This window comes from Rhinichthys klamathensis, unplaced genomic scaffold (genome assembly GCF_029890125.1).
Source record: "Rhinichthys klamathensis goyatoka isolate OS25496 unplaced genomic scaffold, OSU_Roscu_1.1 h1tg000018l_1, whole genome shotgun sequence".
Classification (NCBI taxonomy): Eukaryota; Metazoa; Chordata; class Actinopteri; order Cypriniformes; family Leuciscidae; genus Rhinichthys; species Rhinichthys klamathensis.
This window is the reverse complement of record NW_026606569.1, coordinates 3,127,785-3,416,142: the sequence shown is the minus strand read 5'-3', so window position 1 is coordinate 3,416,142 and position 288,358 is coordinate 3,127,785. Positions and strand designations below refer to the sequence as shown.

General features: G+C 40.2%; 8 protein-coding genes across 9 annotated transcripts; all 8 read left to right on the top strand.

Moving 5' to 3' along the window:
• The first annotated feature begins 61,129 nt into the window (after nucleotides 1–61,129).
• Nucleotides 61,130–61,987, top strand: LOC130070991 (uncharacterized). Its single transcript, XM_056235597.1, has 2 exons — nucleotides 61,130–61,689; nucleotides 61,789–61,987. Exons 1-2 carry the CDS (start codon nucleotides 61,130–61,132, stop codon nucleotides 61,985–61,987), a joined length of 759 nt encoding a protein of 252 aa, XP_056091572.1.
• A 16,821-nt stretch (nucleotides 61,988–78,808) lies between these two features.
• Nucleotides 78,809–86,103, top strand: LOC130070456 (gastrula zinc finger protein XlCGF8.2DB-like). Its single transcript, XM_056234858.1, has 2 exons — nucleotides 78,809–78,879; nucleotides 85,028–86,103. Exon 2 carries the CDS (start codon nucleotides 85,033–85,035, stop codon nucleotides 86,035–86,037), a length of 1,005 nt encoding a protein of 334 aa, XP_056090833.1. The 5' UTR covers nucleotides 78,809–78,879; nucleotides 85,028–85,032; the 3' UTR covers nucleotides 86,038–86,103.
• A 38,795-nt stretch (nucleotides 86,104–124,898) lies between these two features.
• On the top strand, nucleotides 124,899–136,624 carry LOC130070464 (uncharacterized). The gene is made up of 2 exons (XM_056234869.1): nucleotides 124,899–125,121; nucleotides 135,385–136,624. Exons 1-2 carry the CDS (start codon nucleotides 125,021–125,023, stop codon nucleotides 136,280–136,282), a joined length of 999 nt encoding a protein of 332 aa, XP_056090844.1. The 5' UTR covers nucleotides 124,899–125,020; the 3' UTR covers nucleotides 136,283–136,624.
• An 11,845-nt stretch (nucleotides 136,625–148,469) lies between these two features.
• On the top strand, nucleotides 148,470–273,098 carry LOC130070402 (gastrula zinc finger protein XlCGF8.2DB-like). 2 transcript variants are annotated; one of them, XM_056234783.1, is made up of 3 exons: nucleotides 148,470–148,491; nucleotides 263,599–263,749; nucleotides 271,060–273,098. In XM_056234783.1, the coding sequence occupies exons 2-3, from the start codon at nucleotides 263,665–263,667 to the stop codon at nucleotides 272,220–272,222; spliced, it is 1,248 nt and encodes a 415-aa protein (XP_056090758.1). In that variant the 5' UTR covers nucleotides 148,470–148,491; nucleotides 263,599–263,664; the 3' UTR covers nucleotides 272,223–273,098. The 2 variants fall into 2 exon arrangements, with proteins under 2 accessions (XP_056090758.1, XP_056090763.1); XM_056234788.1 differs by lacking the exons at nucleotides 148,470–148,491; nucleotides 263,599–263,749 and adding an exon at nucleotides 149,268–149,326.
• On the top strand, nucleotides 149,256–155,921 carry LOC130070510 (gastrula zinc finger protein XlCGF8.2DB-like). The gene is made up of 2 exons (XM_056234928.1): nucleotides 149,256–149,326; nucleotides 154,971–155,921. The coding sequence occupies exons 1-2, from the start codon at nucleotides 149,311–149,313 to the stop codon at nucleotides 155,894–155,896; spliced, it is 942 nt and encodes a 313-aa protein (XP_056090903.1). The 5' UTR covers nucleotides 149,256–149,310; the 3' UTR covers nucleotides 155,897–155,921.
• LOC130070250 (NACHT, LRR and PYD domains-containing protein 3-like) lies at nucleotides 165,042–183,000 on the top strand. Its single transcript, XM_056234575.1, has 8 exons — nucleotides 165,042–165,074; nucleotides 165,248–165,395; nucleotides 169,251–169,526; nucleotides 170,208–172,002; nucleotides 172,248–172,421; nucleotides 178,955–179,128; nucleotides 181,700–181,746; nucleotides 182,338–183,000. Exons 3-8 carry the CDS (start codon nucleotides 169,268–169,270, stop codon nucleotides 182,868–182,870), a joined length of 2,982 nt encoding a protein of 993 aa, XP_056090550.1. The 5' UTR covers nucleotides 165,042–165,074; nucleotides 165,248–165,395; nucleotides 169,251–169,267; the 3' UTR covers nucleotides 182,871–183,000.
• Nucleotides 195,542–200,826, top strand: LOC130070333 (tripartite motif-containing protein 16-like). The gene is made up of 6 exons (XM_056234709.1): nucleotides 195,542–196,265; nucleotides 196,564–196,659; nucleotides 196,747–196,980; nucleotides 199,736–199,895; nucleotides 200,046–200,093; nucleotides 200,280–200,826. Exons 1-6 carry the CDS (start codon nucleotides 195,693–195,695, stop codon nucleotides 200,789–200,791), a joined length of 1,623 nt encoding a protein of 540 aa, XP_056090684.1. The 5' UTR covers nucleotides 195,542–195,692; the 3' UTR covers nucleotides 200,792–200,826.
• Nucleotides 212,085–240,190, top strand: LOC130070327 (tripartite motif-containing protein 16-like). Its single transcript, XM_056234695.1, has 6 exons — nucleotides 212,085–212,751; nucleotides 213,593–213,688; nucleotides 213,775–214,008; nucleotides 236,451–236,604; nucleotides 236,755–236,802; nucleotides 239,513–240,190. Exons 1-6 carry the CDS (start codon nucleotides 212,179–212,181, stop codon nucleotides 240,067–240,069), a joined length of 1,662 nt encoding a protein of 553 aa, XP_056090670.1. The 5' UTR covers nucleotides 212,085–212,178; the 3' UTR covers nucleotides 240,070–240,190.
• Nucleotides 273,099–288,358: the final 15,260 nt, after the last annotated feature.

The window sequence follows — 288,358 nt, the reverse complement described above, 5'->3', positions numbered from 1 at the left end:
ACATCAAACTTTAAAATTCTTTTTTGATGCTTTTGAGACTCTTAGCATGCTTGAAATTGCATGAAACTCGACAGACATGTCACATATATTAGCCAGTAGACATGTGCAAAGTTTCAGGAACGGGCGTGGTGCAGGGACTCAGTAGCGCCACCTTTTGACAAAAGTGAGAGGGTTAGTTTCATAGTTTTACCTGCAATCTTAAAACTCGGTAGGCATATTGTTCAGATCAAGCCGGACAACTTTCTAATTTACAGATTTTGGTTCCGAACAACAGGAAGTCAGATATTTTGGTTTAAATGGGATGTTTTGGAGTAATCTCTGTCCCTCTCTCCCTCTCTCTGCATACCTCTGTGTCTGTGGGGGGAGGGGGATGTGTCTGTTTGAGTGACAAAGCTTTTAATTATTGTTGATCAAGGTTTCGGGGGCTTTTGGGGCCCTTAACATCCTCTAAAACTCTTGAAACTTTGCACACGGGTCAGAACCCGTGGCCATCAGGGCCGGACTGAAGCTGGTACCCGGGCGTGGCAGGGCGGACCGACAGCGCCCCCTGGACTGGGATTCGAACACTTGTCCATAAATCAAAGACACTTGCATGTAATAATATGAAACTCTGTACACTTATAGATCTCATTGGGTTAAACAACTTTCGTGCTCTAAGTTTTACGACATCCCAACAGGAAGCCGGCTATCATGGTTTGTTTGGAAACGCATACCCCTGAAATTCTATTTAATTCTCCTTGGGAATTGATCGGATTTCAAGCAAACTCGGTCAGCATGACGTCAAGACATTGATGATGCTAAATTCCGGAGGGATTTTTGATATCTCGAACGGTTTGGCCGTGGCGAGGAAATTAATTTTATGACTAAAAAAGGACATATAAAGTGTGTTATAACTTAGTTAGTTTTACCTACAGTTACAAAACTCAGCTTGTATATTCTTCTCCTCAAGCCGGACACCTTTCTAATTTAAAGTCATTATCTCCGACCCTCAGAAAGTCAGATATTGTGGTTTGAATGTGGATTTCTTGAAATGGTATCTCTCTCTGTCTCTCTCTGACAGAGAGAGGGCCCCCCCCCCTTTCTGTGTGTGTGTGTGTGTGTGTGTGTGGCTGAAGGGAGGGGAAGGGAGGGAGGGAAGGGAGGGGAGGGAGGGCTGGTGTCTGTGTTTATGTGTGTGTGTGTGTGTGTGGCTGTCTGTCTGTTACAGTGACAAGAGATTAAGCCTTTCATTGCTGTGTGATTTTTCCTGCATTAAAGGATAAAGAAATCTTTAAGGCCTTGTCTTTTTGCATAACAATTTTATATTTTTTTTATCAATTACAAAATATGCATAGAACCCAGATCTTTAAAATGTATAGTTTGCTTTAAATAAAATTAAGATTGTATTGGTAATTGAAGCTGTATGAATTTAAAATGAATGTGGTCATTTTCTCTCTCTCTCTCTCTGAGCCAATATGGCAAGCCGTTTTAACATTTAATCATTTTAACCTACTAGTCTCTATTTTCATGCTTCTAGTACTTATTTTTTAGATACTAGTATCTATTCCATTAAGTACTAGTACTTATTCATTAGCGACTAGTGCTTATTCTTTAGTACTAGTGCCTATTCTTTAGATACTAGTGCTTATTCTTTAGTACTAGTGCCTATTCTTTAGATACTAGTGCTTATTCTTTAGATATTCTTTTGAATGCGTATTAGTAGCTAATGAATAAGTACTGGTATCTATTTAATAGGTACTAGTATCTAAAAGGTCATTTTCTCTCTCTCTCTCTCTGAGCCAATATGGCAAGCCGTTTTAACATTTAATCATTTTAACCTTCTAGTCTCTATTTTCATGCTTCTAGTACTTATTTTTTAGATACTAGTATCTATTCCATTAAGTACTAGTACTTATTCATTAGCGACTAGTGCTTATTCTTTAGTACTAGTGCCTATTCTTTAGATACTAGTGCTTATTCTTTAGATATTCTTTTGAATGCGTATTAGTAGCTAATGAATAAGTACTGGTATCTATTTAATAGGTACTAGTATCTAAAAGGTCATTTTCTCTCTCTCTCTGAGCCAATATGGCAAGCCGTTTTAACATTTAATCATTTTAACCTACTAGTCTCTATTTTCATGCTACTAGTACTTATTTTTTAGATACTAGTATCTATTCCATTAAGTACTAGTACTTATTCATTAGCGACTAGTACTTATTCTGTTTAGAATATTCAAAGTGCTTATTAGTTTAACCCTTTAAGGCCTTGTCTTTTTGGATATATATCTTTTTTTATTAAAAAAAAATGTGCATACAACCCATATATTTTAAATGTATTGTTTGCTTTAAATTAAATTAAGATTGTATGTTTGGTTTTTTAACCTGAATAAATTTAAAATTAATTTGCTATATTTCAGAACAATATATTTGTTTTCCTTCATTTTAATCAACACTAACTTTATTCTCATCTGAATTATAAATAACTTATTTCTGTATAAAATAAAAAATCCCGAATAATCCAGACCAACCAGAGCACACTATTTCTACAACATCATCAGTGCTGTAGCGGAACTACCAGAGCCGTTCGGCAGATAGCGAGCAGATATTTTGTGTCACGTTGTGCACAATAACCCTAAAGGCACCAGGGTGGCGGTGCCACCGGCTTTTTATATATATATATATATATATATATATATATATATATAAATATAGCTGCGAGCAGCGATGAAGGGCCAAAGCCGGCGGCACCGCCACCCCGGTGCCTTTAGGTAACTAAAGGCACCGGGGTTGCGGTGCCACCGGCTTGGGCCCGTAATCGCTGCTCGCAGCTATATTTATATATATATATATATATATATATATATATATTTTTTTTTTTCTCCTCTTTTATTTTTCTTACGACTATTCGGGCACTTTTGGGGCTCTTAACGTGCACGAAAACTCTTGAAACTTTGCACACGGGTCAGAACCCGCGGCCATCAGGGTCGGGGTGAAGATGGTACCCGGGCGTGGCAGGGGGGCTCGACAGCGCCCCCTGGAATGGGCTCCGAAAACTTGGTCCATAAATCAAACACGCTTGTATGTAAGAATATGAAACTCGGTACACATATAGATCTCATCGGTTCATATATACTTCATGCTCTTACTTTTTACCCCAGCCCAACAGGAAGTCGGCTATTTAGGGTTGTTTGTAAAACGCATGCAATGGAATTTAAAGTACTTCTCCTAGAGAATTCAAAGAAATGCCACGAAACTCGGTCAGCATGAACTCAAGACATTGAGGATGAAAAATTGCGAGGGGATTTTTGATATCTCGAACGGTTTGGCCGTGGCGAGGAAACGAAATTATGGCGAGAAACGTGAAACAGGAAGTGTGTTATAACTTCTACATACATTAACTGATCTTGATGAAACTTCAGCAGTGTGTTCGCTGTAAGAGGCCGATCACATGGATGTGACTTTTGTGAGTCAAAGTTATAGCGCCACCAACTGGCAGCAGGAAGTGTGTCACTTTCAAAATGCTTTGAAAGCACCCTCTTATTTTTACCCGATTTGCTTCAAACTTCACTACTATAATGTAAACATACGCCAGATGTAGACCTGTGAATGGATTCTTGATATCTTTGATACTGTTACCGTGGCAACACATCAAACTTCAAAATTCTTTTTTGAGGCTTTTGAGACTCTTAGCATGCTTGAAATTGCATGAAACTCGACAGACATGTCACATATATTAGCCAGTAGACATGTGCAAAGTTTCAGGAACGGGCGTGGTGCAGGGACTCAGTAGCGCCACCTTTTGACAAAAGTGAGAGGGTTAGTTTCATAGTTTTACCTGCAATCTTAAAACTCGGTAGGCATATTGTTCAGATCAAGCCGGACAACTTTCTAATTTACAGATTTTGGTTCCGAACAACAGGAAGTCAGATATTTTGGTTTGAATGGGATGTTTTGGAGTAATCTCTGTCACTCTCTCCCTCTCTCTGCATACCTCTGTGTCTGTGGGGGGAGGGGGATGTGTCTGTTTGAGTGACAAAGCTTTTAATTATTGTTGATCAAGGTTTTGGGGGCTTTTGGGGCCCTTAACATCCTCTAAAACTCTTGAAACTTTGCACACGGGTCAGAACCCGTGGCCATCAGGGCCGGACTGAAGCTGGTACCCGGGCGTGGCAGGGCGGACCGACAGCGCCCCCTGGACTGGGATTCGAACACTTGTCCATAAATCAAAGACACTTGCATGTAATAATATGAAACTCGGTACACTTATAGATCTCATTGGGTTGAACAACTTTCGTGCTCTAAGTTTTACGACATCCCAACAGGAAGCCGGCTATCATGGTTTGTTTGGAAACGCATACCCCTGAAATTCTATTTAATTCTCCTTGGGAATTGATCGGATTTCAAGCAAACTCGGTCAGCATGACGTCAAGACATTGATGATGCTAAATTCCGGAGGGATTTTTGATATCTCGAACGGTTTGGCCGTGGCGAGGAAATTAATTTTATGACTAAAAAAGGACACATAAAGTGTGTTATAACTTTGCTCGTTTTACCTACAGTTACAAAACTTGCCACACATATTGTTCTCATCAAGCCAATCGACTTTCTAATTTAAAGTCATTAGCTCAGAGCAACAGAAAGTCAGATATTGTAGTTTGAATGGATTTCTTGTCCCCCTGCCATTCTGTTTGTGTGTGTGTGTGTGTGTCTGTGGGGGGAAGGGGGAAGGGGGAAGGGGCTCTTTGAGTGATAGTTTAGTTTAAACACCAACTCATACATAGGGCCATACTGCCCTCTTGTGTTCAAAATTATATACATATTTGGTATGTGACTGAGGATCGAGAGCTTTTAAATACGGACGTCCACATTGATAATGGTGGCGCTTGCAGAGCGCTCGAATGAATAAATTAACTAAACGTTCGCTCAGCTCTGCTCGCTCGTCGCCATGGACGCGCACCGTTATGAATGCCCAGTGTTTCCCCTAGGATTTTTTTTCAGGGGGGGGGGTGGGGGATTGGGGGAACTGCTAGTGTTGCGGAGCAGGTGTATTACGAATACGTGGTGTAAATTTTTTAGCAATCAAAAAGCATGTCTAATTAATTGAAATAGTGTATTATGAATCATTAAACGTATACAATATTTAAAAAAATATATGAAAAAAAATGTCACACTAATTCTGTGTTGTGTTTTTTCTGGTAATAAAATGAAGACATAAAACACAAATTTTATCATTTATCATCAATTTTAATCATATGAAATTAAATAAACTTTTTGTCAAATAACGTGCTGCACAATGAGCTTTACTGTTAAAATTAAAACATGGATTATTCCTTAAATTCAGTTTTGATGATAATTTATTTGGATTAGTGTTAGTATTATTACATTGGGACATATCTAAATTCTACTGTACACCGGTAATATATTTCTGTCAAGTTAAACCGAACTTTTATTTTGACGGGTTGCCGTGAAGACATTTTGAGTTTGTTTGTTTATGTCATAATGATAGTTTTTCTCAAATGAAGCGGTTAAATGATCACGAAGTGACTTTCGGAGTGGATCTAGAGCCTAAATACTAGTATCTATTAATAGGTACTAGTATCTAAAAGGTAATTTCTCTCTCTCTCTCTCTCTCTCTCTCTCTCTCTCTCTCTCTCTCTCTCTCTCTCTCTCTCTCTCTCTCTCTCTCTCTCTCTCTCTCTGAGCCAATATGGCAAGCCGTTTTAACATTTAATCATTTTAACCTACTAGTCTCTATTTTCATGCTACTAGTACTTATTTTTTAGATACTAGTATCTATTCCATTAAGTACTAGTACTTATACATTAGCGACCAGTGCTTATTCTGTTTAGAATATTCAAAGTGCTTATTCAATTTTTAAGCTTATTTATATTTTCAGAGCAGAAAATCCGATTTTTCTGCTTATTCAATATTGCATCTAAAATGTAAGTGACTTGACGTGTGTGTGTGTGTGTGTGAGAGAGAGACATTGTGTCTGTTACAGTGACAAGAGTTTAACCCTTTAAGGCCTTGTCTTTTTGGATATATATCTTTTTTTTTTTTTATAAAAAAAAAAGTGCATACACGCCATATATTTTAAATGTATTGTTTGCTTTAAATTAAATTAAGATTGTATGTTTGGTAATTGAACCTAAATAAATTTAAAACTAATGTGCTATATTTCAGATAAATATATTTGTTTTCCTTCATTTTAATCAACACTAACTTTATTCTCATCTGAATTATAAATAACTTATTTCTGTATAAAATAAAAAATCCCGAATAATCCAGACCAACCAGAGCGCACTATTTCTACAACATCATCAGTGTTGAAGCAGAACTACCAGAGCCGTTCGGCAGATAGCGAGCAGATATTTTGTGTCACGTCGTGCACAATAACCCTAAAGGCACCAGGGTGGCGGTGCCACCGGCTTTATATATATATATATATATAAATATAGCTGCGAGCAGCGATTACGGGCCCAAGCCGGTGGCACAGCAATTATTATTATTATTATTATTATTATTATTATTTTATCGACTATTCGGGCACTTTTGGGGCTCTTAACGTGCACGAAAACTCTTGAAACTTTGCACACTGGTCAGAACCCGCGGCCATCAGGGCCGGGCTGAAGCTGGTACCCGGGCGTGGCAGGGGGGCTCGACAGCGCCCCCTGGAACGGGGTCCGAAAACTTGGTCCATAAATCAAACACGCTTCCATGTAATAATATGAAACTCGGTACACATATAGATCTCATCGGTTCATATATCCTTTGTACTTTTACTTTTTACCCCAGCCCAACAGGAAGTCGGCTATTATGGTTTGTTTGGAAGCGTATGCCCCTGGAATTCGATATACTCCTCCTAGAGAATTCAACCAATCGCAAGGAAACTCGGTCAGCATGATGTCAAGACATTGAGGATGAAAAATTGCCAGGGGATTTTTCATATCTCGAACGGTTTGGCCGTGGCGAGGAAACGAATTTATGGCGAATAATGGAAACAGGAAGTGTGTTATAACTTCTGCATACATTAACTGATCTTGATGAAACTTCAACAGTATGTTCGCTGTAAGAGGCCGATCACATGGATGTGACTATTGTGAGTCAAAGTTATAGCGCCACCAACTGGCAGCAGGAAGTGTGTCACTTTCTAAATGCTTTTGACAAAAGTGGGGGGGTTAGTTTTATCTACAGTTACAAAACTCAGCGTGTATATTCTTCTCCTCAAGCCAAACAACTTTCTAATTTAAAGTAATTAGCTCCGACCCTCAGAAAGTCAGATATTGTGGTTTGAATAGGGTCATTTTCTCTCTCTCTCTCTCTCTGAGCCAATATGGCAAGCCGCTTTAACATTTAATCATTTTAACCTACTAGTCTCTATTTTCATGCTACTAGTACTTATTTTTAGATACTAGTATCTATTCCATTAAGTACTGGTACTTATTCATTAGCGACTAGTGCTTATTCTTTAGTACTAGTGCCTATTCTTTAGATACTAGTGCTTATTCTTTAGATATTCTTTTGAATACGTATTAGTAGCTAATGAATAAGTACTGGTATCTATTTAATAGGTACTAGTATCTAATGACTTAGTACTAGTATTTATTGAATAAATACTAGTATCTATTAATAGGTACTAGTATCTAAAAGGTCATTTTCTCTTTCTCTCTCTCTGAGCCAATATGGCAAGCCGTTTTAACATTTAATCATTTTAACCTACTAGTCTCTATTTTCATGCTACTAGTACTTATTTTTTAGATACTAGTATCTATTCCATTAAGTACTAGTACTTATTCATTAGCGACTAGTGCTTATTCTGTTTAGAATATTCAAAGTGCTTATTCAATTTTTTTGCTTATTTATATTTTCAGAGCAGAAAATCCGATTTTTCTGCTTATTCAATATTGCATCTAAAAATGTAAGTGACTTGACGTGTGTGTGTGTGTGTGAGAGAGAGAGATGTGTCTGTTACAGTGACAAGAGTTTAACCCTTTAAGGCCTTGTCTTTTTGGATATATATTTTTTTTATTAAAAAAAATTTGCATACAACCCATATATTTTAAATGTATTGTTTGCTTTAAATTAAATTAAGATTGTATGTTTGGTAATTGAACCTAAATAAATTTTAAATTAATGTGCTATATTTCAGATCAATATATTTGTTTTCCTTCATTTTAATCAACACTAACTTTATTCTCATCTGAATTATAAAGAATTTATTTCTGTATAAAATAAAAAATCCCGAATAATCCAGACCAACCAGAGCGCACTATTTCTACAACATCATCAGTGCTGAAGCGAAACTACCAGAGCCGTTCGGCAGATAGCAAGCAGATATTTTGTGTCACGTCGTGCACAATAACCCTAAAGGCACCAGGGTGGCGGTGCCACCGGCTTTATATATATATATATATATATATATATATATATAAATATATATATATATAAATATATATATATATATATATATATATATATATATATATATATATATATATATATATAAATATAGCTGCGAGCAGCGATGAAGGGCCCAAGCCGGCGGCACCGCCACCCTGGTGCCTTTAGGTAACTAAAGGCACCGGGGTTGCGGTGCCACCGGCTTGGGCCCGTAATCGCTGCTCGCAGCTATATTTTTTTTTTTTTTTTTTTTTCTCTTTTATTTTTCTTACGACTATTCGGGCACTTTTGGGGCTCTTAACGTGCACGAAAACTCTTGAAACTTTGCACGCGGGTCAGAACCCGCGGCCATCAGGGTCGGGGTGAAGATGGTACCCGGGCGTGGCAGGGGGGCTCGACAGCGCCCCCTGGAACGGGGTCCGAAAACTTGGTCCATAAATCAAACACGCTTGTATGTAAGAATATGAAACTCGGTACACATATAGATCTCATCGGTTCATATATACTTCATGCTCTTACTTTTTACCCCAGCCCAACAGGAAGTCGGCTATTTAGGGTTGTTTGTAAAACGCATGCAATGGAATTTAAAGTACTTCTCCTAGAGAATTCAAAGAAATGCCTCGAAACTCGGTCAGCATGAAGTCAAGACATTGAGGATGAAAAATTGTGAGGGGATTTTTGATATCTCGAACGGTTTGGCCGTGGCGGGGAAACGAAATTATGGCGAGAAACGTGAAACAGGAAGTGTGTTATAACTTCTGCATACATTAACTGATCTTGATGAAACTTCACCAGTGTGTTCGCTGTAAGAGGCCGATCACATGGATGTGACTATTGTGAGTCAAAGTTATAGCGCCACCAACTGGCAGCAGGAAGTGTGTCACTTTCAAAATGCTTCGAAATCACCCTCTTATTTTAACCCAATTTGCTTCAAACTTCATCTGTATAATGTAAACATACGCCAGATGTAGACCTGTGAATGGATTCTTGATATCTTTGATACTGTTGCCGTGGCAACACATCAAACTTTAAAATTCTTTTTTGATGCTTTTGAGACTCTTAGCATGCTTGAAATTGCATGAAACTCGACAGACATGTCACATATATTAGCCAGTAGACATGTGCAAAGTTTCAGGAACGGGCGTGGTGCAGGGACTCAGTAGCGCCACCTTTTGACAAAAGTGAGAGGGTTAGTTTCATAGTTTTACCTGCAATCTTAAAACTCGGCAGGCATATTGTTCAGATCAAGCCGGACAACTTTCTTATTTACAGTTTTTGGTTCCGAACAACAGGAAGTCAGATATTTTGGTTTGAATGGGATGTTTTGGAGTAATCTCTGTCCCTCTCTCCCTCTCTCTGCATACCTCTGTGTCTGTGGGGGGAGGGGGATGTGTCTGTTTGAGTGACAAAGCTTTTAATTATTGTTGATCAAGGTTTCGGGGGCTTTTGGGGCCCTTAACATCCTCTAAAACTCTTGAAACTTTGCACACGGGTCAGAACCCGTGGCCATCAGGGCCGGACTGAAGCTGGTACCCGGGCGTGGCAGGGCGGACCGACAGCGCCCCCTGGACTGGGATTCGAACACTTGTCCATAAATCAAAGACACTTGCATGTAATAATATGAAACTGTGTACACTTATAGATCTCATTGGGTTAAACAACTTTCGTGCTCTAAGTTTTACGACATCCCAACAGGAAGCCGGCTATCATGGTTTGTTTGGAAACGCATACCCCTGAAATTCTATTTAATTCTCCTTGGGAATTGATCGGATTTCAAGCAAACTCGGTCAGCATGACGTCAAGACATTGATGATGCTAAATTCCGGAGGGATTTTTGATATCTCGAACGGTTTGGCCGTGGCGAGGAAATTAATTTTATGACTAAAAAAGGACACATAAAGTGTGTTATAACTTTGCTCGTTTTACCTACAGTTACAAAACTTGCCACGCATATTGTTCTCATCAAGCCAATCGACTTTCTAATTTAAAGTCATTAGCTCAGAGCAACAGAAAGTCAGATATTGTAGTTTGAATGGATTTCTTGTCCCCCTGCCATTCTGTTTGTGTGTGTGTCTGTGTGGGGAGGGGAGCAGAGGGGAGGGGAGGGAGGGAGGGTTGGTGTCTGTGTTTATGTGTGTGTGTGTGTGTGTGTGGCTGGCTGTATGATTTTTCCTGCATTAAAGGATAAAGAAATCTCTAAGTCCTTGTCTTTTCGCATAACAATTTTTGTATTTTTTTTTAAATGACAAAATATGCATCACTCCTCTTAAGTGGTTTATTTTATTCCCACCAAACTTTTTCAACATGATGAAAATACATTAAAGAAGCATAATTGTGAATATCTATTGAATATCTCTAATTGTTTTGCTATGGCGAGGGATTAAAGTCATGTAAAAAAAAAAAAAAAACACTAAAAGCTTTATATCTTCTAAAAAGGTAATTATACACCATTTATTTCTAGATAAAATTATACAAATATCAGAACTAAACCCATTTTATTCTTTTTTTCAATTTAAGAATAATGTACAAGTTTAAAAACAGCCAGGATGCACTATTCAGTTAAAAAATAAATATATCAAATAATACATAGGGCTATACTGCCCTCTTGTGTTCAAAATCAGGTAGGCCTGTTGTATTTAAATATAGGTAGCTGCTATGTGACTCCGAGAATTTTTTCTCACCGGTTATTTGACGTGTAACACCGGGGGCTTTTATATCGCTAAGTTAAAAGTGAAAGTAAAGTAAGGACATTTATAGTGGTGGCGCTCGCAGTGCGCTCGAATGAATTTCTATGGAAGTAGAAATGAAAAAACGTTCGCTCTGTTTTGCTCGCTCGTCGCCATGGATGCGCACTGTAATGAATGCCACTGCAGCCGCATACTTTTTAGTGTCACTTTAAAATTAGTGCAATATCGGGGGCCAATTGCTTGAATTGTGAGTTCAATAGTCTATTATTTTTCACGGAAAACACAACAACAAAAGAGTACAATGACAGATTCGCTTAAATAGGCGCTTTTACATAAAATAGCCTATTCCGTCATCATCTTTTCAGTCAGCACTTCACTCTCGTGATTAATGAAATTTATTGCTGATATTTGCTGCAACTTTCGTTCCGCTCACAATTTAGTAAGCAAACACGCTTCAAATGTGTTTTTATTTTATTTTTGTGTATATATATATGTGTGTGTATATATATATATATATAGCTTATGTTTCAAATATGAGTTAATTAACAATCGTTTGAAAGAATGATACTTTTAAACATATCACTAAACCATCATTAGGTGTCGCCAGGCGACCGTCTTAATGAGCGAGTCATTGATTCATTTGTTCGAACGATTCGTTCGAACGGCTGAGTCATTCATGAATGAGACAGATTATGGATTGGTCATTGAATCTTTGAGTCAACCGATTCGTTCAAAATGCTGAATCATTCAGTAATGAGAACGCGTTGCTGTGAGATGCTCGATGGTTCTGCTGTGATCTTTGTTTAACTATTTTCGCTGCTGAAACAGAAAAAAGTCAATATTGCATCTAAAATGTAAGTGATTTGACTTGTGTGTGTCTGTGTCTGTGTCTGTGTCTGTGTGTGTGTGTGTGTGTGTGTGTGTGTATGATTGTGTCTGTTACAGTGATTGTTTAACCCTTGTTAAAGTTTAGGCCTTGTCTTTTTGGATATATATCTTTTTATATAAAAAAAATAGGCATACAACCCATATATTTTAAATGTATTGTTTGCTTTAAATTACATTAAGATTTGTATGTTTGGTAATTGAACCTGAATGAATTTTAAATGAATGTGCTATATTTCAGAGTTTTCCTTAAAATTTGAACTAACTTTATTCTCATCTGAATGATAGACTATTTATTTTTGTATAAAATAAAAAAGAGATTTTGGTTGGGTGACAGTTGTAGTTTACAGTTTGACAAAAGCACAATGTTGTGTTTTATTGCGATTGTACACAAATATAAGTAAACACTTTGCAGTTTGAATAATGTCCTGTATGAACAAAAGGACGGAGTATGTTTTAATGTCTACATTGTTCAATCACGTTTCACACACACACACACACACACACATACACACACACAAACTTTTTTCTAATCAGATCAGGCAAGTAATATTCTGTCTTGGCACACTTGATTTAACTTTCAATCTTGTGTACTTATTTCATGTGTCCATTAAGTCCATGAGACCGTAGGGTGTCTCATTTTTCATTTTAGGTTTCAGAAGGTTGCTCACGCATATGATATGTGCCCTCAATGCACACTTTTGCAGAGCCCACACCAATGCAAGCTCTACAGTACACATCTTCTCAACAGTCAAAGCGGGGTTAAGTTATTGCCCGTCATGCACAGTAACCCTAAAGGCACCAGGGTGGCGGTGCCACCGGCTTGTTTATATATATATATATATATATATATATATATATATATATATATATATATATAAATATAGCTGCGAGCAGCGATGAAGGGCCAAAGCCGGTGGCACCGCCACTCCGGTGCCTTTAGGTAACTAAAGGCACCGGGGTTGCGGTGCCACCGGCTTGGGCCCGTAATCGCTGCTCGCAGCTATATTTATTATTATTATTATTAGGGCCCAAGCCTTGAAAAGGCGAAGGCCCTATTGTTTTCCTTAGGATTATTAGGGCCCAAGCCTTGAAAAGGCGAAGGCCCTATTGTTTTCCTTAGGATTATTAGGGCCCAAGCCCAAAGGGCGAAGGCCCTATTGTTTTCCTTAGGATTATTTATTATTCTTCTTATTATTTTTTTACTACCTTTTGGACACTTTTGGAGGCCTTAACATGCTCAAAAACTCCTGAAACTTTGCACACATGTCAGAACCCGCGGCCATCAGGGCCGGGCTGAAGATGGTACCCGGGCGTGGCAGGGGGGCTCGACAGCGCCCCCTGGAACGGGGTCCGAAAACATGGTCCATAAATCAAACACGCTTGCATGTAATAATATGAAACTCGGTACACATGTAGATCTCCTCGTTTCATATATACTTCACACTCTTACTTTTTACCCCAGCCCAACAGGAAGTGGGCTATTTAGGGTTGTTGGTAAAACACACGCAATGGAATGTGAAATACTCCTCCTAGAGAATTCAAACAAACGGCACGAAACTCGGTGAGCATGAAGTCAAGACATTGAGGATGAAAGTTTGCGAGGGGATTTTTGATATCTCGAACGGTTTGGCCGTGGCGAGGAAACAAAATTATGGCGAGAAACGTGAAACAGGAAGTGTGTCATAACTACTGCATACATTAACTGATCTTGATGAAACTTCAACAGTGTGTTCGTTGTAAGAGCCCGATCACATGGATGTGACTATTGTGAGTCAAAGTTATAGCGCCACCAACTGGCAGCAGGAAGTGTGTCACTTCCTAAATGCTTTGAAATCACCCTCTTATTTTTACCCGATTTGCTTCAAACTTTATGTGTATAATGTAAACACACGGCAGATGTAGACCTGTGAAAGGATTATTGATATCTTAGATACTGTTGCCGTGGCAACACATCAAACTTTAATATTCTTGTTTGATGCTTTTGAGACTCTTAGCATGCTTGAAATTGCATGAAACTCGACAGACACAGGTATGCATATGGTTCAGATCAAGCCGGACAACTTTCTAATTAACTGTCATTAGCTCAGACCAAGAGGAAGTTAGATATTTTGGTTTGAATGTGGATGTTTCTGAGAATTTTCTCTCCCTCTCCCTCTGACAGAGAGAATGCACCCTGCCATTCGTGTGTGTCTGTGTCTGTGTCTGTGTGGGGAGGGGGGGAGGGGCTCTTTTAGTTTAAACACAAAATTATACATAGGGCCATACTGCCCTCTTGTGTCCAAAATTATATTTATATATACATTATACATATATTTGGTATGTGACTGAGGACCGAGAGCTTTTAAATACGGGACATTGATAATGGCCACGTGCAGAGCGCTCGAGGGAATTCCTATGGAAGTAGGAATGAACTAAAAAACGTTCGCTCTGTTCTGCTCGCTCGTCGCCATGGACGCGCACCATTATGAATGCCAGTGCAGCCGCATACTTTTTAGTGTCACTTTAAAATTAGTGCAATAACGGGGCCGATTGCTTGAATTGTGAGTTCAATAGTCTATTATTTTTCACGGAAAACACAACAACAAAAGAGTACAATGATAGATTCGCTTAAATAGGGGCTTTTACATAAAATAGCCTATTCCTTCAACATCTTTTCAGTCAGCTCTTCACTCTCGTGATTAATGAAATTTGACTCCTGTTGCTGATATTTGCTGCAACTTTCGTTCCGCTCACAATTTAGTAAGCAAACACGCTTCAAATGTGTTTTTATTTTATTTTTGTGTATATATATGTGTGTGTATATATATGTGTGTATATATATATATATATATATATAGCTTATGTTTCAAATATGAGTTAATTAACAATCGTTGGAAAGAATGATACTTTTAATATCACTAAACCGTCATTAGGTGTCGCCAGGCGACCGTCTTAATGAGCGAGTCATTGATTCATTCGTTCAAACGATTCGTTCGAACGGCTGAGTCATTCATGAATGAGACAGATTATGGATTGGTCGTTGAATCTTTGAGTCAACCGATTCGTTCAAAATGCTGAATCATTCAGTAATGAGAACGCGTTGCTGTGAGATGCTCGATGGTTCTGCTGTGATCTTTGTTTAACTATTTTCGCTGCTGAAACAGAAAAAAAAGTCAATATTGCATCTAAAATGTAAGTGATTTGACGTGTGTGTGTGTGTGTGTGTGATTGTGTCTGTTACAGTGATTGTTTAACCCTTGTTAAAGTTTAGGCCTTGTCTTTTTGGATATATATCTTTTTATATAAAAAAAATAGCATACAACCCATGTATTTTAAATGTATTGTTTGCTTTAAATTACATTGAGATTTGTATGTTTGGTAATTGAACCTGAATGAATTATAAATGAATGTGCTATATTTCAGATCATATATTTGTTTTCCTTAAAATTTGAACTAACACTAACTTTATTCTCATCTGAATGATAGATTATTTATTTATGTATAAAATAAAAACACATTTGATTTTTCTTTTTTAATCAATGTAGAATGTGTAACTGAAAAAATAAACAGATTAGGGCTCTGATCGAGGACAATAAATGAAAACCAATGCAATATGATGAATGTCCAAAAGATTTTTTTTGCTTTTAAACTATGTGTGTGTGTGTGTGTGTGTGTGTGTGTGTGTGTGTGTGTAAGAGATTTCGGTTGGGTGACAGTTGTAGTTTACAGTTTGACAAAAGCACAATGTTGTGTTTTATTGTGATTGTACACAAATATAAGTAAACACTTTGCAGTTTGAATAATGTCCTGTATGAACAAAAGGACGGGGTATGTTTTTATGTCTACATTGTTCAATCACGCCTCACACACACACACACACACACCAACTATTTTTCTAATCAGATCAGGCAAGTAATATTCTGTCTTGGCACACTTCATATAACTTTCAAACTTGTGTACTTATTTCATGTGTGCATTAAGTCCATGAGACCGTAGGGTGTCTCATTTTTCATTTTAGGTTTCAGAAGGTTGCTCACGCATACTTTGTGGTTGATTTGTGCCCTCAATGCACACTTTTGCAGAGCCCACACCAATGCAAGCTCTACAGCACACATCTTCTCAAAGGTCAAAGCGGAGTTACGATATTGCCCGTCATGCACAGTAACCCTAAAGGCACCGGGGTGGCGGTGCCACCGGCTTGTTTATATATATATATATATATATATATATATATAAATATAGCTGCGAGCAGCGATGAAGGGCCAAAGCCGGCGGCACCGCCACTCCGGTGCCTTTAGGTAACTAAAGGCACCGGGGTTGCGGTGCCACCGGCTTGGGCCCGTAATCGCTGCTCGCAGCTATATTTATTATTATTATTATTATTTTATCGACTATTCGGGCACTTTTGGGGCTCTTAACGTGCACGAAAACTCTTGAAACTTTGCACACTGGTCAGAACCCGCGGCCATCAGGGCCGGGCTGAAGCTGGTACCCGGGCGTGGCAGGGGGGCTCGACAGCGCCCCCTGGAACGGGGTCCGAAAACTTGGTCCATAAATCAAACACGCTTCCATGTAATAATATGAAACTCGGTACACATATAGATCTCATCGGTTCATATATCCTTTGTACTTTTACTTTGTACCCCAGCCCAACAGGAAGTCGGCTATTATGGTTTGTTTGGAAGCGTATGCCCCTGGAATTCGATATACTCCTCCTAGAGAATTCAACCAATCGCAACGAAACTCGGTCAGCATGATGTCAAGACATTGAGGATGAAAAATTGCCAGGGGATTTCTGATATCTCGAACGGTTTGGCCGTGACGAGGAAACGAATTTATGGCGAATAATGGAAACAGGAAGTGTGTTATAACTTCTGCATACATTAACTGATCTTGATGAAACTTCAACAGTGTGTTCGCTGTAAGAAGCCGATCACATGGATGTGACTATTGTGAGTCAAAGTTATAGCGCCACCAACTGGCAGCAGGAAGTGTGTCACTTTCAAAATGCTTTGAAATCACCCTCTTATTTTTACCCGATTTGCTTCAAACTTGATGTGTATAATGTAGACACTCGCCAGATGTAGACCTGTGAAAGGATTATTGATATCTTAGATACTGTTGCCATGGCAACGCATCAAACTTTAATATTCTTTTTGGATGCTTTTGAGACTCTTAGCATGCCTGAAATTGCTTAAAATTGCATGAAACTCGACAGACAGATCACATTTATTAGCCAGTAGACATGTGCAAAGTTTCAGAAACGGGCGTGGTGCAGGGGCTCAGTAGCGCCACCTTTTGTGACAAAAGTGGGTGGGGGGGGGGGTTACTTTCATCTACAGTTACAAAACTTTTTCAACTTGATGAAAATACATTAAAGATGCTAAATTGTGAACGGATATTGAATATCTCTAACGGTTTTGCTATGGCGAGGGATTATGTCAAAAAGAGAATCAGGAAATGTCTCATATCTTTCTAAAATGTAATTATACACCATTTATTTTTCTATAAAATTATACTAATATTAGAACTAAACCCATTGTATTCCTTTTTTTCAATTTAAGATTTATGTTTAAGTTTAAAAACAGCCAGAATGGTTGTTTAGCCAAAAAAATAAAAAAATAAAAATCATTCACAGTGCTTTACTGCCCTCTTGTGTTCAAAATCAGGTAGGCCAATTGTATTAAATTGTAGGGATGCTACTATGGGAATATTTTCCCACCGTGACTCCGCTGGGGGCTTTAAAGTCGCTAACTTGAAAGCGAAAGTAACGGACGTCTCCACAAGACGTGCAGCTGTGAGCATTTTCGTTTCATTTTAAAAGAAGCCCCATTTCGGGGGCGGATTTCTTGAATGTATTTTACAAAATCACAATGTTGTGTTTGATTGCGAGTATCCAAAAATAAGTAAACACTTTGCAGTTTGAATGATCTTCTTGAATAAAATGACGGAGTAGCCAATGTTTCCACTGTTCGATCGCGGACGTCCACACGGACATTGATAATGGTGGCGCGTGCAGAGCGCTCGAGGGAATTCCTATGGAAGTAGGAATGAACTAAAAAACGTTCACTCTGTTCTGCTCGCTCATCGTCGTGGACGCGCAGCGTTATGAATGCCCGTGTGATGCAGCATAACACAGCAGAGAGAGACGCTCACTCTCAACTCGTGATTAATGAAATTTGACTCCGGTTGCTGATCTTTGCTGCAACTTTCGTTCAGCTCACAATTTAGTAAGCAAACCCGTTCAGGTTTTAATTGTAGTGACTAAATGATTTTATTAAACACACACACACACACACACACACACAAACACACACATCAAATTGACGGTGGGGGGCAATGGTATATTTAAATCTGCAAATTGTAATATATGCAGGGCACCCCGGTCCAGTCTTATTAAATGTATGCTTCATCTTTCATTTTTAATTTGTAAATTTGATCAATAAATTCAATTATTTAGAATAAGACACTATATGGCTTTTACCCTAGGTAGGGCTGATCAAATTAAATCGTTTACACTGAAAAATAACAATGCATTAAATAATGTTATGAGATTGTTTTAAATATAAGTCAATTAAAAATCGTTGGGAAGAATGATACTTTTAAACATAACACTAAACCGTCATTAGGTGTCGCCAGGCGACCGTCTTAATGAGCGAGTCATTGATTCATTCGTTCAAACAATTCGTTCGAACGGTTGAGTCATTCATGAATGAGACAGATTATGGATTGGTCATTGAATCTTTGAGTCAACCGATTCGTTCAAAATGCTGAATCATTCAGTAATGAGAACGCGTTGCTGTGAGATGCTCGATGGTTCTGCTGTGATCTTTGTTTAACTATTTTCGCTGCTGAAACAGAAAAAAGTCAATATTGCATCTAAAATGTAAGTGATTTGACTTGTGTGTTTGTGTGTGTGTGTGTGTGTGTGATTGTGTCTGTTACAGTGATTGTTTAACCCTTGTTAAAGTTTAGGCCTTGTCTTTTTGGATATATATCTTTTTATATAAAAAAATAGGCATACAACCCATATATTTTAAATGTATTGTTTGCTTTAAATTACATTAAGATTTGTATGTTTGGTAATTGAACCTGAATGAATTTTAAATGAATGTGCTATATATCAGATCATATATTTGTTTTCCTTAACATTTAAACTAACACTAACTTTATTCTCATCTGAATGATAGATTATTTATTTCTGTATATAATAAAAACACATTTGATTTTTCTTTTTTAATCAATGTAGAATGTGTAACTGAAAAAATAAACAGATTAGGGCTCTGTTCGAGAACAAGAAATGAAAACCAATGCAATATGCTGAATGTCCAAAAGATTTTTTTTTGCTTTTAAACTACGTGTATGTGTGTGTGTGTGTGTGCGTGTGTGTGTGTAAGAGATTTTGGTTGGGTGACATTTGTAGTTTACAGTTTGACAAAAGCACAATGTTGTGTTTTATTGCGATTGTACACAAATATAAGTAAACAGTTTGCAGTTTGAATAATGTCCTGTATGAACAAAAGGACGGAGTATGTTTTTATGTCTACATTGTTCAATCACGTCTCACACACACACACACACACACACACACACACACACACACACACACACACACACAAACAATTTTTTCTAATCAGATCAGGCAAGTAATATTCTGTCTTGGCACACTTCATATAACTTTCAATCTTGTGTACTTATTTCATGTGTCCATTAAGTCCAGGAGACCGTAGGGTGTCTCATTTTTCATTTTAGGATTCAGAAGTTTGCTCACGCATATGATATGTGCCCTCAATGCACACTTTTGCAGAGCCCACACCAATGCAAGCTCTACAGCACACATCTTCTCAACAGTCAAAGCGGGGTTAAGTTATTACCCGTCATGCACAGTAACCCTTAAGGCACCAGGGTGGCGGTGCCACCGGCTTGTTTATATATATATATATATATATATATATATATATATAAATATAGCTGCGAGCAGCGATGAAGGGCCAAAGCCGGCGGCACCGCCACTCCGGTGCCTTTAGGTTACTAAAGGCACCGGGGTTGCGGTGCCACCGGCTTGGGCCCGTAATCGCTGCTCGCAGCTATATTTATTATTATTATTATTATTATTATTATTTTATCGACTATTCGGGCACTTTTGGGGCTCTTAACGTGCACGAAAACTCTTGAAACTTTGCACACTGGTCAGAACCCGCGGCCATCAGGGCCGGGCTGAAGCTGGTACCCGGGCGTGGCAGGGGGGCTCGACAGCGCCCCCTGGAACGGGGTCCGAAAACTTGGTCCATAAATCAAACACGCTTCCATGTAATAATATGAAACTCGGTACACATATAGATCTCATCGGTTCATATATCCTTTGTACTTTTACTTTTTACCCCAGCCCAACAGGAAGTCGGCTATTATGGTTTGTTTGGAAGCGTATGCCCCTGGAATTCGATATACTCCTCCTAGAGAATTCAACCAATCGCAAGGAAACTCGGTCAGCATGATGTCAAGACATTGAGGATGAAAAATTGCCAGGGGATTTTTCATATCTCGAACGGTTTGGCCGTGGCGAGGAAACGAATTTATGGCGAATAATGGAAACAGGAAGTGTGTTATAACTTCTGCATACATTAACTGATCTTGATGAAACTTCAACAGTATGTTCGCTGTAAGAGGCCGATCACATGGATGTGACTATTGTGAGTCAAAGTTATAGCGCCACCAACTGGCAGCAGGAAGTGTGTCACTTTCTAAATGCTTTTGACAAAAGTGGGGGGGTTAGTTTTATCTACAGTTACAAAACTCAGCGTGTATATTCTTCTCCTCAAGCCAAACAACTTTCTAATTTAAAGTAATTAGCTCCGACCCTCAGAAAGTCAGATATTGTGGTTTGAATAGGGTCATTTTCTCTCTCTCTCTCTCTGAGCCAATATGGCAAGCCGCTTTAACATTTAATCATTTTAACCTACTAGTCTCTATTTTCATGCTACTAGTACTTATTTTTAGATACTAGTATCTATTCCATTAAGTACTGGTACTTATTCATTAGCGACTAGTGCTTATTCTTTAGTACTAGTGCCTATTCTTTAGATACTAGTGCTTATTCTTTAGATATTCTTTTGAATACGTATTAGTAGCTAATGAATAAGTACTGGTATCTATTTAATAGGTACTAGTATCTAATGACTTAGTACTAGTATTTATTGAATAAATACTAGTATCTATTAATAGGTACTAGTATCTAAAAGGTCATTTTCTCTTTCTCTCTCTCTGAGCCAATATGGCAAGCCGTTTTAACATTTAATCATTTTAACCTACTAGTCTCTATTTTCATGCTACTAGTACTTATTTTTTAGATACTAGTATCTATTCCATTAAGTACTAGTACTTATTCATTAGCGACTAGTGCTTATTCTGTTTAGAATATTCAAAGTGCTTATTCAATTTTTTTGCTTATTTATATTTTCAGAGCAGAAAATCCGATTTTTCTGCTTATTCAATATTGCATCTAAAAATGTAAGTGACTTGACGTGTGTGTGTGTGTGTGTGTGAGAGAGAGAGATGTGTCTGTTACAGTGACAAGAGTTTAACCCTTTAAGGCCTTGTCTTTTTGGATATATATTTTTTTTATTTAAAAAAATGTGCATACAACCCATATATTTTAAATGTATCGTTTGCTTTAAATTAAATTAAGATTGTATGTTTGGTAATTGAACCTAAATAAATTTTAAATTAATGTGCTATATTTCAGATCAATATATTTGTTTTCCTTCATTTTAATCAACACTAACTTTATTCTCATCTGAATTATAAAGAATTTATTTCTGTATAAAATAAAAAATCCCGAATAATCCAGACCAACCAGAGCGCACTATTTCTACAACATCATCAGTGCTGAAGCGAAACTACCAGAGCCGTTCGGCAGATAGCAAGCAGATATTTTGTGTCACGTCGTGCACAATAATTCTAAAGGCACCAGGGTGGCGGTGCCACCGGCTTTATATATATATATATATATATATATATATATATATATATATATATAAATATATATATATATATATATATATATATATACAGGGGTGCACATAACTGGTACGCAGGTACGCATGCGCGACATAAATCAGAAATGCGTAATGCCACTTGTGTTATTACGCGCCTTTGCGTACTTAAAGGGTAACTGTCGCCAAAATGCAACCTAGGGTCTTTTTGTTAATCTACCCGAGGCAAACTTTCATTTAAAAGCATAATTAGAATGGAAACGCCATTTTTAAGTTTGACCGTATTTTCGTTTTCGGTCAAATTGCCTTTTGAATGGGAGAGCTAGGGGCACGTATATGATAGCATCAAAAATCGCTATTTTTAAAACACTAAGAAGGCTCGACACAACATGAAACTTTGCTGGAAGTATCACCAGGGGCTCTACACATGAACTCGAGCATTGAGAACATTGTTTGTGTACACAGAGTTTTCTAAAAAGAAAGATAGTGAACAACTCACTGTAGCTGTGTCCGCCGGAACAGTAACACCCGCATTTTGTCAGTCAAAAATAGTCGATCTCCGAATGCGAACTGAACTGACTCTGAATTTTAGTATTGTTTCTTATATCCTTTTTCAAATACGAGGTCAATATTGTTTTTCACTTACGAGAAAACAACAAATTATCCGTAAATTTATATGGAACTAAGCTTTAGGAGCTTTCCATCTTTACTCTCCTACCTGTTAAGTTGCATTCGGAGATCGACTATTTTTGACTGACAAAATACCGGCTGACACAGCTATAGTGAGTTGTTCAAAATCCTCACCATGAAGTCTAATGAACTAAACAATCAAATTACACTTCAAATAAATTTTTTCCAAAGATGTTTTCTGTCATTTTAGGTAGTTTTTTTCGCGCTGATGTAAATTTAAGTGTTCGTTTTTTTAAATAAGTTCGGTCTTTAGTTAGTTATTTGATGCTATAAAAATGGGAATGTGATGTCATGATTGACAGCTGTGATTGACAGCTTCTACACTGAGGAGGACTGCACTTATTAAGACCACGCTACATATGGGGTGAGTACCAAACACCATCTCCTGGTACTCACCTGAGTAACTCACTGAAAAAGTTATGTGCACCCCTGTATATATATATATAAATAAATATAGCTGCGAGCAGCGATGAAGGGCCCAAGCCGGCGGCACCGCCACCCTGGTGCCTTTAGGTAACTAAAGGCACCGGGGTTGCGGTGCCACCGGCTTGGGCCCGTAATCGCTGCTCGCAGCTATATTTATTATTATTATTTTATCGACTATTCGGGCACTTTTGGGGCTCTTAACGTGCACGAAAACTCTTGAAACTTTGCACACTGGTCAGAACCCGCGGCCATCAGGGCCGGGCTGAAGCTGGTACCCGGGCGTGGCAGGGGGGCTCGACAGCGCCCCCTGGAACGGGGTCCGAAAACTTGGTCCATAAATCAAACACGCTTCCATGTAATAATATGAAACTCGGTACACATATAGATCTCATCGGTTCATATATCCTTTGTACTTTTACTTTTTACCCCAGCCCAACAGGAAGTCGGCTATTATGGTTTGTTTGGAAGCGTATGCCCCTGGAATTCGATATACTCCTCCTAGAGAATTCAACCAATCGCAAGGAAATTCGGTCAGCATGATGTCAAGACATTGAGGATGAAAAATTGCCAGGGGATTTTTCATATCTCGAACGGTTTGGCCGTGGCGAGGAAACGAATTTATGGCGAATAATGGAAACAGGAAGTGTGTTATAACTTCTGCATACATTAACTGATCTTGATGAAACTTCAACAGTATGTTCGCTGTAAGAGGCCGATCACATGGATGTGACTATTGTGAGTCAAAGTTATAGCGCCACCAACTAGCAGCAGGAAGTGTGTCACTTTCTAAATGCTTTTGACAAAAGTGGGGGGGTTAGTTTTATCTACAGTTACAAAACTCAGCGTGTATATTCTTCTCCTCAAGCCAAACAACTTTCTAATTTAAAGTAATTAGCTCCGACCCTCAGAAAGTCATATATTGTGGTTTGAATAGGGTCATTTTCTCTCTCTCTCTCTCTGAGCCAATATGGCAAGCCGCTTTAACATTTAATCATTTTAACCTACTAGTCTCTATTTTCATGCTACTAGTACTTATTTTTAGATATTAGTATCTATTACATTAAGTACTGGTACTTATTCATTAGCGACTAGTGCTTATTCTTTAGTACTAGTGCCTATTCTTTAGATACTAGTGCTTATTCTTTAGATATTCTTTTGAATACGTATTAGTAGCTAATGAATAAGTACTGGTATCTATTTAATAGGTACTAGTATCTAATGACTTAGTACTAGTATTTATTGAATAAATACTAGTATCTATTAATAGGTACTAGTATCTAAAAGGTCATTTTCTCTTTCTCTCTCTCTGAGCCAATATGGCAAGCCGTTTTAACATTTAATCATTTTAACCTACTAGTCTCTATTTTCATGCTACTAGTACTTATTTTTTAGATACTAGTATCTATTCCATTAAGTACTAGTACTTATTCATTAGCGACTAGTGCTTATTCTGTTTAGAATATTCAAAGTGCTTATTCAATTTTTTTGCTTATTTATATTTTCAGAGCAGAAAATCCGATTTTTCTGCTTATTCAATATTGCATCTAAAAATGTAAGTGACTTGACGTGTGTGTGTGTGTGTGTGTGTGTGTGAGAGAGAGAGAGATGTGTCTGTTACAGTGACAAGAGTTTAACCCTTTAAGGCCTTGTCTTTTTGGATATATATTTTTTTTATTTAAAAAAATGTGCATACAACCCATATATTTTAAATGTATTGTTTGCTTTAAATTAAATTAAGATTGTATGTTTGGTAATTGAACCTAAATAAATTTTAAATTAATGTGCTATATTTCAGATCAATATATTTGTTTTCCTTCATTTTAATCAACACTAACTTTATTCTCATCTGAATTATAAAGAATTTATTTCTGTATAAAATAAAAAATCCCGAATAATCCAGACCAACCAGAGCGCACTATTTCTACAACATCATCAGTGCTGAAGCGAAACTACCAGAGCCGTTCGGCAGATAGCAAGCAGATATTTTGTGTCACGTCGTGCACAATAACCCTAAAGGCACCAGGGTGGCGGTGCCACCGGCTTTATATATATATATATATATATATATATAAATATAGCTGCGAGCAGCGATGAAGGGCCCAAGCCGGCGGCACCTTTAGTTACTTTAGGTAACTAAAGGCACCGGGGTTGCGGTGCCACCGGCTTGGGCCCGTAATCGCTGCTCGCAGCTATATTTATTATTATTATTATTATTTTACTACCTTTTGGGCACTTTTGGGGGCCTTAACGTGCTCGAAAACTCTTGAAACTTTGCACACATCTCAGAACCCGCGGCCATCAGGGCCGGGCTGAAGCTGGTACCCGGGCGTGGCAGGGGGGCTCGACAGCGCCCCCTGGAACGGGGTTTGAACACTTGGTCCATAAATCAAACACGCTTGCATGTAATAATATGAAACTCAGTACACATATAGATCTCATCGGTTCATATATACTTCATGCTCTTACTTTTTACCCCAGCCCAACAGGAAGTCGGCTATTAAGGGTTGTTTGGAAAACACATGCAATGGAATGTGAAATACTCCTCCTAGAGAATTCAAACACACGGCACGAAACTCGGTCAGCATGAAGTCAAGACACTGAGGATGAAAAATTGCCAGGGGATTTTTGATATCTCGAACGGTTTGGCCGTGGCGAGTAAACGAAATTATGGCGAGAAACGTGAAACAGGAAGTGTGTTATAACTACTGCATACATTAACTAATCTTGATGAAACTTCAGCAGTGTGTTCGTTGTAAGAGCCCGATCACATGGATGTGACTATTGTGAGTCAAAGTTATAGCGCCACCAACTGGCAGCAGGAAGTGTGTCACTTTCAAAATGCTTTTAAATCACCCTCTTATTTTTACCCGATTTGCTTCAAACTTCATGTGCATAATGTAGACACACGCCAGATGTAGACCTGTGAAAGGATTATTGATATCTTAGATACTGTTGCCATGGCAATGCATCAAACATTAATATTCCTTTTTTTAAGCTTTTTCATGCTTTTTTATGCTTTCGGGCACTTTTGGGGTTCTTAACGTGCTCGAAAACTCTTGAAACTTTGCACACGGGACAAAACCCGCGGCCATCAGGGCCAGGCTGAAGCTGGTACCCGGGCGTGGCAGGGGGGCTCGACAGCGCCCCCTTGAACGGGTCAGACAATTTGGTCCATATATCCAACACGCTTTACCCTATTTGCTTCAAACTTGATGTGTATAATGTAGACACAAGCCAGATGTAGACCTGTGAAAGGATTGTTGATATCTTAGATGCTGTTGCCGTGACAACGCATCAAACTTTAATATTCTTTTTGGATACTTTTGAGATTCTTAGCGCACTTTTGGGGCCCTTAACATGCTCAAAAACTCTTGAAACTTTGCACACGGGTCAGAAACCGCGACCATCAGGGCCGGGCTGAAGCTGGTACCCGGGCGTGGCAGGGGGGCTCGACAGCGCCCCCTGGAACGGGGTCCGAAAACTTGGTCCATAAATCAAACAGGCTTTACCCGATTTGCTTCAAACTTGATGTGTATAATGTAGACACACGCCAGATGTAGACCTGTGAAAGGATTGTTGATATCTTAGATGCTGTTGCCGTGACAACGCATCAAACTTTAATATTCTTTTTGGATACTTTTGAGACTCTCAGCGCACTTTTGGGGCCCTTAACATGCTCAAAAACTCTTGAAACTTTGCACACGGGTCAGAACCCGCGGCCATCAGGGCCGGGCTGAAGCTGGTACCCGGGCGTGGCAGGGGGGCTCGACAGCGCCCCCTGGAACGGGGTCCGAAAACTTGGTCCATAAATCAAACAGGCTTGAATGTAAAAATATGAAACTCGGTACACATATAGATCTCATCGATTCATATATCCTTTGTACTTTTACTTTTTACCCCAGCCCAACAGGAAGTCGGCTATTATGGTTTGTTTGGAAGCGTATGCCCCTGGAATTCGACATACTCCTCCTAGAGAATTCAACCAATCGCCACGAAACTCGGTCAGCATGAAGTCAAGACATTGAGGATGAAAAGTTGCCAGGGGATTTTTGATATCTCGAACGGTTTGGCCGTGGCGAGGAAACGAATTTATGGCGAATAAAGGAAACAGGAAGTGTGTTATAACTTCTGCATACATTAACTGATCTTGATGAAACTTCAGCAGTGTGTTCGCTGTAAGAGTCCGATCACATGGATGTGACTATTGTGAGTCAAAGTTATAGCGCCACCAACTGGCAGCAGGAAGTGTGTCACTTCCTAAAGGCTTTGAAATCACCCTCTTATTTTTACCCAATTTGCTTCAAACTTTATGTGTATAATGTAGACACACGGCAGATGTAGACCTGAGAAAGGATTATTGATATCTTAGATACTGTTGCCGTGGCAACGCATCAAACTTTATTATTCTTTGTTGATGCTTTTGAGACTCTTAACATACTTGAAATTGCATGAAACCCGACAGACACATCACATTTATTAGACAGTAGACATGTGCAGAGTTTCAGAAACGGGCGTGGTGAGGGGCTCAGTAGCGCCACCTTTTGTCAAAAGTGGGGGGATTGATTTTATCTACAGTAATAAAAATCGGTATGTGTATTGTTCTCCTCCAGCCAGACAACTTTCTAATTTACACTCAATAGCTCCAACCAACAGGAAGTCAGATATTTTGGTTTGAAAATTGTCATTTTATGTCTCTCTCTCTCTGAGCCTACGTCTATGTGTGTGTGTGTGTGTCTGTGAGTGTGGGGAGGGGGAGGGGGGCTAGATTAACCATTTGACTGCTGTGTGGTTTGGCCTGCATTAAAAAAGAAAAAAAAATGTCTTACGCCTTGTATTTTTTAAATAAGTTGTATTAATAAGTAAAGGCATATAACCAGTTGAATTGTAGTGCATTGAAAATAGTTTTATATAATTAGTTTATTAATTAAATTAACTTGGTCAGAAAATTTGGTCCATAAATCAAACACACTTGCATGTAATATTATGAAACTCTGTACACATATAGATCTCATCGGGCCAAACAACTTTAAGCCAGCCCAACAGGAAGTGGGCTATTTTGGTCTTAATGTGGATGTTTTGCAAAACCAGGCTCTACATTTTTACCCACTCCTCTTAAGTGGTTTATTTTATTCCCACCAAACTTTTTCAACATGATGAAAATACATTAAAGAAGCATAATTGTGAATATCTATTGAATATCTCTAATTGTTTTGCTATGGCGAGGGATTAAAGTCATGTAAAAAAAAATAAACACTAAAAGCCTCATATCTTCTAAAAATTTAATTATACACCATTTATTTCTAGATAAAATTATACAAATATCAGAACTAAACCCATTTTATTCTTGTTTTCAATTTAAGAATAATGTACAAGTTTAAAAACAGCCAGGATGCACTATTCAGTTAAAAAATAAATATATCAAATAATACATAGGGCTATACTGCCCTCTTGTGTTCAAAATCAGGTAGGCCTGTTGTATTTAAATATAGGTAGCTGCTATGTGACTCCGAGAATTTTTTCTCACCGGTTATTTGACGTGTAACACCGGGGGCTTTTATATCGCTAAGTTAAAAGTGAAAGTAAAGTAAGGACATTTATAGTGGTGGCGCTCACAGTGCGCTCGAATGAATTTCTATGGAAGTAGAAATGAAAAAACGTTCGCTCTGTTTTGCTCGCTCGTCGCCATGGACGCGCACCGTAATGAATGCCACTGCAGCCGCATACTTTTTAGTGTCACTTTAAAATTAGTGCAATATCGGGGGCCAATTGCTTGAATTGTGAGTTCAATAGTCTATTATTTTTCACGGAAAACACAACAACAAAAGAGTACAATGATAGATTCGCTTAAATAGGCGCTTTTACATAAAATAGCCTATTCCGTCATCATCTTTTCAGTCAGCTCTTCACTCTCGTGATTAATGAAATTTGACTCCTGTTGCTGATATTTGCTGCAACTTTCGTTCTGCTCACAATTTAGTAAGCAAACACGCTTCAAATGTGTTTTTATTTTATTTTTGTGTGTATATATGTGTGTATATATATATATATAGCTTATGTTTCAAATATGAGTTAATTAACAATCGTTTGAAAGAATGATACTTTTAAACATATCACTAAGCCGTCATTAGGTGTCGCCAGGCGACCGTCTTAATGAGCGAGTCATTGATTCATTTGTTCGAACGATTCGTTCGAACGGCTGAGTCATTCATGAATGAGACAGATTATGGATTGGTCATTGAATCTTTGAGTCAACCGATTCGTTCAAAATGCTGAATCATTCAGTAATGAGAAAACACGTTGCTGTGAGATGCTCGATGGTTCTGCTGTGATCTTTGTTTAACTAGTTTCACTGCTGAAACAGAAAAAAGTCAATATTGCATATAAAATGTAAGTGATTTGACTTGTGTGTGTGTGTGTGTGTGTGTGTGTGTGTGTGTGTGTGTGTGTGTGTGTGTGTGTATGATTGTGTCTGTTACTTTTTGGATATATATCTTTTTATATAAAAAAAAATAGGCATACAACCCATATATTTTAAATGTATTGTTTGCTTTAAATTACATTAAGATTTGTATGTTTGGTAATTGAACCTGAATGAATTTTAAATGAATGTGCTATATTTCAGAGTTTTCCTTAAAATTTGACCTAACACTAACTTTATTCTCATCTGAATGATAGATTATTTATTTCTGTATAAAATAAAAAAGAGATTTTGGTTGGGTGACAGTTGTAGTTTACAGTTTGACAAAAGCACAATGTTGTGTTTTATTGCGATTGTTCACAAATATAAGTAAACACTTATGAGATAGATGTTTATGGATTGATTGGTCATTGAATCTTTGAGTCAACCGATTCGTTCAAAATGCTGAATCATTCAGTAATGAGAACGCGTTGCTGTGAGATGCGCGATGGTTCTGCTGTGATCTTTGTTTAACTATTTTCGCTGCTGAAACAGAAAAAAAGTCAATATTGCATCTAAAATGTAAGTGATTTGACTTGTGTGTGTGTGTGTGATTGTGTGTGTGATTGTGTTTGTTACAGTGATAAGAGTTTAACCCTTGTTAAACTTTAGACCTTGTCTTTTTGGATATATATCTTTTTATATTAAAAAATAGTCATACAACCCATATATTTTAAATGTATTGTTTGCTTTAAATTACATTAAGATTGTATGTTTGGTAATCGAACCTAAATGAATTTTACATGAATGTGCTATATTTCAGATCATATATTTGTTTTCCTTAAAATTTGAACTAACACTAACTTTATTCTCATCTGAATGATAGATTATTTATTTCTGTATAAAATAAAAACACCTTTGATTTTTCTTTTTTAATCAATGTAGAATGTGTAACTGAAAAAATAAACAGATTAGGGCTCTGTTTGATGACAAGAAATGAAAACCAATGCGATATGATGAATGTCCAAAAGATGGCTCCCACAGACTGTTTTTAAATAGGATTGTTTGATATTTTTTGCTTTTAAACTGTGTGTGTGTGTGTGTGTGTGTGTAAGAGATTTTGGTTGGGTGACAGTTGTAGTTTACAGTTTGACAAGAGTTTATAGTTTGACAAAAGCACAATGTTGTGTTTTATTGCGAGTGTACACAAATATAAGTAAACACTTTGCAGTTTGAATAATGTCCTGTATGAACAAAAGGACGGAGTATGTCTTTATGTCTACATTGTTCAATTACGCCACACACACACACACACACACACAAACACTATTTTTCTAATCAGATCAGGCAAGTAATATTCTGTCTTGTCTCTTAAAAAAACAATATATATATATTTATGTATATATATATATATATATATGTGTGTGTGTGTGTGTATATATATATATAAATATAGCTGCGAGCAGCGTGAAAGGGCCAAAGCCGGCGGCACCGCCACCCCGGTTATAGCGCCACCAACTGGCAGCAGGAAGTCTGTCACTTTCAAAAAGCTTTGAAATCACCTGATTGCTTCAAACTTCACTACTATGATGTAAACACACGGCAGATGTAGACCTGGATGTAGACCTGACCTTTCAGAAGGTTGCTCTTGCATACTTTGTGGTTGACATGTGCCCTCAATGCACACTTTTGCAGAGCCCACACTGATACAAGCTCTACAGCACACTTCTTTTCGACAGTCAAAGCAGGGTTACGTTTTTGCACGTCGTGCACAATAACCCTAAAGGCACCAGGGTGGCGGTGCCACCGGCTTTATATATATATATATATATATATATATATATATATATATATATATATATATATATATAAATAAATATAGCTGCGAGCAGCGATGAAGGGCCAAAGCCGGTGGTACCGCCACCCCGGTGCCTTTAGGTAACTAAAGGCACCGGGGTTGCGGTGCCACCGGCTTGGGCCCGTAATCGCTGCTCGCAGCTATATTTTTTTATTGATTTCATGTAATATTAAAAAAAAATTAGATTTAGAATTTGGGGATTTCATAAGCTGTAAGCCATAATCATGAAAATGATAACTTTTGCACTACATTCTAATTTTTCAAGTTTCATCTGTGTAGTCAAAATGTTATAGCCATCCACAGACCTAAACTGAATGTATTGACCTAAACTTTAAATTTAGCTAAAATAAATTGATTGCAACCACTTACTTAAAAAAAACAGTTAATTCAAGTAATCATTTTTCAGTGTACAGTATATAGCAGCATAATGTGAATGTATCTGACAATGGAACATTGGTTCTTGGAACAGACAATGAATTTGCAATCGTGTGATTTAGCATAGCATGATCATGAACTGGAGTTTTAATATCTATTTATGTTACTTATTTTTCAGCATGTACTGCCATGCAGAACAACGTTCACCAAAGAACTGGATAGGACCTATACTGCTATGGAAAAAGAGCTAAAAAAAACAATTGATGAGCAGCAGTACGTGTCAACAACTGCAGACATATGGACTGCCTACAACAGGAGTTTTTTGGGGGTGACGGTCCATTGGATCGATTCGGAGACGTTGCAACGGAAGAAGGCTGCGATCGCTTGTCGTAGGTTCAGAGGTAGACACACTTATGACCAGTGTTGGGAGTAACGCGTTACAAAAGTAATGCATTACAGTAACATATTACTTTTTGCTGTAACGCAGTAGTGTAAGGCATTACTAATCAATTTTCAGTAATATTTTACTCGGTACATGTTCAGTAAGGCTTGCGTTACAACAGACTTTTAGTTTTAATTGTAAAAAAAAACAAAAAAAAAAGAGCAAGACCGCGAGACATTAACGAATGAAAAATGCAAGTAGGCTAAATTACCTGTTCGTGGTCAGTAAATAGCCGCGTGTGGTGTCCAAGTCTGTAAATAAAGACTAAATGGCAGCGTCTGATATATTTGTATAGCGATTTATTTTTTACAGGAGTGCAGTGAAGTATGATTTCGGCCTCTGTGCTTGCGCTGGCCAGTGGAAAAGCGGTTAATGGTGAAGATGGCATGAACGTCCATCTCGCGAATGTACACTCTAAAAAATGCTGGGTTGTTTCAACCCAAATTTGGGTCAAATATGGACAAACCCATTTGTTGGGTTAAAAATGTAATTTAAAATTTTAACCCAACTTCAACTTTCACTTTCAACTGTAAATTTTTTAATTACATTTTTAACCCAACATTTGGGTTTGTCCATATTTGACCCAAATTTGGGTTGAAACAACCCAGCATTTTTTAGAGTGTATGGTCTTCTTCATCATGAAGAAGACTATACATTCGCGAGATGGACGTATGCGCATTATGCTATTCATTCTGTGTTTCCTTTCTAAACAGTTAGGCTATGTTTATGTGGTATTTTTCATGTTTTCATCACGCAATCATGTTTTTGATGCGGTGGTGACGCGTTCATGTAAGGGCGGCGGCGCTGCCGATAAAGCACCTAAAGGCTGTCACAAAGAACCGGCAAAAGCAATGATTATGAATGTGTCAAATATAGCAAGGAGACATTTTAATTGTTATAAAGTCAAGATGAAGTTGACGATGCTGATTCGCGATCTTCGCAGCTAGTGAATACACCAGAGAGAAATGCACATTCATTTCATAAGCAGAGTCTGTTTTCTTTCGTTTTGAATTGTTCTGTTTACAAGTAGACATTTCAATATAGATATATTTTTCAGGTCCGTGAATAGGCTACCTTATACGCTGAGTTTCGGTTCATTTATGAGACGCGCTCCAGTTCACCTCCGTGTCGTGATGGCCTATCTATAATTGTCTGCAATATTTAGCCTACTTCTTATTTATTAAATCCAACTTATCCATGTAATTGGTTGATGAAACATTGATTACAATTAAGATACAATTAATACAAAACGAAATTCACTTTAAATAAAGGCTTTTGTGTCTTCTGTGTAAGGTCTCTGTGAAAGTTTTAAAGCAGTCTTTTAGTGCCGCTTCAGCGGTCGCGTCCGTAATGGAGAACTGTCACGTCTGTAACATTGTTTTTTCCTCATAAATGCGAACACGAAAATAAAATAAAATGAATATTTTATGTTCTGTGGAGAGCCAACCCTTCTTCATCCGATTTGCGCAGTGTAATTCACAGAATTACAAAAAAAATAAAAAATCGGTGCCTCCTAAAAGTTAAAGATTTTTTTTTTTGTCACGCATGACTGTCTATTTCCCTAATATTAAATATAAAACGCATGTGTAGACTATATTTAGATATTTTTTCTAATTTTTCTAATGTCTGGACTCCTTTCAGGGAGGAGCCTATGGATAAATATTTTGGTATTAATGCATTTTCTGAGAATTTATATTTCAAGTTTTGACTGCAAATGTCATGTCCATAACGCTGGAATTCCCACATTTTAAATAATTTATCCTCAACTAGTTTTGTGGTGTAGGTCTACGTATTTTATAATGTTAAGTTAACTTCAAATTAATTAAAGATGTGGTAGCATTGGATCTGGACGGTATGGATAATGCTGGGAGTTGGAAGAGGTGTGTCGCGATTCTGCAGGTTCGTGGATCTAAGTGTCGCGATTTCGGTTTCATATCGCATATCGTTACAGCCCTAGTCATTTAGAATGTTAAGTTCTACTTCTGTATAGTTATTTTGGTGAAAGTAACTCAAAAGTAATACAGGAGTAATGTAACGCATTACAATTCTTAGACAGTAATATTGTAAGGTAATGAATTACTTTTAAATAACAGTAACAAGTAATATATAATGTATTACAGTTTGGAAGTAACTTGCACAACACTGCTTATGACGCAATTGCATCTGAACTTGAGGATATTTTTTCCCAGTATGGATTAACTACTGAAAAAGTGACTGCATGTGTGACAGACAATGGCAGCAACTTTGTTAAAGCTTTTAAGGAATACCAACAAGTCGAAACTGAGGAGGACGAAGAAGAGGAGGTGGAGGAGGATGATGGGAAAGTGACCTTCACCGACCTCCAAAGCGTTCTCACTGAAGGAGACGATGAGGATGCACAGCAAGGGCTGTGTGTGTTGCTCACACGCTCAACCTCATTGCCAACAATGAGATTCATAAATGGTTGGTATCAAACCCAAAATCCAGGGCTGTTTACCGCAGTTCCACAGCTAAGTGTTCAGCACTATGGACCAAAGCTAGCCGGTCCACAGTTGCATCTGAGTGCCTAGAAGAGATCAGTAAAAGGAAGTTGATTGTGCCCTCAGTCACCCGGTGGAACTCATTTTATGACGCCTATGTTCGGATCATAGAAATGCCACTAACTGACATTAACAATCTATGCACACAGGTTCAGATTAAATGCATGAATGACAGGGAATACCAGTTTCTGAAGGAATACTGCTCCATTATGAAGCCTTTCAGCGCTGCACTGGACATCCTACAGGGTGAGGAAACTTGTTTTTATGGGACACTTCAACCAACACTTGAAGTTCTAATGGCCAAAACTTTAGCAATGCAAAATGGCCTTTCACAAATGATCACTGGGTTGCCTGAAATAATTGTGGGAGCAATTAAAACTCGCTTTGCCACAACAATTGACTCCAAGGATGCCCTACTGGCTGCCGTCTCACTACCCAAATTTAAACTGCGCTGGGTAAAAGAGGAAACCAGAAGAGATCACCTCAAGTACCTTCTCACCACTGAGTGCCGCACCCTAACAGTAGAAGAGCCTGCCACCCCAATGAGTGATGCTCCTCAACCTGCTGCAGTCACCTCCTGTGAGGATGACTTCTTTTCATTTGATGAAAAGCCCAATGCCATGGCTGATGCACCTATGTCAGTGGAAACAGAGGTAACCTCTTATTTCAATTCTGATCCAGTGAAGCCTGCATCAGTTTCCAAGAATTAAAAAAATTGCACTACGTTATAATGCACCAACACCATCCAGTGCACCAGTCGAAAGACTTTTCAGTCTTGGGAGTCTGGTACTCACCCCAAAACGCAACCGTCTTGGTGATGGACGCTTTCAGCGCCTTATTCTGATGCGGTACAACAGATATTTCAGTCAAATGGAATAGGCCCACCATAGTCGCAAGCAAGCACAGCTTCAATTTCCCTTTACTTGAATTTTTCCATGTTTAGCTGCACACCACCTCTGTTTTATATTTGGCAGGAAACAGAACTTTTTAAATCCAATTTTGCTGTTGGCAATATCTGACCATTATTTAAGTTTTGAAGATTTTGAACCATATTTGCTGTCAGGCCTTGTGGGCCCAAACACCTTAATTTCAGTTTTGTATTTCCAAAAGTTTTTATTTCCATTTATTTCTCGTATGACTTCCCTTATTACTGAACTTTTTTGAATTTGACTTAAATGACTGAGCCATATTTCCTGTTAGGTCCAAGCACTTTAATTTCATTTTTGTATTCTCGAAAATGGTCTAGTCCTTTAGTTTCATAGAGACAATTGCAATCTGTCTTGTTGTTATAGCCTAAGTGGATTTATTTGAACCTTCCTTTATTTGGAGGCCTGTTTTGTTTGAGCCTTTTTAGGGGCATATAGGCCTAAGGGTCTCTATTTGTTCTTTTTTTTCTTCTTCTAAGCAGCAGTTAGGCTATGTTTAGCCTATGTTCATTTTCATGGACTAAAATGACTGAGGCTGAGGGTTGGTCCTCCAATTGCACTTTATACTTCCAGAGAAAGCATAAGCTATGTTCATCATGCTCACTTTGTGCATGACAGTTTTGTGTTGTGAACCTCTTGAATTCAAAGAGAATAAATTAATGGCAACAATAAAAGAACAAATGTGCATCTTGTGACTTCTTGTCATGCATGGCATTAAAGTTTACATACAGTTCTGTTGTGTCTAATATGAATAGACCAAAGCTATTGCCAGATAATCACTTTACCTCTACCATACTTTTAACAGACTTGGATGGTTTGTGATTCTGTCTGTCATCCTCTCTTTCTTCTCTTGAGCCTTCACTTTGCCAATTATATGCTATATTGTTAGTAGCCTGGATAGCCCACAATCATTATGCTACATCATATTGCCTTCTACTGGATGTAAAATGCTCTGTAGTACATTTTGTCTTTTTATTTTTTATATTATAACTACATCTGTAGTTATTTTGGTGAAAGTAACTCAAAAGTAATACAGGAGTAATGTAACGCATTACAATTCTGAGACAGTAATATTGTAAGGTAATGAATTACTTTTAAGTAGGGGTGGAACGGTACATGTATTCGTATTGAACCGAAACGGTACGGGCGTCACGGTTCGGTGCACGAATTTGCACGGAGAATACACGGTACAAAAAAAAAAAAAAACCTCTTAAATAGCGATCAATTTCGCTCTATTCGCTTTTGGTGTGACTGTGAACGCAGCAATGAACAGGCTGCGATCAAGATTGCAATGCTGGAGTGTGTGTGTGTGTGTGTGTGCGAGAGAGAGAGAGAGAGAGAGAGAGAGAGAGAGAGAGAGAGAGAGAGAGAGAGAGAGAGAGAGAGAGAGAGAGAGAGAGAGAGAGAGAGAGAGGCGCGGGCGCGAATCGCGCAATCGAACAGTGTGTGTGTGTGTGAGAGGCACGGGCGATGAACAGTGGAAACATAAAAACATACTCCGTCATTTTTTTCATACAGGACATCATTAAAACTGCAAATTGTTTACTTATATTTGTGTACACTCGCAATAAAACACAACATTGTGCTTTTGTCACACTCTTAACTCTTGTCAAACTGTAACCTACAACTGTTAACAAAAGTTTTTAATGGTAGTATTATTTTATACGGAAATCAATTATTTATAATTCAGATGAGAATAAAGTTAGGGGTAATTAAAATGAAGGAAAACAAATATATTGATCTGAAATAGCAAATTAATTTTAAATTCATTCAGGTACAATTACCAAACATATCTCAGGGTCTTTTTAATAATTTAATTAATAAACTAATTATATAAAACTACTGTCAGTGCACTACAAATAAACTGGTTCCAGGGGCGGATCTACCGGGGTGGCATAGGGTGGCAAATGCCACCCTAAAAGAAAGCCTTGCCACCCCTGCTGCCACCCCAGTTGGCAGCAACGAATTAAAAGTTATGGCCAATTTGACAATTTACGAGCGCGAATCTCCCATGTCCGACTGCAGTGAATTCGCTACGTGCATAATATGACGACCGTTGACGTTCGTACTTTAGTGTGTCGGCAAATACTTCCGGCGAAAACTTCCGGTGATCTGACGGCGAGAGCGGGAGACAGCGAGAGCAAGAGACAACAGCGACCGAGTTCCATTACCAGAGAGATAAGTTTTCAACCCGACCAAATTTTTAAATGCATATCATTTTCAGTGTAATTCACCTGTGTGTTTCTATGCTTTATATTACTGCATTTATTTTGTGCAAGTGAGATGAGTAAAGCACATCTGTTTCATATATCATGTATCTGTCTGGTGTTTATATGCAGTAGCCTACAGTATTCCACAGTAAAACGCTCAAGTTGGGTGCTCAACAAAATAATATATATAAAAAAGGGAAAAAAGGTCGGCACACCTTGGCTCCAAAAGTTAAACGCACCCCTGTCTTTATACTCACACAGGGCTGGACTGGCCATAATATTATAACTATTATTATATAGTAGTGTAATGTAGACAGACACTATATCACAACTAAAAGAGTTTTGAGTTTTTCTTTGTTCAATTTGCACACTGAATATGGGTTGGAGCTCTTTATTTTGAACTCTCAAAGTGCACCAGATTGATGAATTTAACATTAAAATGCACAACATTTTCTTACGGGGGTGCATGCCCCCGAACCCCCCTAGAGGGACAGAGGTGCACTCACCACAGATTTCACAAAATCCTGTGGGAAAAAAAACGCTATTGCTATACCAATGCAGCTTATAGCTTGTTTTAGCATTCATCACTGTGGAGTAGGCCTATAGTTCAACTTAGTAGTTATTTCATCTGTTAATTCTTACTCACTCCTATTCACTTATGTTATGACATTAGTGGTTTTTATAGGAGTTGGTATACATATTCAAGGGAGTGCAAAGTTCGGTTGTGGTTATGATCATATGTAGTGGGCCAGTCTGGGCCAAAATGCCCGGGCCGATTTTTTGTCCCAGTCCAGCCCTGTACTCACAGGTGACCCCAAACCCCCCCACAAAAAAAGATACAAATAATAATACAAATAATGCCCTTTTGTAGTGTGTATACATACGATTTCTCATCAAACTGTGTTAACTGTGATTAAATTCAGTATATATATACGTCTGCCATGTTTGCCACCCCTAAAAAATTCCTGCCCCCCTCTTGCCACCCCATAAATATTTTTTCTAGATCCGCCCCTGACTGGTTCTATGCCTTTATTAAATAAAACTTATAAAAACAATACAAGGCTTAAGACATTTATAAAAATGCCTTCTGCATTTTTGTTTTGCTTTTCACTCCATTGTACCGAAATCATACCGAACCGTGACGTCTGAACCGAGGTATGAAGCGAACCGTGACTTCTGTGTACCGTTCCACCCCTACTTTTAAGTAACAGTAACAAGTAATCTATAATGTATTACAGTTTGGAAGTAACTTGCACAACACTGAAATCAACAGAGTAATTTGAGTCTCTTTTGCACTGATAAGGAAAAAAGTGAGCTGGTATCGCCGGCGAGACCGCCGACCCCAGAGGGTTAAGCGCTCTAAGTCTCTCATCTTCCGACGTCTAAGGTGGAAGATGAAAAGCCTGCAGAACCATAGGCCATGACATGTTATAATGCACCTTAGGCACATAGCCCGGTCTGGGATGCAAGATATGGGATTAATATCCTGTCATGATTCAAAACGGAAAATAAATTTCTGACAGGTTGAAACTAAGTGTTCGAAAACTCAAAATCTTACAAAAAAAAAGTTTTGCAAGATCGAAAAATAAGATTTGCAAGCTTGCAAAATGTAAAAAAAACAAAAAAAAGTTTCTTTGCAAACATTTTTTTTTTTTTTAGACTTCCTTTTTCAGAACTGCAACATTTTTTTTACGATGTTGCGCAAACAATTTTTCAGAGTTTCAAATTTTTCAGTGTTCTCCCACTGTATTAGTTTGTTTTCCAGGTTTGAAACCTTGTAAATGGTGATCTGAAAACTAGTGTGCGAATGTGTGAAAAAAAGTTTTGAAACTCTGAAAACAGAGTTTTGCAGGCTTGCAAAGTGGTAAAAAAAAAAAAAATCTCTGCAAACATAATTTTGTTTTTGAGTTTTCCTTCTTCAGAAGTGCAACACTCTTTTTTACGGTGTTGTGCAATCATTTGTTCAGAGTTTTGAATTTGTCACTGTTCTCCCAGTGTATAGTTTGTTTTCCAGATTTGAAACCTTGTAAATGGTGATCTGAAAACTGGTGTGCGAATAGGTGAAAAAAAGTTTTGAAACTCTGAAAACTGAGGTTCGAAAGGGCGAAACCTATTACATTACATTACATTAGCACTCCTATTGCAGACTATTTTTTCAGAGCCGAGTTTACAACACCCACTTTGCGGAGATACGCCCACACAGTTGCGAGCTTGCGACTCACGTGATTTGTGGCAGTGTTATCACGCAGCTCTGCTCTGAAACTCTGAAACTCAGACTGAGCGAAAATGAAGCTTCGCAACCTCGCAACTTAAAAAAAAAGCCTGGAGGGAGGGCCTTCTGCTCTTGGCCAATGCTTTGCTCTCTGCTGACGTACAGTCCAATCACAAGTCGTATTTACTGGAAAGGTGGGATTGACCGACTGCTCCGCCATTGACGAAAGCGCACAGGATACGCAAACAGGATGCACGGCTCTCTTTGGCCACAAGGCGGTCCCGTCTAAAGCTGCAAGAACCGCGTCCATGGCTGGGCCTGGGAGAGAGGTGAAAAACTTTGTTAACAGTAACGTTACCTGCCATGTTGTAACCATTAACTTTAGCTAACTAAAAAGCTAGCTAATACCTGTGAATTTATTAGCATGCTTGTGATCATCTCTGTGTAGTCACTAATAGCTAACTGAGGCTGTGTTCGAAACTTTAAAGTAAAGCTATTTACGATTTTTCAAGAGCAGATTCATCACTCCTCCTCACCATGCCTAACGTTAACCCTCAACATGCCATAGTGAAATGTTCATTTTCATTCATTTGGGTTTCGTGGGGTGAAATAATAGCCTACATTTGCTGCCGATGTAATTCCAAGTTAGCTTTTGCTAACCGTGAAAACTTATTTGTTAAGAAACGGTCGCATTGCATGTAACGTTACTAATCTAATGTTATAAGTTACATGAGACAAGTTACAATATAATGAGTCCGCTCCACGGAGCCTGGTAAACCTGCTCTGTGTTCGACTTCATTACACCATCAGCCAGATGATGGCCAGTTGAAGTTGCTGTGACTGTTGTTCATGACCAACGTTAACGTTAACACATGGTCAACTCAAGCGTGTTCATTTTCAAAGATAATATTTTCGTGAGATAACGTTAATGTAGGCCTATTCAATTCCATTTTCAATTTAATTTGTTTTATTGACATTATATTTACAACTACATTGTCAAAGCAACCAGACAAGAGACAATTCCAACTAATATCCCTATGTCATTCAGTATTACCGTTAGTGAAAGAGCTAAAACAAAGAGTCTCCCTTGGTCATCATCACTTCTCCCAGAGAGGTGGCCCGGTGTTTGGACACTACATCTAAATGGTTTACTAGTCCTATAGTGGTTAGTAAGTGATTCTGAACACAGCCAACATAGGTTGGATGGGATAATAGAGTAAAGACAATGCATTGGCCATAGCAAGGCAGCAGAGGTGCATATCATTGTTATGATTTGTAATATTCCGTTATCCAAATCCAATGTTCTAAAATTTCCAATTCTTGCAGGAGGAATATACTGCAATAGCTGATGCTGCACAGTCGCTAATTTCATTGATTTCGAGAAGACCGCAACAACCTGAAGGCAGTGGTCAAGGAGGAAGAGGGCAACCACCTCGAAACACCAACACCCCAAGTACATCAGTTGGAACAAGTCAGCTACCGACGATCCAAAATGAAATGCAGAGGTAGGTGCCGCCACACTATATTGCAATTCTTCATATACATATTACTCTTTTTGTGATTGATTACTATGCTGACTTTGGTTTTGCAGTGTATACCGTTACAACACACTTGCTTCATATACCAGAACACAGAACATGTAAAAAGTACAAAGATAGAAAACTAGATAACTGGTACAGACATATGCTGGTTTCATTGAACAACAATCTTTTAATTGCTGTCACAAAATAACTTTTGATTTTTTGTTTTTATATATATTTTTTGTCCCATGGCACATATGGTTATGTTTATTGCCCACTAGTATCAATGGGTGTACAGACTAGGTTTTCTAAAATCCATCATGATTATGCTGCTATAGTGTAATTCTCTCTTCACTTGTTGTTTTCACTAATTGTGTTTTTTTTCCACTGACATGCACAAAGAAGAATGTAAACCTGATAAGATAAAACACTGCATGAAATGCTTTTGTTACTGAAAAATCTTTAAATACTGAAGTGAAAACTTTCACTTCAGTGGGTAATGATATATTTGAAGGATACATTGATTTTCTAAATGCAGTGTTCAACTTGTGTTTGCAGTGTTTTTCCTTTTTGTTTCAGGGCATTTCCAGGTTATTTTCGTCGTGAAATGATTCGCTCCAAGAAACGCCCTGCTGCTCTATCCAAAATATCTCCAGCGATAGCCATAAAATATGTCAGGCTTCAGTTTTTGGTGCTGTCTAGTCCGACTGATCGCACACCAAAGCCATCTGAAGAAATCAAACTCCTCGAGGCAGGCTTGGGGAAAAGAACCATGGCAGTGGCTGATAACTCTTGCCATGAGGAGGTAATGTAGATTTGATGTGTTTTTGTTGCGTCAGAAGTGTTTAACTCTTCTATTCTAACATCTATTTGCAATTTGCTAATCACTATTTCAGTTAAATGGCTATTGCTTCATTATAACCTTTTTAAAGACCCCCTACACTCACATTAAAATTCTGCTGTGGTTAATATTTGTTTTACATGGTTTTCTCACATACAATGTTCTAAAAACCTCTGAAAAGGGTCTGGAAGCACATCTACTCTTTCTCCCTCATTTAGAAATTCTGGATCTATGAATTTTCAAATATGTAAATAGAACCACTGCTTGCATGGGAATGTTAAAAAAAAAACTTGTGACAAAACTTGTACACATACAAGTATGTTCTATGTTGTTGTTATTAATGTAGATCTAAGGTGCATACAAAGTTTAGTTTTAAGTCATACCATGCCAAGGTGTGAGAAAAAAGGAAAACAAGAAAAGTAGATAGTAGAGGTATTTTAAGCAATATTTGATGTAGTAGATAAGTACTTGAAGTAGATCTGGAACAAGTAGTAGCACAAAGGATCTCAGTACTTGAGGCAGTGCTGGAAGTAGTGGTAGTATAATGGGTTAAAATACTTAAAGTAAAGGAACAGATTTAATTGACAGGGACAAATGCATGACACATTGCTTCATAATACGGCAACTTAATTCAGAAATGGTTGAATGAAATCTTCATGGTGTAGTTCGCTTAAACAGTGTAAAAGTAGTTGGGTAACGAAATTTAGGTGGAAGAATAATATAGACATACTTCTTGCTTTGATAAATTAAGGGCACTGTATTTTACTATATATACAAACCTTCTAAATGATTCATACTACAGTTTAAGTACAGTTGCATATTTAATATAATTTACTCTAACACTAAGCATCACTGCTTTTCATGTGAAACCTTTGTTTAGATTGTCTGTCAACTTGAAGAGCAGTACCCCAAGTTGAAGCAGTTGTCCGGAGGCTGGCTATGTTATAAATCAACAGGTCAGGTATAGTTAGTGTAGGATAAGGAAAACTGCTGGAGGTTTTAACCCACTGAATGATTTTAAAGTCATACTCTAGAGCAACCAGTTTTGGACATGAAGCATTTACACATTAATTCAGTCTGTCTGTATATAGTCTCCCCAGTGTTTTATCTCCAAGTTTAAACGGTTATAGTGGTTTGTGTTTGATACTGTTTTTAATAGGGTATCTGGGTGGCCTCAAAGAAAAAAGGAGAATGCTGTACTGGCACGGTTGTTAGTTGCTGCATCCAAATACAGGACCTGTGCAAATAATTATTGATTATTAACTAAAAAGATTTAGTGAAACAGCAATTACAATCAACAACAAAGTTTAGAACTGTTTAAAAAGGAAACAGTAATCATGTATGTACTGATGATGTTCAGTGTTGCAGAAACAATTCCATTAACCAATTAGTCGGTAAAACATATATTATTTTCAACAGCATCATCATATTAGTCATTTATCAAATAAAATTATCAACATTTGTTGGTTACAACCTCACAAATGCTAACATTTATTTGCTGATCTCTATCCATCCTTATGATAATATGTAACTTTTTTTTAACCTGTAAGACTAAGTTCGCAATTAGTGGATGTGACTTTGTGCTCTGCTAGTTGTGAAATGCATTTTCCCAATTTACATTCAAAAATGTTTTCAGTAACCCAAAACACAATTAAAATAATCGTTAGGTGAAGGCATCTTGTTCACATTGTCAATTACTTTATTTCTGGCAGAAGCTAAAGTAATCCATCTTGCTGAGGATTACATGTTCTACAGGCTTGTCATATTTAAGTTTGTGTAAGTCTACTACATTATCAACAACAGTAACCATAATATAATACAAATAAGGTCTGTAGGGTGCCTTCTAGGGCTGCACGATATTGGAAAAAACCAACATTGCAATATTTTTATTTTCTGCGATATATATTGCGATATGAAAAAATAGATGCAGTTTCACAAGATTACTTCAGTTGCTCAATTTAAAAATAATTGAGCATCCTAAAAGAATTAAAAACTGATCAAGAATAATATTGAGATTGCTAATTCACTGTGCATGCAGAGCCTGCTCGTCACTCACTAGTTACAAACTGTGTATCCAAAAACTCTTAAATTGGAGTAAATGATGTTACATCAGACAAACGTCTCTTGTAGATTAGACATGGAAAATGAGAACTTTCCCAGTTTTCCTTTTCTATCAAGCAGCAAAAAAGTTGAGGTGGTTGAGTTCATTTGACTTGCTTGGTATTGCACTGTTCAACCACTTATCCTTCTGTACTTTAGATAGTCCAACCTTTCTATTGCTTGAATTGAAATTATTTACCTAGCAAAGTGGATATTGTATACATATGAATTGTACTACCTTTCTGGAAAATCCATCAACTCCACCAAATATTATCAGGTTGTACCTATGAACAAAAAGTAATACAAAAAACAAACAAAAACAACATTATTGACACTGATAATTACTATGTCACACTGATCACTGGCTTGCATGCTTTAAATAAAGTTGTATATTTGGTGTAAAATTGGGTTGGATACTATGGAGGTGAACAGAGAGATACAAATACACTATTGTGGACTCATAGCACACCCAGGGAATTAGCCACAACTTCGGTCCTGGAGGTCAGAGGGCCCCAAAGGACCTGAGTTTAAAACCACTGATTTACATTACACCTTAGCAAGGATAAAGTTCGCTTAAAATACATAAAAACATAGCTAGAACATACCTGATAAGTTTATGGTTGGTGTCAACATGTACCAGTGCAAGGGGACCTCGAACCGAGTATGATCTTCGCACAATGCAGCCAAGTTGTGCAAGTCGGGAAAGAACTCCAGCGGCATCCACACGATGCATCGATGCCTTTATCCTCTCCCACTGCACACGGCTACCCATTGCCATGAGCTGTCCCTTCACATTTCTGTACCCTGCATTGGGCATCTGGTTTTTTATAGCTCTCACCATGTTATCAAGTTCTGAGTCAGTCATGGTGCTGTAGCATCCTGTCACACTTAGTCCATATTCCTCCATCCTACGGAATATAGTGCGTTGTGATACCCCTAACAACTGAGCTATACAGGGTACTGAGAATTGTGCTTCTAGTAAGTAATGCAACTGATCTCTCTGTATAATCAACCTAGGTCCTCCTCTTAACCCCACAGCTGTGTCTAAATGTGACAGCTGGATTGTTTTCAACTGCAGCTTGGAGCAGCTCCAACAAATGGTTTAACTGCTGCAAAATGTCAGTGCCAATGTGTATCTGATCAGCAAAAGACTGAATTAAAATTAATTCATTGTTGCAGACAAACTCGAGGAAGTCCAAATCGACAGGTTGTCTTGAAAGTGCTTGCTGCACTCTAGACCGCAGCCGCTCAAGTAACTCCTTCCAAAGGACATCCTGGCAATAAAAGGGAAATTAATTAGAAATTAGCACTCCAAGAAAGTCACAGAAACAACACCAAGAGTTTGTGGAAATACAGAACAATGCCAAAAGATCTATACATGAAATGCATAGCATAGCCTATAATTGTTTGTGTGTGCAGTTTCCAAACAGCTCAAACCTTCAAGCTTCTATCTATATTTTTATATTGTGATTGATATCAAACTTAGAAGTTGTCCATTTTACCAAAACAAGACAGCTGTGAGCAGTAAAATATAATAGTGTCTATAAACATCATAATTTTAAATGTATATGCATACATCGGCAGCAAATGTAGGCTATTATTTCACCCCACGAAACCCAAATGAATGAAAATGAACATTTCACTATGGCATGTTGAGGGTTAACGTTAGGCATGGTGAGGAGGAGTGATGAATCTGCTCTTGAAAAATCGTAAATAGCTTTACTTTAAAGTTTCGAACACAGCCTCAGTTAGCTATTAGTGACTACACAGAGATGATCACAAGCATGCTAATAAATTCACAGGTATTAGCTAGCTTTTTAGTTAGCTAAAGTTAATGGTTACAACATGGCAGGTAACGTTACTGTTAACAAAGTTTTTCACCTCTCTCCCAGGCCCAGCCATGGACGCGGTTCTTGCAGCTTTAGACGGGACCGCCTTGTGGCCAAAGAGAGCCGTGCATCCTGTTTGCGTATCCTGTGCGCTTTCGTCATTGGCGGAGCAGTCGGTCAATCCCACCTTTCCAGTAAATACGACTTGTGATTGGACTGTACGTCAGCAGAGAGCAAAGCATTGGCCAAGAGCAGAAGGCCCTCCCTCCAGGCTTTTTTTTTAAGTTGCGAGGTTGCGAAGCTTCATTTTCGCTCAGTCTGAGTTTCAGAGTTTCAGAGCAGAGCTGCGTGACAACACTGCCACAAATCACGTGAGTCGCAAGCTCGCAACTGTGTGGGCGTATCTCCGCAAAGCGGGTGTTGTAAACTCGGCTCTGAAAAAATAGTCTGCAATAGGAGTGCAAATGTAATGTAATGTAATAGGTTTCACCCTTTCGAACCTCAGCTTTCAGAGTTTCAAAACTTTTTTTCACCTATTCGCACACCAGTTTTCAGATCACCATTTACAAGGTTTCAAATCTGGAAAACAAGATTTGGCCGTGGCCGGCCAAAGACCCACGGAGGCCTGAAAAAACACCGCCACGGCCGCCCGAAGGTTCCTCACTACCACGGGCCGCCCGAAGGTTCCTCACCGCCACGGCCCCCCGAAGGGTCCTCACCACCACGGCCGCCCGAAGGGTCCTCACCGCCACGGCTGCCCGAAGGTTCCTCACCACCACGGCCCCCCGAAGGGTCCTCACCACCACGGCCGCCCGAAGGGTCCTCACCGCCACGGCTGCCCGAAGGGTCCTCACCGCCACGGCTGCCTGAAGGGTCACCTCTGCCCTGGACGCCCGAGGGTCCGACAGCTTCGCCCTGGACGCCCGAGGGTCCGACAGCTCCGCCCTGGACGCCCGAGGGTCCGACAGCTCCGCCCTGGACGCCCGAGGGTCCGACAGCTCCGCCGTGGTCACGCCCACAGCCTGCTCCGCCCTGGTCCCCTGACCAGCCTGCTCCGCCTGGACTGTCCTGGAGTCCAGGATGCCCACCCTCCCACCCCTTTGGATGTTATATGGCGCGAGGACGCGCCTTCGGGGAGGGGGGAGGTACTGTCACGTTTCTATGTGTTTAAGTTCTGTTTTGTGATCTAGTTTCCCCCTGTCTTTGTGATTTTGGTTCAGTCCTGTTAGTTTTCTTGCTCTGTCTAATTAGTAATTCCCGTCACCTGTGTTCAGTTCATTATCCCATTAGTCCCCGTTCATTTAAGCCCTGTGTTTTCCCTCAGTGTTTGTTGATCGTCGTCAATGTATGGTTGTGTTTACCCTGAATTCCTGGAGTTTGTTATTTTGTTCTTGTATGTTCCTGAAGTTAATTTTGTAAATAAATCAACTACTTTGACATTCCTGCATCCTCGTCTTCAGCTACCTGCACTCAACCTGACAGTACCAGACTCAAATTTAAAGTAGTTAAACCAACCTAATAAAAGAGATCAATATGCTAAAGAGAACAGGTAGGTTTTTAACAGAGACTTGAACAAAGACAGGGTAGGGGCCGTTCTAATCTCTAGAGGCATGGTGTTCCAGAGTCGTGGCCCTGCCACCACAAATGCACGCTCCCCTCTATGCTTGAGTCTAGTGCGAGGGACTACAGGCTCTGCTGTAGGGACTACCAGCAGAGCCTGTTCATGGGATCTTACCCCTCATTTACACTGCACACGTCTGCGGCGCATTACGGCTCCGGCAAGGTTTTATTCCGTCCTCCACGCGGTGCCAACTCACACCAGGAGCATATCAGAAGCGGAGCGACTGGATGCGTGAGACCACGTGATTTGCCTGTCCGACGTGTTTTTCTGATTTTGGAGTTTCTAGTACCATGAGTAAGTTGGCTAAATGTTTATGTTTTGTCCGGTGTAATTGTGTTTGTTATGTTTTTAGCTATGTCCTACTTTGTTGCGCTGTTGCCGGCATATTAATACACTTAAATGTCCACCATAGTGGAAAAAAAATATACTAATTTAATTTCATGTATTGGAAATAATTTTGTGTGTGTGTGCTAAGTATCCTAAAAAATAATTTACATATTTATGTGCTTAATAACAAATACCCTGCAATTTTACATTTTTTGTATACTAAACTATATTTTACTAAAAGTCTAAATTGGGAAAACTAATTTTGTACTTAATTCACTTCAATTGTGGGATAATTTACATATTTATGTGCTTAATAACAAATACCCTGCAATTTTACATTTTTTGTATACTAAACTATATTTTACTAAAAGTCTAAATTGGGAAAACTAATTTTGTACTTAATTCACTTCAATTGTGGGGAAGTAGTGCTGAGGTCCAAGTAGATATACTAAGTTATACGTATATTTGATTATGCTAAAGTGGAACTATTGCAAGTATACTTTAGGTAAAAATTTTTTATATTTTGCGTTTAAAGATATATTATACAATCCTTATTAATAGAGATATTAAATTAAATAATATATTTTTATGAAATTAATTATTTATGAAATATATATTAAATTAAATTTTAAAAATATTGATATGGTTAAGGCGTAATATTAATAAATGTGCATTTGGCAATAAAGAAATGCTCAAAATAAAGGTTAATTATTATTTTAAGTGATATGTCAATAAATATGGATTTGAAGTATACAATGAAGTTAATGTATTTTAAATAGATTTTGGTATAGTTTTTTTTTACTAGGATAGTAAGGAACGACAAGGATAAAATATTTGTTGCTGTGTTTTCATCCTTTAAAATGGATCCTCAATTATCTCATATCTATATTTCACATACAGTGCCTGTGAGCAGGAGGAGGACACTGGCATTTGTTCTTCTACTTGAAAGAATACAGAGGGGCAGAAGGAGAAGGAAACGGTGTTGGGTGCATCCTCTCAACCAGCGAAGGAGACAACAAGGTGATTTTTATCATCTTGTGGCTGAACTGAGGCTGGACAGCCAACGCCATCATCTGTACTTTAGGATGAGTGCAGAGTAGATGGATGAACTTCTGTCCATCATTGGCCCTGAACTGACCAGACAATCAACCAATTACAGAGTTGCCATAGAACCCAAGCAGAGACTGGCTGTTGGATTGAGGTAAGATCATAATGTCACAGACAACAAATTGCTGACCACAAGCTCAAGAAAGTTTTTTTTATATACCAAATTCTCAGACAAGTATTTTTTTATTATTAATAAACATCAAATAAACATTCAACGAACATTTACGAACAACTGAAACTCAACAAAAACAAGTAGCTATTTACAATTGACACAGTTTTTCCCTTTACTGGCTACATGTCTCTGTAGTAAGACCCCTCATTGCTCTCGTCTTCCCATTGTGTACCCTGTGGAGGGAAGGTAATAGTCTGAAATCCTGCTGGCCTGGAGATGTGAGTGGAGTGCCCTCTAACATCCTGAGTGGGGGGATGCCAACCAGCTGCATGTTGTGGGGGGACAGTTTGGTGGTGTTGGGCTTTTTCTAGGTTGTGTAGGGTAGTCAAGATCAGTGTTGTTTTTGGCAGCCCTTTTAGTTTTAGTCTTAGTCTTAGTCTTTTGGACGAAAATGCTTTTTAGTTTTAGTCACATTTTAGTCCTCTAAAAACGTAATAGTTTTAGTCAAGTTTTAGTCGACGAAAACAAAAAAAGGTTTTAGTCAAGTTTTAGTCGCCGAAAACGCAAAAAGGTTTTAATCAAGTTAAGTAAAAAAAAAAGTCTTTAAAAAATAGAGAAAATAAAATGCGGCTGTGTCAAAATTGGTATCGAAGTTCAAAAATAGAAAAGAAATAAAAGTGCCACTTTGCAATCTGTTAAAAAAAGAAAAGAATAGAAATCCATTTGGCAAGACAGGTCTATTTATCCCTGCATTAGTGGCTGCAATGAGCCTGTTTTGAATTGCACAATTTCTCAAAAGTCAAGCTCAATGTTCAGCTGAGATGTGTAGTTTGTTTTCAGTGAAACTGAAACAGCTGAAAAGCCCATCTCACAGAGATATGATGTGGCAAAGGGAAGAAGAATGCACACAGCTCTCTGCCTTTAGCCTACTTAAAAACGTGATATATATATATATATACACACACAAATATATATATATATATATATATATATATATATTATTTTTTTAAATAGCCTAGATAAAATAGACATAACATACTGTGTTGATTTCCATTACACGAGAGTAGATGTTAAAACTTCATGCTGATTTGTACTCGGCTTTCGCCAAGATAAGCAAAACTAAGACGTAGCTTTACAGTAAACTATGCTTCTCCATCCATTTACGCTTCTTTCCATATGGTGGTTTGACTCCCCTTCTGTCCGGCGTTAACGGCAGCAGTGTACTTGGCGCGTCAGCGCACGCGACGGCTGCAACTACAGGACCATTACGACAACCGTCTGGATTGAGCCGAGTAGGGGACATCTCTAGGGTCTTCAAGTGGGCACCTTCCGTCCTCAGTGTTTCGTCGACTAGCCCACGACACCTCAAGAGGGCTCGACAGTGACTCTGGCGTCCCAGAGTCACCCCCCTCCGTCCCCCACTCTACTCAGCCCAGCTTACTGACCTCTACATCCCTCCTGCTGCTGAGACCTAACCACTATCTCACAATCTCTCCGCAACCCAACCATACGCGCCAACCCGTTGACTAAGGCTGTCGAGCCCCACTGGTGCGTTAATATGCAGTTTCAGTGGACAACGGTTCCGTATGGCATACCACCTACCGCAAAACACAATATCTGCCCAACCACCCGTCATTCACGCAATATCCTCAGGAACGTATACAAACAAACCAACAGACTCTTCAAGTTTTCAAGAATTCTACGAAACTGTAGCGTGGCGGCCTGTACACAGCCAGCTAGAATCTTTCCGTCTCAACCACAGCCAGTTGCTGCTCCTTTCTGCTGCTTCAGATAAGTTCTTTACTGTGCGACGCAACTCTTGGCCGCTGAATCCGATGTCTCTGAGGAACCGGGTTGTAGAGTGTGCCACAAAACCTCGACAACCCACTTCCACTGGATAAACCTGGACTCTCCATCCTCGCTGTTCTGCTTCAGTGGCCAGATGAGCATACCGCAGTTTCTTCCTCTCATATGCCTCATCTACCGCGTCCTCCCATGGCACTGTTAACTCTATCAGTTGAACAATGCGTGCTGATCCAGACCACAAAACAATATCTGGTCGTAGGTTAGTGGTGGCAATCTCAGGTGGAAAAATAAGCCGTTGGTCAAGATCAGCCAGCATCTTCCAGTCCCTAGCAGCTTCCAGTTGTCCTGGGCGAGAATTGGTGTTAACACCTTTTCTTGGTGGTTGCTCGCCTGGGCGGAGGAATATTGTCTTCTGCGTGTAATGTTTTGCTAGAACAGGTGGCAACTTATTGGTCATGTTACGCTTGCCTTCTAATGCTAAAGCCAAACATCGCAGTACTTGGTCATGGCGCCAAGTAAACCGACCTTGGCTAAGAGCCACCTTACATCCTGTCAAAATGTGCCTTAATGTGGCAGGTGATGAACACAAAGGACAAGAGGGATCCTCTCCTACCCAGAGGTTTAGGTTCTGCGGTGATGGGAGAACATCATATGTTGACCTGATAAGGAAACTGATCCTACTCTCTTCCATTGACCAAAGGTCTTGCCAGCCCATCTTACGTTGTTCCACACTCTCCCATCTCATCCACTCTCCCTGCTTGGCCTGGGAAATGGCCTTTATACACCTCATCCTCTCCTCCTGCTGTCGCACCTTGTTGACTACCAGCTTCCTCCTTTGAGCTGGGCCTGCCTTGTGCCATTTAGGAGGAGCTAAACTGAGCCCAAAACCCCCTCTTCCATGCTGTACCTGTCCCACGATATCCCTAATTTGAAGGGCAGCCTTTGCCTCTACTACAAATTTCTTTGCTGACCACTTTCTACCAATTTTTAACACAGGGGCTGCCTTCCTTACACATTTGTCGCGTGACTCTACTAAGGTCATTTCCAGTCTGACCTTGGCACACTTGAACTCCTCGGTTAAAGCAGAGACTGGCAGCTGCAATATTCCTTTACTATAAAGTCCTACTCTGCTGAGGCAGCGTGGAACTCCCAACCATTTCCTGATGTATGAACTTATCAACGCTTCCAGCTTATCCACTGTTGTCAAAGAAACGTCGTACACGGTCAGTGGCCACAGCAACCTCGGCAGTAGACCAAACTGAAAGCACCAGAGTTTTAGTTTACCAGGTAGAGCACAGCTATTTATGCTCTTCAACCCTTCCACTGCTTGTCGTCTAACTTCTCCCACCCGAACTGTGTCCTTTAGATCCCCATCGTACCATCTCCCAAGACTCTTCACTGGCTTCTCAGAAACTGTTGGTATTGCCTCACCATTAATGAAGAATGTTTTATCTACTACCTTTCCTTTAACTATCGAGATGCTCCTTGATTTAGAGGGCTTAAATTTCATTCGTGCCCATTCAATATTATCTGTTAACTTCCCCAATAACCGATTAGTGCAGGCTACTGTTGTAGTCATGGTTGTCATGTCATCCATGTATGCTCTGATTGGTGGTAGTTGATATGGGATTAAATGATGGGTAGTGTATGGGCAGTGTGTAAGAAATAAACTAATGATTAATTACTTTAATATTCCTTTGTTCCGATCAGAGCATGTGAACGAAAAGCGCATTTCTGAATATTCCTCTGCTCGCTCATTCAGCTCAGGCTCGCGCGCTCAACACAGAATGGCCTGCTGGTTCGAGAATATGTGGAATAAGAGCTGCCTCCGACTAAAGTTTTTATTCTAGTCGATTAGTAGTTGTTCATTTAAGCCATAGTGGACATATCGCCCTTTTATATTAATTTAATTACTTAAATAGGCTATACGGGATATTGAGCGTTATAGCCGCACGACCGCACGCATAAAGCTTGTCACAAAGAACCGGCAAAAGTAATGATTATGAATGTGTAAAAAAATAGCAAGGAGACATTTAATTGTTTATAAATAAACTGGTGGTTTCGGGTTTCGCTGCAAAGATGAATTTGACGATGCGGACTCGGCATGAACGAATAAAGATAAAAAGGCATAAAACGGAAAATTTCCTCCCGTTTGGAGGAGACCTGTCACGCCAGTGGGGCACGCCCCACACCTTGAGAACCGCTGTATTATACTGAAACTGAAAGTATGTCCATAAATCATCTCGTCGTTTCCGACCACCAAGCCCGTTTATTGGCTTCGCCGCCATGGTCCTTCGAAGATGTGTGGTGAGTGACTAGCCGCAGCCGCAGGTGTGTTGTTGTGTGGAATCTGGTGCGCGCGGCATGGGTACCCAAAACAATTATAGGAAGCGGCAGCATTGCTGATACTTTTTTAGCTCAAAACAGACAGATTTCACGCAAAATAGGCAGAAATGACATGCATTGCGAACGTCAGACTTATAGTCATTTTCGTTCCGTCTTGTCAACGAAAACTCGAAAACGTCTCGTCATGTTTTAGTCACCTTAGGGCTATTTTTAGCTAGTCATCGTCGCGTTATCGTCATAAAAAAAAAGTGCGTCAACGAAATCATTTCGTTATCGTTGACGAAAACAACATTGGTCAAGATCTCTATTTTGGCTTGTTGCCTCCTGTCCTTATCCAATCTGTGCAACATTGGCACAAGGCTTAGTGCAAAGTGGTATGCTTCATCTAGTTCAGCATCTGGCATGTGTGGTTTTGGAATAGGCTCTTGAAGTAAGGACATCAGCCTCTCCCCAATGTCTGTGGTCTGTGTTCTGTGGCTCCTTCTTTTTTCTTGTGTAGCACGTACCACTACTGGTGAGGATGCCCGCTCCCTAGGGCTACGGGACCAAGAGGGCCTTTGCCTCTCCTCTGAGGTTGTTAGCGCAGCAAGTGATTGGGCCGGAGATGCAGATATGGACCTCTGTATGGCGATACCTGGGGTACTGGATCGTTCATCTGTACCCAATGATGACAGTGGGGAAGCAGATCTTACACTGTGTTCCACATAGACCAGGGGCGTGTCTAGAGCATTTTCAGTGGGGGGGCCATGCTGGGGCACTGCCTCCAAATTGGGTGGCTGCCAGTGACCCAAAAAAAAGAGCTAAATTCTACAGTATATTATGTAAATCCTATTGATTTTATAATTTTTTTAACTTGAATAAAGTTACTTGTAAACAAATGTAATAAAGCACATTTTTGATTAATTTAGTTTTTTGTCATCCCTGTATATATCCATTAAGTTAAATTTGAGAGCCAGTGTTTATTATTTTTAGTGTTTTCATAAAACTAACAAGTTTATAAAATAAAAGCAATTTTAATAATGAGCAATTTTAAAAACCCAGAAGCAGAAATGATGTCAACTATTTTCTTTTAATTAGTTTGGCCATTACAATAAACAGTAGTTTTATTCACAATCTCTTTCAAATAATAATAAATAAACAAAATTCCCCCCACTGTAATAATACAAATGGTTTGGCCAAAACATCTTAGTGTTTCATTCAACATTTCTTTCAGATTAATTTACAAAAAAAGCTGAGTAACACAGAGTTAAAGTTTTAGCACTGTAACAGTTCAAATGAAAACACCACAGTTTAAAAATAAAATATGTAAACCATTACATTGTGCTCTGCTAATATATTAAACTAAGAACATTTTTAGAAACAATAAAAACAGTAGCAGAAAGAGAGGAAAACAGTCGAAAAAGAAAGAAGGCAGACCTCAACTAAAACAGCTGGATTCGGTTTCGGTGGTGACTGGCAAACCGTCTAACAAAATCATCTAAGTCAAGACATTTGGCTCTCCTCACCTCAATGCTTAAGACTCCAAGATTACTAAGTCTGTCATCAGTCATGGTAGTGCGTAAATGTGTTTTTATGAGCTTAAGTGCAGAGAAGCTGTGCTCACAACTTGCACTGCTGACTGGTAAGGCCACAGCTATGCAGCACAAACGAAAAAGCTGATAAAACACTTCTTTGAATGGCTCAAGGAAGATGGTAAACTCTAGGAGACTAGACAATTCAATTCCAGTCTGGAATTTCCTTTCTAACACCCTCCTCACTTGATGCAGTTCATGTTTTATGTCATCAGTATCACATTCATAAATCCTAGCAAAGCTAAAAATGGTCTCTTCATCCAAAAAGTTTCTGCTTTTAGGGTTCAGTGCTTGTATACCTTGCATTATACTGCAGTTTGACTTAGTGAAACGCCTCTGCATCTCCCCACTCAGACAGTCCAGAATGGGGAAGAATATACCACTTCTGAAAAGTTCCATGTCTCCTTCCTTACACCTCCGCTGTCCAACAGTGGATTCAACAATTGACCCGCTCAATCTAGAACTAATTTTTTGTGGTCTTTTCACCACAGTTTCTACTGCAACATTGCACTGCTTTCCAGTGTCTACAGTGTCTTTCCAGATTTCATCAAAAGATGAATCACTTCTTAGGTCTTGGAGGGTGTCTTTAAATGCTTCAACTAAGTCCACTGCCTTCGCTAAATCAAGAGACGTTGACTGAAGCATGTCTGCAAGGAATTTTGCCTCTCCAAGGACTTTTGAAAAGATGACAAGTGTTCCGATAAAGGTAAGATCCAGTTGGGCAAGTAAACCCCGTGCCTCCACAGAGCGTTCTCCTCTGTTCTCCACATCAATATCATGTAGCACACGCAATACAGCAGGCAGTCTGTCCTTAATGTTTTTGCAAGCCTGGTACCGACATGCCCACCTGGTGTCACTGAGCCTTTGTAGCTCTCTTGGGGCACCTTGATACATTTCCTTTTGCACAGAGAGCCATTTCTGGTGCACATAGGAGCCTGACATGTACACATACAATTTCTGTAGCAAAGAAAAGAAGGTTTCAGACTCAGGCACTGATTTTGTTGAGTCAACGAGAACAAGGTTAAGACAATGTGTGTTGCAGTGCACATAAAAAGCGTGATTTGTTTTAGCTTTAATCCTTGCTGCAACTCCAGAGTGTCTCCCTGACATGACTGACGCCCCATCGTAGCCTTGCCCCACTAGATTTGACCTGTACTCAAGTCCATACGTCTCCAGGCATTGTATTATTTTTTGAGTGAGTCCCTCTGCATCAAGCTCAGTAGCTTGCTTGAAATCAAGGAAGCTTTCATGGACTGCACCATTATAATAGTACCTAAGTACTAATGACAGTTGCTCTTTCTTTTTTAAATCCTTTGTTTCATCTGCAATGATGGAAAAATATTTGTTTTCCTTGACTTCACTGACGATGCTTTCCCGTACCATATCTGACAGACATCCAAGAATTTCATTTTGTATAGTGTTACTTGTGTATTTTGCATTCCCCACAGCTTTCAATTTCTTGTCAATTAGTGGACTATGCTTAGCAATCAAATCCATAATGCCTAAAAAGTTTCCTTTTTTTGTAGATGCATCGGTCTCAAGGTGTCCCCTTTGTGAAATGTTTTGCGTTGCAGTAAACAAAAGTACCTCAGCAACTGTTTTAATGTAGGTACGATTTTGTTCGACTACTTCTTGGTGTTTCTTATCGAGGGCATTTAACATTGAAGTGTCTGTCAAGATTCTTTTTTTGTGTTCATTCCATGCTATCATGGCATTAACATGATTTTCAGATTTTTCATGTCCCCTGTAACCTCCATCTTTATACATTGCCTTCTTCCAGTTAGAATAGCCCAGTGATGATGTGAATGAAGTCTCTTGAATACCAGGGAGAGAAAAGTGTCGACACGGAAAACAATATGCAGAGTCTCGGCTTTCAGAATATTCCAGCCATTGGTGTTGTGTGTACCACATTTTGTTGAAAGCTCTTTTCCGGTCGCCCTTCATGGTTCGAGGGAACACCTTCAAGTGCGGCTGTGTTGGTCCTGCTGCCCGAGACTGTGAAATGTCTGCAAATAAAGAGAATGGTCTTCTTATAGCGATGACTAGCCTACCAGGGGTCCTCAAACAATTTAAACAATGAGTAATAATTAAAATAATTATAAGTGCAGAAGGTGTAGTTTGTCAATTAAATCAACCTAGAATACATACAATTGATTCTGCAAATTAAGTTTGAATGAAAGTTAGTTACATAACCATAGACCCTCCAATAATATGAAGGCAATCAGTCATTTTTAAGGTTTTAGGAATTTAACTAAAATACACAAGCTCATCATTAACACCCATTTAGACAATACCTTCTAGAAATATGTCAGTAAAAAAAAAACCTGGAGCATACCATGTGGTCCTGGCAGAATGCGATCTGTGGAGATGTTGGCATGCAGTGCCTGAGGTCTGTCACCATCACCCCCTGACCTATGCTGACACAAAGTTTCTTCGTGGTCTTCAAATTCAGACAGGTCACTTACAGCTGAATTATCTGCAGATACAGTAAAATAATAATCAACAGAGTAGACGTCAAACATCATTTAACATCACTTGCTGAACATGTGCAAAAGAACTTTCAGGTCTCAACTACAACTATACATACCTTTGCATTCTGTTGGGGATGAAGGTGCTTGTTTATCCCCACCAAACGTTGATCCTGAGAAATGATGAAATGTCACAAGTAAATATTGCATCAATGAGAAAACAAAACAAGCTCTGTGACTACTATAGCAGAATAAATATGCTCATGGTATTTTTAGGGCAAATTCATGTACATGCAATGATTACTAGCGTTTTAGTTTGCTTCATACAATTGAAATGTACTATTTATTAAATATCCCTACAATTCCCTCAACACTTCACATACTTGAAGTTGCAGGAAGCACAGAGGAAAATGAAGGCCACTGCTGTCGGCTGGGTCCACTGGCATCACTGTCTGTCTGGCCTGTTGATTCCTTGCTGGCTGATTCTGTTCCAGTGACAATTTTTTCTTGCTGCCTGACATTTTCTTCTTGGCCAGTAACATTTTCTTCAGTTGCTTCTGCCTCTACACTTGTTTTGTTTAGTTTTGTTTTCTTTGAAAGAAACTCCCTATATCTTTACTTCTTTTCATGGCTTGGCACTGTTCTCTTCCCTGCCTTCAAAAAAGAAACACTTGTGTGTGTCTGTTATTCTCAATCTCAACAAAAATTGTTCAAATTGTGAATGAAATGCACAGAATGCATCCATGTCATTTCACGTGTAAATGACTAAGTTAGGACTGACAATTTAACTGACTATCTAACTGACTTACTCTCATCATGCATTAACAAGTAACATAACGTTACGTGTCACCAGACAATTATTATTATTATCATTTATTGTTTTTTGGAACATTCTGTGCATATTGTCATTTGGTGCAATCTTCCTATGTGGTCACTGTCACAAAATAAACTGATACAAAATATGCAAATCACCATGACAGTGTTTATTGTTTGATAGTGCCCAGCTTTTTTACTTTTAATGTGTTTTATTAAACTTTGACTGAACATTGGATTGAAATCAACCACGACCAACGCGAGCAGAGCCTGACGGCCGGGGTAAAAACATTGATCTGAGAAAACCATACAAACATATTAAACCATACATAAAAGTTACCTACCAGCTCTTTGTTTGGTGTCTTGACGTTCCCACACTTGATAATATAACAGTCCAAGTCCGCGACGACCGTTGTTTCTCTGGCGCTGCACTTCTTTGAATCACAACTTCAGTAGAGTCTATAAACTGATTGGCCGTAAAATGAACCAATCACAAGGCATCTTATAGGGGGGGGCACCTGGGGTGGCCAATCGAATTTCAGGGGGGGCCGGTGCCCCCCCTGGCCACCACGTAGACCCGCCCCTGACATAGACTATTTGCAGGGTCTAGTGATGGGAAGTTCGGTTCTTTTCCGCGAACCGGTTCTTTCGGACAGTTCGTTTCAATGAACCGGTTCAAAAAACCGGTTCACCAGTTCTTTTACGTCCTCGCGTAATGACGTCAATTATATCATCCCGGCGGATAAAAATACTTTAAATTAAAGGCATTTGTAATCATAACTTCACTTAAATAATAGTACTCATCGTAATAATCCTCTGGGATAAGTTTCTTACATTTACATTTTGCAAACGAACCCTGTAGCCTACAGGCGATGTGCAAACGCGGATGTTTAACATGTCTTAAATATATAAAGTGCATAAGTGGTCTTCATCATTTTATTTGTAATAAACTTACATTTCGCCGAATTCGGCCCCTCATTTAAGTCCTCGGTTCACCCGTGCTGCGTGCTCATCAGCACATCATCAGTTGGCTGAAAGAAAGTTCTGTTTAGAGACGGTGCTATCACGCATGCTCAGTATCTCCAGCTCATTGGTTCTCCGTAAAGAACGTGTCAGAAAGAAACAGTTCTCGGTTCTGTACTGGTGATTCAAGAACTGCAACAACCAGTTCTTGACTCCAGAACCGTAGCATAGGCTGTGTGCTGAGCTGAGAACTGCAGAACTGCTGAATATACAGTCGACAAAACTAAAAAAATCGATGCATGTCTTTCTTCTCCAATATGTTTAATACGTTATGTTTTAACACATTATAAACATTTACTAAGCAGTACTGTGCAGTGTGCACCATTAAAACTTTGGCAAGAGTTTACATCAAATATTTATATCAACTTACTTAGAAATTAAATGAGCAGTTCCTGAAAATATTATTTTAATAAATGTTTAGTTTGACAGTTTTACAATCCATTCATTGTGTTTCCAAACTTTAAAATAATACAGTGATAATACAGTAATTATGTGATAAACATGTTTCCAACATGTTTTTTTTTATTACACTTACTGATGTTCAACTAAATAAATACTTAAGAAACGTACATTTCGTCCCTCAGAAAAAAATTGCACGCGTGCTCAGCTCATCGATCAGTTGTTCTCATTATGTCGAACGTGTCCGAAAGAAACAGTTCTCGGTTCTGTACTGGTGATCCGATAACCGCTGTACATGTGCGTTCGGTAGTACGCGCATGCGCAGTATCAGCTCGTGCTCATCACTCTCAAAAACAGCACGTTTCAAACTGTTGGATTTACTGGAGTGAAATATACTCCGGGATATTGGTTTATTTCGAGTCAGAGGGACTGTCAGGCATGTCTGAAAGTGAGTAACTTTAGTAACTTGTGTATCAGCACTAACGCAAGACGCGAACTGTTTCGAACGATTCAGTCCGATTTAGTGTACTGGTTCGACCGGTTCACTAAAAAGAACCGGTTCAAAAGAACGATTCGTTCACGAACCGGCCATCACTAGCAGGGTCAAGTTGCTTTTCGAACTGTATAAAAAGCAACAGCAAAAACACAATAATTAAGTTGATTTGAGAAAGCCAACCTACTTTATCTATCGATCTATCTAAAACTTTAAGCTTTTAAAACTTTTTCAAACTTTCTGGCTAGTCTTTTTCAAGCCAACTTAAAGTTTGTCTACTAACTTTACCCATCTAGTTAGTCACTGCAATTTCTTTATGCCCATGCAAAAAAAAAAAAAAAAATCCATAGGAACGTTATACATGTAAGTTATACTTTCTTACCACCTTTTTAATAACAATTGAAAAATTACACTGTTGCTTTAGTCAACAATATTTTATCACTGTTAAATTTAATGTAAATTACATGTTTGAAATTTATACAGACCTTCTTGGCTGTAAGTGGGGCAAAAGGAAGGACAATATCTCTGAATATTTCCAGTCCTTTTGACTTCCACCTGCTGATCCACTAGGCAGATTCTTATTTTTTCTGTTTTTCACAAAAGCATCTCTTAATGTTTTCCATCTCGCACTGCACACGTCGACTGAAACAAAGAAGACACACAAAGATGAATACAATACTTTTCCTTTGTTTCTTCCCTCACAGATACTTGGCTTCTGGAGATTCAATGGTCAGCTTAGCATTCAGCTATCGCCTAGGGCACGCAACTGTCATGAACTCTGTCCATGTGGTGTGTGCAGCCATTGAAAAGGTGATGATGGAGAGTTTCCCAACCAGGCCAACACAAGACACTTGGAAAGAGGTGGCCCAAGGATTCTGTGAAAAATGGAATTTCCCAAATTGTTTGGGAGCAATAGACGGCAAACATATAATAATACAAGCACCACCACTGTCTGGAAGTCAGTTCTTCAATTACAAGAAGACCTTCTCCATAGTGCTTTTGGCGCTTGTGGGTGCTGACTACAGGTTCCGATTCATTCAAGTGGGGGACTTCGGAAGAACCTGCGATGGTGGTGTGTACGCCAGTTCGGATTTGGGGAGGGGAATGGAGACCAACACCTTGCATGTGCCACCCAGTACCTCTCTACCTGGTGCTGCCCACCTGGGTGATGTGCCATTCGTCATGGTTGGTGACGCAGCTTTCCAACTCAAACCATTCTTGATGAGACCATACCCCGGAGCAAACCTCAGTTACAAAAAGAGGATTTTCAACTACAGACTTTCAAGAGCAAGGATGGTGGTTGAAAATGCCTTTGGCATTCTGTCCTCCAGGTGGAGAATATTTCTTAACAGAATCAACCTGCAACCAAAAAATGTTGACACACTTGTGATGGCTACATGCATCCTTCACAATTTCCTGCTTGTCCCCAGCGAAAACCAGAGTTTGCTGGATGAGGCAGAGCAGCTGGGGAGACATATGGCACCAGTAAGAAACATGGGAGGAAACAGGGCATCAGCAGAGGCCTGTAATGTGAGGGAGGTCTTCTGCACCTGCTTTACCTCTCCTGAAGACTGTGTCATGGCAAAACAGGATGGTGTGATCAAAAGGCATGACATCAAAGCTTATTGAAGTATCATGCTAGGATTGTAAAAAGCTGATAAGTGATTATGATCCCAAAAGACAAGTATGCTGTATTGATAAAAAGGTGTTTTGGCAAAAAATAAAAAAAATAAAGTTTTTGTTTGAGAACTTTGGTGTGTTAAACTATCAATTTAATTGAAAAGAGTTAATGTCACTCCCACCAAATTCACATTAGCATTTGAAAAGCTCGAGAGTGCAAGTCCAAGCACCTTCCCAACAGTACTGTATCTGAACAGAATTTACACAGGGCAGTAGGCTACGTATATAGGCTCCTGTAATAACATTAGTGAAGTTCTTGTATAGTAACCTACTTTTAAAACATATAGGTAAGTAATAAAATGTTAAAATCAGATTTGTTTTTACATTAAACTAGGCCTACCTGAAAAAACTCATAGCCTACATATTAACAAAGGGTCTATGTACTTGTACTAATATCTAGGTCCTGTCCTGTGTAATGCAAAGTTACTTGACATTTTAATTGGTTTTCAAGATGCATAAATACTCAATGGTTATATAGGCTACTTTTTAAAATCATGTAGTAGGAAGATAATTTGGAGGTTATTGTATTCACCTTCCACTCCTACAACTTGTGCAATCAAACTCCATGCTTTGTCCTTTTTGGAATTGTCCTTGTAAAAAGGATTTGTGGTGTCATATAACACTGTGTTTTTCAACTTCCAGGATGAATCTCTCGTCGTCCATTTCTGGTCTCCTACCAAGGATATATTGCCAATATACGTGCAATAAGAAATTGACAGGGTTTTTTGACTTTTATTTTGTTTTTCCGGTGCGACTTGGACGCGCGTCCGTCAAAAATAGACTAGGCGCCTATATTTAGCGAAGCGGCGCGGAGAGCCGCTTCTGGGAAGCTTCTGAAACCGACGCTTCGCGGCCGGTGTAAACACACGCATTGACTAGAATGGCCGCGATCAGCTCCGGTAGCCGTGTCGCAGCCGTAATGCGCCGCACACGTATGCAGTGTAAATGAGGGGTTAGGCTTCTGGACGGAGTGTAAGGATGAACGAGTTCAGAGAGATAAGCAGGAGCTATGTTATATAGAGATTTGAGAATCGGAGAGATGTGGTCATATTTGCGACACTTATAAGTCTGGCCACAGCATTTTGGTCTTAATGAAGACGGGCAATTTGAGAACTTGATATACCGCAATATAAGGAATTGCAGTAATCTAGCCGACACATAATAAATGCATGAAAAGAGTTTTCGGAGTGAGAACCCAGCTAACAATTTATGGTTCCCAGAACGTTCTGGGAACGTTAGTTTTTGGTTGCAGGAACGTTCCCTTAAGGTTCCCTTTAAGGTTAGGTTTTGGTTCCCATGGAAAGTTTTCTTAACGTTCAGGGAACGTTCGTTTTTGGTTACATTGCAACCTTTAGGGAACGTTCCCCTAACGTTCTTTTTTACATTCCCCTAACCTTTAAAAAACTTTAACAATGATACCAATTTTATTATTACTTTAAACTGTGCATGAGCAGGAATTAATTATTATATATTAGCAGGAATGAATAGGCAAACTTGATGGGACTTAAAACTTTAATATACAATATAAAATTAACAAAATACAAAAATTATAAAAGGCCTAAAAAAATAAATACAACAAGAATTATAATCAGTTTTAGTATACAACTATACAAATAAGACATATCAATACAAGTACTAACGGAGTGGGATGAAGTGTGCAAAGTAATAGTGCAAATGTAGTGTGCAAGATGCATATTGGAATGATACCAATTTTATTATTACTTTAAACTGTCTGTGCATGAGCAGGAATTAATTATAATAAATTAGCAGGAATAAATGAATAGGCAAACTTGATGGGACTTAACTTTAATATACAATATAAAAGTAACAAAATACAAAAATTATAAAAGGCCTAAAAATAAATTCAACAAGAATTATAATCAGTTTTAGTATACAACTATACAAATAAGACATATCAATACAACTATACAAATAAGACATATCAATACAAGTACTAATGGAGTGGGATGAAGTGTGCAAAGTAATAGTGCAAATGTAGTGCAACATGCATATTGGAATGATAAAGTATATATAGTACAAATGTAGTGTGCAAGATGCATATTGGGATGATAAAGTATATATAGTACAAATGTAGTGTGCAAGATGCATATTGGGATGATAAAGTATATAATGTGTAGGTGAATGGTCAAAGTGTCAAATTCAATTGCAAAAAATATTTTAAAAAAAGAGATCCATGGTTTTGATTGAAGGTTCAGTCCTTCTCAGCTGGCCTAAAAAGAAAGAAACAAAAGTTTGATAAGTCATACTAAGAATGATCACAAATATTGATAGTTTTCCCATTCCATTGATTATTATGAACATCACATAGAAGAATTTCAATTTACCGTCTGTGTGGGGCAAACTTTAGCACTTGCCCAATCAAGTCCTCCGCGTCTGCTGCAGTCAGCGCGGGGACGTTTTTCTGGGAGGCCGCTAGAGTAGAAGTCAAAATGAAGCATAGTTACAAGTCAAATTAAAACCTCCAAGCTGAACATAATACTGATGTGAACAATAAAATATCACCTGCCTGTTATAACCCTGCAGATTGTCAGGTCCTGGAAGGCCTTCTTTGCCTTTCTGCCCCGCAGACTATACTGTTTTAGCACGTCATTGGTTGCCACTCGCCGTAGCATGCGACGGATGGCAGTACCTCTGGTCGAACCTCCAAGGGTTGTCAGGAAAAGTTGCTGTAAAACATATAGAAATACAAATTATACATGTAGAACAAAGTGGAGAGCTTGTACAATCTCATTTTGTAAGAGCCGTCAGTTCAGTTATAATGATATTTAAAGTTATGCAATTATATAGTGTTAATCTTAGGGCAAGACTATGGCCACTTAATTACCATGTTGTCCCTCCTCTCCTGTTGACCGAGACTCCTGTCGAACTCCTCCAGCTCAGTGACTGTTGAGCAGGGCGACAGCAACATGTCATCGACTGGAGCAGAGGGAGGTGACTGGGAGCTCCTTAAGAGCATGAGCAGCTCATCCATCTTCTGCTCCATCTTCTCCTCAAATGCGTCCATCTGCTGTGCCATGCGGGTAATGGATGTCCTCACGGCTATGGAAAAATTATTGGTGTTAGTTTTAGTTATACATTATATACTTGCATATGTGAACAACTTAAGTGAGTCTTCTTACCTCTCTTTTCCATCTCCATGGCTGAGCCACCTCCCTCTGTGTGATGAGTTCTGCTGTTTACAACAATAAAAGTCAAGTTACTCTCAAGTTCCTTGTCATGAAATTGTATTTAATTGGAAATGGAAAATTGAAAGCCACTGTACCTTCAGGCTGAGCTTGCGTCACAATAGACCCATTCAATTCTGGGTGACTGGCTGGTTTTCTGTGTGGTGTTGACTCATCTAAAAAGAAAGTGGATATGAATATTGGTCAGTTCATTTATGTCAGGTTTCGTGCACATGGCCAAAAAACAACAACTTACATGCAGGTGGTGGAGGCATCTGCAGACCTGAAAAAAGGCAGGAAGAGACAAACACATCAGAACAGTCACATGATATGCACAAGGTTGAATGTCAGTACTCAGAAGTTCCATGGCAGGAAATATGACTCTGGTTTCTTAAATGCATGCATAAATGTTAACTTACGGACAGGGCTTCCAGACACACACTCTGTCCTAGAATGCTTTCTTGCTTGTGGAACAGTTTAATCTGAAATAAAAGACTAAACAATTTGTACAGATTACAAAAATAAAATTTGAATGGTGTAAATAATTCCTTCTGTACTTTTTTGAGAGCCAGTAGCAGAACAAAGCAGTATTTCCATACAGAGAAAACTTATTTATTTATTTATTTATATATAGTATAACAGCAATAGGTCACCTGTACTGAGCCAGATTTTCTTGAATGTATATTTGGCCCAGAAGTACCTGAGTGAACCTTGTGGGTGGTGTTTCTCGCTGCAGGAGTCACTGGTCTCATCCATAGGTTTGTCCATGGGCGTCGTAGCCCAGAGACTTTCTAATGGGGAGACACAGCGGCCATAGAAATGTTAATTAATTAAAAGAACCGGTATATCTTATTTGTAACAAGAACGCAAGCAGGTTAACATGATGATACAAAACATACAATGCGGCAAAGCATACACGTCGTGCACAGCCGCATACAAAGACTCAAACAAAGCCCAATATATGCATTACATATATATAAATTACAGCCATTTAGCTGGAGCTATATCCATTATTACAGCTACAGGACCCAAACCAGTCATATGAGCATGCGCTGTGCCGGAATATAACAAACCCCTACGAGGGAAAGGGCTTAAGGATAAACCCCAAACACTTGCATTACAACCACAACATCATGAAACTGTAGCGTATTTCACTTACTTTTTCGTGAGAATGTGAAGCTGTGTAGGTCGTTTTTCCAAGACTTCCTGATAGTGAACGGGGTTCTACGTAGACTTATCCATTTCTCCCAGCCAATCAGGAATGTCCGTGTTGCGTCACACGCCTTGACGTCAGGCAACCTGGCCAATCAGCATTTTAGAGGGTAATTTTAAACTAAAATGGAGTGTGTTGCTCTCTCCGACACAGTACTACCCACGTATAGTGTTTTTTTAATCTCTTTCCTGCACTTAACCATTAGATAGAGGTTTTTTAATTTATTTTTATTTACTGTTTAAACGTAAAAGTATAATGCTACCGTGTGTAACATCACACACCCTTATTTGCTCGACGGCACAGGGATGCCAACGGTACAGGAATAAATGAAACAAGTTCTGAATGTATTCTAACAGTGATAGCAGAAAACTATTATAAAAATATTTTACCGAACTATTATTATTTGTTTAATCCTACATGAAACTCACAAACAGTGTGAGTGCCACGTGTGTATTTCTATAAACAGACTCAGAATTCAGAATTAAAAAATGTAACTACACAAGGTGGCTTGTACTAGGCTACATGAACTGGTCAGTTAAGCTGGGAGCTAGCACTAACTAAAACGTGTCTATAACGTTTAGGGCTAATATACCTGTGCTCAAACACACCAATTTATCTCGAGCGTCCATTTACCTGAAAGAAGACGGGTTCCCAGGCAAGTTCTGTGTATCGATCCAGAAGGACTTTGGTGTATGTAAATAGCACAACACGGAAGTCAGTACAGGACTTCAATCGGTCACCTGAAAGCAGAGGCACTTCCCCCTACTGGTGTGGGGGTGTAACGGTTGGATTTGTACACCGAACTGAGCCACTTGTTCGAGGTGAAATGTGAAATGAAATAAGTGAATTTTCTTAGTTGTAAAAATCGTTCTATTGATATATTCTTGTTGTAAGTATTTTTAACTAATACAGTTAAAAAAAACAAAATCAAGCAAAAAAGTATTGTTTTTAGCTACATTTATTATCAGCCTAAAAATTAATATATTCTCTTGCTATGCGGTTTATCTTACTTATATTTCATAAGACCAATCATTTTTGAGTGAATCTAAATCAAGTGACTGCAAACCTTCTATGCTACGTCATTAAATGGAGCTGGTTTAAACATTTCAAAACCGCACACAGAACAACCAAAAACAACCAAACGGGAACGTTGTGTGGAGGTATAGTGCAACCACAGGAGAACGTTTTAGTTGGTTGGTTCCCTTAACGTTTAGGGAACGTTATAACCCTGAGGGAACGTTCCCTAAACGTTAGTTTTTGGTTTGGTTCAAACTAACCTTTAGAGAACCATAAACTAACGTTCCCTAACGTTCCCTAAACGTTCTGTGTTAGTGGGGAAAGCCTTTGATTTTAGAAAGTTGACAAAGATGGTAGAAACTAGAACTGATTACGGATGAAATGTGTTTGTCAAATTTTAGAGGCTGGTCGACAAGAACACCTAAGTTTCGCACTCCTGTGGATTTAAAAGCCGATATAAATCAGTGCTTATACACTGAGAATGTTAATTTGGGCCAAAAAGAATGACCTCAGTCTTGTCTTCATTTGGAAAGAGGAAATTTTGGGCTCTAAGCATAGCAGAAGAGAATTTAACGCTACAGGGTTGTTTCTCTTGATTGGAATATAAATGTGGGTGTCGTTCGTGGAAAAACGAAAGGATACCCCATGTTTCCTTAGAATAATGAAGCAGAACTGGAGAAATTACCCATCTTTACTAAAAACTTTCTGTCAGACAGGTATGACTGAAACCATGTCAGAACAGAAGCTGTTAGACCCACCCAAGTCTCTAGTCTAGCTAAAAGAGTAGGGTGGTCAATGATATCAAAAGCTGCAGAAAGATCTAAGAGAACAAGAACCACAGGGTCTCCAGAATCAGTATAGAGAGAAATATCGTTTAGATGTTATGAGAGATGGAGGACCAAAAGGCGAGATTCACAATAATACAGTCTTTAATGAAAATGAGAAGCGAATCAATAAGGAACTTAAATCTTCTTGGGATTCTCAGGAAACAGTCGAAACAGAAAACTTAAAGAAATAGAAATATTAAGAAATAGAACATAAACTGCAAATAGCTTGTCACAGGATCTCCTGATGCGCAGAGGTCCCAGTGGAGACTGCAGAGGGAGAAGAGACCCGCCGAGAGCGAGGGTACCGTAGACTGGATACCGTGTCTGGTCAGGAACTCAGCGTCTGAATTGGCAGGGCAGAGTTCAGTGAGCGTGTAAGAGAACGGATAAATATACCGGCTCGAGGAGAGGCTTCCACACGAATCACACAGGACAGGACAGGACAGGACAGGACAGAACAAGAGCTCCAATAGCTTAGAAATGAAAGGTAAGACAGAGATAGTTTGATTTTTTTGTTAAACCGCATGACCTATTGAAGGCTTCTTGAGCAGAGGAGTGACCATAGCCACTTTAACATGGGCAGGAACAGAGCCTGTTTTGAGACACTTGTTGATAAGGGGATACCATACCTGGCCCAACCGAATCAACGATTACTTAAAAAAATCTCGGGTGAATGATATCATTAGGACAAAATTAAGGTTTGAGCTTAACAATCACATCCTTTAGTGTCTGGAAGTTGATAGGATCAAAAACCTCCCAAAAAACAGAAGTAGGTGTCGAGATTGGGGGGAGCAGATAAATTAGGGCAGACACTAAGTCTTAATTTAGTGATTTTGTTAATAAAAAATCTTTGGAAGTCTTCACTTAGAGCACCTGAGGCAACAGACGATGTGTTAACAGATGGCTTTACAACAGACTGGATGACCTTTGGGTTAGAGTGATTGGATTCAATTAGAAAAATAAGCAGCCTTCGCAGACTTAGCAACATTCTGGTATGAAGTAAGAGAGTCTTTGAACATTTGGAATGAGACATGTAACCTGTCCCGTTTCCATTTGCGTTCAGCCTTTCTACAAATTTGTCTTTGGTGATGAGTGTCAGAGTTTTGCCACAGTTCAGTTTTTGGTTTGCACTTGTGAGGCTTTAGGGGTGCAGTTACATTTGCTACCTAAAGCCAGGCAGAATTTAAAAGGCTGAGATGTTGATCCGCATCCAGGTCAGATAATGGTTGATCCAAGTGCAAGTGTGAGCATAGTTTAGCAAAGCACAGATCGAAGTTTGTGCTAAACGCGACAATGTAACAGGTACAATAGTGAGTAGAGAGAGCTCCGGGAGAAACAGTGAGAATAAAATAGGCTTATGATCGGAGAGCAGAAAACCTGAGAACACAATATCAGTGACATCGAGCCCGTTGAAGATCCAATGTATGGCCCTGAATATGAGTAAAGTTTTTGATCCACTGATAAATAACAAACTCCTGCGACAAGGAATTTAAAGGTACAATATGTAGGAATTTTGTAATAAAATATCAAAAAATCACTTGCACAGTGTGATATATTTCCTGCAGTTGTGTACTTACAATATCCCAAAAGTCTCCATAGATTTTTTATTTCAGAGAAATTCCAATTTTAAATAAGTGGCCATCCCGGATAAAAATGTCGCCTGTCAGTCAATGATGCAATATCCGCGATTTCCTCGGTTTCCGCTCGTACTGCTATAGCCATGACATAACCATGGCGACAGACATGTACAACTGCGTAGTGCGTAACGTTTAGCGGCACGCTGTTGTTGTTTTCGTTCAATCATTCTGGACCATGGCAAGCAGACTTTGGGACAAAAAAAAGGAGAACTAAAATGAGGATCAAAATCGGCGTGGCATGTTCGAGATGCCGAGAGCTCCCTGTCCGCGACTAACTTGGAGCAACACCGCTCTTGCATATACTTTATTAGACAGGTGAGCAAATGTACATAAAACAAAAGGATGTATCTGTGTTTCCTTGCAACTGTCAATAATATCACTTATAAACAATGCGAGATACATAGGCCTATATGATGTGACAGATTAATCATTATGCATATGATTCACCTCAAAAACTATCAAGTGATCGTTATGCTGATGAAAATTCACAGTTATATTGCTCTTTGTACTTTGGTAATGCTTTTTATCCCATTTGTCTTTTGACCGAGATTATGGCAGTGCAATTAAATACAATCGGCTATGTGTTGTTAAACAATATTTAGCCATTACTTGCAAATGTTCGTTCAAATTTAGTTTGAGTACGATTGGTTTGAACACGTAAAACAACACGGCATTAACCATAAACCCGTAAAACTGCGCAGCATTAACCCAACAAATCATTTTACAAATAAGTTAGCTGTAACAGGATAATATAGCATAACATTTCGCGTTCCTTGCAGTTAATTCATTATGGTGACATAAAATATTGCGATCAGACGTACAGGTAATACACAAACAAATAAATTACCTCATCCGTGATCATGATTCATTAATTCCATAACATCTCTGGATGGTGAAAACGATCTCTCCCATCGTTCAACTCTCCCTCATAGCGTCATCAAGCTTCGCCTTTGTTATTGTTGGTAACTGCGCCCTCTTGTGGCGAAAAATTCCTACATATTGTACCTTTAAGAGACCGCAAACGTGAATGTTAAAATCCCCCACCAGTAGGAAGCGATCATAGTTTGTGGCAATATTGCCGATAAGCTCAGTAAATTGCTGAATAAATTCCTTAGTAGAATCTGGAGGGTGGTAAATCACCCCTAGACAGACAGGACCAATCCAGTCTGGGTGGAGAAGCTGAGCTTCAAAGCTGGCGTAGGCCGTTACTGGGACAAGCCGGCAGCGTGAGGAGAGGGAGTTATTTAAAATTTTTATAATCATGGAGATCAGCCCGGGCGACAGGACTCAGGTGCAGGGGGAAAACAGGACGGAGACACCGGTGAACCACATCCAACGGGCGCCAGGCAGCTGAGCTTCCCCGAAACGAAATGCCAGCTTGTAAATAAGCCTTCAGTTTCGCGATGTATCCTTGAGATGTATCCTCTGCGGGTAGACACGACCACAACGCATGATGTAGTCAGCCGGATCCGGCCATATCCAGATCAGATGGTGGACCTGCGTCTAGACATGACCACAATGCCTGATGTAGTCAGCCGGATCCGGGCCGTATCCAGATCAGATGGTGGACCTGCATCTAGACACGACCACAATGCCTGATGTAGTCAGCCGGATCCGGGCCGTATCCAGATCAGATGGTGGACCTGCGCCTAGATACGACCACAACGCATGATGTAGTCAGCCGGATCAGATAATGGACCTGTGCCAAGACACGACCACAATGCATGATGTAGTCAGCCGGATCTGGGCCGTATCCAGATCAGATGGTGGACCTGCGCTTAGACACGACCACAACGCATGATGTAGTCAGCCGGATCCGGGCCATATCCAGATCAAATGGTGGACCTGTGCCTAGACACGTCCACAACGCATGATGTAGTCTGCCGGATCTGGGCCATATCCAGATCAAATGGTGGACCTGCGCCAAGACACAACCACAACGCATGATGTACTCAGCCGGATCTGGGCCGTATCCAGATCAGATGGAGGACCTGTGCCTAGACATGACCACAACGCATCCCTGAAGTGTCAGCAGACAGCATTTCCCCTAGAAATTTCCACCAAGATACTTTGGATTGTTGATGGAAAAAATAACAAAAAAATGATGACTTAATGTCCTCTACACGAGAACATGCATACCTTGTTGGTCCAGGTGTCAGCTTTATCACTGAAGGTCTCCCTGGCCCCTGTGGAGGTGGAGAAGTAGTCCAGGTTATTTTTCCATTTTTAGATTCAAAGGTTTGGTCTGCATCTGCCTCCTCATAGTCCTCATCCGATTCCTGGTACTCTTCTTCCAACCCTGTATTATCTTCAGGGGATTGCAGTCCTCTGGCTCAGAGTCCTCTGCTTCAGTGTCTTCCAGGCATGATTCAGTTTCTCTGGAATCAAGCAGGTAGTCCAGGGTCTCCAGGAGAGTGTACCTCTTTGCCATACTGCCAGCACAGAATAAACTGTGTGCAGGACACCAAATACCCTCTTTTATACCTTACGTGTGAGAACAATTTCTTTGTTCTCAAAACAAAGTTGCAGCTCTTACATTCAACGTAAACTTTCTCAAAGTGTAAAAGGTCAGTTGTCTTTTATCTCTCTTTGCATATGTGTGTGCATGCATTAGGTCTCACTCACACATGTTCTACGTTTGTGGCTGATTTCCTTTGACAAATTCCATACAGATTTATTTATTTATTATTTATTTCAGGTTTAATTAACAGGGACAATGCACACTAATGATCCATAATTAAATGTACAGTGTGCCAGAATTAGCCAATAGGCTATTTTACATCTGCTGTCCCTGGACAGATCTTAATATGTCACACCTAAAAACAACACCAAAAAAAATATATAGCTGGGACAATAACTAACAACAGAGGTTTCACCTATCTAAACACAAAAGAACACAATGAGCTAGCCAACCACATTGGGATAGCACAAGAGGCACAAACAAGCAAACAGACAAAAAGGCAGGACAAGGAAGATAGTGCAGCAGCAAGATTTCATGTCAAGTGTAATGTAAACAATCCTGACTATCTATTAACCATTTCTTTAAGTTATGTTTAAAAGAAGCGTACGATTTAAAATTCCTAATGTGAATTGGAATGAGATTCCATTCACGAGCAGCCCTTACTGAAAAAGCTGTTTGACCAAACGCACTCTTCCTTAACGGAACAATGCAGTCACCTCTTGCTGCACTCCTTGTAGATCTGAGAGCATTTGGTGCCGTGCTCACAAACTGGCGCAATACAGGAGGAGCCAGTCCATGCTGAATTTTGAACACAAGACAGAGATCTGCATATATAATCAAGTTTTTGAAATTCAATAAATTATATTTTTTTAAAACATGACAATGATGATAATATATGGATTTCCTATCGAGTACTTTAACAGTTTTCTTATATAGGGATAGTAATGGTTTAAGAGAAGTGTTGCTAGCTTGTGACCAGATTGTCAAACAATAGGTGATATGAAATAAAATCATGGAGTGCATGAACATCATAGCGGCCCTTTTTGACATGCAGCTACGGACATATCTAAAATTTGCCAGGTTGTACTTAATGTGATTACAAACCTTCTTAATGTGTAATTTAAAAGTAAGATTGTTATCTATGTAAACTCCAAGATATTTAAACTCTGAGACGACTTGTAGTCTCTCCCCTGCTACGACTATATCATGTTCTACACAGCGGGTTTTAGATTTACTTAAAAACATACATACAGTTTTGGATACATTCAGTTGAAGACAATTGTGATTTAACCATTCTGTGATCTTTTGCATTGATTTTGATAGCAGATCAGCAGCTTGAGCTGCACTGTTAGCATGTACAAAGATTACTGTGTCATCTGCATACATTTGGGTATTGACATTAGGACAAACATTTGGCAAGTCATTTACATACAATTAAAATAAAAGTGGACCCAAAATAGAGCCCTGTGGGACCACTGCAGATAAGGAAATTACCCTCAATTGATGATTCCTAACTCTAATGAACTGAGTCAGATGTGTTAAATAAGATTCATCCCATTTAATAGTGCCTGTATCAAAATTAAAAGTTTCTAACTTAGATAAAAGAACTCCGTGATTAATGGTGTCAAATGCTTTTTTTAAATCTAAGAAGACAGCACCAACAACCCCTCCTCGATCCAACTGTGGCTTAACTTTGTCCACGAAATAGCAATTGGCTGTTTCTGTTGAATGATTAATACGGAAGCCAAATTGATTTGGATGTAGAGAGTAGGAACTGGTATTTAAATGATTTATCATTTGTTCTGAGACAAGTTTTTCAGCCACCTTGGAAACCACCGGGAGGATACTAATAGGTCTATAGTTACAGATGGACAAACGATCACCTCCTTTGAACACAGGAAAAACTGCAGCCAACTTCCACACATTTGAAACAATCCCTGAGCAATTGAAAGGTTAACAATTTTCGTAATTGGGTATACTAATAATTCAGAGAGCTCTTTCAACATAACAGTGTTCATTCCAATGACATCTTTCGCTCGAGATGGCCTAAGACAGTGCTTCTCAAAGTCCGGACCCCGGTCCGGATCCGGACCCGGAGGGAATTCAATCCGGACCCGCCTCCATTTCGTATTTCAAGAGCCCTAATTGTGTGTAAGGGATTAAAAGTCTGGATTTCCTATTTTGATAAACGCATGTTAAAATCATTTGTTTATTTTTTATGATGGTCCAAAATTAAAACGAAGGCGAGATATTTAAAGTTTTCCTCCGTGATTTAGTTGCCATGACATCCAGTGAGCTTGTGACTTTTGACGTAATCGGGCGCGACCGCGACGCGACACTTCCCGGCGTAAGCGTTTGAATGGGTGTGGAGGATGTCATTGTCCAGGAAAAGAAAAGTTGACGAAGAAAATAGAGTTTTCAAAGATGATTGGACAGAGAGGTATGCGTACAGATATTTCAAATCTCCCGGAAGTTCCAGCAGTCTCCCGCATATTGATAGCGGCTCCTGATGCCCGCAAATTAGTTCAAATCTCTCGGAATCTAGAGCTCGCGAGCTCCAAACCGTGCAGCGCGCGTACGGCAGAGAGGGAGAGAGCGAGAGACCTTACGTGTGTGTGCAAATGCGTGTGTGTGTCTCATGAAGCGCATGTAAGCCCCCCCCCCCCCCCCCCCCCCCCCCCCCCCCGGCCAACAAAACCGAGCACCCCATAGTTTCGGACCTTTGACATTGATGAAAATTCAGATTTGGACCTTTGAATATAGACTTTGAGAACCCCTGGCCTAAGAGATCTAATCACTCGCACTACATCTGCCTCAGGAATATATTCCATGTTGAAAGCTTGCTCTGTTTGTTCGACTTGACAAGGAGTGTTCTTAGGCCCCATTTACACTGCATGGTTCAAGTGACCCAAATCCGATTTTTTCCTCTCATGTGGCACAGATCGGATATGACCCATGAACGTGTAAGCAGAAAAAAACGCATGGATTCCGATTTTCTCAGATCGGATTCAGGCCTCACTCATATGTGGCAATAAATCGGATATGAATCGGATATGTGCATTTGTGTCTGCCATGTAAGCCGACAAATCGGATATTCCCCAGTAAATGCGAGTTGTACATCATTAAAGTGACGTCAACTCAGGTGGACACCACCAGCTGAGATCACATGACTTATTATAGGCGCGATGGAGGACGAAGGATACACACAGTGGAGCAATGCGGAGGTTTCATGTCTTTTGAGTGTTTGGGGCGAAGAGACAGTGCAGGCAAAAATGCAGGGTTGTTACAGAAATAAATCCGTGTTTGAAGACATTTCACGAGATATGGGGAGGCACGGTTTTAAGTGCTCGTGGCTACAGTGCCACCGTAAGATAAAAAGCTTTATGACTTTTAAAAATATTGTGGAAAGCAAAACACTGGATAATTTTATTCGCATCTGCATCCATTGTATTTCGTGCTGTTTTACTTCCTTTTCCGGGTCAGAACGTCTACATTTGGTAGTTTCAGCAGTGTATAGTGTAAATGCAAAAATCGGATACGGGTCACTTTCAGAGCCACTGCATTAGCAGCGCCGCCGGTCGCCGTGTCTCAGGGTTTTTAGGTGTGTAAGTAAATGTTGTGATATTACTGATCATGGGAAGATTTTGCAGAGGCGCTGAAAAACATTGTAAGGGAAACACTGGCAGAGATGGTGTCAACTAGACTCTCCCCTGTGAAGGCCTCATCGACATTGGCACTGATCCTCAACAAACCCGGAGAGAGCCAGGCCGAACGGAAGAACCTGATATTGGAACCGTAGGAACTTCCTGTGAGATGGAAGGATGGATATGTGGAAGTATGCGTCTTTTATATCTATCATGACAAACCAGTCCTCGGATCTTATTTGAGGCTGATTGAGGCTCTCGAGGTGTTTTAGGTGATTTCGGGTGTTCTTCGAAATTTGTCCTCGATCCCCTGTCTGGCAGTGGGTGTCTGGCAGGGTTTGATCGAAAATGATTCTCGATGTGCGGGCGCGAATGTTGCTTGGCCACAAGCCCTTGGGGCAGACAGAGCTACATGCGTTCGGTGGAAACCAATGTGTCCCGAAGCGTACTGGACGGCGGGATACAGACACTGGCTTCCTGAGAGCTCTGAGTAGCACAGCTAGGACCTCTTTCCCGAAGCCCTCTTAGCTTGAAGGATGGTCCTCAGATCGACCTTCTTTTCAGAAGACTTCGGGCGAAAGCGTCGCCTGTGCCCCTAAGGTCCTTGAGGGGGAGCGCTCGAAGCGACGCTCTCTTTCTGTACCTGCTAGAATGAGGAGCTTGCTGACGGCTGAGGATACCCACTGGAGTCAGCCTTCTTAGATCTCGAGCGGCGAGGGAGATATTGCTTGAAGGCCGCAGACTGTTTCTTCACTAACAGCGTTGCCAAACAGGCCAGAGGGCAAAATCGGGGCATCAAGGAGAAAAGCCCTGTCTTTTTCCTTGATACCCGACAGATTTAGCCATAAATGTCTCTCCGTGACTACCATAGCTGCCATGGAGCGGCTGATGGCGCGGGCCGTCTCCTTGGTAATGCGGAGAGACAAGTCTGCGGCCCTACAAAGCTCAGCAATATCTTCTGGTGTAGGTTCCTTGCCCTCATATAGATCATAAAAATGTCAGCCTGGTATGCCTGCATAACAGTCATTGTATGCAGGCAATCAGGTGTGAATCAAACCAAAAGGACCAAACAAGCATACCGAGACCTCCTTGAAGAAGTGGTTGGACAGACCCAACTGCCTAAAGAACTGGGCTTTTTTTTGACAAAACCAGCTGCCTTAGTCAGCTGTGCTGTGCATTATGGGATGTTTGTTGACAGTTTACACTTCAGCACCTAAGCCTCATGTCAGCTCGCAGACAAACTGGAGTTGTGAGGAGGTGCAGAGACTCGTAGAAATTTGGTACAGTATTTATTCATCTTTGTTAATGTTAATTATTAACAACACAGCTGTTCATTGTTTGTTCATGTTAGTTCACAGTGCATTAACTAATGTTAAAAAATACAATATTTGATTTTAAGAATGTTGAAATTAATATTAACTAAGATTAATTACTGCTGTAGAAGTATTGCTCATTCTTAGTTCATGTTAACTAAAGTAGTTAACTAATGTAACTAATAAAACCTCATTGTAAAGTGTTACCAAAAAATAATATAAATGTTGTTCATGTGTGTTAAACAGATTTCCACCACACTCATCCACTATAAGGAAAATAAATCAGAGGACACAACTATTTTTGTTATTTAATTTTGCACATTTGCATTAATTTAGCAAAATTGATAACATATTGCAAAATGTTACCAAATAGGTGTTGCATTTATTTATTTATTTATTTGTCTGTGGCCCTGATCTTTTATTTTTATTTATTTTTATTAGAGCTTCATCAAAAACAAAAATGGTCTGTCAATCTTTCCACACACAAAATGCATCAATCAATAATTGGTTTGTTATTGAAAAAGGTTCCCCACTCCTTGTAAATGTTTTCTGCACATAAGTGCCATTTACAGAATCTCACATATTCGATGTAGTTTAGACTTTTTAAGTGGTAGTTATTAGTGATTAAGATTAATTTAAATGTGTATTTTACCAACGCAGCTTTTGTTTTCAGGACTTTTATTTTGGAGAGGAGATGTGGCGTCATAAGGTTGCGCCGCGCTCCTGCATTATGGTGTGATTCGGCTGAAGAAAGGTTTGTTTTAAGCATTTTAAAGTGTTTAAATTAATGCAAACCGTTGAATCAATTTAATATCTTTTAATATCTTTTACAGGTTATGTAAAATGAGTTAATTAATATTGAATGTAACATTATAATGAGTTATCTAACATTATTGAACGTTTTTTGTGCGAGTTAAGCAAATCCATACATGAGTAGCAGAAAAGGTGCGTTTTTTTTCGCTCCCTATATCGTGAATTAGTTTAGCATAAACATGAATCCCGCTACTTGCAAGTAGTGATGTGAGAAACGGAGCTTTTGAAACTCAAGAGTCAACTGAATCAATCAATCGCTACACAGAATGATTCACTGTGTCGACTCGATCGAATCACCTCAAACACGGATCAACACAAACAAGTAATGACAACTTTTACTAACCAGCTGCAAATATTGTAATCTTTTAAATGTAATCTACAAATAAATAAATATAGTAAAAATTATATTGTCTAAATATAAACCAACGGTGTAAATTTTGTCTGATCAGGTGATTTAAGTCCATTAACTCTCTCTGACTGACTCTCTTACCAGTGAACTGAACTACTGAACTAGATCTGATTGAGACGCTCTCAGAGATTTAGTTTGCATTTATTTTTCTTTCTGTTAATTTTTCTCATATTAAACAGGACAGAGTGTCCAAACACAGAAAAACTCCTGATGAAGCAACTGAGATCCATTATAAACATGAAGTGTATTAAAGAGGAGAGTGAAGACTTCAAGATTGAAGAAACCTTCAGTGTGAAACAAGAAGAAACGGAGGAACACACAGGTTGGTTTCATTCTCAAAGCTGAAGTCATTTGATCCTTATAAAAATGTCCAGCTCTACAGAAATGAGTGATATTTTTGAAGAGTGTCCTAATTAAAGTGGTTTTATTTGACACAGAGCGGGTCGCCTCATGTGGACAGACATGTTGAGATCACATGACCAGATAAATACTAATGCTACTTCAACCTGAGAAGATCCGACTTCCATGTTGAACATTTGTTATTGCGACGTCACGCATTAAATTAAATTGCTTTAAAACAATTATTTTGAGTAACATTAAACCCAATATCTACTTATTTTTATGTAAAGATATATTTATTGGGAATATACATAAAAGTGTGAAATATGTAAATGCTCTCGGAGTATTAGCACATTCCCTTTTCTCAGCGTAACAAGAACATAAAATAGAAAAAAAGAAAATATTAAGTAAATGAAATGCACAATTATAGAACCCTCCAACCTGAGAAGAGCCGACTTCCATGAAATTCCATTTCATTAAATAAGGCAAAATAAAACAGAAGTAGCCTAAAAACTATTATTTTGAATAACATTAAAACTAGGGCTGTTTTCGACTAAGGATTTTCATAGTCGAATCTGATTCGTTAGATTTAGCCGTAGTCGACTGATAGTCGAACCTTTTTTTTTTTTAGATTGCAGCCAGACGTTCGGTTGAATAACTGTTCGTCTGTTATAGGACAACTCGCTCTCGGCTACAGTAGAAACATGACGTCACAATATGGCGACCTTCATAGAAGGGGATTCCCGCGCCTATGTAGATATAAATGCCTCATTCTAAGGCAATAAAAACATTACGTTTATTAAGTAAGTTCTTTATACACCACTGAACACATAGTTATGGATGTCATATTGCATTTCTGTTAATAGATACTCAAAAAAGTTACACACTGCACCTTTAACAGAACTCCAATGACACTGAACTGACGTCAGCTGAATAATGACACTATTTTCTTTTTAGAGCTGCTTTACAGAAGAATTTATGTTTGCATCATTGAATAATTTTCTCGTTCATCACTGTAAAGCTTAGGGCTGGGTACCGAGTTCGGTACTTTTTAGGTACCGACCGAATTGCCTCGATACTACCGAGTATCGAAACATGTCTTGTTTTTCGGTACCACATTTCGGTACCTAAGTGGTTAATCTCGTCAACGTCAGTGAAACAATAAGCATGCAGCATGATTGGCTGTGGCGGAAAAACACTAGATTACGCGGCTGCCCAGAGACGCGGCTCGTCGCACGTGAGGCTGCAGTGTGTGTGTGTGTGTGTGTGTGTGTAAGCGTGCGTCCCAACCCAGATAGATAGATAGAAAATATGTGGAAATGATCCAAAGTGTACCTATGTCATGTGCCAGACTCGATGCCAGATGCACGCGATGCAATATTTTCGACAAGATCATTGCTGCCAAGACCGGCAACACGGTTAATCTAGGCACTGAAGCGCATAAAATACACTTGAGAGTAATGGTGTTCACATTGAACGCGAATAGAGCGTCAAATACGCGTCTATCGCGTCTAGTTCGACGCTTGAATCTTTAGCTCGAGTTCAAATTTTTCAACTTGCGCGGAAGACGTTCGCGGCAAACGCGTCGCCCAATTCGCGTCATTCGCGACGCCCGGAGCGAATGATGCGTCTATTCGAGTCTTTGCATTGACTATGTATGTAATCTACTCGCACAAATAATTAAATTCACGTTCGGTGTGAACACACCATTAGTAAACACTTGTTCATTAATAAACAATTAAAATATCTCCTTGCTATTGTTTCCACATCCATAATCATTAGGCTACTTTTGCCAGTGCTTTGCTGCAAGCTTCACGTGCAGGCATATATCCCGCCCCCCAGTAGCCTATATTTAATTTAATTCACATTTATTTGTATAGCATTTTTCACAATACATATCGTTTCAAAGCAGCTTTACAGAAAATGCATGTCTAAATTACAATTTAGAGTGATCTGTTATCAGAGGTGACAGTGTAATGCATTTCAATTAATTTTCATTCAGTTTCATCGTTAATTAATGCATTAAGTTAAAGCAGAAACAATGAGCTCATTGAAGTAAAGAATACATGTTGTTAAATGATTAGGAAACATAGAAAACTTTAGCATTGGTGCTTTTTTACATACTCAAAATATGAGTGTAAAAAAGTCAACAAACTGAAAAAAAAATTAGGTAATGTTATATTGTTAAACCTGGTTACATAAAATTGGTATCGAAAAAAGTATCGTTCAGGAACCGGTATCGAAGTCAAGGTATCGGTATCGGTACCGAACATTTTGTTACGATACCCAGCCCTAGTAAAGCTGCTTTAAAGCTATATGTGTTGTATAAAGCGCTATTTAAATCAACGTGACTTGACTTGACTATCTGTTAATTAAAAGCTGAATGTGTCTGCTCAATGCAGTATAAGCTGAACGGGAGTCGGAGCATAGACCAGCAGCAGTAGTCAGATTTCATTTATTACAAGAGCAAGGAGCTGACTGACAAGACGTTGGTGAAAGATTTGGTTTCAAAGCTAATTCTAAAAGGGCCTATTTGGCAATATTTTGGATTTGATATTTTAATATGGATGTGATGTAGCTCAGAGTTCGTGTGTGGGGGATGGAAGGAGACTCGGGGTCGGCAAGTAGTGGAGCTTGTGCACTTTATTAATGATGCTCTTTTACAGCGCTTTCTTGCGCTCTCAGAATTAACTCAAAACAAAACACTCAATTTCACATGTAAGGCAATACTCTTCCCGCTGACTACAGCTTCTCAGGTTACCGACGAGGCAGCACTCTTTCCACTGTTCACAGCTTCATAAACCTTTCGTCCCGATCGTCAGCGTGCACGAGCTTCCAGTCTCTCTCTCTCCCTCGTTATCAGCGCAGCCCGCTTATATGCGGTTTCCTCACGCCAATTACTGAAATCACAAACAGGTGTTTGTCATTTGAACTTGACCCACTTACTCACCGCTCGGCTCCGCCCTCGCTCTCCCGCTACAGACTTCGCTGAACCACGCCCCCCCCCGCCACATACCCCCCACCGCCCGTCTCAGGCCGGGGAGCTGTGACGCGTCAGTCTGTAGGGAAAAAGGGAGAGAAAAGTTAGGAGCCTTTAATAGCGGCCCGCCACACAGGGCAGCATTTATCTGGGTGAAAGCCTGCTGACACTGCTCCGTCCACTGGACGGTATCTGGTGCTTCCTTTTTAGTTAGATCAGTCAGCGGGCTAGCAAGGTCCAAATAATTAGGTTCAAACCTTCTATAATATCCTGCTAGCCCCCAGGAACTGTCTAACCTCCTTTTTGGTCTTAGGTCTTGGACAGGTCGCAACTGCTGCCGTCTTATCAATTTGGGGACGCACCTGCCCATGTCCCAAGTGAAAGCCCAGATACCTGACTTCCACGGGCCCAATCGCACACTTCTTTGGGTTGGCCGTGAGCCCCGCCCCTCGCAGCGTCCTGAGGATAGCTCGCAAGTGCTGCATATGCCGCTGCCAGTCATTACTATAGATGATAATATCATCCAAGTATGCCGCGGCATATGCAGCATGCGGCCGGAGGATTCTATCCATCAGGCGCTAAAAGGTGGCAGGTGCCCCGAACAAGCCGAAAGGAAGGGTGACAAATTGGTGTAATCCAAACGGTGTCGTGAAAGCGTTTTTTTCTTTAGTCATTGGAGACAAGGGGATCTGCCAATAACCCTTTGTTAAATCCAGTGTCGAGTAAAATCGAGCCGTACCGAGCCGATCAAGCAATTCGTCCACCTGTGGCATTGGATATGCATCAAACTTCGATACAGCATTCACCTTACGATAATCCACACAGAACCGACTGAGCCGTCAGTTTTAGGCACTAAAACTATCGGGCTCGCCCAGTCACTGTTGGATTCTAATATTACTCCCATATCCAGCATAGCCTCTAATTCAGCCTGAACTACTTTCTTTTTATGCTCAGGCAATCTATATGGCCGGCTGCGTACTACCACACCCGGTTCGGTCTCAACATGGTGCTGTATGAGGTTTGTTCGACCAGGGAGGGGCGAGAACACATCAGCAAACTCTGTCTGTAAGTTTCGAATGTCAGCGATCTGGGATGGTGAGAGGTGGTCTCCGCAAATGGCCAGAGCGGAGGATTGAGACTTTGAATTCGCCTCTGGCCCGAGATCCTCCTCCCCACTCACTACCGTCGCCAGCATCGCTGACTCCGCCTCATTCCACTTTTTTATCAGGTTGAGGTGGTAAATCTGATGTGTTCCGTCCCTATCTGATCGAAGGACCTCATAGTTGAGATCCCCGATTCGCCGTGTGACCACAAACGGTCCTTGCCACTTGGCGAGTAATTTAGAGCTGGATGTGGGAAGCAATACAAGCACTTTATCTCCCGGTGCAAATTTACGTAGTTTAGCCCCCCTGTTGTACAGCCGACTTTGTTTGTCCTGGGCCTGTAACAAATTCTCTATAGAGAGCCGCCCCAACGTGTGGAGTTTTGTTCTCAGGTCCAGGACGTATTGAATTTCGTTTTTGCTATTCGAAGGTCCGTCCTCCCAAGCTTCCCTAAGTACATCCAGCGGGGCTGGCAACCAAAGAGCAGCTCGAAAGGGGAAAACCCCGTGGAGGCTTGGGGGACCTCGCGTACAGCGAACAAGAGGGGTTCTAACCACTTATCCCAATTTTTGGCGTCTTCCTGTACGAACTTACGAATCATGGACTTCAACGTGCGATTAAATCGTTCTACCAAGCCGTCTGTTTGTGGGTGATAGACGCTGGTACGAATCGATTTAATACCCAATAATTCGTATAGTTCGCGAATTGTGCGTGACATAAACGCCGTGCCCTGATCGGTGAGAATCTCTTTCGGGATTCCCACCCGGGAGATTAATTGAAACTTTTAGCAGAAATGTTGCGAAGCGGCACTGCTTCGGGGTATCGCGTTGCATAATCCACCAGAACTAATGCAAAGCGATGCCCCCGTGCGGATCGTTCTAACGGCCCGATGAGGTCCATGGCAATCCTCTCAAAGGGGACCTCTATTAATGGAAGGGGGCACAAAGGTGCTTTTCGGTTGGCCGGTGGATTCACCAACTGACATTCACGACAAGACGCGCACCACCTGCGCACATTCTCGTGAATGCCTGGCCAGAAAAATCGGGTCATTAGGCGATTCAGTGTAGCTGCTTGCCCTAAATGCCCAGCCATCGGATTAGTGAGCCGTCTGAAAAAGCATTTCCCGGCGGCTCTTTGGAACTAACAACTGAGTTGTATCTTGTTTTGTCTGGGTATCCTGGGTCACCCGATAATGGAATCTATAGAGGATTAGTTGTGTTTTTCTTGTCGTTTGTGCTTTTCATTAAGAATAATAATGAACCCACCCTTCAAGCAATTGTCGGCCCAGAATTGGCGCTAATTCGAAAGTACACTGCGCATGGCCTCACGGGCATTCATAACGGTGTGTGTCCACTGGCGTGGAGCAGAGTGAGGATTTTTAGTTAATTCCTATGGAAGCTCAGGAATTAATTGAAAATGCTTACTCTGATCTGCACTGTTATGAATGCACCGTTGATACCGGTGTTACTGGTGTTGACACACGGCGATAAACTGGTGGGAAAATTTCTTCACCATCATATCCTAGTCTGTTATCATCGTAATGGATGGACCGGAGACTCGGGGAATGTCTTTTGAAAGGGTACATTTATCCCCGTCCGATGAGGAGGATTGCAATTTGGTGCTTTTCACTTCCAGTGCTGTGATTGGCTGTTGACAGCAAAGGTGGCACACACAGTTTGGTCCACCCTTCTTTCGCCTTCTGGAACTCACTGTCATAGTCTTAAAAGCACATGTTTGCAATGATGCAAACAGTGACTTAAATGTTTTACCAGTGCATTACTCGCATTCCAAATCACTTCCATAATACATTTGGCAGTTTCCTGAACACACAGAATTCAAACATGATGAAAAAAAAAGAGTTTGGAACGTGTCCTATAGTAAGAAAAGGGTTACAAGTATTGAGAGCATTTTCTGAACCACCTCTTTCAGTAGCTTAGTGGGTATAGGATCTAGCATACATGTGTTTGTTTTTAATGCCTTAAATTTGTATTGATGTATGTTGTTGTTGTGCCATTAAACTGGGGTTAACTTGTATTTGTCTATTTTAGATCTGATGGCACTGAAAGTGGAGAGTCAAGAACTAAATGAAATGGAAGAGAAAGATCAGTATGGGAAACATCATGATTTCACAAATGGAGAAAACTCTTTTAGTTGCTCACAGACTAAAAAGATTTCCTCACAAAAAACGAGTTTCACTGAAAAACGACACCTTAAATTCCACGTGAAAATTCATACTGGAGCAAATCGATACAGATGTAATCAGTGTGGAAAGAGTTTCACCAAAAAAAACGGCCTTAACAGGCATGTAAACATTCACACTGGAGAGAAGCCTTTTCCCTGCCAACAGTGTGGAAAGAGCTTCAATGATAGATATCACCTTAAAGGCCACATGAGAATTCACACTGGAGAGAAGCCTTTTACCTGCAAACAGTGTGGAAAGAACTTTGCTGAAAAAGGACACCTTAAAACCCACATGAATATTCACACTGGAGAGAAGCCTTTTCCCTGCCAACAGTGTGGAAAGAGCTTTGCTGAAAAAGGATACCTTAAAAAACACATGAGAATTCACACTGGAGAGAAGCCTTTTTCCTGCAAATTGTGTGGAAAGAGCTTCAATGATAGATATCACCTTAAAGGCCACATGAATATTCACACTGGAGAGAAGCCTTATACCTGCAAATTGTGTGGAAAGAGCTTCACTGATAAAGGAAACCTTAAAAAACACATGAGAATTCACACTGGAGAGAAGGCGTTCACCTGCCAACAGTGTGGAAAGAGTTTCACTCAAAAAGAACATCTTGACGGCCACATGAGAATTCACACTGGAGAGAAGCCTTTTACCTGCATATTGTGTGGAAAGAGCTTCAGTGATAAAGGAAACCTTAAAGTCCACTCTAGAATTCACAATGGAGAGAGGCCCTTCACATGTGATCAGTGTGGAAAGAGTTTCAAATATAAAATATCCCTTAATTGCCACTTGAGAATTCACTCAAGAAGTGTGGAACATTTTTCTAAACGGACACCAAAAAGGACACCTGAACCCTCTGTGGTTGACTAACACGGCAGAGCATTCTGCTGTTGTTGTTTTTCACGTAGTAAAGAAATCTATCTACAAGACTCTAACATTTATCAGACTGATCTCATGAAATGGCGTATATATGACACGCCAATTCGTATTTCCATTTTTGGCGTGCTATCAACACGCAAAATCGCTTTTCAGCGTGTTTATCAACGCCGTTGACTTAACGTACTTAACTGTATATATAAATATATGACCTACCCCAACCCCGTCCCTAAACCTACCCGTCACTGGGGTTAATACCATTTATGAGTCTTCCCCTACCATCCTAGGAAAAGAAATATCGCTCCCCAGATGTAGATCTACGTTTTGCTTCGTTTCGCTCGGACATTTAACGGCGTACACATACACGCGGAGTCACTCGGACATTTAACGGCGTAGACATACACGCAAAAGATGATGGTTCGTTTTGGCATGGACATACACGCGGATAGCTCAAAATGCGTATAGATAACACGCCACTTGACTTGAAAGTGGCGTGTATGTTTACGCAAAAGTCATGATGTCATGTTGCATTTATGGTCTTTCAGATAAAAAGGGTCTTCTTTTATTATTTTAGATTCCACTTACAGTCAAAACATAACATTGTGCTTTTGTAAAATAAAGAAAACAAACTGTGAACTGTCTCTGTGAACTTTTTTCTGTAGCGCTTCACAAAAACTAAACAAAACTCAGCGAATACTTGTCACACAGAGATGAACAATACATCTATGGAAACGGGCCCATCCGCATGGGAGGCTAAAGACCGCAGTCTCTAGGGCGCCTCTTGAGATCTGGGGCCCGTTCTTCGTACGTTGCTTAAAACATCCGAGATCAAACGAGACATCCAAGATAATATCATCGTGCTCATCATGATCCGCAACATGACATCATGACTTTGCGTAAACATACACGCCACTTTCAAGTCAAGTGGCGTGTTATCTATACGCATTTTGAGCTATCCGCGTGTATGTCCACGCCGAAACGAACCGTCATCTTTTGCGTGTATGTCTACGCCGTTAAATGTCCGAGTGACTCCGCGTGTTTGTACACGCCGTTAAATGTCCGAGTGACTCCGCGTGTATGTGTACGCCGTTAAATGTCCGAGCGAAACGAAGCAAAATGTATATCTACATCTGGGGAGCGATATTTTTTTCCCTAGGATGGTAGGGGAAGACTCATAAATGGTATTAACCCCAGTGACGGGTAGGTTTAGGGACGGGGTTGGGGTAGGTCATATATTTATATATACAGTAATATAACGTTAAGTCAACGGCGTTGATAAACACGCTGAAAAGCGATTATGCGTGTTGATAGCACGCCAAAAATGGAAATACGAATTGGCGTGTCATACATACGCCATTTCATGAGATCAGTCTGTGATCCGGCTAATTAGGTTCTTCGAACACACCTGCCGGTTATGATTAGTATCGCTGGATTGGGTTATCTGAGATAATTGTGCGTTAATGCGCTGGTTTAAATGAAGAGCCTAAACGTAAGTTAGGGAGGAGCGAGCCCATCCAATCTTTCAATCAACAAACAGAGTATATAAGCAGCCGCTTACCTCTCCCTAGTATCAGCTGTTCCAGTATCCCTCCACCTCCCCAAACTCCACCTTCATCTTAGGTACCTTGCCCTTTAATTAACAGGTCCTACATTTAGCCACTGGGGGGTATATCAGAGCTCGAGTTGAAGCTGCTTCATCGAGCCCCTCTCCAGCGGACAGCAAGCCAAATAAGTTTAACCTAATATCTTAAAGATTTTATGGGCAAACGAACTCGTTAAAAGGGGATATGTATCGATAGTAGAAACATTGATCAGCAACGCTGCTATTGGCTGCTCACCGTGGCCAAAGAGCGCGCTCAGTTTTTCACCGCAGCAGAGCAAGAGTTATTGCTAGAAGGATATTCTGAATTTGAAAACTTAATTAAAACGCCAGGGAACACCTCAAAGTGTGCAAAAGCCAGGAGAGAGGGCTGGCAAAAATAGCAGACAAATTAAGTTTGTAGTGACCATGTTAGATGTTTTTATCACTAATTACAGTATATATTTTAAAATTTTAATAATTTCTAAATAATTAAAAACTTTGTTCATTGTAATGTCAGTCACCACCCACTACTAGAACATGGGAACAAGTAAACATGTGCAGTTTGTGCAGTTTTAAACAATACATCAACACTTTTACCTGTTCCCAAGCAAGTGGTGGCTGAAGCATGTGAAGTAATTGGACTTTTTCTAACGTTACATCAAAAGGGAAGAAAGTACAACACTTTGTAATGCCCATTTTTTTCCCCAATGCACAGGACAGTGAAGAAACCCTCTCAGGTATCTTTAAGTGCATAAATAACTTTTCTTAATTTACACTTTACCTATTATTTCTGAATGCAATATGAGTTGCAGGAGTCCACATCTACAGAAGAGTCTGCACAAAGCAGTGATACAGAGGTGGGCAGTGTTGTACTTTTCCTTTTCATTTTTGATGCATAAGCCATGTGTTGACAGGTTTACCCATACCCCTAGAAAACAGAGTATTTTGAAAATACTTGACAACTTAAAGAACAAAAAGAAACTGGCATTAGAGATGAGTTGCTTCATAGGAACTTCAGAGTAAGTTCTAATATATTATTTCACACAGAGTACTATTGCTTACTTTGCATAATATCTCTTATTGCAGGCAAAAGATTACTATCACTGGCTTTTCTTTTACAAAGAACAATTAAAATAAAACTCAAAGAACTGTCTTGTCTTTTATTAAACATTAATGAAATGTTTTATATTTTTTCTGATGGTGCAATGTTGTGTAATATGGCCCATGCAATGTCACAGGCCCTGTCAGGTGCAACCCTCAGACTTTTCAGACACTTTAGTTGGTTAAAGTTCACTTCATTGTGTGCCCTTGTCCTGTCTAGAGTGGCCTTGTAACTGGTCTGGGGTTTGGGTCAGGGAATGGGGTCATAAAACACATGTCTCCAAGCAGGATCCTGTTGTAAGCACCTGTATAATGGAAAAATTCAGTTCTATTAGGATAAGCAAAAGTGTATGTAATACAGTGAGCTTGATATTTATATTTTTCCTTACCACGTTCAAATAATGTGCATAAATCTCTGAATCTTCAGTATTTATTTGTGAGCCATATTTGTTATATGGAACATAGTCACACACCATCTAAGAGATTTTAGTCTGTCAACTGCCTTTTTAAAATTTGATATAATATTACTAATCTGGATAAAAATCGCAATAGTAACTTGCCTGCACTGTTATTAAAGCCCGACTCCGACAAGTCGAACATTTATGCGTTTCCATCAAATTAATGATGTAAATGACATCCTCACGAGTCATGAGAAAAATTATATCTCTCAAAAAGTACACTATCGCGCTTCGCTAAAAGACTCACCTCCGCTTATAAAGCCGTGATCTAATCCTGTTAACATGAAATAAGCCTGCTCGCGAGCAGGTTCAAGCTTGCGCACCTGTTGCTATGACAGCAAGTCCAGGATGAGGGTCGAAGAACCAAACAATCCAAGATCATGCCAAATCGCCAACAATTAAATCCAGCTAAGTGAGTTAACGACATACGAAGAACGGGCCCCTGGCGAGTGAGTTTTACACACACAGCTCTCACTAGCCTACGTCTGTTACACTCAACCCCCTAAACCTAACTCCCATACGGGTCACGGCACCACTGTAGCCCCTCCAGTTCGCACCGCCCGCTCTATGTCAGACTCAAAGCTGGGCCCATCCTCATGGGAGGCGGGCACTCTAACTAGGAGGCTAAAGACTGAGAGATCAGGGGAGTGAGGTTTACATGCACAGCGACTACTGTCCTATGTCTGTTACATATAAGTGTGAGTAGCGTGAGAGGCAAGTCCTCATGGGGCGAGTTAACTGAGAAAATGTACAGGACAAAAATATTTCATACCAGTCATTAAACAGAGTAAGCATTATTTCCATTAAAAAAATATATATTTGGGATTATGAGATCAGTATTATTTAGCTATAAGTAACAAACAATGTTCACTAGCTGCATCAACGAGTCTTATTCTCTGTTAAAATCCAACGGTAACTAAGAATCATGGAAAGTTTGTTCCTCACATGTATGTTGTGGGTCTTAATGTGAAGAACATCCACACGTGTTGCTGCTACATGAAGTTCAGGAGATTAAACACTTGTTCTAGATCAGGGGTGCCCAAACTTTTTCCTATGAAGGGCCAAAAATCAAACTTGATTGAGGGCCGTGGGCCAAAAGTAAATTTTGCATCATAAATCAAACTGTATTACATTAAAGTTGCTATGGGTTTATTTATTTCATAATATTTAAAATAAATATAAAACAACTTTAATCTGATTAACTAATGCAGTTTTATTTGTAAAGTTTTGCATTTTAATGAACTTATTACAAAAAAACCAACAATCCCCAAGATGTGAACTTGTGTTTCAGTTCTGAATCAGACTGAAGCTCAATTAGTTCCATCTGAAGATCATCTCTGACTGTATCCACACTGATGGTGAAGGGTTCAGCAAACAACTCAAAGTCAGCAGTGCTGTGTCTGAAGTCCTCAAAGTGACTGTCAAACTCCTGGATAAGGTTGCGGAGAACAGCATCATACTCATGGACCTTCTCTTTCACCATGCCTACCTCTCCAAGACAAGGAAAATGGGCTAAATTTCCTGCATGTGGGATGAGAAACAGAAAGAACAGTGTGATACTGGGACAGGCATGTAAAACAGAGGGAGAAAAAATAGAATAAAAAGAGGAAATTATTATTTCATGACAATTTAAGAAACTAGCAAATTTTATCAGCTTGATGTACAACAAAAATATAAATGCTGACATGACTGAATATAAATGTAAACTCCACATATAATTCTAAATATAATTAAAAATAATACAATTATAATTGCACAAAATATCCTGAATATTATAACTGTAAATGTTACTGCTACCTGCTGAGAGATGTCTTCTGAGCAGCAGTAGTTTTTGTTTGAAGGCTCTGACGTGATCAAAAAGCTGGGTGATAATCTGGTCCTTTCCCTGGAGCTGAACATTCAAAATATTGAGCATCTCTGTTACATCCACAAGGAAAGCAAGGTCAGAGAGCCATTTCTTATCAGTGGGCACTTGAATATTACCATCCTTGCTTTCCTGAAAAACTCTGATCTCATCACGCGGATCAAAAAATCTCCTGAGAACTTTTCCACGGCTGAGCTATCTGACCTCCTGGTGGTACAACACATCACCATATTGCGCATCCATCTCATCCATCAGCGTCTTTAACTGTCGGCGAGAAAGCGTCTTGGAGCGTATATTGTTGACAATTTTGACGACGTCACGCATCACATCCACAAGCCCGACAGATTTAGCACATAGTTGTTCTTGATGTATAGTGCAGTGGTACCTAACAACTTTTCCTCTACATTCACTGACTTTCTGAGACACAAATGTAGCAAGGCCAGATTTCCTCCCTACCATTGCCGGCGCTCCGTCAGTTGTAATGCCTGCCATCTTCTCCCACTTTAATTCATTTTTTTCCAACACTCTCTCAACAGCAAAAAAGATATCTTTAGTAGTACCAGAAAGGGTCTCAATGCCAGCCAGCTCTTGTGTCACATCAAAAGTTTCATTTACTCCACGCAAAAATACCAACAGCTGTGCGGAATCGGATATGTCGGTGCTCTCGTCGCAGGCTATTGAATAGGCAGAGAACTTCCTTGCCTTTGTCTTGATTTGCTCGCCGATGTCTTGAGCCATGTCCTCTATGCGTCGGGTAACAGTATTTCTTGACAGGCTAATTTGTGAGAACATTCGTACCTGAGAAGGACAAACTGCTTCTGCAGCCACTGCAAGACATTCCTTGACGAACTCTCCCGTAGCGAAGGCTCTTCCACTTTTAGCAATTAGAGCAGAAATCTGATAACTGGCCCGTGTGCTGCTTTCTTGTGCTGATGAAGGACGTAGCAGCGCGCTCTGTTCATATCGAAGTTCAGCAAGCAGCTCGTTAGCCTTCTGTTTTCGCGCCTCGCCGCTGTACTTTGAGAAAGCTGCAGAATGTTTAGTTTCATAATGACGGCGGATATTGTACTCTTTTAAAACAGCAACAGACTGTTTGCAAACTAGACATACTGCCTTTGATTTGACTTCCGTGAATAAAAACGCATCTTGCCAAACTTTTTTAAAATTTCTCTTGTCTGTGTGCCACTGCCTTGATTTCTCCATTACTGCGTTTAATTTGTTGGCGTTAATTGACGTCAAGTGTCGCAAAGCACGCGGTGCTGCACCTTGAATTGCGCATTTACAGGAAAAAAAATCTAATTCATTTACTTTTAATTTAAACATTTAATTTCAGTTTACTCTGTTGTAGTTCAACAATAAAATAAACAAAAATGTTATATCCAATTAGAAATGACAATCTGTGTTGAAGGTATCACCCCCCTCCCCCCTCTCCTCTCTCCTCGGACGGTATAGTGGGCCAAATCAAAGGTTACCCCATGTGTGCTGGGGCTTTGGATGGCTCGTACATCCCAATCGTACAGCAAGCTATCCCACCGACTATTATAACAGAAAAGGATGATACAGTGTTCTTCTTCGAGATCTTGTAGACCACACTTACAGCTTCCTTGATTTTGATGTACAAGTGCTTACGACCTTTTGATCTGAATGGTTGTGGAAAACTTCTTGGGTTACGACTGTGACCCTTGTTCCCTGAGAATGGAACGAGACACTGCGTTGATGACGACACTTTGGGGAATGCCCCCAGCGTAATGTAGAAGTATGAATGAAACTAATCCAATTCTGATTGGTGCTGCGTCATATGCGTCATAAAGGGACGCCGGCCCAGGCAGGGGAAGGTGTGGCAAAGTCTTAACCCGAGACGTTCCCTTTCGAGTGAACTAGCACTGCGTCAATGACGACACTTAGGGAACTAATACCCTCTATGCCACAACGAACCCTGCCTCCCCTAATGTGAAGCTGTCTCAAGCACAACTTAGGATGAGAGCACTCGTGCACCCAACGTACTGTAAAATCTTGTGAATGTGTGCAGTGGCCTAGCTAGCCGCATCACAGACCTCTTGGATAGGTGTGGCAAAGGTGAAGGCAGACTGCGCTCCTGATAGGCCAGGGAAATACCTTGAACTATCCAATTGCTGATGCTATGCTTTGAAGCGGGGAACACCTTCCTAGGTGACCCGAAAAACACCAACAACTGATCTAACTTCCTCCACTAAGATGACTTCTGAATGTAAATATATTAACCCTCTGGGGTCCAAGGTGTTTTTGGGGTCCTTGAGATGTTTTGACATACTCTGACATTTGTGCTTTTTTCAGTTGCTTATAAACAAATTACTGGCAAAGGTGTAATTACACTCTATTTAGCACACACAGGGCTACCATAATATGTTATCAACATGTATGTACATGTTTGTATTTTTGAGAGAATATTGTTTATGCGTGGTTATTGAAAAAACTAAAACTTAAAGTTTCTGAAATAAGGCCACAAAACACATACTAAATATGTGTCCACAAGACTTTTGACTAATGGATGTTGTCGCCTAGAGTTTTTTCTTCAAAATGATCTGAAAATCATCCTGCCTTATCATTCACATAAAACAATAGATTGGTTTAAATTTAAAAATGACACTTTTTGTTTGGAAAGACAATATGCGCAGGGGTGTGACCTGCTGTGATTCACACCTGAGAAGACAATGGGCCCGCATAATGAGCGCATAATGGGGCTGCATACTAATGACCCTTTCATTCAGGTGTGTCACTGAGCCACAAGAATGCAATGACAATATATATATATATATATATATATATTAGTGCTGTCAAACGATTAAAATATTTAATCGCGATTAATCGCATTAATGTCATAGTTAACTCGCGATTAATCGCATTTAATCGCACATTTTTATCTATTCTAAATGTCTCTTGATTTCTTTTTGTCCCATTATTTTTTTCTCATTTTAATGCTCTTATCAACATGGAAAAGTGGATCGGCTTGCTTTGTGCAAATGTTTTTTATTGAAAACAATATTGGCATATACTGTTCAATTTCACACTAAAACATTATCACTTGTAGCAAATAATCTCTCACACAATATAACACTGTCCATCAATAAAAGGGTGAAATAAATACTGACGAGGTCCTGATATTGACGAGGGGGCGGAGAATTCGCATCAGCTGTGTGTGTGTGTGTGTGTGTGTGTGTGTGTGCTGGTCATCATCAAGTGGTATTCAGACTGGACGTGCTGCGATGATGATAGCTCAGTTCACAACGACAAAACACACAGATCACTTTGGTCTTGTCAATGGAACCATTTAGCAACTTTTTAAAAGTAAACTTTCCATTCAGAATCTTATTGGCATCCATTTCGGCGTCTCACGCTCGTCATCCACTCAAAACTGGACGTTTTGAACGTTCCTATAACATTCAGAAATAACGTTTTTATAACTTAATGGGAACGTTATGAAAACATTCTTATAACCTAAAATTGTTAGCTGGGGAAGAGGAGAGATTCGCGATTGCACTGAACACGTTTTAAGTGCAGGCATATTCTCTGAGTGAGCCCAGAGAAAATTCTTACAAGAGCAGCGTGTATATGAGAGCGCGCGACTCGAGCAGAGAGATTCGTGCTCGGCACATTATATTCCGCGCGCGAGCAGAGAGATTCGCGCTCGCGCATCCGGCTCGCAAGCCCAAACAAGTGTGTGCGGCGTGCCTGTTGTTTTGTTTCCGGTCTAGCTAGATCCGCTTGCGCTTTCAAAACGTCCTCGCGCGCCGCAAGCCATTGAAATGAATGGGTTTCATAGCGCAGCGGTCCGCATGCCGTCCTGTTGCAAAAGCATGTGAAAAAAAACCTACAAAGTTTGCTAGGCCAAAAAGACCGTTAATCGCGCGATAAAAAAATTAACGCTGTTAAAATGGGTTTGCGTTAACGCCGTTAATAACGCGTTTAACTGACAGCCCTAATATATATATATATATATACACTCACCTAAAGGATTATTAGGAACACCATACTAATACTGTGTTTGACCCCCTTTCGCCTTCAGAACTGCCTTAATTCTACGTGGCATTGATTCAACAAGGTGCTGAAAGCATTCTTTAGAGATGTTGGCTCATATTGATAGGATAGCATCTTGCAGTTGATGGAGATTTGTGGGATGCACAACCAGGGCACGAAGCTCCCGTTCCACCACATCCCAAAGATGCTCTATTGGGTTGAGATCTGGTGACTGTGGGGGCCATTTTAGTACAGTGAACTCATTGTCATGTTCAAGAAACCAATTTGAAATTATTCGAGCTTTGTGATATGGTGCATTATCCTGCTGGAAGTAGCCATCAGAGGATGGTACGTGGTGGCCATAAAGGGATGGACATGGTCAGAAACAATGCTCAGGTAGGCCGTGGCATTCAAACGATGCCCAATTGGCACTAAGGGGCCTAAAGTGTGCCAAGAAAACATCCCCCACACCATTACACCACCACCACCAGCCTGCACAGTGGCAGCAAGGCATGATGGATCCATGTTCTCATTCTGTTTATGCCAAATTCTGACTCTACCATCTGAATGTCTCAACAGAAATCGAGACTCATCAGACCAGGCAACATTTTTCCAGTCTTCAACTGTCCAATTTTGGTGAGCTCTTGCAAATTGTAGTCTCTTTTTCCTATTTGTAGTGGAGATGAGTGGTACCCGGTGGGGTCTTCTGCTGTTGTAGCCCATCCGCCTCAAGGTTGTGCGTGTTGTGGCTTCACAAATGCTTTGCTGCATACCTCGGTTGTAACGAGTGGTTATTTCAGTCAAAGTTGCTCTTCTATCAGCTTGAATCAGTCGGCCCATTCTCCTCTGACCTCTAGCATCAACAAGGCATTTTCGCCCACAGGACTGCCGCATACTGGATGTTTTTCCCTTTTCACACCATTCTTTGTAAACCCTAGAAATGGTTGTGCGTGAAAATCCCAGTAACTGAGCAGATTGTGAAATACTCAGACCGTCCCGTCTGGCACCAACAACCATGCCACGCTCAAAATGGCTTAAATCACCTTTCTTTCCCATTCTGACATTCAGTTTGGAGTTCAGGAGATTGTCTTGACCAGGACCACACCCCTAAATGCATTGAAGCAACTGCCATGTGATTGGTTGATTAGATAATTGCATTAATGAGAAATTGAACAGGTGTTCCTAATAATCCTTTAGGTGAGTGTATATGGCTATATAATACAAAATTGGTTCACAGTTCCAATTATTTATTTATTTTTCAAATTGTGCTTGCAAATTGTATAATATCAAATGTAAACATTTCTAGTAATTGTGCAGTTAATTCTCATACTGTTTTTACAGAATGTTTGGGAATATATCCCAAATGTGTCACTAATAAAACACAATACAAATAATTTAAAGAGGAGGCCTATATATTGAGCTTTTTAGATTTACCTAAGATTTATTTATATGTAGCCTACATATATTTTTGCTATTTTAATAAAAAGGTTACAATTACAACAACAATTAAAATTTGAGCTATATTTCAAATGTAATCTTTCTTTGTATATACTAAAGTATACATTTTATCATACATATTTCACAGTTGCGGATTAATTAGTTTGAATATAGCCTACAATCGAACAAACACTATAATAACATCTTAGCAAACAAGCTTATTTGATGTGGCAGTATTTTACAGTAAAAACGACATCTTGTCTTTCATATGTAACATATCGTTTTTATGATTAGGACATATAAATGTTAATTTGCAGTTTAATACGTTGCTTATACAAAAATATTTTATTTCAACATATTTCAGTCGATTTTTACTCATCTCAGTATTGGAATATAGTAGTTAGGTAAAAGCTGTTCATTCATTCACACACAAAAATGCGATTCATATTCAAACAGTCTTTTTATTTACAGACACTATTTCATATCGCGATTAGAACAAAGCACTTGAAAATAAAGAATGTACCTATTCCTCAGCTGGATCCATTGCTCCTCCAAATGAAACTACCTGTAGCCTACTTCTGAGGTAATTTTTTTCCAGGATTATTATTAAGATAGTACTATTATTCCTCACAGCGTCGTAAATATGAGTCTCTTTTGGTGGGTTATCCAGCTGATGTGGGCGTGGATCGCCTCAGAGCATTTGTGTTTGAATAGAGCGCGCGCTCCGTGGGCTTGGTCAAATTAACTTTAATGAGCTGAGACGAGAACGACTATCATCTCTCTCTTTTCGTACAGATTACATAAAATGAGAAAATTTGTTTTTTATATAAATTACTTCATTTAAAAGAAGATAATTCAGGCTTCATGCCTGTGTGCCTGTATACCTGTTTGACTGAGTATTTGCAGAGTTACAGTTCATTTTTCGGACGCGTTTCAGAATGGACTTCACTGACAGAGAGAACGCAGAACGCGCATCATGTTTATTTTTCTTTATTAGGCGAAAAGCACAACACTTTGTTTTTATTGTGAGGTTCCACAAAAAAAATACAAACTTAACAGCATTGAATGATATACAACACTTATATGTAAAATCAAAATCAACCAGTGTTGGGAGTAACGCGTTACAAAAGTAATGCATTACAGTAACATATTACTTTTTGCTGTAACGCAGTAGTGTAAGGCATTACCAATCAATTTTCAGTAATATTTTACTTGGTACATGTTCAGTAACGCTTCCGTTACAACACACTTTTAGCCCAAAATTTTATTGTAAACATTTTTTTAAAAAGCAAGACCGCGAGACAAGACGAACGAATGAAATATGCAAGTTATTACCTGTTCGTGGTCAGTCAAATTGCCGCGTGTGGTGTCCAAGTTTGTAAATAAAGACGACTAAATTACAGCTTCTGATAAATTTGTATAGCGATTTATTTCATCTCCCTCTAATGTGACATAGTCCAGTCCAGTGAAGGCGTGGGCGTGTTTACAGGGCATGTCTCAGTGCCGCGAGACATGATTCCAGCCTCTGTGCTCGCGCGCTGGCCAGTGGAAGAGTGGCTAATGGGTAAAGATGGCAGAAGACTGTACATTCGCGAGATGGACATATGCCCATTACTTCGAGTTTGTCAGAGATAAGGACAAGAAGAACGTCATAGTCAAATGCAACCTTTGTCCAAAACCGAAAGAACTATCGACGTCGCGAAATAGTACTAGCAATTTAAAAAAACATCTCGAACGGTGCCATGCGACCACTCCACTTACTGAGAAGAGAAAAAATACAGAGGACGAGAGTATTAAGCCAAAGCAGCAGAAATTAAATTTCTCTCGGTCTGCCATCATGCCACTGGAACCTCGAGAAGTCAGAAGACTTGTGGCAGAGTATCTCGTCGAGGACATGTTACCATTGTCAACGGTGGAATCTCCTGCGTTCAAGAACCTAGTTAGCAAGATCCCTGTGACGACCAACAATGACATGGTAAGCTAACGTTTCCGTGAGTGACTAGCTAGAATTTTATCTAGTTCATATAGATTCTAGGTCACTGGATAAAAATGTACAGGTGAAACTCAAAAAATTAGAATATCATGCAAAAGTTTGTGTATTTCAGTAATTCAATTTTTTTTTTATTTTTTTTTTTTATTGATTTCATGTAATATTAAAAAAAAATTAGATTTAGAATTTGGGGATTTCATAAGCTGTAAGCCATAATCATGAAAATGATAACTTTTGCACTACATTCTAATTTTTCAAGTTTCATCTGTGTAGTCAAAATGTTATAGCCATCCACAGACCTAAACTGAATGTATTGACCTAAACTTTAAATGTAGCTAAAATAAATTGATTGCAACCACTTACTTAAAAAAAAAAGTTAATTCAAGTAATCATTTTTCAGTGTACAGTATATAGCAGCATAATGTGAATGTATCTGACAATGGAACATTGGTTCTTGGAACAGACAATGAATTTGCAATCGTGTGATTTAGCATAGCATGATCATGAACTGGAGTTTTAATATCTATTTATGTTACTTATTTTTCAGCATGTACTGCCATGCAGAACAACGTTCACCAAAGAACTGGATAGGACCTATACTGCTATGAAAAAAGAGCTAAAAAAACCAATTGATGAGCAGCAGTACGTGTCAACAACTGCAGACATATGGACTGCCTACAACAGGAGTTTTTTGGGGGTGACGGTCCATTGGATCGATTCGGAGACGTTGCAACGGAAGAAGGCTGCGATCGCTTGTCGTAGGTTCAGAGGTAGACACACTTATGACCAGTGTTGGGAGTAACGCGTTACAAAAGTAATGCATTACAGTAACATATTACTTTTTGCTGTAACGCAGTAGTGTAAGGCATTACTAATCAATTTTCAGTAATATTTTACTCGGTACATGTTCAGTAAGGCTTGCGTTACAACAGACTTTTAGTTTTAATTGTAAAAAAAAAGAAAAAAAAAAGAGCAAGACCGCGAGACATTAACGAATGAAAAATGCAAGTAGGCTAAATTACCTGTTCGTGGTCAGTAAATAGCCGCGTGTGGTGTCCAAGTCTGTAAATAAAGACTAAATGGCAGCGTCTGATATATTTGTATAGCGATTTATTTTTTACAGGAGTGCCGTGAAGTATGATTTCGGCCTCTGTGCTTGCGCTGGCCAGTGGAAAAGCGGTTAATGGTGAAGATGGCATGAACGTCCATCTCGCGAATGTACACTCTAAAAAATGCTGGGTTGTTTCAACCCAAATTTGGGTCAAATATGGACAAACCCAAATGTTGGGTTAAAAATGTAATTTAAAATTTTAACCCAACTTCAACTTTCACTTTCAACTGTAAATTTTTTAATTACATTTTTAACCCAACATTTGGGTTTGTCCATATTTGACCCAAATTTGGGTTGAAACAACCCAGCATTTTTTAGAGTGTATGGTCTTCTTCATCATGAAGAAGACTATACATTCGCGAGATGGACGTATGCGCATTATGCTATTCATTCTGTGTTTCCTTTCTAAACAGTTAGGCTATGTTTATGTGGTATTTTTCATGTTTTCATCACGCAATCATGTTTTTGATGCGGTGGTGACGCGTTCATGTAAGGGCGGCGGCGCTGCCGATAAAGCACCTAAAAGCTGTCACAAAGAACCGGCAAAAGCAATGATTATGAATGTGTCAAATATAGCAAGGAGACATTTTAATTGTTATAAAGTCAAGATGAAGTTGACGATGCTGATTCGCGATCTTCGCAGCTAGTGAATACACCAGAGAGAAATGCACATTCATTTCATAAGCAGAGTCTGTTTTCTTTCGTTTTGAATTGTTCTGTTTACAAGTAGACATTTCAATATAGATATATTTTTCAGGTCCGTGAATAGGCTACCTTATACGCTGAGTTTCGGTTCATTTATGAGACGCGCTACAGTTCACCTCCATGTCGTGATGGCCTATCTATAATTGTCTGCAATATTTAGCCTACTTCTTATTTATTAAATCCAACTTATCCAAGTAATTGGTTGATGAAACATTGATTACAATTAAGATACAATTAATACAAAACGAAATTCACTTTAAATAAAGGCTTTTGTGTCTTCTGTGTAAGGTCTCTGTGGAAGTTTTAAAGCAGTCTTTTAGTGCCGCTTCAGCGGTCGCGTCCGTAATGGAGAACCGTCACGTCTGTAACATTGTTTTTTCCTCATTAATGCGAACACGAAAATAAAATAAAATGAATATTTTATGTTCTGTGGAGAGCCAACCCTTCTTCATCCGATTTGCGCAGTGTAATTCACAGAATTACAAAAAAAATAAAAAATCGGTGCCTCCTAAAAGTTAAAGATTTTTTTTTTTGTCACGCATGACTGTCTATTTCCCTAATATTAAATATAAAACGCATGTGTAGACTGATATTTTTCTAATGTCTGGACTCCTTTCAGGGAGGAGCCTATGGATAAATATTTTGGTATTAATGCATTTTCTGAGAATTTATATTTCAAGTTTTGACTGCAAATGTCATGTCCATAACGCTGGAATTCCCACATTTTAAATAATTTATTCTCAACTAGTTTTGTGGTGTAGGTCTACGTATTTTATAATGTTAAGTTAACTTCAAATTAATTAAAGATGTGTTAGCATTGGATCTGGACGGTATGGATAATGCTGGGAGTTGGAAGAGGTGTGTCGCGATTCTGCAGGTTCGTGGATCTAAGTGTCGCGATTTCGGTTTCATATCGCATATCGTTACAGCCCTAGTCATTTAGAATGTTAAGTTCTACTTCTGTATAGTTATTTTGGTGAAAGTAACTCAAAAGTAATACAGGAGTAATGTAACGCATTACAATTCTTAGACAGTAATATTGTAAGGTAATGAATTACTTTTAAATAACAGTAACAAGTAATATATAATGTATTACAGTTTGGAAGTAACTTGCACAACACTGCTTATGACGCAATTGCATCTGAACTTGAGGATATTTTTTCCCAGTATGGATTAACTACTGAAAAAGTGACTGCATGTGTGACAGACAATGGCAGCAACTTTGTTAAAGCTTTTAAGGAATACCAACAAGTCGAAACTGAGGAGGACGAAGAAGAGGAGGTGGAGGAGGATGATGGGAAAGTGACCTTCACCGACCTCCAAAGCGTTCTCACTGAAGGAGACGATGAGGATGCACAGCAAGGGCTGTGTGTGTTGCTCACACGCTCAACCTCATTGCCAACAATGAGATTCATAAATGGTTGGTATCAAACCCAAAATCCAGGGCTGTTTACCGCAGTTCCACAGCTAAGTGTTCAGCACTATGGACCAAAGCTAGCCGGTCCACAGTTGCATCTGAGTGCCTAGAAGAGATCAGTAAAAGGAAGTTGATTGTGTCCTCAGTCACCCGGTGGAACTCATTTTATGACGCCTATGTTCGGATCATAGAAATGCCACTAACTGACATTAACCCTCTGGGGACCAGAGTGTTTTTGGGGCCCTTTGGATGTTTTGACATGCTCTGACATTTGTGCTTTTTTGAGTTGCTTATAAACATATTAATGGCACAGGTGAAATTAAACTCTATTTAGCACAAACAGGTCTACCATAATGTGTGAGCAACATGTATGTACATGTTTGTATTTTTGAGAGAATATTGTTTATGCGTGGTTATTGAAAAAACTAAAAAATAAAGTATTTGAAATAAGGACACAAAAAACATACTAAATATGAGTCCACAAGACTTTTGACTAATGTACGTTGTTGCCTAGAGTTTTTGCTTCAAAATGATCTGAAAATCATCCTTCCAAATCATTCACATAAAACAATAGATTGTTTTAAATTGTGAAAAACATTTTTTTTGTTTGCCAAGGCAATATGCGGATGGGCGGAACGGCCCAACCCCTATCATGAATAATTGAGTGGTTCTCAGACAGTGACCCTGCATAATAATGAGCCTTTCATTCAGGGGTGTCACACAAGAAAGAATGTAAGGACAATATATATATATATATATATATATATATATATATATATATATATATATATATATATATATATATATATATACAATGACATATAATATATATATATATATATATATATATATATATATATATATATTGTCATTGCATTCTTTCTTGTATATATATATATAGCCTACATGTATATATATATATATATACACACACACACACACACACACACACACATATATATATATATATATACAAACAATCAAAATATAAATGAAAGCCAGAAGCACATTTTTAGTCATACCTGGAAACAAATCCTGGTCAAATGCTATATGGGCCATTCTACAGAATTGGTTCAAAGTTACAGTTGGAAACATCTTGAAAAGAAAATAGTCTTTTCCCATAAATGTCTTATAAAGTATTATTTTTTAAAGTAGACCAATACAATAAAAATAAACCAGTCGCATTTCAAAGTCGCTCGCGAAATGACCGCCAGGTGGCGCAAAGGGACATTTATCAAAACGTATGTGGGGCTAATGTCAATTAACAGTAAGGATGAAATTCTACAAGTTATGGTAATTTACAAATAAGCCTACAACAAACATTTATTTTTAAACAAATATTTTTAAATATGCAACATGCACGTTTAAACAACAAACAATACAATCTGAACCAGCGCTTCCTGTATTGAGACATGCAGCGCGTTTCAGTTACGATCCTGGTTCCAATGGCCTTAATACATTCACGGCTTTTTAAAATGTCACAAAGCGTTTTGAGATGGTTTTGAATGAAATATTGAAGTTTATAATTAGGGTATTTTGGCACACCACGCCGAGTGGCTATGCATTATTCTAAAATCTGGCTTTATTCTGGCATGTTGAATTAGAGTTTGACAAACGCGGCGGCGCGTTCATTTGGATTTATTTTTCTCATAACAGCTAAAAGAACTTACTGCGTAATTGTTGGTCATACAGATAAGATATCATCTTTTAAAACTGTAAAAGGTCTACTTTTATTCATGTAGGCTAAAGTAGGCCTACACTCTCTGGCTAACGAGAAAACGTTTTCTCGCTTATGTGAGAAACAAACGTTTGGGCATTTCTCAGTGAGAAAATTCATAGCAGAGCGGTAGAACTGACGGTTCGATCATCAAGATGACACGGGTTCAAATCCCGACCAAACATGGTCTACTGCAAATTTTATATTTATTAATGCAGAGAGATTTGTCTAGCTCTAAAACTCTGTTACACCATACAGTTTTTTGGTTATATTTATAAAATAAAATTACCATGCATTTCCATTTTACACTATGAACAATAGTATGAACAGAACGACGTTGCATCTGTACCAATCGTACGAGGCTACCAATCGTAATTTCAAAAGCAGTTCTGTAAAAAAAGTAATTTTACATATATAGCCTATATATATATATTTTTTTTTTATTAGGCCTATTATTATTATTATTTTGATTCCCTACAACCTGGAGTTTTTAAAAACATGGTTTTAAGTAAAGTGTGATTTGCCAGGGGGGACGGGGATTTCCTTCTGGTCTAAACATCCCTGCTTCTGCTGAATTATTTGAATCCCCACACCCCTCCCTCCACAGTAATCAATGCTATAGGCTACTTCACCAATAGACCATATCAAATATAAAATAGAGATATGCAACAAGCACGTTTAAACAACGACAAACAATAAAATCAAAACCAGCGTTTCAGTTGTTCATTAGTTCAAGTGGCCTTAATGCATGCACGGCTTTTCAAAATTTCACAAAGCGTTTTGAGATTATTTTGAATGAAATATTGAAGTTTATTATTAAGTGTTTTGGCAGACCACGCCGAGTGGCCCTATGCATTTTTCTAAAGTCGGGTTTTATTCGAACTTTTGCTAACGACAAAAACAGTATATCTGTCGTCTCTGTCTCCGGGAACTGCGCGTCACAAAAATGAACCGAAGCCACTTCAGCTCAGTCACTATAAGAAATCGGCTCTGTCTAAAGCCTTTAAATGTCTAAATATTCTGGCTAATAAATGTTATCTGATTATGTAATCCATATGAAAACGAGAGGTACAGAGGATGTACTCAAACATGTAGCCTGTAAGCGCTTCCCAATGAGAAAATGACAAGGGTGAAAATCTCGCTCTAATGAAATGTAGCAGGCTAAATCGCCCTGAATTAAAATGTAAAAACAGATCAAATAATGTATTTGTCGAAATGTTGCGATATTGTTTCATTTAAGTTCATAATTATTCAATACATGTTATTTAATTTAGCAGCATTACCACGAAGCACCGTGGTTCGATATTTATTTGAATAAAAAAAATAAAATAAAAAAAACTTAATTCACAAATTGCATGCCTGGTTGAAAGGATCCAAAGATCCCTGTAGACTTTAATATTGAGTTGAACATTTTGTTCATGAAAACAAATTAACATGCGTTTTTTCAGATTATATTTAGTTTTGCTTGGAAAAAGCTGGCCCAAACCAGTTTTATTTCATCAATTACTGAAATAATGAAATATTTAGTAATAAACTTTTATGACAGAAATATCACTAGGCTACATGTAACTTAAATCATTTAATTCCTTCATTATCAACACTGTCTAGAATAGCGATTTAAGTGTGAATTGCGACTTCTCTTTGTGTTAAATCAGCCTCAGACTCCAATAGCCGGTGGGGGGTTGGAGGGACAGTTCAGTGCTGTATCGAGCGCGCAGGACAATAGGCATAGGTGTTAATGTTCCTCTTTCATATGGAGAGCGAGGGAGACTAAACAAACTTGTTAAAAAGAGATTCAGCGCGAGAGAGGCAAAAAAAAAACGCATGTTTTAATTTAATTATGTTGCTTTGGACAATTTTCGTTTTGTAGGCCTACTGTTTTAATTGTTTAATATAGCTGTCATTTCTTTGGCAATACAAATTTAAAATGTCGCAAGAATAAGATTAGCCTAGTGTTTCTTATTTTGCATCGCAAAGAAATAAACTCTAAACCCGATGCAACCCTGTTTTAAATAAAAAAAAACTGTCCCGACACTTTATTTAAACCTTGAAATGTTCGAACTTGGTTTCAAACTTAAGTAATTTTAGTGTTCTTTTACATTACACAATAATTTAGCAGACTAAAGACGTGCTTCTTCATTTTCATTTTCTGATGCAATCGGCTGACAATCTTCCTTCATCAGTTTATGTCCTTTGTGCAGCGCTGCGGTTCCAGGAATGTAGCAAATTTATGTTGTAATAATAATTAAACAAAACTCTTGACTTTAAATAAGTAAACAGTTATAAACAGTTAGCTATTTAAGCATCAAGAAGGTTAAACATAAACGCTGTAGGGCAACATCGGTTAACAACATGTATGCTACATTGAGATTCGATCTCGAGTCGATTGAAGCTCCTCGAAGCTCGTGTTGTTGCGTTAACCACTGAGCTATCGTCTATAGACTCTATATGTCTGTAAATGTTTTTATTGCAATGTTTTACTTTTTCATTATTTATTCAATTTCATTTCAGTAGCCTAATTTCAGTATTGTGATTATGAATTATTTTAACTACGTTTCACTTGTTGAATTCATCTGCTACCAGCTTTCAATCGCTCTGAATGAGCCGCGGTGCGGCGGCAGATTACGCATTAGAGAGAATAAACAAACACTTTTCAGTGTCTATGATTGTAGCGCCTCTTGGCGGTAAAAGGCAGCAAATACACCCCACATTTTACCGCCGCGGTGGAACGGCTTATGTGGGCATTGTCATGGCTTGCCTCAACATTTGCGTTTGAATAGCGCGCGTCCTCCGTGGGCGTGTCAGATTAACGCGTAATGAAGTGTAATGAGCTGGGGGAAAAAAATCTGACAGCACTCTCTTTTCATACAGATTACATAAACTGAGAATATTTGTTTTTTATATAAATTACATCATTGAAAAGAAGAGAATTCAAGCTTCATAAAGAAAAACCTCTCGTGCCTGTATGACAAGTATTTGCAGAGTTAGAGTTAATTTTTCGGACGTTTTTCAGAATGGACTGCACTGACAGAGAGAAGGCAAAACTCGCATCATGTTTATTTTTCTTTATTTGACAAAAAGCACAAAACTTTGTTTTTATTATGAGTATACAGAAAAATAATAGACAATTAACAGGATCGATTGATGTATAACACTTATATGTACGATCAAAATCAACAGAGTATTTTAAGTCTATTTTTCTGCTATGTGAAAAAAAAAACGGCAAAACGCGCGGGCGCGTTTCTGGTCCCCAGAGGGTTAACAATCTATGCACACAGGTTCAGATTAAATGCATGAATGACAGGGAATACCAGTTTCTGAAGGAATACTGCTCCATTATGAAGCCTTTCAGCGCTGCACTGGACATCCTACAGGGTGAGGAAACTTGTTTTTATGGGACACTTCAACCAACACTTGAAGTTCTAATGGCCAAAACTTTAGCAATGCAAAATGGCCTTTCACAAATGATCACTGGGTTGCCTGAAATAATTGTGGGAGCAATTAAAACTCGCTTTGCCACAACAATTGACTCCAAGGATGCCCTACTGGCTGCCGTCTCACTACCCAAATTTAAACTGCGCTGGGTAAAAGAGGAAACCAGAAGAGATCACCTCAAGTACCTTCTCACCACTGAGTGCCGCACCCTAACAGTAGAAGAGCCTGCCACCCCAATGAGTGATGCTCCTCAACCTGCTGCAGTCACCTCCTGTGAGGATGACTTCTTTTCATTTGATGAAAAGCCCAATGCCATGGCTGATGCACCTATGTCAGTGGAAACAGAGGTAACCTCTTATTTCAATTCAGATCCAGTGATGGAAAGCCTGCATCAGTTTCCAAGAATTAAAAAAATTGCACTACGTTATAATGCACCAACACCATCCAGTGCACCAGTCGAAAGACTTTTCAGTCTTGGGAGTCTGGTACTCACCCCAAAACGCAACCGTCTTGGTGATGGACGCTTTCAGCGCCTTATTCTGATGCGGTACAACAGATATTTCAGTCAAATGGAATAGGCCCACCATAGTCGTAAGCAAGCACAGCTTCAATTTCCCTTTACTTGAATTTTTCCATGTTTAGCTGCACACCACCTCTGTTTTATATTTGGCAGGAAACAGAACTTTTTAAATCCAATTTTGCTGTTGGCAATATCTGACCATTATTTAAGTTTTGAAGATTTTGAACCATATTTGCTGTCAGGCCTTGTGGGCCCAAAGACCTTAATTTCAGTTTTGTATTTCCAAAAGTTTTTATTTCCATTTATTTCTCATATGACTTCCCTTATTACTGAACTTTTTTGAATTTGACTTAAATGACTGAGCCATATTTCCTGTTAGGTCCAAGCACTTTAATTTCATTTTTGTATTCTCGAAAATGGTCTAGTCCTTTAGTTTCATAGAGACAATTGCAATCTGTCTTGTTGTTATAGCCTAAGTGGATTTATTTGAACCTTCCTTTATTTGGAAGCCTGTTTTGTTTGAGCCTTTTTAGAGGCATATAGGCCTAAGGGTCTCTATTTGTTCTTTTTTTTTTTCTTCTTCTAAGCAGCAGTTAGGCTATGTTTAGCCTATGTTCATTTTCATGGACTAAAATGACTGAGGCTGAGGGTTGGTCCTCCAATTGCACTTTATACTTCCAGAGAAAGCATAAGCTATGTTCATCATGCTCACTTTGTGCATGACAGTTTTGTGTTGTGAACCTCTTGAATTCAAAGAGAATAAATTAATGGCAACAATAAAAGAACAAATGTGCATCTTGTGACTTCTTGTCATGCATGGCATTAAAGTTTACATACAGTTCTGTTGTGTCTAATATGAATAGACCAAAGCTATTGCCAGATAATCACTTTACCTCTACCATACTTTTAACAGACTTGGATCGTTTGTGATTCTGTCTGTCATCCTCTCTTTCTTCTCTTGAGCCTTCACTTTGCCAATTATATGCTATATTGTTAGTAGCCTGGATAGCCCACAATCATTATGCTACATCATATTGCCTTCCACTGGATGTAAAATGCTCTGTAGTACATTTTGTCTTTTTATTTTTTATATTATAACTACATCTGTAGTTATTTTGGTGAAAGTAACTCAAAAGTAATACAGGAGTAATGTAACGCATTACAATTCTGAGACAGTAATATTGTAAGGTAATGAATTACTTTTAAGTAACAGTAACAAGTAATCTATAATGTATTACAGTTTGAAAGTAACTTGCACAACACTGAAATCAACAGAGTAATTTGAGTCTCTTTTGCACTGATAAGGAAAAAAGTGAGCTGGTATCGCCGGCGAGACCGCCGACCCCAGAGGGTTAAGCGCTCTAAGTCTCTCATCTTCCGACGTCTAAGGTGGAAGATGAAAAGCCTGCAGAACCATAGGCCATGACATGTTATAATGCACCTAATGCCGAGTTCAGACTGCACGATTTTAGCCCCGATTTTGGCTCGCCGACAGGTTTTGAGAAATCGCCGACAAATGCCCGAAATCACAGGCAAATCGGCGCTCGTTCACGCGAGTGACAATCACGCAGTGTAAATGAGCAAAGACGCGATCTGAGAGAATCGCCGACGAGTCGCCGACACCCGTGAGATATTTGGCATGCTAAATATCTGGACCTGTCGGCGATTCACAATCCTGCTGTGTGAATGTGTTCTGACTGAAAACTACATCGGCGATGACCGACAGCCAATGAGAGAGCAAGATACAGGGAGGAGGAGGAGGAGTTATAGTCCAGAATATCAGTATTTTAATAGATAGGCCTATATTTACAATTATATCAAACAGAAACAAAAGCACAAACATTTGCATGACCAGCAGCAACAGCAGGACATGTGCAAAATTATTTATTTACCCCACCTCTCTTTGCAAAACACAGTCCTTGCTCCCCTCGTCTTCCCAACCATTTCCTGCATAAACTGTTTATTATTTTTTTCCATTTTCGCTACAAATCAGTGCACAGACAATTTGTAGGCTATCATTTTTAATAACAAATTCAGTGTTGCGCGAGAACTCCGGTCTCACGCACGCGTGATCTTCCGTTATTTCCTATCACTTCTCGCGTTTGTTTGGTTGTGAAACGTAGTTTGCGTACCAGGCAGAAGTTGTCGGCGATTCTTTCTTTTGTAAAGTCATGCAGTGTGAAACCTCCTGTCGCCGATCCATCGTGCAGTGTGAACACAGCAGCAACTGAATGTTACCCCAGATAGTCATGCAGTGTGAAAACAACAGTGACCCGATTATTTTGAAAATCGTGCAGTCTGAACTCGGCATTAGGCACATAGCCCGGTCTGGGATGCAAGATATGGGATTAATATCCTGCCATGATTCAAAACGGAAAATAAAGTTCTGAAAGGTTGAAACTAAGTGTTCGGAAACTCAAAATCTTACAAAAAAAAGTTTTGCAAGATCGAAAAATAAGATTTGCAAGCTTGCAAAATAAAAAAAAATAAAAAAAAAAGTTTCTTTGCAAAAATTGTTTTTTCTTTAGATTTCCTTTTTCAGAACTGCAACATTTTTTTTTACGATGTTGCGCAAACAATTTTTCAGAGTTTCAAATTTGTCAGTGTTCTCCCACTGTATTAGTTTGTTTTCCAGGTTTGAAACCTTGTAAATGGTGATCTGAAAACTAGTGTGCGAATGTGTGAAAAAAAGTTTTGAAACTCTGAAAACAGTTTTGCAGGCTTGCAAAGTGGTAAAAAAAAAAAAAAATCTCTGCAAACATAATTTTGTTTTTGAGTTTTCCTTCTTCAGAAGTGCAACACATGGTGTGCGAATAGGTGAAAAAAAGTTTTGAAACTCTGAAAACTGAGGTTCGAAAGGGCGAAACCTTTTACATTACATTACATTTGCACTCCTATTGCAGACTATTTTTTCAGAGCCGAGTTTACAACACCCACTTTGCGGAGATACGCCCACACAGTTGCGAGCTTGCGACTCACGTGATTTGTGGCAGTGTTGTCACGCAGCTCTGCTCTGAAACTCTGAAACTCAGACTGAGCGAAAATGAAGCTTCGCAACCTCGCAACTTAAAAAAAAAGCCTGGAGGGAGGGCCTTCTGCTCTTGGCCAATGCTTTGCTCTCTGCTGACGTACAGTCCAATCACAAGTCGTATTGACTGGAAAGGTGGGATTGACCGACTGCTCCGCCAATGACGAAAGCGCACAGGATACGCAAACAGGATGCACGGCTCTCTTTGGCCACAAGGCGGTCCCGTCTAGAGCTGCAAGAACCGCGTCCATGGCTGGGCCTGGGAGAGAGGTGAAAAACTTTTTTAACAGTAACGTTACCTGCCATGTTGTAACCATTAACTTTAGCTAACTAAAAAGCTAGCTAATACCTGTGAATTTATTAGCATGCTTGTGATCATCTCTGTGTAGTCACTAATAGCTAACTGAGGCTGTGTTCGAAACTTTAAAGTAAAGCTATTTACGATTTTTCAAGAGCAGATTCATCACTCCTCCTCACCATGCCTAACGTTAACCCTCAACATGCCATAGTGAAATGTTCATTTTCATTCATTTGGGTTTCGTGGGGTGAAATAATAGCCTACATTTGCTGCCGATGTAATTCCAAGTTAGCTTTTGCTAACCGTGAAAACTTATTTGTTAAGAAACGGTCGCATTGCATGTAACGTTACTAATCTAATGTTATAAGTTACATGAGACCAATATAATGAGTCCGCTCCACGGAGCCTGGTAAACCTGCTCTGTGTTCGACTTCATTACACCATCAGCCAGATGATGGCCAGTTGAAGTTGCTGTGACTGTTGTTCATGACCAACGTTAACGTTACCACATGGTCAACTCAAGCGTGTTCATTTTCAAAGATAATATTTTCGTGAGATAACGTTAACGTAGGCCTATTCAATTCCATTTTCAATTTAATTTGTTTTATTGACATTATATTTACAACTACATTGTCAAAGCAACCAGACAAGAGACAATTCCAACTAACATCCCTATGTCATTCAGTATTGCCGTTAGTGAAAGAGCTAAAACAAAGAGTCTCCCTTGGTCATCATCACTTCTCCCAGAGAGGTGGCCCGGTGTTTGGACACTACATCTAAATGGTTTACTAGTCCTATAGTGGTTAGTAAGTGATTCTGAACACAGCCAACATAGGTTGGATGGGATAATAGAGTAAAGACAATGCATTGGCCATAGCAAGGCAGCAGAGGTGCATATCATTGTTATGATTTGTAATATTCCGTTATCCAAATCCAATGTTCTAAAATTTCCAATTCTTGCAGGAGGAATATACTGCAATAGCTGATGCTGCACAGTCGCTAATTTCATTGATTTCGAGAAGACCGCAACAACCTGAAGGCAGTGGTCAAGGAGGAAGAGGGCAACCACCTCGAAACACCAACACCCCAAGTACATCAGTTGGAACAAGTCAGCTACCGACGATCCAAAATGAAATGCAGAGGTAGGTGCCGCCACACTATATTGCAATTCTTCATATACATATTACTCTTTTTGTGATTGATTACTATGCTGACTTTGGTTTTGCAGTGTATACCGTTACAACACACTTGCTTCATATACCAGAACACAGAACATGTAAAAAGTACAAAGATAGAAAACTAGATAACTGGTACAGACATATGCTGGTTTCATTGAACAACAATCTTTTAATTGCTGTCACAAAATAACTTTTGATTTTTTGTTTTTATATATATTTTTTGTCCCATGGCACATATGGTTATGTTTATTGCCCACTAGTATCAATGGGTGTACAGACTAGGTTTTCTAAAATCCATCATGATTATGCTGCAATAGTGTAATTCTCTCTTCACTTGTTGTTTTCACTAATTGTGTTTTTTTTCACTGACATGCACAAAGAAGAATGTAAACCTGATAAGATAAAACACTGCATGAAATGCTTTTGTTACTGAAAAATCTTTTAATACTGAAGTGAAAACTTTCACTTCAGTGGGTAATGATATATTTGAAGGATACATTGATTTTCTAAATGCAGTGTTCAACTTGTGTTTGCAGTGTTTTTCCTTTTTGTTTCAGGGCATTTCCAGGTTATTTTCGTCGTGAAATGATTCGCTCCAAGAAACGCCCTGCTGCTCTATCCAAAATATCTCCAGCGATAGCCATAAAATATGTCAGGCTTCAGTTTTTGGTGCTGTCTAGTCCGACTGATCGCACACCAAAGCCATCTGAAGAAATCAAACTCCTCGAGGCAGGCTTGGGGAAAAGAACCATGGCAGTGGCTGATAACTCTTGCCATGAGGAGGTAATGTAGATTTGATGTGTTTTTGTTGCGTCAGAAGTGTTTAACTCTTCTATTCTAACATCTATTTGCAATTTGCTAATCACTATTTCAGTTAAATGGCTATTGCTTCATTATAACCTTTTTAAAGACCCCCTACACTCACATTAAAATTCTGCTGTGGTTAATATTTGTTTTACATGGTTCCCTTTCGAGGGAACTTAACACTGCGTCGAGAATCGACTCTTTGGGGACGCTCCCTTAGCGTGCGCCTCTGAAGTATGAATGAAACTATTCCAATCCTGATTGGTGTTGCGTCATGACGTAACATGTGACGGCATAACCGGATGCATAAAAGCTACGCCGGAACAAACACAAACTAGCTTTCGCTCTTCAGCAAGCGCTCTGTGTTGAAAACTGTCTGTCATATTTGGTGTTGTTTGTCAGAAAATATTGTGTATTATGGCCAGCGAACAATTCAAAGCTTGTGTGCCTCCCTGCCCTCGTTTTATCACGGGTGGGGACACACATGCTTTGTGTGTGAGTTGTTTGGGAGCGCAGCATGCACGGGCAGCTCTCGAGGGAGCTGCTTGTGTAGACTGTGAAGCACTTCCCATTAGAGTGCTGCGCTCCCGGCTGGCGTGCTTTGATGAGCACGGTCAGGCTCGCGTTCCCCATGGTTCTGGTCCCGCGTCCGTTGAGGCGGCGCGGCGATTGAGATCGTGGGGTTCGCAGCGGGATCTTGTGGATGAGATTGAGACTGCTGAGGCACCTTCTCACTCTTCATCCGAGGATCTCGTAGCCTCTGAGAGTGGTGCAGGAGCCCGCATCGCGGCTTCTCCTGCCCATGATCAGGTCCCGATGCTTGAGCTCTCTGCTTCCGAGGAAGTAGATGTGCTCAGCATCGATGCGGATGACCGTGATTTAGGCGCGCCAGTTCACGGCCAAGGTTATGAGGAGCTGGTGGAGGTTGTGACTCGTGCTGTGGCCAGACTTAACATCAGCTGGCCACATGATGAGCAGGGAACGCAAGTGAGAAGCAAGCTTGATGAGCGTTTCCTGCAGCACAGATCGCAACCTCAGCGCCGGGGTTTGCCGTTTTTCCCCGATCTCCACAAAGAGATTTCGAGATCGTGGGATAAACCGCACTCATCCCGTGTCTCCAATCCCAGTATGGTGGATTACAGTAATGTTATGGGGGCACGGGATATGGGCTATGGGAAGATGCCTAAAGTGGAAGAGGCTTTAGCTGGCTATCTTTCTCCTGAGTCGGCATCTTCCCTAAAAACCCCGGCGTTGCCTAGTAAGCCCTGCAGAGATACATCTGCATTAATAGGCAGGGCTTACATGGCGGCAGGTCGGGCTGGTTCATGTCTGCACTCTATGGCACTCTTGCAGGCATACCAGGCCGACCTCCTGAAAGATTTGGATGAGGGGGAGGGGCCAACTCCTGAAGATATTGCGGAGTTAAGGAGAGCCACAGATCTGTCTCTTCGGGCCACAAAAGAGACGGCCCGCGCTATTGGCCGCTCTATGGCAGCTATGGTGGCCACGGAGAGACATCTGTGGCTAAATCTATCTGGCATGAAGGAAAAGGATAGATCCTTTCTGCTGGATGCGCCGCTTTCGCCTTCTGGCCTGTTCGGCGACGCCGTTACATCGGTCGTCGACAGGTTTCAGGAGGCGAAGAAACAATCTGCGGCGTTCCAGCAGTACCTCCCCCGTAAGGCGAAATCCAAATCGAGTAGGGTGGGGCCAAAAGATCAGCCCCAGCCATCAGCCGGCTCCTCACACCGAGCAGAGCAGAGAGAGAGCGTTTCCTCTAGAGCCCCTCCTCCTGGAGCTTGGCAACAGAGGAAATACTCTCAAAAATCGAAGTCCTCCAACCAGAAGGGCGACCTGAGGGACGTCATTCAGGCTAGGAGGGCTTCGGGGAAGAGGTCCTAACCGAAGTGGTAGGACCTCTGAGGGCTGTCCCCTCCGCTGTAGGGCAACCGAGGTTGTTCTCGCAGCGGAGCCCTCTAGGAAACGATGTATGTTGCCCGCCGTCCACGACGCTTCGGGCCGCATCTCTTTCCAGCGAAAATATTCTAATAAAGAAAAAGCATCAATTATGGTCACAAAAGCCGTATCGACTATGCCCTGCCGGTATTCCGCTTCAGGGAGTCGAGAAAGATGCTCGAAAAACACCAGAGGCCAGTCTCGAGAGGCTGGTACCCCTAGTAGATTTTGTAGAGGCATGGTATCATCTTCCCAACATATCTGCATGGGTCCTGCATATAATAAAATCAGGGTACAGACTGCAGTTCGCGCGCTGCCCCCCCCAGGTTTTCAGGGGTAGTGCAGACTACAGTGGTTCCAGAGCAGGCTCAGGTGATGGAACAGGAGGTACAGACTCTGCTGCTAAAGGAAGCCATAGAACGTGTTCTTCCTTTGGACAGGGAGTCCGGGTTTTACAGCCGGTACTTTATAGTTCCAAAGAAGGATGGGGGGTTAAGGCCAATTTTAGATCTCAGGGTTTTGAACCGGTCTCTGAGGAGGTTCAGGTTCAAAATGCTAACTATTCCTGCAATCGTGAGTCAGATCAGGTCCGAGGACTGGTTTGTCACGATAGATCTAAAAGACGCCTATTTTCACATCTCCATCCTTCCATGTCACAGGAGATACCTGAGGTTCGCTTTCGGGGGCGAAGCTTACCAATATCGGGTTCTTCCGTTCGGCCTAGCTCTCTCTCCCCGCACATTCACCAAATGTATGGATGTAGCCCTTGCTCCACTGAGACTTCAAGGCATTCGTATATTGAATTATCTCGACGACTGGCTCATTCTGGCTCAGTCTCGGGAGATGGCAGTTCGGCATCGAGATGTCGTCCTTGGCCACATTCAGAAATTGGGGTTGAGACTCAATACAAAAAAGAGTGTGCTAGAACCATCCCAGTGCACGATGTTTTTGGGAGTCGTGTGGAACTCGGTTACGATGCAGGCACGAATGTCTCCCGCACGTATCGAGTCAATTCTGGGGATGGTATCCAGGTTAAAGCTAGGCCAAGCCATCACTGTAAAGCAATTTCAAAGAATGCTGGGCCTCATGGCAGCGGCATCCAACATCATTCCTTTGGGCCTTCTACACATGAGGCCCCTTCAGTGGTGGTTAAAAACCAAGGGGTTTTCTCCCAAGGGAAATCCGTTTCGTATGATCAGAGTAACGCGCAGATGCCTTCGTTCTCTACAAATATGGAAGAAACCTTGGTTCCTGTCCCAAGGGCCAGTGTTGGGAGTGTCTTGTCGCCGGAAAACCGTTTCGACAGACGCCTCCCTCACTGGCTGGGGCGCGGTCATGGACGGCCGCTTTGCCAGGGGTCTGTGGCAGGACCATCATCATTCTTGGCATATAAATTGCCTGGAGATGTTGGCTGTGTTCAGGGCTCTGAGGAGCTTCCTCCCAGACATCAGAGGTCACCATGTATTAGTACGATCAGACAATACGTCAGTGGTAGCCTATCTGAACCGACAAGGGGGACTCAGATCGCGCCCTCTGTGCAGACTGGCGCATCTGATTATTTTTTGGTCCCAAGGGAAAATACTGTCTATCAGAGCAATGTATATTCCGGGGGTTCAGAATCAGGGAGCAGACATCCTGTCGAGGCAGGGGCTGAGGCCCGGGGAATGGAGACTTCACCCAGAGGTGGTGAAGTTAATATGGGAGAGGTTTGGACCGATGGAAGTGGACCTGTTTGCGTCTCGAGAGACGTCCCACTGTCCACTTTGGTTCTCCCTCTCACATCCAGCCCCACTGGGGTTGGATGCCATGGTACAGGCCTGGCCGAGGCTTCGCCTGTACGCATTTCCCCCGATCGCTCTGCTTCCGGGAGTCCTGGAGAGGGTCCGTCAGGAGGGCATCAGTTTACTTCTGGTTGCCCCAAGGTGGCCGACCCGAGTATGGTTTTCAGACATAATATCTCTTCTGATAGCTCCGCCATGGCAGATTCCTCTGAGGAGGGATCTGTTGTCTCAAGCGGAGGGCACAGTCTTCCACCCTCACCCAGAGCTGTGGAAGCTGTGGGTCTGGCCTCTGAGGGGGTTCAGTACCTAGATGCTGGTCTATCAGCCGGAGTGGTTGAAACCATACTTAGTTCTAGGGCTCCATCTACTAGGAGATTATATGGCCTCAAGTGGAATGTTTTTTCCACTTGGTGTAGAGAACAGGAGTTAGATCCAGTTAACTGCCCAGTGGCTTCAGTGCTGGAGTTTCTTCAAAATCGTTTCTCTGCGGGTCTCTCCCCTTCCACACTTAAGGTGTACGTGGCTGCCATTGCGGCTTTCCATGCACCATTGAGTGAGGGGCCTCTGGGGAGGCACCAGTTGGTCATTCGCTTTCTCCGTGGTACTCGGAGGATGAGACCGACAACCAGGTCCAGGGTTCCTACCTGGGACCTGGCAATAGTTCTTGAAGGGTTATCCCTGGCCCCCTTCGAACCTTTGCAGTCGGCTTCGCCTAAGGACTTGACGCTAAAAGTGGTATTTCTCTTGGCTATTACCTCACTTAAGAGGGTGGGAGATCTCCAAGCCCTGGCAGTGACACCAGCTTGCTTGGAGTTTGCCCCTGGCAGAGTAAAAGCTTTTTTGCACCCGAGTCCGGGCTATGTGCCTAAAGTTCCATCTAGTACGGCTCGGTCTACAGTCCTTCAGGCATTCCATCCTCCACCTCATGTGTCGGCAGAAGAAGAGAAGCTTCATTTGCTCTGCCCCGTCAGAGCTTTGAGCGTGTACCTTGAGAGGTCCTCTTCTTGGAGAAGGTCGGACCAATTATTAGTATGTTTTGGGTCACCTAAGAAGGGACTCCCGGCATCCAAGCAGACTATTAGTAATTGGATTGTTCAAGCTATTACTGAGGCTTACAAGGTGCGCAACTTGCCTTCACCTTTAGTCATGAGGGCTCATTCAACTAGAGGCATGGCTTCCTCTAGGGCCCTTCTTTCGGGAGTACCCCTACAGGAGATCTGTGAGGCAGCCGGTTGGGCTACTCCACATACTTTTATTAGGTTCTACAGTCTTCACCTTCCTAGTACGCCTGGTGCACACGTGCTTAGTCCTCGCTGAGTGCCTAGACAGTTTCACTCCGGGACAGGCCTTTTTCGGTGCGTGGCCTAGTGGGCACTCGTTCCCCAAAGAGTCGATTCTCGACGCAGTGTTAAGTTCCCTCGAAAGGGAACGTCTCGGGTTATGACTATAACCCTTGTTCCCTGAGAAGGGAACGAGACACTGCGTCGTTCTGCCACGCCCCTTGAGGCCTGAGAGCGGCTTGCTTCATCGCTAGGCTAGTTTGTGTTTGTTCCGGCGTAGCTTTTATGCATCCGGTTATGCCGTCACATGTTACGTCATGACGCAACACCAATCAGGATTGGAATAGTTTCATTCATACTTCAGAGGCGCACGCTAAGGGAGCGTCCCCAAAGAGTCGATTCTCGACGCAGTGTCTCGTTCCCTTCTCAGGGAACAAGGGTTATAGTCATAACCCGAGACGTTTTCTCACATACAATGTTCTAAAAACCTCTGAAAAGGGTCTGGAAGCACATCTACTCTTTCTCCCTCATTTAGAAATTCTGGATCTATGAATTTTCAAATATGTAAATAGAACCACTGCTTGCATGGGAATGTAAAAAAAAAAACTTGTGACAAAACTTGTACACATACAAGTATGTTCTATGTTGTTGTTATTAATGTAGATCTAAGGTGCATACAAAGTTTAGTTTTAAGTCATACCATGCCAAGGTGTGAGAAAAAAGGAAAACAAGAAAAGTAGATAGTAGAGGTATTTTAAGCAATATTTGATGTAGTAGATAAGTACTTGAAGTAGATCTGGAACAAGTAGTAGCACAAAGGATCTCAGTACTTGAGGCAGTGCTGGAAGTAGTGGTAGTATAATGGGTTAAAATACTTAAAGTAAAGGAACAGATTTAATTGACAGGGACAAATGCATGACACATTGCTTCATAATACAGGCAACTTAATTCAGAAATGGTTGAATGAAATCTTCATGGTGTAGTTCGCTTAAACAGTGTAAAAGTAGTTGGGTAACGAAATTTAGGTGGAAGAATAATATAGACATACTTCTTGCTTTGATAAATTAAGGGCACTGTATTTTACTATATATACAAACCTTCTAAATGATTCATACTACAGTTTAAGTACAGTTGCATATTTAATATAATTTACTCTAACACTAAGCATCACTGCTTTTCATGTGAAACCTTTGTTTAGATTGTCTGTCAACTTGAAGAGCAGTACCCCAAGTTGAAGCAGTTGTCCGGAGGCTGGCTATGTTATAAATCAACAGGTCAGGTATAGTTAGTGTAGGATAAGGAAAACTGCTGGAGGTTTTAACCCACTGAATGATTTTAAAGTCATACTCTAGAGCAACCAGTTTTGGACATGAAGCATTTACACATTAATTCAGTCTGTCTGTATATAGTCTCCCCAGTGTTTTATCTCCAAGTTTAAACGGTTATAGTGGTTTGTGTTTGATACTGTTTTTAATAGGGTATCTGGGTGGCCTCAAAGAAAAAAGGAGAATGCTGTACTGGCACGGTTGTTAGTTGCTGCATCCAAATACAGGACCTGTGCAAATAATTATTGATTATTAACTAAAAAGATTTAGTGAAACAGCAATTACAATCAACAACAAAGTTTAGAACTGTTTAAAAAGGAAACAGTAATCATGTATGTACTGATGATGTTCAGTGTTGCAGAAACAATTCCATTAACCAATTAGTCGGTAAAACATATATTATTTTCAACAGCATCATCATATTAGTCATTTATCAAATAAAATTATCAACATTTGTTGGTTACAACCTCACAAATGCTAACATTTATTTGCTGATCTCTATCCATCCTTATGATAATATGTAACTTTTTTTTAACCTGTAAGACTAAGTTCGCAATTAGTGGATGTGACTTTGTGCTCTGCAACTTGTGAAATGCATTTTCCCAATTTACATTCAAAAATGTTTTCAGTAACCCAAAACACAATTAAAATAATCGTTAGGTGAAGGCATCTTGTTCACATTGTCAATTACTTTATTTCTGGCAGAAGCTAAAGTAATCCATCTTGCTGAGGATTACATGTTCTACAGGCTTGTCATATTTAAGTTTGTGTAAGTCTACTACATTATCAACAACAGTAACCATAATATAATACAAATAAGGTCTGTAGGGTGCCTTCTAGGGCTGCACGATATTGGAAAAAACCAACATTGCAATATTTTTATTTTCTGCGATATATATTGCGATATGAAAAAATAGATGCAGTTTCACAAGATTACTTCAGTTGCTCAATTTAAAAATAATTGAGCATCCTAAAAGAATTAAAAACTGATCAAGAATAATATTGAGATTGCTAATTCACTGTGCATGCAGAGCCTGCTCGTCACTCACTAGTTACAAACTGTGTATCCAAAAACTCTTAAATTGGAGTAAATGATGTTACATCAGACAAACGTCTCTTGTAGATTAGACATGGAAAATGAGAACTTTCCCAGTTTTCCTTTTCTATCAAGCAGCAAAAAAGTTGAGGTGGTTGAGTTCATTTGACTTGCTTGGTATTGCACTGTTCAACCACTTATCCTTCTGTACTTTAGATAGTCCAACCTTTCTATTGCTTGAATTGAAATTATTTACCTAGCAAAGTGGATATTGTATACATATGAATTGTACTACCTTTCTGGAAAATCCATCAACTCCACCAAATATTATCAGGTTGTACCTATGAACAAAAAGTAATACAAAAAACAAACAAAAACAACATTATTGACACTGATAATTACTATGTCACACTGATCACTGGCTTGCATGCTTTAAATAAAGTTGTATATTTGGTGTAAAATTGGGTTGGATACTATGGAGGTGAACAGAGAGATACAAATACACTATTGTGGACTCATAGCACACCCAGGGAATTAGCCACAACTTCGGTCCTGGAGGTCAGAGGGCCCCAAAGGACCTGAGTTTAAAACCACTGATTTACATTACACCTTAGCAAGGATAAAGTTCGCTTAAAATACATAAAAACATAGCTAGAACATACCTGATAAGTTTATGGTTGGTGTCAACATGTACCAGTGCAAGGGGACCTCGAACCGAGTATGATCTTCGCACAATGCAGCCAAGTTGTGCAAGTCGGGAAAGAACTCCAGCGGCATCCACACGATGCATCGATGCCTTTATCCTCTCCCACTGCACACGGCTACCCATTGCCATGAGCTGTCCCTTCACATTTCTGTACCCTGCATTGGGCATCTGGTTTTTTATAGCTCTCACCATGTTATCAAGTTCTGAGTCAGTCATGGTGCTGTAGCATCCTGTCACACTTAGTCCATATTCCTCCATCCTACGGAATATAGTGCGTTGTGATACCCCTAACAACTGAGCTATACAGGGTACTGAGAATTGTGCTTCTAGTAAGTAATGCAACTGATCTCTCTGTATAATCAACCTAGGTCCTCCTCTTAACCCCACAGCTGTGTCTAAATGTGACAGCTGGATTGTTTTCAACTGCAGCTTGGAGCAGCTCCAACAAATGGTTTAACTGCTGCAAAATGTCAGTGCCAATGTGTATCTGATCAGCAAAAGACTGAATTAAAATTAATTCATTGTTGCAGACAAACTCGAGGAAGTCCAAATCGACAGGTTGTCTTGAAAGTGCTTGCTGCACTCTAGACCGCAGCCGCTCAAGTAACTCCTTCCAAAGGACATCCTGGCAATAAAAGGGAAATTAATTAGAAATTAGCACTCCAAGAAAGTCACAGAAACAACACCAAGAGTTTGTGGAAATACAGAACAATGCCAAAAGATCTATACATGAAATGCATAGCATAGCCTATAATTGTTTGTGTGTGCAGTTTCCAAACAGCTCAAACCTTCAAGCTTCTATCTATATTTTTATATTGTGATTGATATCAAACTTAGAAGTTGTCCATTTTACCAAAACAAGACAGCTGTGAGCAGTAAAATATAATAGTGTCTATAAACATCATAATTTTAAATGTATATGCATACATCGGCAGCAAATGTAGGCTATTATTTCACCCCACGAAACCCAAATGAATGAAAATGAACATTTCACTATGGCATGTTGAGGGTTAACGTTAGGCATGGTGAGGAGGAGTGATGAATCTGCTCTTGAAAAATCGTAAATAGCTTTACTTTAAAGTTTCGAACACAGCCTCAGTTAGCTATTAGTGACTACACAGAGATGATCACAAGCATGCTAATAAATTCACAGGTATTAGCTAGCTTTTTAGTTAGCTAAAGTTAATGGTTACAACATGGCAGGTAACGTTACTGTTAACAAAGTTTTTCACCTCTCTCCCAGGCCCAGCCATGGACGCGGTTCTTGCAGCTTTAGACGGGACCGCCTTGTGGCCAAAGAGAGCCGTGCATCCTGTTTGCGTATCCTGTGCGCTTTCGTCATTGGCGGAGCAGTCGGTCAATCCCACCTTTCCAGTAAATACGACTTGTGATTGGACTGTACGTCAGCAGAGAGCAAAGCATTGGCCAAGAGCAGAAGGCCCTCCCTCCAGGCTTTTTTTTTAAGTTGCGAGGTTGCGAAGCTTCATTTTCGCTCAGTCTGAGTTTCAGAGTTTCAGAGCAGAGCTGCGTGACAACACTGCCACAAATCACGTGAGTCGCAAGCTCGCAACTGTGTGGGCGTATCTCCGCAAAGCGGGTGTTGTAAACTCGGCTCTGAAAAAATAGTCTGCAATAGGAGTGCAAATGTAATGTAATGTAATAGGTTTCACCCTTTCGAACCTCAGCTTTCAGAATTTCAAAACTTTTTTTCACCTATTCGCACACCAGTTTTCAGATCACCATTTACAAGGTTTCAAATCTGGAAAACAAGATTTGGCCGTGGCCGGCCAAAGACCCACGGAGGCCTGAAAAAACACCGCCACGGCCGCCCGAAGGTTCCTCACTACCACGGGCCGCCCGAAGGTTCCTCACCGCCACGGCTGCCCGAAGGTTCCTCACCGCCACGGCCCCCCGAAGGGTCCTCACCACCACGGCCGCCCGAAGGGTCCTCACCGCCACGGCTGCCCGAAGGTTCCTCACCACCACGGCCCCCCGAAGGGTCCTCACCACCACGGCCGCCCGAAGGGTCCTCACCGCCACGGCTGCCCGAAGGGTCCTCACCGCCACGGCTGCCTGAAGGGTCACCTCTGCCCTGGACGCCCGAGGGTCCGACAGCTTCGCCCTGGACGCCCGAGGGTCCGACAGCTCCGCCCTGGACGCCCGAGGGTCCGACAGCTCCGCCCTGGACGCCCGAGGGTCCGACAGCTCCGCCGTGGTCACGCCCACAGCCTGCTCCGCCCTGGTCCCCTGACCAGCCTGCTCCGCCTGGACTGTCCTGGAGTCCAGGATGCCCACCCTCCCACCCCTTTGGATGTTATATGGCGCGAGGACGCGCCTTCGGGGAGGGGGGAGGTACTGTCACGTTTCTATGTGTTTAAGTTCTGTTTTGTGATCTAGTTTCCCCCTGTCTTTGTGATTTTGGTTCAGTCCTGTTAGTTTTCTTGCTCTGTCTAATTAGTAATTCCCGTCACCTGTGTTCAGTTCATTATCCCATTAGTCCCCGTTCATTTAAGCCCTGTGTTTTCCCTCAGTGTTTGTTGATCGTCGTCAATGTATGGTTGTGTTTACCCTGAATTCCTGGAGTTTGTTATTTTGTTCTTGTATGTTCCTGAAGTTAATTTTGTAAATAAATCAACTACTTTGACATTCCTGCATCCTCGTCTTCAGCTACCTGCACTCAACCTGACAGTACCAGACTCAAATTTAAAGTAGTTAAACCAACCTAATAAAAGAGATCAATATGCTAAAGAGAACAGGTAGGTTTTTAACAGAGACTTGAACAAAGACAGGGTAGGGGCCGTTCTAATCTCTAGAGGCATGGTGTTCCAGAGTCGTGGCCCTGCCACCACAAATGCACGCTCCCCTCTATGCTTGAGTCTAGTGCGAGGGACTACAGGCTCTGCTGTAGGGACTACCAGCAGAGCCTGTTCATGGGATCTTACCCCTCATTTACACTGCACACGTCTGCGGCGCATTACGGCTCCGGCAAGGTTTTATTCCGTCCTCCACGCGGTGCCAACTCACACCAGGAGCATATCAGAAGCGGAGCGACTGGATGCGTGAGACCACGTGATTTGCCTGTCCGACGTGTTTTTCTGATTTTGGAGTTTCTAGTACCATGAGTAAGTTGGCTAAATGTTTATGTTTTGTCCGGTGTAATTGTGTTTGTTATGTTTTTAGCTATGTCCTACTTTGTTGCGCTGTTGCCGGCATATTAATACACTTAAATGTCCACCATAGTGGAAAAAAAATATACTAATTTAATTTCATGTATTGGAAATAATTTTGTGTGTGTGTGCTAAGTATCCTAAAAAATAATTTACATATTTATGTGCTTAATAACAAATACCCTGCAATTTTACATTTTTTGTATACTAAACTATATTTTACTAAAAGTCTAAATTGGGAAAACTAATTTTGTACTTAATTCACTTCAATTGTGGGATAATTTACATATTTATGTGCTTAATAACAAATACCCTGCAATTTTACATTTTTTGTATACTAAACTATATTTTACTAAAAGTCTAAATTGGGAAAACTAATTTTGTACTTAATTCACTTCAATTGTGGGGAAGTAGTGCTGAGGTCCAAGTAGATATACTAAGTTATACGTATATTTGATTATGCTAAAGTGGAACTATTGCAAGTATACTTTAGGTAAATTTTTTATATATTTTGCGTTTAAAGATATATTATACAATCCTTATTAATAGAGATATTAAATTAAATAATATATTTTTATGAAATTAATTATTTATGAAATATATATTAAATTAAATTTTAAAAATATTGATATGGTTAAGGCGTAATATTAATAAATGTGCATTTGGCAATAAAGAAATGCTCAAAATAAAGGTTAATTATTATTTTAAGTGATATGTCAATAAATATGGATTTGAAGTATACAATGAAGTTAATGTATTTTAAATAGATTTTGGTATAGTTTTTTTTTACTAGGATAGTAAGGAACGACAAGGATAAAATATTTGTTGCTGTGTTTTCATCCTTTAAAATGGATCCTCAATTATCTCATATCTATATTTCACATACAGTGCCTGTGAGCAGGAGGAGGACACTGGCATTTGTTCTTCTACTTGAAAGAATACAGAGGGGCAGAAGGAGAAGGAAACGGTGTTGGGTGCATACTCTCAACCAGCGAAGGAGACAACAAGGTGATTTTTATCATCTTGTGGCTGAACTGAGGCTGGACAGCCAACGCCATCATCTGTACTTTAGGATGAGTGCAGAGTAGATGGATGAACTTCTGTCCATCATTGGCCCTGAACTGACCAGACAATCAACCAATTACAGAGTTGCCATAGAACCCAAGCAGAGACTGGCTGTTGGATTGAGGTAAGATCATAATGTCACAGACAACAAATTGCTGACCACAAGCTCAAGAAAGTTTTTTTTATATACCAAATTCTCAGACAAGTATTTTTTTATTATTAATAAACATCAAATAAACATTCAACGAACATTTACGAACAACTGAAACTCAACAAAAACAAGTAGCTATTTACAATTGACACAGTTTTTCCCTTTACTGGCTACATGTCTCTGTAGTAAGACCCCTCATTGCTCTCGTCTTCCCATTGTGTACCCTGTGGAGGGAAGGTAATAGTCTGAAATCCTGCTGGCCTGGAGATGTGAGTGGAGTGCCCTCTAACATCCTGAGTGGGGGGATGCCAACCAGCTGCATGTTGTGGGGGGACAGTTTGGTGGTGTTGGGCTTTTTCTAGGTTGTGTAGGGTAGTCAAGATCAGTGTTGTTTTTGGCAGCCCTTTTAGTTTTAGTCTTAGTCTTAGTCTTGGACGAAAATGCTTTTTAGTTTTAGTCACATTTTAGTCCTCTAAAAACGTAATAGTTTTAGTCAAGTTTTAGTCGACGAAAACAAAAAAAGGTTTTAGTCAAGTTTTAGTCGCCGAAAACGCAAAAAGGTTTTAATCAAGTTAAGTAAAAAAAAAAGTCTTTAAAAAATAGAGAAAATAAAATGCGGCTGTGTCAAAATTGGTATCGAAGTTCAAAAATAGAAAAGAAATAAAAGTGCCACTTTGCAATCTGTTAAAAAAAGAAAAGAATAGAAATCCATTTGGCAAGACAGGTCTATTTATCCCTGCATTAGTGGCTGCAATGAGCCTGTTTTGAATTGCACAATTTCTCAAAAGTCAAGCTCAATGTTCAGCTGAGATGTGTAGTTTGTTTTCAGTGAAACTGAAACAGCTGAAAAGCCCATCTCACAGAGATATGATGTGGCAAAGGGAAGAAGAATGCACACAGCTCTCTGCCTTTAGCCTACTTAAAAACGTGATATATATATATATATACACACACAAATATATATATATATATATATATATTTTTTTTTTTTTAAATAGCCTAGATAAAATAGACATAACATACTGTGTTGATTTCCATTACACGAGAGTAGATGTTAAAACTTCATGCTGATTTGTACTCGGCTTTCGCCAAGATAAGCAAAACTAAGACGTAGCTTTACAGTAAACTATGCTTCTCCATCCATTTACGCTTCTTTCCATATGGTGGTTTGACTCCCCTTCTGTCCGGCGTTAACGGCAGCAGTGTACTTGGCGCGTCAGCGCACGCGACGGCTGCAACTACAGGACCATTACGACAACCGTCTGGATTGAGCCGAGTAGGGGACATCTCTAGGGTCTTCAAGTGGGCACCTTCCGTCCTCAGTGTTTCGTCGACTAGCCCACGACACCTCAAGAGGGCTCGACAGTGACTCTGGCGTCCCAGAGTCACCCCCCTCCGTCCCCCACTCTACTCAGCCCAGCTTACTGACCTCTACATCCCTCCTGCTGCTGAGACCTAACCACTATCTCACAATCTCTCCGCAACCCAACCATACGCGCCAACCCGTTGACTAAGGCTGTCGAGCCCCACTGGTGCGTTAATATGCAGTTTCAGTGGACAACGGTTCCGTATGGCATACCACCTACCGCAAAACACAATATCTGCCCAACCACCCGTCATTCACGCAATATCCTCAGGAACGTATACAAACAAACCAACAGACTCTTCAAGTTTTCAAGAATTCTACGAAACTGTAGCGTGGCGGCCTGTACACAGCCAGCTAGAATCTTTCCGTCTCAACCACAGCCAGTTGCTGCTCCTTTCTGCTGCTTCAGATAAGTTCTTTACTGTGCGACGCAACTCTTGGCCGCTGAATCCGATGTCTCTGAGGAACCGGGTTGTAGAGTGTGCCACAAAACCTCGACAACCCACTTCCACTGGATAAACCTGGACTCTCCATCCTCGCTGTTCTGCTTCAGTGGCCAGATGAGCATACCGCAGTTTCTTCCTCTCATATGCCTCATCTACCGCGTCCTCCCATGGCACTGTTAACTCTATCAGTTGAACAATGCGTGCTGATCCAGACCACAAAACAATATCTGGTCGTAGGTTAGTGGTGGCAATCTCAGGTGGAAAAATAAGCCGTTGGTCAAGATCAGCCAGCATCTTCCAGTCCCTAGCAGCTTCCAGTTGTCCTGGGCGAGAATTGGTGTTAACACCTTTTCTTGGTGGTTGCTCGCCTGGGCGGAGGAATATTGTCTTCTGCGTGTAATGTTTTGCTAGAACAGGTGGCAACTTATTGGTCATGTTACGCTTGCCTTCTAATGCTAAAGCCAAACATCGCAGTACTTGGTCATGGCGCCAAGTAAACCGACCTTGGCTAAGAGCCACCTTACATCCTGTCAAAATGTGCCTTAATGTGGCAGGTGATGAACACAAAGGACAAGAGGGATCCTCTCCTACCCAGAGGTTTAGGTTCTGCGGTGATGGGAGAACATCATATGTTGACCTGATAAGGAAACTGATCCTACTCTCTTCCATTGACCAAAGGTCTTGCCAGCCCATCTTACGTTGTTCCACACTCTCCCATCTCATCCACTCTCCCTGCTTGGCCTGGGAAATGGCCTTTATACACCTCATCCTCTCCTCCTGCTGTCGCACCTTGTTGACTACCAGCTTCCTCCTTTGAGCTGGGCCTGCCTTGTGCCATTTAGGAGGAGCTAAACTGAGCCCAAAACCCCCTCTTCCATGCTGTACCTGTCCCACGATATCCCTAATTTGAAGGGCAGCCTTTGCCTCTACTACAGATTTCTTTGCTGACCACTTTCTACCAGTTTTTAACACAGGGGCTGCCTCCCTTACACATTTGTCGCGTGACTCTACTAAGGTCATTTCCAGTCTGACCTTGGCACACTTGAACTCCTCGGTTAAAGCAGAGACTGGCAGCTGCAATATTCCTTTACTATAAAGTCCTACTCTGCTGAGGCAGCGTGGAACTCCCAACCATTTCCTGATGTATGAACTTATCAACGCTTCCAGCTTATCCACTGTTGTCAAAGAAACGTCGTACACGGTCAGTGGCCACAGCAACCTCGGCAGTAGACCAAACTGAAAGCACCAGAGTTTTAGTTTACCAGGTAGAGCACAGCTATTTATGCTCTTCAACCCTTCCACTGCTTGTCGTCTAACTTCTCCCACCCGAACTGTGTCCTTTAGATCCCCATCGTACCATCTCCCAAGACTCTTCACTGGCTTCTCAGAAACTGTTGGTATTGCCTCACCATTAATGAAGAATGTTTTATCTACTACCTTTCCTTTAACTATCGAGATGCTCCTTGATTTAGAGGGCTTAAATTTCATTCGTGCCCATTCAATATTATCTGTTAACTTCCCCAATAACCGATTAGTGCAGGCTACTGTTGTAGTCATGGTTGTCATGTCATCCATGTATGCTCTGATTGGTGGTAGTTGATATGGGATTAAATGATGGGTAGTGTATGGGCAGTGTGTAAGAAATAAACTAATGATTAATTACTTTAATATTCCTTTGTTCCGATCAGAGCATGTGAGCGAAAAGCGCATTTCTGAATATTCCTCTGCTCGCTCATTCAGCTCAGGGTCGCGCGCTCAACACAGAATGGCCTGCTGGTTCGAGAATATGTGGAATAAGAGCTGCCTCCGACTAAAGTTTTTATTCTAGTCGATTAGTAGTTGTTCATTTAAGCCATAGTGGACATATCGCCCTTTTATATTAATTTAATTACTTAAATAGGCTATACGGGATATTGAGCGTTATAGCCGCACGACCGCACGCATAAAGCTTGTCACAAAGAACCGGCAAAAGTAATGATTATGAATGTGTAAAAAAATAGCAAGGAGACATTTAATTGTTTATAAATAAACTGGTGGTTTCGGGTTTCGCTGCAAAGATGAATTTGACGATGCGGACTCGGCATGAACGAATAAAGATAAAAAGGCATAAAACGGAAAATTTCCTCCCGTTTGGAGGAGACCTGTCACGCCAGTGGGGCACGCCCCACACTTTGAGAACCGCTGGATTATACTGAAACTGAAAGTATGTCCATAAATCATCTCGTCGTTTCCGACCACCAAGCCCGTTTATTGGCTTCGCCGCCATGGTCCTTCGAAGATGTGTGGTGAGTGACTAGCCGCAGCCGCAGGTGTGTTGTTGTGTGGAATCTGGTGCGCGCGGCATGGGTACCCAAAACAATTATAGGAAGCGGCAGCATTGCTGATACTTTTTTAGCTCAAAACAGACAGATTTCACGCAAAATAGGCAGAAATGACATGCATTGCGAACGTCAGACTTATAGTCATTTTCGTTCCGTCTTGTCAACGAAAACTCGAAAACGTCTCGTCATGTTTTAGTCACCTTAGGGCTATTTTTAGCTAGTCATCGTCGCGTTATCGTCATAAAAAAAAAGTGCGTCAACGAAATCATTTCGTTATCGTTGACGAAAACAACATTGGTCAAGATCTCTATTTTGGCTTGTTGCCTCCTGTCCTTATCCAATCTGTGCAACATTGGCACAAGGCTTAGTGCAAAGTGGTATGCTTCATCTAGTTCAGCATCTGGCATGTGTGGTTTTGGAATAGGCTCTTGAAGTAAGGACATCAGCCTCTCCCCAATGTCTGTGGTCTGTGTTCTGTGGCTCCTTCTTTTTTCTTGTGTAGCACGTACCACTACTGGTGAGGATGCCCGCTCCCTAGGGCTACGGGACCTAGAGGGCCTTTGCCTCTCCTCTGAGGTTGTTAGCGCAGCAAGTGATTGGGCCGGAGATGCAGATATGGACCTCTGTATGGCGATACCAGGGGTACTGGATCGTTCATCTGTACCCAATGATGACAGTGGGGAAGCAGATCTTACACTGTGTTCCACATAGACCAGGGGCGTGTCTAGAGCATTTTCAGTGGGGGGGGCCATGCTGGGGCACTGCCTCCAAATGGGGTGGCTGCCAGTGACCCAAAAAAAAGAGCTAAATTCTACAGTATATTATGTAAATCCTATTGATTTTATAATTTTTTTAACTTGAATAAAGTTACTTGTAAACAAATGTAATAAAGCACATTTTTGATTAATTTAGTTTTTTGTCATCCCTGTATATATCCATTAAGTTAAATTTGAGAGCCAGTGTTTATTATTTTTAGTGTTTTCATAAAACTAACAAGTTTATAAAATAAAAGCAATTTTAATAATGAGCAATTTTAAAAACCCAGAAGCAGAAATGATGTCAACTATTTTCTTTTAATTAGTTTGGCCATTACAATAAACAGTAGTTTTATTCACAATCTCTTTCAAATAATAATAAATAAACAAAATTCCCCCCACTGTAATAATACAAATGGTTTGGCCAAAACATCTTAGTGTTTCATTCAACATTTCTTTCAGATTAATTTACAAAAAAAGCTGAGTAACACAGAGTTAAAGTTTTAGCACTGTAACAGTTCAAATGAAAACACCACAGTTTAAAAATAAAATATGGAACCATTACATTGTGCTCTGCTAATATATTAAACTAAGAACATTTTTAGAAACAATAAAAACAGTAGCAGAAAGAGAGGAAAACAGTCGAAAAAGAAAGAAGGCAGACCTCAACTAAAACAGCTGGATTCGGTTTCGGTGGTGACTGGCAAACCGTCTAACAAAATCATCTAAGTCAAGACATTTGGCTCTCCTCACCTCAATGCTTTAGACTCCAAGATTACTAAGTCTGTCATCAGTCATGGTAGTGCGTAAATGTGTTTTTATGAGCTTAAGTGCAGAGAAGCTGTGCTCACAACTTGCACTGCTGACTGGTAAGGCCACAGCTATGCAGCACAAACGAAAAAGCTGATAAAACACTTCTTTGAATGGCTCAAGGAAGATGGTAAACTCTAGGAGACTAGACAATTCAATTCCAGTCTGGAATTTCCTTTCTAACACCCTCCTCACTTAATGCAGTTCATGTTTTATGTCATCAGTATCACATTCATAAATCCTAGCAAAGCTAAAAATGGTCTCTTCATCCAAAAAGTTTCTGCTTTTAGGGTTCAGTGCTTGTATACCTTGCATTATACTGCAGTTTGACTTAGTGAAACGCCTCTGCATCTCCCCACTCAGACAGTCCAGAATGGGGAAGAATATACCACTTCTGAAAAGTTCCATGTCTCCTTCCTTACACCTCCGCTGTCCAACAGTGGATTCAACAATTGACCCGCTCAATCTAGAACAAATTTTTTGTGGTCTTTTCACCACAGTTTCTACTGCAACATTGCACTGCTTTCCAGTGTCTACAGTGTCTTTCCAGATTTCATCAAAAGATGAATCACTTCTTAGGTCTTGGAGGGTGTCTTTAAATGCTTCAACTAAGTCCACGGCCTTCGCTAAATCAAGAGACGTTGACTGTGGGGTCAACGAGGAATTTTGTCTGCAAGGAATTTTTGTCTGCAGACATTTGTCTGCAATGTCTGCAAGGAATTTTGCCTCTCCAAGGACTTTTGAAAAGATGACAAGTGTTCCGATAAAGGTAAGATCCAGTTGGGCAAGTAAACCCCGTGCCTCCACAGAGCGTTCTCCTCTGTTCTCCACATCAATATCATGTAGCACACGCAATACAGCAGGCAGTCTGTCCTTAATGTTTTTGCAAGCCTGGTACCGACATGCCCACCTGGTGTCACTGAGCCTTTGTAGCTCTCTTGGGGCACCTTGATACATTTCCTTTTGCACAGAGAGCCATTTCTGGTGCACATAGGAGCCTGACATGTACACATACAATTTCTGTAGCAAAGAAAAGAAGGTTTCAGACTCAGGCACTGATTTTGTTGAGTCAACGAGAACAAGGTTAAGACAATGTGCGTTGCAGTGCACATAAAAAGCGTGATTTGTTTTAGCTTTAATCCTTGCTGCAACTCCAGAGTGTCTCCCTGACATGACTGACGCCCCATCGTAGCCTTGCCCCACTAGATTTGACCTGTACTCAAGTCCATACGTCTCCAGGCATTGTATTATTTTTTGAGTGAGTCCCTCTGCATCAAGCTCAGTAGCTTGCTTGAAATCAAGGAAGCTTTCATGGACTGCACCATTATAATAGTACCTAAGTACTAATGACAGTTGCTCTTTCTTTTTTAAATCCTTTGTTTCATCTGCAATGATGGAAAAATATTTGTTTTCCTTGACTTCACTGACGATGCTTTCCCGTACCATATCTCACAGACATCCAAGAACTTCATTTTGTATAGTGTTACTTGTGTATTTTGCATTCCCCACAGCTTTTAATTTCTTGTCAATTAGTGGACTATGCTTAGCAATCAAATCCATAATGCCTAAAAAGTTTCCTTTTTTTGTAGATGCATCGGTCTCAAGGTGTCCCCTTTGTGAAATGTTTTGCGTTGCAGTAAACAAAAGTACCTCAGCAACTGTTTTAATGTAGGTACGATTTTGTTCGACTACTTCTTGGTGTTTCTTATCGAGGGCATTTAACATTGAAGTGTCTGTCAAGATTCTTTTTTTGTGTTCATTCCATGCTATCATGGCATTAACATGATTTTCAGATTTTTCATGTCCCCTGTAACCTCCATCTTTATACATTGCCTTCTTCCAGTTAGAATAGCCCAGTGATGATGTGAATGAAGTCTCTTGAATACCAGGGAGAGAAAAGTGTCGACACGGAAAACAATATGCAGAGTCTCGGCTTTCAGAATACTCCAGCCATTGGTGTTGTGTGTACCACATTTTGTTGAAAGCTCTTTTCCGGTCGCCCTTCATGGTTCGAGGGAACACCTTCAAGTGCGGCTGTGTTGGTCCTGCTGCCCGAGACTGTGAAATGTCTGCAAATAAAGAGAATGGTCTTCTTATAGCGATGACTAGCCTACCAGGGGTCCTCAAACAATTTAAACAATGAGTAATAATTAAAATAATTATAAGTGCAGAAGGTGTAGTTTGTCAATTAAATCAACCTAGAATACATACAATTGATTCTGCAAATTAAGTTTGAATGAAAGTTAGTTACATAACCATAGACCCTCCAATAATATGAAGGCAATCGGTCATTTTTAAGGTTTTAGGAATTTAACTAAAATACACAAGCTCATCATTAACACCCATTTAGACAATACCTTCTAGAAATATGTCAGTAAAAAAAAAACCTGGAGCATACCATGTGGTCCTGGCAGAATGCGATCTGTGGAGATGTTGGCATGTAGTGCCTGAGGTCTGTCACCATCACCCCCTGACCTATGCTGACACAAAGTTTCTTCGTGGTCTTCAAATTCAGACAGGTCACTTACAGCTGAATTATCTGCAGATACAGTAAAATAATAATCAACAGAGTAGACGTCAAACATCATTTAACATCACTTGCTGAACATGTGCAAAAGAACTTTCAGGTCTCAACTACAACTATACATACCTTTGCATTCTGTTGGGGATGAAGGTGCTTGTTTATCCCCACCAAACGTTGATCCTGAGAAATGATGAAATGTCACAAGTAAATATTGCATCAATGAGAAAACAAAACAAGCTCTGTGACTACTATAGCAGAATAAATATGCTCATGGTATTTTTAGGGCAAATTCATGTACATGCAATGATTACTAGCGTTTTAGTTTGCTTCATACAATTGAAATGTACTATTTATTAAATATCCCTACAATTCCCTCAACACTTCACATACTTGAAGTTGCAGGAAGCACAGAGGAAAATGAAGGCCACTGCTGTCGGCTGGGTCCACTGGCATCACTGTCTGTCTGGCCTGTTGATTCCTTGCTGGCTGATTCTGTTCCAGTGACAATTTTTTCTTGCTGCCTGACATTTTCTTCTTGGCCAGTAACATTTTCTTCAGTTGCTTCTGCCTCTACACTTGTTTTGTTTTGTTTTCTTTGAAAGAAACTCCCTATATCTTTACTTCTTTTCATGGCTTGGCACTGTTCTCTTCCCTGCCTTCAAAAAAGAAACACTTGTGTGTGTCTGTTATTCTCAATCTCAACAAAAATTGTTCAAATTGTGAATGAAATGCACAGAATGCATCCATGTCATTTCACGTGTAAATGACTAAGTTAGGACTGACAATTTAACTGACTATCTAACTGACTTACTCTCATCATGCATTAACAAGTAACATAACGTTACGTGTCACCAGACAATTATTATTATTATCATTTATTGTTTTTTGGAACATTCTGTGCATATTGTCATTTGGTGCAATCTTCCTATGTGGTCACTGTCACAAAATAAACTGATACAAAATATGCAAATCACCATGACAGTGTTTATTGTTTGATAGTGCCCAGCTTTTTTACTTTTAATGTGTTTTATTAAACTTTGACTGAACATTGGATTGAAATCAACCACGACCAACGCGAGCAGAGCCTGACGGCCGGGGTAAAAACATTGATCTGAGAAAACCATACAAACATATTAAACCATACATAAAAGTTACCTACCAGCTCTTTGTTTGGTGTCTTGACATTCCCACACTTGATAATATAACAGTCCAAGTCCGCGACGACCGTTGTTTCTCTGGCGCTGCACTTCTTTGAATCACAACTTCAGTAGAGTCTATAAACTGATTGGCCGTAAAATGAACCAATCACAAGGCATCTTATAGGGGGGGGCACCTGGGGTGGCCAATCGAATTTCAGGGGGGGCCGGTGCCCCCCCTGGCCACCACGTAGACCCGCCCCTGACATAGACTATTTGCAGGGTCAAGTTGCTTTTCGAACTGTATAAAAAGCAACAGCAAAAACACAATAATTAAGTTGATTTGAGAAAGCCAACCTACTTTATCTATCGATCTATCTAAAACTTTAAGCTTTTAAAACTTTTTCAAACTTTCTGGCTAGTCTTTTTCAAGCCAACTTAAAGTTTGTCTACTAACTTTACCCATCTAGTTAGTCACTGCAATTTCTTTATGCCCATGCAAAAAAAAAAAAAAAAATCCATAGGAACGTTATACATGCAAGTTATACTTTCTTACCACCTTTTTAATAACAATTGAAAAATTACACTGTTGCTTTAGTCAACAATATTTTATCACTGTTAAATTTAATGTAAATTACATGTTTGAAATTTATACAGACCTTCTTGGCTGTAAGTGGGGCAAAAGGAAGGACATTATCTCTGAATATTTCCAGTCCTTTTGACTTCCACCTGCTGATCCACTAGGCAGATTCTTATTTTTTCTGTTTTTCACAAAAGCATCACTTAATGTTTTCCATCTCGCACTGCACATGTCGACTGAAACAAAGAAGACACACAAAGATGAATACAATACTTTTCCTTTGTTTCTTCCCTCACAGATACTTGGCTTCTGGAGATTCAATGGTCAGCTTAGCATTCAGCTATCGCCTAGGGCATGCAACTGTCATGAACTCTGTCCATATGGTGTGTGCAGCCATTGAAAAGGTGATGATGGAGAGTTTCCTACCCAGGCCAACACAAGACACTTGGAAAGAGGTGGCCCAAGGATTCTGTGAAAAATGGAATTTCCCAAATTGTTTGGGAGCAATAGACGGCAAACATATAATAATACAAGCACCACCACTGTCTGGAAGTCAGTTCTTCAATTACAAGAAGACCTTCTCCATAGTGCTTTTGGCGCTTGTGGATGCTGACTACAGGTTCCGATTCATTCAAGTGGGGGACTTCGGAAGAACCTGCGATGGTGGTGTGTACGCCAGTTCGGATTTGGGGAGGGGAATGGAGACCAACACCTTGCATGTGCCACCCAGTACCTCTCTACCTGGTGCTGCCCACCTGGGTGATGTGCCATTCGTCATGGTTGGTGACGCAGCTTTCCAACTCAAACCATTCTTGATGAGACCATACCCCGGAGCAAACCTCAGTTACAAAAAGAGGATTTTCAACTACAGACTTTCAAGAGCAAGGATGGTGGTTGAAAATGCCTTTGGCATTCTGTCCTCCAGGTGGAGAATATTTCTTAACAGAATCAACCTGCAACCAAAAAATGTTGACACACTTGTGATGGCTACATGCATCCTTCACAATTTCCTGCTTGTCCCCAGCGAAAAACAGAGTTTGCTGGATGAGGCAGAGCAGCTGGGGAGACATATGGCACCAGTAAGAAACATGGGAGGAAACAGGGCATCAGCAGAGGCCTGTAATGTGAGGGAGGTCTTCTGCACCTGCTTTACCTCTCCTGAAGACAGTGTGTCATGGCAGAACAGGATGGTGTGATCAAAAGGCATGACTTCAAAGCTTATTGAAGTATCATGCTAGGATTGTAAAAAGCTGATAAGTGATTATGATCCCAAAAGACAAGTATGCTGTATTGATAAAAAGGTGTTTTGGCAAAAAATAAAAAAAATAAAGTTTTTGTTTGAGAACTTTGGTGTGTTAAACTATCAATTCAATTGAAAAGAGGTAATGTCACTCCCACCAAATTCACATTAGCATTTGAAAAGCTCGAGAGTGCAAGTCCAAGCACCTTCCCAACAGTACTGTATCTGAACAGAATTTACACAGGGCAGTAGGCTACGTATATAGGCTCCTGTAATAACATTAGTGAAGTTCTTGTATAGTAACCTACTTTTAAAACATATAGGTAAGTAATAAAATGTTAAAATCAGATTTGTTTTTACATTAAACTAGGCCTAACTGAAAAAACTCATAGCCTACATATTAACAAAGGGTCTATGTACTTGTACTAATATCTAGGTCCTGTCCTGTGTAATGCAAAGTTACTTGACATTTTAATTGGTTTTCAAGATGCATAAATACTCAATGGTTATATAGGCTACTTTTTAAAATCATGTAGTAGGAAGATAATTAGGAGGTTATTGTATTCACCTTCCACTCCTACAACTTGTGCAATCAAACTCCATGCTTTGTCCTTTTTGGAATTGTCCTTGTAAAAAGGATTTGTGGTGTCATATAACACTGTGTTTTTCAACTTCCAGGATGAATCTCTCGTCGTCCATTTCTGGTCTCCTACCAAGGATATATTGCCAATATACGTGCAATAAGAAATTGACAGGGTTTTTTGACTTTTATTTTGTTTTTCCGGTGCGACTTGGACGCGCGTCCGTCAAAAATAGACTAGGCGCCTATATTTAGCGAAGCGGCGCGGAGAGCCGCTTCTGGGAAGCTTCTGAAACGCGCCGCTCCGCGGCCGGTGTAAACACACGCATTGACTAGAATGGCCGCGATCAGCTCCGGTAGCCGTGTCGCAGCCGTAATGCGCCGCACACGTATGCAGTGTAAATGAGGGGTTAGGCTTCTGGACGGAGTGTAAGGATGAACGAGTTCAGAGAGATAAGCAGGAGCTATGTTATATAGAGATTTGAGAATCGGAGAGATGTGGTCATATTTGTGACACTTATAAGTCTGGCCACAGCATTTTGGTCTTAATGAAGACGGGCAATTTGAGAACTTGATATACCGCAATATAAGGAATTGCAGTAATCTAGCCGACACATAATAAATGCATGAAAAGAGTTTTCGGAGTGAGAAAGCCTTTGATTTTAGACAGTTGACAAAGATGGTAGAAACTAGAACTGATTACGGATGAAATGTGTTTGTCAAATTTTAGAGGCTGGTCGACAAGAACACCTAAGTTTCGCACTCCTGTGGATTTAAAAGCCGATATAAATCAGTGCTTATACACTGAGAATGTTAATTTGGGCCAAAAAGAATGACCTCAGTCTTGTCTTCATTTGGAAAGAGGAAATTTTGGGCTCTAAGCATAGCAGAAGAGAATTTTCTGAAGAAAATTCAGAAGAGAACGCTACAGGGTTGTTTCTCGTGATTGGAATATAAATGTGGGTGTCGTTCGTGTAAAAACGAAAGGATACCCCATGTTTCCTTAGAATAACGGAGCAGAACTGGAGAAATTACCCATCTTTACTAAAAACTTTCTGTCAGACAGGTATGACTGAAACCATGTCAGAACAGAAGCTGTTAGACCCACCCAAGTCTCTAGTCTAGCTAAAAGAGTAGGGTGGTCAATGATATCAAAAGCTGCAGAAAGATCTAAGAGAACAAGAACCACAGGGTCTCCAGAATCAGTATAGAGAGAAATATCGTTTAGATGTTATGAGAGATGGAGGACCAAAAGGCGAGATTCACAATAATACAGTCTTTAATGAAAATGAGAAGCGAATCAATAAGGAACTTAAATCTTCTTAGGATTCTCAGGAAACAGTCGAAACAGAAAACTTAAAGAAATAGAAATATTAAGAAATAGAACATAAACTGCAAATAGCTTGTCACAGGATCTCCTGATGCGCAGAGGTCCCAGTGGAGACTGCAGAGGGAGAAGAGACCCGCCGAGAGCGAGGGTACCGTAGACTGGATACCGTGTCTGGTCAGGAACTCAGCGTCTGAATTGGCAGGGCAGAGTTCAGTGAGCGTGTAAGAGAACGGATAAATATACCGGCTCGAGGAGAGGCTTCCACACGAATCACACAGGACAGGACAGGACAGGACAGGACAGAACAAGAGCTCCAATAGCTTAGAAATGAAAGGTAAGACAGAGATAGTTTGATTTTTTTGTTAAACCGCATGACCTATTGAAGGCTTCTTGAGCAGAGGAGTGACCATAGCCACTTTAACATGGACAGGAACAGAGCCTGTTTTGAGACACTTGTTGATAAGGGGATACCATACCTGGCCCAACCGAATCAACGATTACTTAAAAAAATCTCGGGTGAATGATATCATTAGGACAAAATTAAGGTTTGAGCTTAACAATCACATCCTTTAGTGTCTGGAAGTTGATAGGATCAAAAACCTCCCAAAAAACAGAAGTAGGTGTCGAGATTGGGGGGAGCAGATAAATTAGGGCAGACACTTAGTCTTAATTTAGTGATTTTGTTAATAAAAAATCTTTGGAAGTCTTCACATAGAGCACCTGAGGCAACAGACGATGTGTTAACAGATGGCTTTACAACAGACTGGATGACCTTTGGGTTAGAGTGATTGGATTCAATTAGAAAAATAAGCAGCCTTCGCAGACTTAGCAACATTCTGGTATGAAGTAAGAGAGTCTTTGAACATTTGGAATGAGACATGTAACCTGTCCCGTTTCCATTTGCGTTCAGCCTTTCTACAAATTTGTCTTTGGTGATGAGTGTCAGAGTTTTGCCACAGTTCAGTTTTTGGTTTGCACTTGTGAGGCTTTAGGGGTGCAGTTACATTTGCTACCTAAAGCCAGGCAGAATTTAAAAGGCTGAGATGTTGATCCGCATCCAGGTCAGATAATGGTTGATCCAAGTGCAAGTGTGAGCATAGTTTAGCAAAGCACAGATCGAAGTTTGTGCTAAACGCGACAATGTAACAGGTACAATAGTGAGTAGAGAGAGCTCCGGGAGAAACAGTGAGAATAAAATAGGCTTATGATCGGAGAGCAGAAAACCTGAGAACACAATATCAGTGACATCGAGCCCGTTGAAGATCCAATGTATGGCCCTGAATATGAGTAAAGTTTTTGATCCACTGATAAATAACAAACTCCTGCAACAAGGAATTTAAAGGTACAATATGTAGGAATTTTGTAATAAAATATCAAAAAATCACTTGCACAGTGTGATATATTTCCTGCAGTTGTGTACTTACAATATCCCAAAAGTCTCCATAGATTTTTTATTTCAGAGAAATTCCAATTTTAAATAAGTGGCCATCCCGGAAAAAAATGTCGCCTGTCAGTCAATGATGCAATATCCGCGATTTCCTCGGTTTCCGCTCGTACTGCTATAGCCATGACATAACCATGGCGACAGACATGTACAACTGCGTAGTGCGTAACGTTTAGCGGCACGCTGTTGTTGTTTTCGTTCAATCATTCTGGACCATGGCAAGCAGACTTTGGGACAAAAAAAAGGAGAACTAAAATGAGGATCAATATCGGCGTGGCATGTTCGAGATGCCGAGAGCTCCCTGTCCGCGACTAACTTGGAGCAACACCGCTCTTGCATATACTTTATTAGACAGGTGAGCAAATGTACATAAAACAAAAGGATGTATCTGTGTTTCCTTGCAACTGTCAATAATATCACTTATAAACAATGCGAGATACATAGGCCTATATGATGTGACAGATCAATCATTATGCATATGATTCACCTCAAAAACTATCAAGTGATCGTTATGCTGATGAAAATTCACAGTTATATTGCTCTTTGTACTTTGGTAATGCTTTTTATCCCATTTGTCTTTTGACCGAGATTATGGCAGTGCAATTAAATACAATCGGCTATGTGTTGTTAAACAATATTTAGCCATTACTTGCAAATGTTCGTTCAAATTTAGTTTGAGTACGATTGGTTTGAACACGTAAAACAACACGGCATTAACCATAAACCCGTAAAACTGCGCAGCATTAACCCAACAAATCATTTTACAAATAAGTTAGCTGTAACAGGATAATATAGCATAACATTTCGCGTTCCTTGCAGTTAATTCATTATGGTGACATAAAATATTGCGATCAGACGTACAGGTAATACACAAACAAATAAATTACCTCATCCGTGATCATGATTCATTAATTCCATAACATCTCTGGATGGTGAAAACGATCTCTCCCATCGTTCAACTCTCCCTCATAGCGTCATCAAGCTTCGCCTTTGTTATTGTTGGTAACTGCGCCCTCTTGTGGCGAAAAATTCCTACATATTGTACCTTTAAGAGACCGCAAACGTGAATGTTAAAATCCCCCACCAGTAGGAAGCGATCATAGTTTGTGGCAATATTGCCGATAAGCTCAGTAAATTGCTGAATAAATTCCTTAGTAGAATCTGGAGGGTGGTAAATCACCCCTAGACAGACAGGACCAATCCAGTCTGGGTGGAGAAGCTGAGCTTCAAAGCTGGCGTAGGCCGTTACTGGGACAAGCCGGCAGCGTGAGGAGAGGGAGTTATTTAAAATTTTTATAATCATGGAGATCAGCCCGGGCGACAGGACTCAGGTGCAGGGGGAAAACAGGACGGAGACACCGGTGAACCACATCCAACGGGCGCCAGGCAGCTGAGCTTCCCCGAAACGAAATGCCAGCTTGTAAATAAGCCTTCAGTTTCGCGATGTATCCTTGAGATGTATCCTCTGCGGGTAGACACGACCACAACGCATGATGTAGTCAGCCGGATCCGGCCATATCCAGATCAGATGGTGGACCTGCGTCTAGACACGACCACAATGCCTGATGTAGTCAGCCGGATCCGGGCCATATCCAGATCAGATTGTGGACCTGCGCCAAGACACGACCACAATGCATGATGTAGTCAGCCGGATCCGGGCCGTATCCAGATCAGATGGTGGACCTGCATCTAGACACGACCACAATGCCTGATGTAGTCAGCCGGATCCGGGCCGTATCCAGATCAGATGGTGGACCTGCGCCTAGATACGACCACAACGCATGATGTAGTCAGCCGGATCAGATAATGGACCTGTGCCAAGACACGACCACAATGCATGATGTAGTCAGCCGGATCTGGGCCGTATCCAGATCAGATGGTGGACCTGCGCTTAGACACGACCACAACGCATGATGTAGTCAGCCGGATCCGGGCCATATCCAGATCAAATGGTGGACCTGCGCCAAGACACAACCACAACGCATGATGTAGTCAGCCGGATCTGGGCCGTATCCAGATCAGATGGAGGACCTGTGCCTAGACATGACCACAACGCATCCCTGAAGTGTCAGCAGACAGCATTTCCCCTAGAAATTTCCACCAAGATACTTTGGATTGTTGATGGAAAAAATAACAAAAATGATGACTTTATGTCCTCTACACGAGAACATGCATACCTTGTTGGTCCAGGTGTCAGCTTTATCACTGAAGGTCTCCCTGGCCCCTGTGGAGGTGGAGAAGTAGTCCAGGTTATTTTTCCATTTTTAGATTCAAAGGTTTGGTCTGCATCTGCCTCCTCATAGTCCTCATCCGATTCCTGGTACTCTTCTTCCAACCCTGTATTATCTTCAGGGGATTGCAGTCCTCTGGCTCAGAGTCCTCTGCTTCAGTGTCTTCCAGGCATGATTCAGTTTCTCTGGAATCAAGCAGGTAGTCCAGGGTCTCCAGGAGAGTGTACCTCTTTGCCATACTGCCAGCACAGAATAAACTGTGTGCAGGACACCAAATACCCTCTTTTATACCTTACGTGTGAGAACAATTTCTTTGTTCTCAAAACAAAGTTGCAGCTCTTACATTCAACGTAAACTTTCTCAAAGTGTAAAAGGTCAGTTGTCTTTTATCTCTCTTTGCATATGTGTGTGCATGCATTAGGTCTCACTCACACATGTTCTACGTTTGTGGCTGATTTCATTTGACAAATTCCATACAGATTCATTTATTTATTATTTATTTCAGGTTTAATTAACAGGGACAATGCACACTAATGATCCATAATTAAATGTACAGTGTGCCAGAATTAGCCAATAGGCTATTTTACATCTGCTGTCCCTGGACAGATCTTAATATGTCACATCTAAAAACAACTAGTGCTGCCACTAACGACTAATTTTCTAACGACTAATCTTTCGACTAATTTTTCGATTAGTCGACTAATCTAAACGACTAATTTAAAAAAAAACATTGTTTGTTATTTCGTTGTGTCCATTTTATTTTGAACTGAAGGGCCAAAATATAAACTGTCACCTGTTGAAAAACATTATGTATTAACAATCTAAGCATAAGTATCTGCATTTCCATTAGGCTATACCATTAGTCAGAGTCCTAATCTAATCCTCTATTAACAAACATGCATGTATTCATTACTTAAATTAGCTCTTTGTTCTGCCTTAAATTAATACATTAGCTTACTGTACATTTTTATATGTACATTTCTGAAATGCATAACTGATAACATCACTGTGAATTGTAGGCTAAAGTAGATGCACTCATGCATTTTAGGTAAAGCTGCTTTGAAACAATATGTATTGTGAAAAGTGCTATACAAATAAATTGGAATTGAATTGAAAGAGTCTGGACTAGCCTACTACGCTTAGCTCTGCCTTATAATAAATCGCGCTGAAAGCAGGCAGGCACGCAGATATGCAGCTCTCGTTTACACTTGCGTGCATGCCGGGCCGTGCCGCGGTTCGCGTGAATGTGAAAGCAACACGGACTCGGGTGCGCGTTTTAGCTGATTATGTATTTAGTTAAATAAACACTTGTAAGGGATGATAGTGTTGATGATTTACCTTGGATACGAGCGAGAGCGAGTCTGCAGTGTATTCGCGCTTAGCCCGTGGAATCAGGGCAACACATTTGGAAAAGTGTCTCCTCAAAAGAGTCCATTTGCAAGCAGCAGAAGGCCACCTTATGCGACACACGCACTTGTGTTGTTCACTCAGCTGCGCATAATAGCACAGAATTAATTAAAATATATATACGTATATTGACCCGCGTTCTGTTTTCTATCATGCGGCGTGTACGTTTGCGATTGCGTAAGATGCACGCAAACACACCAGGGTTCGGTAGAATTAAGTTGAGTGTGAAACCAGACCAACACTGCGGGGGGCGCCGGGAACAATCGCGCGCGGGCTCGGACCGCAGCAAACGAGCCCAGTGTGAAAGCACCGTCACCTGGCTCCACAATTTTTCATATCAAAGCAGTGAAGGCGGGGGAGGGGGAAGGAAGAGGATGGCAGATTAACCAGCAGGGCGCGCACATCGCACAGACTGGTGTGTGGAGGTGAATTACAGTGAGCCGTTTGAGACGGGAGACCAAAAATAAATATGTGGTCAATAGTAAAACGACACGTCGACTAAAAAAATTGGCGTCGACTAATTTGCATGGTCGATTGCGTCGACTAAGTCGACTAATCGCGGCAGCACTAAAAACAACACCAAAAAATATATATAGCTGGGACAATAACTAACAACAGAGGTTTCACCTATCTAAACACAAAATAACACAATGAGCTAGCCAACCACATTGGCATAGCACAAGAGGCACAAACAAGCAAACAGACAAAAAGGCAGGACAAGGAAGATAGTGCAGCAGCAAGATTTCATGTCAAGTGTAATGTAAACAGTCCTGACTATCTATTAACCATTTCTTTAAGTTATGTTTAAAAGAATCGTACGATTTAAAATTCCTAATGTGAATTGGAATGAGATTCCATTCACAAGCAGCCCTTACTGAAAAAGCTGTTTGACCAAACGCACTCTTCCTTAACGGAACAATGCAGTCACCTCTTGCTGCACTCCTTGTAGATCTGAGAGCATTTGGTGCCGTGCTCACAAACTGGTGCAATACAGGAGGAGCCAGTCCATGCTGAATTTTGAACACAAGACAGAGATCTGCATATATAATCAAGTTTTTGAAATTCAATAGATTATATTTTTTTTAAAACATGACAATGATGATAATATGGATTTCCTATCGAGTACTTTAACAGTTTTATTATATAGGGATAGTAATGGTTTAAGAGAAGTGTTGCTAGCTTGTGACCAGATTGTCAAACAATAGGTGATATGAAATAAAATCATGGAGTGCATGAACATCATAGCGGCCCTTTTTGACATGCAGCTACGGACATATCTAAAATTTGCCAGGTTGTACTTAATGTGATTACAAACCTTCTTAATGTGTAATTTAATAGTAAGATTGTTATCTATGTAAACTCCAAGATATTTAAACTCTGAGACGACTTGTAGTCTCTCCGCTGCTACGACTATACATGTTCTACACAGCGGGTTTTAGATTTACTTAAAAACATACATACAGTTTTGGATACATTCCGTTGAAGACAATTGTGATTTAACCATTCTGTGATCTTTTGCATTGATTTTGATAGCAGATCAGCAGCTTGAGCTGCACTGTTAGCATGTACAAAGATTACTGTGTCATCTGCATACATTTGGGTATTGACATTAGGACAAACATTTGGCAAGTCATTTACATACAATGAAAATAAAAGTGGACCCAAAATAGAGCCCTGTGGGACCACTGCAGATAAGGAAATTACCCTCAATTGATGATTCCTAACTCTAATGAACTGAGTCAGATGTGTTAAATAAGATTCATCCCATTTAATAGTGCCTGTATCAAATTTTTTTTTTTTTTTTACTTAGATAAAAGAACTCTGTGATTAATGGTGTCAAATGCTTTTTTTAAATCTAAGAAGACAGCACCAACAACCCCTCCTCGATCCAACTGTGACTTAACTTTGTCCACGAAATAGCAATTGGCTGTTTCTGTTGAATGATTAATACGGAAGCCAAATTGATTTGGATGTAGAGAGTAGGAACTGGTATTTAAATGATTTATCATTTGTTCTGAGACAAGTTTTTCAGCCACCTTGGAAACCACCGGGAGGATACTAATAGGTCTATAGTTACAGATGGACAAACGATCACCTCCTTTGAACACAGGAAAAACTGCAGCCAACTTCCACACATTTGAAACAATCCCTGAGCAATTGAAAGGTTAACAATTTTCGTAATTGGGTATACTAATAATTCAGAGAGCTCTTTCAACATAACAGTGTTCATTCCAATGACATCTTTCGCTCGAGATGGCCTAAGAGATCTAATCACTCTCACTACATCTGCCTCAGGAATATATTCCATGTTGAAAGCTTGCTCTGTTTGTTCGACTTGACAAGGAGTGTTCTTAGGCCCCATTTACACTGCATGGTTCAAGTGACCCAAATCCGATTTTTTCCTCTCATGTGGCACAGATCGGATATGACCCATGAACGTGTAAGCAGAAAAAAATGCATGGATTCCGATTTTCTCAGATCGGATTCAGGCCTCACTCATATGTGGCAATAAATCGGATATGAATCGGATATGTGCATTTGTGTCTGCCATGTAAGCCGACAAATCGGATATTCCCCAGTAAATGCGAGTTGTACATCATTAAAAAAGTGACGTCAACTCAGGTGGACACCACCAGCTGAGATCACATGACTTATTATAGGCGCGATGGAGGACGAAGGATACACAGAGTGGAGCAATGCGGAGGTTTCATGTCTTTTGAGTGTTTGGGGCGAAGAGACAGTGCAGGCAAAAATGCAGGGTTGTTACAGAAATAAATCCGTGTTTGAAGACATTTCACGAGATATGGGGAGGCACGGTTTTAAGTGCTCGTGGCTACAGTGCCACCGTAAGATAAAAAGCTTTATGACTTTTAAAAATATTGTGGAAAGCAAAACACTGGATAATTTTATTCGCATCTGCATCCATTGTATTTCGTGCTGTTTTACTTCCCTTTCCGGGTCAGAACGTCTACATTTGGTAGTTTCAGCAGTGTATAGTGTAAATGCAAAAATCGGATACGGGTCACTTTCAGAGCCACTGCATTAGCAGCGCCGCCGGTCGCCGTGTCTCAGGGTTTTTAGGTGTGTAAGTGAATGTTGTGATATTACTGATCATGGGAAGATTTTGCAGAGGCGCTGAAAAACATTGTAAGGGAAACACTGGCAGAGATAGTGTCAACTAGACTCTCCCCTGTGAAGGCCTCATCGACATTGGCACTGATCCTCAACAAACCCGGAGAGACCCAGGCCGAACAGAAGAACCTGATATTGGAACCGTAGGAACTTCCTGTGAGATGGAAGGATGGATATGTGGAAGTATGCGTCTTTTATATCTATCATGACAAACCAGTCCTCGGATCTTATTTGAGGCTGATTGAGGCTCTCGAGGTGTTTTAGGTGATTTCGGGTGTTCTTCGAAATTCGTCCTTGATCCCCTGTCTGGCAGTGGGTGTCTGGCAGGGTTTGGTCGAAAATTATTCTCGATGTGCGGGCGCGAATGTTGCTTGGCCACAAGCCCTTGGGGCAGACTGAGCTACATGCGTTCGGTGGAAACCAATGTGTCCCGAAGCGTACTGGACGGCGGGATACAGACACTGGCTTCCTGAGGGCTCCGAGTAGCACAGCTAGGACCTTTTTCCCCAAGCCCTCTTAGCTTGAAGGATGGTCCTCAGATCGACCTTCTTTTCAGAAGACTTCGGGGGAAAGCGTCGCCTGTGCCCCTAAGGTCCTTGAGGGGGAGCGCTCGAAGCGACGCTCTCTTTCTGTACCTGCTAGTATGAGGAGCTTGCTGACGGCTGAGGATACCCACTGGAGTCAGCCTTCTTAGATCTCGAGCGGCGAGGGAGATATTCTTGAAGGCCGCAGACTGTTTCTTCACTAACAGCGTTGCCAAACAGGCCAGAGGGCGAAATCGGGGCATCAAGGAGAAAATCCCTGTCTTTTTCCTTGATATCCGACAGGTTTAGCCATAAATGTCTCTCCGTGACTACCATAGCTGCCATGGAGCGGCTGATGGCGCGGGCCGTCTCCTTGGTAATGCGGAGAGACAAGTCTGCGGCCCTACAAAGCTCAGCAATATCTTCTGGTGTAGGTTCCTTGCCCTCATATAGATCATAAAAATGTCAGCCTGGTATGCCTGCATAACAGTCATTGTATGCAGGCAAGCAGGTGTGAATCAAACCAAAAGAACCAAACAAGCATACTGAGACCTCCTTGAAGAAGTGGTTGGACAGAACCAACTGCCTATAGAACTGGGATTTTTTTGACAAAACCAGCTGCCTTAGTCAGCTGCGCTGTGCATTATGGGATGTTTGTTGACAGTTTACACTTCAGCACCTAAGCCTCATGTCAGCTCGCAGACAAACTTGGAGTTGTGAGGAGGTGCAGAGACTCATAGAAATTTGGTACAGTATTTATTCATCTTTGTTAATGTTAGTTATTAACAACACAGCTGTTCATTGTTTGTTCATGTTAGTTCACAGTGCATTAACTAATGTTAAAAAATACAACATTTGATTTTAAGAATGTTGAAATTAATATTAACTAAGATTAATTACTGCTGTAGAAGTATTGCTCATTCTTAGTTCATGTTAACTAACTAATGTAACTAATAAAACCTCATTGTAAAGTGTTACCAAAAATAATATAGATGTTGTTCATGTGTGTTAAACAGATTTCCACCACACTCATCCACTATAAGGAAAATAAATCAGAGGACACAACTATTTGTGTTATTTAATTTTGCACAATTGCATTAATTTAGCAAAATTGATAACATATTGCAAAATGTTACCAAATAGGTGTTGCATTTATTTATTTATTTGTCTGTGGCCCTGATCTTTTATTTTTTTATTAGAGCTTCATCAAAAACAAAAATGTCAATCTTTCCACACACAAAATGCATCAATCAATAATTGGTTTGTTATTGAAAAAAGTTCCCCACTCCTTGTAGATGTTTTCTGCACATAAACATTTATAAGTGCCATTTACAGAATCTCACATATTCGATGTAGTTTAGACTTTTTAAGTGATAGTTATTAGTGATTAAGATTAATTTAAACATGTATTTTACCAACTCCGCTTTTGTTTTCAGGACTTTTATTTTGGAGAGGAGATGTGACGTCATAAGGTTGCGCCGCGCTCCTGCATTATGTTGTGATTCGGCTGAAGAAAGGTATAAGCATTTTAAAGTGTTTAAATTAATGCAAACCGTTGAATCATTTTAATATCTTTTACAGGTTATGTAAAATGAGTTAATTAATATTGAATGTAACATTATAATGAGTTATCTAACATTATTGAACGTTTTTTTGTGCGAGTTAAGCAAATGAGTAGCAGAAAAGGTGCGTCTTTTTTCGCTCCCTATATCGTGAATTAGTTTAGCATAAACATGAATCCCGCTACTTGCAAGTAGTGATGTGAGAAACGGAGCTTTTGAAACTCAAGAGTCAACTGAATCAATCAATCAATCAATCGCCATACAGAATGATTCACTGTGTCGACTCGATCGAAACAGCTCAAACACGGACCAACACAAACAAGTAACGACAACTTTTACTAACCAGCTGCAGTTATTGTAATCTTTTAAATGTAATCTACAAATAAATAAATATAGTAAAAATTATATTGTCTAAATATAAACCAACGGTGTAATTTTTTGTTATTTTATCAAAAAAATTTGTAGGCTAATATAGTTTTGGAGTGTTTTTTTTTTTTTTTAATCAGGTGAATTAAGTCCATTAACTCTCTCACTCTGACTGACTCTCTTACCAGTGAACTGAACTACTGAACTAGATCTGATTGAGACGCTCTCAAAGATTTATTTTGCATTTATTTTTCTTTCTGTTAATTTTTCTCATATTAAACAGGACAGTGTCCAGACACAGAAAAACTCCTGATGAAGCAACTGAGATCCATTATAAACATGCCGTGTATTAAAGAGGAGAGTGAAGACTTCAAGATTGAAGAAACCTTCAGTGTGAAACAAGAAGAAATGGAGGAACACACAGGTTGGTTTCATTCTCAAAGCTGAACTCAGTCATTTGATCCTTATTAAAATGTCCAGCTCTACAGAAATGAGTGATATTTTTGAAGAGTGTCCTAAATAAAGTGGTTATATTTGACACGGGTCGCCTCATGTGGACAGACATGTTAAGATCACATGACCAGAAAAATACAAATGCTACTTCATCCCGAGAAGATCCGACTTCCATGTTGGACATTTGTTATTGCGACGTCACGCATTAAATTAGGCCAAATACAGAAGTTGCCTTAAAACAATTATTTTTAATAACATTAAAAAACCCAATATCTACTTATTTTGATGTAAAGATATATTTATTGGGAATATACATAAAAGTGTGAAATATGTCAATCCACTCGGAGTATGAGCACATTCCCTTTTCTCAGCGTAACAAGAACATAAAAGAGAAAAAAAGAAAATATTAAGTAAATGAAATGCACAATTATAGAACCCTCCAACCTGAGAAGAGCCGACTTCCATGAAATTCCATTTCATTAAATAAGGCAAAATAATACAGAAGTAGCCTAAAAACTATTATTTTGAATAACATTAAAACTAGGGCTGTTTTCGACTAAGGATTTTCATAGTCGAATCTGATTCGTTAGATTTAGCCGTAGTCGACTGATAGTCGAACCTTTTTTTTTTTTAGATTGCAGCCAGACGTTCGGTTGAATAACTGTTCGTCTGTTATAGGACAACTCGCTCTACGTTTATTTAAAATGAACAGCAAGACAACTAGAAGTGAATGTGCTTTCCATTAAATGAATCCTTAACAAAAAAAAAAAACAAAAAAAAACGTTGCAATGAACGTACTTTGTTTTAAATAAATCACACACAGTAAACAAAACCTTAACAAAAAAAACTTTGCAATGAACTTTGCAATTTAGACGCGCAAACTGCGAGCCGGTGCGGTGAGACATAGCCTATATGCGCGGGCAGATTCGGCTTGAAGTCGGTCATCCTCGGATGCGGCGTCGCGCGCGCTGTTACAAAAAAAGCTGTGCACACAGCCAAGCAAAATGGGGTCTTGCCAGTCTTGCGCACCCAACGCGTCATTTTTTGCCGTGCGCACCTTCGCACTCGTGCGGACGCGTCGAGTATAAACAAGGGTTTAGGGCCCTTACATAGTCAACGCATCGGTACGCATACGCGTGCGCAAGGCGACACATCGCTACGCTTCGGCCGCCATTATGCGTCAATGCGTAGCCAAATGTGTCATCCTAGTTTTTGATACGCGACGCGCCGATGCACGCAATACTATGCGTTGTCGGTGGGGGCGACATTGCAAGTAATGTACATAAAAGGGTATATTATTATGTTTACAGAAGAAGAAGATTTGAATACAATGGCGGGCGAAGAGGAAAAGTTATGCGAGCTTGTTCGTATACATCCTTTGTTGCCGCCGATGTAAAATCAGCAATATGCACTCCTCTTCAGTTGCCATTTTGATCTGAATATCACGTGACCCGACTCTAGACTCTACTACCCCCTGTTGCGCGATCGGTGTATTGCATTTCACGCATCGCTGGTGACGCTTGCGTCTGCTTGCGTACTATGAAAAGGAGCGTGTAGCTCGCATCGCTCGCGTTGCTTGCTCGCGTTGACTGTGTAACGCGCGCGCCTCCGCATCCCCTAGACACCATTTACTACACACAATAGGCTTTTTTTCTCTGATTTTGGAAACTCGATCGACTTAAAATGCTTCCAAGATCGACGGGTTGGGGATTCCTGTGACTGTTTTACGGTCAATGACAAGAGTAGCCTACTAATCAGCTGTCTCACGAACTTAACCAGCACATTCTCCCCCACATAGCAAAGCCATAACACAGCGAGGGAGAAGAATTAAGTTACATGAAACAATCCAACTACTTATTTACACTACTGACAAGGGAAAAGTCACTACTCACGGTGTTTATGACTAGCTTCTTCTAGCTTCCTGCGGCTTCTCTTTCAAGGTAGTGACGAAACGCGCTCTGTAACGCTGTTTGTTCGCTCTCGGCTACAGTAGAAACATGACGTCACAATATGGCGACCTTCATAGAAGGGGATTCCCGCGCCTATGTAGATATAAATGCCTCATTCTAAGGTAATAAAAACATTACGTTTATTAAGTAAGTTCTTTATACACCACTGAACACATAGTTATGGATGTCATATTGCATTTCTGTTAATAGATGCTGAAAAAAGTTACACACTGCACCTTTAACAGAACTCCAATGACACTGAACTGACGTCAGCTGAATAATGACACTATTTTCTTTTTAGAGCTGCTTTACAGAAGAACTTATGTTTGCATCATTGAATAATTTTCTCGTTCATCACTGTAAAGCTGCTTTAAAGCTATATGTGTTGTATAAAGCGCTATTTAAATCAACTTGACTTGACTTGACTATCTGTTAATTAAAAGCTGAATGTGTCTGCTCAATGCAGTATAAGCTGAACGGGAGTCGGAGCATAGACCAGCAGCAGTAGCATAGCTGGCAACTCTCACGCATTGGCCGTGAGACACCCGCATTTGATTGGTTTCACACGCTCACACGCCACACTCCCGATTTCTCACGCTGAAGTGTCAACCCGGGCGGTCAAATGCCTGGAAGATGAGTTTATCTATATATCTACCTGTTGAGCCACTCGTGATCGACTAGTTATACCGCAAATTCGTTAAAAATCTCCCGTTATCTAGAGCGAGCGTGCATGCGAGACAGAGATTGTGCTCCAAACCGCGTAGAGCGAGCGAGAGACCTTGCGCGAGCGAGTCTCTAACACCCCCCCCCCCTCCCCCGTCAACAAATCTCACTCGTCTCTACCACCCCCCCCCCCCCCCCCCCGGTCAACAAATCTCACTCGTCTCTAATCCCCCCCCCCCCCCCCTTTAAACAAATCTCAAGGCCGAGCAAAACTCAAAAGTTGGCAGGTATGAAGTAGTCAGATTTCATTTATTACAAGAGCAAGGAGCTGACTGACAAGACGTTGGTGAAAGATTTGGTTTCAAAGCTAATTCTAAAAGGGCCTATTTGGCAATATTTTGGATTTGATATTTTAATATGGATGTGATGTAGCTCAGAGTTCGTGTGTGGGTGATGGAAGGAGACTCGGGGTCGGCAAGTAGTGGAGCTTGTGCACTTTATTAATGATGCTCTTTGCACAGCGCTTTCTTGCGCTCTCAGAATTAACTCAAAACAAAACACTCAATTTTCACATGTAAGGCAATACTCTTCCCGCTGACTACAGCTTCTCAGGTTACCGACGAGGCAGCACTCTTTCCACTGTTCACAGCTTCATAAACCTTTCGTCCCGATCGTCAGCGTGCACGAGCTTCCAGTCTCTCTCTCTCCCTCGTTATCAGCGCAGCCCGCTTATATGCGGTTTCCTCACGCCAATTACTGAAATCACAAACAGGTGTTTGTCATTTGAACTTGACCCACTTACTCACCGCTCGGCTCCGCCCTCACTCTCCCGCTACAGACTTCGCTGAACCACGCTGTATGAGGTTTGTTCGACCAGGGAGGGGCGAGAACACATCAGCAAACTCTGTCTGTAAGTTTCGAATCTCAGCGATCTGGGATGGTGAGAGGTGGTCTCCGCAAATGGCCAGAGCGGAGGATTGAGACTTTGAATTCGCCTCTGGCCCGAGATCCTCCTCCCCACTCACTACCGTCGCCAGCATCGCTGACTCCGCCTCATTCCACTTTTTTAACAGGTTGAGGTGGTAAATCTGATGTGTTCCGTCCCTATCTGATCGAAGGACCTCATAGTTGAGATCCCCGATTCGCCGTGTGACCACAAACGGTCCTTGCCACTTGGCGAGTAATTTAGAGCTGGATGTGGGAAGCAATACAAGCACTTTATCTCCCGGTGCAAATTTACGTAGTTTAGCCCCCCTGTTGTACAGCCGACTTTGTTTGTCCTGGGCCTGTAACAAATTCTCCATAGAGAGCCGCCCCAACGTGTGGAGTTTTGTTCTCAGGTCCAGGACGTATTGAATTTCGTTTTTGCTATTCGAAGGTCCGTCCTCCCAAGCTTCCCTAAGTACATCCAGCACCCGGTTGGGCTGGCGACCAAACAGCAGCTCGAAAGGGGAAAACCCCGTGGAGGCTTGGGGGACCTCGCGTACAGCGAACAAGAGGGGTTCTAACCACTTATCCCAATTTTTGGCGTCTTCCTGTACGAACTTACGAATCATGGACTTCAACGTGCGATTAAATCGTTCTACCAAGCCGTCTGTTTGTGGGTGATAGACGCTGGTACGAATCGATTTAATACCCAATAATTCGTATAGTTCGCGAATTGTGCGTGACATAAACGCCGTGCCCTGATCGGTGAGAATCTCTTTCGGGATTCCCACCCGGGAGATTAATTGAAACTTTTAGCAGAAATGTTGCGAAGCGGCACTGCTTCGGGGTATCGCGTTGCATAATCCACCAGAACTAATGCAAAGCGATGCCCCCGTGCGGATCGTTCTAACGGCCCGATGAGGTCCATGGCAATCCTCTCAAAGGGGACCTCTATTAATGGAAGGGGGCACAAAGGTGCTTTTCGGTTGGCCGGTGGATTCACCAACTGACATTCACGACAAGACGCGCACCACCTGCGCACATTCTCGTGAATGCCTGGCCAGAAAAATCGGGTCATTAGGCGATTCAGTGTAGCTGCTTGCTCTAAATGCCCAGCCATCGGATTAGTGAGCCGTCTGAAAAAACATTTCCCGGCGGCTCTTTGGAACTAACAACTGAGTTGTATCTTGTTTTGTCTGGGTATCCTGGGTCACCCGATAATGGAATCTATAGAGGATTAGTTGTGTTTTTCTTGTCGTTTGTGCTTTTCATTAAGAATAATAATGAACCCACCCTTCAAGCAATTGTCGGCCCAGAATTGGCGCTAATTCGAAAGTACACTGCGCATGGCCTCACGGGCATTCATAACGGTGTGTGTCCACTGGCGTGGAGCAGAGTGAGGATTTTTAGTTAATTCCTATGGAAGCTCAGGAATTAATTGAAAATGCTTACTCTGATCTGCACTGTTATGAATGCACCGTTGATACCGGTGTTACTGGTGTTGACACACGGCGATTAACTGGTGGGAAAATTTCTTCACCATCATATCCTAGTCTGTTATCATCGTAATGGATGGACCGGAGACTCTGGGAATGTCTTTTGAAAGGGTACATTTATCCTCGTCCGATGAGGAGGATTGCAATTTGGTGCTTTTCACTTCCAGTGCTGTGATTGGCTGTTGACAGCAAAGGTGGCACACACAGTTTGGTCCACCCTTCTTTCGCCTTGTGGAACTCACTGTCATAGTCTTAAAAGCACATGTTTGCAATGATGCAAACAGTGACTTAAATGTTTTACCAGTGCATTACTCGCATTCCAAATCACTTCCATAATACATTTGGCAGTTTCCTGAACACACAGAATTCAAACATGATGAAAAAAAAAGAGTTTGGAACGTGTCCTATAGTAAGTAAAGGGTTACAAATATTGAGAGCATTTTCTGAACCACCTCTTTCAGTAGCTTAGTGGTTATAGGATCTAGCATACATGTGTTTGTTTTTAATGCCTTAAATTTGTATTGATGTATGTTGTTGTTGTGCCATTAAACTGGGGTTAACTTGTATTTGTCTATTTTAGATCTGATGGCACTGAAAGTGGAGAGTCAAGAACTAAATGAAATGGAAGAGAAAGATCACTATGGGAAACATCATGATTTCACAAATGGAGAAAACTCTTTTACTTGCTCACAGACTAAAAAGATTTCCTCACAAAAAACGAGTTTCACTGAAAAACGACACCTTAAATTCCACGTGAAAATTCATACTGGAGCAAATCGATACAGATGTAATCAGTGTGGAAAGAATTTCACCAACAAAACCGGCCTTAACAGGCATGTAAACATTCACGCTGGAGAGAAGCCTTTTCCCTGCCAACAGTGTGGAAAGAGCTTCAATGATAGATATCACCTTAAAGGCCACATGAGGATTCACACTGGAGAGAAGCCTTTTACCTGCAAACCGTGTGGAAAGAGCTTTACTGAAAAAGGATACCTTAAAGCCCACATGAATATTCACACTGGAGAGAAGCATTTTACCTGCCAACAGTGTGGAAAGAGCTTTGCTGGAAAAGCATACCTTAAAAAACACATGAGAAATCACACTGGAGAGAAGCCTTTTCCCTGCAAATTGTGTGGAAAGAGCTTCAATGATAGATATCACCATAATGGCCACATGAGAATTCACACTGGCGAGAAGCCTTTTACCTGCCAACAGTGTGGAAAGAGTTTCACTCAAAAAGGACATCTTGACAGCCACATGAGAATTCACACTGGAGAGAAGCCTTTTACCTGCAAATTGTGTGGAAAGAGCTTCAGTGATAAAGGAAACCTTAACGTCCACTCTAGAATTCACAATGGAGAGAGGCCCTTCACATGTGATCAGTGTGGAAAGAGTTTCAAATATAAAATATCCCTTAATTGCCACTTGAGAATTCACTCAAGAAGTGGGGAACATTTTTCTAAACGGACACCAAAAAGGACACCTGAACCCTCTGTGGTTGACTAACACGGCAGAGCATTCTGCTGTTGTTGTTTTTCACGTAGTAAATAAATCTACCTAGAAGACTCTAACATGTATGGTCTTATAGATAAAAATGGTCTTCTTTTATTATTTTAGTCCACTTACAGTCAAAACATAACATTGTGCTCTTGTAAAATAAAGAAAACAAACTGTCTCTGTGAACTTTTTTTCTGTAGCGCTTCACAAAAACTAAACAAAACTCAGCGAATACTTGTCACACAGAGATGAACAATAAATCTATAGATTTCCATTACACGAGAGTATATGTTAAAACTTCATGCTGATTTGTACTCGGCTTTCGCCAAGGTAAGCAACACTAAGACGTAGCTTTACAGTAAACTATGCTTCTCCACCCATTTACGCTTCTTTCCATATGGTGGTGTGACTCCCCTTCTGTCCGGCGTTAACGGCAGCAGTGTACTTGGCGCGTCAGCACACACGACGGCTGCAACTACAGTGTGGTCTCCCCAGTGGACCAGCACCACAACCGTCTGGATTGAGCCGAGTAGGGGACATCTCTAGGGTCTTCAAGTGGGCACCTTCCGTCCTCAGTGTTTCGTCGACTAGCCCACGACACCTCAAGAGGGCTCAACAGTGACTCTGGCGTCCCAGAGTCACCCCCCTCCGTCCCCCACTCAACTCAGCCCAGCTTACTGACCTCTACATCCCTCCTGCTGCTGAGACCTAACCACAATCTCACAATCTCTCCGCAACCCGACCATACGCGCCAACCCGTTTGACTAAGGCTGTCGAGCCCCACTGGTGCGTTAATATGCAGTTTCAGTGGCAACGGTTACGGATGGGATACCACCTACCGCAAAAACACAATATCTGCCCAACCACCCGTCATTCACGCAATATACACAGGAACGTAATGACTGTAAATAATATACAACCTATACAAATAAACCAACAGACTCTTCAAGTTTTTCAAGAATTCTACGAAACCGTAGCGTGGCGGCTTGTACACAGCCAGCTAGAATCTTTCCGTCTCAACCACAGCCAGTTGGTGCTCCTTTCTGCTGCTTCAGATAAGTTCTTTACTGCGCGACGCAACTCTTGGCCGCTGAATCCGATGTCTCTGAGGAACCGTGTTGTAGAGTGTGTTGCTATGACAGCAAGTCCAGGATGAGCGTCGAAGAACCAAACAATCCAAGATCATCCCAAATCGCCAACAATCAAATCCAGCTAAGTGAGTTAGCGACATACGAAGAACGGGCCCCTGGCGAGTGAGTTTTACACACACAGCTCTCACTAGCCTATGTCTGTTACACTTAGGGTTGGGAACCGAAAACCGGTTCTTATGCAGAACCGATTCTGTTTTTTGAAAAATACCGGAACCGTGTAAAGTTACTACGTTTCGGTTCCGAAAACGGTTCTTGTGCAATGTGTGTGCGAACTGCGAAGCGCTGGGAGCGTATCCTTTAATAGCTATATCTCACCTCATGAATATCAATTACGTTGTCCGCAACTTCCAGCAGCGCAACCAATTAACGCACTCTCTCACACAAACACACACACCTCTCAACGTTCACTCACACGCGACGCGACGCTACTCATTCATTCATTTACGCCTTGCGCGAGATATTTTCTTGTTGACCAGCATGGCGAAGAGAAAGTCAAAAGTGTGGATTCATTTCGAAAGATTAAATGATGATGAAGCAAAATGTAACACATGTGACAAGCTAATAACATGCAAAGGAGGCTGTACTAGCAATATGACTAAACATTTGCAACAGCGCCACGGAATCAACCTCAAAACATGCAATGTTTTCGACTGTTTAAGGAAGACATCTGCACCTTGCATGTCCCCATCGCCAGGTAGGAATTCATACATGGGTAAATGTATTATTTCAGTAGTAATAAACTATACCTACCATATCAATATTATTTACGTTTTTTTTTCTTCAGATGTTAAACATAGCGCGCCAAGTGCGGATACCACACAACGCGCCACACCCACACCCGCCCCTGGAACGTCAGAGACTGTAACTCCGTTTACTTTAGCGAGTAAAGGAAAAATGACGACAGAGAGAATAAATGAGTGCCACAGGGCTGTTACACGGTTTATAGTGAAAGGTTTACATCCTTTTTCCACCGTTGAGTCCCCATGGTTTAGGTAAGTGTTTAGGCACATGCATGCAGCTGAACTACCATTTATTATAAAGTTAACTGAATTACTATTTATAACTTGTAAATTAATATACTGTAAAAAAAAAAATAACTCATAAATATAATTTATAACTAGGTTTTATGCAAAGACAGAGAGAAAATGTATAAGACAGAGAGAAAATGTATAAGACATGTTCATTTAAACATAATATTTATTTTTAATATTTAATTTCCATTTTTTCTTCATTTTAGGGAGATGACCAAGTGTCTTAACCCCAAATACCACCCACCCTCTAGGGACTGTTTAGCCGACCAGCTTATTCCTGCTTGGTATGACACTGAAAAGCAGAATGTAATTGATGCTCTGAAAAACATCCACAGTGCAGCAATTAGAAGTGATGGATGGACCAGCATTACACAGGACCACTACATTACAGTCACACTACATTTTGTTAGTGAGGGGAAAATGAAACAAACAGTCCTAAAAAGTAAAGCAGTCTATGACGTTCAGACAGGTCCTAATGTTGCCCACGAAATAGAGACAATTTTGGAAGAGTTTGGAGTTAGGGAGAAATTAGTTGCAGTCACGGTGGACAATGCTGCAAACATGAATGTAGCTGTCAGTAGACTCCAGCTTAAAAAAATGGCATGCTTTGCACATACACTGAACATTGCTGCACAGAAAATCTATTCAATTGACTCTGTTTCTCGATGGTGTGCTCGTGTCCGAAGTGTCATTGTATGGCTGAAGAGATCTTCAATGGCCAAGACTGTTTTGCAAGAGAAGCAACATCTCCTTAGTAAGTCATTTAATATTATTAAATAATGAGTTTTATTTTATTATTATTTTATTTTATGAATTAAGTTTTATTAAATGCTTTTCAGACCTCCCACAGCATAAAGTAATCCTGGACGTCAGAACGCACTGGAATTCACTCTATCTAATGATAGACAGATTTCTTGAGCAAAATCCTGCCATCCTGCTTTGGGGGGGCTCAAGCCCCTGCCCCTTTTGTCTCAAAATGTATTGTGCCCTTTTCTGATCATTGTAAATAATAATAATAATTATTATAAATATTATAATAAATAACAATACACTTACACCCTTGCCACTAACAATAATAATACAAACAAATATTATATAAAAACTTTTTTGGCGGAGAAGTGGTAGGCGGAGTTTCCTTTGCAGCGCCTCGTACGCATTTAACGGTTCTTCTGGTACGCACTACGCAGCAGTTCGTGCGAGTCTTCAAACGAGCAGCAGGTAACGTTAAAGCTAATACGGAAAATTACATTTATCATACGATCACCATGCTACTCTAAAAGTCGCGGCAGCAAGCGAGTTATTCTTAACTATAATAAAAGTATAACTCGATTTCAGACGCATTCTGAGTGACAATGTTTTTCGTTTTTATCCAAGGAATAAAAGTGCAAGGGGAAATACATCTAGTTAAATGAAATCTTAAGTCAATGTCCAACTCTAAATTGTAAGGAACTTTTATCTTTGATTTCATAGTCGCTTTACAATAAGGGTTATTTGTTCATTACTCATGTATGAACTAGCATGAACTAACCATGAGCAACACATTTGTTACTGTATCTTAGTTAATAATACAACTGTTAATTGTTTATTCATGTTATGTCACAGTCAGTGCATTAACTAATGATAACAAATACAACTTTTGATTTTAATGTTTTAGTAAATGCTGAAATTAATATTAACTAAGATTAATAAATGCTGTAGAAGTGCAGTTCATTATTAGCTAATGCTAACTAATTTAACTAATGAAACCTTACTGTAAAGTGTTACTGATTCATGATAGCTAACACAGTCTTTCATACATATAATACATACATACATTAAGTTTACAACATCAACAAAACTAAAAATTAGTTTTACATAAAATTATTAATTTTACCTTCTTGATTCTCACTGTTTTGTTTGGTAAAGTAAATAATATTTGGTAATATTATCATAATTTCCCTATTTTCATTTGATGTGTTATGCATTCTAATAATTGTAAAAACATATTTTCTTAGAATGCCAAGGAAAGAAAGAATAAAAAAATAAAAATCAAGGAACTCTATGATGCAGCCAAAGGAAGCATCCCTCTCACAAGTTGGCTGAATAGAGAGAATAAAAATGCAGGTACTGTTAAATTAAATATTAAAAAAAATTTGTGCCCTTTTTGGTCCCTCCGCCCCTGCCCCTGAGGAGGTCTGTGCACGCCACTGACTCTATGTGTATCGAGTGACAGTACTCCAACCTGTGGCCAAGTCCTTCCTATCCTCCAGAAACTTGAAGAACACTTTCAAGTTTAAGAGAATGACACACTCTTTGCGGCTGGAATTCAAGAAAAAGGTTTGGGAAGATCTGTCCAAGCGGTACCAGGTACAGCAGCCAGTAAAATGCACTACCCAGCTACCACTTGTTATTTCATGATGATGATGATGATAATCATGAAATACCAAGTACAGATTACTGCTTAGTGCTTCAGTACCGTTTACAGATTACTTGTTTTGAATTTATTATCTTTATCTTAAAGAATGAGGACATCAAGCACTTCCTTGAAGAGGCTACAGTGATGGATCCACGCTTCAAAAATAAGCTACTTGCAGACAACATTTGGGAGAGGGTGAAACTGGCTGCAGTAATGGCACAAAACAAGGTATTGTTGTTTTCTTTCACACAAACACACACAGGGAACAATGTATACTGTGAATGTCTGCTTCTAATGCAAAGCTCTCTCTAAAGGAGGTGTCAGAAGAGCAGGAAAGGGAAAAAGGCCATGAGCAAGAACAGGACAACACTTCAAAGGTGAATGCAAACTCACAATGATAAAGATACATTGTCTGGTGTTGTTGACAAGGATATATATTGTTCATATTACTACTAACTAACTAACACTAATTTTCTTGCTTTTTAGGAAGTGCCTTGCAAGAAAGTAAAAAAGTGTCCATTGGCAGTTCTGTTTGAAAAGGAGGATAAAGCTCTGCAGGGGATTGTGCTTCCAAATCCTACTGGCAGTGGCTTGTCAGTTGATGAGAGAGTTGACAGAGAGCTTATTTTCTACAAAGACATGTCCTAAATCCCCACCTATGAAGACCCTGCTGTTTGGTAGTGGGAGACGAGAGAGGCATTGCCTGTTCTGTTTCACCTGTCTGAATCATACATGTCTGTCCAAGCATCTTCTACTCCTTCAGAGAGGGTATTGTCCACTGCTGGAGACACAATAAGCCAGGAGAGGTCCCGAATTCTCCCAGAGAAAGCAGATATGTTGATTTTCCTTCAGAAAAATTGTAAAAAAAAAAAAAAAAATTGCAAAAATTGCTAAATACTCTAATATATGTTGTTGTTTTTTGACATTGCCAGCCTGTAAATTCATTTGACAGTAAGTAATAAACACAAAAAGGATTGTTTGAGTTGAGTATTGTGCATTTTTCCTTACCACTATTTATTTATTAGTTGTTAAATAATTTTAATGGAACCGGAATCGTTAGGCGGAACCGGAACCGGAAAATTTCTTACGATTCCCAACCCTAGTTACCCTCACCCCTAAACCTCACTCCCATACGGGTCACGGCACCACTGTAGCCCCTCCAGTTCGCACCGCCCGCTCTATGTCAGACTCAAACCTGGGCCCATCCTCATGGGAGGCGGGCACTCTAACTAGGAGGCTAAAGACTGAGAGATCAGGGGAGTAAGGTTTACATGCACAAGCGGCTACTGTCCTATGTCTGTTACATATAAGTGTGAGTAGCGTGAGAGGCCAGTCCTCGTGGGGCGAGTTAACTAAGAAAATGTACAGGCCAAAAATATTTCTTACCAGTCATTAAACAGAGTAAGCATTATTTCTATTAAAAAATATATATTTGTGATTTATGAGATCAGTATTATTTAGCTATAAGTAACAAACAATGTTCACTAGCAGCATCAACTAGTCTTATTCTCTGTTAAAATCCAACGGTAACTAAAGAATCATGGAAAGTTTGTTCCTCACATGTATGTTGTGGGTCTTAATGTGAAGAAGATCCACACGTGTTGCTGCTACATGGAGTTCAGGAGATTAAACACTTGTTCTAGATCAACTGAATGTGAGAACTTCTGAAGTAAAAAAAAATTAAAAATCACGTGGCGCGACGAAGGCTGTCCCAATTTGAAGGGTCCTTCAAATGCAGCCTACAGTCAGTGTCCATGAATTGGGCTACTATTTACGTTGTTGTTGATCGAAGAATGCATTTGTTGGCTGCATTTGAAGAAGCTTTTGTATTGAGACAGCCTTCGTCGTGCCGCGGTGACCCAATCATCTATACCTTCCACTTAAACAAGTTTCGGTGATCCTTCAAAGGATGCAGCCCCTGAATTGGTACACAGCGAGTGTGTTATTTACAACACGTATGTTTTTAGAGTCTAGTGTTCTTTTGGAGTAGTGTGCCAAATAACAGGGTTGTGGTTTGACAAAAAAAGTGGCAAAAGTAAATATCAAGAAACCAAACTAACATTTGAAATTGGTGCGGCCACCTAGTGAGGTAACGCGACTGCCATGATCTGTAAGAGAACAGCTAAAATGGAAAGAAAGTGAATGTAAAACATTTCTTCTAATCTGTTTGTTGTGCTGGGTTTAATCCCCACGCACCTTTCCACCACTGGATGCTACTAGAGTTTCCCATTTATCTGTAAACTAGTTCATATTGACAATGCTCATATGACACTTTATGAGTCACTAACTGAGTCTCTGTATGGAAAACAAGTAATTTTTTTGTGGAATACAAGATGATTAAGATGGTCGGCGTCATCTAATCGCGGATCACATGACAGCAGGAGCAATGTTCCTTTAGATACAGGTCGCAGAAGATACAGGTCGCAGTTTGTGGCGAATATATCTTTAGAAACACTGAGCACTTGTACAATGCATGATATAAATGAATCCATCACTTTAAAGTGCTCAAAATGTGTGTGATAACAATTAGCCTGATACTGTTTTATGATCCTTAAAAGAGAGTAATTCAGTCATAGAGGTTTGTATTTTTATCCCACTTGTTGTGTATCTGGACAGTCTCACATAACGTAACCATTCTGAATTTAGGGGGAAGCTATTAACAATTAGTTAATAGTTATGTGCCTCAACAAGTAAAGTCATAACATAATGATACCTTTGCAAATCATTAGCTAATGATTAATTAAAGCAGACAACTGGAAGTGGAAGTGCATAGCTTTGACTAATTGTGGTAATTAACACATTCATTTACATCATTAGGTAATAAAATATGTTATTAAGGAATTAATTCACAATGACACATTGAATTAATATCAATTAATGTATTACTTAATCTATTAATCATATAGACTCTTTATTAGTTGCTGATGCAGTAATAATTAATTAATGGTTTAGTTCATGAGTCATACATTAACTCATGATTATCTGTGCATTAGTTTAAGCTGCAGTCCATAGCTTTTTCCCTTTTTGTCGCCATCTCTGTTCGAAATCTGAAACTGCAGTGATTCGCGGAATTATCATCTTTACGTGGGTTGTAAATCGGCATGAAACAGCGCGGATGAACATAGTGCTTTGAGGCGAGTGCTGCTGTCAGTCACCGCGCTGTGTGGATACTGTCATTCAGAATCACAGATTCACTTTTTGAAAGCTTGACCAACATAAGAATTTTCATAAGAAAATGTCTTCTGAACAAGTAAGTAACATCCATTTTTGTTCTGATCAACTAAGGGGGGAAAAGCATTCGACATGACAAGCGATCGTTAGATTTAATCAACGCGATTTACAGCAACCGTGCAAATTATAGCCTACTTTGTTCTCAAATTGTTCATGTTAACAACATCAGCATTGCGTGACTAACGTTATTTAATGTGTTTTATGATTACCTGTGTAGTTCAGAATTCATATTCTCCATAATAGCAAAACGAGAAAGGCACAACAAAGGAAACTCCATAACTGTGTGAATTAAGAAAACGTACTGTTACACGATTGAACTGTTGAAATGTCTTACTTGTTCAGCTGAAAAAAGCCGTCTCTTCTTCCGTTTTGAACCCCTTCAAAACACGGAGTTCACGCACCTTTCAAAAGCCCCGCCGATGTGTATCCTTGTGTTCGCATTTGACGGTTTCTTTCTCTTTCCACCGTAAGTCTTTTGGGTTTTATAACTGCTGAATCTCCAGTTGACACTGATGATTGTTGTTTGGATCTTTCTGGATCCGCCATAAGTTTAATTATGTAAAGTGCTGCGAGAAAAGCCTATACATCTAAACATCTCGTCACGCGCAGTATAGCCGGCTAGCCGAAACTCCTTCTTTATGTGTACAGGTGTGACGTAATGACGCAAAGACATGCTCGAATTTCCCGCGAAAACCCACCAGTACCACTGTAATTAAAATCATTATTACAAGCTAACCGTTTTGAATCTAGCTATGGCAAGCAGATAGTTTTGACCACTGGCTGAAGATGTTTTTTTTTTTAAATAATTAATTTGGATTATTTTTAACTTAAAAAAGTTACGGACAGCAGCTTTAAACATGAATTAATGCATATTAGTGCACCCGTATTGTAAAGTGTTACCATATTTTGAGATACAACAGCTGACACTTTAATCCTTGCAGAATGTCTTCCTCCTCGTCACACATGCAATAGACCAGAGACGAATACAGAGGAAGAGTTTCTATCCAGCAGCCATCTAATCTACCTCAACACAGGCTTCTTATCTTATACATTCATCCCACACCGCGGTCACGGATGTACATATGCGACTCGCACAGACACTATGTAACTATACTGTTTTATTGCACTGTTTGTATATTTATAAATTATATGTATATTTGTAATTTATATGTTTCTTCTACTTATGTATATTTTATTATTTTCTTTTAAAGGATTTCATGGTGAAGAATTTCATTGTACAGGGAACATTTGACAATAAAGGCTTTAAACTTTGAACTTTATTGTGTCCCAGTAAAAGGCTCAGAATGTGTGACGCAATGTCAATAATGCCACTCTGAGCTCAAAGAAACCTCTGCGGACAGTGCTGTCTGTCTATTTCTGTAAGTCATTTAGTCTCTTAACTATATATATTTCAGTGTGGTCTGTCTATCTCTGTTTATCTGTCTTTTTCAGTGTTGTTTGTCTCTTTTTACCTGTAATTTCGCAATCATTCTGCTAAATGGCATGTCTCTGCATAGTTTCACTCCCGTGTTGTTTTTCACTTGAAAAACAGGTTCTGGTTTAACAGGTTTAAGTTCAGAAGAAAAAACCTTCCCCCCAGGCCTTTATCAAAAAGCAAAATTGAAAGAAGTTTCAGAACTTCTGCTCAAGACGCTTGTTCAGTGGAGGAACAAGAAACATCTACATCGTCATTATTCATGGTTAGTAAATATTACTTTATATAATACTAAGAGATATTGATTTAAAATGTGTCATGTAACCGTTCACATTGATGTGAGATTTATCACAGCTTTGAGACTGCGCATATCTGTTTTTTGGTTGTTAAAAAAACTCAAAGCAGGTATTTGATCTTTTTAAGTAATTATAACAAATTTACACAACAACTTTCTAATGCAGCTCGGATGACTGTATCTTTGTTCTGTATTTATGCACATTTATTTTACAACCTTTATTTCAATTAATTTATTTAGATTGTCAATGTATATTTTCATAATTTTGTCTGTCTACAGTAACATACTCTGAGTCAGACCTTGACCTCCTGCTTTTGTGTGTCAGTGGTTAATATGTAAATAATAAGGTGCTGGAACGCAAAGTATATATGAGAGCGGAAGGGTGACAAGGCTGGTGCAGGTCCCAGAACGTGTACAAAACGATAATGAAAACTGCATGCTATGTACTCAAATCCCCACTTACTAATCTACTACACTATTCTGTACAGCAGCCAATTTCTATGGAGCCAGATCAGACTCATTAATAATTCACGCAAAAAACATGATTCACACATGCGTAGACAATTTCACGTGCGTGAAAGCTAATTCACGTACACACAAAAAAAAATCACGTGCGTGAAAAAAATATATATTCACAAAAAGCAATTCACATGCGCAAAATAAAATTATATATTCATAAAATACATTTCACAAATGCAAAACACAATTCGTAGATATACAACTGTGCACAAAAACCTTTGAATGTTTAAAATGTACGAGTGTGTCCTTGAATTTGAATGTGCAAATCGTCATTCACGTACGAATCGCATTGCATGTGTGTGTGTGCATTTTTGAGACTTTCCTGCCAGCGCTTTACTCGTAATACAGAGCAGTCGTACTCTTTAGCCAATCAGATTTAAGCTCATCAATCGACCAATCAGTATCACGTGAGGGCGGGCCTACCTGCATGTTACGTCATCAGCTTTCGACCAGTTCATGGCTGAGCAGAGGTAAGTGCAGTTACTCGTTCATTTCGGTGTTAACTGAAGTCAGAGAACAGTTGAAGCAATAGTTTATTAACTGCTGTTTAGTCCACATGTGAACATAAACATTTATTTTTAGTATTGATGGATTTTCATGTCCTGTCCACCACACATTGAACTGATGATAATGTATGTAATGACATGCATAATATATAGGAGACATGTTTTGTTTTAAACTGCATATATTATGTAGTTTTATTGTTTCAGATTTCCGAGACAGATGATGTATGAAGTTGCAGACAACCAGTACTGTGATCTTACCATTCCTACTGTAAATCTTTGAAAACAGTCCTGTTGCAAGCCATCCATTTTGACAGTTGTTTCAACAAGAGGTTGAAAGTGATGCATTGTTACTGTATTCATTTGTCTCCTGCGGACTATATGTACACGCTCTAGGAATACAGCCTTGCTATGCATGCATTATTAAATGTTCTTGTCAGAATGAAAAGATTCAAAGACATAGTTCAATTTGATGTACACGTTTTATTAATTTGAAAGTTTCCGAAATCCTTTGGGAATAAAATATATACATAAAATGACTTGATCATGATTAATGTTCCTGTTACATATGAAGATCATGAACCTTCAGTACAGAGAAATATACGTCTCTTCCAGAGTTGTGAGATCCAGTCAGAGTCTACTTTGCTTTTAAAGTATATAAATATACGTGCAATAAATCATGTGAAAAGTGAACAAATGAATTGTGTTCAATCCAGTCATCAGTAGACCTCTCTGTTAGAACATATCAGATTTTGTCCTGATATTTAAAATAGTAAAAACCTATAGTACGAGAGGTGCAGGCAGAGGACGTGGGAGATTAAGTGTTGGTATTTGAATAGAGTTTTCTGAGTAATCTTAGTCGCATAATCTTAATGGCCTCTCTATGATAAGTACTGGTTGACACAAACTGGTTGACACATCCAGCATTAGACTGAGAAAATCAATCTCATGTTCTAAGCCATATCTGGCTTGTGGGCCTGTATTAAATGCAGTGTGGGGAAAAAAACTTGAGCTGTAGTAGTTATCTTTTTAGACTGCCTATTAACTAGCCTGTTATATGATGTCTCATTTCGCCTTATCAAGACTGCTGCTGCTAAACGAGCACGTTCAAAAACGTTTTTTTCTGAGTGCTCGTTGCTGTTTTTTAATATCCGAAGCATATGAGGTTACTGTACTGTTTATTCCTTTGCTAGTTTCATCCCCCTGTCTTTTCTGGCACCAAAGACCCAACTGCTTTACATGTTGTGCAGCCTAAACTTGATTGATCAGGGGTAGTTGGTCTGTCTAACACTGAATTGAGCTTCTATCCAAACAGTTATGCATCCCACTTCTGACCTAACGCTAAACCCTTCTCCGCTGCAAGCACTCTCCTCTCCCAAATCTGACCTGCGATGTGCCTCCTCTTGCTGATGAACCTGTCTTGCTGCTGCTGTGGCGTGTGTTTCCCAAAAGTAACTACTATGGTTGCACATTCCGTCGTTACCAATAGAGATCAATGGAACTTGCAACCATAGTTGGCTAATGATGTGTGGTGGCAAACAATTTTCTATTACTGAATAAGAGACAACAATTTACCAATTGTCTTTAAAGACGATTTATTCCCTTGCAAGGAAAGATCATACAGTCATACAGAGTGCCTGCAGAAGGAAGGCATGCTTCCTATAGTCTCTAAATGAATAGACTTGTCCCATAACTAACACATTGTTGCATCTTCCGTTCTCTAGTTGTTACTTCCTCTAGTTATCATGAACAATATGTTCCATCCTACTACCCTTGAGTAAAATGTTACCCTGCTCGGTAACATAACCACCCTCTTGTGTAGTCGTCGCCATCCTGATTCATTTAAAGAATCATCATCCGACTCTTCTTTTTTTTTAAATTATGGTAAATTGAACTCTCTTTGATGGTTTTACTGTGCTCAATTCAAAATTATCTGCCAATGGGGTAAGAAAAATAATTATTGGATAACGTTTCCGTTTGAATTAAGATTATTTGGTAACGCTTTAGATTAAAGCCCGGAAAAGTACTGCACAAGTAAAAACAAATTGACAGCGTACCTTTCAGTAATTATTGTGTACCTAAAAGTATGTCTAGGTATAAGGGAATAATATGTAAAGTTTGGGAAAATTTATAAATAATTTATACTGTATTTTGGAACTAAAGGGTACTTATTCTACTATTATTATAGGCAACAATCTTACATTTGGGAGCAATTTAACAAGAACACAATTTTTGTAATAATAGTAAATCAATACATAAAGGCTTTTTATTGCAGGATATATATGCATTTATACAGGAATTCATTTTTTTATAGCAAAAGTTCAGCTTTTTCAGTTTTGGGTTCCATGTATCAAGCCAAGTAAAACTAAAACTATTGCAAGTTTATTTAACCTTTTTAATACTGGGAAAACATACTCTTGTTCTATGAAGTTACAGGGTACGCTGTAAATTCATTTTACTTATGCAGTACTTTCTGGGCTGTAATCTAAAGCGTTAATGATTTTTTTTCTTACTCCATTGACAAATAATTTTAGTTGTTTTAAGCAAAAACCTAATTTCAGTCAAAACCTGAGAGGTCCAGTATCCTGTTCTGCCAGGATCTGGCACAAATTAAGCCATTTATGTGACTCTTGTGTGAGTCAATGAGGGATCAGTGACTGTTTAACAGATGAATTTGGATGAGGTGCCTCTGAGAGTCCGGATTTGATCACAACTTCAATTCATAGCCCATAACACATATGAATGCTTAGGTCCGCATGTTAAGAGTGAAACTAATTCAGATCTTTTTCTTCTTGTCTTGCAGCTGTGAATCAGTAAAGGATGATGGCGTCTGTTGAAGAGCTGCTGTTAAACTCACTAATGAACCTGATAAACAGTGATCTGGAGGTGTTTCAATGGCACTTAAAGAAGGATAAGCATATATTCAATTCAGAATTGGATAATGCAGATAGATGTAAAACTGTGGATAAGATGGTAGCATGTTTTGGACCAGAAAAGGCTTTGAAGATCACGGTGGAGATCCTGAGGAAGATGGACCAGAATGATCTGGCTGATCAGCTGGAGAACAACTACAAGCAAGGTAACATTTTGTGATGCTGCAGGGGTGGTAATGGCGCAGTGTATAAGACACATGCCTTTGGTGTGAGAGACCCGGGTTAGAATCCACTTTGAGACACCAATGTGTCCCTGAGAAAGACACTTAACCCCTAGTTGCTGCAGAGGCGTGCGACCTCTTTGCTTGTGTGATTTTATGTTTCACAGTGAATGATCCTGTCTCTCTCTCTCTCTCTCTCTCTCTCTCTCTCTCTCTCTCTCTCTCTCTCTCTCTCTCTCTCTCTCTCTCTCTCTCTCACTCTCACACACACACACACACACAACCACAACGTATCCCTAATACAGTCTAATTTATTGTTTGGTGTGCTAGCTGTCAATGGTTTGATCAAAAAGCTTTTAATTAGTTTGGTCAGCATGGTCTTAAGTTGATATAAGTCCCAATAGTGACAGTACAATAAAAGGTCTGGAAGGAAATAGAAAAAGAATGTTATTCATACATTTCTACATTGAAACCAATTGCATTCGAGTCAGCATTAGTCAAGGCATTTCCATCACCATATATGTTGTCAATTTCAGCATAATCAGTGTAAGATGTGCATGTAAACACTATTGTAGTAAGTGTGATTAATTTGAATATAGTTGAAGTATGAATTTATGAAAAATACAATCACTTAGGCTTTGCTGTTTTTTCTACTCTTTCTTAAAGGCTCAACTGCAAACAACAGTCAAGCTACTCTTCATGATTACACAGAGACCAGCCGCAGACTGAAAGACAAATTAAAACAGGACTACAGGCGGATATTGGTTGGTAATTCAGAGACAGGTCATCAGAAAAACCTGAATGATATCTACACTGATTTATATGTGGTGGAGAATGAGACTGGAGGAAGAGTGAATGAACACGAGGTGAGACAGATCGAATTGAATCTCAAACAATTTGATGCCAAAGACACACAGATCCAGTGCAACAACATTTTCAAAGTCCATAAGGGTCAACAAAACAGAAAGGTGCTGACAATGGGGATCGCAGGAGTGGGAAAAACTGTCTCCGTCAATAAATTCATCCTTGACTGGGCTGAAGGAAAAGAAAATCAGGATATGGCTTTCATTTTTCCTCTGCCGTTCCGTGAGCTAAATTTGATCACTAACAACTGCAGTCTCATGGGACTGCTAAACAAATATGTCTTTAATGGTACTGAGGAACTGACATCTCTTCCTGAAGGTGATGGCAAAGTTATGTTCATCTTTGATGGGCTGGATGAATGTCGCTTCCCTTTGAGCTTTAAAGAGGGTGACAGAATAACAAATGTTCAGAAAATAACAACAGTGAGTAAGATAGTTACAAGCCTGATCACGAGACACCTGTTTCATTCTGCTCTCATCTGGATCACATCCAGACCAGCAGCAGCCAGTCGGATACCTCGTGAATACATTGATCAAGTGACAGAGGTGCGAGGATTTAACGATGAGCAGAAAGAGCAATACTTCAAAAATAACAGCAGTCCTGAGGTCGCTGGAAACCTCATCAGTCACATCAAGAAATCCAGGAGTCTGTACATCATGTGCCATATTCCCGTCTTCTGCTGGATCTCTCTTATTGTTCTTCAGCCTCTACTGGCTCGAGAGAGCAATGACAAAACACCAACAACTCTCACAGAGATGTACACAAGCTTCTTAATTTCTCAGAAGCAACAGATGGAAAAAAAATTCTGTGATGACCCTGAGTCTTTTGATCAGATTATTCTGAAGCTTGGGAAACTGGCCTTTCAACAGCTGGAGAAAGGAAACCTGATATTCTACAAAAAGGATTTTGAAGAATGTGGACTAGATGTTATCGAAGGTTCTGTGTTCTGTGGGTTATGTACTCAGATCTTTCAGGAGGAAAAGGCTGTTTCAGCAAGAAGTGTTTTCAGCTTTGTACATCTTAGCGTCCAGGAATTCCTTGCTGCTCTTTATGTGTTTTTGATGGGCAAAGATGAGAAAGCTGACCTATTTCCTCAATCCTTGAAAGAAAAACTGGCATGGAAACTGTCCAAAAAGCCACTGTTTCAGCTTCATAAGGCTGCAGTCAACAAGGCTTTACAGAGTGAGAACGGACACCTGGACCTTTTCCTTCGGTTCCTTCTGGGTCTGTCACTGGAGTCCAATCAGAGTGACCTGAAGGAACTACTGCCAGGACTGGAACTCAAAACAGAGACCGTTGAAGACACTATTGACTACATCAAAAAGAAAATAAAGAAGGAGAAATCAGTAGAAAGGACCATCAATCTCTTCTACTGTCTGAGCGAAATGAAAGATGACTTTGTGGAGGAAATCCAGAAGAATCTGAGCTCAGGAATACTTTCAGCACAGAATCTCTCCACTGCTCAATGGTCTGGTCTGGTGTTTGTGCTCCTGATGTCAGAAGAGACTCAAGAGATGTTTGAACTGCAGAAATACAGAAGATCTGATCAAGCACTGATGACACTGCTGCCAGTGATCAAAAACACCAGAAGAGCACTGTAAGAGTCTCCTTTACATTAATTTATAAACACTGTTAGTCGTTTTAATTGGCCCTTGATTTTACTTATTGGCTAAGAGTGTTCAGAAAAAAATTATGTAAATGTATGTGATAAATAGTGTTTTTATGTTTGTTTATGAAGAAAATTGTTTTAGCTTTGCTTACATCACTAAAGTTGAAGTTTTTATTTTCAAGCTCCAGATTATAAACATATTACTGTTGTTGTTTGTTTTGTTCTTTTCACAGGCTACAGTGCTGTAATCTCACTGCTCAGTCCTGTGAAAGTTTGTCTTCAGTTTTACAATCTTCAAACGCTGTTCTGAGAGAGCTGGATATGAGTAACAATGACCTGCAGGATTCTGGAGTGAAGCTTCTTTCTGAAGGACTGAAGAGTGCAAACTGTAAACTGGAGATACTGAGGTAAATGGTTTATGGCCATTTAAATGGCCATTTTCCATCAAAATGTTTGCGAATGCAAATGTTGTATTTTCAAATACATATATTTATACACCCAATTGGGTAACACTTTATAATAACTACACGCTAATAATCATTAGTTAAGCATGAGTAAACAGTTAATTCTTCATTCATAAAGCATTAGTAGACATTAATAAGCAGTTTACAAAAACAGCTATAAATGCTTTCTTCTTGATTTAAAAGCATATCTATAATTTGTTTAATAATTGTATTTTCATCCTTTATTAATGATCAATTTATCATTTCTAAATGAAGAATTGCATTTTTTATAAACCAGTTATTTAAGAGTTGTCAGTGTTTCATAAGATTACTTAGAACGTGTAAGTAAATGATTAATAAACTGTTTAAATGTACATTCATACATCTTATTATTCAGACATATAGTGATGGTTACTTAGTGTGTTAATAAATGCTTTATTAACATGTATTTATGCTGTAATTCAGGGTCAATTTGGGTAGTTATAAAGCATTTAGTAGTGGTCAGTTAACTATGATTGTGAGCTCATCTAAAGTGAGAACTATTTATGCCTTGTAAAGCATTTATAAAGGAGATTTAAAGGCTGTTAAATATTTCTATGTTTTGTATCACTGTGTTGTGTTTGTTACATTTTACTGTTTAGAAGATTGATGAGCCTTTAAATCTCCTTTATAAATGCTTTACAAGGCATGAATAGTCCTCACTTTAGATGAGCTCACAAAATAGTTAACTGACCACTACTAAATGCTTTATAACTACCTGTATTTACTACATTTACTTACACTTTCTAAGTGATCTTATGAATGACTGACAACTCTTAAATAACTGGTTTGTAAATAATGCTATACTTCAATTAGAAATTATTAATTGATCATTAACAAAGTATGAAAATACAATTATTAAACGCATTATAGATATGCTTATAAATCAAGAAAAAAAAGCATCTATAGCTGTATTTATAAACTGCTTATTAATGTCTATTAATGCTTTATGAATGATGAATTAACTGTTTACTCATGCGTAACAAATGATTAATAGCGTGCAGTTATTATAAAGTGTTACCCATAATGGTTATAAGAATTGTTTATACATTTTTTGTCAACAAATCTGAAGCATTCTGATTATTTAGGCCATATCTGTTTACTCATGGGAAGTGTCCTGCTTAGTCTTTATCACTTCGATTCAAGGCCATAATAACAATAATGTAAACAGAGAGCTTTCAATTCGATTAGAGTTCCCCAACCTCGGGGTCGCGATCCAATACCGGGCATGGGAGAGTTGCTACCAGGTCACAAGAACATTCTGGGGAAAATGTCTACATAGCTATGCCACTGTATTATTTATTGTGCGCTTCCCTTTAGTGAAATCACATTTTGTCACGATGTCCGTTTGCTTTGATTCTGTTCTTGTCTGTGTTTGCTTAATCTGTCAATTAGTTCAGTTCTGTCTTCCTCCGCCCCCTGCCTGTTAGTTTCTGGTGTTAGATTGATTGATTGTTAGTGAAGTTCAGGTGTGTCTTGTTAATTTGCTCTTCAATTCTGTCTATTTAAACCCTGTGTTCTGTCGTGTTCTTAACGTTGCATATAGTTGGTTGTCCTGTGTCTGTACCCAAGATCCTGTTTTGTTGTAGTTTGGAGTTCCTGTTTCATCCATTGCGGCAATCAATCGTAACAGAAGAACTGACCTCCAATTAGATCTAGCAGCAGGAGAGACCGGACCATAAGAGGAACTCTGCAGGGCCTTTTGCTTCCAGGATAGACTGGTCATCCGAGAAAAGATCAGTAGAGGAGATTATGTGTTCCATTGATCAAGGTGGTTGTAGTTTAGAGGTATATGTCGAGGATTTTATCAAATATTGCCTTTTTTAATCCAATATTTTATCAGATATTTAGTAACCTAGGAGGACCAAGATCTCATGGATTTGTTACCTTACGCTCACCCCAAGAAAAATTTAGCGGCAGGCTACGCGTACACGGCCACGGAGTGTTTAGCTAAAATATAGAATGCCGACTTTAGGCGTTTCTTTGGTCGTAATAAAGCTTCGTTGTTTGGTCCTTCTGTAATCCAATAATAATACATAAAGTTGGGCAAGGAAAGCCCTCCACTTAGTTGACTTTTTTAGAGCAAAATTTTGGAAACTCTAGGAGTTTTTCCTGCCCATATAAAAGAGGAGATTAGTTTTTCTATATTCTTGAACAAATAGCTTGAAAGAGGTAAAGAAATGTTGGCAGAATGTTAATTTTAACTGCATTTATCCTACCTAGTGGAGATAATGGAAGCGTTATTCCCTGAAATACCAGAAGTGTTTTAAGCATTATTGAAAGGGGCTCATTAGCTATGGCAAAAAGTAATGGAGATGGGGGCAACCCTGTGATAAAGTAAAATACTCAGATTTAACATTTTTAGTATAAACTGAAGCTTGAGGGTCAGCATCTGTTATGCGTTACGTTTATCTGTTATAATAAACGTATCCATGAAATCAATCCATCCCCAAAACCGAACTCCTCTAATGTCCTAAACTGATAAGCCCATTGTATCCTGTTAAATGCCTTTTCGGCTTCTAATGAGATGATCACCTCGGAGGAGCTATTGTTTTGTCTGGAGTATAAAATATTAAAAAGAGTACGGACATTAGAAAATGAATACCGTCCTTTCATAAATCCGGTTTGTTTCTCTGAGATAATACTAGAAAGTATTCCCTCAAAATGATCAAAGGATAATGTCGGGTCCTTCGCATCTTTAAACAATCGAGTTATAGATGCTTGTCTCAGTATTGGGGGCAACATAGCTAGCTCTAAAGATTCCTTAAATACAGATAAAAAAAAGCGAAGCCAATTTATCATGAAATTTCTTACAAAATTCAGAGGGCAGCCCATCTGGGCCAGGGGATTTCTTAGATTGCAATGAATCATTGACTTAATAATCTCCTATATGGGTCTATCAAGTTCAGATGCTAAAAGAGAGTTAACCTTAGGGACGTTAACAAGCCCAATAAATTCTTTCATTTCTTCTTTGTGGTCCAAAGTTCCAGTTTTGTACAGGGAGTAGTAAAAGTTTTAAGAGTTGAATTGATCTCCTCAGGATCTGAGGTTAATGCGCCACCGGGGAAATCATTTATTGAATTAGAAATAAATTCACAAAATGAATTTTTTCAGGGTGGTTGAGAAGTGCGAAAATAAAAGAATGTCAAGACTTAGAGGGGCATGGCACGGAAATAACAATGGGCATATATTCAGAGTTTACAACCTAATGAATTAGAGAATTATTGATAAAAAAAATCTATAAGAGAAAAGATTGATGGACATACGAATAGAATGAGTATTTTTTCGCTGTGGGATTAAAGTGTCTGCGTAGGTCAATGTAACCATTCTGAACCATAAACTTGGTTTGTCCAAATCTGGATCAATAACACAGTTCAGATCTTCCCCAGATATCAAAAGATGTGTTTTCAGAGCTGGGACCTTAGAGAACAAATTCTGAGCAAAGAGAGTATTATCAAAGTTTGGGGCATATACATTTACCAAAACAACTCGTGTTTGTGAAATTTTCCCTTTCACAATTACATATCTACCATTCATATTAGAAATGACATTGTCAATGAAAGTTGGAATGAAACCCTTGTGATATCCAGCAAGTTTGGAGTCTGCATTGATCCTTGAGGCGCAGATGAGTTTCCTGGATAAATACAACGTCAGGTTTCTGTTGTTTTAAATGTGTCAAAAATGTTGGATATTTTATTGGGACCATTCAGTCCTTTCACATTCCAACTTAAAAGAATCGAACTGAACTTCTGGTGCTGTTCATCAAGTTAGGTTAACCTGCCCCCCCCACTTCGGGGCTCACAGCTAAAAATGACCTACCTGAATTAAAATAAATACAGCTCCTGGGAAGAGTGTACCACATGGACAATTAAGGTCTCTTTGGAAAAGGGACACTTGGCATTCTACTAACAATAAATCAGAGTTGATAATGCTCAAACAGATAGAAAGTTATAAAAGTTGCAGTGCCTCAAAATAATGTGCACTACAAAGAATGTTTTATTATTTCATGTTCAAATATATAAAAATAGGCCTGGAGGAATCCAGGTATGTAAAGGATTCAAAGCCACAAGTATCATCAGTCTATATTTCAAATTTGAGGAAGATATAATGAAAAATGGGGTTCCTGCAAGCTTTTTTTCAAAACGATGTCAGTTCCCTTTCTCCCTCCCCCTGCCTGAGGCACATTCCCAGAAATGACATCCCCAAACTAAAATAATTGCAGTTGCTGAACAATTTGCACTACGTGCACAATTTAGACATCTTTAAAAAGAAGATCTACATTCTCCAACATTATCCAAGTCTTAAAGTTGAAAAAACCTAGACAAACATGTATAGAATTTGAAGTGTCTTGAAGATAAGTTGTACTGCAAAAAACATTTTATTATTTAAAGTAAAAATAAATGAAAACAAACCTGGAGGATTCCAGTTAGGTAATTGAGTGAAAGCCACAAGTCTCAACACTCCACATTTGAGTAAGATTTTATGAAAAATTAAATTCCTGCAATATTTTCAAGACTATGTCCAGGTACCAAGAAACCAATACCAATCTCTCCATTCCCAAATAATGGAGGCAGAACGCCAAAACTCAGGAACATCCAATGTTGGTAAACCCTATCTATTCTCATCTATTGCACATGAAGTCACTCTCGAACATATATGGAGTAACATAGAGAACATTAATTTAGGCAACATGAAAGCACATATTTGCCTAAATTCACTTGGATAACAGTTAGCATTGTATCAAGAGTGCAATTGCTTATACAATGGTTTCCTTTGCATTTTTATCTCTACAAGATACCTAGGATGTTGAATAATATTCGTTAAACCATCGCTGTGCTTCTTTGGGGCAGACAAATTGAGATCGATCAGTAGGAGAGCAGAGAATCGAAGAGAAAACCGCACGCTCTTCCCATGTAGGCCGTTTCTCACCGCTGTAAATGCCGCCCTTCTCTTAGCGGAGTTGAAATCAGGGAAAATGAAGACCTTACGGCTCTGATGGAAGAGTTGGTTCCAATTCCCACAACGAAAAGCCCTTTACTTTGGCGTTAAAGTAGTGAAACTGCACGATCGTTACTCTAGGCCTTTGATTTTCTCTGGTCAGCCGAAGGCGCGGGGCCAATACTGTGCACGCTCTATCTAGCAGTGGGGGAGTTGGAAAGATTTCTGACTCAAGCATATCGTGGAAAAACTGTAACATAAAGGTAACCGGATCACTCCCTTCTGCTTGCTCTGGGATGCCGATGACACGGAGATTGCATCGCCGAGAGCGTGACTCCATGTCCTGCTCTTTATCAGTATGAATTGTTTGTTAGCCGGATACAACTAGCACCGCCTGTTCCAGTGCTTCAATGCGGTCAGAGTAGCATGTAGATTTTCCAGATCCAGCGGCAGCTTGTTGCCATGACTCTCTGTCACGGTTGCCGACGATTAAAATTTACGTTGCCTTTCAGAAGCCCTAATTCTTTCCAAGCAACAACCCTAGAATAAGTGATTTAAAAAAGGAAACCACCAAGTGTGCTAAAAGCTTTAGGTAGCCTGAAAGATATAATTGAAAGAAAAAATGCTCGGGAGCTTTATTTATTAATTGTAGTGCACAGTGTTTATTATAAGGGGGTAGAATCTGCAGCTCAGTACTCACTACTCATGAGTACCTTTAAATTAGCTACTTTTTTACTCTTACTCAAGTAGTTTTTTGGGCAAGTACATTTTAGTCTACTCACACTACATTTTTTGGAATGTAATGATACTTTTACTTGAGTATGTTTTTTCAGTACTCTTTCCACCAGGGTCTGGAAGCGACACTCAGGCGACGTATTTCACACAAACCAAGTTCTCGTTTATCATCACATGATATCTACCTTAACAACACAAGCCTCGAATTTCGGCTTTATCTGGCACGCCAATTTATTTCCAACACAAGCTCCGATACCTCATTTCAAATGTTACATCACTAGCTGTGTGGCAATGATATACTGCTACTGTGGCACTGATTTGAGTTTGTTACCCTCCTCAATAATTTTCTTTATCTGAGGTGGGATTAAGGATTTCTACATCACATTGACTTTTTCTTGAGGATCCACTTCAAGGACTGTATTGACCTAAGACTGTTATGAAACTCAAGATGTGAGTTTCATAACAGTTAATATTTATTGGAATCCTAAACATGGCTAAGCCCACCGTAGAGCTTACACATGACTTTATTATGTCCAGTTGGTGTTTAGTTACAATGTAGAAATGCTTTGTTCATGTTGTTACTTTACTGAAGTATAAATGTTAGTATACATTTGAAAAGAAAATGAATATTCTAGTATTATTCCATTTTTACTCTGGTGCATTTCCACAGATGCTTTTATTACTGAAACTGCAGAAAATAATAAACTTCAAAAAAGCAAGCTGCACAGGTTACTGTATGAAAGCCAATCTAATGTCATGTGGACTGTTGTTGTGTGTCTTTGCAGGTTGTCTGGCTGTATGGTTACAGAGAAAGGCTGTGGCTATGTGTCTTCAGCTCTGAGTTTTAATCCCTCACACCTGAAAGAGCTGGATCTGAGCTACAATCACCCAGGAGATTCAGGAGTCAAGCTGCTCTCTGAAAAACTGGAGGATCCAAACTGCACACTGGGCAAATTCAAGTATGTTGAGCACGAAGAGATGTGTGTCAAGTCAAGTCAACCTCATTTATATAGTGCTTTTAACAATCTTGATTGTTCCAAAGCAGCTTTCCAGAGATAAACATATAATTTAAGGTAACTGAGATTGTTTTGGTTTTATAGCGGTTCTTAAATAATGTTATTTTCCAGTTAAACTTAGTTTTGATTGATTCACTTCCGTTGAAATTATCATTTGTTATTAAATTAGGGGCCACTAAGACGACACCGTTCTATCTAAACAGACTTTAAACGCGAACCTGTGATAAATGCTGATGGCATTTCACATGCGCATTAAGAATTGATTCTATAGTTATGTGTATTTGAATATATGTGCACAGGTTTGCAATTCCCTGCAAACCATGCCTAAACAAACTAATTGTCTTGCCTATAAATTTTGATACAGAATTTTATTTTATTTTATCACTTCGGGGTAGGTACGCAAACTGAATTTTCACAACGCTTTATCTGTAGAGTGGTATAGGTATCCTCCATAGGGAGAGTCTAGTTGGCACTTCAGCACTGTATTGTCATTGGGTCCAGGCGAAGGTCCCCCTGTCAGATCCGGAAAAAACGGCCAGGGTCCGGCAGGGTGGGGAAAACCTCGGGACAAACAAAGACACTAAAATTAGCGTAGATGCCATTATTTTTGTGATGTAACGAATACATCAGTATTTAAGGGAAGTGTTCCCAGTTCTGGCTGACCTAATCTATGCAGCCTAACATTGAATTATAGAAGAGATTTTTTTAGTCTAGCTTTGAACTGAGTGTGTCTGCTTCCCGGACAATGGTAGGAAGACTGTTCCAAAGTTTTGGTGCTAAATAGGAAAAGGATCTACCGCCAGAAGTCGATTTTGCTTCAGGCGCTTGTCTGAAGTATAAAATCATTGGTTACCCGTAAGCCAATCACATAACGTTTGGTTATGCGCCAGCTCAGCCGCATCGATCTAAACCTGTAAACACATAAGTTATATGATGCGAAAACAAAACCATCGAGCGAAATACAGGAGTGCACATGGCTGTGAACGACTTTTGTAGATTATGTGAAGTAAATCTATGCATCCACGGCACAATCAGGGCCTCTAAACTAATATTTGACAGTAGAGAGAAACAGGAAAATATTTGCAGCCAACTGTCAAAGATAGGATTAGTTCTGTTAAACACAGCTCTTTGTTCATCTCGAGTCTGTCGGAAATGCTGCAATTTAATTGCAAGATTACAGCATGACATGGCAATATTTAAGAACTGGAAAAGAAAGGAGACACTGACCTGTCAAAAGGGTGCTAGTTCGAGCCCGACAGATAAAAGAGACCGAGATACTCCCTCTGTTGGGAGTACGGCCACGACATCACCTCCATTTAAAATGTTTAACAAACACTCTTCTTGTTCGGGCTTCAGTTTGCAAATGCCGGGAATATTCTCCCCAACAGAGCGAATTGCATCCTGTGTCTCCATATCCGTGGTCGTTTTCGATTTCCCCAATCTTAAACTCGGCGCTTAGCGTCTACGTCACGGCTCTCAGCCCGCCCTCTGTTCGCTGATTGGGCCGGCTGTTTTCAGGCCGGAGGAAAACGAAGAGACATGTCGCTGTCTCAGACTGAGTACAGAAGCAAAAATAAATAGAGCGGAAGTACGAAGTCTGACGTAGTCAGGCTAAGGCGCTCTGGCTACCAGGAAACATGTGACTATGGTGGCTGGTGTCTCTGTTTTCATGTTCCGTGTGATCGAATCACCAATTACCAGAGCACAATCAACAGGATTCTCAGTGGGTGTTTCACTGAGCGGGGCAAATCGATTTGTTATGGGAATCGGAACGGAAGAGTGGTTTTTTGATCCGCGACTAGAGCGATCCCTCACTGTGACCCATCTGCCCTGCTGCACAGGCTCTACTTCAGCCGGAACTGAATCATGTAAAGAGTTCACTATGCAAGGCGCATCCAAAATAGTATCTAAAACTCTGGCACACTTACTATCCTCAATTAAAGTTTTGGATGCCTGTCTCTAGTTCTGAAATCTTCTCCGTCAGCCTGACTGTCTCCTTGCATTTATCACATACAAATTCTATATTGCCGACAGAGAAGGCTATGCTAAAAATGTGACATGAAGTGCAGGTGACAATAACAGGACAAGACATTAATCACCATGTTTGTTGACTGATTCTTACTCCCCTGGGCTTTTTAGGAACTCAAAGGCACGGGCGCGCAAGAGAAAAATAAATAAATAACTGAACATAATGGGTGGCGTGTTAACAGGCTAGTGAGTTACTAGTGTGTTGTACTAACAATAACGGAAGCTAGCGATGTCAAGTTAATCTGAAATATTAGATAAGCTGTATTAAGTAGTATAAACAACTAGAAATTATAGTAAATGATGGTTCAAAACAGAAAGAAATACGAAGCTATTACGAGGCTTAGATGAAGTTTACAGCCTCAAAGCAAACAAACTCACAGCAGGCAGCGAGGCAGACAGGAGCAATCGATCTGGGTGTGTGTGTGTGTGTGTGTGTACTGATTGTATCAGATGTGCAGAATGTAAGACTGTGTTTTTGTTTTATAGTGTGGATTATGGAGGAGAATTCAGGATTATAGAAGGACTACGCAAATGTACGTATACACACACACACAAGTTTAGTGATTGTTGTTGTGTTATAAATGTCAGATACCTGTGATCTCACATCGGATCCAAACACTCACACACACACACACACACACACACACACACACACACACACACACACACACACACACACACACACACACACACACACACACACACACACACACACACTCTCTCTCACACACACACACACACACACACACACACACACACACACACTCTCACACACAGACACACACTACACACACACGCACACACACACAAATGTTTGTTTCACTGTATTAGTGAGGACATTCCATAGACTTCCATTGGTTTTTATATAAGGTTAATTATATTTTCTATTGCCCAACCCAGCCCCTACCCCTCAACCTAAACCTACCAATCACAGAAACATGTGCAAAACACTAGATTTAAATTGTACATGTGTTGGCCAATTTATATGTCTTTTTAACTAGTGAGGACCAGTAAATATAAAAGTGAGGACATTTGGCCCTTACAAGTATAGCGAAACCTGTACACATACATACACACAGCATTGATTATTGTTGTGTTATAAATGTCTCTCTTCTTGTGTTTAGATGCCTGTGATCTCACACTGGATTCAAACACAGCAAACACTCGTCTCATTCTGTCTGAAAAGAACAGAAAGGTGACATCTGTGGAAGAGTACCAGTCATATCCTGATAATCCAGAGAGATTTGATGGGTGTCGTCAGGTTCTGTGTAGAGAGAGTCTGTCTGGACGCTGTTACTGGGAGGCTGAATGGATTTTAAATGCTGATATATCAGTGGCATATAAAGGAATCAGCAGGAAAGGAAGTAAGGAAAACTGTTGGTTTGGATTCAATGAAAACTCCTGGAGTCTGAACTGCTCTGATGACGGATTCACTGTCTGCCACAATAGTAAGGAAACTGGCGTAGGTGTCCCTTCAGGCTCCTCAAAAAGAGTTGGAGTGTATTTGGACGTGTCAGCCGGCATTCTGTCTTTCTACAGCGTTTCTGGCAAACACACACTCACACACTTACACACATTTACCTTGACATTCACTGAACCCCTCTATGCTGGATTTGGGGTTTCTGTGTCAGGCTCCTCGGTGTCTGTGTCAGATTGAAAAGCCTGGAGGCAACAAGACATCACCTAACTGATAAAAAACACTCTTCCTTTATATACTGTTGTTCTGTCACTTACCCAGCATGCTTTACATCTGCATGAGCTCTGACCAGGTTTTTGTCTATTTAGGTTTGGTGGTTTGTTCTTTAGTTAACGGTCCAAAATTGTGTATAATATCGTGTGTGTATGTTTACCATTATCGAGTTGTCTAGTCTCATAAGTGTAGTGCAGCTTGATGGCAAGTTTCAGCTAATAATGAAAGAAATTGAGCTTTACTACTCATTGAATGAACTGAATCAATTCAATCAATTGTTGTTTTTTTATTTATTGTTTTAAAGCTCTCAAATCTTGGGTCACTTTTTTGTTGTAATTGAAGTCTTTATTTTTTTTTACATTTTTAACAGAACAAAACAAACTCAAAATAAAATAAAAATAGACATAAAAATAAAAAGACAGCTTCCAAACATAATTCATTTCCATTTGCATTTTGGGCTCAGTATCACTAACCACTACAGACAGAAACGAAAAGGATACATTAAAATCAAATTATAAAGTGTCTATACATGCCACATCACTAAAATAACAGACTTAACAAAAGAGAAGCACAAAAAAAAAAAAAAAAAAAAAAATCCATCAATCTCAGTCAAAAACCCGTCCCCAAGATTTGTCAAAGCCCTCCATATCATCATTAATCCTGGCCAATAATTTTTCATTTGACACAATTTTCAGTGTATTTTCTTTCCACCTGTTAATCTCTGGAGGAGATGGATCCTTCCACACACTGAGAATCACTCGGGCACCCCCACCTTTATAACCACAAAATCATATTTCAAAACTCCCGGTAACACAGACTGATCCCCTAATAAGCACAATCTTGGTGACGGGTATTGTCAGGCCAATCCACCTTCCTATACTGTCCAGTAGGGGTGTAACGGTACATGTATTCGTATTGAATCGTTTCGGTTCGAGGCTTCCGGTTCGGTACGCATACAAACCGAACGATTCCTTGGACCATTTTTCCTACCGACAAAATTCGCGCTGGCGCGATCACCACAACGTTGCGCAACATCAAATGGCAAGCGTAAAGAAAGCGGAACGAAACTGCGCTACTCATTATGTGCTTCACGGATCGTTTATCAGTTCGGAGTTCGGACCAGCAAGATCTGTGCAGCGCGAGCCGATCTCGATCAAGCGACACTGTCACTACACAGCGCTAAGAGATCCAGTAAAAAAAACATTTGAATTCGCCACTGAAGTAATAACATCGCTGCGAAATCTAGTGAGAAGCATTCAAATTTCTCCGTTATTAACCGTGGATCTCTATTAGATCAAACAGCGCTGACGTGGACAGCAGGAGAAATATTGTGCCGTGAATGAACTAGTAATACTTTGGGTCCACAGACCAGCAACATTCACCATAACTGTAACCAGTTTGGCTGGAATAGTGAAATGCTTTCAAGTACATTACACATCTTTTTCCAGCACTTCAAAACTCAAATATTATATAAATAAATATTTGAAGAGTTCAGATGCAAAAGCCTCTAAGTGCCATTTGAAATTTTCTTCTAGAATGATCATTTTTATGAAGCTTGTATATTTAAGTTCAGTAATTTCACTCAAATGACAATTAATAGGTAATCTTCATTGCCATTTAAGTGAAATTACTGAACTTAAATATACAAGCTTGATAAAAATAAAGAATTTCAAATGGCTTTTGCATCTGAACTCTTCATATATTTAAATGTTATTTTTAATGTGATGACCAAAACATTATTTGTTCATCCTTCAAAGATGACCCCCATTTATAAACCTGAAAGTTTCAAGATGTAGGAAAACTCACACTTATTTAAAAAATATTTTTTCTTTTAACAAATAGGAAATTTCTCTGGCATTTCTTTTTGCTGTATCGAAAACGTACCGAACCGTGACTTTAAAACCGAGGTACGTACCGAACCGTGATTTTTGTGTACCGTTACACCCCTACTGTCCAGTACTCTTTGCCAAAAGGGGTAAACTGTCCCACATTCCCAAATAGCATGCAGAAATGTCCCTGGCTCTGAGCTGTATTTCCAGCATATATTATTGGGCATGATTCCCATTCTATGAAGTTTAGAAGGAGTAAAGTACCACCTATGTATTAATTTGTACTGAATAAATTACCTCTGGCCTCTCTTATATATTTATTGGAGTGTGACAGAACTTTACACCAATCTTCTTTACCAATGACACAACTCAGATCTCTCTGCCAGATGATCCTCAAATGTTCACATATCTCTTTTTTTAAATTGTTAAATAATTTGTAGAGAACGGCTGCTCTATGTGCTGAACCAGATAATTCTAAAAACTCCACCACTGCATTTGTGCTTTGAGTATATTTTCCTTCGATAATACAATCCCTTATTTGTAAATATTTCCAAAAATATTTTCCTAATCAGACCATATTTTTGGCTTATTTCAATAAAGGACATAAGCACTCCCTCTGAATAAAGATCACTTATCATGTGTATGCCTTTGGCCAGCCATTCATTCCAATATACAGTTTCTTTCCCAATCTGTGCAGCACAGTTGTTCCATAACGAGGCATAAGGTTGTCTTAAATGAGATGCTCCACACATCTTGTGTACTTTTACCCAGACAGCTTTAGAATACATGAGTACCGGGTTATGATGAAAGTTCTGTCCATTATTAGCTGATCCCTGTGAGAGAACATCCACGGGTGTAAAAGGGCTCACTAGTTCCTGTTCGATCTTGATCCAGCTCAGTTCAGAGCCCAACCCTGTCCAGTGTTTGACCAGTCTTGATATTTCAAATGCTAAATTATACAGTTTCACATATGGAAGAGCCATTCCCCCAATGTCTCTAGAGGCCCACATTTTCTTTATATTAACTCTTGGCTTCTTCTTGTTCCACAAGAAATCTTTAATTATCTTTTGAAATTTACTAAATATATGTAAAGGATTCTTACAGGTAACATCATGGAAACATAATTAACAATATAATAACTGTGGGTCCACCACCATTTTAATCACATTAATTTTACCCCATAATGTAAGATTCATTTTTCCCCATTTATCCAGATTTGTTTTTATTTTAGTAGAAGAGGTTCCATATTTGAAAGCATAATATCCTCTAGGTTTGGGTTTAATAATATTCCTAAATACTTCATACCTGAAGGTAAACACTTGAAATTGAATGTAGTAATGTATCTAGAATGGCATGATGCTGAGAGCGGCATGCCTTCCGATTTGTTCCAATTTATTTTATAACCTGACAACCTTGAATATGACTCAACACATGTGAGCAACACTGGTAGAGATTGCATGGGATCAGTTAATACTGCTAAAATGTCGTCGGGATACAGAAACAGCTTGTGTTCCGTACCCCCTGCGTGAACACCTCTGATATCTGTATTAACGCGAATCGCTATAGCTAGTGGCTCCAGAAATATCGTGAAGAGCAGTGGGGACAAAGAACACCCTTGACGGGTCCTGCGTGAGAGATTAAAAAAGTCTGACACCAATCCATTTGTCAACACTGCTGCCCTCGAACTGGAATATATAGTTTTCACCCAGTTACAAAATCCAGGCCCGATCCCGAACATTGAAAGGGTTGCCATAAGAAAGCCCCATTCTACCCGATCAAAGGCCTTCTCCGCATCAAGCGAGAAGGCCGCCACTGGGTGTAGACTAGATTTACTTTTGTGTATAAGATGAATAATTCTTCTCATGTTATCGCCCGAACTCCTATTCTTAATAAAACCAACTTGATCACCATTGATAATATCTGGCAATATCTTAGAATCAACTCCTAAAAGGCTTACTGGTCGGTAATTCGCTGGATCTGATATATCCCTATTCTTTTTAGGAATACGGGAGATTAATGCATTATTAAATGTACCCGGTAAGGAGCCTATTTCTAGTGCCTCAAGGTATACTTTATGCAAGACTGGAGCCAGGATATCAATATATTTCTTATAATATTCAATCGGGAAGCCATCCAATCCTGGCGACTTCCCATTTTTCATTGTTGAGATAGCAGTTCTGACCTCTTCTTCCGTTATAGGTGCGTCCAGCCTTGTTTTTTGTTCAACAGAAAGAGTTGGTAATTGTAGACCTGAAAAAAATGTCTCCACCTCCTCCGCATTAAGCGCCCCAGCAGAAGTATACAAATCTTGATAAAATTATTTGAAAATTGAGCTTATTTCCTTTGATGAAGTTATCTTGGGTCACTTTATAATGTAGGTTCAGTTTTAATAAACACACATGCATGTGACAGTTAATTGTTTCAAAAGCTTGCAAAAAAACAAAACAAAAAAGCACTATAAATTATTAAATGAACACAAAATATTAATCATATTTAAAGGGATAGTTCGGCCAAAAATGATATTTAACACATGCATTACTCACCCTCAAGCCGTTCAAGATGCATATGTCAATCTTGTTTCAGACGAACACATTTTCAGTTATTTTAGAAAATGTCTTAGACCCTTCAGTGGATATAATGTGAAGCAATGGGGTCCACCTCCTTCATGTCCCAAAATGTGCATACATCCTTCACAATAGTAATCCATCCGGCTCCAGGGGGATAAACGAAGGCCTTCTGAGGGTAATCCGTGCAGTTTTGTCGTAAAAATATACATATTTAAAACTTTATAAATGAAAATATCTGACTTCCGGCAACGATCGACGCGCGTTCACGGGTGATGGAAGTCAGCGTACGAGGTAGGACGTAGCGTAGGAACCGTCGTGACGTAGAACGAACGTGCCTGCGCAGCCAGAGAGCAGAGCAAAACAACGTCTACGTCACGATGGTTCCTACGCTACGTCCTACCTTAAAATTAACTATATTTCAAATGTAATCTTTCTTAGTATATATTAAAGTATACATTTTATCATACATATTTCACAGTTGCGGATTAATTAGTTTGAATATAGCCTACAATCGAACAAACACTATAATAACATCTTAGCAAACAAGCTTATTTGATGTGGCAGTATTTTACAGTAAAAACGACATCTTGTCTTTCATATGTAACATATCGTTTTTATGATTAGGACATATAAATGTTAATTTGCAGTTTAATACGTTGCTTCTACAAAAATATTTTATTTCAACATATTTCAGTCGATTTTTACTCATCTCAGTATTGGAATATAGTTAGGTAAAAGCTGTTCATTCATTCACAAACAAAAATGCGATTCATATTCAAACAGTCTTTTTGTTTACAGACACTATTTCATATCGCGATTAGAACAAAGCACTTGAAAATAAAGAATGTACCTATTCCTCAGCTGGATCCGTTGCTCCTCCAAATGAAACTACCTGTAGGCTACTTCTGAGGTAATTTTTTCCAGGATTATTATTAAGATAGTATTATTCCTCACAGCGTCGTAAATATGAGTCTCTTTCAGTGGGTTATCCAGCTGATGTGGGCGTGGATCGCCTCAGAGCATTTGTGTTTGAATAGAGCGCGCGCTCCGTGGGCGTGGTCAAATTAACTTTAATGAGCTGAGACGAGAACGACTATCATCTCTCTCTTTTCGTACAGATTACATAAAATGAGAAAATTTGTTTTTTTATATAAATTACTTAATTTAAAAGAAGATAATTCAGGCTTCATGCCTGTGTGCCTGTATACCTGTTTGACTGAGTATTTGCAGAGTTACAGTTCATTTTTCGGACGCGTTTCAGAATGGACTTCACTGACAGAGAGAACGCAGAACGCGCATCATGTTTATTTTTCTTTATTAGGCGAAAAGCACAACACTTTGTTTTTATTATGAGGTTCCACAAAAAAATACAAACTTAACAGGATCGAATGATGTACAACACTTATATTTAAGATCAAAATCAACAGAGTAATTTGAGTCTCTTTTGCACTGATAAGGAAAAAAGTGAGCTGGTATCGCCGGCGAGACCGCCGACCCCAGAGGGTTAAAATAGTAATTTATAACGAATCAATTGAAAGAGTCTATGAAAATAAATTTCTGGGCGTTGTACTTTACCTTAAGCTTGTATCATTAACTAATAAGCCACATTATAAACACAATGGATTATTCAAAAAGACAACCATCTGAGAATTCCGTTTTTAAAACAAAGAAACCGAAAAGGACATTTTTCGTTTTGGGTTAAATTAACCCATTTGCTTCCAGGGGGGAAAATACACTGGTCCCTGGTGGAATATATTGACTTTTTTGCTGGCAAGTTCACCTCTTACTGTGGGTTTTGCGGAGGTACCCGCAGTATCCACTAAGCCAGAGCCTGCCCAACCAGAGTCTCTTTACGTCATGCCTGCCAAGCCTGAACCCTCTGCCAAGAAGACTCCTGTGTCTTCAGACAAGATGGTCGCCACGCCTGTGTCTTCAGACAAGATGGCCGCCACGTCTGTGTCTTCAGACAAGATGGCCGCCATGCCTGTGCCACCCTGGCCCCCTTCATAGCCTGCCAGGTCCGCCCATACCATATCACGATTTTGGGTTTTGTTTGTGTTCATGTCTTTGTATTCATGCTCCTTGTCCTGTTTCTGACTTGTCATGTGATCCTGCCATGTGCTCCCCTAGTTGCATGTGTTATGTTCTTATTGGTTTATTGTCTTGATTGTTTACAGTTGTCCCTTGTCTAGTCATTAGTAGTCTTTGAATTTAAGCCCAGATGTTTGCCATGCGTCTTTGTCTAGCTTTGTTACTTGTAACCTCTGTTGTTGTTGTTTATTATGCAGATCCGACCATTCAGGGGGGCAGGCCGGAGCCGACCGTTCAGCAGAGCCAGCAACTAGGGAGACCAGGGAGGTGCAGGCAGTCCAGGGGGCCACCAGGGCGGCGCTAGTTCTGGAGGACTTATTCTGGAGTTGGTTGGACTCGGAGTTAAGGCCATTCGTACCTGTGGGAGATTCTAGCCTGACATTTGAACATCTTGATTTGGTGCTGATGTGCTTTGGCTCGCCTTACACGGTTGGTGAGGTAGATGAAGAAACCAACTACCGTATGCCACATCATCATCAGCCCATTACAGCCCTCCTGGTACCCACCATCCTCACTCCAGAGCTTGTCCAGATCCAAGCAGGACGAGGCAGAGGGCTGTGAGAGAACGGTGCGTGATTACTAATGAGAGTCACCTGCGCGCCGCACCAGCCTCGCATCTCATGGAGGTGTTACGGAAGCATAAAAGGAGGAGCGATGACAGTGAAGGATGAAAGAGGACCAGGCCTGGACTATTTATGTGATTGTGGTGAAATGCAGTTATTGATTTGGGTTCGTGGCTGTCTTTCCGACCAGTGAACCGCTATTGATGACGTATAATGTAATAACGTTTCCTCTTTCCTTGTGTATACACTGTTGAAACCCTTTTTCTTCTTAAGTGTAGGAACTCAGAAGCGAAGACCAGGAGACTCGGTTTGTATCTTTTTTTTAAGCAGGATTCTTTTATTGCTGTTGCATCACTGTAGTCTGCTTCGTCCAAAAATCTTAGCCAAGTCTAACTAAAGCAGTATGCATTGTGTTTTATATACATTTCAAGGGTGAGGGATGACATAGACATAGTGGAGACCCTCTGAAACAAAGCAAATGTAAATGCATGATACCCGAGAACAGGACGGTGCAGGAAATCTCGCACTGAGACAAGAACTCCAAGACAAACGGTCTCAGTATTTAAATTAGCAGGTGTTCAAACTTGCTCAGCAGGAGTTTTCACCCAGTGAGACAAGAGAACAGGAAAGGCCTGGCCTTCTCGTACTGAGACAGGACAGTCAGGAATATCCCGCTGGGAACCCCTACCGTTTGCAGAGATTTCTTGGTCTCATCATTTATAAACTTTCTCCATATAAAATACTATTTTATTGGAAATCTAAATTAAACAATTTGATAAAATTTGTAATCCTACAACACTTACCTTGACGGAAAGCTGGATTGACGCACTGCAAGCAGATGATTTCTGCTTGCCTCTGCAACTTTCGCGGCAGACAAACGCAAGTGTGTTTCTGTATCTTTTCTTTGAAAACAAAACCAAAGGTTCAAAATAAGAACAAAGAACGTGTGGGTAACTATTATTAAAGGCATTATTGAAGCCTGCCTTCCGATTGGTAAGCCCCAGCTCTTTGTTTGTTTGTTTGTCTTTTTCTTTTATGTTTGATAAACTTATTTCACAGTGCTAGTGGCTTGCTGTGGCTGATCCTTTTTATGATTGCTTTATTGAATGAGACATTTTAAGAATTGGCTGTTTAATTAAGATTTAATACTTTTATACCAAGTTTCCACGTCTCTGGGTCTTCTTGTGAAAAATCAAACCTGTGGGCCTTTGGGTCTTTCCTGGGTAGTTAATCCCGGGTGGCGTAGTCGTTCCCTTTCTAATCAGTATAATAATAGAGTACAAAATTTCTTTAACTCTTTATAACACTTCCATCGCCACATAATGTTTTGTTTGTGTGTGCAGCACTCGTCCGTGTGGGGCTTTTGTGTGTATTTAACCCTTTATCGGGCGAGGAACCATATTTGGTAACTTAATCGCGCATTCAAACTGACTCTCCCCTGCCTGTTTGCATTGTCGTATGAGCGCATAGATTTCTCCAAGCCAATCAGCGAAGATCAGGCTACGTCACTGATAGTCACACCATGGCATCTGACCAATCAGAAGTTGCGCGGAGCATTTCAAACTTCAGTGCCGTTCCGGATATTGCAAAGTGAGGATATGCGCTACTTCCTACTCCCACATCAGCGCTAATAACTTTACAACAAAAAATGGTAAGTTGATGAAACTCACACATTCTATGGTTGAATAGTTGTGCAACATGTTGAGATAGGTGTTGTTTGCATAGATTTCTTGAAAGCAGTGACATTTGTGGCTTGAAAAATGGTGTGACCATATTTGATCATACGCCCTGTTCACGTAAGATTAGCGCAAGTGATAGGAAGACCATATTTAGACATACGCCCTATGCGTATAGAAAAGCCGTACTAGGGTATTTTTTCTACAAATAATGCATTATAACCACAGTCTATGATTGTAACGTAGGACAATAGTATTTACTAGTGCTTTGGATGTTATCACAGGTTTGAATAACATTATAAAGTGATTCAGTGGGAAACGTAACACATTTATAGACATTTTCAAGCCATAGATATTGAAATATGTGTGGTTTTGGTCAGTTTTATGACCTTTATAACAGTTTTTAATACTTATAATGATTTTTTGCACTTCTAATTATATATATACACTTTATGTGTAAGTTTTATGCCCTTGAAACAGTTTTTATCATAGTTAAATGCCATGTATTGGTGTGTTTTTTTTACTGTGAGACTTATTACTGCTAAAATAAGTGGTACCACCAGTACTTGACCATACCAAAGATCAGTAGTACAGATCTTTTATAAATGTATACATTTATTTATAACATTTATTTATAAAATATGCACAAATGTGCATTTATAAAACATTCTTAGGAGCACAAACCATAAATGAAAACCCTATTCATTAATTTGGTTTCAAATTATGTTAATGTATTAAAATAAACATTTTTAATTATTTGAGTAATATTTCAAAGGATTTATATTTTTAGCACTTAAGTGTTATGACAGACCAGTCCAATGTTACTCTCTTATTTTTCTTATTTATATTTCAGTAGATCTGCACTTCACTGTTACTCAACAAATAACTCAAACTGGGCTTGATATTGACTCAAAAATGTTCTCTCTGTTTTTTGCAGCTATCTACGCGAATCTTTTATGGCAAGAGGGAGACAGTTGTGCCAGCCAACCCCAGCATCAGTGATGATGAGGGCTCTGAGGAGGAAGATGATGATGTGTTAGATCCTGACTTCCTCCCATCCACCCACAACCTAGACACTCCAGGCCCCTCTGCCAAGAGGAAGTGTGTGCAGCCTGCAGTTGAGGTTCTTGATGATGATGATGACGACGATGACGATGATGAAGAACCAGCACCACAAGCAAAGAGGCCAACTAAAAAGGGGAAGCCAGCAGCCAGGCTAACCACCTGGAGGAAGGATGACCTGGACAACGCCGCCCTGCCTGAGTACCAGCACTGTCCCCCAGACTTCATTGAGACTCCATTTCAGTACTTCAGCAGGTACTTCAGCCCCCAAGTCATCAAGCACATAACGTACCAGACCAATTTGTATGCAAACCAGAAGAACATCAACACCTCCTTCACCACCACTGAAGACGAGATGATGAACTTTGTGGCTATCCTGATGTACATGGGGATTGCTGAGCTGCCTGCCGTTGAAGACTACTGGGCAATGGAGACCAGGGTCCCTCAAGTCGCAACTCTCATGTCATCGAAGAGGTTCAGGCTGATGAAGAGGCTTGTCCACTTCAACGACAACACCCAGATCACTGGCACCATCGATCGATTCTTCAAGGTGCGGCCACTGTTCAGTCATCTGAATGATGCCTTCAGGAGTGAGCCACAGACCCCCAAGCAGTCTGTGGATGAGGTCATGATTGCCTACAAAGGCAAGACAGCTGGCAACCTGAGGCAGTACATTAAGAACAAGCCAGACAAATGGGGATTCAAGTTGTTTGCTAGGGCTTCTGAGGATGGCTTCATCCATGACATGGTGTTGTATCAAGGTAAGAGTACGCTGGAGGCCCACGGTGTTCCCCTGACACCTGAACAAACAGCCATGGGTGTCACCAGCCAGATCGTCTCCGTCCTAGCCAGCACCATGTCCTCCTCCACCACCACAGCCATCTTTGCGGACAACTTTTTTACCAGCCTGGAGATAGTGCGGTACCTCAAGGACAAAAACTGCAGGTACACAGGGACAGCCAGGGACAACAGAATAGGCAAGCCTCCACTCAAAATCATCAAGGAGATGGAGAATAAGGCTGTCCCTCGTGGTACGTATGACTACGTCACCAGTGACGATGGGATCCTGGCCCTCAGGTGGAAGGACAATAGGATTGTCACTCTGCTGTCAACCAACATGGGGGCAGAGCCCATTTCCTCAGTCTACAGGTACTGCAGTGAAACCAAGAGGAAGGAACAAGTGAGCTGCCCTGCTGTCATCAAAAGCTACAATGCCAACATGGGGGGCATTGACAAGAGTGACATGCTGGTCCATCTCTACCGCACCCCCATGAAATCAAAGAGGTGGTATATGCGCATGTTTGCCTACTCTGTGGATGTCAGCCTCACGAATGCCTGGGTTTTCTACAGGCGGGACTGCAAGGCTATTGGCTTTCTGGATGGCCTGTCTTTAAAAAATTTTAGAATCCAGGTGTTCAGGGAAGCTAGCAGCCAGAGGTCTCCCACATCGCATCTCCGAAGGAGCTCAGCATCTTCAGGCAGCCTCAGCACTTCTGTTGCCATCCCCACACCTGTCCGGGGACACCGCAGCACAAATCCAGCAATCCATGTGCGGTTTGACATGTCCCTGTTCCACGCCCCTGTCTACACAAACCGCCAGACCTGCAAGTACTGCAGCCGGAAGGGGAATATCATGAGGTCGAACGTGGTCTGCAGGGTCTGCAAGGTCCATCTGTGCCTCAATGCTGACCGCAACTGCTTCCTTAAGTACCACGAAGCAGTGGCCTAATTCGCTGGACTTGAAAAAAAAAAAATGTTAATAATATTTTAAAATGTTCCTAATAATAATTTAAAATGTTCCTAATAATAATTAAAAAAATGTTCCTAATAATAATTTACAATGTTTCTAATAATAATTTAAAATGTTCCTAATAATAATTTAATATAAAATGTTCCTAATAATAATTTAAAATGTTCCTAAATAAATATTTTTATGTTTCAAACAAGTTTATGTGTTTTTATTTGATTTTTTATATATACACTTTTTAAGGGAAAAAAATTACCCTAGACTGGCGAGGAACCATATATGGTAACTTCATTGCCCTTGATTTCCAACCTAAAAAAATATATTTTTTTAAAAACTCACAAATGTTTAGAAGTCTTATAATATCCTCCAATAACACTCTATGGTTGAAATTTAGAATTTCCAAGTATTTCAATGAGTGCCCTATAAAGGGTTAAATAATAAAGTCTTTAAAATGTTTGCTGGTTCCCGCCTCCTCCTTCCCATAACAACATACCTTGTAACACTAATATTGAACAAAATAAAATCAAACATAGATTTCACTGACCACACATGCTAATAATAATTAAATAGATTAGCTGTGTAGCTTAGTTTTCCTGCTGAGGCAGGTTTCTTCCACAGGGAAAAGCGCATGGGATAACACATTCCACAACTGTGTGTTCTCTTATTCTGAGTGGAAAATATATGGGTTTATTGATCATAATTATCATGTGTAGATATAAATGTAGAATTAGTGTAGCTGTAGGTTATTTCAGTCCATTACATTTGTTACCTGCCATTATAAGTAAATGTGAGGGTGGGAACAACTAAAATGTCTAAATAAAAGAATGTCAATGCCACATAATTTGTCTGGATCCTATGAATCAAGGAAAATGCTATATCAGTTCACAAGGTAATGTTCATCTGAGGACACAGTCATCCAATGACATACTATTACAAATAATGACAACTGTTTAAAAACAAAGTAAATAGCTTTTCTCATATAGTTTACACCACTTACAGCACTGCATAGATGTGATAATTAGGATGCAGTTATTAATGGTGTTTCCTGATTATCTGTAACTTAAATTCTTTGAGTGTCAGTCTCAGACTGACATCTAGTGGACGTTTTATGATCTGTGACTACAGGCTTGCAGACATTTGCACACGGCACTCAAACACAGAAGCAGGAAACAGGAACCACATGAGTTCAAGGAAACTGAAACTGAAGTGTAGTTGAGCTGTTGTGAACTTTTGTCTCTGTGTTCATGCAGTAAAATGGCAGAAGCCAGAATTTCTCAGGATGAGTTCCTGTGTTCAGTGTGTCTGGATCTCCTGAAGGATCCAGTGACCATTCCCTGTGGACACAGTTTCTGTAAGATCTGTATTACAGGACGCTGGGATCAGGAGGATGAGAAGAGAGTCTACAGCTGCCCTCAGTGCAGACAGACCTTCAGTCCAAGACCTGCTTTAGCTAAAAACACCATGCTGGCTGAAGTGGTGGAGAAACTGAAGAAGACTAAACTTCCTGCTGACTGTAACGCTGGAGCTGGAGATGTGCAGTGTGACGTCTGTACTGGAAGAAAACGCAAAGCCGTCAAGTCTTGTCTGGGGTGTCTGGAGTCTTACTGTCAGGGTCACCTTGAACAACATGAGAGTTTCTTTAAAAGAAAGAGACACAATCTGACTGATGCCACTGGACGACTGCAGGAGATGATCTGCCAAACACATGATAAACTCCTCGAGGTTTTCTGCCGCACTGATCAGAAGTTTATATGTCTCCTGTGTACGATGGACGAACATAAAAACCACAACACTGTATCAGCTGCAGTGCAGAGGACAGAGAAACAGGTATGAACTTTAAACTAGATATTGATGAAATAATGTTGACACTATTTATATCGGCACCCATATGATCAGGGAACATCAGTCACACTGCAGACGTCAGCAGAAGTTAACAGAAGCTGGAGGTGAAATTTCACTGCTGAGTGTATTTGTGCTCCGCATTGAACTTAACAGAAAACATGGTCAAAATGCACCGTAAACATGTTTATCAACACAACCCTTTTCATTAAAAAAAGATTATATCACATGACGATATAGTGTCAGCAGTATAATGTGACATCTCTGTTATTGATTTGTGGTGCAGAAGCAGCTGAAGGAGACGCAGAGGTCGTTCCAGCAGAGGATCCAGCAGAGAGAGAAAGATCTTCAGCAGCTGAGAGAGGCCGTGGCGTCTCATAAGGTGAGTCTGGAGAAGAAGAGAAGTTTGAGACGTCTCAGTCAGGACTCGCTGAAGCTCACTGTGTGATTGTGATGTGTGTCCTAACAGCGCTCTGCACAGACAGCAGTGGAGGACAGTGAGAGGATCTTCACTGAGTTCATCCGCTCCATTGAGAGAAGCCGCTCTGAGGCGACACAGCGGATCAGAGATCAGGAAAAGACTGCAGTGAGTCGAGCTGAAGGACGACTGGAGCGACTGGAGCAGGAGATCAATGATCTGAGGAGGAGAGACGCTGAGCTGGAGCAGCTTTCACACACACAGGATCACATCCATTTCCTGCAGGTAACAGAGATCTAGAAGAACAGGGTCATAGTGGACTTGAGCAAGAGACTCACAGAGAAACATTTCATGAAAGCAGAATGAGCAGTTGACTGAAGTGTTTATCTGTGTGTTCGGTTATTATACAATCATCAGTCAAGGATACAAAAAGTCAAGTCAAGTCACCTTCATTTATATAGCGCTTTTAACAATATAGATTGTTTCAAAGCAGCTTTACAGTGATAATAGGAAATTACAGTAACAGAGATTGTTTTGACTTTACAGCAGCTCTAGAATAAAGTTATTGTCCAGCTAAAGTTAGTTTTTGATTAATTCACTTCTGTTGCAAAGATCATTAGTTATTAACTTAGGGGCCGCTTACACGACACCATTTTAACTGAAAATAGAAAACTTTTAATGTGTTCTAGCCGTTCATTTGCACGACAGCAGTGTTTGGTGGCTCGAGAACGCAAACTTTGAAATAGGTTCCTAGGTGCAAGTTTTTAAAATCTTTGAAAAACCTTATCATCTCCGTGTAAAATTAAAAAACGTGAATCTGTGAAAACGGTGACGGCTTGCACATACATATTATGTGTTTAGTATATAGGTGTGCACATTTTAATATATGTGCGCATATATTTCTTTACAAATTGACTCTCATCTGATCATCTTCTTTTGAAAGAGACACACTTACAAATGCAGTTCAACTCTGGAAATCTCTTAGGAAAACATATTCTTAGCTCTTTCTTCTGGAAGTTTTATTGGCAAAAAATATTTCAGCTGTTTGCAATGAACTTTTAATAACTTCTGCAGTTTCAGGCCACATTTACACATAGCCGGGTATTTAGAGAAACAAATATTTCCCCCCTTCCAATTTCAATAATAACATCGTGCACACAACATCGTTTTCAAAAAAGTTGTCATTTACATCAACCCGCATAAATACACCGTTGAGCGCCATCATAACTATGCCAAACTGGGCGCTCACGTGACGTTAAGCATTTTGTGGCGCATAATGTGACGTTTGAGAACCTAAAACCCTGTTTCTCCCAGTTGACATGCCAACACATAACCGGCGTTATCAGAAATCTCCACTATGGCCCGAGTTTTTAGAAATAATCGTTTTCTGTGATAAAAACTGGGTTTTTGTGTAAACGAGAGGCCAAACCGCAGGGAAATATCTGCGTCTTCCTTTCGTGTAAACGGGGCAACAAAATAATTTAACCCCCTGTAAAGAATCTCTTACAACAGCACAAATCAAGCCCTTCATTAGTTGCACCAGGTGTGCTTGAGCTAGAACACATGAAATATCTGAACTAACTAGGTTTGTTGAGTGTCACATTTGACTGCAAGTTAGAAATATGGCTAAGTCAAAAGAATGGTCCAAAAAGTTGAGAGATAGCCCTTCACAAACAAGGAACAGGATACAAAAAGTCAAGTCAAGTCACCTTCATTTATATAGCGCTTTTAACAATATAGATTGTTTCAAAGCAGCTTTACAGTGATAATCGGAAATTACAGTAACAGAGATTGTTTTGACTTTACAGCAGCTCTAGAATAAAGTTATTGTCCAGCTAAAGTTAGTTTTTGATTAATTCACTTCTGTTGCAAAGATCATTAGTTATTAACTTGGGGCCGCTTACACGACACCATTTTAACTGAAAATAGAAAACTTTTAATGTGTTCTAGCCGTTCATTTGCACGACAACAGTGTGTGGTGGCTCGAGAACGCAAACTTTGAAATAGGTTCCTAGGTGCAAGTTTTTAAAATCTTTGAAAAACCTTATCATCTCCGTGTAAAATAAAAAAACGTGAATCTGTGAAAACGGTGACGGCTTGCACATACATATTATGTGTTTAGTATATAGGTGTGCACATTTTAATATATATATGCGCATATATTTCTTTACAAATTGACCTCACCAAATTACTTGTCTGGCCTGCATAATACAGAATTTTTAGTCGCTTCCCGTATCCATGCGAACTGGAATCATTTTGATAACGTTTTATCTGTACAGGGTTAAAGGGAAGGGAAGGAGGCTTTCAGAGAGGAGAGACTAGTTGACACTTCAGGACTGCGTTGTCGTCGTGTCCAGGCGCAGGTCCTTCATCAGATCTGGATACGGCAGAGCACATTAAACCTCGGGATGAACAGAGAGACTAATATTAGCGTAGACGCCATTCTTCTTATGATGTAACGAGTACATCAGGTGTAATGGGAAGTGCTCCCAGTTCCGGCTGACCTAATCTATGCAGCCTAACATTATCTAACAGAAGTTGATAATGTATTATGTGTATGCTGTAGTTTAAAGAGATGTGTTTTTAGTCTAGATTTAAACTGACAAAGTTGTTTGTAGTAGGTCAAAGCAGAAAAATGGTGTTCTACTAAGTAATAAGATGCTTGGCATGAAGGGGTTGAATAATTTTGATACTGCAGAAGTCATTAAAAGTTGCATTTTCAGTTGAATATGGGGAAACCATTTGAAACCATTTGTTGTGTTGAGCTATTTAAATGACTTTTGTTTGATTTGTTTATTGTAAACAGCTGAAAATCTTAAATTTTTGCCAATAAACCTGATTTGCAATGGGGGTTGAATAATTTCGATTGCAACTGTATATACTGTATATAGTTACAAATGCTCAGTATCCAAATCTAAACTCATTTATTAAATTGATTGTCCAGTTTTCTTTCTGTTGAGACTTCCGCACAAATCTAACAGTAGTGCAGATTATTGGCTGAAGTGTGGAGGTGATGAGCTTTGATTTCCGTTTGCTGTAGAGTTTCCAGTCTCTCTCAGCTCCTCCTGAATCTACTGACGTAAATGAAAATCCCTTCAGTCCTCTCTCCTCTTTTGATGGCGTGAGAGAATCTGTCCGTCAGCTGAGAGACAAACTGGAGGATTTCTGCAAAGAAGAGCTCAAGAAGATCCCTGACAGAGGTAAAGTCCTGGAGATTCTGCTCTCAGAAATAATCCTCCATCATCTCATATCATGTAGAAGATCATATTAGAAATGTCTTAGGAACAGATGCAGGGATCATTTTCTCTTGACATGATAATCACACTCTCCATATCTGTTGATTTCCACAGTCACTTTCACCAACATTGTTCCCAAGACCAGGAACGACTTCCTACAATGTAAGTCACTAAGAAAACAAGCAGAGAAACTCCCTAAATGTGTGTTCATGTTCTTCCTGTAGAAGGTGAAAGAAAACATGACAGAAAGGAGACACTGCTGATATATTGAACATGAAGAGTTCTGATATATTAAAAAGATCAGACAGATCCATAATTCCTGATTCTGATGTGTTTTATCTCCATCAGATTCCCATCAGTTCACTCTGGATCCGAACACAGTGAATAAATTCCTCCGTCTGTCTGAGAAGAACAGAGTGATTAGATTCACTAACACAGTCCAGCCGTATCCTGATCATCCAGACAGATTTGATGTGTGGCAGGTGTTGTGTAGAGAGAGTGTGTGTGGACGCTGTTACTGGGAGATTGAGTGGAGTGGTGAACATGTGTATATATCAGTGTCATATAAGAACATCAGCAGGAAGGGTGAAGGTAATGAGTGTGTGTTTGGATGTAATGATCAGTCCTGGAGTTTGATCTGCTCTCCCTCCAAATACTCATTCAGACACAAAATAAAGACTGAAATCACTGTAGAGCCCATCAGCCGGAGAATAGGAGTGTATGTGGATCACAGTGCAGGAACTCTGTCCTTCTACAGCGTCTCTGACACAATGAGCCTCATACACACAGTCCAGACCACATTCACTCAACCACTCTATCCTGGGTTTGGGGTTTATTATGGATCAGTGAAACTGTGTTAATGAATCAGAATAGACTGTAGAGATAAATATTGTATTATACTGAATGTTGTTTAATGGAAAATAAAAAGATGTTCTTTACATGGCTTCTAAGTTTTAACAAATAAACTAGACTAGGGATGGGCAACCTCGGTCCTGGAGGGCCACTGTAGAGTTCTCAACGGGCCTGAAAATTACAACCCGACCCGACCCGGCCCATGGCTTTTAAAGCCCGGACCCGATGTAACCCGACACATCAACATGAATTATCTGCCCGAACCCGGCCCGCGGCCCGACGCCACCCTTTTGATCGGTGAGTGATGTATGTAGAATAGAATGACTGCTGCGCTTGACGCCGAGAGGGTGAACGTGATTTCACCAAGTACCACATGTTCCTGGATCAACATCGTTGTTGATCCTGGATCAACTTTCCAATCAACCAATCAGATTTGAGGGACAAGTTTACAGTTTATGTCAAGTTTAGGCTTAGAACCAGGGTTAAGTACTTAAACATTAGTGTCATTCACCTTTCATTACCCTCTGATTTTAGGGAAAAATTATGGGTAGGGTTAGGTTTAGGGGTAGGGATTGGGTAAGGACTACATTTTGGGACAGGAATGTTGATCCAGGATCAACAAAATATGTTGATCCAGGACCATGTCTTACTTGGCAAAATCACGGTGACCACGCAGAGAGAGAGCCCCGGCCGCACGCGCGCGCACTCTCACGTCTCCCACGTTCCGTCCATCCAGCTGACATAAACCACATTTCAATAAACGAAAAAAACGATCCAGTGATTAAATGTTTTCTGTATTGACGCAAATCTTGTGCGATGTCCTAAACTGCCGAGATAATCACACAACGGCGCCGCCCCTGAGCGACGGTGTGATTTCATCTGCGGCAAGTTTACTTTTCACCAACTCCATCTTCTTCTCCGGGCTAAAGGCGTGCACGCAGCGGCGTCAGGTCTGCCCTCGCGTCGCGATGCACGTTGCACGCAGCAGCCAGACTTTCTTTACAGTGAACAGCAGCGATAAATAATAAATTTTTTTTTTTTACTGTACAATTCAAAAGATTAAGCCCGAGGTCCGACCCGACCCGAGTCATTTGCAAATATTTTCGACCCGAACCCGCGGGTCCCGTCGGGTTTGTCGGGCCGACCCGACCCGTTGAGAACTCTAGGCCACTGTCCTACAGATACCTTGTCCAAATACCCACACTTGCGTTCTTGGCCACTTGAGAGCGCGGGTACGCGACAGGAAGTAAGTGCGCAAGACTGTCCCATGTCATTTAATGCACACTAAACCCCCCTTATCTTGAATACCGCTTCGGAGTGGTATTCGAGGCTAAGCGTATCCCATCATGCATTATGTTCGGGAACTCATGCGCCCAGAAATCGCGAGATTTTGAGTAAAACATTCCAATGAAATTTAAATCAATTCGATAAATATAATTTGGTAGTAAAAACAAAGTGTTGCATGTTTTATTGGTGCAAAGAATGAGTATGGTATGTGTAGACCTATTTTAAACAACATTTGCAACTGTTTTTATCACTTAATTAGAAGCACCACAATTTAAAATGTGTGTCTTCTGTTAGTTACAGAGTGACTACTGAACAGACATGTAGAAGTTTATTTTAAAATGCAAAGTATTGAAAATACAATAAATAAAAGCACTGTAAACACTAACATTTTTTGCAAGACTATAAGTGTGTCCCATCGAGTGATGAAAAGTTCACACACACTTGCAGTCTTTACACCTACTCGCCAACACCAACACTTGGACCAAATAGAGGAAATACGTCATGCAAGTAGACGAGTGGTCTAGACTAGAGCAAAGACCACAAGTGTGGGTATTTGGACAAGGCAAGAGTTTAGCTTCAACCCTAATCAAACACACCTGAACAAGCTAATCGAGGTCTTCAAGATTACTAGAAGTTACAGGCAGGTGAGTTTTTTCAGGGTTAGAGCTAAAGTCTCCCAGACAGTGACCCTCCAGGACCGAAGCTGCCATCCCTGAATTAGACATTACCAATAAGATCAGAGGCAGACCATATAATAATGTCTATCTAATACTTATAGAAGGAGGATTTTTTACTTTTCAGTATGTATCTGTTATTTCATAGCAGGATTTATGTTAGGTAGAACTATTTTTGTAAATCAATTTTCAATAAAGCAAATCTGAGAGTTTAATAAACGATGATTTTAATAAAGATAATGACATGTTAACCAGATTTACATGATTTTAAACTATTTTACTTTAAGTTTTCCATTTAGACCATCATTGTAATCCTTTAGAGGCCCTTTTATTTAATGCACTTTAAGTTGAAATTTTATTTTATTTATTGACCTAATGTTCTGGAGGAAAACTGAGATGGAATAGAATGGACATATTGTGATGAGGATTCAGTTTTAGTTAACATATTAAACCACACATTTAATTTTAATCTACAATTTTTTAACAAGTTTGAAATATTTTAACAATCTTTTTATCTCTTTAACTTGATCCTTGGTTAAGAAAAAAACAAATGCTCTATAATAGTGGTTGTTATAATTGTGATCACTTGACTTGAGATGCATTTAAGCGATTGACTTTTTAATGGTTTTTGTCTAATCAGATCATTTAATGAAGTTCCTAAACGTAAGTTAGGGAGGAGCGAGCCCATCCAATCTTTCAATCAACAAACAGAGTATATAAGCAGCCGCTTACCTCTCCCTAGTATCAGCTGTTCCAGTATGCATTACTGCCGCAAGGAATAATGTCCGACATCCCGGAAATCCAGCTCTTTCCTTCAGACGACGAACTGACAAGCCTTCCTGGGACACAGCCAGTTACACCCCGCGTGAGATCGAATCTTACAGATCATCTTCATGAGTGTTCTGATCGAGAAATCCAGCGCTCATATAAACCACGTTCCAAAAGGCAACGCTCTTTTCCATCTTCAAGATCGCCAGTTTTAACCGAGCCTCGTCCATCTTCTCTCCATTCTTCCGCTGCTAATACACCGATTCCACCCATTTCAAAATGTTCAGTCAACAGCCTACGTCAAGTCCTCTCCAGCTTCGGAATCCATTTCTCCTGCAGATCAGCAAAAGCTCAACTCTACGATCTTTTCATCAGTTCTTACAGTTCCAGCATTCCATCAAACACTTCAACATCTTATAAAAGCAAGACTCGCACCTCTTCTACCTCCGTTTCTCTCCCGGTTCGGCGTTCTGAACCCACACAATCCCAACGCGCCGATCCAAACGCCGCCGGCGCCGCCGCGGCTCACACTTCGTTGTCCGCCGGTATTTCCACCCGGCCAGCAACAGCGGCCGCAAAAAACAGTTCCGCTTTTTCTCCAGCTCTCACAAACTTCATGCAGTCAGCCCCACTCCCCAGGCAAGAACCAAACTCACAAACACATTCCTCCGACTTCCCTCTGCTTCTCCAGTTCTCTCTAAACTTCTTTATAATAACCCTTGTGCCAGGTCACCCTCGCACACAGTTACATTTCTCTCACCCTCAAACCAACCTACTCAAAGAGCGGATCCTAGCTCGAGGTTGCCTTCGCTAGCCATCTTCCCTCTTTCCTTCCATTCCAATTCGCCTCACCCCTTTTTCCTCTTCTATCTTCCAATTGTCTCCACTTTTCTACACAAAACCTCCCCTTCCTCTCACTTCAGGCCATGCCAGCCATCTTGGACACCAGCAGTGTTCTTCTTCGTCTTTTACTGGCGACTTGCAACCAAATGGAGCATTATCACCACCTACTGTATCTTATTTACTTTTGCTTAAATCCTTAGGTTAAGTCCAGTTTGTTGTAGGTAAGATGATATGATTTTAAGCACCATCTTTCCGGATTTATTTGAGAAGATATTTGTAATGTTCATTTGTTTGATTCCTTCATGTTCCAGTCCATTCCTTAAATCCATTCTTTGATTTGAGTATTTAATACACTCAAACAGCACATGTTCCACAGTTTCCACCAGCAGTGTTGGGGAGTAACTGAATATATGTACCGGCGTTACGTATTCAGAATACAAATTATGAGTACGCCCATCTGTATTCCGTTACAGTTACAATTTAAACAGTTGGTATTTAGAATAGTTACATTGTTGAAATCAATGGATTACATTTACGATACTTCTCTGTTTCACGAGTTTAGTCACTCTAAATAAATTAAGGCAACTCAGCATTTCCCAGAAGCCCCAATGTGAAAACGAAAAAATGTGCGGTTTGCGTGATCAGTCACAATGAGTCGGAAGAGGAGCAGCGGGAGCTAGAATAGAGATGTAGCCGGAACTACAACAGAGACAGGGCAAGAATGCGTTTCTATCTCGGAAATTCATACAGTATTTCACATTAAAGAAAGAGAAGGGAGAACTAAATATAGCTTAACTGTGCAGTGCAACCTCTGCTTGCCAGCAACCAACCTCCTTTCAGCGTCCAAAGACTCCACCTCCAACCTATAGAAGCATTTTCAGAAGTTATTTTCAGGTTTAGTCGCCTGCTTTCTGTTTATGTAATCCGTATGAGATGCGCATTCCTCTCTGGCGCATTCACTAGCATACTGCAAAGATCACGAGTCAGCATCGTCAACTTCATCTTTGCAGGCGACAGTGACAGACAGAAAACACTTGTTTATTAATAAACAATTAAAATATATCCTTGCTATATTTGACAGATTCATAATCAATACTTTTGCCGACTCTTTGTGACAGCTTTTAGGTGCTTTATTGGCAGCGCCATCCCTACAACGCGTCACCACCGCTTCAACATTCCCCATTCCTACACTTATAAAATGCAGTTCAATGTGGAAGTAATCCAAGTATTCAGAATACGTTACTCAGATTGAGTAACTTAACGGAATACATTACAAATTATATTTTGGGGCATGTATTCCGTAACGAAATACGTTTTGAAAGTATCCTTCCCAACACTGGACACCAGTCAGTAATGGGACCCTCCGATCAACATTCATTTACTTTTCTCAACACTAACACTTGCTCCTCAGGTACAATCCGCTTGCCAGCCCATTCACTCTCAACAGCAGTCCATCTTCCAGCTCCTAACAATGCAATCGCCATGGAACCACTACCAGTCCCAGCCCATCTCCGTTCCCTAATTCTACCAGGTGCAACTATCGATCTTTCTTCTCTACTGACTTTCGTCTCTCTCAATGAATCCCACCGCTCGTTTGACTTAAATCGTTGATCTTACAAATTCTGTACAACCTTCAAAACGAGTTCTCACACTTTCAGAATTCTGCGTTGCTTTTGCCAGATACACAGAAGTAATTTGCACTTCATTTCCAGCCAGACACAAGGAATTAAATGACCACCTCTCTACCATAGCAGAGCTCAGTCTCTCTTTCGGAGGTAGTAATTTTTATACATACCATAAGCTTTTTCCAGCTAAATGCGCCGCCCGCGTCACACACTGGAACCAGTGTCCTTACTGGGGAGCCTTGGACCTCGAACTATAAAACAGTCTTCTTAGGCGTTCGAAGTCCTTCTTGCACCATCTGCAGGTCTATCATTCATTCTACGTTCAGAATGTCCCCAAACCAACTCAGATCTTCCAACCCATCCAGCTCCTTTCCAAGAAAAATCCACTTCACATGTCCCTCAATCAAGGAATGACCGTAACCAGATTTTTACCTCAGTTCCAGGCAGACAAGTGTGCAACAGCTTTAATTCATCACGTTGCAACAGACAACGATGCCACTTCCTCCATGTCTGTAATTTCTGTGGCGGAGCTCACGCCCGTTCTATGTGCCCTGTGCGCTGCTCCTCAGCTAACTTTAACCGTCGACATTCTTAGCGTCTAGCTAACCACTCTCCGCTCAGGTCTTTTTCTCCTAACAAAACAAGAGCCCCAGACGCCATGTTCAATTTGGCTTTCTTCCGATCACCAAATCAAAATACTAGGTCGATGGTCGCCCCTCGCCTTTGAAACATACGTTCGTTCAGATCTGCATAACATTAGACAAGCACAGCAAACACTAGCATCCCTCTAAGTCTGGACCGCTTCTCCCTACTATTTTGCATCTCCCTGCTTACCTAGCTCCGCAGGGCGTGTATTCATCTGGATGCAGTGAGAGCTCTCCCTTTTCAGATGTGCGTGACCTACCACTCCTGGAGTGGGGTCTCCCATCTGAATCGCCGTGTGGGCTCTTCCGTTCAGATGCATCATAGGCTCTCCCGTTCGACTTTCTGTGTGGGCTCTCCCGTTTTGATCGCCGAGTGAACTCCCTATTTATACATATAGGGGGGCTCTCTCCTTCGAAACGCAGCGGGAGCTCTCCCGGTCGAATCGCAGTATGAGCTTCCGTTCGGGCGCCGTGGGGGCTCTCCCTTTCCGAATCGCTGTGTGATCCTTCATGTTCTTAACCATGGAGGCTCTCCCGTTCGGATCGCAGTGTGGGCCCTCCTATCTGAAAAACAGGACTGGAGGTACCAAGGATCGTACGTCCCTCGAACGCGACGGGCCATTACGTCTTTATGTGATCTCCGCCCCCTGCGTCAGAAGGATGGTAGTTCTGCATTTCCTATGTATACCGTAGGCTCCCTCTTGCTGCGTAGGGAGTTTCGCTTCAGATACTGGTGGCCCGTTTGCCTTTAGGGACGAGGACCTTCTTCCCCGTTTGTGACATCTGGAAGCCCCATGTTCTCTAACTCCATGGAGCTCCATGTCATGGATGTGGCAGGGCGTTCTCCAACCTCGTACTCAAACCTCCAGTCCCAAGATACTCCCGCAGGAGTAATTTCTGAAAGTCACTGCCGCAGCAGTGCAGCGGTGAGATGTACCCCAGTCAAATTTCCACAAGCCCATGTCGTTTCACTCCACAACGAACGCAGGCACACTCTTTCAAACACAGCTCCCGCTGGAGCTCCACTCATAGCCCCACATGGTGGGCATAGTAGGGAGACGCAGTTCCAGCCAGGAGACATAACATATCACTGCCGCAGCAGCGTCCATCCATGCTCCATACAGCTTTCAATTTCCACTCTTTTGGGGGGTAACATACTTTAAGCTTATAGGCATCCTGTATTTGAAAACGTTATTCTAACTTGCTGTCCCAAATATTTATTCAACACTTTTGGGGGGTATATCAGAGCTCGAGTTGAAGCTGCTTCATCGAGCCCCTCTCCAGCGGACAGCAAGCCAAATAAGTTTAACCTAATATCTTAAAGATTTTATGGGCAAACGAACTCGTTAAATGAAGTTCCTAAACGTAAGTTAGGGAAGAGCGAGCCCATCCAATCTTTCAATCAACAAACAGAGTATATAAGCAGCCGCTTACCTCTCCCTAGTATCAGCTGTTCCAGTATCCCTCCACCTCCCCAAACTCCACCTTCATCTTAGGTACCTTGCCCTTTTATTAACAGGTCCTACATTTAGCCACTGGGGGGTATTTCAGAGCTCGAGTTGAAGCTGCTTCATCAAGCCCCTCTCCAGCGGACAGCAAGCCAAATAAGTTTAACCTAATATCTTAAAGATTTTATGGGCAAACAAACTCGTATAAGTCCATTAACTCTCTCTCTGACTGACTCTCTTACCAGTGAACTGAACTACTGAACTAGATCTGATTGAGACGCACTCAGAGATTTAGTTTAGAGTGTTTTTAGTCTAATCAGGTAATTTAAGTCCATTAACTCTCTCTCTGACTAACTCTCTTACCAGTGAACTGAACTACTGAACTAGATCTGATTGAGACGCTCTCAGAGATTTAGTTTAGAGTGTTTTTAGTCTAATCAGGTCATTTAAGTCCATTAACTCTCTCTCTGACTGACTCTCTTACCAGTGAACTGAACTACTGAACTAGATCTGATTGAGACGCTCTCAGAGATTTAGTTTAGAGTGTTTTTAGTCTAATCAGGTCATTTAAGTCCATTAACTCTCTCTCTGACTGACTCTCTTACCAGTGAACTGAACTACTGAACTAGATCTGATTGAGACGCTCTCAGAGATTTAGTTTAGAGTGTTTTTAGTCTAATCAGGTCATTTAAGTCCATTAACTCTCTCTCTGACTGACTCTCTTACCAGTGAACTGACCTACTGAACTAGAGCTTATTGACACACACAGATATTTAGTTTTAAGTGTCTTTAGTGTAATCTAGTAATTCCAGTCTGTTAACTCTCTCTCTGACTGACTCTCTTACTAGTGCGCTGAAATACTTGAACTAGATCTGATTGAGATTCACACAGAGATTTAGTTCTCTTTCAGTCAGTGACGTTCTACTTACGTCAGAACTGAACCGGCGAATTGGGAATGCGCTAGGGAGCCCTATCCTCTTCGAGTGTTGACAGAACAAGCCAATGCACATTAACCAATACCAAATGCACACGTAAAAGATTTGCATTTCGCACTCCGCCCCACATAGTAGGTATAATATGGCGGCAAATCAATCCCTAAGGGGCTGTTTACACCTGGCCACTTCATGCGTTTTCTCAGATCGGATAGCTATCTGATTTATCAAAACGATTCCATTTACACCTGGTCACATAAATGTGTTTTTGCAAATCGGATATAAATCCAATCTTCAATTCCCGCGCTATATGCAGATTTAATGGAGTGCACGTCACCGAAAGCAACAGATTTGAGCTGCATTTTATTGATCATCAGCTAATTTCAAAATCAAAGAGAGCAAGAGAGAGCGGCAACAGCCCTGGTAAGATCAGGTTAGTTAGCGATAGTTTGCACGTTGGCTTGATGAATAGATGCTCAGCTGCTCATCTGCGTTAATGTGTGTTGCAGTAGCGTCGTCATATCTGACTATAACATGACATATAGCCTATATAACACGCTCTCACGCGTTTATTTTTTTAGCATTTTTGGGAGGAGTAAAATTTACATATGTGGTTTCAACAACCAGATGCATTTACACTTGTCCAGTTTCGCCTGGAATGCGGCCCAGACCACCTCCTGAAGTGGTTTGAGCGATCGGATTCAAATCCGTCTCGAATGCGTTTCGGAGGGCATTTACACCTGGTCTCTTCACGATCTTCACGATCGGATAGCTATCCGATCACAGAAAACGCATGAAGTGGCCAGGTGTAAACAGCCCCTAAAATAACCGAGCGCACAACTGATGGTGTACAAATCAAATCAAATTTCAAACCGCATGAATCCTGCATGTTTGTAAATGAATGGCGCAAACGCGTGATTTCATTTACCACACACATACACTGGAGCACGCGTGACGCTTGCGCTGTTTTCAGCCTCAGCCACATCATTATATGTGGACATAATTGCATAAACATCATCTCGAGAGCCGCTTAGTCACTTCATGAGCTTTTTAATGCTTCAACTGAGAAAAGTTATCGTCATATCGTAAACAGACAAACACTCAAAGATCTCCATGGCAACCCGTCAAAATAAAAGTTTGATTTTTAATAGGGCCCTAAAAATTTAATTTTTGTTAAACTGTAAATAAATGTAATATGTTTGGTGATTTAAATTAATGAGAAAGTCTTTTTGATTACTACAATTTAATTTAATCATTAAAATAGAGTCTTTAAGTTTTACAAAATGTTTACAGAACGCTGCTGGGTGCTCTCTGCACTTTTTAAGTTATTTTTATTATTAATAATGATGTTATTATTAACAGTTCTCAGATTTAGTCGGACAATAATGCCCACAGAGCCAAAGAATATATATTTGGTATTTTTCATCTTGCTTTTATCCACTATTAGTACAAGCCTGTTGTAGCAGGCCGCGTCTGAATGATGGCCAAAAATTTACTGATGAGTTTTATAAAGTTACATCACACAAAAGATGAAGTGTCATTTTTACTCCAGAAAATCACTGTAAAAGCTGAATAAACACAGTATGAGAAGAGCGCATTAAAGTCTTATCAATAAACTCTCTCCCTTTCATTATCATTAATATACACAGCGAATTATGTAACGGGAGGGCAACACTGACTGTTTGACAACCTGTGAGGGTGGGTTAATGTCTATCAGGTGTGCTATCAGGTGTGCATGTGTATCTGCAAGTCGTTCACAGGTGCGTCTAATAGTACTGATGAGCCAGCGGTACAACACGATTGGCAGATCCACTGAATAAAAGCCAGCAGGCAGTCCTCCCCCGGTGTGCTTCTTCACCGCGACAGACGCTGAAACGCGAAAAGCCAGACTGTCTCCGTCCCTATGAATCTTTGGATGTATGACTCCACGCAGTGACAACCATCTCGATTGTGACAACCAACTATTCGTCCTGATTGAGGAAACTGGGAATTCTTATCACTTACGAATGAGTGGGCACTGACGTGTATCTGTTTAGAACTGATTTCGTTTCCCCTGTCTCGCAATGTTGGACTGTGTAATATAAGATGCGTCAGTCAACAGTCGTGGGCGGGGCTTGTGCGTACGTCACATTGCCCCAAATCAGAGAACGGGTTGTTCTAAGACACTGTTTATGAATTATGGGGATTTTAAAAAAGCACTAGGTGGATTTTTATCGTTATAGAGTGGTTGTGTACACACACTGCCAACACACATTTATGTTCAAAGACCATGTAAAAGTTAATTTTGCATAATAGGTGCCCTTTAATCTGTAAACTAATAATCTGTTAAGTGTCACAGGTTCTTCATAAAGTGGACTACCAAAAATTCTTCATAAAGTGGACTACCAGTAATATATATATAAATATTTGGGACCAAAAATTAGACACTTTGACCTGACCATATTTTGCTTAAATATTTTAAATATTTATAAATGTTGCTGTCTTTTTCTTAAATTGCAAATGCGACTTTTTTACACCACGGACTGAACAAAATTAAGCATTGCTTGGTAATTTGTTGACCTAAATTGGTCTTATCTAATTGTGTACTTTAATTTAACAGCTGACAGATATTCAACTTAATATTTGTGAGACAGTCTGACAGAAGGACTGTCAAAACCAGGGAAATATCAACTGATTTGATATCATTGAGTTCTTGTCATATTTTATTACCATTTCATAAACTATATCAAATAAAGTCTGATAATGTGAGAAATGTTGAAGGTGTCAGAATAAATTTAGGTTTGACTGGACGTCGTGTAACTGTGAGGGTAAAGCTGATGTAATTTCCAGACGCCCTCTCTCTTTCGCAAGATGTCATGGCTATAAGAGGCACGGACCAGAGATTCTCCATGTTAGAAGTGTCTGATGGGGTCTGGTATATTTTGATACAGAAACTGAAGGAAGCCGAGAGTAAATCACATGACAACTGCATCATCGTGTGGGATCTCTTTTATTAAGAAGAAAACAACGCAGACGGAAACCCACTACACGTGGAGTGAGGAACCTGCTTTACAGATTTGCAGACACGTTTTCCACACGTCACTCAAACACAGAAACAGGAAACTCTTCAGTTCAGAGAAACTGAAACTGACGTGCAGTTGAGCTGTTGTGTGTTTGTGTGTCTCATGCAGTAAAATGGCAGAAGCCAGAATTTCTCAGGATGAGTTCCAGTGTTCAGTGTGTCTGGATCTCCTGAAGGATCCAGTGACCATTCCCTGTGGACACAGTTACTGTAAGATCTGTATTACAGGACGCTGGAATCAGGAGGATGAGAAGAGAGTCTACAGCTGCCCTCAGTGCAGACAGACCTTCAGGCCAAGACCTGCTTTAGCTAAAAACACCATGCTGGCTGAAGTGGTGGAGAAACTGAAGAAGACTAAACTTCCTGCTGACTGTTACGCTGGAGCTGGAGATGTGCAGTGTGACGTCTGTAATGGAAGAAAACGCAAAGCTGTCAAGTCCTGTCTGGGGTGTCTAAACTCTTACTGTCAGAGTCACCTTGAACAACATGAGAGTTTCTTTAAAAGAAAGAGACACAGTCTAACTGATGCCACTGGACGACTGCAGGAGATGATCTGCCAAACACATGATAAACTCCTCGAGGTTTTCTGCTGCACTGATCAGAAGTTTATATGTTTGCTGTGTATGATGGATGAACATAAAAACCACAACACTGAATCAGCTGCAGTGCAGAGGACAGAGAAACAGGTATGAACTTGATACTGATAAAATAATGTTGATACTATTTATATTATTGATACTGTTCCTAAACAACGTTTTACTACTGATTGGAGTTATTAACAGAAATACTTCCAGTGTGAAGCTTTACATCTGTGTCAGTTTCACTTTTATGATACTTATGCTTGCTGTGTGAAAGAGGCCTTATGCTTCATGTAAATGGTGGAAACTAATCCATCATCCCTTTAAGGAGTTTGAAACTACAGCCATTGGATATTTATTCTACTGTTACTATATTTAACTTTTAATATGATGATTTTGTCAAGGGTGTGGTGACGGGATGAAGCAAGGACTCGGTAAATCAGAAGTTAAGGGCTTTTATTAGTTATTAAAATAAAGGGGGGGGGGGGGGGGGGCATGCTGCTCAGCACAAGACAAAACATAACATAAAAACACACGGTCGATGGAAACACGAATCGCGTGCTTGACAGAACACAACCCCACACGCAGACAGAAGAGCCAGAGCAAACTCGAAACCGCATGCTCACACAACAAGACAGAGTGCACTAGAACGAGCGAATGCTCATCCTGTGCACATACAACAGAATACAAACACAGAGCATGAATGTCCGAATCCCGGCACATAACCGAAACCAAACTAGACAAGAGTAGCGGAATCCGAACATCATGATTCAAACGTGAAAAAAGGCACACAAACAAGAGAATGTAAACTCACACAAAGACAAGACAATACAGGTATGTCAGGGCTATGGCACAAAATCAAGAATAAACTAGACCAAAGTGACAGAACCCTGACAGATATAATGTCAGCAGTATAATGTGACATCTCTGTGATTGATTTGTGGTGCAGAAGCAGCTGAAGAAGACGCAGAGGTCGTTCCAGCAGAGGATCCAGCAGAGAGAGAAAGATCTTCAGCGGCTGAGAGAGGCTGTGGCGTCTCATAAGGTGAGTCTGGAGAACAAGAGAAGTTTGAGACGTCTCAGTCAGGACTCACTGAAGCTCACTGTGTGATTGTGATGTGTGTGTGACAGCGCTCTGCACAGACAGCAGTGGAGGACAGTGAGAGGATCTTCACTGAGCTCATCCGCTCCATTGAGAGAAGCCGCTCTGAGGCGACACAGCGGATCAGAGATCAGGAAAAGACTGCAGTGAGTCGAGCTGAAGGACGACTGGAGCGACTGGAGCAGGAGATCAATGATCTGAGGAGGAGAGACGCTGAGCTGGAGCAGCTTTCACACACACAGGATCACATCCATTTCCTGCAGGTAACAGAGATCTAGAAGAACAGGGTCATAGTGGACTTGAGCAAATGACTCGCAGAAACATTTCATGAGAGCAGAATGAGCAGTTGACTGCAATGTTGTTGGGAATTCCGTGTGTTGTGTTATATAATTATAAGGTAGATTCTCAAATGATCATCTTGCTTTAAAATAGACGACACTTATGAATGCATTTCAGCTCTGGATATCTATTAGGAAACATGTTCTGAGCTCTTTCTTCTGGGAGATACAGTATAGTTAGCTGCCAAACCCCACTAGTGCAACGAACAATTCAAAACTTCCAGATCATATAAACTTTTTTTTAACCAAATGTCTTACATCATGGTGAAATTGATGGTACCAATTTTGAGTAATATTCAACAAAGTTGATTCAGGTGATCTTCAAACTTGATGAAATGGATTTGCATTTTCATTATTTCCATTACACGAGAGTAGATGTTAAAACTTCATGCTGATTTGTACTCGGCCTTCGCCAAGATAAGCGAAACTAAGACTTAGCTTTACAGTAAACTATGCTTCTCCATCCATTTACGCTTCTTTCCATATGGTGGTGTGACTCCCCGTCTGTCCGGCGTTAACGGCTGCAGTGCACTTGGCACATCAGCACACACGACGGCTGCAACTACAGTGTGGTCTCCCCAGTGGACCAGCATGACAACCGTCTGGATTGAGCCGAGTAGGGGAAATCTCTAGGGTCTTCAAGTGGGCACCGTCGGTCCACATTGTTTCGTCGACTAGCCCACGACACCTCAAGAGGGCTCGACAGTGACTCTGGCGTCCCAGAGTCACCCCCCTCCGTCCCCCACTCAACTCAGCCCAGCTTACTGACCTCTATATCTCTCCTGCTGCTGAGATTGCTCCGTCCTCGTAGTTCACATGTGACCTAACCACTATCTCACGACCTCTCCGCAACCCAACCATACGCGCCAACCCGTTCGACTAAGGCTGTCAAGCCCCACTGTCTTCGTTAAAGTAGGTTCAGTGGCAACGGTTCCGTATGGCATACTACCTACCGCAAAACACAATATCTGCCCAAACACCACCCTTCATTCACGCAATATACACAGGAACGGAATATCTGTAATTACTATGCAACCTATACAAATAAACCAACAGACTCTTCAAGTTTTTCAAGAATTCTACGAAACCGTAGCGTGGCGGCCTGTACACAGCCAGCTAGAATCTTTCCCTCTAAACCACAGCCAGTTGCTGCTACTTTCTGCTGCTTCAGATAAGTTCTTTACTGTGCGACGCAACTCTTGGCCACTGAATCCGACGTCTCTGAGGAACCGGGTTGTAGAGTGTGCCACAAAACCTCGACAACCCACTTCCACTGGATAAACCTGGACTCTCCATCCTCGCTGTTCTGCTTCAGTGGCCAGATGAGCATACCGCAGTTTCTTCCTCTCATATGCCTCATCTACCGCATCCTCCCATGGCACTGTTAACTCTATCAGTTGAACAATGCGTGCTGATCCAGACCACAAAACAATATCTGGTCGTAGGTTAGTGGTGGCAATCTCAGGTGGAAAAATTTGCCGTTGATCAAGATCAGCATCTTCCAGTCCCTAGCAGAGAATTGGTTTTAACACCTTTTCTTGGTGGTTGCTCGCCTGGGGGGAAGAATATTGTCTTCTGCATGTAATGTTTTGCTAGAACAGGCGGCAACTAGTGATGGGCGATACTGCAAATTTCTGTATCGATCTGATACCAAGTAAATACAGGGCCAGTATCGCCGATATCGATACCGATACTTTTTCATTTTAAAAGCATGCATTTGAACTTGTATGCACTTTCCTGTGTGTCATGATTTATGAGGTGAATGCATCATTAATATGCTAAATCTGAACACTTTTTCATGACTACTAGGCCTAAATATTTTGTGATTTGTGCTCTCAACTCCCCTTTAATTAGTCAGTGACTTTTACAAAACTACCCTAATTATAGTACTAGCCTACTGTTCAAAAGTTTGGGGTCTGTAAGATTTTTATTTCTCTTAGTAAAAACTGTAATATTACAATTTAACAATTTAACATATAGCCTATGTTAAATTGTAATATTACAGTTTTATGTTCTATGCCATAGTAAACTGTAATTTATTCATGTGATCAAAGGTGAATTTTCGGCATCATTACTCCAGTCATGATGATAATTCATTTTAATATGCTGATTTGCTGCTCAGGAAACATTTCTTATTATTATCAATGTTGAAAACAGTTTCATATTTTGTTGGAAACCATGATACATTTTATGCAGAATTATTTGATGAACAAAGTTGAAAGAACAGCATTTATATGAAGTAGATTTTTTTTTAACAGTGTAAAACCCTTGACTGTCACTTTTGATCAATTTAATGCATCGATCCTTGGTGAATAAAAATATTAATTTCATAAAAAAGATCTTACGGACGTCAACATTTTAAACCGTTATGTACAGTTTTGGTTTGTTTATTGCGAAATAACTCCCGATTGTTTCTCTGTCATCTAAGCAAGGATTCGTTTCCCAAACGCACTGGGCCTGTGAGCTCAGCGAAGCACCAGCATCGAACGCTCTCTGTGATTGATTGGTTTCGTCTTGTAAACAGATGAGTAGGAGAAAAGGTTCTATCCTACACAATTACCCGCTAACATTCGCTTATTTTTCCACTTAGAAGCTTATTTTACGCACTGAATTGCGTGCTAAATTAATAAAAAATTACTGGTAAAAAAAATACACATTTGGATCGATATTTTTATGTGAGGATCGATCCTTTTCGATACCACATCAGTATCGAAGTATCGATACTTCAGGATCGATCCGCCCATCACTAGCGGCAACTTATTGGTCATACTACACTTGCCTTCCAATGATAAAGCCAAACATCGCAGTACTTGGTCATGGCGCCAAGTAAACCGACCTTGGCTAAGAGCCACCTTACATCCTGTCAAAATGTGCCTTAATGTGGCAGGTGATGAACACAAAGGACAAGAGGGATCCTCTCCTACCCAGAGGTTTAGGTTCTGCAGTGATGGGAGAACATCATATGTTGACCTGATAAGGAAACTGATCCTACTCTCTTCCATTGACCAAAGGTCTTACCAGCCCGTCTTGCGTTGTTCCACACTCTCCCATCTCATCCAGTCTCCCTGCTTGTCCTGGGAAATGGCCTTTATACACCTCATCCTCTCCTCCTGCTTTCGCACCTCGTTGACTACCAGCTTCCTCCTTTGAGTTGTGCCTTCCTTGTTCCATTTAGGAGGAGCTAAACTGAGCCCAAAACCCCCTCTTCCATGCTGTACCTGTCCCACGATATCCCCAATTTGAAGGGCAGCCTTTGCCTCTACTACAGATTTCTTTGCTGACCACTTTCTACCAGTTTTTAACACAGGGGCTGTCTCCCTTACACATTTGTCGCGTGACTCTACTAAGGTAATTTCTAGTGTGACCTTAGCACACTTAAACTCCTCTGTTAAAGCAGAGACTGGCAGCTGCAATATTCCTTTACTATAAAGTCCCACTCTGCTGAGGCAGCGTGGAACTCCCAACCATTTCCTGATGTATAAACTTATTAACGCTTCCAGTTTATCCACTGTTGTCAAAGAAACCTCGTACACAGTCAGTGGCCACAGCAACCTCGGCAGTAGACCAAACTGAAAGCACCAGAGTTTTAGTTTGCCTGGTAGAGCACAGCTGTTTATGCTCTTCAACCCTTCCACTGCTTGTCGTGTAACTTCTCCCACCCGAACTGTGTCCTTCAGATCCCCATCGTACCATCTCCCAAGACTCTTCACTGGCTTCTCAGAAACTGTTGGTATCGCCTCACCATTAATGAAGAATGTTTTATCTTCTACGTTTCCTTTAACTATCGAGATGCTCCTTGATTTAGAGGGCTTAAATTGCATTCGTGCCCCTTCAATATTGTCTGTTAACTTCCCCAATAACCGATTAGTGCAGGCTACTGTTGTAGTCATGGTTGTCATGTCATCCATGTATGCTCTGATTGGTGGTAGTCGCATCCCAGAAGCCAAGCGCTCTCCTCGTACTACCCATCTTGATGCCCTAATGATTACTTCCATTGCCATGGTAAAAGGCAGTGAAGAAATGGTGCATCCTGCCATTATTCCAACCTCTAAGCATTGCCATACAGTGCTGAATTTTTGAGATGAGAAACTTAATTGAAACTTAATTGCAAATCTCCAAAATAGGCTTTCACCAAATTTGTTATTGACATTGGTACTCTGAAAAAATCAAATGCTGCCCAAAGAAGGTCACGTGGCACTGAACCATATGCATTAGCCAAATCCAGGAATGTCACAATGTTCCTCTCCTTTTTAGCTGACTGAATTCGTTGCCAGATAACATTGATGTGTTCTAAGCATCCTGAGAACCCTGGAATGCCCGCTTTTTGAACTGAAGTGTCAATGAAGTCTTTCTTTAATAGGTAGGTGGACAATCTCTGGGCAATAATGCTGAAGAAAATCTTACCTTCAACGTTTAATAGTGAAATAGGACGAAACTGACTGATGCTTGTAACATGTTTTCTTTAGGTATAAAGACTCCACCTGCTCTGCGCCATGCTCTAGGTACAACAAGTTTTTCCCATGCTACTTTTATCAATTTCCACAGAATTCGTAGAACTCCTGAAGCACTCTTCTACACTCTGTACGGAACTCCATTGGGCCCTGGAGATAATGAAGCCCTTGCCTTTCTCGCAGCCTGCTCGACCTCTTTCCACTTAGGTGCACAGACCTCCATTTGGTATTCTGGTAGATTGATAGGTGGTATGTTTGGTGGAATTGACATAGGCTCATGCCCTTTTGCGTCTGTATGCGTTTATCTCTCTAGCTTAACCCTAGATGCTTTTAAAATGCCATTCTTGTCACTGGTGAATAACTTCTTTTCGAATTTGATGGGTCTTTATAGAAACGTACGTTCCTTCTTTTGTATTGTTTCCGTAGGCGCTCAGCTCTGCGTAATGTTGCCAGCTTATCTTTTATGGCCCTTTGTAAGAGATTGAGTCCCTCCTTCTGACTTTGTTCTGCTCTTTTCCATTGCTTCCTGAGCTGTCTCATTTCTCTAACTAACGCTTCAATTTTCTGCTGCCGTCTAGACATTCCAGGAGTAGTTTGTACTTTTTTCCTTCACACCAAACCTCTCACTTCCATATGTGTAAATGATGTGCACAAATTTATCCAGCTTCTTTTCAACTGTACCAGTTAATCTTTCCAATGCAAAACATAGATCTGTGTTTACCGTGTCCCATGCAGTTTTCTCACAAGCTCTTGGCCATCTAACTCCTATGCCTGTTGAGCTTCTTTTCTCTCTTATGCTGGTTAGTCTGACTGGGTTAACAAGTATGAATATGTTCATCACTAACTGTGCAACCCCTCCTCTCCTCTATGACAGGGGTGCTGATATCCTGTGAGCTGTGGTTTGCTTCCTGTCGCTGGATTTCATTCGACTGACTTGACTGACTTCGTAAGAAGTACTGATCAATGCAAGGCCCTTGTCCCTTCTCCCTCAAGCATTTCGTTTTCCCTTGATGAACCTTCAAACCCCTGACCGTTGTCGCCTTGCTCCAGCCACAGACACAAACTTGGAGTTCAATGACTTTACTAACTGCAGATCTTGAACTAGTCTTACTCTCTATACTCATATCCATTTCCGTTCCTAAGTCATTAACTATGTTGTCCAACATTGAGTCATCTTCCACCCCCGCTCTCTTAGACTCTAGGGGTATTTTTAGGGATATTCAGAAGCCTTGGGCGGGTGTCTCCAGCATCCTGTAAACACGGAGCTGGATACTGCCGACAAGGGTAGCTAACCCTTACCAGCCCCATTTGGGTCTCTTTCCTCCTGTCAGCTATCTCTCCAGGTTGCCAGCAGCACTATTCACCGCAGTCACTGGACGATATCACCAGATCATAATTATTTGACTGTTCCCTTGAGGATAACACCCATGGGTATCTAGATCGCATGGTGCACTGCCCAGATGACTCCCTGTGCGCCTTATTTCACGCCGGCCTCAAAGAGCAGACAGAAGCGTGCCTGGGGAAGGCCCTCAAGAGATATTCTGTGAGTATGTGGAGTTGGTACTCTCCAGCTGTGGTTCCCCTTTTACAGTGGGTGAAAAGAAAGAGGATCCCTAATACGGTAGTCCCGGAGCTAGCACTCATTGATCTACATATTCTGGAATGGACTCCTGCCTATGTTCCCACCCTTGAGGTCTCCTCTTCTCTACTGGTCCCACCAGGCCTAATGGACTTTCTGGTTCAAAATTTTTTCCTGGCCCTCCTTCCTCTGATGGTCCCACCCAGCCTCCTGCCTCCTTTGTCTCCGCTGGTCCCATCCAGCCTCCTGCGTTCCAATCATGGAGGTCATCCAAAGCCCCGTCATCTTCGCAAGTTCCGTCCAGCACCTCTGCTCCTCCCTTTCCGCTGGCTTCATCCAGCTTCACCACAGACTTCGGGACCTCTGGCTGCGCATCAGCCCTCCACCCCTTTGGCTCCATAGGACTCCTGTTTCCCTCTTCCGAGCCCCCAGTTCCAGAGGTGGCGCCAGGGAATCCATAAACAAAAACTAGTTAGTTTCCTGTTGCTGTGTTTAATACCTGTGTCCTGTGCTGCAATTAGATCCTCACCTCCACCTTGGACCACACTGTTTACGCAATACAACTAAGATGACTGATGCATTTGATTTAGATAATGCGTAACACTTTATAATAATGTGCAATTATAAGTTATTAGTTCATGATGAACTTATTTACAAAACATGACTATATGTTCATAAATGATTAATAAAAGATATGATTAATACAATATGTTGTAAGTTCTCTTACACAATAGTAAATCATGAAATAATCAAACAGATCATTAGTGTAATGGTAGTTGAAGGCAAAAGATGAAGATCCGGGTTAAACACAAACTTTACTTGATGAGTTCAGGTAGAACATACACAACCACATCTAACATTAACGAGAACCGACAAGGGACTGAACAGAACAGGGAGTATAAACACACTGAGTGAAATCAGGAAACTAACCAGACACAGGTGGAGGAAGGTAAACTAATCAGGGACTAAGCAGAACAGGGGCAGACAAGACAGAACACAATAGTGTGAATTAGTAGATGATTAATATGTTATTAGTTGATATATTAATCTCTTGCAAATCACTGACGTATTTATGTTAAAATTGTTTTAGTGCCGTTATCTCAATAAACTTTTTCAAAAAAAAAGTTCAAAAGTTTTTTTATAGTATATTTTCTGACTATTGCCTGAAAAGTTACCTGGGTCAGGTGTAGTACCACTAATAGCCGCTTGAGGGCACTAGTGCATGGTGGCTACCAGATATAAGCCTTGTAACTCATGAAGAAGTCAGTTCAGTTTGGTAGAGGGAAACTGCATGGTTCAGCTAAATGCTACCTGCTTACACATTTGAAATCCTGGTTTGAGAACTCATGGAGTTTATGCTCAAACGTGAGAATGGGCTAACTGTGCAAATCTCTTGATGTAATTGTAATCAGTCAAGTCTGATGTTAGCTGTTTTGCTTTCTTTTGTAAAAAAGGACTTTTCATTATTAGTCGCTTCACCTGTGGTGGTCGTGGATAAGAAAGATGGAAGATCCCGGTTTTGCATTGATTGCCGTGGCCTTAACGCAAAAACTCACCTCGACGTTTATCCGATGCCTCATTAAAGAGTGGATACTGGCAAGTTGAAATGGATTCTGCAAGTATGGAAAAGACCGCTTTCATTACTGCTTCAGGGCTGTATGAATTCTTGTGTCTTCCCTTTGGCCTTAAAAATGCCGCAGCATCTTTCCAACGGCTGATGGAGCAAGTTTTCAGAGAGCACAAGAACAAATGTTGCATGGTCTATATCGATGACATTATTGTATACTCACCAGATATCTAAACACACTTGCACCATCTCAAACAAGTGTTTCATAGCCTGCACAAGGCCGGTCTCACTCTTAACCTCAAGAAATGTAAGTTCAAATGTTCTTCACTTGACTACTTAGGTCATACCATCACAGTGGATGGAGTCAAGGTGAACTCAGACAAAATGGATGCGATCAGAACATTCCCAACTCCCAAGTCCTTAAAACAGTTACAACGATTTCTAGGCCTTGCGGTAGAGCCCTGCACGGGACTGTTTTCTTCATCCCGCTCCCACCCGCGCCGGCCGAATTTCTGACCATTACCGCCCGCTCCCGCAACATATGTGTTACACTCCCGCCCGCTCCCGCAATATGTATGTCCACTCCCGCCCGCGCCCGCAAAACTCTGAGAATTTAATCCCGCACAATAATAGAGATTCATTGATTTGTGTCTTCTCCCGTCCCACAGGAAAAACACGTATTTGTATTGCTATTATTAAGGAGATTCATTGAGTTGTTTGTTTTGTTTCCCTGGCCTGCATGTATTCTCACGCACTGATCAGGAAGATGAATAGTAGCCTGGCTAGGCTATCGGGGACATCTAAAATGCTTAGGCTACCGCGCGTTTCTTTAGACTTCAAGTACTTTGATTTTAGCTATTGAAGTATTCCGTCATAGGCTTTATTGGTCCTGGAGTAAATGTGCAGAAAGCATGTCTGAAAGCAGCTAGCCTCGGAGAACACAGAAAGACAAAACACACATAAAAAGTCAGACTTGCCTAGCTTAGGTTTTGTGCTGTAAATACATCGTTTAAGGTTCTTTTCCACATCATTTATTGACATCTCCATCATGTCGCTAGGCTCCCGATCCCGCAGTTTTTTTTTTAGCCACCCATTCCCGCCCGCAGCAAAGTTCAAACTGCCCGGTCCTGCGAGATTTGCGTTGGGTCCCGCGAGATCTGGCGGGACTCAATCCTAATGCAGTCCTCTACCTTGCGGCTTGGTACCATCAGTTTATTTCTGACTTCCACTAAAACCGCACTATTACATGCACTGAAGAGGAATGAAGTGAAGTGGAAGTGGACAGACGACTGCCAACGTTCATTTGACCTCATCAAAGATTAACTCACTAGAGCACCTGTTTTATGTACACCTTAACTTTGATTATTTTTTAAAGTACAGACCGATGCAAGTGATGTGGGCTTAAGAGCTGTTTTGACACAGGAAGTGGATGGACAAGAGAGAGTAATTGCATATGCATCCCGTTTGCTCAGAGGTGCAGAGAAGTCCTATTCGGCATCAGAAAAGGAATGTCTAGCAGTAGAGTGGGGTGTAGAGAAGTGGCGCCATTACCTAGAAGGCAAGGCTTTTGAGGCGATCACTGTTCATGCATCCTTAGTCTGGCTTTTCCAACATCCAAAACCCTCATCCAGACTGGAAAGATGCACGATCAGACTACAAGGGTATCACTTTACTGTACGGTATCGGAGAGGACAATGTAATGTAGTGCCTGATATCTTACCCAGGAGAGATGTGGCTTAATCTCCAGCTGTGTTGTTACACACACCAGCTAAACGTGGTTTTACTTCTGTCACTTGTGATCTGCCGTTGGACTTGTCTCAAATCGCGGATGAACAGAAAAAAGACCCAGAGTATAAAGAGCTCATAGATAAAGCCAAGAGCCAGAAAACCACAGATCTTAAGAGAACGCACTTCGTCCTTAAAAATTAGGTTTTATTTAGGAGTGTTCCAGACTCTAAAGAAGGCCAAAGGTTTCAAATTGTAGTCCCTGCAAAACTGAAGGAAGTAATTTTAACTTATGCACATGACAGCCATCTGAGTGGTCACTTGGGTAAATTTAAAACACGTATGTGTCTTTTAAAATAATAATACTCTTATGTGTATTAGAATTCATTTATTGGCCATTGGTACGTAGTGATGTATGGCAGCACTGCAAAAAGTGTGAGAAATGTCAACAGCATAAGCCAACTATCTTAAAACCTGCAGGTGGGCTACAAAGTGTGCCCATTGTCAAGCCTGGATATATGCTTGGCATGGACATCATGGGACCATTCCCATGAAGCACCCACCAGAATACTTACCTTCTTGTTATAGTGGACTATTTCACTAAATGGGTAGAGGTTTTCCCAATGAGAGCTGCAAAGGCTACAGCCATTGTGCAAATTCTTATTGAGGAGATTTTCACAAGATGGGAAACACCAGCTTTCATCGTGTCTGATAGAGGTGCACAATTCACCTCAAACCTCTTGGCCCAATTATGTAAGCAGTGGCAAGTATCACAAAAACTCACCACCGCATACCATCCTCAGTCAAACCTCACTGAACAGGTCAACCGGAATTTGAAAACTATGATTGCCACGTACGTCGACCAAAACCACCGTACCTGGGATCAGTGGTTATGTGAGTTCAGATTTGCACTAAATACCGCATGGCATGAGAGTACAGGGTATTGCTGCTAAGATAGCCCTAGGACGACAACTGAAAGGTCCTCTGCAGAGAGCCTTACAGAATCCACCAGATCCGGACCAACCAGCTTACAGTATCCTGGAACGCCAAAAGGTTCTGTACGAGTCAGTAAGAGAGAGTGTAGAGAAGGCACAAACTAAATAAAAAAAGTACTACGACCTCAAGAGAAGAGCTCAAAACTTCAATGAGGGGGATTTAGTTTGGGTGCGAACACATCCTCTTTCTAGTGCAGATGATGCTTTCATGGCTAAGATCTCACCTAAATGGAAAGGCCCAGCTAAGATTGTGAAAAAGCTAGGACCTGTAAACTACAAGGTAACCATGTTGACTGATCCTGTTCAGGTAGACACTTATCATACCCAGAATTAAAAAATTTGCCATGGGTCAAATTTTTAGACCACGGGGAGGGGTATGTAACGGTCTAAATGTTACCTGAGTTTTTTTTATAGTGTATTTTCTGACTATTGCCTGAAAAGTAACTTGGGTCAGGTGTAGTACCACTAAAAGCAGATTGAGGGCACTAGTGCATGGTGGCTACTAGATATAAGCCTGGTAACCCATGAAGAAGTCAGTTCAGTTTGGTAGAGGGAAACCGCATGGTTTAGCTAAATGCTACCTGCTTACACATTTGAAGTCCTGGTTTGAGAACTCATGGAGTTTATGCTCAAACGTGAGTATGGGCTAACTGTGCAAATCTCTTGATTTATTTGTAATGAATAAGGTCTGATGTTAGCTGTTTCTGCATTGTTTGGATGATCTGATACACGTGTCCTGGAGGAAAGACGTAGGGATCTGGACATCACCACTCTGTAGCGAGGCACAAAATGCCATTTACTATCTTCACCTCACACTTATACTAGATTATTGGGTAATATCATTGCGTCGATCTCAAATAACCACTGGGTTTGATACTCATCTCTTCACAATCATCATTTCAACTCTAAAGACTGGACACTGACGATAAGTTTTGTTTATATTATCGTCTCATTTACACAGAGACAAAGACTGTTAGTTTCCTTATATTGTTTATTGTTGGGGGCAATTAAATGCACGTGTGAAATAAAATAGGAAAATGTAATATTTGTTGAGTGAAGTGGTTCTATTTCAGTACCATTCAAATTTCTGTTGAACCCCCTCAAGGTAACACCTAAAAAGAAAAGGGGGTGTTACAAAACAATGGTTAATCATGAACAAATGATGAACAAACCCAGTGTTTCCGCTACATTCATTCTGCCGTGGCGGGCCGCCACACCTAAAATCATCCCGCCACGGGTGCAGCTTCTCGGTCCGATATTGTTTGTGTTATTGTTAAGCCCCACTAAAGGCATACAAAACATTGTAAAGCACTATAAAGTTTTCACACTATATTCCAAGACTTCTAAAGTCATTCAATAGCATAATGTGAGGTAAAAATGTATATTTAAGTCGTTAAGTTCAAGTTAATGGAAACTCATCTCTCCTCAGTCATTCTCCATTCAGCATTCAAACAGCACGTCACGTTCGGTTACGACAGTAACACGACGACACTCTCTTAAAGATCAATGTTCCCATTATTATACTTTATTTGTAGATAAAGGTCTATAGTTTGAATAAAATTACTTTATCTTGCTGGAGTTTATAGCGCTTTCTAAATCATATTCCTTTCTACCGGGTGTCTGTTACTACAGCACTAGAGTAAAGAGCACTATGAATTGTTCTTCATGCGCACTGTAAGTTAACTGAAATTTAAAACTGTTAAAAGAAAAGGCTCAATAAACTGTTGCATAGATATAATACATTAAGCATAGATAGATATAATCTCTTCGCTTTGTGCTTTGAACTTTTCAATGCGAAGCGCTGCACGCTGTGACTTTGCGTTGCTTCAAGTGCATCATTCTGCACACGGGATGCGCATAATCGCTTTGCCGCTTTTATTGGCGCCTTTCATGTTATAATGCTTAGGGGAGATTTAAACACCTGGGATAAGGGGGCGTGGCCAATGGGAATATAACTCATGGGCCACGCCCCTTGGCGAAATGGGCCTGCCACCACGGCTGGAAAAAATCCTAGAGGAAACACTGAAACCATTACTAAATGATCAGTATATTACGGTGACCAGGTGGGGACATTTTCGGTTTATTTAGTTTTGTTATGGCCACATCATATTAACTTGTGGGAACGTGTAAAGTTAGCCTGACTACGTCAGACTTCCTACTTCCGCTAATTTCATTTCGCTCCTGTAGTCAGTCTGAGATAGCAGCCTATCTTTCTGTTTTCCACCGGCCTGAAAACAGCCTGGCCAATCAACGAACAGAGGGCGGGCTGAAAGCCGTGACGTAGTCGGTAAGCGCCGTGTTTAAGATTAGGTCAGGGAAATCGAAAACGACCGCTGATATGGAGACGCGGATGCAATTCGCTCTGTTGTGGAGAATATTCCCGGCATTAGCAAACTGAAGCCCGAACACGAAGAGTGTGTTTTAAACATTTTGAATGGAGGTGATGTTGTGGCCCTACTCCCTTTGGGAAAAGTTTAATTTATCAACTATTACCGATCGTCAGCGAGAAACTGGGGAGCCTTTTGACAGGTCAGTGTCTCTTTTCTTTTCCAGGTCTTAAATACCGTAAAACTTCAAATAATAGCCCGGGCTTTTATTTGCCCAAATCGTCGAACTGCACCGGCTTGTACTTGAGATAGGCGTCTAACTTATATGAGACAGGCCTTTATAGTTGAGATGTTGTTCATTGAGATGTTGTTCCTAGAGTCTATAATCTCTAAAAAATCTCCAAATGTTTCACGTGAAACCGCGGTCTTCCGACCTCTTACTATCTTGTCGATTGATTTTTATGAATATGCGCGAGGGAGAGAGAGCAAGACAGCGCTCATGTTGTTTGTAGACGTGGGAGTGCGCGCGCGCGGCCGGGGCTCTCTCTCTCTCTCTCTCTCTGCTCGTTTGTGCCCTGTCAAGCGCAGCAGTCATTCTATTACATCACTCACAGATCAAAAAAGTCGTTTACAGCCATGTTCACTCCGGTATTTCGCTCGCATCATCAAGTGTTTACAGTGGAAGTTCGATCATAGATTTGAGTTCGATGCATGATGTCTGTGGTTCGATGGCTGTGTCGGCGCATAACATACGTCATAAACAAACTTATCTGATTGGCTTACGGGTAACCAATGATTTTAAACTTCAGTACGCGCCCCATAGCGAGAGAGAAAACACTTCTCTATTATGCTATCCCAGACTCTGTGTACGAAGCAAAGTGAAGTAGCAGAGTCTGGTATTACCAGGCTAGTGTAAAGTGGCCTCAAGATCCAATGTTGAGGGAACAACATCTATTTCTCAGGGCCACGATTTAAATGCGTAAACAACCTGCGCGACTAGAAATGGATAAGCCTATAATAATATTTATTTTTAATTAAGAATGACAAAATTAAGAAATGATTGTTAATATATAATTTAACCTATTATATTGTGTGCGATGTTGCCTACAGACAGCATTCAAATGAAATTTGTTTTTATCAATATATGATAAAAGAATATGTTAGAATAAAATAATATAGGCCTACAAGAAAACCTTTTATCCATCCCATCTCACAGCCTTTCACATCCATTCACTGATCTTGTCTTTATTTATTTATTATTATTGTTATTATACCTATTAAACACATACACACAGTGCTGCTCGAAAGTTTTTGATCCTCTTACAGGATTTGTGAAAATGTGAATAATTTTGACAAAATAAGGGGGATCATACAAAATGCATGCACGACACATTAAGTTTACAACACTTTTTTTAATTTGAAGATCAAGGTAAATTGTACTTAATTTGTATCCCGGGAGATATACAGAAGAACTATCTTCTGCTGCTACTGAAGGGCAGTACCAAATGAAAAAAATATATATATATATAAACAAAATAAGAAACATTTGGACATCTTCATCCTTGACAGGACACTCTCGGATGTTCTTGCTTACTGCTCCGTGCTTTGCCCTTTCACTTTCATATTCTTTAATCGCTCTATCGCTTTTATATTATATTTGATCTTTTTTATCACCTAATTTTACCTTCAGCAAATCAGTGCTCAAACGCTTGATTACTACAAAAAAGCAGAATTCTTTTCTCCGACCAGCCTCCCAATGAAAGCTTACATTCCAGAGAAGGGAAAACACAACTGCCTACATTCAAAAGGATAAGAGAAAATGCCTCTTCTGTAATCTACTTGCTGCATTAACTGCCAGAGACTTTTACAAAGGATTGAAGTTCTTCAAACAAAGTTACTTGTGGGACCACCAAACCAGACTGAACACACAACAGAGCTTCATCATGGACGCCCTCAGCATACAGCCGTTGAGTCCCATAAATCTAGTCCTCCTCGACAGGCCATACTGAGTGTAGAGAAACAAGCCGATCAACTTACAAATCGATGGCACAAAAATGTAACGAGACCCAAAGGTACTTGAGACGTCAGATTGTCACGAGCATCGCATATTGCCGCAGTAGCCTCCTCTACCCCAGATACGACTCTGACAAGGATTGCAAACACTGGTCTCTTACCACCGCCTATACATCTTGAGAACAGATTTGATGTATTAGTGAATGAGGAATCCCTGAATGTGATGAATGTGATCGAACACAGACTGAATCGGCCAGTAGCTAGCACTGCAAATTGGCGCTCAAGGTCGAGCAGACAACGGCACTCAGCTCAGAGCGCAGCCGAGCACAGGACTCTGATAGTGGGTGACTCCATAATCAGAAACATTATTAGCAGGGATACAACTACATGCTGCCTTCCACAAGCAACGACTTCTGATGTAAACACAGAACTTCAGAACATTCTGATGAAACATAAGACTGGAAATCTACTCATTCATGTGGGGAAGAATGATATTCATAAAGAGCAGTCAGACCTCCTTAAGAAGGATTTCAATTAACTTTTTGAAACACTTAAAAGACTGATAGTTCAGACATTAATCAGTGAAACACTCCCAGCAAGAGGAACAAACAGGTTTCCAGGTTGCTTGGGCCCAACACATGGCTGCAAAAAACCTGCAATATAAAAGGAGTGAACTTCATTGACAACTTCAATCTTTTCAGGGGCAACTGTTTGGACTCCACCCAAACAAACTTGGTTCAAGAGTGCTAAAGGACAATATCCACTTCTCCCTCAATCATCCTTCGGCAGTGTGTGCCAATCCACTCAACCTGAATGGCACACACACACCTGGACACAGTATGAATGACCACAGGACTTCACTTCAGCACCTGAATGGGTATGAGGTTGACATATCACACAAGGACAAGGATAACACCATGCAGCTACAACAACTTCTGCTCACGGACACAATCTCAGCAGAGCCCTGCCCACAGCGCTCACCACAGACAGATTGTGATATATTAGAACTGCTCCCAAGGACAACTTTCTGAAAAAACAGCCAGGCAAACCATATTACGGCCTCCGATAACACCAGAGCAACAGCCCCTCTCCCCAGACACGTTATCCCTCTCTCCAGCATCTCCACTTCTGTGCTGCTCAGAGAAAATAGAATTGGAAGATTATTAATGAAATTATTAGAATTAGTAGTAGAACTGGTGTATGCTGGAACCAAACTATCCCACTCTTTTGCTGCAAGCCCTCAGATGTCAACCAAAAAATGGCAGTTCCCACATCCACCAAAAACTGCGGGCCCAGCTTGCCTTCACCTCCCTCCTGTGAGAGCTCTTTGGCCTCTGCCACAGCGCCAGGGCTCACACCCTCCTCCATCTGCTCGAGGTGAACCAAAAACAACTGATACCAGCTCTCCGTGATATGTGTCGGGTCCCCGCTATGACTATAGTAACTTTCTTAAATGTTTACAGAACAAGCGGGAACCCAGTGTAACCCAGTGTGAATCTTTCTCTATTGCTGTTAAATTACATGATAGAAGTCTAAGGCCTTCAAAAAAAGTACAGCAAACCCATCTAATCTGTTGCCTATTACACGCCAAATTAAGATTGCTGTGGGGACAAAAAAGTAAGACTGTTAAGTTAGCACTTTTAAACGTTCGCTCACTTAAAAATATATCCCTTCTAGACAACGACTTCATAACCACATACAACCTAGATTTTGTTTCTAAATGAAACTTGGCTAGAAGACAGCTGCAGTGCAACAGTCCTCAATGAAACATCCTCTCCTAACTTTACTTTTATGAGTGTCTGCAGAGCTGGTAAGAAAGGCGGAGGTGTAGCTGCTCTTTTTAAAGATGTCTATCAATGTAAGCAAATATCATTTGGGAATGATACACGTCTTTTGAATATCTGGGCATTGTGTTAAAAGGTGATCCACGTATTTTACTTATCATTATTTACAGGCCTCCAAAATACTCTTGAGCCTTTGCTGAGGTCTTTACAGAACTGTTATAAACAGTTTCTTCAGAGTTTGACTGTTTTGCCATTGCTGGAGATTTCAACATTCACATAGATAATGCAGAAACCAATATGGCAAAAGAAATCAAAACTATTTTTAAACTTTTAATCTCAGCATGTACATGGACCCACACACAATCGTGGACACAGTCTAGATTTACTTATCAGTAAGGGTCTAAACATCTCATCGATTGTTATTAAGGATGTAGCACTGTCTGATCATTTCTGTATTTTCTTTGACATATTGATCTATCCTGCATTTGAAGCTAGATCTGTGTCTGTCAAGAAGAGATGCTTAAAGTCCCCGTGAACCGGAAGTTGCAAACAACTTTTCTCCAGTGTTGTGACGTATTTCCGAGAGAAACGGAATACTAAATGAGGCAAAATGGTGGGCGTAGCTTTTTTCCCAACTAGCACCTGATTGGATCTAGAAAAGTAGGTGTTTTCATTCACCCTGTCTACTGTCAGTTGGAGGGGCGTGATTATGGATGTTAAGAAGACGCCCAAACCGTGAAACCTACGTCATCAGGCAAGGTCCTCCAACGCAGAGGGGAGGGGAAATTTCAGATTTTGATTAAAGATTACGAAGCCAAAAAAAATTTTTGTGTGGATTGACTTGCATGGATGAATTGTTCACCACAAAACGATCAATTTAGGCAAACAAAGTAAGTATGGTCAATTTTGAATTCATGGGGACTTTAAATGAGAATACTAGTCTGCTATTTATGAAGGCTATAACTTTAACACCAAGCATATCTGCTGACATTGGAGAAACTCAACAGCTGTGCAAAATGTGAAAAGACAATGCAGAAAAGCAGAGCATTATAACATCTGCAAAGACAGCATCCATGCTGTTAATATGGAACTAGGCAAAGCTAGACAAACTTGAATGATTTGGGATGCTTTTGGGATGCTTAGATGCTTTGTTTCCAGTCAAGACTTAGAGAAACTTGTGGATGCTTTTATCACCAGCCAGGTGGATTATAGTAATGGACTCCTCACTGGCCTTCCTAAAAAGACCATAAGGCAGTTGCAGCTCATACAGAACGCTGCTGCCAGGATTCTGAGCAGATCCAGAAAATATGAACATTTCACACCAGTCCTCAAGTCTTTACACTGGCTCCCAGTTACATTTATGATTGATTTTAAAGTATTATTACTGGTATATAAATCATTCAATGAGTTAGGACCTCAATATATTGCAGATATGCTCACTAAATATAAACCCAACAGATCACACAGATCATTAGGATCACATCAGCTAGAAATACCAAGGGTTCACTCTAAGCAAGGAGAGTCTGCTTTTAGATATTATGCCAGCCGCAGCTGAAACCAGCTTCCAGAGGAGATCAGATGTGCTCCTACAGTAGCCCTCTGGGGTCCTTCATTTAACAGTCAAAGTCGGGGTATTTGGGTCCAAATGGATATGGAGGGCGGGATTAATATTTATAAAAAAGTATTATTTTTTTTTTTTTTACTTTTTTTTTTATAATTTTTTCTTTTCTTTTTTGGTGTTTTGATAATTTTATGATTTATAATTAATATTTATGCAATAATTATGACCCATTTTTTCCCATTGAATATAATATAATTTTTTTATTTATACATAATTTATTTTTTATTTTTTATTAAAGCTGTATTTCATTTTAGAGTCAAGCCTAGGCCTCATGAAAGCAATTTTTGAAATGAGATGGATGCCATCTGGTGGACACACTGAGCATTTTAATCACGCAATAGCACATTTTTACCATTAGTGGATTTACAGCTCTCTGTACAAAGGCTTGCGAATTCTAGTGATTTTTGCACAAATCTTGTCATTTAGCCTTGTTTATGTAAGCCCTTATATTTGCCTTGTTCCTTGTCAAGTATTATCCATGTACCACTGTTGGTGAGGTTATGGTCTTTGTGCCATGTCAACAGTCAAGCCATGTCTGCCTTTGTTTTATGTTTGATCTTGTTTTGGGTATTCATAAACTGCACTTGAGTTCTACAACTTGACTATACTGAAACAAGTAGTCCACTGAAGGCATGTTTTGTAAAGGATTAGTTTATCATTAACTGAAAATGTGTAACTGAAGATTATTGTAAAGTTTTAGCAGATAAGGTTATGATTATACAGTCGATGTCGGTATATTGGTAGTATGTAAATGGATCACTTTCATGTAGGGCTGCAACTAACGATTATTTTGATAATCGATTAATCGGACGATTATTTTTCCGATTAATCGGATAAATTATTGATTTGATTTTTTTTTTATACCAAAATAAAAACCTAAATCAGTGTATTTATGTGTAAAAGTGTACTTAAAAAGTGCAAAAGCCACACATTGAGTTTTACTAATATAATCTTTAATTTGGACATTTTAAACCTTAAAAACAAAAGTTTGTCCAGTTTTTACATGGTAAAACTTCTTTAAATATCCAAAATATAAATAAACAAAACAAAATATTGAGTTGTGCTCATATAAACTATTAAGCAGCAGATTTTGTTGAAATATCAAAATTATAAATAATAAACAACCAAAAAATTTTTACTGTTTGCTACAGAGGTATAATGTAGAAGAAGAGGGAAACTGTCAGTGTTCACTGTTCACATGTTTCTTATTCACTATTCCAAAACTTGTAATTGTAATGCAAAAATGTCAGCATGTCCACATGCTCCGGGCTGAGGCTGGCTCTCTTTTTGCAAGCTATGTTACCTACAGCAGAGAACAGACGCTCAGATGGTGTTGAGGTGCTTGGGATACACAAGTAGGATTTAGCTAATTTTGCCAAAGTGGGATAATTATCTTTATTATCTCTTCACCAATCCAAAGGATTTTCTTCCTTGGCTAGGGGCCTCTCAACAAAGTAAGCCATGACTTAATTTCTTATTTGAGTGTTGAGGTCCTCCTCAGCTTTCTCCTCTCTGCTCTCTTCCTCACTGCTGCCTCCAGACTCAAGGAGTGAGTCAACCAAAGATGTTGAAGGTTCAGCTGCGGTTCTTATGGTTGAGGTGGTAATTTGCTGCCGCACCATCTCCCTTCTTGCTGCAAGTGCTTCAGTTTGCAGTTTAGCTTGAACAGTTATAATTTGCTCAGGTGACAGAAATTTCAGTCTTCTGAACCTTGGGTCCAGAGTAGAGGAGAGAATCACAGGATTATCTACCTGATCGAAGAGTGTTTTCTTCCATCTGTGTTGAAGCTGCTCAACTGCTGTGACTTGGAAGGACTTCACTGAAGCTGAATCATAGGCAGAACCTTCAGTGGACTTCAAAAGCCCTTTCACAAGTGGAGGCAATGAAGAGACTGTTATATATTCCTGCCCACTCATAAAAACAGTGGCTCATTCAAAAGGCTTAAGAGCAGTGGAAAGCTCTTCAAGCAGACTCCACTAGTCTGGTTTCAAGTCAAGATAGTGTTTGCCTCTGTGAGTGAGGGATGGGTCAGATAGAGTTGCAGTTACAGGCCACCTCTGTTCAATCAGTCTGTTAACCATATAAACTGTACTGTTCCATCTTGTACTTACATCCTGAACAAGCTTTCTGTTTTTCTTTCAGCTTGCTGCAGGCTTGCTCACTTTTTTTGAAATGCTTGACAAGACATCTTGCAGCTCCAACAGCTCTTTGAATGCCTGTGTTCTTTAATGCAGCATTAACCACCAACTGCAAGGTGTGGCCAGTGCAGCGTACACTGGTCCACCCATGTTTCTCCTCCAGTATTTTGCAGCAGCCACAACGTTTGTACCATTGTCATGTACAATGGCACAAATTTTCTCAAAAGGGATTTCAAACTTGACTGCTACTTCTTCCAACCACTCTGCAATGTTGGTTGAGGTATGTCTGTCTTCGAGTGGCATGGTGGTAAGGCAGATAGATGTCATCTTCCAGTCATTCCCAATGTAATGGCATGCAATGCCAAGGTACGCTTCAGTGGCAACACTTGTCCATATATCAGTAGTTAAAGCCATTCTGCTGTTGGTGGTGTATATAGCACTCTTAATTTTTTGCAATGCCTCCTGGTACTTCCTCTCAATTAATTTTGTGAAGTGGGTCCTTGAGGGAAGAATATATCCTGGGTTGAGTATGCTGACCATTTTTTTTTTTAATCCTTCATCTTCCACCATTGACATTTGCCGCATGTCAGTTACCAACATACTAAGTATGGCATCCGTTACAATGGCTGCTTGTTGAGTAGTGCATGGGGGATTTCTCCTCTGAACAAATTCACTCATGGTGAGCTGTTTCTTTCTGAAATAAAAAAACAGCATTTGAGTATGCAAGGAGAAACAATTTATGTGTAAATCAATATTTGCATTGTTTTTAATGATAATTGCTAATGGCAAGTTGACAACCATGATTAATGTAAAAAATCTAAATTATATACAACATATTATGTTTAAACCATTTTTGTTAAAACAAATTTACACAAATATGTTGTTCAGATGTAAAGATATAAACCAAAAACATCTCAAATACATAATTCATTTACTTTTTATGTATTGATAAATTAAATATATAAAGACTAAAAACAAGCGTGTGAACGTAGTAGAGCCACAGTAGATCGCGTTTGAAAAACAATTGAAACTTGATAGTAGACAAATGCTATAAAAAGAGACGGAATGGAGGTACGCAGCAAGATAACAGGCTTGATTAAAAGGACAGGAAAAATTATGCATTAGTTCACAAGCATTCGCTGAAAACCACTGAGTACAGTGACTAAAAAACTTTAGTAAAAAACGTGATTTTACTGCTGCTGTTATTAACTGCCTTTTATATTTAGTGCTTCACTTTGTAAACACCGTTTAAATTCACCCTATTTCTGCGGTAGCGCTATTTTAATCCATCACTTAACGTTATGTTGTGAGCGAACTGATTGCGTAACCTGATGCTCGAGACAAAATAGATCTAATGTGACTGTCCCTAAGTTAGTAAACAAAGCTGTTTACACAGTAGCATTGAGTTAAACTAGACCATACCATTTTCATATCTTCATATAATGAGGATATACATTTTTTACTTACCGTGCTGATGTTTCACCTTCATCCGTGACACCAACGTGTTTCCTCTTCATGTGTTCGTGCATCACTGTGGTACTTCCATGCCATTTTTACATTTACATTTATGCATTTGGCGGACGCTTTTATCCAAAGCGACTTACATTGCATTTCAAGGCACACATTTACATTCTTATCAGTTCTTGCTTTCCCTGGGAGTCGAACCCATGACCGTGGCGTTGCAGGCGCCAACGCTCTACTGTGTGAGCTACAGGAAATGCCACACAAGCTCAGCTTTGCATAACTTGCAGGTAACGATCTTCTTTGCTGCATTTATTGTAAAATTCTCCCATGCCTTAGATGACTTGAGGCGCACACTTTTTTCTGCTGCCGATTGATTTGTACTCTCTGCCATTTCGCGTGTGACTGTTGTCATGAAAGTGACGTCATCAATAAACGCTCCCCGTGACGTAAGCAGACCAACTAATCGATAATGACATTCGTTGGCAACGATTTTCATAATCGATTATTATCGATTTTATCGATTAGTTGTTGCAGCCCTACTTTCATGTTTTCTGGACAAATATATATTTTGTAAGTGTTTATAACCAACCCAACATGGTTGAGGAGAGTTACTAAAGACCAACAAGAGTCATACAAATCTGACCATAGTGCAGGTTATTGATGAAGTGTTGAGGTGATGAGCTTTGATTTCTGTTTTCTGTAGAGTTTCCAGTCTCTCTCAGCTCCTCCTGAATCTACAGACGTAAATGACAATCCCTTCAGTCCTCTCTCCTCTTTTGATGGCGTGAGAGAATCTGTCCGTCAGCTGAGAGAAAAACTGGAGGCTTTCTGCAAAGAGAAGAAGATCTCTGACAGAGGTAAAGTCCTGGAGATTCTGCTCTCAGAAATTATCTACCATCATCTCATATCATGAAGAACATCATATTAGAAATGTCTTAGGAACAGATGCAGGGATCATTTTCTCTTGACATGATAATCACACTCTTCATGTTTGCTGATTTCCACAGCCACTTTCACCAACATTGTTCCCAGGACCAGGAACGACTTCCTACAATGTAAGAAACTAAGAAAACAAGCAGAGAAACGTCTTGGTAACCTATTTAACCCTCGTTCCCTGAGTAGGGAATGGAGATGTTCCGTCGTGACGACGAATGTGGTTTCGCTTAGAAAGCCTGTCAACTTCGAGAATACAAAACGAGCCAATGGCAAAGAAATGCCATGGGTCTGCGGAATTTGCATGGCGCAACTCTGCCCACCTCGTGGGTATAAAGGAGGACGCCGGCAACATGCAGATATGTTTCTTCGCTGAGGAGCCAAGACTGAACTCAGGCGGTCCCCGTGGTACAGCGGAAGTGGCAGGAAGACGTTCCCTTTCGTTGTTCGTGGTCTGAGTTCCGTCGTGACGATGAATGGGGTTTCAGTCTAATCCCGCCACCTTCACAGCTGTCTTCCAGTGCCCTGCGTAAATCTGAGCTCCCTGTCGTGAGACTAGCACGGACGAAGGACATCTACTTAACACAGGAATACCAAGGTACACTGGTAAGCACATCTCAGTGGAAATATGCAATCAGTGCCTGCCCGAAGGGAGGACTTAAAGAATACACATATGACCCGAAAGTGGGGTGCGTATAGGTAACACTGGGGTGTCCAGTATGAATGGTGGAATATTTCAACCCCAGGGGTGGCAAGGTGGCTTGCCAAGGGAAAGACACATGCTCAGAGAGGCTTACAGTGGAAATACACATGTGGGGGTCATCCAGACGGCACCTTGCCAACGCGCAGGCAATAGACACTGGCGTCGACGTCAGCAGTGCTGGAGGAACTCAGGGCTTGTCGGGGAAGCTCACCTGAGGAAATATCGCACATATCCAGTCTGTGGAGTTGAATGGGGAGCAAGCGAAGAGACCTGAGCGGGTCCTAGTGCTGGCTGGTTGAAGCGAGTACACGAGAGGACACAGGCTCCACTCGGACATTGTAGAATCTGGTGAATGTGTTGGGTGTCGCCCAGCCTGTAGCTTTGTCCACTATCCAGTGAGATAACCTTTGCTTGAAGAGAGCCTTTCCCTTCAGCTTCCCACCATAACCGACAAAGAGGTGGTCTGAAGTCCTGAAACACTGCGTTCTGTCAACATAGGCGCGGAGAGCGCGTACTGGACAGAGCAGTGCCAAGGCTGGGTCTGCCTCCTCCAGGGACAGCGCTTGCAGGTTCACCACCTGGTCCCTCAAGGCACGCTTCGTCAACGGAGAATATGTGCAGGTCCCCTACCCTCTTGATGGAGGCCAGTACAACCAGGAGTGCTGTCTTCATAGACAGGAAGTAAAGCTCCACTGATTGCAAAGGCTCAAAGGGAGCACTCTGCAGGGCAGTTAGAACCACTGAGAGGTCCCAAGAGGGAACGAGAGGAGGGCGAGGAGGATTTAGTCTCCTCGCTCCTCTCAGGAACCTGATGATCAGGTCGTACTTTCCCACAGACTTACCTTCAACTGCATCATGATGTGTGGCAATAGCGGCAACATACACTTTCAGGGTGGAGGAAGACCGCCTTCGCTCCAACCCATCTTGCAGGAAGGAAAGCACAACACTGATCGGGCATCTCCGGGGGTCTTCTTGGTGAGAAGAACACCAGTTGACAAAGAGGTTCCACTTCGACAAGCAGACATGTCTTGTGGACAAAGCTCTAGTGGAAGTGATGGTACCCACCGCCGCTGGTGGTAGGGTACTCAAACCTACCTCGTCCAGGAGCCACACGTGGAGGTTCCAAAGATCGGGACGAGTGTGCCATAGGGTGCCCCGTCCCTGAGAAAGGAGGTCCTTCCTCAGAGGAATTGGCCAGGGAGGTGCTGTCGCAAGGAGTACACGTTCGGAGAACCAGGTCGGGGTGGGCTAATGAGGCGCGACCAGAATGACCTGCTCCTCGTCCTCCCTGATCTTGCACAGGGTCTGTGTAAGAAGGCTCACTGGGGGAAACATATTTGCGGAAGCCCTGCGGCCAGCTGTGTGCCGAGCGTGTCCCCGGTCAGGGAGTAAAACAGGGCGCAATGGTTCGAGTCGTGGGAGGCAAACAGATCTACCTGAGCGTCCCCGAACTGGTCCCAAATCAGCTGAACAGACTAGGGATGGAGTTGCTATTCTCCAGGGAGGGGCTGAAGCCATGAGAGCTCGTCGGCTGCACAGTTCAGGGCTCTGGGAATGTAAATGGCTTGAAGCGACCTCAGATGCTTCTGACTCCATAAGAGGAGGTTGCGGGCGAGTTGCGACATACGGCGGGAGCGTAGACCACCTTGATGGTTGATGTATGCTACTGTGGTGGTATTGTCTGATCAGACTAGTACATGTTGACCCTTGAGCAGCGCCAGAAAGCGGTGCAGAGCAAGGTGTACTGCCAGCAACTCGAGGCAATTGACATGCCATAGGCGCTGGGGTCCTGTCAAGGACCATGCAAATTCCGCAGACCCATGGCATTTCTTTGCTCGTATTGTATACTCGAAGTTAATAGGCTTTTTAAGCGAAACCCCATTCGTCGTCACGACGGAACTCGTAGTGACAACGAAAGGGAACTCACTGAGTGTGTTCATGTTCTTCCCGTAGAAGGTCAAAGAGAACATGACAGAAAAGTTTTAGAGTTGATCATGTAAATGAGGATTTACACAGGATATCTGGTAAAATGTACTGAGACGCTGCTGACATATTAAACAGAGTTCAGCTACATTAAAAGATCAGACAGGTCCATAATTCCTGATTCTGATGTGTTTTCTCTCCAGCAGATTCCCATCAGTTCATTCTGGATCTGAACACAGTGAATAAACGCCTCCGTCTGACTGAGAAGAACAGAGTGATTACTAACATTAACACGGTCCAGCCGTACTCTGGTCATCCAGACAGATTTGATCATTATGAGCAGGTGTTGTGTACAGAGAGTGTGTGTGGACGCTGTTACTGGGAGATTGAGTGGAGTGGAGATGTGCTTGGTGCTGTATATATATCAGTGTCATATAAGAGCATCAGCAGGAAGGGATCGGGTGATGAGTGTGTGTTTGGATATAATGATCAGTCCTGGAGTTTGATCTGCGCTTACTCCGGTTACTCAATCATACACAATAACATAGAGACTGAACTCCCTGTAAAGCCCATCAGCCGTAGAACAGGAGTGTGTGTGGATCACAGGAGAATAGGAGTGTATGTGGATCACAGTGCAGGAACTCTGTCCTTCTACAGCGTCTCTGACACAATGAGCCTCATACACACAGTCCAGACCACATTCACTCAGCCACTCTATCCTGGGTTTAGGGTTTATATAGGATCATCGGTGAAACTGTGTTAATGTATCAGAATAGACTGAAGAGCTGAATATTGTAGTATGTTGAATGGTGTTTAATGTAAAAAGAAAAAAGTTCTTTATATTGCTTCCAAGTTTCAACAAATAAATTGGACAGTACCGATAAGATTAAAGGCAGGCCTTATGTTCATTTCCATCTCCTTGGATAGAAGATGGAAATCCTCCTCCATAGAAGGATTTGTTACTTTTCAGTATGTATCTGTTATTTCATTGCAGGATCAATGTGGGGTAAAACAATTTTTGTAAATAAAATTTCAATATAGGAAATCAATTGAAAAAATCACAAATGCTCTGTAGTTGGTATTATAAGTTTGATCACTTCACACTTGCTTAAATTTACATATAAATGAATCCTTTATTTTTTTTATCTCATTTAAATGTGTGTTCTGTATGCTAATTTCTATGATTTTTTAAGCGTGTAACAGAACTTTTATTTGTGTGTTGATATTACGTCATAAGGCTGCGCCGAGCTCGCGCATCTGTGATTCTACTGAAGAAAGGTTTGTTTTTAAATCATTTTAAGTAATTAAATCAATACAACCCATTCGTACAATTGACCATTCGCAAAAGCCACGCCCCCTAGTTATTGTTACTACGCCCATCAAACAAATGGTCAAACACGACCAGCGCGACAGATTGCCATGACGGGAAGAGGTATACCCGTGTGTGTCAGTGACCTATTTTGGAGCAATACCTCCGCGATATCCTCCAGATCGAGGCAAAAGGGGTTACAGTATGCAGTGGAGGGATATATTCAAAATATAAAAATACGCAATGAAGGAGACACGACTACTATCGAGGCTAATGCTCACTGGTCTCAAGCGAAATCTGAGAAACCCCATGACCTGTACCTCAAATGCAAATGCAATGCTAGTCCTGCTGCTCATTTCCCCCCGAGAATATCATGTTAACAACAACCCTTTAGAAAACGTAATTCCTTTGTGGATCCTCTTGATCTGCTTTCTCCATGTTTCTTTGACTAATTGTCTCAGTCTCACGCACAATGCACGCGAGTTAACCATGTTCGACACATTTAACTGGGAGTGGGGCCGTCCACACTGTTTTATCCATTGTAGGCACCGCTCACATTGTGTTTTCAGCTTTGGAAACGGAAATAAAACTCCTCCAGACAATCTCTCGGGGTACCTAGTGTCCGATTTACAAACGCCGTGGGCGCACCGCTTCACCATCTTGCTCGGAGTCAATGTTTGACGGACCTGCTCACATAGTAACGGTTGCTATGATGTGTGATTGGACAATGGGGGAGGGGGCGGCGAAAGGTCAATTACATAGAGACCTTAGAAGTGAATTAGTTATTTTTGAATGTAACTTTACCTTGTATATAGTAATATTATTGTACATTATATTTATGAGTTATGCGCCTCCACACATGAATAACAGAAAAGTTGCGTCTCATTTAACTCCCTAGGTTGTCAATCAGTTTATCGTATGAATTATTCAATGAAATATATGCCATGTAGCAGGTAGACAGCCCTTTTTAAACTAATCAATGTACATCTCTGTTAGAGGTTCTAAAATAAATGAACTAGTTTTTTATTCTTCCTTTGAGATGGGCCTATTCAGGTCTGCCTGTTGCTCCTCAGATAGGCTAGGGAGTTTAATTTGGTTTAAAAAGAAATTATATGAATGAACTGAGACACTAGTCTCTGACGAGTACAACTTCTGATAAAACTGTCTCATAATATTGGTAATTTGTTTAGAATCATGAGTTGAACTACCCTTGCCATCTTTGAGTGAAGAAATCCTGCTTGCCTCATTCCTGCCTCTAGCCAATCGTGCTACACTCTAAAAAGCGCTGGGTTGTTTCCCTAACCCAAATGTTGGGTTGAGGCAGTTGGATCTAGGGTTGGGTCAGTTTGACCCAACGTTGGTTTATAAATGTCAACCCAACGCATTGGGTTGTAGAAGTAACGGTTGGAGATGCTTCTGCCCGCCCTTTCAAGAGCTGAGGACGACGGACTGGACACGCAACTTTGCACTGCTCCAAGTAAGTTGATTTATATAACATCAAACGGTGAGATATAAACCACATAAAGGTTTGTTTAATTGTCTTAGTTATAGGTAGTTAGCTTGATTACTGATGGGAACGCTATTTTGAGCCTGGGTCGTTTAAACTACATAATAGCCTACCAATCGCAAATTAGAAATCAGATCACATTTTGAACCACTGATATTGAGGTCGTCAAAAGGCATATTTACGATTGAATTTGCATTGTTTAAGTAAATGGCACTTCGAAATGTATGAAATGTTCCCTAACTATTTCAAATTTCCATGTGAAAAAAGTAGTTTTGAAACAAGCTATAGCTAACAGTTAGCTGTTAGGCTAATATGGCCATACGTCCGGCTATAAGGACAGTCCGGGTTTTTTAAGGGTCTGTCCGCCGTCCGGCGCAGCTTTGAGACGGACGCTCATTTGTCATTTATAGCCTACAGCTAACCTAGGATTGTTATGGTGAGTTTCCTTTTAGTTAACGTTATATCTTATTTTCGGAAATGTATGTGACGAGTTTATAAGCGAATTAAGTCTCAAACGCCGTCTGTAAAACAGGATAAAATTGATTACACGAGTAAATAACTACTTAGACCGAATATATCTGTGTTAAACCCCATACATTTTATTTTACTGACATAAGCCTGTATTTGGCGATAATCGCCTGTTTTTGCACTCGTGAAGTTCAACATGAACTGCTATAATGGCAAATTCGGGGACTTTGCGCCCCCTTGACGGGCTCTGACGTGTAATGACATAAAGTTGGCTCATTGGTCGCATGTCAGAGGCGCCCGCGCCATTGGATGTGCAGTTGCCGTAGCGCAGCCTATGAGCGAGCCAGACGCTCTTCAGCATAGATATACACACGGCTGTGCAGCTGCAAATGCGTTTTACAGGCTTCAGTAAATCGAGTAAAATGAGACATTTGTAGGCTATGATAAGAAACTACTACATTAAAAATATAATTTTTTGCACTGGAAAGAACATTCTAGAAATCTAATAAATCTAAATCTAATTCTATTGAATAAGTTTGTACAAGGCTACAGAAAACTGATGTGTTTATTTTTCTTCAAATGCAGTAAGCCGATGAGTTTTGAATGTTATATGTTGTATTTGTTTAAGTTAAAAATGAAACGTATTATGAACTAAACAAATACATGGTTCATTTTTGGCCAAATGATCATGATAGCCTTTATATATCTGAGTGGTTAAGTCTTGTATATTGATTAAGCCTACTTTGCTATTCAAATTTTTGTGCAACTTATAAAAATATATATAATGCAACTTTGCCTAATAAGTTGTGTTGGAGCCATTATTTTGAATTGTATTTTTTGTTCGTGACACTAGAGGGCGTATGAGTATTTTGAGTATATTTAAGTAAGGTGATAATGAGTTACAGGTGCGCTGATGGAAGGTCAACAAACTTTTTGACCGTGCCGTGTTGAGAGTTGGATTGAAAGAATGTGCTCATGCCTAACAGTATGTTTTGAATCAGATATTTTGATTTAGTATTTATTTTCGTTCTTTTTGTTGTTTGCAATACCAAATGGACAATAAATGGATTTGGTTTATCCGAAACTTATTCTGAAGGTATGGACAATATTTATTTTATTCAAGACAAAGGCACGCGTCAGAAACAGACCAAAGAAACCATCTGCGTCCCTACATTAAGTCAAAAAGTTTGACCGAAGGAGCCTGAATGAGCCTTGTATCGACATCGACTGGAGCAGATCGAATTGGACGACTACAGGAAAAATCAGCTGATCTGAAGTCGGATGATGCTCATTCATGACAATTTGTTGGATTATTTTTTGTGGATTATTATTATTGCGTGGGATTGAACGCCGCGGATTTCGAAGGACTACAGGCCCGCACGTGCTAAACGAAGAGAATACAGAGCACACGAACAACAAAGGCTTCAGCGTTTGTGGAACTGAGGTATGAAAGCGCTTTCACTTGAACTTGAGTCAAATGACTATATATAAAACAGTGTGCACACATACAAACAAAGACAAATCCAATGCGCATTGGTGGTAAAAAAAAAAAGAAAAAAAAAAAAAGAGGGGTTTGTGAAACGAAGAACGGAACTGTTTGTGAAATGCTTAATTGTTTTTGTTAATGTTTACACTTTAAGTTGATGTTTATGATGTAAAATATGCAGTTAGTAAAGGTTTAAAAATGGCGGATGAAAGTGAGTTTCCTGGTTCTGAAATTGAGCAAGATGGGGCTCAGACGCAGAAAGCAGAGGATGAAAATGTTGAATTGTCTGTACGAAAACGAGAGGTTAAGCTTACTGCAAAAGGGTTATTGGCAAAACTCGATATTTTACAGAAACAAAGAAAGTCAAAATTTGACAAAGCATCCCAACTAAAAAAGACAATACAAGAGTTAATGGGTAATAGAGAATATGAAAATGAGGTCAAAGGTATGTTTGAAAAGTTTGAAACACAATGCAAAGAAGCAAAAGAAGTACACAAATCTTTGATTGCTTTATTGCCTGATGAAGAGAAAGACCGGCATGAAACATGGTTCAAAGCAAAAATGTTATGGGTTGTGGAATTCAGCACTGTGGTATATAATTGGTGTGAGAAGCTACAGGAGAAATGTGATCATGCTGCAAGCGAAATTGAACCCAAGGATAGCATTTCAAATGTTGAAACACGGGTTAGTGGTCGCACTTCTCACAAGAGCAACCGCCACAGTTCACGCTCCAGCAAATCTAATGCCTCTGTGCAACTGGTATGCATTCAACTTGAAGCAGAAAAAGCCGCTCTTGTCGCTCAAGCAGAGTCTTTAAAAGCTAAGCATGATATTGAGCAACAGTTGGAAATGTTACAGAAGCGTAAGGAACGAACAGATATTGATGCAAAAATCGCCGCATCCAATGCAAAGATATCTGTGCTCAGGACTTATGAACAACGAGCAAACAGCATCGCATTAGATGGGATGGAATCCTATGTCAACAAACAGGCAAAACAAGCAACTGCATCTCTTCAACCAGATGTTGAGAGACAGTCAAGGACTATATTGCAAAGCAGCATAGGTGCTACCTCACAACCAACATCATCTCATTTACAGTAACCTGCATCTTCAAGACCCAGAATAGCCACTTCAGTAGATGATAGAAGGTCTGATTTCACACAGAGTATGTTTCAAAAACATCAAGAAATAACGGAGTTGTTAGTACAACAGCAAAAGTCTCAACATTTACCACCACGTGATATTCCAGTGTTTGAAGGGGATCCATTGCAATTCAGTTTGTTCACTAAAGCTTTTAAACACTGTGTGGAGGAAAAAACGAATAACAAAGGTGATTGCTTGTATTTCCTTGAAAGATACACAAGAGGGCGCCCAAGAGAAATTGTTCGAAGCTGTATGAATATGGCACCGGAAAGAGGTTATGATACAGCTAAAACTATGCTTAAACGGCAGTTTGGAGAAGATTATTTTGTTTCTGCTGCATATATGGAGAGGGTGCTTGGATGGCCCATGATCAGGTATGAAGATACCACAGCTCTTCAAGATTATGCACTCTTTTTACGTGGGTGTTGCAATGCTATGGCAGATCTACAGTATATGCAAGAACTGGACATGCCAACAAACATGAGAGCAGTAATTCTAAAGCTTCCATTTAAACTCAGAGAAAAATGGAGAACAGCTGCATGTGATATCATGGAAAGACAGAAAAGAAGAGCCCAATTTAGTGATGTTGTCAACTTCGTTGAATACCAAGTTAAAATCATTTCTGATCCAATATTTGGGTCTATTCAACATGTAGAGATGAGAACAACTGGTAAACCGAAGGATGTCTACAAATGGAAGTCACAATTCCAGTCAAAGCCAAAGTTAAAAGGGGATAGTTTTGCTACCAATATTACCAATGTTAACAAACCCATTGTTGGTGAAATCCAAAGGGTAAATGCTGAACATCCAAGCAGGCAATTCAAGAGTAACTCCACTTGTTTGTTTTGTTCACAAGGTCATTCTTTGGAGCAATGTAAAGAGTTTGAGAAGAAGAAACATAGGGAAAAGGTAAACTTTATAAAGGAAAAAGCTGTCTGTTTTGGTTGCTTGCATGTTGGACACATGAGCAAAGAATGTAAAAGGCGCTTAACTTGCAAAGTGTGCAACCAGAAACATCCCAGTGTTCTTCACATTCATTTGAAGGAGTTCAAAGTTGATAAAGCTGTCAACACAAACCATGAACAGAATGTAGAACCAACTATCAACAATACACTTGTATCTGCCCAAACGTGTGGTCATATTGGGGCCGGGAGTAGCAGTGGTATCTTACCTATCCTTCCAGTCCAAGTAAAGTCTGCAAGGGGCAACAAAATTGTTCAAACCTACGCGTTTCTGGACACAGGCAGTACCTCTACCTTTTGTTCAGAAAGTTTAATGAGGAAGCTGCACCTGAATGGACGAAAGACAAATATTTGTTTGCTTACCATGAGTCCCAAAACAACAGTCTCAAGCTATGTGGTAAACAACTTGGAGATTTCAAGTCTTGATGGTAATACGTTTTATGAATTGCCAGAAGTGTACACACAGAAACAAATGCCCGTAAACCAAGCCAACATGGTAAATCGGGAAGACCTAACTAAATGGCCATATCTTGATGGTATTCAAATTCCGCACATTCAGGCTGAAGTGGAGTTATTGATAGGTACCAACGCCTCCAAATTACTCGAACCGTGGGAAGTAGTAAATAGTCAGGGAGATGGTCCCTATGCCATACGTACCCTATTGGGGTGGGTCGTCAATGGTTCTCTAGGCAGTTATCAAAATGAACAACATACTGCTAGAGTAAACAGGATCTCTGTTGAAACATTGGAGTTGCTATTGGAAAAGCAATACCAGCATGATTTCAATGAAAAAGTGTCAGAGGACAAAGAAGAAATGTCCAGAGAGGAGGTAAAGTTCATGGAAATCATGGAAAAATCTGTGAGCTTCAAGGATGGACATTATAGTTTGAAACTGCCTTTCAAAAACAAAGATGTTATAATGTCTAACAATCTTAACATTGCCAAACAGCGTCTTGTGGGGATAAAAAGAAAGTTTGAAAAGAATGTTAAGTTTCAACAAGAATATACAGACTTTGTCAACGATATGGTTATCCAAGGCTATGCTGAGAAAGTGCCAGAGCATCAATTGGATAGATCTGACGGTAAAGTTTGGTACATTCCACATCATGGTGTGTACCACCCTCGTAAAGGCAAGTTACGTGTGGTATTTGACTGTGGAGCAAAATACCAAGGCACATCTTTAAACGATCAACTACTGCAAGGCCCAAACCTCACAAGCTCTTTAATTGGAGTTCTTCTGAGGTTCAGACAAGAACTTGTTGCTTTCATGACTGATATTAAAGCAATGTTTTACCAGGTCAAAGTGGCAGAAGAAGGCAAAGACTTTCTTCGCTTCTTGTGGTGGCCAGGTGGAAATGTTACACAGGATGTTGCTGTCTTCCGAATGACTGTTCATATTTTTGGAGCAGTTTCATCCCCAAGTTGTGCGTGTTTCGCTCTGAGAAGAACTGCAAAAGACAATCAACACTGCTTTAAAGAAGAGGTAATTGACACTGTGTATAATAACTTCTACATGGATGATTGCTTAAGAAGCTTATCTACAGAGTATGAAGCAATCCAGGTGGTCAAAGACCTGACCACGCTATGTCAAAAGGGAGGCTTCCATCTAACACAATGGGTCAGTAACAGCCGTAAGGTCTTACAGTCCATTACAGAAAAAGATAGATCCAAGAATCTAACTGAGCTCAACTTGGATCGAGACCAACTACCAGTAGAAAGGGCCTTAGGACTTCAATGGTGCGTACAGACTGACACCTTCAATTTCAGAACTGTTGGCAAAGAAAGAATGCCAACTAGACGTGGAATATTGTCAGTGATCAGTTCAGTGTATGATCCTTTAGGATATCTTGCACCACTGACACTTCCAGTCAAACTCATCCTCCAGGAGTTGTGCAGAACAAACTATTACTGGGATGATGAGATTCCCAAAGTTCTTGAACAAAGGTGGGTTAAATGGATTTCTGACTTGGATCAGTTAAGTAATAGGATTTCTGTCATCAGAGAAGCTTCAAATGTGACACAGTGGAGGTATATTCATACTTCACAAAACCCGGCAGATGATGCGTCCAGGGGAATGACTGTACAACAGCTAACAACCAATAAAAGATGGTTAAATGGACCTAAGTTTCTAAGAGAACCAGTTTCAAAATGGTCAAATGACAACATTGAGTCAAACATTGTTGATGATGATCCAGAACTAAAGAAAGAGCTCTCAACAAATGTTGTAAACATTGAAGACACCAATAATGCAACCCATAGGCTGATCAATTACTTTTCTGATTGGAAAAGACTCAAGACTTCAGTTGCATGGATGCTGAAAGTAAAGAAAGTTCTACTTGAAGTAAGTCGTCGAAGAAAACAGTTGACGACAACTTTAAATGATTCCAATGTGTTGGAAAAGAGGTTGCAACAAACCAAAGCTTCATATGGAGGAAAATCCTTGTCTTCAGACGACCTTGCGGAGGCGGAAAAGGCTATTATCCAGTTCTGTCAATGGGAAAGATTCAGCGTAGAAATTTCATCACTGAAATCTGGAAGATCTGAAATCAGAAAAGACAGTTCTATTCACAAGTTAAGCCCCATTTTAGAAGATGGATTGCTGAGAATCGGTGGCAGGTTATGCAAAGCTGCTATGCCTGAAGAAAAGAAACATCCAGTTATTTTATCTAAAGACCAGCATATTTCCAAGCTGATTCTTAAGCATATTCATGTACAGAGTGGCCATAGTGGAAGAAATCATATGCTGTCTATATTAAGAGAAAAATACTGGATTACTCAAGCCAATGCGACAGCCAGAAAAATTCTTTCAAGCTGTACTTTCTGCAAACGAAACAAAGGTAAGCTAGGTGAACAAAAAATGTCAGACTTACCCGAAGAAAGAATAACTGCAGATCTACCTCCATTTTCAAATGTAGGAGTGGATTACTTTGGCCCAATTGATGTAAAAAGAGGTCGAACTTCTGTGAAGCGCTATGGCGTAATTTTTACATGCATGGCCAGTAGGGCAGTCCATTTGGAGGTGGCATACTCATTGGACACTGATTCTTGCATAAATGCATTGCGACGATTCATATGCAGAAGAGGACAAGTATGTCAAATGAGGTCTGACAATGGAACAAATTTTACCAGCTCAGAAAAAGAATTGAAAAGGGCACTGGCGGAGTTTAATCAAAATAAAATCACCAAGGTTTTAGCACACAAAGGAATTAAATGGAGTTTTAATGCACCCACAGCCTCACATCATGGTGGTGCATGGGAACGCATCATCAGAATGATAAGAAAGGTGTTGTCCTCCGTTTTGAATCAACAAACGCTGGATGATGAAGGATTACACACTGTTCTGTGTGAAGCTGAGGCAATTCTCAATAATCGACCCATCACTAAAGTGTCCGAAGATCCAAATGATCTTGAAGCACTTACCCCCAATCATCTGCTTACAATGAAGAGAAACCCAACCTATCCTCCTGGTCTTTTTTGAGAAATCAGATCAGTATGTAAAAAGAAGATGGAAACAAGTACAATACCTTTCAGATCTTTTTTGGAAAAGATGGATAAAAGAGTACTTGCCATTGCTACAAGAAAGGCAAAAATGGACAAAAGAGAGACGTAATCTTATGCCGGGTGATATTGTACTCATTGCAGATTCTACAGCCCCACGCAATTCTTGGACTCTTGGAAGAGTACTAGAGACTTTCCCAGATAAGAGGGGTTTAGTTAGATCTGTACGAGTTCAAACCAAAACAAACACAATAGTAAGACCAGTAACAAAACTTTGTCTTTTATTAGAAATGTGATAAAGGGAAGGTTTAAATGCATGATATATATCTATATATATATATATATATATATATATATATATATATATATATATATATATATATATATATATATATAGATATGTATATATATATATATATATATACATTTTAAAAAAAATGTACCTATGTATAATGGTTTGTTTGATGGCTCCTTATGTAAATATATGATTTTGAATTGTTTATGCCCCATGTCATTAACAGTTCAGGGGCCGGTATGTTGGAGCCATTATTTTGAATTGTATTTTTTGTTCGTGACACTAGAGGGCGTATGAGTATTTTGAGTATATTTAAGTAAGGTGATAATGAGTTACAGGTGCGCTGATGGAAGGTCAACAAACTTTTTGACCGTGCCGTGTTGAGAGTTGGATTGAAAGAATGTGCTCATGCCTAACAGTATGTTTTGAATCAGATATTTTGATTTAGTATTTATTTTCGTTCTTTTTGTTGTTTGCAATACCAAATGGACAATAAATGGATTTGGTTTATCCGAAACTTATTCTGAAGGTATGGACAATATTTATTTTATTCAAGACAAAGGCACGCGTCAGAAACAGACCAAAGAAACCATCTGCGTCCCTACAAGTTGCATTATAATGTGCTATAAAATGTATGCATTTCAGGGGTTATTTTTCAAAATTTTCTTCCGTGGGGGCATGTCACTACCACCCCAAATTATTTCTGCAGCCCCCGCTGCTGACAGCAGACCGAAAAAAAAAACATTTCTTCTCTCTGATGATGTGTGAATGACAAGGGCAGATATTATGAGACTAGTAGACAGTTTAGTTGTTGTTATTTTTGGTGTTGCCTTGTTACGGCCGACAGTAACTGGTTTTGCTTTTGAGTAATAACATGTTTGAACACAGAACTTGTCTTTTAACTAGTTCAAAACTCTAAGCAATCAACTATATGTAATCAAATATTTATTGAGTGTCCTTTTTCTTTGTCTTTGTCTTTCTGATAGATGGATAATTTTGTGAAGGACAAACTGTCTGAGTGGAACCTTATTAATTTAATCCCTGCATTTGAAGGTATGTAACAATCCATTTCATTGTTAGAATTAAACACCATGCCAATTTTCTTTCTCTTTCTCTCATGTGTAATACTGCATTGTATTGTAAGTACTGGTTGAATAAATGAATGTTGTGTATTTTGCACCCAATCAAATTGAAGAGCAAAGCTTCTTCCTCCTGGGTGGAGACGACTTGGTCACCCTGATACCACAGCTTGGGCCCCGGCTGAGGTTTCAGCAGCATTTTAAAAAATTCATTGAGGTACGCTAAGGATAAGACCTAGACAAAATGGGCTTCACGTGTTTTAAATGTAAAAGATTTTTAGGCAACAACTTAAGAACATTCTTTACACATCTGAAAATGAGGCATAACATTTATTCCACCTCAAATTATTTCCAGTGTGGTCAGACTGGGTGCCATCGGCCTTTTGAACGCATACGTTCTTTTAGGAGACACCTTTTAGGGCATGTTGTTGAATTTGAACCAGAGCATGAAAGCTTTGTTGAGCCTGCTCAGTCAACTTCCTTAGATCCACACTCTAATGAATTATGTGAGGTGGGATGCAGTGGATTGTGTGAGGTGGAAGATAGATAGAGTACAGTGGAGCAGTGGGATGAGCTTGAAGATGAAAGTATAACAGACAGAGTTGCTCTCTTCCTGGCTAGGCTGAGGTCGAAATCATCACAAACATTCAGTGGAATTAAGGATGTGGTAGAAAACACCTCACACCTCATCAAAGACATAGTTGGTAACCTGAAAAGAAAAACTGTCTCTTTTTTAAGAGAGATCGGACAATTTGAGAATCAAAACGCGACAGAACTGTTGGAGCAGTTTGAAGCAGCTGCTGAACCTTTCCGTGGGTTTGAATCAGATTACAAGCAAATTAAGTATTTTTCTCAGTCTGGATACTTTTTACAGCCAGAGGCAGTACCTCTCCCTGGCTTTTCCTATACACAAGAAACTGATGGAGTGACAGGAACTGTGAAACAAGTGGCTGTTCGGGACACTTTTCAGTATGTTCCACTAAAGCCTATGCTAAAACTGATCTTGGAAACTCCTGGAACAATGGAGAAAATCAGTGACTGGCGAAAGCTTGAAACTACAGCCCTTGAGGATTTTAGAGATGGTGAAGTCTTTAGAACCAATCACCTTTTTTCTGAGGAGTTCTCTGTTCCACTCTTAATTTATTGTGACGATTGTGAAATGGTAAATCCACTAGGCTCAAAAACATCTGTCCACAAACTTGGTTTTATCTATTTCACAATTAAATGCTTGCCACCAGAGTATCTCTCAAGCTTAAAGTCTCATTTCTTGTTGGCAGTGTACAAGTCTGATGATGCGAAAAAATATGGGATGAATGCTGTTCTACAGCGAATTGTGGATGACATTAGAGAAATGGAGGTTAATGGTATTCTCATCGAGACCCCACATTTCAATGGCACTGTTAAGGTTGGAGTGGCTCAGGTCTGTGGGGACAACCTTGGGCTCAACAGTATCCTTGGTTACACAGAAAGCTTTGCCGCCAATATTGTATGTAGATGGTGTAGGGTGCACAAACAGGTTTTGAGGGTCCAGATTTTTGAGGATCCTTCATCATTGCGTGATAAAGTGAACTACCTCTCAGACTCCCTACTAAACAACCAAACTGAAACTGGCATCAAAAGAGAATGCTGCCTCAACAAGTTGCTGTTCTACCATGTAACTGACAATGTAACTCCTGATGTAATGCATGATGTACTTGAAGGAGTTGGTGGTTATGAGATGAAGCTTGTTATCAATTCTTTAATTGAGCAAAAACTGATAACCCTTGAGCAGTTAAACTTTAGACTGACCAGCTTTGATTATGGGTTTAGTGATTGCCGCAACAAACCATCTGCCATCAAGCCTCAAGAATTGAAAAATCCTGATGGGGCACTTAGGCAAACTGCAGCGCAGACATGGTGTCTACTGAGACTGCTTCCCCTTATGATAGGGGATTTGGTGCCAGAGGGAAACAAACACTGGGAGTTGCTTCTTTCATTACTTAGCTGTATGGAGCTGATGTTTCCCCCTCAATTGACTCAAGGGTCAGTTATCTTTTTGGCTTATTTGATTCAGGAACACCATTGTCTTTTCTTAGAGCTATACCCAGAAAGACACTTGAAGCCCAAACATCACTTCATGTTGCACTACCCTGGAGCCATCAGAAAACTGGGGCCAGTGATTCACTTTTGGTGCATGCGTTTTGAAGGGAAACATGGCTTTTTCAAACGCGTAAGCCATGTATGTGACTTGTAATTTTCGCAACATTTGCAAGACACAAGCCTTTAGACATCAGATAATGATGTGCTACACCCTGTTGTCTGGCCAGCTGTTCACTCACGATTTAGAAGTTGGACAAGGATCCACAACTCTTCATGGAACCATGGACGATTTTGACAAGGCCAAAAGTGGCTTTGGTGATGTTGCCATTTTTACAGAGGTATACTTGCCATCTTGGATCAAGTACAAGGGTACACGCTACAGGCCAGGGATGACTCTTCTGGTGTCTCACTCTGCTGATGGTGAGCCTCAATTTGGCACCATTAAGAGCATTGTTATGGTGAACTCAAACATCAGAGTGATTGTGAAAAACTGGGAAACTACTGGCTTTGACAGGCATTTTTTTGCCTTTGCCGTGTGTGCTACCTCTGCAATAGAAGTTGTTGACCTTGATTCTATTGCTGACCATCACCCACTACATGTCATGAGGTCCCACAAGGAGAGTTGCAATGATCGCTACATTTCTTTGAGATACAAGTTATTTTAGATAAGATGCATTGTAGGAATATTGTATATAGTTAGTTGATCTTAACTACATTTTGTCTATAGCTTTGTCCTTTTGCCACCTCATTTATTTCTGATGATGTTCAATACAATATGTAATCTCACTGCCGTGGAATTATCGGTAACACATATATAATGCATCTTGTAAGTACCTTACAACTTAACCTTTTTTGTTTAGAACAATTTAACCAATTTATTCCATGTCTACATTTCACCTTGGTGCAATAGTCATTATTTCTTTTACATTCTTTAAAGGATTCAAACCCCCAAACTGAACCGGCTGGTGCCACTCCAGCCCTGGAATTGCCATTAGAGCCCACTACCCATGTTTTTGAAGAGCTTGGAGCAACATTTGTAAGTTCACTTGTTAAAAAGACTAAAACTGCATTGACCATTGGGAGACTAAGTGTGGTTAACTTCAGAGTTAACACCTTTTTTTTTTTACATTTATATTTTTTTGGCAGAATATCCGTGAATTCCTTAATAAGACACCTGAGGGAAAAGCTTGGTTGTGAGTCTAGATGAACACAAGCACGTTTCCATATCTGAGAGGAGATTGATGGTCAGGATCCTCGTCTCTCACTTAATTGAACGTTACGAAGAAAAGTAAGATCACTACTTTCTATCCCCCTTTCCAATACCCTGACCCCATCCGTAAGCAGCTACTTGTTACTTACCTTTGTTCGTATTGATAACTATTTTCATTCGTTCCTTGAAGCGCCTATTATTATCCCTTTACTTTTTGTACTCAACTAGTCCCTATTGCCATAGCTGATCGTGATATCTACCATAATCATGCTTAGGTTAGGTACTTCTCATTTTTTCCCTCTGGTTTAACTCTCAGCTCTCTCCTCTATCTTGATTCAGAGTGTTATGTGTTTCACATAAGTGAATAAACAAGACAGATCTTGTATATAAAACAGAACTGCCACACCCAAAATTTTAAACTCCTGTTCTTGTCCAGTCCAAATTCAGGAGCCAAAGCAATGCTGGCAAAGGCTATAGTGGACCAGTTCACAAGCTTGCGCGACTGCCAAGGCACAGGCTATGTAAGTAAAGTTATTATCCTCATTACAATTTTACACTCACAAAAAGTTGCACGGGAATTTGGAATGTGTAGTTATTTTGTTAAAACAGTTTTGTTTAAAGCCAATTGTATAAACTTAGTCTAAACTGATCACTTGTGGTGGAAATAGACAACAGCCAAATACAAGAAATTATAGCTGGCATATAATGACAGTCATGGACTCAAAAAATGAACTGGGCGTTTTTATTACACCTTATCAGAGTAGTGTCTGAAAGCACTGGGGAGACATTTGTAGTATTCATTACTCTGTTTTGTCTGTCTGTTTGTTACAGACCACCTTTGCGTCTGAAATAAAAAATACTTACTGGTATTCTGCTGGTATGTCAAGCTAAATATATTCCTTTTCTACCTTCTAAACTTGAGGATGCATGGTTTACCCCTGGGAGGCACCATAAACCTGCCACGGGATTCCTGGAGGAGCGCCTCCGGAATGTCCGAAAAAGAATCCGAAGTGGCAAGCGGGGGCCAGCAGCACAAGTGCCACAAAAGCCACTAAGGATTATACCTGGTACAGTAAGATGTCTTGCCCTTGAATTTCAATCCAGTTAATATCAATGCAACTGAGAGTAGATAGAAGTAATTTTCAATGCTGTTTTAAATAACTTTTTGGACTTGACCTACAGTGGCATGCCAAAGTTTTGGCACTCCTGATTAATCCAGGTGGATTGGATTTCACTGAGATCTGATCTTAAGCTGAGAGAATCTGAGCAAACACTGACTTTATGCAACAGAAAACTAGTTTATGACTTTTATTTTGTACATTTGAAGGAATTATATTGAACTCACTGCCTTTAGATTCTAAATTACACCTCACTTCCTGTTTCCTGTCTGTGATCCTGGGGGCGGTATGGATTTGGAAATCTCTATCTGAGAGGATCAGGATCATTTTAATCTAATCTAGCAAAGTTTTGAAATACTGATAGAGAACTCTGATCCATGGATCAGGATGGGATTTAGAAATCCGGATCATTTTGATGTGGATTTCAGATTTTTAAATACTGGGCCCTGAAGATTCATGATAATTTACACTCCTGAAAAAATTTCATAGCATTTATTTTCTGGTTGTATCTGAGTACTGAGTGCTTTTCAAACAGACATTCAATGTTGCAGTAGGTAGAGATATGAATCCTCAGAAGGGTGCCTAGATCTCCACATACCAGTGTACAAGTTAATTTGGAATCGATCACTGCTTGTTGGAATTGATTGATTTTTCTGCTGATGACAGAACAAATTATAAGCGGGGACTGGGCGGTCCAGTTAACCGAGTGGTTGAAGAGTAATGTGTGGCCACAAAGCCAGGTGGCTGCTTACATGGAGGAGACGGCCATCCACAGGGCCAAGTGGATCCGGGCAAATGGAACAAAGGCAGTGGTGAACATAATGATGGAGTTTCCACGTCTAGTGGACACGCCCGGAATGGTGAGCTTGCATCTCAAATCGTATGTGTGACCCTGTTAAATATTTGTGCCCCATTGCTTACTAAATCATTGACTTTTCCTGCACTTTTCCTGGACTTAGATATCCCAAGATTTTGTGATGCTGCAGCCCGAGGCCCCAGACAAATTGACAGCAAATTGGAACACACTATTCGCCCCAAAGATCATCTATCTGGCACAAAAGGAAAAAACGGAGATCACAAAAAACATTGATCTTCTTTCAGCAGGTAATGTTATTTGTAGAATGTTGATTTGAGATTTACGCTTGTGGGACACTGAGACTTCTCTTCTGCTTATACATTTTTTATTGTTACTGTATTGCAAACAATTAATGAACGAACACTTTTCGGTAACACTTTACAATTTGGTACACAAAAAATGCTTAGTTACTAGGGAACTACCCATTAGTTCCTGATTAGTTCCCTACGGAGTTCCCTAGTAACTAAGCATTCTAGTGTCACTTATTGTAAAGTGTTACCAGATGAACTAACAGGAACTATACTGGTTACTTACTAGGGAACTAATCAGTTAACCAGTACTTACTGGTGAACGCCCAACTCAGCCTTATTAGGGGACTACTGGTTAGTTACCAGGGAAAACAATAAGTGTTACCCACTTGTCCTATATTGTGAAAAATCTTCCTTCCTCCAACCATAAGATAAATGTACTGTTGTATTTGACTGATGAATCTATCATATATATTTTACAGACAAACAAGGGGAGGTTGCGTTGCAGCTGCTCCCAGTGTTGCTGCCCCCAGCCACCTTGAGCTCAGAAGGGCTTTTATTGATGTTCAGCCTGTAAGTTACAATGATTTTTACCTGAATTTATTTTTCTTCCTTATTATGAAGCTAAGTAAAATCATGACAACTCTGGTGATATTGCTGTTGCTGTTACAAGTACCTGACCTGTTCAAACAACTTCCTTTTGTTTTGTTTTTCTTACAGGTTGGAACTAACCTGGCGGAATACCTGATAAAGGCACCCACAGAGTACCCCTTTGTACTCCTGTTGGGGGACGGACATCAGTGCTCCCAGGCCTTTGTTGTCATCAATGGGACGGCTCTGGAGCACCCTTCCCTTCTGGGAGCTGTAGATGTCTGCTTTAAGGCTTTTTTTGTTTTTGACATCGCATACCCCAAAGTTTGCAGCAAAGTTTGGGAGTTTATCCAAACAGCGCTCTTTGATATCCCCAGACAAGAGGCAAATGAGGTCAAAATTCTCCGGGCTCAATTTAATTCCATTTAACCCCCGCCCCCATGAATTTTCATGATTGTTGTAAATTTGTTGCATTCTTGCATTAAATATTTGTTCTATTGTTTGTTTTACTAACTATATACTTTTTATTGTTTTTAAATGGTGTTCTCTGGTTCTGATATTGTGCAGCACTTTGGGCGAATTTGTAAATTATCTATATGAATGAACTTGAACTTAATTTTTAATGAATTGCTAATGAATTCATTTTAAATTGTAAATTCTTTATGAAATGAATAAATATTTTAAAGACCAACTCATGTCAATTGAAGATCTTTTAATTGGTAAATAAGAAATACAAACATGCATTGATATAATGTTTTGAATATTATCTTTAATTTTATAAAATAACTGTACAAGTTGCTTTCATAATGCAAAAGTTAATTGAAAAAAGTAATTTTTAATCCAAATTATACCCATGACCCATAATTTGGGTTGTATTCTTCAACCCATTGTTTAGTTAGTTCAACCCAACAATTTAGTAATTTCTACCCAACTTTGGGTAGAAAACATAACCCAACATGTTGGGTTAAATCAATAACCCAACTGGTTGGGTTAAAATAACCCAGCGCTGGGTGAGGCCCTTTTTGACCCAGCAGCTGGGTTATAAAATAACCCAAATTGGGTTGTTTTCAACCCAGCAGTTTTTAGAGTGTAGTAAACGGCCTGGCTTATTGCCGTGTTCGTAAAGCCTCAGCCTTGCAGAGAGCATTGAGGTTTCCGCCTTCCTATAGTTAAGATTTGCTTTAAGGCTGAGCGAGCTGCATCTAATTCTTTCCGTAAAACATGTGAGGGTTTTTTAATAAACTTCTTCTCTAAATCCTTAAGAAGGTGTTCTAACTCAAGTTTTTTTTCCATAAGACTCTTTTTCCGTGTTGCAGAATAAGATATTGTTGACCCCCTTATAAAAGCTTTTGCTGTTTCCCAAAGGAGAGATGGATCTATATCAGGCTGTTTGTTGGTTTTTCATAAAGAACACCCATTCTTTTTCAAGAAAATGTTGGGTTACTAAGAAGCAATGATTGTAGTCGCCAATGACGAGATGCAGGGTTAAGATAAGGTGAAGAGACAACTGCAGAGACTGACTTATGATCAGATACATCACATATGTCTACTCTATAGCACAGTTTTTTACTCTATCCATGATATGTCTGGACACAAACACATAGTCTATTCTAGAGGACTTCTTATGCGGGTGTAAATAAAATGTAAAGTCTCTAACTTTAGGGTTTATGATTCCCCAAGCATCAAGCAGGCCCAAATCTTCACAAAGCTTCAATTTAATGTACTGTCTCGAAGCTGCTGTATGTTTAGGAGGGTTGAGGTCATGGGTTTGAGCGCACAATTAAAGTATCCTCCAATAATTATGTGATTAACAAAAAATGATGATATATTGGTAATTAATTGAGAAAAAAAAAGTAGGTTCAAATGTGTCCGATAAAGCGCTTGGCCTTCATAGCAGACATTATGCATCGCTTGTCTGTGAAATTGTGGAGTTTAATAATCAGCACTGGTCTCGGTCCGTCACCCCTCTGTGGACCAAAGCTTTTCATTTTAAAGTGACGCCAAGAATACATTGGGCTGAGAACCTTCGAACCTTCTTTCAGCCTTTGAATTCTTATAGTGTTGTCTTCTATGTTGGAGACTTGGCTCTCTGCGTCGTTAATACATTTGGTGTTGTCTTCGATGCGTTGCGAAATAGCATTCAAAGTATTCGTGAACATAGACAGCTTCTCATTCAAGACTTTGCTAAAGCACTCCATGACTTTGCGTGTAAGTTTGAGGGAGTGACCACACTCACATGTGCCTTTTGGCCTTTTGGACCTTTTTCAGTCAGAAAAGTACCTCTGTCCTAGCTAGACATGTTGATGCTCTGAAATATAACCTCAAACCGTTGTGAAAATTATTTTTTGTTTGAATATAATTCGAAATATGCGGGAGCTAGGCCTTCGTACACCCTCTCAGCTCGGTGACGTCATCAGTCAAATGCTAATTTTAATAAAGATAATCCAGGAACATGTTAACCAGATTTCATTATTTAGATGAAATGATTGTAAACCATTTCAATTAAAGTTTTCAAATCAGACACTCACTGTAATCCTTTACATGCCCTTTTATCTAATGCAATTTAATAAAATAGTTGAAATTTTATTTTATTTATTGACATTATATTCTGGGGATATCAGATGGAATAAGATGGATATATTCTGATAATGATTCAGTTTTAGTTAATATATTAAGATGGATATATTGTGATAATGATTCAGTTTTAGTTAATATATTAAACCACACATTTATTTTGACCTACACATTTTTAATGAGTTTGGAATATTTAAACATTCTTTCCAATCTTTTTATCTCTTGATTTTATCCTTAATTGAGAAAATTACAAATACTCTGACAGATGCCTCTATTTTTATCTCATTTTAATTAGTTTTTTTAAGCGTGTGAACAGAGCTTTTATTTTGGTGCGTTTGTATTACGTCATAAGGCTGCGCCGCGCTCCGCATCTGTGATTCTGCTGAAGAGAGGTTTGTGTTTATAATCATTTAAAGTGTTTGAACCAATACAAGCTGTTCGTACAATTATATAGAGAACTTAGAAGTGAATTGATTATTTTCGAATGTAACATTGCAATGTATATAATAGCATTAATGAGCATTGTTTTGTAAGAATGAAGCGCATGAATAACAGAGAAGCTGCGTCTCAGTTCGCTCCCAGTTTATCGGATAAATTAATAAAGTCACCAGCGATGTTTCCATCTAAGGATTTTTTGCGAAAAAACATTTTTGTGCTTCAAAATTTGTATGTACATAGCTGACGGAAATGCCATTTATCGATTACATTTCTCTAGTGTCGACAATCTTTTTCCATTTAACTTTAGCACATAAATTCTATATCGATACTTCAAATGTTATCAGTAGTTTGGGAACATTTTTTTTTTTTGCGAGAAAAGCGGCTTTACCACATATAAATGTAGTCACAGAATTAAAGTTAGCCTACATATGTGTTCGTGTTTTTGATCCCGTTAAAGCTCCGTTTCTCTGTAGTTTAAATGCGGATTAATAATCTATTATATTTATATTATTAAATTGTATCTAAAATAATTTTCATATTGTTGGTATTTAAGAATAAGGTATTATCCTAACATCTTAAACATCATTTATCCTTATTTTTTAAACGTTTTTTTTATTGATTAGACTACAAATGAATATGAAAATTATTGAAATTTAAAATGTGAAGTTGTTTTAAGTGACAACATGGATATTTGAGATATTTCAAGTTAAAGCCACTAAAAGAATTGCACACAATTTTTTACAGTGTATACATTTTTAATAGGTAGTTGTTTCTCAAATTTAAAAAAATAATCGGTCTAGTACTAAGTATTAAGAGGCTCGACATTAAGCCTTGTCATGTGTAAATCGGTCATTCACTTAGCCTATACGAGTAAAAAAGTTGCTTGTGTGGATTTTTTTTTTTTCCGTGTAAATATAATTTATTCGGAAGCAATATTTAAATTTACATATTTGTGGTTTTTTCCCGAGGGCATTTTTTTTTTACATTTATAAAGCCCCCCTTATTTTATTAAATATATGGTTCATCTTTCATTTAATTTTTTTTAATTTTATCAATAAATTCAATTAAAATAATAAAACATAAGACTACACTGAAAAATGACAACTTGCACATTAAATTATGTTATGAGATCGTTTTAAATATATTTAATACACAGTGCTCGATGTGGGCCGGTGTTGTGCCGAACTTCGACTCACTGCCAAATTATTACCTCCCCCCTTGTAGAAATCAGTACATGATTGTCCAATCCTAACTCCACCCCTAATCCTAAACATATCTATAGGCTACTAGGGGGGTAATAATATGGCGGGGGTCAGAATTTGGGAAACACCGGCACTTCTATATTTTAATCTGAAGCGTACCCTCACCTTTTCTTTCGTACCGCCACTTCTCACATGTCACCTGTACTGTGTACTGTGTAATGTGCAACCCATTTAAATTCTATTGAGAATGTAGTAAAACTAAAGCTAAAGAGAAAGTTAAACATGATCTAAAACAGCCACTAAAAAGACTCTTTACTGGAATTGTTTTTATTGTGGTCAGTTTTGACTAACTGGTGTAATTTATAATAGATAATCTGTTAGGGGAATAGATTTTTCACTAAAGATTTATATCACAATTGTGGGATGTTGTTAGCCTGGTCCCACCAGACTTCCGTACATTTCATTCATACAGAGAGTCTGGCCTCGCTACATTGACAAGCGTTAACTTGTAGGTGGGTACTCTGTTAAAGTCTAAAACTATTGGACCCACTCTGGATTTGCCATATGCTATCGTTAAACAATGTTACTTATAAGGCCAAGTAAGTTAGAATCAAGAGCTTAAAATGATGGAGCTTCTTGATTTATTGACTAAATTGGTTTTCCCCAATGTGTAAAATGTTTTCTGCTAATTAGGAAAGACATGATTCAGATATTCCAAGAGATGACAGGAAATGTACATGTTCAGTATGAGTTTTAATTGAAGACTAAAATTACAGAAATTTAATTTGAAAAGATTTGGATGATATAACATCTGCAAAAAAATAAACAGACAAATTAACTTCATGAGGGAGCATGCCCTGGGACCCCGTTAAACAGTTCACACTTCAACTTTAATTTTTTGTTATTGACATTTTAATCGGGCTACTTGTCCAGTCGGGCAAGTGCATTTCTCTTTCTCTTGCCCCTTTCAAAAGATCCACTTGTCCTGGACAAGCGTTAATGTCGAGCCCTGCATTGCGTTCTCAAACCACGACTGGCTTGACTGCATGGTCAAGGCATTAAAGGACCGAACATTTCCCATGCCAATCTTTTCATAGACCGTAACGAGCTGCTCCACTTCCCCGTCGTCTTCTGACGTTCCCCAACATTATAGAAATGGTAACTAGTAGCCTAATTTCAATCGTCTCATTTCTCTGTGCAGTTTACAAATATTTAGAATGCTAAAGAAACGATATAATTTGCGATACGGGAAATTATTTATGGCTCAAAAGCAGCTTTTTTTTTTAGCAATGCAACAATTAGTTTTTTAGGGATGACGTCATCACACACCATTTAATCGGTAAAAGGCCAACTAGATGGAAACAGCCTGGAGACAGCACATTTCTTAAACTTTTTTTGCGCATATTTACTTTGTCAATAACAAAACGGCGTAAAAACTAATTGGGAACATGACTAACTGAGATGTAACGATGGAGAAACAGAGCTTTACAAACCTGAGTCATTTGAACCAAATGCTTCGCAAAATGATTCAGTGATTCGGTAAAAACAGTGTGAATGCAACAAACATGAATAATGACAACTTTTACATTGATTATTTGTGTAATGTATTACATGTAATGTACAAAATTCAATAATATAAAGAATAACTAAACAAAGATTTTTTATATTTTATGTTCTTAATTTGTAGTGCTAGTTTTGAGTGTTTTTAGTTTAATCAGGTGAATTAAGTCCATTAACTCTCTCTCTGACTGACTCTCTTACCAGTGAACTGAACTACTGAACTAGATCTGATTGAGACGCTCTCAGAGATTTAGTTTAGTGTGTTTTTAGTCTAATCAGGTCATTTAAGTCCATTAACTCTCTCTCTGACTGACTCTCTTACCAGTGAACTGAACTACTGAACTAGATCTGATTGAGACACTCTCAGAGATTTAGTTTAGAGTGTTTTAGTCTAATCAGGTCATTTAAGTCCATTAACTCTCTCTCTCTGACTGACTCTCTTACCAGTGAACTGAACTACTGAACTAGATCTGATTGAGACAGTCTCAGAGATTTAGTTTAGAGTGTTTTTAGTCTAATCAGGTCATTTAAGTCCATTAACTCTCTCTCTGACTGACTCTCTTACCAGTGAACTGAACTACTGAACTAGATCTGATTGAGACGCTCTCAGAGATTTAGTTTAGTGTTTATTTTTCTTCCTTTTATTTTTTCTCATCCAAAACAGGACAGAGTGTCCAAACACACAGGAAAAACTCCCAGTGAAGCAACTGAGATCCATGTGACACTATTATAAAGATGGCGTTTATTAAAGAGGAGATTGAAGAAGTGAAGATTGAAGAAACATTCAAAGTCAAACATGAAGAGACTGAGGAACACACAGGTTGGTTTCATTCTCAAAGCTGAACTCATTTGATCTTTATTGAAAAGTCCGGCTCTACAGAAATGATGTTTTTGAAGAATCACTAAGAGCAAATTTACATTCTATTGCATAACATTTTGAATGAAATCTTATGTAGCATAGAAATCATTTACTATTCTCACAGGATTAGTTATTACCTGAGATCATTTTTCAGGACCTTTTACAGAAGGTAAAAGCCGCTGTAATCTTTACTGACATTGTCCGTAATGATTACTGAGATGCACATTCGGACGGGACTAAAATCACCGAGAAGCTAATTATTACTTTACCCCACCTCTCCATGTTAAACTAGTCCCGTCAGAATGGCGCTATAGACGCATTAACATTTAAAATATTGATTTTCATGACAGGGTGTAGAAATCATGCAAACATTTAGGTGAGATTTTCTAATGGTAACTGAACAATGTTTATATATGAATAAAAGCCTTGATCAAATATGTAAACGTATACAGTGATCTTTTCAGAAGAAGTTCCTAGGCTTTCAATGGATGGACAACATTTTTTTGATTTTATTAAAAATATCTATATGACAGTAGGTGGTTCTTCCCTGTGGTATTGAAAATTTATATATTTCAAGGTATCGTATCAAAGTAGTATTGTGACAACACCACAATTTTCTTTTAAAATTTAAAGGGTGTCATGACTGAAAAAAGGTTAGGAAACACTGTTCTAGGTTATTATGTGTTGAGGTTTTTGTAATAGGAATAATAGGAAATTACTAGTCATCCAATTTTTTTATATCAGCTTTGCAATCCGTTAATTGGTAAGTTTTGTCAGGGCATGAAGAAATATAGAGCTGCGTATCATTGGCATAACAGTGAAAGCTAACTCCATGTTTCCTAATGATATCTCCTAATGGTAGCATGTACAGAGTGAACAGTAACGGTCCTAGTACTGAGCCTTGTGGTACGCCATACTGAACTTGTGATCGATAAGACATCTCATTTACTGCTACAAACTGATAACGGTCAGATAAGTATGATGTTGATGTTGCAAACCATGCAAATTTAATTCCACTAATGCCAACATAATAATAATAAAAATAAAATCTATTCAAATGAATGTTGTGGATATTCTCAAATGCAGCACTAAGATCCTGTAACACTGATAGAGCGATACAACCACGATCGGATGATAAGAGCAAATCATTTGTGACTCTGAGAGCTGTCTCAGTACTGTGATACTGCCTAAATCCTGACTGGTAGTCCTCGCAGATACCATTTATTTTTTTTGTAAAAAGATATAAAGTTGTGAGGAGATTGCCTTTTCTAGCATAATTGACAGAAAAGGTAGATTCAGGATCGGCCAGTAATTGACATTCTTTAGGACCAAGTTGCATTTTTTAATAAGAGGTTTAATAACAACTTAGTTAAGTTTTCGGTATCCTAATGAAAAAGATACATATTGTACCTTTAATGTCAATAATTTATTTTTTTTCACAGCCAGAGGTCACATTTTCAAAACAATAACAAAGACGAAGCTTGATGACGCTATGAAGTAGAGTGGAACGATAAATTAATATAAATTATATATCAGCTAATAAATTAGTTTTTATAAAACGGATAGTTCCAGTCCTTGATTCTGATTGGTTGAGCCGCGTTAGAAGCTGTTGTAAATTACTCAACAAACACACACCTGTGAGCGCATTACATTAGTATTACTGCGCAACTGCCGTTTGTGATTCTTTGTTGCTGCATGTGTTGCTTGGCAACCTCTTTGGAACTACATTCCTTGGCGGAGGAACACACGTGTTATAACGTTATGTTTTTTGTTGCTGGTGTTTTTTTTATGAATAAAAGAAATTTTAAAATATTTTTATGGAGTAACTGTAACAATAAAACGAATAAGTCCCTTGAGGCCGTGTTTTACAGTGGATTTAGAACAGCTAAGGGGGTTTTGCTCCGCGTCGTGCCTGACAACGCCCCTTATCTCTTCTAAATCCACTGTTAAACACGGCTTTGCGGGGCTTATTGCTTAATTTTATTACCTGTTTGATTACACTATTTCACACTAAGTATCTGTCAAGGCCAAGATTGTCTCTCCAGCCTGAAAACACCATTGATCCTTGTTTTATTTCTCTGTTTCTCCCAAAGCCTGCTTGCCTCTGTGGTAGGGATGTGACGGTGAGGATTTTTTCACACCGGTTAATCGGCGTGTTACAACACCGGTCCTGTTTGTCAGCACGTTGTCAGTGTCCTTATAGGTTACGTTAGTTGCACGTATAAAATTAAGTTAACGAACAACCTCGATCCATCAGGAAACGCCATAGGTCGCTAAATTTCACTGCGCTTCATGAAGAGTTTTTCTTTTGCGTGAAGAAGCCGTTCGCCGGAGATGTGTTAAAGATAGCAGTGCTTTCATGATTATTAGGCTACCGGTTTAATAATCCTCCTGGCTCCGGGTCTGAGTGAGTCATTTACTCTCTTACCTTTGTTCTTTGATTTACTTTAATGACACTTTAAGACCAGCTGCTGACAGAGACGTGATCGACACGCGTCCCATTTTCTCACAAATCTCTACGTTAATTTAAGACTTTATTTAAATAATTTAAGACTGCTCTTATGAGGACACTCGACAAAACTGACATTTTGGCATAATTTGTGTGTGTTATGGTTTGTTCAAGCCCGAAAGAGAACTCGATACTGACGCGCGTCTTTTCTGTGGGGCGCGCGCGGTCTCATTAGTCTTGTCGCGCTTAATATCATTCACATTAATAAGAGCGTGATCATACAACGGTAGTCAACGGGTGACAGAAAAAAACGGATACTGCGTAATTGCGTTAAATATATAAATATATGCCTATATATATTTTTTTTTTTTGCGGTGTCGCGGTGGACAAGTGATGAAACTGGTGTTGTGCCTGAACACCGGTAACACCGACTACCGTAGCAAGCCTACTCTGTGGATCTACTTTTACGTTTTTTTTTTTTTTTGTGAGGTATATATATATATATATATATACACACACACACACATAGATCCCTCATTAGCACCTTACGTTAATGGCCCATTGAAGCGGTCGCTAATTAATGAATCCATGTATTATATCTATGATTTCTACAAGCGGACGCCGAGGATAGTGCGGATACAGAGGTGGGTAGAGTATCCAAAAACTGTACTCAACTAAAAGTACAAGTACTTATAGAAATATTTCCTCAAAGTAAAAGTAATAATCTTATTAGTTACTTGAGTAAGATTAAAAAGTATCCAATGAAAAAACTACTCAAGTAGCTAGTTACTTCGGATCATATATAGGCACATATATGTATGTGTGTGTATATATATATATATATATATATATATATATATAACATGATATTATTTAGATATTTTAATTTAAATGACTTTTATTATCATAATTAGATAGGCTGTCTTTGCAACAAAAACAGAAGAGACAAGCATTATTTCTGCCATCTGTTGCCCAAAAATCATTGCCTGTCCTTTGGTTTGTATAATAGTAACTTATTTAACTACATTCGGATTATAAAATTACGAAATAAAGTTACTCTGCAGAGTTTTGCATTCAAAGGCATTTAAAGGCAGGGAACCATTGACACAGAGGAGAAAGAGTTAAAACTCTTTACATGTGTAAAGAGTGTAAAGACTCTTTACTCTTTACAAACTCTTTACACTCTTTACAACTCTTCTCATGACCGCTACTGAACATCTGAACACAATCTAACGATCAAATGCACATCGACGGATCTTCTTCCGACTGTTCTCCAAAATGTAATCAAATGTATATTTCTGCAGCATGTTTAAACTGGTAAACTAAGGAAGGAAAAGGCATTCGTTTTCAAGACGAGTTTGCACGCCACTGCGCAATACAGACAAATTACCGCGGGATGGCAGGTGTTCATTTAAACATAAACTGTGAACAATGGTAGCTTATTTAATGTATAAATTAAGGATATATTTCAAAAAAACGGGTAATGTCATACTTTGTAGTATTGCTATCGTGGCGTAATAATCTGTTTGGTTGTAAAATGTATTAACTGAATGAGATGAAATCGAATGTATTGTCCTGTGGAATCATTAATTCACAGAGATGGTAAACCAATAAAGATCTTCATCGCTGGCAAACAATATGATGCATTTGCAGATTTGCTTTCACTTGACTGTAGGTCCACGGCCACTTCATCCAACACTCTTGATGTTCTTAAACCTTCCTGTTACGACTCCGAGTGTGAAACCGCTTCAGACGATTCAGTGCGTGCAGGGAATCATTCAAACGGATTTGCGAACCAATTTAGACAGATCTGCCCACTTGTTTGATGAAGTTTTTGAACAGAATCGACTCAAAAGAGTGATTAATTTGTGAATTGAGCATCGCTCATGCCCCAGAAAAAAGGTACAGCGCGCTTGGAATAAACTACGCATTTAACAACATTAAACGTTAAAATAAAGTAACGAGCGGAACGTCGCCCAATGTAACAAAGAAAAAAGTTTTTTTTTTTTTTATTGCTCGAGTTGAAGTAAAAGTATCCACATTTAAATCTACTCTTAAAAGTACAATTTTGCCAACAAATTCTCAAGTAAATGTACTTCCCACCTCTGGAGACTGGTTAGTGTTAGTAGAGTTAGTAAGTCTGAGAACCAGCTGATATTATGTCACTGATATGCAACAATGACAAGGGACAAGCCATTATTTGAAACTGGAATTTCTCTGGATTTACAAATCCACGGGAACTTTTGGGATAATGTAAGTACACAAAATAAATCGCAAGTGGTTTTTGCATATTGTACCTTTTAAGAAAGAGAATCTATGAAATCATATTTTTCAGTTGCTTAGTTGGTATAGGGTCTAACATACATGTTGTTGATTTTGATGATTTCGATGATTTAACGAGTTTAGACAATTCTTCCTCTCCTATAGCAATGAATGAATGGAAAGTTTCCTCAGGGACACTACAATCCACTCCCTGATGCAATACTGTAGTAGACAGTTGCATGGTTTTAAATTTCTCTCTAATATTATCAATCTTGCAAGTAAAGAAGTTCATACTACTTCTTCATACTCATTACTGCTGTGCTGTTGGGAAACGTCTGAATCTTAAGCTTTATTTTAAATTAATTTAAGTTAATTTAGCCACTGTTTCAAATACCTAGGGTTGTGTTTGCTTTCTTCTAAGAAAATCGGAAAATAAGCAGACCTAGCAGTTTACGAGGCCTTTCTGTATACAATAATGCTTTCTTTCCATGAGATGCGAAAAACCTCTAGTTATGTTTTCTTTCCGCTGTGCTCGATCTGTCTGTCTGTGTTTTCACTGTTATGCGAAGGTGAAGAAACAAGTGATATCATATTTAATCATATGCATATGTAAAATAATACGATCATCAACATTTAAAGGCCCCCTGAAATCAAATTTTTTTAAGCTTTTATCATAAAGATGTTAGCCTTAAGGTTATGAATAAGCTGGTGTGTTCCAAACCAATGTCAAAATGTACCCACATTCCAGTGTTGATAAAAAAAATGCATGAAGCTAGAATAAACTTTTTTTTAAAGCAAAGGGAATGTTCTTTCTTTTTTTGACACATTGCATGTTCAGAAATTCATACAACAAAATATTCTGGGGTACATGAACATTTTGTGAAAACGATCAAAAAGACTGTAATTTTTTTTAACGCTGCTGGGGAAAGAGCTAAGTACTCATGATTTTCAGCCATTCAAAGCTTTGTGTAATAAGCATTTTAACACAGTTACATTGTAACAGTACATGCCTTGAGATCAAGCATCTTATGTTCAGAAAGTTTTGGTCCAATAATTCATTCCTCGCTTTTGGCAGAATGTAATTAAAGAAAATGACTAGTTATCCCTTCTTTTGTTTCATTTATACACTCTGCTATTATCACCGGGTGACATAGAAGGAACTTTTGGAGCGGAACGAGTTGCCCTGGGGGAGATTTCCGGAGCGACACCAGGCCGGTCCGGCGGCTAATCAAGCAGCCATTGGAGCGCGTGTCTCCAACGGGGGATTTAAAAGCAGCGGCTTGAAGAGGCTAGAGGAGCAGAGCGGTCGCGATCAAAGTGTGAGGCACGAGAGCAAGAGAGGCAAAAGCGGTGGGGCAGCAACAGAAGCAGAGACGGGAAGGATAAAGTGCGGTCGAGGCGCGGGCATGATTGAGATTGAGAACTGAACGAGTGAAAGCATTGTTGGATGTACAGGTTGTTATCGTGAGAGAAACGAATGGGCCCTGATCTTCGGATCGTTCGTCAAACCTGATGTCCCCTTTTTGAAGATCACGACGGTGGATTGGCCGGCCCCGACGAGGTGGAGTGAAGGTATACTTTTCACTGTGAAGTGGTGTGTCATTGCAGTGTCTGAAGATTGAAGTGAGCACGTGTGAAGATTTACAGTGGTTTGATGTATGCACGAGTATGGGAAAATTAAATGCTATCAGCACTCTGAAATCTTTGTCGGGGATCGTCTAGCCCGGCGGTGCGTCAGGAAACAATTTGAGCTGCTGGGGGTAAAGCTTTGTACAGGTGTCCCAGTTCATGCCGCTGTGGTAAAGAAAGGAGAAGTTCAGCTCTGTGTGTCGTTGTGAAGATCTGCATGCTGCCATTACTGTCCTGTGGGAAGAGAAGACTCAGTTATTAACTGCTGGATTCTGTACTCACCATTGCCGTTCTGTGAACAGAGAGATCCTGTCATCCGCCGTTGCATTCTGCCTGCTGCTGCCCTGCGAAAGAAAGGTGACACTCAGTTGTCTGATGCTGTCCTGTGAAAAGAGAAAGTCCACTGACTGCCGCTACCTAACTGTAGATCCCCGTGTCCTGCCTACCACTTACTGTTGTCTGCCGCTCTTCATCGGAGAGTCCTGGTCCTCTGTCCAATCCCCCCCACTGTGGTCCTACAAGCGGAGATACTCAGTCATCCGCAGCTACTTACCTGAAAGCTAACGCCCTCGTTCCTCCACACTGCTGTTCTGTACAAGGAGATGACCAACTGCCGGCTGGCCTGAGTCTTCCTCCATTGAAGATTCCTTTGACCTGTTTCAACGAGCGGCCCCTAGGCCGCTCGTATTTTTTTAATATTTTAGTTCTGGGCAAGTTTGTGTTTGTTTTTTGATAACTGACAGTTTGAAATTTTTTAGTTAAGAGTTAACAATATTGTTAAGAGGTTTTGAGATTGCATGTAACACCTATCTTAGTAGCTTAGTGCGTATAGTATCTAACATACATGTTGCTTTGATACTGTTGATTTTGATGTGTGTTGCTTTGTACCATTAAACTGGGCTTAATTTGTATTTCTCTTTTTTTGCCTTAGACCTAATGGCACTGAAAAAGGAGAGTCAAGAACTGAATGAAATAGAAGAGAAAGACCAGTGTGACAAACAGAATGATCTTATTACTGAGGAAAAGTCATTTAGTTGCTCACATTCTGAATATACTTCACTAAAAAGAGCAAATGGAAGTTATTTGACCTGCCAACAGTGTGGAAAAAGTTTCAACAGAAAAGGACATCTTAAAGTCCACATGAGAATTCACACTGGAGAGAAGCCTCACACCTGCAAACAGTGTGGATTAAGTTTCACTCAAGAAGTAATCCTTAACAGGCACGTTAGAATTCACACTGGAGAGAAGCCTTTTACCTGCAAACTGTGTGGAAATAGTTTCAGTAGGGAAGGAAGCCTCAAAAGCCACATGAGAATTCACACTGGAGAGAAGCCTTACATATGCCCTCAGTGTGGGAAACGTTTCACTCAAAAAGGACACCTTGAAAGCCACATGAGAAGTCACACCGGAGAGAAGCCTTTTACCTGCAAACTGTGTGGAAATAGTTTTATTCAAAAAGGAAGCCTCGAAAGCCACATGAGAATTCACACTGGAGAGAAGCCGTTCACCTGCAAACTGTGTGAAAATAGTTTCAATCGAAAAGCAAGCCTTAAAAGCCACATGCGAATTCACACTGGAGAGCAGCCTTTCACATGCCCTCAATGTGGAAAGAGTTTTACACACAAACCAACTTTTAATAACCACATGAGAATTCACTCCGGAGAGAAGCCTTTCTGCTGCCAACTGTGTGGAAAGGGTTTCATTCGAAAAGCAAGCCTTAAAAACCATGTGAGGACTCATACTGGAGAGCAGCCTTTCACATGCCCTCAATGTGGGAGAGGTTTTACATATAAAACAACCTTTAATGCTCACATGCGAATTCATACTGGAGAACAGCCTTACACATGCCCTAAATGTGGAAGGAGTTTTAGACAAAAACCAACCTTTAATGCCCACATGAGAATTCATACTGGAGAACAGCCTTACACCTGCCCTACATGTGGAAGGAGTTTTAGACAAAAAACAACTTTTAATACCCACATGAGAGTTCACACTGGAGAGAAGCCGTTCACCTGCCAACAGTGTGGAAAGAGTTTCACTGCAAAAGGAAACCTTAAAAAACACATGAGAATTCACACTGGAGAGAACATGTGATTAGTGTGGAAAAGAGTTTTGCATGTAAAGTAAACCTTGATTCACATTTTTGATCCGTGTAATAAAAAAAACGAGACCCCATTTTTGTTAATTTTGTGGGAAGTGTTTAAATTGGCACTAGAACACTTAGGCTACAACTCATGTCGCAACTGAAGTTAAAGGGATTGTAGTTGATCTATGATTCGTACTGGCCAGCTGCTCCCCGGATTGCAACGCATTGTGATTCGTGCATTACTTGCAAAGTTTAATGCATGTACTTTGAAGTTCTGTCAGTTTTAAGCATCAAGCGCAAGAAGACTGGAACTCACACGCTGTTGTCTGTCCACACACAGCACGTGAACGCCAAATTCAGTTCTCTTTCTCTTCTTTTTGAGCTTGAACAGACACGTGCACGCAAAATTAAGTCAAAATGCCCGTCTCTGCGAGTGTCCCTGTAAACAGTTGGTCATGTGTTGTAAACAACTGAGAAAGAAAACGGATGCGTATCATTATATTGGATCCGTGCATTCGTCTTAAAGGGACAACAGCCTAATATTCGCAGCTGTTTGTCACCAATGTTAGTCAAACATCAAAAGAGAAAGGGAAAATCACTTTTGTAGCTTTTAACAAAGATACATTTTAATTTATTATTTAATTTATACAGTAAAGTTAATTTTATATTTTTTTTCTGTTTTTCCAATATCGTGCAGCCCTACAAGACGGGCAGCAAAATACTAGGCTCTTTGTCCATTGGATATAGATGAATTGTCACCTGTAATGAAACCAAGTATTTTCACCATATGGAAGTGGGTCCCACTTTCAGAATATATGAAATATTTGTATGAAAAGTTGTCTCTTTTTGAGTTATGTATTCTAAAAATAAACTTGTTCTGTCGATCAGGATCTTTTGCTGGTTTATTACGAGTTTAAAATGGTGCGAGCGCAGTCAGCAGACACTTTGAATTTGCACGTACAGAGAATGGCATCGCATCGGGAGCTGACTAGCAAAATACTGAATTAAAAGCAAGGAAGTTTGTATACAAAGTCAAAGATATTGATGTAAATGACAAATTATACATAGAATTATATACACTTTAAAATGCAATCAAATAATGGAGTGCAATGGTCATTATTTCATTCAGTGAGAGAATGCATAAATTGTCAATCCGGATTTGAATATGGCCACTGGTGGTGACCTCTAGAAGGTGGTTCCAGCTAGCAGTCTCATCACTGATCCAAGGTGTTTCTAGCCTATTAATTAGTCAAAAGTAATTAGTTATTTCAGCTTAACCCCCTCACACAAGTATTTGTGGCACAATCTTTTTTTCTTTTTTTTTAGACAGAATAGAAGAGAAAGTGTTCGTGTTACAGGATCAAGTGCTGTCGAAAAAGCGTCTTCAGCTGTTTCTTGAAAGTGGCTACTGACTCCGCAGCTCTGGTTGAGTTAGGCAGATCATTCCACCAGCAGGGAACAGACATGGTAAAGGTCAGAGAAAGAGATTTTGTGCCTCTTTGAGATGGTACCACAAGACGACATTCGCTTGCAGAGCGCAAGTTTCTGGATGGCACATAAGTCTGAAGTAATGAGTTTAGGTAAGAGGGAGCAGTGCCAGTGGTTGTTCTGTAGGCCAACGTCAGTGACTTGAATTTAATGCGAGCGGCAACTGGCAACCAGTGCAATTTTGTGAGGAGAGGAGTGACGTGTGCTCTCTTTGGCTCATTAAAGACCACTCTGAGTATTCTGGATTACTTGCCTCATAATGCATCCCCCAGACATGAACTGAACCAGCAGACTTATCTTCCTGATGCATCTGGGAAAACAAGTCATGACAGGCCAGTTGTTCAAAGGTAAGCTGATTGGATTTTGGTTATCGGATTGGATCAAATCTTGAAAATGGGTTGTTCAAAAGGGAAAGAAGGAATCTGAAATCAGATTAGATCATGGAATCTAATCCTAGTTTTAATCTGTATCAAACCTTCAGTTTGTGTTGTTCAAAACTTGTCAGTAGGATTTGGATAACTTTGATCCAAAAAAGCAGGATTATCCTGATCCCAACAGGGGGTAGGATTTCAAGGTGGATTCCTTTGTATACATAAATGATAAATTTGTATCATTTAGTGTATATACTTTTATTTATATTTTGCACTTGACTTGTGTAACCATTGTAACAGTGATAAAGTAGATATAGGCTACGAATTAAGCTATTCAATATAGTAAAGTAAAAATAAAAATGATCCCCCAAACAGATTTCAATAACAAACGAAAATAATATATTCCATTTTTCTGTCATTCATCACCGTATATTAATTTCAAAGAAACAATCATCAGAGATGAGCCTGTCAAAAATAATTTTTAACAATTGCATCCCTTACTATACATCCAGTCAGTCCCTCATTCTGACAGAACGCCCAACATGACATCATGACTTTGCGTAAACATACACGCCACTTTCAAGTCAAGTGGCGTGTTATCTATACGCATTTTGAGCTATCCGCGTGTATGTCTAGGCCGTTAAATGTCCGAGTGATTCCGCGTGTATGTACACGCCGTTAAATGTCCGAGAGAAACGAAGCAAAATGTAGATCTACATCTGGGGAGCGATATTTTTTTTCCTAGGATGGTAGGGGAAGACTCATAAATGCTATTAACCCCAGTGACGGGTAGGTTTAGGGACGGGGTTGGGGTAGGTCATATATTTATATATACAGTAATGTAACGTTAAGTCAACGGCGTTGATAAACACGCTGAAAAGCGATTATGCGTGTTGATAGCACGCCAAAAATGGAAATACGAATTGGCGTGTCATACATACGCAATTTCATGAGATCAGTCTGGAACGCCAGAGGTTGGTCTGGTTCTTCAACAGGCTCAGGTGCATCATAAACATCACAGAAAGGGAATTGCGCCTGGTAGCGAGGTTGTGTAGGATGATACACGCAAGTATTATGTTGCATGCTCCCTGTGGTTGCACTCGCAATGCAAAGCGTCTCTTCAGAGCTCCATTTAAACGCTCAGTTGCTCATCTTGTTTTGCAATGAGCAGTGTTGAAGCATACCTGCGCAGGTGTGGTTGCTGCAAAAAAAGGAGTCATCAGCCATGGTAGGAGTGGATAGGCACTGTCTCCTAATATTATGCCATCCGGTCGGTTGGTTTGGAGCTCTCTGTTTAAAGCACTCTCTCTCAGGATATGTGCATCATGAACAGACCCAGGCCACTTTATGACATAATTTGTGATGATGAGGTCAGCATCGCCCACAAGTTGGATGTTGATGCTGCGCCTCCCCTTTCGGTTGATGACATGAGTGCAGTCAATAACCCCAATAGTATTGGGCATGTTCCCCAAAAGAAAAAAACTTGTGCTTGGTCTGGGCAATCTGGACATCCTTTGGAAGTGAAACAAACTGATTGACCAGGCTGGCCAATGCAATTGACACAGCTTTCACTACATCACTCACAGTTGATTTGTCCACTCCTATATTGTCACCAACAACTTGGTAGAAAGTCCCAGATGCATAGAAGCGCAGACCTATGAGGACCTGTTCTTCCACAGACAGACTGTGACTCCTTCGGGTTCTCCGTTGAAGTTTTGGCCTGACAAGGTCTGTACTTAATATCAGCATTCCCAAAGGGAAAGCGAGCATACAGTTCTTCAGTGGTGTATTGCTCCAGTGGTTGTGCACGCTCAACATACACCCTTTGACGGTATCCTCTTCCACCAAAACGGTGGTAGCGATAGAGAGAGGCACTGACATGGCAGGTATTGTCCAAGTCCTCTGAGAAAGGCTAAATATAAGATGGCTATCAAATACCCACACACCAATTGGCTGACGTGCTGTGGCTTGTGTTCAATTAAATCAATCATGCCCAAGGCTTATAAATACCATGTTCACTACAACAGATGAGGTGGAACCATGGACTCAAAAGGACCCAATTTCACTGTTGCAGAAACCCATGCACTGCTGGAGGGTGTTAAGTGCCATTATGCCTCAATAGTATGAAGCTCTGTTGTGGGTGGAATGGTGACTGACAAAAGGAAGAAAGACATTTGGGTTGAAATCACCTAGAATGTGAATGCAATGGGGTCTGGCCAGAAGAGGACCTTGGAGCAAGTGAATTTTAGATGGAAGAATCTGAGGGCCAGAGGAACAAAGGACCTTGCTGAAGCAAAAAACACCCAAACAGGCAACAAACCCTTTAAGAAAGGTGAATACACAGATGTGGTTCTGGACATTATTGGAGGTGAGATCTCTAAAGCTCTGCACGGGATTCAAGGTGTTGTAGGGGATGGTGAGCCTACGATTGTAGAGGAAAGTGAGCCAGTTCCTCCTAATGCAGAGGAAACATTCATTCTGGATCTCAGCCCTATTATTGAAGAACAACCTGGATCCTCACTGGTAGAGCCAGCAGTCACAGGAGCTCAGAAAAGAGGCTTGAAGCGCCCTTTGCCGAATAATAATGATGATGCCTATGAATCACTTCTTAAGCGAGAAACTGACAGAGCAGAAGCACAGATACTCCTGGCAGAGGAACAAATCAAGCTGACCAAACTGCAGCAAACCAAAGCGAAACTTCAGATCCGCCTTCTAAAAGCAGGGCTTGGAAATGCTGGTCTCTCCTCCTCACATGAAGAAGAACCCTGAACATTCTTTATTTTGTTAACTATTGGACATTAAGCCATTTCTTTTTTTACGACATTTTCAAAATATCCACAATGTATTTGTTAATGTATATTTGTTTTTTATTTGTTGTGGCTCAGATGAGGGGTCATAAAAGAAATTATGAATGGAAGTGGATGTTTGTAATTCTTGTGTTTTGTTTCAAAATAAGAAACACTTACAGTGACCCCATGTTGGCTCTTCTACCTGATCTTTACATAGCTGGTTGCCCACATTGTGATATGTTGTCCCATTTAGAGCACTGGTAATCCAGATTTGGTAATCTTGAAAACTGTGTATCTGGATCAGGGTGATCCAGTCCAATGTTGCTTTGAAAAACCGGCTTAAAAGTAAGACGGATTACCTGATCCTGAATAGGAAAAAATGGGATTTCCAAATCCAGATTAAATGTTTTGAACAACTGGCCCATTGTGATGCTTAGGAATGAGATTTCTTCTGTAAAGTTCTTTAAACAGTGTGTGGTGTTCACAAATCAAATGCTTTGGATCAGGGATGGGTAACTTCGTTCCTGCAGAGTTTAGCTCCAACCCTGATCAAACCACAAGCTTTCTAGTACCATTTGATTAGCTGGTTTAGGTGTGTTTGATTAGGGTTGGAGCTAAACTCTGCAGTAAGCGTGTACTTTAAATTGACTGGCACCCAGCCAGCAATGACATGTGGGGCCCAGATGAGGGCTTCATGGGCGGCAAATGTGGGCCCCATTATGGGCTTGCACCCGGGATCCACATTGGGGCAAGCCGTGGAAGCCCAGACGTACTAAAAGTGGGACCTATAAGGGTACTGCATGGGTCTTAATTGGGCAATTCATGTCAGACCCATTTGGGCCCCACCTCCCCAAATGGGTCTAAAGTGGGCTTGCACCCGGGATCCAACCATGGCTGCCCAGATGGGCTTTAAATGGGCTCTGTAAGAGTCTTATGTGGGTCCTAACTGGGCAATTCATGCCAGACCCATTGGGGCCCCACCTGCCCAAAGGGGTTTAAAGTGGGTTTGCACCCAGGATCCAGCCGTGGATGCCCAGATGGGCTTTAAAAGGGATCTATAAGGGTATTATGTGGGATCTTAACCGGGCAATTCATGACAGACCCATTTGGGCCCCACCTGCTTAAAGGGCGTTTAAAATGGGCTTGCACCTGGGATCCACACAGGGGGCCAGCCGTGGATGCCCAGATGGGTTTTAAGTGAAACCTGTAAGGGTCTTATGTGGGTCTTAACTGGGTAATTCATGTCAGACCCATTTGGGCCCCACCTGCCTAAAGGGGTTTAAAGTGGGCTTGCACCAGGATTCAACCGTGAATGCCCCTATTGGCTTAAAGTGGGCTCTGTAAGGATCTTATGTGGGTCCTAACTGGGCAATTCATGCAAGGCCTATCTAAGCCCAACCATGCCAAATGGTTTAAGGAAACAATCTAAGAAAAACTAAAAACGAAGATTGAATATAAGTCCAAGATAAATACAAGACAATTGACGCTTTGAACTTCAAGAAATATATTGTTAAATTGAACAACAAAAATTATCTTTAAAAAACTATTTAAAGTTCACTACATACAAATCAAAAATATATATTTTTTAAAAATCTCTGAAAAAAAACATCTCTCCAAAAAATACATTAATACAAAATTGTTACATCGAACAACAAACATTTGTTGGGCCTGCAAACAGACCAATGACACCAACATTAGCTCTGGGAAGTTCCTTGATCTTAACCCTCTGGGGTCTGAGGTGTTTTCAGGGTCCTTGAGATGTTTTGGCATGCTCTGACATTTCTGCTTTTTTCAGTTGCTTATAAACATATTAATGGCACAGGTTGAATTACACTCTATATAGCACACACAGGGCTACCATAATATGTGAACAACATGTTAATACATGTTTGTATTGTTGAGAGAATATTGTTTATGCGTGGTTATTGAAAAAACTAAAAAATAAAGTTTCTAATATAAGGCCACAAATAACATACTAAATATCTGTCCACAAGACTTTTGACTAGTGGATGTTGTCGCCTAGAGTTTTTGCTTCGAATTGATCTGAAAATCATTCTGCCTAATCATTCACATAAAACAATAGATTGTTTTAAATTGTGAAAAACATTTTTTTGTTTGCAAAGGCAATATGCGGATGGGCGGAACGGCCCAACCCCCTCATGAATAATTAGGCAGTTCTCACCTGAGCAGACTGCATACTAATGAGCCCTTCATTCAGTGGTGTCACACAAGAAAGAATGCAAGGACAATATATATATATAAAAATACATAAATAAATATGTATACACACACACACACACATATATATATATATATATACACTACCGTTCAAAAGTTTGGGGTCAGTGAGAATTTTATTTTTATTTTTTGGAGGAAAGAAATCAATACTTTTATTTATCAAGGAATAATTAATTTGATCGAAAGTGACAGTAAAGACATTTATAATGTTACAAAAGATTCTAACCCTAACCCTATTAATCAAAGAATCCAAAAAAAAAAAAAAAACTATACAACTGACAGACCAACAACTGTTTCAACATTGATAATAATAATAAATGTTTCTTGAGCATCAAATCCTCATATTATACTGATTTGTGAAGGATCATTTGACACTGAAGACACTGACACTGGTGATGCTGAAAATTCAGCTTTGATCACAGGAATAAATTACACTTTACTATATATTCACACAGAAAACAGCTGATTTACACTGGAATAATATTTAATACTATAACTGATTTTTGTTGTATTTTTAATCAAATAAGCGCAGCCATGGTTAGCAGAAGAGAATTCTTTTAAAAGTATTTAAAATCGTACCAACCCCAAACTTTTGAACGGTAGTGTGTATATATATACAAACAATCAAAATATAAATGAAAGCCAAAAGCACATTTTTAGTCACACCTTTTAGCCATCCACATACCATTTTTAGCCATCCACCGCGGTCAAAATAAACCAGTCGCATTTCAAAGTCGTTCGCGAAACGACCGCGAAACGACCGCCAGGTGGCGCAAAGGGACATTTAGTAAAACGTAAGTGGGGCTAATGTCTGTAGCCTAAGGATGAAATTCTACAAGTTATGGTAATTTCCAAATAAGCCTACAACAAACATTTATAGCCTACTCCGTAATTGTTGGTCATACAGATAAGATATAATCTTTTAAAACTGTAAAAGGCTAAAGTATAGGCCTACACTCACAGGCTAAATGAAAAAATCGCTCATGTGAGAAACAGACGTTTGGGTATTTCTCAGTGAGTAAATTCATAGCCGAGCGGTAGAACTTAGGGTTCATCATCAAGATGACACGGATTCAAATCCCGCACAAACAAGGTCTGCTGTATATTTTATATTTATTTAGATTTGTCTAGCTCTAAAACTCTGTTACACCATACAGTTTTTTTTGCTTATATTTATAAAATACAATTATCATGCATTTCCATTTTACACTAAGGAAAAAAAATAGTATCCAACAGAACGACTTTATATATAGCCTATATATATATATATATATATATATATATATACTATATATTAGGGGTGGAACGGTACACAGAAGTCACGGTTCGGTTCATACCTCGGTTCAGACATCACGGTTCGGTACGATTTCGGTACAATGGAGGGAAAAGCAAAACAAAAATGCAGAAGGCATTGTATTTTTTAAACAAGTTTTATTAATAAAGGCATAGAACCAGTTTATTTGTAGTGCACTGACAATAGTTTTATATAATTCGTTTATTAATTAAATTAATAAAAAGACAAAAAGACCTTGCGATATGTTTGGTAATTGTACCTGAATTAATTTAAAATTAATTTGCTATATTTCAGATCAATATATTTGTTTTCCTTAATTTTAATTAACATTATTAATTAACAATGTAACATTATTCTCATCTGAATTATAAATAATTGATTTCTGTATAAAATAATACTACCATTAATAACGCATTCGATTTTCTTTTTTAATCAATGTAGAATGTTTAAGATTAGTGCTCCGAGGACGAGAAATGAAAACCAATGCAATGAATGTCCAAAAAAATGGGACCCACAGACTGTTTTGAAATGGAGTTGGATAAATATGTTTTGCTTTTAAAACAGTGTGTGTGTGTGTGTGTGTGTGTGTGTGTGAGAGAGAGAGAGAGAGAGAGAGAGAGAGAGAGAGAGAGAGAGAGAGAGAGAGAGAGAGAGAGAGAGAGAGAGAGAGAGATTTTGGTTGGGTGACAGTTGTAGGTTACAGTTTGACAAGAGTTTACAGTGTGACAAAAGCACAATGTTGTGTTTTATTGCGAGTGTACACAAATATAAGTAAACACTTTGCAGGTTTAATGATCTGTATGAACAAAATGACGGAGTATGTTTTTTATGTTTCCACTGTTCGATCGCGGCCGCGCCTCTCTCTCACACACACACACTCCAGCATTGCAATCTTGACATCGCAGCCTGTTCATTATGCGGTCACACCAAACACGAATAGAGCGTTAAATTCGCGTCTATCGCGTCTAGTTCGACGCTAGTCCAAAGCGAATAGGACGCGCGTATAAGCCAACGTTTGAAGTGAACGCGCATTCAGAGCAAAGCCGATGGTACAGATTATGTGTCCCTAAAGAACCCGCGTATCTAACAGTAGTTCCGCATTACATTAATTAATTTCCACGCGAGTTTTATTTATTTTTATACCGTGTATTCTCCGTGTAAATTCGTGCAATTTAATAAGTGTGAATTGCGACTTCTCTTTGTGTTAAGTCAGCCTCAGACTCCGATAGCCTGTGGGGGGTTGGAGGGACATTGCTGGACAAAGGTGTTAATGTTCCTCTTTCATATGGAGAGTGTCGGATAGCCAGCCTGATGAGCAGGCAAAATTATTGTAAGGATAAATCTGTGTCCAAATGTAGACCCCATATCTTATTAAATTATAAATATTGTAGTTTATTTATTGTAGCCTATTTAAAGTTTTTTTCACACAAAATTTCAATTGAAGTTATTGTAAGGTGAATTCAACAAGGCATGCTGTGTCTTTGAAGCAACAATTAAAGGTTAAATAATTTTTTCGTGATTTGTATGGCTGACACGCAGCGACATATATACAGTATTATCAGCTGTATGATGTGTTTTTACCCTGAAATGATTAATTTCGAGAGAGACGCGGCGCGCGCAGCTAGGGAGACTAAATAAACTTGTTAAAAAGAGATCCAGCGCGAGAGAGGCAAAGAGAAACGCATGTTTTTAATTTAATTATGTTTCTTTGGACAATTTTCGTTTTGTTGGCCTACTGTTTTAATTGTTTAATTTAGCTGTAATTTCTTTGGCAATACAAATTTAAAATGTCGCAAGAATAAGATTAGCCTAGTGTTTCTTATTTTGCATCGCAAAAGAAATAAACTCTAAACAAGATGCAACCCTGTTTTAAATTAAACAATTTAAACCTTGAAATGTTTGAACTTGGTTTCAAACTTAAGTAATTTTAGTGTTCTTTTACATTACACAATAATTTAGCAGACTAAAGACGAGCTTCTTCATTTTCATTTTCTGATGCAATCGGCTGACAATCTTCCTTCATCAGTTTTTGTCGTTTGTGCAGCGGCTGCGGTTCTACAGGAATGTAGCAAATTTATGTTGTAATGATAATCAAACAAAACTGTTGACTTTAAATAAGTAAACAGATATAAACAGTTACCTATTTAAGCATCAAGGTGGGAAAATATAAACGCTGTAGGACAACATCGGTTAACAACATATAGGCCAATGCTACATTGAGATTCGATCTCGGGTGGATTGAAGGTCCTCGAAGCTCGTGTTGTTGCGTTGATCACTGAGCTACCGTCTGTACGCTAATAAAGTTGTAAAGCCTCATTGATGTAGCCTAAATGTTTTTATTGCAATGTTTTATGTTGAAATGTTTTCATTATTTATTCAATTACATTTCAGTAGCCTAATTTCAGTATTGTGATTATGAATTATTTTAACTACATTTCACTTGTTGAATTCTTCTGCTACCAGCTTTCAATCGCTCTGAATCAGCGCGGTGCGGCAGCAGATTACGCATTAGAGAGAATAAACCGGAATAAACGAACACTTTTCAGAGTCTATGATTGTAGCGCCTCTTAGCGGTAAAAGGCAGCAAATACACCACACATTCTGATGTGGGCATTGTCATGGCTTGCCTCGACATTTGCGTTTGAATAGCGCGCGTCCTCCGTGGGCGTGTCAGATTAACGCGTAATGAAGTGTAATGAGCTGGGGGAAAAAATACTGACAGCACTCTCTTTTCATACAGATTGCATAAACTGAGAATATTTGTTTTTTATATAAATTACTTCATTTAAAAGAAGAGAATTTAAGCTTCATAAAGAAAAACCTCTCGTGCCTGTGTGACAAGTAATCGCGGAGTTACAGTTAATCTTAGGACGCGTTTCAGAATGGACTTCACTGACAGAGAGAACGCAGAACTCGCATCATGTTTGTTTTTCTTTATTTGGTGAAAAGCACAACACTTTGTTTTTATTGTGAGTATCCACAAAAAAAAAATAGAAACTTAACAGGATCTAATGATGTACAACACTTATATGTAAGATCAAAATTAACCGAGTATTTTGAGTCTCTTTTACACTGATAAGAAAAAAAGCGAGACAATCGCGCCGGCGCGATAGCCGACCCCAGGGGGTTAACCAGAATAGGCCATAACTCCTGTTGAAGTGACCATAGACCTGCATTATATGACTGACAGACAAGAATGGTTTGACCTAAAAATATCAAAATTGAAACTACTGCGGAAACAAAGACACCTTCATCTTGGATGCCCTTGAGGTAAGCTAAAACATACCAAAAATTAATTTCAAAGTGAACTATCCCTTTAACGTCCTTTAGGGGCATCCCTGCACACTTGTTACTGGGGCAAGCCCAGGTGAAATACCGCTGTGGCCCAGTAAAATATTGTCCTGAGAATAATTTTCCCTGATAACATTTCATCAGTCATGTCATGTGTTTTTTTTCTTATCGGCTGTTCAGATTAACAAAAGTGATGCCAGATGTGTGAATTAATCACCATTAATCTAATCGTTCAATATGCTATTATACCTTGTAGGAAATAAAACTTTCAAATGTCTATCATTTGTTTGCGATGAAGCAGCTCTTTATTACTTTATTAGCTTTTTTTTACTACTTTATTAGCTTTTGAACGAAAATGACCCATTTAATGACCCCTTTAATACTTACTGTTTTAATGGATGACTATTCAGACATCTGGAAGACAACATGGAAAACCTAGATTTCGGCTTAATAGGGTTACTTCCACTGTTTCAAACCTGTACTGTTATTTTGTCAATAGAACACACAAATTGAGGGATCAAGAATTGAAGAATCTTAAAATGCTCTTTATATTTCTCACAATTACAGTAAGTGTATTGACCATTTCAGCACAAGTGCAGCCAGGAAGCATGCAAGCAGAGAAATGTCAAATTAAGATTATTGAATAAGATGAGAGAGAACTCGTGTGAGGAACTATACACCTTATTTTGCAACATGGAAGTACGCTATTTTCTATGAATGTGTGAAACTTCAAATTCATTAGCCGCTACAGGGAAATAACTAGAAGAATAACAAAGCTCAGTAAATGGTAAAACTACTTGTACTAGAAACCTGTTTGTTTATCCATCCATCCATCTTCTTCCGCTTATCCGGGGCCGGGTCGCGGGGGCAGCAGTCTAAGCAGAGATGCCCAGACTTCCCTCTCCCTAGACACTTCCTCCAGCTCTTCCGGGGGACACTGAGGCGTTCCCAGGCCAGCCGGGAGACATAGTCTCTCCAGCGTGTCCTAGGTCTTCCCCGGGGTCTCCTCCCAGTGGGACGTGCCCGGGACACCTCCCCGGGAAGGCGTCCAGGAGGCATCCGAAACAGATGCCCGAGCCACCTCAGCTGACCCCTCTCGATGTGGAGGAGCAGCGGCTCTACTCTGTGCTCCTCTCGAGTGACCGAGCTTCTCACCCTATCTCTAAGGGATCGCCCAGCCACCCTGCGGAGAAAGCTCATTTCGGCCGCCTGTATCCGGGATCTTGTCCTTTCGGTCATGACCCAAAGCTCATGACCATAGGTGAGAGTAGGAACGTAGATTGACCGGTAAATCGAGAGCTTTGCCTTACGGCTCAGCTCTTTCTTCACCACAACAGACCGGTACATCGACCGCATTACTGCAGAAGCTGCACCGATCCGTCTGTCAATCTCCCGTTCCATCCTTCCCTCACTCGTGAACAAAACCCCAAGATACTTAAACTCCTCCACTTGAGGAAGGATCTCTCCACCAACCTGAAGTGAGCAAGCCGCCCTTTTCCGACTGAGGACCATGGCCTCGGATTTGGAGGTGCTGATTCTCATCCCAGCCGCTTCACACTCGGCTGCAAACCGTCCCAGTGCATGCTGAAGGTCCCGGTGTGAAGGGGCCAACACGACAACATCATCCGCAAAGAGCAGAGACGAAATCGCGTGGTCCCCAAACCCGACACCCTCCGGCCCCTGGCTGCGCCTAGAAATTCTGTCCATAAAAATTATGAACAGAACCGGCGACAAAGGGCAGCCCTGCCGGAGTCCAACATGCACCGGGAAGAAGTCTGACTTACTACCGGCAATGCGAACCAAGCTCCTGCTTCGGTCATACAGGGACCGGACAGCCCTTAGCAAAGGACCCGGGACCCCATACTCCCGGAGCACCCTCCACAGGCCGCCTCGGGGGACACAGTCGAATGCCTTCTCCAAATCCACAAAGCACATGTGGACTGGTTGGGCAAACTCCCATGAACCCTCCAGCACCCTGTAGAGGGTATAGAGCTGGTCCAGTGTTCCACGGCCTGGACGAAAACCGCACTGTTCCTCCTGAATCCGAGGTTCCACTATCGGCCGTATTCTTCTCTCCAGTACCCTGGCATAGACTTTCCCAGGGAGGCTGAGAAGTGTGATCCCCCTGTAGTTGGAACACACCCTCCGGTCCCCCTTCTTAAAAAGAGGGACCACCACCCCGGTCTGCCATCCCAGAGGCACTGTCCCCGACCGCCACGCGATGCTGCAGAGGCGTGTCAGCCAAGACAGCCCCACAACATCCAGAGACTTGAGGTACTCAGGGCGGATCTCATCCACCCCCGGTGCCTTGCCACCGAGGAGTTTCTTGACTACCTCGGTGACCTCAGCTAGGGTGATGGACGAGTCCACCTCTGAGCCCTCAGCCTCTGCTTCCTCAATAGAAGACGTGACGGCGGGATTGAGGAGATCCTCGAAGTATTCCTTCCACCGTCCGACGACATCCCCAGTTGAGGTCAACAGCCGCCCACCTCCACTGTAAACAGCGTTGGTAGGGCACTGTTTCCCTCTCCTGAGGCGCCGGACAGTTTGCCAGAATCTCTTCGAGGCCAGCCGATAGTCCTTCTCCATGGCCTCACCGAACTCCTCCCAGGCCCAAGTTTTTGCCTCCACAACCACCCGGGCTGCAGTCCGCTTGGCCTGCCGGTACCTGTCAGCTGCCTCAGGAGTCCCACAAACCAACCAGGCCCGATAGGACTCCTTCTTCAGCTTGACGGCATCCTTTACTTCCGGTGTCCACCACCGGGTTCGGGGATTACCGCCTCGACAGGCACCGGAGACCTTACGGCCACAGCTCCGAGCCGCCGCTTCGACAATGGAGGTGGAGAACATGGTCCACTCAGACTCAATATCTCCAGCCTCCCTCGGGATCCGGTCGTGGCTCTGCCGGAGGTGGGAGTTGAAGATCTCTCTGACAGGAGATTCGGCCAAACGTTCCCAGCAAACCCTTACAGTACGCTTGGGTCTGCCGTTTCTGTCCAGCTTCCTCCCGCGCCATCGGATCCAACTCACCACCAGGTGGTGATCAGTTGACAGCTCCGCCCCTCTCTTCACCCGAGTGTCCAAGACATACGGCCGCAGGTCAGATGAAACGACCACAAAGTCGATCATCGACCTACGACCTAGGGTGTCCTGGTGCACTGGTGGACACCCTTATGCTTGAACATGGTGTTCGTTATGGACAAACTGTAACTAGCACAGAAGTCCAATAACTGAACACCGCTCGGGTTCAGGTCGGGGGGGCCGTTCCTCCCAATCACGCCCCTCCAGGTGTCACTGTCGCTGCCCACGTGAGCGTTGAAGTCCCCCAGTAGAACGACGGAGTCCCCAGTTGGAGCACTTTCCAGCACTCCTCCCAGAGACCCCAAGAAGGCCGGGTACTCTGCACTGCGACAGTGAGAGACCTATCCCCGACCCATAGGCGCAGGGAAACGACCCTCTCGTTCACCGGGGTAAACTCCAACACATGGCGGCTGAGCTGGGGGGCTATAAGCAAACCCACACCAGCCCGTCGCCTCTCACCATGGACAACTCCAGAGTGGTGAAGAGTCCATCCTCTCTCAAGGAGTGTGGTTCCAGAGCCCAAGCCATGCGTAGAGGTGATCCCGACTATCTCTAGTCGGAACCTCTCAACCTCACGCACGATCTCAGGCTCCTTCCCCGCCAGCGAGGTGATGTTCCACGTCCCTAAGGCTAGTTTCCGTGTCCAGGGATCGGGTCGTCGAGGCCCCCGCCTTCGACTGCCGCCCGATCCTCTCTGCACCGGCCCCTTACGGCTCTTCCTGCAGGCTGCCTGTTTGTTTATGATTATGATAATTAATTTAAATAATATGATTGTAAATACCAGTTTGCTATATCAAGCAACATAACGTAATGTTTTTGTACAGCTAAAATAACTGGAAGTGGACAACACAACACATTAAAGTTACTAAAGGCAGAGCCGTTCTTACATTAAAAAATGGGGAGGTTAATCTAATGTAAAAGCACTGATATAAATTCTAAGATTTTTTTTTCTACTGATACTAACAAGCCTATAGCATGTTCTGCTCAGAAAGACTTGAATGCTCAATTGTGTGTGGCAAAAATTACGAAGATAACCGTTGCCTTTTATAATTGATTTTTATTTTTTGGAAAACAACAGCTCAGACATTTTTTTTATTTTTAGTAAATTATAAAATTTTCCCTTTGTGCCAACAATTTCTTGAATGAAGGTATATGATAAGTAGGATTAACCCAGACCTAGATGCATGTATGAATTGTATGAATATAAGCAACTTTTGGTTTAGGTATTGCACAATACTGAAAAATTTGTTTTTTTACAGATTGATGTCAGCGTCCTACTGCTAATGACTGATGACCAGATGAGAAGCTATTTTCCTTCATATGGAGACAGACTGGCAGTTTTGGTATTTTGTAGGAGGCAAGAAACTGAGCCAACTTGCAGGAAGTCAAAGCTTTTTGAGTGCCTCAAATCAAAACTGAGCAAAAGACAAAAAATTAACAATTCACAAACTGAAAACCAAACAACTAGAACAAACATTTCTCAGCGTACTGCAAGAAAAGTTGAGATTGGGTGGATGCACTATGATGGACAGGGCTTTGTTCAAATGAGAGCAAAAAAAGGAGGGGGAACAAGGAAGTTGAGTGTGCCAAAA

Bases quoted from the DNA above. Each gene is read 5' to 3' on its own strand.
- LOC130070991 (XM_056235597.1), top strand. From the start codon at position 61,130: ATGAACTCTGTCCATGTGGTGTGTGCAGCCATTGAAAAGGTGATGATG. The intron at 61,690-61,788 runs GTGGAGAATATT...GCTTGTCCCCAG, and splicing joins TTTGGCATTCTGTCCTCCAG to CGAAAACCAGAGTTTGCTGG.
- LOC130070456 (XM_056234858.1), top strand. From the start codon at position 85,033: ATGGCACTGAAAGTGGAGAGTCAAGAACTAAATGAAATGGAAGAGAAA.
- LOC130070464 (XM_056234869.1), top strand. From the start codon at position 125,021: ATGGATGAACTTCTGTCCATCATTGGCCCTGAACTGACCAGACAATCA. The intron at 125,122-135,384 runs GTAAGATCATAA...CTTCCCTCACAG, and splicing joins AGACTGGCTGTTGGATTGAG to ATACTTGGCTTCTGGAGATT.
- LOC130070250 (XM_056234575.1), top strand. From the start codon at position 169,268: ATGATGGCGTCTGTTGAAGAGCTGCTGTTAAACTCACTAATGAACCTG. The intron at 169,527-170,207 runs GTAACATTTTGT...TCTTTCTTAAAG, and splicing joins GGAGAACAACTACAAGCAAG to GCTCAACTGCAAACAACAGT. The intron at 181,747-182,337 runs GTACGTATACAC...TCTTGTGTTTAG, and splicing joins TATAGAAGGACTACGCAAAT to ATGCCTGTGATCTCACACTG.
- LOC130070333 (XM_056234709.1), top strand. From the start codon at position 195,693: ATGGCAGAAGCCAGAATTTCTCAGGATGAGTTCCTGTGTTCAGTGTGT. The intron at 196,660-196,746 runs GTGAGTCTGGAG...GTGTCCTAACAG, and splicing joins AGGCCGTGGCGTCTCATAAG to CGCTCTGCACAGACAGCAGT. The intron at 196,981-199,735 runs GTAACAGAGATC...CGTTTGCTGTAG, and splicing joins ATCACATCCATTTCCTGCAG to AGTTTCCAGTCTCTCTCAGC.
- LOC130070327 (XM_056234695.1), top strand. From the start codon at position 212,179: ATGGCAGAAGCCAGAATTTCTCAGGATGAGTTCCAGTGTTCAGTGTGT. The intron at 214,009-236,450 runs GTAACAGAGATC...TGTTTTCTGTAG, and splicing joins ATCACATCCATTTCCTGCAG to AGTTTCCAGTCTCTCTCAGC. The intron at 236,605-236,754 runs GTAAAGTCCTGG...TGATTTCCACAG, and splicing joins GAAGAAGATCTCTGACAGAG to CCACTTTCACCAACATTGTT.
- LOC130070402 (XM_056234783.1), top strand. From the start codon at position 263,665: ATGGCGTTTATTAAAGAGGAGATTGAAGAAGTGAAGATTGAAGAAACA. The intron at 263,750-271,059 runs GTTGGTTTCATT...TTTTTGCCTTAG, and splicing joins AGAGACTGAGGAACACACAG to ACCTAATGGCACTGAAAAAG.